Raw genomic sequence first — 246066 nt, 5'->3', positions numbered from 1 at the left:
GCCCGCCTCCGGCTGCCGGCGGGGGGGGGCGCGGCGAGGGGCGGCCGCGCTCCGCCGAGCCCCGGCGGCAGCAGAGGGGGCAGAGCCGCCCGTGCCGCCCGTCCCCTCCCCGGCCCGGCCCTCCCCGCGCCTCTCCGCCCCTCCGGGGGGCCGGGGCTCCGCGCAGCGCGGAGGGCAGCGCAGCCGCGGACGCCCTTCCGCCGCCCTTGCTGCCGGGCTGCGCTCCGCGGAGCGGGCAGGCTGAGCCGGGGCTCCGGGAGGAGGCAGCGGCGCTCCCGGGGGTCCCCTCGCTCTGCAAGCTGGGGGGTTGCGGGAGCCCTTTCAACCCCCCCATCCCTCCATCCCTCCCTCCATCCGCCCCCATCCTTCCATCTGCCCCCAGCCGCAGCGGGACCTGCCTGCGCGCAGCCCCCCCCCCCCCCCCCCCCGGGTGCCCCGCTCTGCCCTGGCACCGCTGCTGCGGCCGGGCAGAGCCAAAGGCGAGACCCCCCTCCTGGATGTCCGGGACCAGCCCCGGCCCCGGCTCTGAACATGGGGATGGGGCCGAGAGGGACCGATGCGGGTGCGCACGGGTACAGGGACGTGGCCCCATTGGCACCGGATCGGAGAACTGCCACCGGCCCCTTTGGGGAGGGAGACAAGGGAACGCAACCAAACAAGGACCTACCAGCTGATCGCTCCCTGGGCGGGGGCGTGTGGGAGGAATTGCACACACGCACATGTGCGTGCACACACACACACACACACACACACGCACACACATCCAGCCAGGGGAATTATTCATTCATGTCTGAAGCTCCGCAGACAGCTCGGCTTTCCAGACAGCACCTCGCTCAGCCCTTCCCAGAGCTCAGCCTCTCTCCTCCTCCTGCAGCCCGGACAACAACGCCTCCGGCCGGGCTGAGGCTGCGGACCTGGGGCTCCCCGCACCACTGCCCCCCGCTCCTGCTCCGCAGCCCTTGGAAGTGAGCAGGGTGCTCGAGCGCAGAGGCATCGTGCTCACCCACATTTGGCTCTCCCAGCCTCCTCGTCCTCCCAGCCCCGTGGGAAGCGATGGAAAGCCTCTTGCCCCCCTCCAGAAGGCTGCCATCCCAGCTTCTCGTCCCAGCTGCTGCTCCGGTGACGGTGCGTGATTTCCAGCAGCGGTTTTCCTGCACTGGCACAGCGCCGCTGGCTGACCCGCCGCTCCGGGCGCTGGTGGGCAGTGGGCACCGTGGGGAAGCCTCCCAGGTGCTCCAGCGAGGCCATGGCGCCGAAGGAAGGCTGCTGCTGCTCCCCGTAGCCGCTCCGCTGTGGGTCGGTGGCCCACGGGGAGCAGCACAGGCTGGCGGAGGCGCAGGGCTCGGCGGCCGAGCCGAGCCGGGGGGCTGCGAGGACCTTGAGAGAGCAATCGCGGGAGTGCGTGGCTTGGCTGCCTGGGCCCCATGGCCTCCAGGCCTGCTGTGCCGGCGGCTGCTCTCACGCTTAGGGAATTTTACCTGACTCAAGGTCAGGACCCGACAAGTGCCAGCGAGCGGAGTCCTGACCTAGGACCTGCCAAGGCTGCCCTGGGAGAGGCCACGCTCCTTCGTTAGCTTCGACGCAATCGAGGGGCCTGGGGAGCCGGAAAGGAAAGCGAGGGGGAGCAGCCCCTCTCTGCTCACCCGCAGAGGCAGCGTGCGCTTTGCACCGCGGCGCCGAGCCCTGCCCGTCCTGCCGCGTCATGCTCAGCCAGCCCTATTTCCACAACCTTGTCACCGGAGCGCGGTTCAGCAAGGGGCTCCGCGATGTTGGCCCGCGTATCGCCTTGGCAAGCAGTCAGCATGCAAAAATCATGCTGCTCTTTGAGTAAAGATCCAGAAAAAAAGAAGGGGGGGGCGCGAACCAACCAGAGATGAGAGCCGTAAGCACTAGTGAGGCTTCCCACTTAGCAACATCCTTCCCCGTCCTATTTTTTCCTCCTCTTTGCTCTCCCTGGCTTGCCTTCTCCTTAAAAAAAAAACAACCCTCTCACTTAGCAGGATGCTACTGTGCTTTCACAGGGCCTAAACGGAGACAGCGGTGAAAAGCAGTGTCCTTGGCTGCCCAGCATTAAAGCAATGTTGTCAGGTCTCTGCGTGGCTCGTTGCACTGTGTTACACTCGTCTTCCAGCGGTAAGATTACCCAAAAGTGCCAGTCCCGACAAAAAGCAGCTGCCGTTTCTGCCTTCCCGTGCAGTTCGGCTCTCTCTCCGCTGTGCCTGCGCTTATCTCCCTCCGTCTGCGAGCGCAGCAGATCTGATTCGAGTAGCGAGAACAACAAAAGCAGCTCCAGCCCATCGCGAGATGCCTTCTGCCTCTTCCTCGGGAAGGCAGATATCCCCTCTAACGCCGGCGGAGAGCCGAGCAGACGGAGCGTTTCCGCTGCCGGGAGGGGGAACCGCTCTCCTCTCGCACCCTTTGGCCTGGCGCGCCTGGTCTCCGCTCTCCTGCCTTTCCAGGCTCCAAGCGGGGCTGTTCCCCCTCCTCAGCCAGGACTCGCTTGGTGACAAAGGAAAAGCCCCCTCAGCCCCCCCGGGGATGAAATCCAAGGACTTCTGTCCTCCCAGCTGCTGCCAGGAGCCAGAGGCACAGCTTTAAACATGGATTTTCCCTGCGTTTTGTTTCTCTGATGTGCAAAGTGGCCATCAAAGCCCCCTTTCCCGCAGGGCCTCCCCCCACCCCAAAGGCTGCCGCTGCTTTTATCGGAGGCGGCTTTCGATTTTCCGGCTGGCTCTGGCCCTGGGTGCCCCGGAGGCCTGCGGGAGCGGGGCAGGGTGCCGGGCCGCGGAGGGCCACGCTGTCCTTTGTGCCCTCTCTCCGGACGAGGCTGGAAAATACAAACGGGCCTTTAGCTGCGGAGAACGGGGTCAGTGCCTCTCCGGTGGGGTGGGAGCTGGGGCCTCGGGACCTAACAAGAAGGCGCCTGTCTCGAATGGCCTGAGCTAAAGGACCCCATTTATTCGCCGGGCCGCAGCAGCCACCCCGCCGAGAGCCCCGGCGGGAGCTGCGAGCGCCGAGTCCCGCGGGGTTAATCCGAGCAGCGCTCCCACTGCAGATATTGATTGTGTCGCATTCCAGCTCCAGCTTTATCAGGAGCAGCCAGCTACCTGGCCTCTCATTTATAATTTATTCCGGGGGAATTTATAGTCCATGTTACTGGGAGCTCCTTAAATCAAGACACCGAGCCCGGTGCGGGGAGCCTCACGCGGTCGCTCCCATCGTGACCAGCCTCCGCCGCCAGCTCCTGTTCCGCGGCCGGGAGGAGGCGCGCTGCGCGGCGGCACGCGCGGGGCCTTGCCGTCCCGAGTCCTGCCTTGCCCTGGGGCGGAGTAAAGGGGAGCGCTTGGAGAAAGCCAGCAGAGTCCGAGCAGGCTGAGTCTGGCCCTCAGTACGAAGAGGGCTGTGTCTCTGGAAGGAAGCTATGCAACCATTGATCAGTTGCTCTTAGGAAAAAGGGATGCACTGACAGAGCCGAAGAAGGAGGATGGAGGCGGAAGGTCTACCCGGCTCCGGGGAGGAGTTGTTTTGGGACCGAAGGCTCTGGGAGATGCACGAGGGACTCTCTTGTCGAGGAGGAGGAGGGCACATCGCCTCCAGGTCTGGGCCAAGAGCCCAGCAAGGATACCAGGACAGTCTGCTTCTCCCTACTAATACAACCCTGCAAATATTTATATTTAGGAAAAAAAACCCAATAACAACTTTATTATGTCACTGCACTGGGCAAATTCAAGTCCTTTGTGCAATGACAATGCTAATCACCAAAGCCAATTACCGAAGCACAGAGGCTGCGATGTTGCCAGCTGCCAGCTTTGCTTCCAGTTGCTTTGGAGGCTTCTTGCTACCTTCTCAGGCCCAGGCGGACCGGGGCAGAGGGGTAACGGGTGGCAGATACCGTGTCCTGTGGGTTACTACTTCTCTTCCCCAAATACCAGCACAACCACATTGAAAGGCATCAGACACCCAGCGGCTCCAGCTGCCTCTGGGCATTACTGGGAAGAAGCCATGAAGAAACCTCTCTGTCTGGATGGCACCACTCTCCTTCAGCTGGGCTTCGTTTCTTTAGAGAGATAGATGAACGTGACCAGCAGATTTCTCCCCTCCTTCTGTTTAAGTCCCTTTAATATGAGCTGGATTTGCTTATACTCTTGGCTTTAGACTTTAATTCTGCAAAGCATTATCACATTAGCAGGAGTCAAGGTTGTTAAAGTGGTGGATTATTCATTAGCAATGTAATCCACAGGGGGCAGGACCACCCTCTGCACCCTCCCCAACACTTGTTGTCTTCTAGTCATGACCGCTAAGAGGAGAGAGCGAACATTGCGCCGGGCAGCGAGAGGTGACCCTGGTGCCCTGGCTTTGTGCTGGGTTTCTGCAGCTGCCATTCCCACCCGGTCTCCTGCAGAGACGGGCAGGCTCAGAGAGGGCTGGGAAGCTGGGCACTGGTGTCCTTGCCCTGCTCCTTTCCAGCAGGGATGCTCAGATCCCTTTTCCCAAGCTGGTGGGGTCCCCCCAGCCCTGGGCCTGCGCTTTGCCCTCCCCACAGGTGAAGGGGCCCGGCAGCCTGGCAGGGCAGGGCTTGGGCTGGAGGGTACCCAGCCAAGGAGGTGAGGACTTGTCCCTCCACTGCATGGATGTACCGAGCTCCCAGGATGCTGAAAGGATGCTGGGAGGATGCTCCTCTAGGATGCCGGGAAGATGCTGGGAGGCTGCTCCTAGGATGCTCCCAGGATGCTGTTTCGGCACCTTGGCTCTGCTCTCCAAGTGCATGCCTTATTTCAGAGATCAGAAGCAATGCCGGTCTCAGCCTTGATTTTACCTGCTGGCGGTTCACGCAGTGTTGGATGTGGTTCAGGGGCAGCTGGAAGGCAGGACCGGTCGGCTCTCCTCCCAATCCTTGGCGGGAACTGCAGCCTAGTGGTCAGAGCAGGGACGAGCACATCCCCAGCTGTAACTCAGCTTGCAGAGCCCAGATTGGGGCTACAGGTTCCCACTTCAGGGCTTCGCCTTCCTCCGTAACACAGCAAATCGCCTGCTCCCGCAGGGAGCCTTGCAGCTCAGCACCGAGCCGCCTGCCGCACCATCCGCTGCCGAGGCCGGTCGCATCGCCCCAGCCCGCCCCGCGTCTGCCCAGCGTTCGCTCAGCGTTGCAGTGTTTCACGTCTCGCTCGCTGGAGGGTTTTCCGCAGGGGCCATGAGTAATGGGAGCCAGGCCCCGCGCCGAAGTGCCCCATAACTCAGCCGCTCTGCAAGAGCTGCGTAAGTTATGGCAGGACAGCCGTGCCGGTACCGCTGGCACATAACTTCCCGGGAGCCGCGGGCATGCTCGCTTTGTTTCATGGCTTTTACCTCCAAGGCCTCGGGATTTTGCCCATTTGTTTTCCCCCTGTGCAGATGAGACTTTTTTCTATTTTATTTCTTAAGACAAGGAAAAGAAACTCGTGTCAGGGACTGAAAGCCGAGCCCTGGCCCAGCAGGGAGCACGTGCAGCCTCCTGCTGCAGACCCCGTGCAGCACCTTCCTCTGCAGGAAACGCCTGTCGGGGGGATGTGAGCCCGCGGCCGCCAGCAAACCCTGCGCCTCCAGCCTCCCTCTAACGCGGGGTCTGGCTGCGGGCGCTCCACCTCGGGGCGCCTGCAAGGGGCTCATCCCCAGGGCCCGAATCCGGGAACGCTGTCAGGTCTCTTCCCGGTCCCGCAAGCCACACCGTCCCTCCCTCCGGGTGTCTCCTTGGGGACCACACTTGCAGGACGGCTGACGGCAGCGAGCTCGGAGCCAGGAGTCCTTGCACCACCCCGACGCTGATGGACCCCGACAGCTACATGCAAAGCAGAGGCTATTTTTTCCCTCGCTGCTGTTTTGCAAGCTGACTCTCCCTCTTTGACCTCTCTGGGGGAAAACAGCCCCCTTCCTCCGCCTGCCTCTCCCTCCCCGCCGGCCGCCTCGCGGGGGCCTGCGCTGCTGCTGCGGGAGAAGGAAGCAGGTACCTGCAGAGGCCTTGCGTGCTCAGCCCGCCCGCAAAGCAGGGCTGGGGATGTCTGCGGTGCTGCCAATGCCGCTGCGGGGCCCTGCGCAGCCCGCGCCCCCGCCAGCCCCGCTGCAGCCTCCCCCGACCCTGCAGCCGTCCTCTCCTCCTCGGGCGGCTCGCTAACGAGAGCCGATTTCCGAGTGGAGAGCCAGGGCCTCCGAAAAAGCAGCTTCCGTCCATGCGTTGGGGCCGGGCTGGTGGCTGCCCGCTCGGGCCGGCTCGGGCCGCTTCCTCGCTCGCCCGCGGCCCGCTCGGAAGATGCTGCCGCCGTTCCCCATCTCTTCCTGGATTTTGTGGAGTTTGCCGCCGACGGCAGTGGGGCTGGGTAATTTTCCCGGTGGCGCTCAGCCAAGGAGCAGCCGATCAGCCCGGCCCGCGCGGTTCGGTGCGTACCGGCCAGGCGCGCAGAGCTGAGCTGTCAGGTCCTGCGCTCGCGCGCGCGTCAGGCCCGAATCGCACCTGACATTTCAATGAAACCCCACGGCACCGGAGCGCAAAGCCGGCCCGAGGGAGCTGCAGTCGGGGATTTTCTTTCGAAGGAACATATTGGTTTGGCTCTGCTCTCTCCTTGGTGGAGGCACCCAGGCTCCCTGCTCCGGGCGGCTGGAGCAGCACGCGTTGGACGGCGCCTGCGCCTGGGACGGGATCACCCGCCGGAAGCGGCTCCTCCTTCCGAGCGGACAAGCAGGGATCGAGGCGTAGCGGGGCGGAGGCGAGGCAGAGAGGAGGAAAGGGGCTTTGCGGCTGCTCTGGAGAGACTTGGGGAAAAGCCGCCTAATGAGGGCTGCTTCCAGTCTCACACTCGGCCATAATCAGGCAATGAAGCAAATCAAGTTTCACTAAAAGCTCAGGAGCCCGGGCTGGGCTGCCCCCTCCCACCGCCGGCACTTGCAGCTGGTCCCAGGGAATGAGATTTCCATCTATTAACTGGATGTTAGGGAGGAGTAATTGAGATGGTTTGCATTGGGGCAGGGAGCGCTTGAGTGGATCTGACATAATTGAATGAAGATGCCCGTGCCTTCACTGTCCAAGCGGAGCGGCCAGACTGGGCCCCACGTCAGGAAACAACATTAAATTCCTGCATATCAGCGCGCTCGCGGGAAGGGAGAGCCGGAGCGGGCAGCGGGGGGGACGAGCTCCGGGGCAGAGCCGGGGGGTCTGGCTCGAGGCCGGGGTCCCTGAGGCAGGGTGTGCCGGGGTGTGCAACCAGCCCTGCACGCGTGCGTGCACGCACATCCTCGCTGCCCGGCGGAGGGAGAGCAGCTGCCGGATCGCGCTCGGTCCCCGCGCGGAGCCGCTGCCTTCGCCGCCCTGCAGCCCCTTCCCTCCTCTGCCTCCCTCCCTGCTGCGCGGCGCTGGCAGGGCGCGCGGCGGCAGCTGACGCTCTTGGCCGCTCTCGCAGACGGGCAGATGGCCCCGCGTCGTCTGGAGCACGAAGGACGAGCTAAGCACACCGGTGCCCGACCAGCCTGCTGGCGCGGGGCGGGGATGGCGACGCACGGCGAACCCCGTCCTCCCGCCTCCCGCGCTGCCGGCAGGAGCCCCTGGGGGCCATCGGGTGCCCCGCACCCCTTCCCCACCCGCTCGGGCACCGGACAGGACCCTGCCTGGGCTGACCTTCCCCACGCCTCCTCCTCCTCCTCCTCCTCCGAAGGCACCTGCTGTTCCGGCTCTCGCTAAGCCAAAGCTTTGAGGGACTCGGGAATTTCTGTTTCACCTTCATGGCTAGTAAATTCCCCGCTTGTGAGCACGGGTTTTGTGATCCTGGACGCCTGCCAGGAAGCCGTAGTACGGCAGTAAAAGGGTCGGCTGTGCAGGCGCGCAGACCTGAGGGAGCGGGAGCTGCCCGGGGGCAGCGGCGCGAGGGCCAGCGCTGCCCCGAGCGAGGGGGGCAGCACGGAGCGGGGTGCCCGGCCGCGCAGGGGTGCAAAGAGCAGAGGTGGAGGGATGGCTCCAGAGTACATCCCCCCGCCACCCTGTCGCAGCGCTGCCCGTGCAGGGGCCCCGTTCCTGCAGGGCTCGCAGGGCTCCCGGGCTTTCCGTCCCCGCCGTGCAGCCCACCAAGCGCCCAGAGCCCGGGGCAGCCGGCGCGCCGGAGCGCGTTCCCGCGCGTGCCCGGCTTTCCCGCCGCCCTGGCAGCAGAGGCGGAGAGGAGCCGCGCCGGGACGGCGCTGGCTGCCGGGGACGCGAGCACCGGAGGCACGGCTCGCCTCGCCGGCACTGCTCCTGCGCCGCCCGCTCCCTTCCTTCCTCTTTTCCTTTTTTTGCCCCCTCTTTTTTTTTTTTTTAATTCATTTTGAGAGGGCTTTCAGGCGAGGGAACGAGACGGAGCTGCACATCAGGGTGCGCGTGGGCCGTCACGCTCCTGCCGTCGTTTTGGCAGCCTCCGATGCTGCGAGAGGTGGCTGCGGCTCGGCTGCTCGGAGCGGGGCAGGCCGGGATGGAGGAGCCCTTGGGAAGATCCCGAGGAGCCGGACGCTCTTCCCCGCTGTCCCCTTGCTGTTCCCCATTTTTATCGGTCTGAGCAGCATCCCTGCTTTGCAAGAGCTAGCTGAAATTTAGGGAACACCAGCACCTCGTTGTCACATCTCCTCCCAATTTCTAGGGACGGAGCGACTTTGCTGGGGAGGCGCCAGTCGGCCAGCGCTCAATGCATGCCGGTCGGCCGACATCACTGCAGGATTTGGTGCCACTTAAAAGGATATTCTTTAACCTCCCTCCACGCACACTTTTTTAAGCACAGCTTAGACACGTGACGGGGAGCCGAGGCTGGGGGATCCGGCAGCGTTCCCGGCTCGGCCGCAAGCCCCGAGCTCTTCCCTCGTGCCTGGACCCGGCGGCCTGCGCTGGCCCGTTTTGGAGGAAACCGGACGGGATGTTCATGCAGAAACTGCCTGGGAGATCGACGCCTATCTTGCACAGATGCACTCGTGTCTTTTCTAGTACCGTTAGGCGGTGCGGCTGGGGAAGCGAGGAGCCAAGTGCGGGCGGAGGCTGGGAGGAGGCAGCCAGCCGACGGGCTGCCAGCCTCTCTCGGGGCTTTCAGGAGCCGAAGCAGTGTGAGCGAGGGGGCGACAGGTAACGGGGGGAATCACAGCAGCAGGTGAAAAGGGCCATTAGAGGAGGTGAAATCGCAGTGAGCCCCCAGCCGTCGCCGCAGCCTTTAAACTCCTGGTGCAGCGCAGCCCCGGGAAATCGCTGCACGGCGAGAGATGTGGCTGTGGCAAACGGGAGGCAGGGAAATAAGTGGCTGATTTGCTAAGGAGCTCTTTTACCTCCTGTCTGCCCGCAGCGGGCAGAGGGCTGAGGGGTGGCGCGGCGCTCGCCCGGCCGGCGGTGGGGCCCCTGCGCGGCGGGCCGCAGCTCCCGGGCTCGCAGGGGCATCGCCGGAGCAGCTTACGGATGCCATCTTCACCCCTTTCCCCCTATCTGCCCCCCTCCCCGTTTCCCAATAACCGAGGGCTCATTAATAAAGAATGACGAATGCAAATGCAGCTCATCAGCCCTGCCACGAGGAGCGAAAGGGGCCATGAATATTCATGATTATCATACTTACCTGCTGCGGATCTACATCCGAACCCTAAACGACCAGGGCCCCGCCGGCCTCGCTGCCCGGCTCCCCCTCCGGGGCGGGCGGTCCGACGCTCCCGTTGTCGCCGCCGGGCAAACGCGCCCCCGTCCCGGCGCCGCTCGGCGGGGGCAGGCGAAGGCAAGCCGGGGCTTCGCCGCGCCGGCGCGAGGGGCTCGGCGTAGCGCACAGGCGGACGGGAAGCGGGCTGCTTCGCTTGGGACGGCGGCCGTCGCTCCCGGCTGAAGCAGCTGGATTTGGAGGGGTTGGGAGAAGGGCAGCCCCGCTGCAGGTGTTTTCCAAGCGCGGCTCCCCGGTGCCTGGCCTCGCTGCCCTCCCACCTCCCGCTGGCAGCGCGAGGCTCAGCGGCATGTTCTGCCACGTCGGACGGGGTGTTAAGCGAGCAAATCAGCTGAGTCCCCGCACGTTTCGTAAAGCAGGCTGCAGGGTAGAAGAGGGAGCTCGAATCAGCGTCTCTGCTGTGGGAAAGGCTACAGCGGAGGCGCAACCGCATTGTTAGACATCAGGGAATACACAGAGGACGTTCCCCCAGGGAAAGCAGAGTTTATAAGCTATGCTTTGCGCAGAACTGTCTTCTTTTCTCCCAAGGACTGCTCCCATAGCCTTTCCCCACTCCGTCCTCCTCCCTGGAGCCGCTGCCGTGGAGGGGAGGGACGGGGAGCCGAGCCGAGGCGAGCCGCTCCTGCCAGCATCCCGGCGAATAACCCCCCCTTAGCCTTTCACAGGCCTCTTGGAGATGTCTAAAGCTATTTCCTGCTCCGCTGTCATGATGTGCCCCTCAGGTCCCTGGCAATATCCCCAAGTCCCTTGATTATTTTTATTGTCTCTAACTTCCACTCGGAGCCCTGCTTGCTGTGTCAGCAGCAGTATTTATAGCATCCCTCCTCTCCGCACAGACGGATGGCGGGAGCATCCTTCTCCCGGCTGAGCGCTACCTGTCACTCCAGGCTTTTTCACGCTGGGCCAGGCACTTCCAGTTGCAGCCGCTTTTCCTCCAAAACTAGGTTTTGCCGTCGCCTTGCTGAGCAGGGACATGGCAGGCCCCATTGGGGCTGTGAGCAGCGACCCAGAGCAGCAGCTTCAGCCAGCTGCTTCCCCCTTCTGCCCGGCTGTGATTTACTGCTTTCATTTTCCTTGGCATTGGGAGCTGAACTTAATTACAGATATTTTTATGTGCATTAAAATCACTTGCAGCTCTGCAAGCTAAGGCAGTGGGGCAAGGGAAACGAGGACCAGGGCAGAGCTGCTCAGGGCCACGGGGAGGCATCGCCCCCGGCCCCACACGGCCCACGGGCAGCTGGGCACGGAGACGGCGGCACCGGTGCCCGTGGGATGCTCCTGCCCAAGGGTGCGGTGCTGGCGGAGGGCATGCCCGAACCCCAGCTTCGTGCCCCCGAGCACCTGGCTCAGAAAAGCCCCCCCTCGCCAGCTGGGAGTGGGGCAGAGCTGGGTGAGCCCCCTTGCTCAGAAGGTCTCAGTTTAATTGAAACCTTGTGAGTGCTGGATGCTGCCTGTGCAGGCACAGGTTGGCTTACGGCTCTCCAAACCCTGGAGAGGTGCTCAGCATTTAATGAAGCTTATCTATTCCTAAATGCAGGAGGAAGAGATATGTGCAATCCCAGCAGCAAAGGAGGGGCTTTTGCTGGTCTCAACCTCCCCCTCCCTTGGTGGGACAAATCCCCCGAGCGACCGCGACTGGTGGAGCCGGACGCTGCCAGGAGCGGCTCCTCCAGCCCCACGGGGCTGCTCTCCGGAGAAACCAGGGCAAAAACCCGTCCGGCAGCCAGGGAGACCCAGCGCGGCACGGGAGAGGCGCGCTGGCTGTTGGGTGTCCCCTCGGGAGAGAACGAGCCTAATGGTCCCATCCCATCTCCGTCGGAGCAGGTGACCCCGGCCAGCATCGCCAGATCCGCCGGGAAGCGGCTTTCAGCGAAGCAACGCCTCTGCCCCGCCAGGGCCTCTGTGCCTGGCACGGACACACGCGGCGCCTGCAAACCAGATCGAGTTCACATTTCGGTGTCGCTTAATCCGTGGTTCCTCCGAGGAGCGTCAAGGAGGATAAAAGGGTGCAAAGAACAGTGCTAGTACTCCAAATAATCAAAAAGCTCTCCGAGAAGCAGATCCTGCTGACTCAAGACGAGTTTCCCTTGGGAAAGCCATTTCAAGCACCATCCAAAAAAAAAAAAAAAGCCTCTCTTTTCTAGGAAACCCCCTACCTCAGTGGCTTTCTGCAAAGGAGAGCATTAATTATTTATTTACAGGCCAAACAATAATAACAAAATGCTAATAAGCAGTGAAGGTGGGGAAAGGCAGCCGCCTCCGGCTAAGTGTGGCCGTCTTTCCCAGCAAACGCGCGGAGGAGAGCCCTCGCGCTCGGCGCTGGGGAGGGAGGGGGAGCGCAAGATGCAAACTTCATTTCAAATACCGGAGCTTATTAAAAGCAAGTCCAGCAGAGCTGGCCGCTGCATGCGGAGGATTCGGCCGCCTGTGCTAAGCCAGCAGGATTAGCCCGTTTTTCTGGGTTGCTTTAGTGGCGTTGCTCCAAACTGCTGGCTAAATAGGGCACGTCGGGCAGCCTGACGCCGCAGGGGCGCCGGGTGCCGGGACACGGGCTCCGCGCGCCGGAGACGGCTGCTGCGGCGGGATGGGGCACCCGCAGGGGCTGGAGGTGCCCGGGACGCCGGTGGGGACGGCAGGCAGGGGGGCATCGCTGCTGCCAAGGGGGACACTGGGCTGCCGGCTCGGCCAGCCGGAGGGAAACGTTGTGAATTTTGCGAGCGCACGGGAAATAGCAAGTTCCCATGTGCCAGTTCTTGGATGTCTCCCTTCAGTTTGGAGTTAGCGGATGGGTCACTCCGGGGTTCGGTCCAAGCTCGGGAGGGAGCAGCTCTCTCCATCCTCTGTCTGCCTCGGCAGGCGGACCGATGGCGAGCTCCGCGGGGCGCCGGATCAGGCCCCGCGGCCGAGCCCCCGGGGTGCGCAAGGCCTCGGAGGTGCAGCGTTTCCGAGATGCCCAACGCGCCGCTGCTGCTTTCCTGGCTCTTGCAGGGGGCGAGGGGAAAAATCCATAAAGGCAAAACATTAGCGATTCAGCCACCCTCCCCTAAACGCAGTTCACATGGGAATAAATCAGCCCGGGGAAGCGCCGATCCCCCCTCGCTCCTCAGCGAGGCACGGGGCGCTCTCCGGTGATGACGTTTCGGTGCGGCGGCCCGGAGCTGGCACCCCGCGTCCCCAGCACCCACGCGTGTCCCCGCGCCACCTTCGCCTCCGCTCCTGCGCCAAGTGCCGAATGGTGCTGGATTTGATTAGAAAAGCCAGAGACGGCCTAATTGAGCTTCCCAAGGCCGCTGCAGACACAAATTGGATGCGCCCAGCCCCGAAAACAGGCCGTTCCCCCAGCTCCTTCTATGCATACTGAATCTTCATTTAGCCGGCCGCTTCTGCCAATTAACCCAAGGCCTCTCGTTAGGGGCCTGGCATTGATTGGCCTGTCGAGGCTCCCCCGGGGCTGGAGTGACTGAAACAAGCTGGGAAGCCAATTCGGCTTCTCCGCGCTCGCGAGCCGAGCTGCATCAGGCGGCCGCGGCCAGCGAGGGGGTCTGGTCCGGACGAGGACGGCGGCCCTCCCTTTCCCATCTCCTCCGGGCTTCGGCTTCTTCTCCTGCAACCTTGCCTGTCCTTGGCCGTACCCCCAGGGTCCTGGCCCCCCGGCTGCCCCGAACACCATCGCAGCGGCAGGGCCGGGCGGGAAAGCGGGATGCAAGCTCCTTGCAGACCCCTGGGGAGGGCGTTTTGGCAGCGCTGTCCGGAGGGGAGCTCGTGCGGGAGCCCCCAGCTCCGGAGCGGATGGGCGCACAGTCAAGGCCTGCTGCTTCTTTGCAAACAGGTCATTACACAAACGAGCTGTGTACTTAGCTGGTAGCTAATGCGATCCCAGAAAGGCTGCGCTGATGGAGCCGGCTCTGCAGAGAGGCTGGCGCGGGGCCGCGCTCCGCGTCGGCGTGCCTCGAGGCGGCGTGGGGACCGGCCCGGCGGCCGGGGAGCGCCCGGCTGCGGCGGCAGGGCTCTCCTTTCCCGGGGGCCGGTCCGTTCCCCCCGGCCGTCTGCGCTGCGACGTCCGCAGCGCCTGACCCGGCTCCCGGCTCAGCCCGTCCAGAGCCTCTAGCACAAAGTCCTGGGGCAGCAGGACGCACGTGGCAGCGGGCCGGGAGCAGCTTCGTTTGCAGCGAGGTGGGAGCAGGAGAGGGCTGCGTGGGGGCGGCCGGCCGGGGCGCAGCGGGGAGAGCCTTTGCCCCTCGCCGCGCTGCGGCAGCGGGGACGGGTCCCTGCGCCCTCCCTGCGGCCCCCGAGGCAGGGCAGGAGCAGGGCCCCCCGCGGGCGAGCGGGCTGCAGAGAGAAGCAGCTGGAAACCTGGATCCAGTTGACTTGCTCTGGGTAATATCTCCTGATTATTTCACGGCAGCATGCTGAGGCTGCAGAGTAATCGAATTAGGCAAATATTATGGGGAAGAAAATGGGCAGATAAGTAGCTTAAAGTGATCGAAATGACCTGAAGGTGGCCATGCAAATGGTCTGTATAATATCCTGTAATAACCCTGTCCAGGCAGCCGCGAGGAGGCTGACTTCCAGTAACAGGGAGTCTGATGAGACCCGCGCGCAGCAGCGGGGGAGGCAGGAGCTGGCTGCGGGGGGCCGACCGAAGCCAGGCCGGCCCGCGGGAGCCCCGGCCCGGGGGGCTTCCCCGGGGGTCTCCGGCTTCCCGCGCCAGCTCAGCCTCAGCCCGGGCATCTCCCCGGCTCCCGCAGCGCCCGGGCAGGGGCAGAGCCTCAGCCCAGCTCGGCGGGATGCTGCGCTCGCCTTGCGGGGGGACCGGCGGGACCCCCGGCCGTCGCCGGCCCCCGCGCGCCCCTGCAGCCCCCGCAGCCTGCCGAGCGCACTCCTGGCGCCAGGCTCAACGCGCTCCCGTCTCCGAACCGGCCTGATAAATCACCGGGACAGCGAGCCTCAGACAGGGCAGGAGGGATCGACAGCGGATGGCGCGGAGCTGCAGAGCCGCCTCGGCACACGGCGAAGGGCCGGGACCGGAGCGCGGGAGGCAGGTTCGGGGCCGGGCGCGGGCTGGGATATCCTGATCCGGATAAACGGGCTGATTAAAATACCCGTGCCTCCCCTTCCCCCCCGCTGCCCCGTGGTCTGCACCTTCACATAGGTCGGGAAGGTGGGAAAAGTGAAAGATGATAAAAATCTTCTCCCCGTCTCAGACAATGAAAGAGGACGGAGCCGTCAATCCAGCTGCCTGTCCCCAGGGAGGCCGGCGCTGCCAGCGTGTTAGCGGCAGAAGAAAGCCAACCCACTTCGAGGCACACAAGCAGCATGCTGGCACAAAGGCTATTTTTTCCCCCTTTACCGAATACCTCGAGGGAGATCAAGAGAAGACTCCCTTCATCACTGAAGTTGAGAGGGGAGCAAGAACAGTTCTGGCTGGAAACCTGTGTGCGACAAAGTCTCCCGTCAGCCGTCCGCGGTGAAGGCAGCAGATAACAAGATGCTTCCTCCGGTGCCAGCCCTTGCCCTGATCAATTAAACCGGCAGTGTCTGCCAGGCCTTATTTCTGTAGACGACTGGAGCACCCGGGAGCCAAGCGGGGAGACCGGGGCGCCTCGCCCCCGCGGCGGGCGCTCCGAGCGCGGCAAACCTCGGGCACCAACCAGGGAGGGGCGCGGAGGGCAAAGACATGAAGGCACCCTAGCCATGTCCTAACGTCATTATATGCTTGATTGCGTTTGCAGATTGCTTTTCAGCTCCCCATCCTGTGCTAATGCCTTGAAATGAGCCCCAGCCTGGACGTTCGCTGCGGCCAGGAGTTGCAGCTCCTACATCCAGCTGCAGGAACAGCTGTGCAGCCTCCTCCCGCGGGCGTCACGCATCCCTGCCAGCCCGGCGCTCCCAGGGGTTTGCTCCTCCGTTTGCCAGCTGAACGGCTCGCTTTTTAACCCTGGGAAGACCCCAGGCTCTGCTGTTTGTGTCTGTACTGCAGCAAGCATGGGGAAGCCTTGATCTTTGGTCTGGGTTTTTGTGCACAAGCAGAATGATAATTAACCAGGAATAGCTTTTTGTGAAATGGAATTAGTTTGTGCAACTGCATTTATTTCCCTTTAGAGGAAGCAGAACAAGACGTAAACCAAAAAACAAACTACCCCAAATTGAGTGCCCTAATAGAAAAGGCATAAATGATATATAATCCGTGGTGCTTGGGGAAGCGGCTCTTGAAAGAGATTGACTTTGACAGCCTAATAAATGTCAGCTTCTGATGGGCCCCGGCTCCAAGATGAATCCTCCAAACTTTAATTGGAGACATGATGCTCCGTTTACCCAGAACAGAAAATCCCACCTCCCTGCCTCGGATTTCCCCATTGATAAAACTATCTTTTTATGCCTCTATCGGATTGCAATGCCGCCCTTCCCCTCGAGGCCGTGCTCCTGCAGCCGGGCAGGGCAGAGCAGGGGCTCGGAGCGCGGCTGGAAGGGGAAGGGACCCTGGCACGGCCCTGGGGAGCTTCTTCCCTAAATTATGCGCTTTTCTTGCCTAAAAACTTTCCTTTCCTCTGACACTCACACGCTTCCCCACTCCTCCGTCCCTTGCCTGCGCAGCATCCCTGGGGCCGGCGCCGGCGGAGAGGGATGCTCCGGGGTGCCGTGTGGGGTGCTCCCGGCTCCCTGCGCTCCCGCAGCATCCCTGGCCGCCCGCTCACCGGCTCCGGCACCACGGCCTGCGGGGGACGGGGGACAGGAGAGCCTTTGCCCGGCGGTGGGGATCCCACCCAGCTCCCTGGGCACTGCTATTACTCACAGCCATTGAAACTGTAATTTTCTTTCGCCCAGGAGGAGGCTGGGACTGCCTGGAAGAGATGGCAAGCGGGCTGGGAGTGGGGCGGGGGAGAGGGAGGGACATCACAAAAGTTAGCCGATAGCCATCTCCTTACCTGGTTTTAATTACCCTGTCGGATTTAGCCGGCGGATTTCAGCTCCTCTCGCTGGCAGCTGACAGAGCCTCGACGGCGCTGACAAGCGGAGATTAGCGGGGCTAAGCCGGCGGCACCCCCCGCCACCCCGGGAGCAGCCCCTCTTCCCCCCGCCCCGCTTCGAGGAACAAGAGGGACCCTCAGCCCACACTGGCTAGCTCTGCCAGGCATTAGGAGGGGAAAAACAGCCAATATTACCACCAGCTAATGGTCCATATTTTGTTTACGCTTTTCACTTTCACATCTAATAGCTGCTCCCGGGCTCGCTGTCCTTTTCCTCTCCTTGCTGCTCCTGCCAGCTATTACTCGCCAGCATTTGCGTGCCGTGATAAGGCCAGGGCCGGCTGTTTTGAGTAGTAGATGTCACGCGACCGCGCTGCTCCCCGCGCCGGGAGGAGCGCGGAGCGGGGGGAAGGACGGCGCGGGGACGGGGCGAGGGGAAAGCGGGAGAGGGGAGCGGGGCAGCGGGCCGGCCGCGGACCGTTCCCCAGCAGGGGCTGTTCGGAGGAGCAGAGGCGAGAAACTTGGAAGTTCACCTCCCTCGCCAGCAGGGCACCGCTGATTATTAATGATTTATTTTTAATTAGGCTCTTCTGCCCATTGTGGACTGTCCTCTGGCATCTTCGGCACCAAGGTGTCAGGGAACAATAACCATATTGGCAAGAGAACGAATCCCCCACCTCTCGCTTTGGTAGCGTGGAAATAATTACATAGCAACTAGGTGAGCTCCGATTTCCTGAAGCTCTTTTGTTCACCAGCCGCCTGATCCCAAACGTTCCCGCTAACGGGCATGGCAAACGCACAGCTACGAGCCCAAACGCCGTCGCCGCGTCCGTCGAGCCGCCGTCCGCTCCCAGCTCCGCGGCCCCGGCGCGGAGAAGCCGGGCAGGGGATGCGGGGCAGGAGTAGCGAGAGGTCCGTGGGCAGCCTTGCGTGGCTGCTCGGCATCTTCCCGCACCCCGGCCTCTTCCTCCTAGGGCCCCTCCGCGAGAGCCACGAGGGTTAATAGCCTCCCGAGGCGACGAGCAGCCAGCAAAACTGCACCCGCCATACGGGCTGGGAACGCAGGGCAAAGCTTTACATGCAAAACATGCCAAAGGGGGGAAGAAATCAGCCCCAAGAGAAACCCAAGACACCTCATTTTAATTGTCTGCTGCTCTCGGCTCGCCAGCTCGTGCCCGGCAAGAGGCGCGTCGGAGGCATTTGCTATCTGATGAGCAGCGGCTGTCTTAATTTACAAATAGCTGCTCTGATTAATTGCAGGGAGACGAAGCCTTTCTCCTCTTGGCGGCTGATGAGCCCTTCAGGGAGCAGGGTCACATTGCGAGCTCTGCCTCCGCCGGGGAAGGGCTGCAGGGGCAAAGCCGGGCTGGCAGCGGCTAACCTTGGGGGAATCTGCAGGCATTCGGGATGCGGGAGCCGGCTGGGATGCCGGGCAAGGGCGGGCAGGGCCGGGGGAGGCTCCGCAGCAGCCGCGGCAGGCGAGCGCGGCGAAGCGGAGGACGCGCTCCAGGGCAGGCACGTGCCAGCCTGCGCGGAGCCCGCCGCGGCCACGCCGGCAGAGCTGCGGCCGACGGCCGGAGAGGGAGGGCAGCGGGTCCGGGGTGGGGGGGGGGTGTGCGTGTGCATGCACACCGCCTCTGCCTCTCGCTTGCCCGGCTCGAAAGCCAGACTTTGAAGGCACGAAAGGGGCAGGCGGTGGCTCCCGGGCGGCCCTGGGGGCTGCCCACGCGGCGGCTCGGCGGGACCTGCCTCCGGAGAGCTGCCAGAGCCGCTCGCCCTCCTGCCCTCCCGCTCTGCCTGTCTCCCCATCATCCCCGGGGGCGACGGTCCTGCTCCAGGACAGCGCCCGGCTACAGCAGCGGCTGCAGCCAGCCTGGGCCACCGTGCCCAGGGCTCTGCGTCTGCAACGTGGGACCGGCAGCAAGGAAGAGGCGTGGGACAAAACCTTACCTGCCCCCTCCTCAGCCCCCTCGTGGCTCGCGCCTCGCCAGGGCGGCTGGCGCCAGGCTGCTGTCGCCCCGCGGGCCCCGGGCGGGCCGGTGCGACACGGCCCGGGGTCTGCAGCAGGAAGCGGTTTTTGCTAAATCCGCCAGGAGCGGAGGAGCCCAGACACCCGGCCGTGGCCCGGCGCGGAGGCTCAGCGCCCTCTCAGCCCTTGCGGCTCCGCTCGCCGCCTGGGGAGAGAGGAGGGAAGCGGGGGGGTGGCCCCCCGGTCCGCAGCGTGGGGTGCAGGGGCGGCGCTGCTACCCGTCCCCGAGCGCGGCGAGCTCGGAGCCTTGCAGCAGAGCTCGGGAGCCGCCGTGCTGCCGGCGGCAGGCAGCTCTTCCGCCAGCCGCGCACGGAAGCCCAACCCCAGCGCAGAAACAGCGAGCTCCTGGCTGCTTGAGGCCATTAATGAACCCACAGCGCTTTCTCCGAGAGTCCCCGCGCTCACCGCGAAGCCCTGGCCCGGCTCCAGCCCCCGTAATTGCGTTCTGCCTCCTCGGATCTCCCCTGCCTTTGCAATTAGGACGGCGGAGAGAACTAGCGTGCTGCTCGGCGTGCTGGCCTGGCCCTGGCCCCTTTTGCCTCCGAGGGAGGCTGTTTTGGGGGCAGGTCGTGCTTCCTTGCAGGGACACGGCTCTCCGCGGCTCTGCCGGGCGGTTGTGCAGCGGGTGCCAGCCGGGGGCTGTGACTGCCCCGTTGCCTTCCCGGAGCCCCACACTCACGCTCAGCGCCTGGTGCCCTGACTTCCTGCACAGCTGGCAGAGAAACGGGCTGCTCCGGAGCAAGGGAAGCCTCCTGCAAGAGGATGGGAAGGTTCGGCGAGGCAAGGGGGAGCCCAGAGGGGCCAGGGGCGTGGAGGAAGGGAGCCGAGAGAGGCCTTCGTCCCCCCTCCGCCGCCCTCATCAGCATGCGCCGGGGCTCAGCGGTGGAGCAGCGCCCGTCGGTGACAGGTTTATGCAAGATGAGTTATATAAGCCGTGCGGAACCGGAGTCAGCAGTAATGAGACGCTTGTGAAATCTTGCACCGATCTGTGTCAGTGCCCTAATCGCAGGCGACAGCTGGGCTCTGCGGCTGGTTGGAGATGATAATATTAATGTCAGGAAGCATCAAGCAGAGGTTGCGCCTTTCAAAGGGGGGATTACACTCCTCGCGGAAGAAAAGGAAACAGCCCTAATCTTTGCTGTTGGATCCCGGGCGCCGGCAGGAGCCCTGGGAAGCGGCTTGGAGCGACCTGGGCTGCTTTGCTCTTTGCATGCCTTAGAAGCAGGCAGCAACGTACGTGCATGCACGTGCAAGCGCAGGGCAAGTGCATGCACAGGCGGTTTGCGGTATGAACACTGCCACACACACACAGCGGTGAATTCACACCCGCATCCCATCAGCTGCTCCTTTTATCCGGGTCCCTGCATTCCTTCCCACTGCCTATCCTCGTCTGTGCCACGGGCCGGAGGGCCACAGCACCACGGCGCATTCTCCTTCCCTCGGCTGCACCAAGCAAGGCCTGTGGGAAACGGGCTGAGAAGAAAGTCCAGGTGCAGGATCGAAGCTCCCTTTGTAATTCAAGCTGCTTTTCCCTGTCTCCGGGTGCCGCTGCCAATCCTGAATTTATTAGCATGCAATCTGCTCTCATCTGGGATGCTGGTGAAAGGGGAGCTGACAGGCGAGCGCAAACAAACAAACAAACTACAAAAGCACAGGGCCTGGGATGCTGCGGATGCTGATGGATGCACGGCACCAGGGCACCGCGCGGGGGGAGCAGGGGGCTGAGGGAGAGACAGAGGCACCGGCTGCAAGGTTCGGGGGGAAGCATCCCTCAAGGAGCCCATTTTTCCTACTTATTCATTTTAAGCAATCATCGCTCCACGGCTCACAAGCCTCAAAAAGCCTGGTGATGCTTTTCTGGCCAGCCGAGTCTTTCTCTTATCCCAGAACTCCTTCCACTCATGAAAAGATGACTGCGAAACCCGGAGTCATTAATATGTATCTCTCCACTGGAGGTACAGCAGATCAGAGCCGCTTTTGGGCAAGCTGTTCTCGGCAGCGGCGGCCTCGTCTCAGCTGTGAGGAACAGCCGCCCCCCAGCTGGGCTGCAGGAGCCGGGCAGGTTATAAAAGCAGCAGGGCAGGCAGGTGGGAGAGGTTGGGATGGGGTTTGTGGGCTGTGGTGGGCAATGGCAGGGCAGTGTGTTTGCATTTGTATTTGTCTCCCTTGCGGGTGAGTAAAGCTCTTCTCCCAGGACTAAGCTGAAGCAGTTGTTCTCAGCACTGTGCTGTGCAGGCAAATGCTGGGTGCAACCTGCCCAAAAGCGCTTGTTTCTGATCTGTCCCTCCTCGGCAGCCCTGTGCCTTGCTCCTTGCTCTCCTGCTTGCTGCTGAGGGCCTGGCTCCTCTGTGGGACGTGGCAGAGATGGGGACCGCCGTGGCTGGGCAGTAAGCAGCAGAGCTGGGGCACTGTGGAGCAGAGAGAGCAAGAACGGTGGTTGGGAAAGGGCTGAAGCAATGCAAGAGGAAACCCCCGGGGAGGAAGGATTAGGGATCAGGAACCCAAAAGGCAGAGAGTGCAGAGGCTCTGCAACTGCTGCTGTGAGCCAGCTGGAGGGAGCAGTTAGCCCAAAGGAGCTAAGGTCACAAAGTGACCGGAGATGGCAGTGAACGGGCCTCTGGGGACTGCAAGCGGCTGAGGGCTGCGGTAATGCATGCTGGGCTGCAGCCTGCTCCGGAGCGCCGCGCGGGAGGGAGGGAAAGCAGCCGGCTCCCTGGCCCCGGATCGGGAAGGGGACGCTGGCGTCCGGCGCGCTGTGCTCCGTGGGAGTGCTGCGCGCCCTCTCAGCCCGTGGTGCCGACCCGCTCTCCGATGCGGAGGAGCCAGCGAGCGGGGTCATTGCGGCCCTGCCGGCACCTCGGCAGCCGCCGCGGTTATCGTGCCCAGGGCGGGCCGTGCGCTCCGTGGGGCAAGAGGGGCTCTCCCCCGGGTTGCTCAGAGCTCCTGAGGTAGGTTTCCATCGTGGCAGTATTTCATGCTTTCCCTTAGTGAAACACAGCTGGGGAGAGCGACGGGGCAGCAGTCGCGCGTCGCTGGGACAGCGAGAGCAGGGGCCGGCTGCCTTTCCCAGAGGCAGGTTCAGAAGGTCTTGGGGAGCATCAGGCCCGACACGTTGACCAGGACCTGGGAGCAGGTGCATGTCTCAGGGGTGGGAGGAAGACGTTGTCTCCCTGAGCAGTTGAGAAGAGAGATCGCATTGCTGGCAGGGCACTGAGGTCTGTGCTGGAAGAAAAACTTTGCAGAGAGCAACAGGCTTGAGCTGGCTTCAACCCACCTACTCTTCCCCAGCGACGGGGGAAACCCAGCATCGCGGCGGGGAGCGCGTCGTGCAGACCGGTAAGGGGAATCACACTGGTGGTGTGATTGAAGTGGGTATTGCAATTGCTATATTTTACCAAGTGTGACTTAAGCTTGTATTGTGAGTGTTAGACTCTGACACTTTCTAGCTCAGTTACTCTCGAGGCTGCTGCACAGACTCAGCCTCGCAGCCTCAGGCGCTCCGCTGAGCAGCTTCGCTGCTGTCTAGCACAGGCTGAGCTCCTGCTCCCCACCGGCACCGCTGGGCTCCTGCGGCGCTGGCAGGAACTTTGTGTCCCCGAGCTCTCGTCCTGCTTGGATGAAATGCGTCCAAAAGGCCATAGCGGAAGGAGGGACACATGTGGCACGTGTGTAATGCACTCCCCTTCCCATCAGAAGCCAAGCTGAGAGATGCAGAGCTATAAATATCGCTGGCCGTCCTCTCCTCCCGGCCGGAGGAGCCTGGGGTGACGGGAGGAGAGGGAGTGCAGGCAGCGGGGCTCATCCGGGGGTGCAACCGGCCCGGCTCCGGGGCGAAGCGTGGCTCACCCCAGGGTGTCGGCAGGAAGGGATGAAGGGAGAGCCCCGAGGGGTCGGGCGAGCCGGCTGCGCTCCATAAATCCCGCAGAGTGCTGGCTGGGAGGACGGCTCTGCTTCGTCTCCGTTATCACTTCCTTATGCATAAACACACTGCTCTGATGAGGCGAGGGGCCGGTTCGCCCCCTCGTCCCGTGCCCTGGGTCCCCTCCGCTCGCTGCCAGCGGGTCCCGGGCAGAGAGAAGCGCACGGGTGCAGCAAGGTGGGTGCAGCGACGCTCCCCTCCTGCTGCTGTGACCCGTCACCACCCTGCAGGAGCAACAGGCTCCTCCGTGCCCTGCTTTCGGCACGCCTGACCACCGGCGAGGGCAGCACAGGGTGTCCCCCAGCCCCGGGCATACGTCCCGCCACAAATGATGGGGAGGGATCCCGGCTGTGTCCCGGACTGTCTAAACACGCTCCGGAGTCATGGGTCCTTGGCAGCCCGTCTGCCCCGTGTGTGAGAAACCTGGCACAAATGCATTTCCTCCCATGCTTAGTCCGGCTCTGCAGTAGGAGCAGAGCCCCAGACCCCAGCCCTGCTCCGAGCAGCCCCTCTCCCTCTCCGCCGCTCACCTTCAGGAGGGAGAGGGAGGAGAGGTGGATTTATGGCAGGCGAGCCAGCTGCTGGGGAAAGGACTCCGCCGCTGCAATCTTTTAAACAGCTGTAGCAGCTTCTGCTATCTTTTAATGCACCAATATTTCTTCGAGATTGTGCTCAGTTGCTTCTCGCCCCATTATCACTCAAATGTATATTTTATGTGACTGCAACAAAGACAGGTCATTCGCGCTAGGCGCCGAGGCAGAGCGGGCTCGGCGAGCCGGGGCCACGGGCGGCAAGCAGCGGGCGCTCCCACGGGGCTGCCCCGTCCTGCCCTCGGCATCTGCCCTCTCCTCCCCTGGCCCGGCCGGGCTCCCGGCTGGAGGGAGGGTTGCCTGCAGAGCAGGGTCACCTTGGCCAAAATGTCCTTGCCCCAAGCGCAGCGTCGCAGAGCTGGGGTGGGAGCTGGCGTGTGCTGGGTGACGGCCGGACCCTGCTTTTCCCCCTTCCCTGCACCACTGGGGCTCGCTCAGCCACTGCAAAACCTGCCCTCGCCCATGCAGAAAGTGCAGGCAGCCACGGCCACAGGTTTTAACTAATATTAACTGTTGCCAGCAGTTCCTGGATGCAATTATTCAGTCACCAGGTATCGACTCTGCTGAGAGGGAACGTAATTAAGACGTGAGCACTTCTGCTTCCCCAGCTGCCGCCTTAGCCCTGGCGCGAAGCGACCCGCGTCTCTGCAGCGCCGATGCCCTCTCCGGGGCCGGGCACGGCGGCGTTGCTGGGTGTTCGGTGCAGGCGAGTGGGACGAACGCTCCAGATCCCAGCGGAGGGGCTAGCTTGCCCTGCACGAGCAGGGATGCACAGAGCGGCCACCGCCGTGGCCCTTTCCCAGCTGCTTCGGTCGCAGGCTCGTTCGCCTCCTGTGCCTTTCCCGCAAGGCGCTGGGCAGCGGTGCAAACGGCTCTCACGCCCCGTGCTGCGAAGCATCATGCAATCACAGTGCTCATGTCAACCCAACCCCTCATTAAGTATCGTGCCCCCACTCGAGTAATTACTCCTATTTATAACCGAGCGCTTGCAGCCTGCCCTCGATAAAACCCCCGGCTGCTCCACCTCCCGCGCTGGTGTCACTGACACGGAGAGCAGCAGCTATTTTTACCCCTCTCCCCTAGAGATGCATCTCTACCGATTCCAGCCGTGGGATTTAAAGAAACTCTACCATTTCTGCCGCCGCCTTCCCAGGCTCTCCAGGAGGCTAAAGCCACGTGCCATGCTGGGACTGTCCGTGCGTGGCAAAGCTCGAGATGTGCCCTGTGGCTGCAGGACAGAGGGTGCCTGACTCCGAGATGTTGATATCCCTCTTGAGGCAGCGGTTTCCAAGATGCTCCATGCTGGCTGAATTCAGCTCCTGTTAATTCAGTGGGGTATCTTGTCCAAGGGTGGAGAAAAGCACGGTGTGGGGTGGTTTTGGGGCACCAGCACGGGAGCTTACAGTTTGGCAAATGAGCTCGTCCAGAAAACCTGCAGCCGGTGGCTGGAAACTGAGGCTGGACAAACCCAAATAAGCAAACCCTTAGGGTGGATCCCCCTCCTGAGAATTGGTCTTTTTTCTTAGGATCAACCCCCGACTGCCTTCTCCAGGGACACCCGCTCTGTGCTGAGCCGCTCGCGTGCCGTCCCCGAGGTCAGCCGAGTCGAGCAGAAACTCAGCGCGCACACCGGATAATCCACGGCACCGGCTCCCACGGTCTGGTAAAAATAGACACCATTTTTTATTTTTGCACCAGCTATTTCAGATACAGTTGCTGCATTTCAAAGAGGAAATATTGCTCCGAACTCTGCATTAACACCTATCAGCGTAATTTCGCATGGCAAGTTAAGGAAGCAAAGCAGCACTTCACGTGCTCCCTGATTTTGTAGCGGTGTGTGCCAAGGGCTTACAGCTGGCTCAGGCCTATGCAAACCCTCCGGCCACCGCCACGCTGCGCTGGAGAATGCCTTCCAGTCCGTCCCTGCAAATGGGCCAGGCCTGGGATAAAACGGGAAGGGAAAAACGCGTGGCGATTGCAGCAACGGCGCCTGCTTACGGGGGTCTCCGGGCCGCGACGTGGCAGCACCGCGGGGCTGCGCGGCGGGAGCTGCTCGACCGCCCTCTTCCTGACGGCTGCTTTCCTGCCGACGTCTAAACTAAACCCTCCTTTGTCCGCTTCACGTCCGCCGCTCCGACCCTGCCCTCCGGGGCTGGACGCAGGCTCGGCAGGGCCATCCTGGCTCGCCGATCGGCTGCGTTTTTCCCCCCGCCGGATTTTGCCTGCAGACTCTCGGGCGCTGTGCGTGGGCAGCCCCCGCGGGCAGCCCTTGGGGGTGAGCGGGGAGGGAAGGCGAGGGGGTCCCCGGGCGCCCCTGCCCTCCGTCCCCGCCGGCGCTCCCCGGCGAGGCGAGGTGCGGAGCGCTGCATTAATCATTCCCGCTGCGTGTCGAGCCATCTGGATGGTATTGGCCCTTCTGCCACACCACAGAGGATTGTTAACACAAAGCATATGCTTTGTTTGAAATTAATAATAATTTTAGGCTCTCACCAGCTGCTGGTAATTGGCTCCCCTTTCGCAGAGATAACTCAGAGCAGCAGGGTGGAAATGCAGCCGCTTCCCCGCTCCCTTTCCAACGAGACGAGCGCGCGTCCCCGGGAAGGGTGGCCGGTCTGCAGGGGACAGTGCGACACGGGCAGGGTAGTAGGTTTTTAATAATGGGCTGCACGAACCCAGCGCGGGGTCGATGCACGAGCGCCCGGGGGCCCCGGGGTTCGCTCAGCAAACCGGCAGCGCCCCAAACGCGGTGCCGCTCGGGCCCACCGGCTCCCGCCCAGCAGATAGCGAACGCAGACCGGCTCGGGAACGGCCGTGTTTCGGTAGCCTCGTTTGCTGTCTAATTATTGCCGTCAGCAGCAGATTAACACCCAGGGTATATTTTTACATTTTCTTACTCAAGCATCAGTCTGGGCAGGTGGGTGTTGGGAGGCTGGTGGAGATATTTATATTGCGGTCCTGACAAAATCTGCATGTGGAGGATCGCTGTAAGATGTACACAGTATTATTTTTGTTCAAACAGTGCATATTAAGGCAACGTGAACATACTAAACATATCCACTGCAGCAGAGACGTACAGGAGCTAAGGGCTTTTAAAAAACTCCAGATTTGATCTAGGCTCTTAAATACACCCTATCCCGTGACTGCTTTCCATCTGCAGAGAGGGGGCCGTGGAAACCCAGGGCCTGGCGCCCGGGACGGGTATCTGGGAGGGCAGCGGGCGAGGGCAGAGCTCGTGCCTTGCTTGGCCGAGGCTGCGGTGCGGACAGCCCGTGCCAGGCAAGCAAAGGAGATGCAAAGCTGATGGGAAGAACCGCAGGGACCGATCCTGCGTGGGCAGGGATGGAGAGCTAATGAGCCTCTTCCTTCTTTTATGCGTCTGCGAAGCCCCATTTCACGGCACCGGAGCCCTCTGTGTTGCCGGGATGGGCTGAGCATGGAGCATCCCGAGAGAGGTAATTTTTCCAGCAGCTCCGTGCGTTGGAGATGGTTTCACCGGAGTCAGTATAAATCAGTGCGGGCAGCGCGCTCCGGCTCCCTCATTAGCCCCGCGCTCTGCGGAGGAGCCCCAGGAAGCCGCGGCCGGGCTCTGGTCCCTCCAGCTCCCCGGCCGTGGGACGGGTGCAGGCATGCCAGGCTGCACCCCGTGATCCCGGGGCAGCCGAGAGGCTGCGATGGCTTTGGGGAAGGAGCGAAACCCACCCGTGGGCTTGTGCACCCCACCCAGTCCACCCCCGGGGGAAGGACCCAGAGGGATAAAAACAAGTATTTTTATTTTGGCCCAGACTAGGATTTCCTCCAAAGGAGGAGAAGCAGAAATGGAGAGGGCTGCTTGAGTCGTGGAGGGATTCAGGCAGCACGAGGCTGCTCCCGGGCGTCTCCATCCAGGGCGCAGCCTACAGACCTCCCTGCAAACTCAAGCCTGCAAACTCAAGCCTGCATCCTCCCACTGGGCCCAGTTATCCCCTGGCCCCGGCATCCCTCCCACCCGCTGCCTCCTCCCTTAGTGCAAGCAGCAACTGTATCCCGCCTCGGCCGTCACTAGGGTCCGGCTGATACCTTTAACAGGATTCCTGCAATAAAAGTGTAGGCATTAGTGTGCGCTATCCAACAAGCTAAAATGCTCTCCCGGGCCTCATCCAGCACCACTGTAATGCAGCTTATTGTTATTTGATCCTTTGTCAAATATTCAGCACTAGAAAATGAGGCAGCAGGAACCCAGGGCTGGCGGCGCGGCAAAACGTGGGAACGATTAGTCACGTGGCCTGTTACCGCCCGCCAGCTCCACCGCCGGACGAGGCCACCCACGCCGCAAAGGTCACTTTTCTCGTGTTCCTGGCCAGGAGTCCCGCCAGAAGACCTTGTCCAAAACCAGCAGCACGCTGCCTTTCGGGAAGGCTGAGCCGGGGCTGCAGCGCGCCGGGGCAGGATGCTCCGCGTGCACAGGAGGGCACCGGTTGCGCCGTGGCTGTATTTTCCCACATCTGCACCGAAAGCGCTCCAGGATCAATAGGGGTCGGTCTGCGGGGGCTGATCACACCTCCCCAGGGCTCTGCCGTGGCCGGGGAGGCCACCGGATCAATGCACAGTGAAGGAAATATGGCTGAGGACACACAGCTTTACAGCTTCCTTCCCCAAGAAGGGCTAGTTTTTATGGACTTCTGGTAACTGCCAATTAATTCTGCTGAAGCCATTCGAAGCCGTGGGCAGGAAGTTAGCCCAGCTCTTAAAGAGCCCCCGTTGGGGGGTGGCCAGGCAGGGGACAAGCTCCCTTTTCCTACCTGCTTGTCTCTGCAGAGCAGGGTGGTGCTCACCTCTTTGCACAGCTCCCGGGGCTGCCCACGCCGCAGCGCGGAGGCCGGGGGGGAAGTGGCATTGCCTGGTGCCCACCCTCCCCGGCGGGGATGGAGAAGTCAAGCTGCAAGAATCCCTTGGATTTATGATTTTCTTGTTGGGTCTTTTCTTTTGCTGCTGGCCAAACTTTTGCAAAGGTTGGCATCGCAGGGCAGGGCGCAGAGTGAGGGGCTGGCCATAGCTTTGCCTTGCCCGACCGGTGGCCGCCATGGCCACCTCCCTGCTTCTCTTCCCACAACTTGTCATTGGCTCGTTTTATTCCCCATCCTTATCCTGGGAAGATGACCCAGAGCCCCAGAAATAAGACAGGCGGAGAGAATCCAGACTCTCCCAATTAGGCAATTTTTCTGAATGAAGGGCCCTGCTCCACCCTGCGCAGGGAAGGTGATTGACATAAATCCCAGGGCTGATTAGGAGCTTGTCATTTAGCACCTATAATGCCTGCCTCGTAATAGTATTAGGGCCTCCTTGGCGAGACGCTAATGCAGTTTGCAGCTGCACCGTGGCGCCTGGGATTCGGCCGCCGAGCGGAGAGCGCGCTGCAAAACGAGCACATCTCTAATCCGAGGAGACAGTAATGAAAAAAGGAGCTGCCTCGACAAGGGGCGCGGGCTGCTGCCGGCGCGGGCAGGCGCTCCGCTGGCGCGGCCGCAGGAGGTGGCGGCGGCAAACCCCGGCCCGAGCCTCGTGCCTGCAGCGCGGCCCCGAGGAACGTCTCCTCCCCGCCTTGGGCTTCCCACCGATGTGCCCCCAAGGTCCTCTGCTCGGCTGTCGTGCTCCTTCCCTGTTTCTCCAGCTGTCTCCACTCCAGGAAATGTCTCACCCCTTTTTCCTTGATCCGTTGCTCCAGGCTTTGCCCAGCCCAGCCGTGCTCCTGGCATCCTCTGGGCTTTCCCCTCCAGTCCCCACTCGTCCTCGCCATGTGGGTCTGCCTCTGCTCGCTGGCCACCAGAAGGACCGTCCTGCACTGGGGGCTTCCCGCAGCCCCCTCTGCCCTTCCCCATGCGCCAAGAGCGAGAGGGGCAGGGGCGGTCGCTGGAGGAAGCGACCCTTAAGGCTTTGGACAAATCTCTGTTCTGATTAGGCTGAGCTCCTAAATGATTTATAATCAGCGTAATACAATGATGACAATAACTCCCTAATCAGATTAAAGCACTCTCCTCTGCCTGGGGCTGTGCTGTAATCTCTGCCACCCCTCCTTGCTGTTGGTTTTGTTTTCCCAGCTCCCGTCCTGCCCAGCTGAGCCCTGGCGAAGGGGTTTTCCAGCCTGTATGCGCTTCTCACCCGGACGTTGCAACGGGTCCTGCCCGGCGTGGGGCCCGGTGCTCTGACAGAGGGGAGCGGAGCGGGGAAATGCCTCTGGCCGTGTCCTGGAGAGCAGGAGAGGCGCCTGGCCCAGGACATACCCATCCCCAGCTCCCGTCCTCCCGGCTGTACTCCAGCGCACATCCCCTTGGCCGCCCCAAAACCTCATCCTCGCAGAGAGCTTTCTGGGCCCTCGGTTCTTCGTGCTCCGGCTCTCGGGTGATACCCCGACTGCAAGTGCAAGCCCTGCCGGCATCCTCAGGAGGCTGAACCTGCCGCGCAGGCGCTGCGGGCTGCACTCGACCCGGGGCGGTCGGGATGGAGCCGGGGGAGGACGGGGCAGGCACGGGCAGCCCCGAGACAGCTGGACCGGAGGCACGGAGCAATCTGCTCCGCAAGCAAACACCCAGCCCACGCTGCTGCCTCTGTGCGATGCGGTTAGTGCCGTTCCCAGTGGCTCCCTTGTTAGCCTGGCTGGCACTTTACAAATCTCGTTAGACCTGTACAATCTTTAAGTGAAGTACAGAAGGTGTTTCCATTTCTTCAGTTAATGAAGAAAAATAGTGGTGGAGGGGGTTGGGAGGAGAGAGCAGCTTGTGCACGCTGCCAGCCTGGATTGCACCAGGGAGCAGCAGCCGGACTGGAGGATGGCGCGGAGAAAGAGCTGTGTTAACACTGATTAATAATAAATAACCACCATAACAAGCACTAATTAATAATTGCACATGCTTAGGCAATTGATTGCTGGTGAACAGGATGATGCCATTAGGAGTCCCTGTTGCACCAGCTAGCCAAGCCTCTATTCCCATTGGCCATCTCCAAAATCATCTTCCACCACGGCCTTGGGAACCAGCAGGACCTGGAGACCAGGACCAGCCCGGTTATCAGCAGGGTTTATTCCTCATCGTCGCAGAAACTGGACCGAGAAAAGGATGGCAGAGCCACAGCTAAGGAGCAGTCCCCTTCCCCAAACGCACCCTGCTGCCTCCTCCTCCTCTGCTCGGCTCGTCGCCGGCCGGCAGCAGTGCCGGGGTGGACCGTGGGCTGGCGCACCGTGAGCCCGGCGCACAACCGCCTCTTCCCAGCCAGCGAGCCTGCGCTGCTCCGATATCGCAGCAACAGGCTGCTCGGAGATACTGCCAGGATAGTTAGCCCCATCGCCGGGGAGCTAGATGACAGCCGGATAAATAAGCTGCTTAGCGCCAGGGATTGAGATCTGCGTTGCTTCGCTCTCTTCCTTGCTCTGACTTTCAGTCAGCGCACAGCAGGCCCGGGGCCGGTGGCAGGATGGTTGCACCAATAATCAATGGCCGTCGGAAAGCAAAGCGGAGCGGAGCTGCCGCGGGGAGGTTAACCGCCGCGGACTGCAGGGCAGCCCTGGGCGCTCGGTTCACCGCGGCACAAAGCGCCCGCGAAGCTTGGCCATCGTAGCGCTTTCTGCTGGCTCAGACCCCTCGGCTCTGCCCAGCGTTTCCCTGCGGGACCCCCGGAGCAGCCCGGGGGGGAACCAGGCCGAGGAAGCACAGACGGCTCCTGCTTGCTCCGTCCTCATCCCTCCTCCTTGCGTTGCATGCCAGCCCCGCGATGCGTGAGGACCAGCAGCTCACCGATCCCCTGGGAAACCTGCTCCCTCAGGCGCTGGGGTCATGCTAGGGTGCGCTGAGGAAGCGCGAGGTCCCAGCGCTGCGCCGGTCGCTACCTGCGCGGGAGGCTGCCGTTGCTGGGGATCTGTTTGTTTCCCAACCCCGGCAATTCCGCCTGTGATAGATAGATTGATACGGAGCTTTAATCAGTGTAATATATAAAGCACTTAATTTGCCTTATTAAAAGTCTGCACTTTGGATTTTCAGGATCCAGGAAATTAACTCAAGCACCTAACCATTTATTTGATTGAAAGAGATTATAAATAATTCATGCCTTTTCTTTCCCTTTGGTGGAAGGCCTGCCGGGGCGATGGCGGTGCCTGGGTGTGAGCCCTGCTCGGGGGCCGGTGGCGGCAGGATCCCGCTCCAGGGGCCCCGCCGCGGCCGCAGCGGAGCTGGCGTGTGCCACCAAAGGTCAGTCCGGCTGCCCGCGGGGGCAATAGGCATCGGCAACGGTGAAGCCATTCGGCGCACAGGTTCATCACCAAAACAACGGCCGATGCTAAACTGGACCCTGACCTGGCTCCTCTGCAACTTCACGTATGTGTCTGAGCACAGCTCTTCCCCTCTCTGGTCTCTTTGCAAAGTGCAAAGAAGAAGTACTGCAATTAATTAGGATTGCTCTCCCAGCGGGACGAGGCACCCGTGTCTCCGAGAGGGCCTCAGCGAAGCAGCCTCCTCCTCCTTCTCCGCCCGGCGGGGACACAGGGGTTTTAGAGGGCTGGAGATGGTCTCGGGGAGGAGGTGGACACCCATTAACCCTGAACAAGTCAGTCTGTGTCAGGCCTGGTTCTGGTCTCCATGTACCGGGAGGAGAGGAGCCAGCCACTAAAATCGCCATGACAATAAAGCTTAGTATTTCATTTATAATTCAGAGGCAGCTGGAAAGTGGTTTTATTTAAAAAAAAAAAATTAAAAACCTAGCTGAGACAGTAGAAATTTATGCCACTGTACTTGCTGAGCGAGGCGGCAGTGTGACCTTCAGACAGACACGCTGCACCCAGCCCGGCGGAGATGCTCGCGGCTCCCTCGCGGCCCCTCGGCGGCCCCCGCTCCCATCGCGGGGCGAAGACCGGGCCGAGCCCCGCCACAAACCCGCTCGCGCAGCCGGAGGCCCAGGCGGGGGGTCGCGTGGGGGGAGAGCAGGGCTCGGGGTCCGAGCGCGGCCGCGACGCTGGCCATGCTCAGCTGTCGCACAGCAGCGCAGCTGTGAAGAAACCTGCAAGCAGGAAGTCTTTGCCGTGAGAGAGCTGAGGGTATTGCACGACTGGTGCGGGCTGACAGCGGGGCCGTGCATCGTCAGGCAGCCCTGGCGATGTGTGCCAGGCATCACCAGGGCTGCACATCGCCAGGGCTGTGCATCGCCAGGCAGCCCTCGCAGCGTGCACCGTGCATCGCCAGGGCTGTGCATCGCCAGGCAGCCCTCGCAGTGTGCACCGTGCATCGCCAGGGCTGTGCATCGCCAGGCAGCCCTCGCAGCGTGCACCGTGCATCGCCAGGGCTGTGCATCGCCAGGGCTGTGCATCGCCAGGCAGCCCTCGCAGCGTGCACCGTGCATCGCCAGGGCTGCGCATCGCCAGGCAGCCCTCGCAGCGTGCACCGTGCATCGCCAGGGCTGCGCATCACTAGACAGCCCTCGCAGCGTGCACCGTGCATCGCCAGGGCTGTGCATCGCCAGGCAGCCCTCGCAGCGTGCACCGTGCATCGCCAGGGCTGCGCATCACTAGACAGCCCTCGCAGCGTGCACCGTGCATCGCCAGGGCTGCGCATCACTAGACAGCCCTCGCAGCGTGCACCGTGCATCGCCAGGGCTGTGCATCGCCAGGCAGCCCTCGCAGCGTGCACCATGCATCGCCAGGGCTGCGCATCGCCAGGGCTGCGCATCACTAGACAGCCCTCGCAGCGTGCACCGTGCATCGCCAGGGCTGTGCATCGCCAGGCAGCCCTCGCAGCGTGCACCGTGCATCGCCAGGGCTGCGCATCACTAGACAGCCCTCGCAGCGTGCACCGTGCATCGCCAGGGCTGTGCATCGCCAGGCAGCCCTCGCAGCGTGCACCGTGCATCGCCAGGGCTGCGCATCACTAGACAGCCCTCGCAGCGTGCACCGTGCATCGCCAGGGCTGCGCATCACTAGACAGCCCTCGCAGCGTGCACCGTGCATCGCCAGGGCTGTGCATCGCCAGGCAGCCCTCGTAGCGCGCACCGTGCATCGCCAGGGCTGCGCATCACTAGACAGCCCTCGCAGCGTGCGTCGTGCATCGTCAGGGCCGTGGAGCGCCAGCGCCGTGCATCACCAGCCGGCCCTCGCAGCGCAGGACTGGCCGGGTGGCAAACAGAAAGCAGAGAAAATCAGCGGGTATCAGCGAAGGAGGAAGGGTGCTGAGCGAGGAACGTGGCCAGGGAGCGCAGAGGGGCGCCGGTGCCCGGCGGCTGCGGGGTGCGAGGCCGGGGGGGGCCGCAGCCGCCGCGCCGGCCGGTGCCGCGGGCTGACAGTGCCCTCCAGCGGCGCGGCCCGGCCCCGCTCCGGCTCCGGCTCCGGCTCCCCGCGGCCCATCCCGCCCTGCACACGCAGCCCGAGGCCGCGCCGGCAGAGCGCCCGGGCCGCCCCGTTCTGCAGTCATGGGTGAGATGAGCTGGGCGGCCTCAGCTGCTGCCGGGGCCCCGCGCGGCGTGGGGAGAGCACAGCCTCTTCCTCCCCCCCCGTCGCCGCCACCTCTCTCTCACTGCAGGTTCCTCTTCTTGACAAACTTGAGGGCCACGTTGTCATACTCGCTGTCCCCAAGCCACTCTTCACCCTGCACCGCGAAGGGCTGCTTGACCGGGACGGGTCTCTTGGGCACGGAGTAGTCGTCCCGCTGCGGGTTGTAGGGGTACTCGTGTCCCGAGGGGTCCTCCGGGGCCGCCTGCAGCCGCCAGGCCTCCCCCTTCACCTCCTCGGGCTCGTCGTACACGGTGTGGGCGGACAGCCCCTCGGGCTCGTCGTAGATGTGCTCCGGCTTGGCGGCGAGGGGCAGCGGGGGCTGCCTGCCTTTCCGCCCGCCCGCCGCCCTGACGCTGTCGTAGAGCGGGGCCGGCGGCTCCTGGGCGCCGCCGAGGAAGCCCCCGAACTTGCCGCCCGCGAGCGACTTGGCGATGGTGTCGAAGGGGACGGCGTACTCGGACTCCGCCGCCTCTTTGGCCGGCGGCTCCGGCTTCCTGCCCTTCTCCAGGGCCTTGGCCCCGGCCGGGGGGTTGGCCCGGCGCAGGGAGTCGCAGGGCTCGGCGTAGGGGCACTCGGCGCCGTGCGCGGGCAGGAAGGCGCCCTTGGGCTCGCCGGCCGCGGGGCAGCCGCTGGGCGACTTGCCTTTGGTGGCTTTCCCGTCCCGGGCGGGCTCCAGCGAGGGGCACTTGGTGGCCTCGGCCGAGCCCCGCTCCTCGTGCTCCAGCGTCCAGCTGGGCGCCTTGACGTGGCCCGGCGGCCGGCAGGCGTCGTCCGCGGGGCCGCCCCGCCGCGGCTCCTCGGCCCCCCGGCCCCGCTGCACGGCGATGGCCGACTCGATGACCTGGAAGATCTCGTTGCCTCGCCGCGTCTCAAACTCGAAGTTGCCTTCGCCGGACGCGCACCGTCGGCCGGCCTCGAAGGAGAAGGTCACCTGGCGAAGGATGGGGTCAGGTCGCCCGCGCTGCACCCCTGCCACCCCACCCGGCCCCGCTTCGCCCTCCCCGGCGTCCCCCCTACCTTATCGCGGCCGAAGCGCCGCAGGAACTTGTAGGGCCAGCTGTAGAGCACCTCCAGCGTCTGGAAATCCCGCAGCTCCAGGGCCTCCTCCTCGGCCCGCAGGAGGAACCGGCCCCAGAGGTGGCAGCGCTCCGAGGACTCGGTGGCCCTCACCGTCACCTCAAACTCCTTCTCCAAGACGACTGGGTGCGAAGGAGGGGGCACGCGTCAGCGCCGGCCCGCAGGGACGCGGGCAGCAGTCCCCGGGCGCGCGGCAGGAGAGGGGTGCCCCGCAGGGCCAGCTGGGCGCAGGGCCGTGCACGGCAGCACCGTGGCGTGCCAGGCAGCTCAAAGGTGGCTTGGGGGGACATCGGCCCTGGGGTTGCTCCAAACCCCGCCATGCAGCCAGGGTGCACAGGCCTGTGTGTGAGGGTGCACACGCGTGCGCTGAGGGTGCCCACGCCTGCGCTGAGGGTGCACTTGCCTGCGCTGAGGGTGCCCACGCCTGCGCTGAGGGTGCACTTGCCTGCGCTGAGGGTGCCCACGCCTGCATGTGAGGGTGCACATGCCTGCGCTGAGGGTGCACCCGCCTGCACTGAGGGTGCACCCGCCTGCATGCGAGGGTGCACCCGCCTGCATGCGAGGGTGCACCCGCCTGTGCTGAGGGTGCACTCGCCTGCGCTGAGGGTGCACATGCCTGCACTGAGGGTGCACTCGCCTGCGCTGAGGGTGCACTCGCCTGCGCTGAGGGTGCACATGCCTGCACTGAGGGTGCACCCGCCTGCACTGAGGGTGCACCCGCCTGCGCTGAGGGTGCACCCGCCTGTGCTGAGGGTGCACACGCCAGCACTGAGGGTGCACTCGCCTGCACGCGAGGGTGCACACGCCGGCGCTGGGGGTGCCCTCCAGCCACCTCCCCACGTGTGCAGGCGAGAGCGGCGTGGCCCAGCATGGACCCAGGCTTTAGCCGAGAGCTGCAGCAGCTCCCGCGCCGGGCTCCCGCGACTCGCCAGCTCGCTGTGGCGTCCCCGGAGGGCTGGCGACCTCGCCACCCCCCTCTCCCCGATGTGCCATCCACCCTCACGTCCTTTTTGCTGGGATCATCGTGTGCCCCAGCCCCGAGCCAGCCCCGAGCCCACCCCCCGGGCGATGCCGTGGTGCAATGGGGACCGTGACCCCCCCGGCGCTGCCCGGGCGGGGGGTGGCGGGGAAAGCAGTATCCGGCCGATAAGGGCTCAAAGGCGCTGGCCGCTCAGGAGTGGCCAGTTATCGCAACCAAGCTCTGCCCTGGCAAACCGCAGCGCAGGAAGAGCGCAAAGCAGCTATTTCTGAGACGGGCTTTCCATTGCGCCGCCTGCGAGTCGCTGTTGTGGTGGCCGTTTGCACAGGCAGGACGAGCCTGGCGGCGCTCGCGCTCGCGACGGGGGGGCAAGCAGAGCCCGGGCGCGCGATGCCCGGGGCACGACGTAAGGGCAGCCGGTTGGGAGCAGCGTGCCTCGGGGACGCGGCGGGGGGGCCTGGCCCGGGGGGGGGCTGCTGCTTCCTCGCTCCTCTGCCCTGTCCACCCGTGCCGCCGTCCAGCCAGCCGCCTCCGAAGCCCAGTCTCGCCCGGTCGCTGCACCGCGAGTCTAGCGCTGGGCGCAGCGCCGCCCGGCGGGGTACAGAGCCCCCCAGCTGCCCCGGCCCGCCGCGCTGCCCACCTTTGCCCCTGGAGCTGTAGAGGGAGTTCTCCTCCATGGAAAACTCGCCGTCCTTGGATTTCGGCGCGGCTTGTTGGCCATCCTTCCCCGCCGCCGCCTGCTCCTCCCAAGGAAAGAGCGGCGGCTGAGCCGCGGCGGCTGAGCCCGCGCGGCCCCGCTCACCCCCTGCCGCCTCGCCCCTCCGCCGCAGCCTCCCCGGCCCGCCTGGCGCCCCGGCTCACGGGAAAGGCCAGCTCGCAGAGCCTCCCGATCCAGCCGGCCGCCTCGGCCCCCTCGGCCGCCAGGAGGTAGCACTTGTCGGTGGTCTCCAGCAGGAAGGCGACGGTGTCCTTGGGGCCGCCGGCGTCGCCGGGCGCCTCCGCCACGTGCACGCAGTCGCTCAGCTTGACGATCCTCCTGCCGCTCTCGCTGCGCCGCGGCTTGTCGGCGGCGGGCGGCGCGGCGCCCTCGAACAGCTCCAGGCGGGCCGTGGAGCAGGAGCTTTCCCGGTACAAAATGCCCCAGAACTTCTTCCATTTCTGCCAGAGGGGAAGGAAGGGGATGGATCGGGAGCCCCCCTCGCCCGCCCGCCGGCGTTCGCCAGCTCCGCTTTTGCCTCCCCGGTGGAGCACCCCCGCCCCGCGCCGAACAGCAACGCGCACGCAGCTCCCCGGCCTGCCCGGCGCTGCGGGGCGCCCGGAGCCGCCCACCGCAGGGAGCAAGGACCCGTCCTGCGCCCCCCGCACCCCGCGCGCGGTGCCCTTGCAGAGCGAGACGCGTCCCGGCTGGCCGGGCGGCCGCCGGAGACGCCCAGGAAGCTCCTTCCCCTTCTTGCACAAGAGCGGCGGCCGCCGGCAGCCCTCGCTGCGCCCGGCTCTCACCGGCCGGCGGGGGCGGCGCAGGGGCTCGCGCCCCGGCCTCGGCTCGGCACCCCGCTGCGCCGCGGGCTGGAGCCTTTCGCCGCGCCGGGCGCATCCGGCGCCTCCGAGGCCCCAGCTCCTTCCCAGCGGCCCGGCGGGCGGGCGGCGAGCAGGAGGCTTCGCGCCGCCAAGGCTCCCGGCAGCGGCCGAGCCGGCGGCGATCGCCCGGCTCCTCCGGAGGCGCCCGCTGCCACGCGAAACCCGCCGTGCACCCAGCGCCCCCCGCGCGGGAAACGCCGGGCTCTGCCCCCAGCGCCCTCGTGCCCTCACCGGCCCTTTGCAAGACACCGAGGTCGGGGCGCGCAGGCAGCGGGGCGAGGGCCGGCCCCGGCCGTGCACGGAGCTGCGGCGGCCCCGGGCTCGTCCTTACCTTGCCGAAGGTCTGCTGCAGCTGCAGGTAGAGCGCGCCCTGCTTCACCGCCGCCTCGTCCATCTTGCAGCCGCGGGCATCCTCCGGCGCCCCCGCCGCTGCCCTGGCGCCCTCCTCGCCTCTCGGCCCCGCTCCTATTTTTTTTTTTTTCCTCTCTCTCGTTTCCTACACGCGTACGGGTTGCGCTCGAGCTTCCTGTATGTGCGATGTTACCAAAAAGGGCAGCCGCGGGCGCTGCTCGGAGGCGAGCGCGTGCGCGCACGTGCGGCGTGCCGGCCCGTCCCCGGGGGCCGCGGCGGGGCTGCGCTGGCCCGCACACGTGCGTGCGTGCGCCCGCTGCCGTTGCCGGTCCGCTGCTTTTCGCCCACCCGCACGGTGCAGGAGGGGCACCATCGTGGGCAAACCCTGTCCGTGCCTCAGTTTCCCTATCTGGGAAACGGGGCTGGAGGTGCCCCCGCTGGCGGCCAGCAGGGCCGTTGGGGAGCGGCGGCGAGGCCCTGCGCCCTCCCGCGGGCAGTCCGGATGCCTTGGAGGGCCGGGGCCGTGCGGGAGACCCAGGCCGCCCGCCACCCGGAAACGCGTTATTTATACCTCCGCTGCAGAGAGGACGGAAAGTGTTACGGGTCCCGCAGGAAGCAGATTTACCAGCTCATCGTTTTCTCTCCCGCGGCGCCAGCATCCCCCCCGCTCCTCCGGGGCAGCGGGGCGACCTGTGCATGGGGATGTCTGGAGCCGGAGGCCTTCCTCCTCCTCCTCCTCCTGCCCAGGCTTTGCATGCCTCTGGCAGCCCCCCAAGCCCCCTCCCCAAAGGCTGCCCCCCGTTAGGGAAGGGGTCGGCTAGTGGGGCTCGACCCCCTCGTCGCGGCGCGCCGCGGCTCTGCCCCGGCTCCCTTTCAAGTCCCCGCCGGCCCCGCACGGAGGGTATTCAGGCGGGGCGAGAGCCGCAGAGCTCTTGGAGGGAAGAAAGGCGGCGGGCCGGGGGGCTGCCCGCTCTCCGGACACCTTCCCCCGAAGAAAAGGCTCGGGAAGGGCGCGAGGCAGGCGGTGGCGGGGGCCGGCACTGCCGCCTTTCATGCCAGGAGCGCGTCTCCGAGCTCGGCTAATCAAAGCCTGCCGCCCCGGCACCGCCGCGGCTTCCCCGGCGGAGCCCGCGCGCCGGCGGCCTGCGGCCTCGGCCACCGCTGGGCTGTCGCTCGGCCCCGGGGCAGCGCCAGGACGGCGACGGGGACGGGGCAGCAGGACAGGCTGCGCCAGCTGCTTCGTGGGTCGGGCATGGAGATTCGGGGCAACATGCCAGCAGGACACACGGCCCTCGGGGCGGCAGGACACACGGCCCTCGGGGCAGCAGGACACACGGCCCTCGGGGCGGCAGGACACACGGCCCTCGGGGCAGCAGGACACACGGCCCTCGGTGCCAGCAGGACACACGGCCCTCGGGGCGCAGGACACATGGCCCTCGGGGCAGCAGGACACACGGCCCTCGGGGCGGCAGGACACACGGCCCTCGGGGCAGCAGGACACACGGCCCTCGGTGCCAGCAGGACACACGGCCCTCGGTGCGGCAGGACACACGGCCCTCGGGGCGCAGGACACATGGCCCTCGGTGCGGCAGGACACACGGCCCTCGGGGCAGCAGGACACATGGCCCTCGGTGCAGCAGGACACACGGCCCTCGGTGCCAGCAGGACACACGGCCCTCGGGGCGCAGGACACACGGCCCTCGGTGCCAGCAGGACACACGGCCCTCGGTGCCAGCAGGACACACGGCCCTCGGGGCGGCAGGACACACGGCCCTCGGGGCGGCAGGACACACGGCCCTCGGGGCGCAGGACACACGGCCCTCGGTGCCAGCAGGACACACGGCCCTCGGGGCAGCAGGACACACGGCCCTCGGTGCCAGCAGGACACACGGTCCTCGGTGCCAGCAGGACACACGGCCCTCGGGGCGCAGGACACACGGCCCTCGGGGCGGCAGGACACACGGCCCTCGGGGCAGCAGGACACACGGCCCTCGGGGCGCAGGACACACGGCCCTCGGTGCCAGCAGGACACACGGCCCTCGGTGCCAGCAGGACACACGGCCCTCGGGGCGGCAGGACACACGGCCCTCGGGGCGGCAGGACACACGGCCCTCGGGGCGCAGGACACACGGCCCTCGGTGCCAGCAGGACACACGGCCCTCGGGGCAGCAGGACACACGGCCCTCGGTGCCAGCAGGACACACGGTCCTCGGTGCAGCAGGACACACGGCCCTCGGGGCGCAGGACACACGGCCCTCGGGGCGGCAGGACACACGGCCCTCGGGGCAGCAGGACACACGGCCCTCGGGGCAGCAGGACACACGGCCCTCGGGGCGGCAGGACACACGGCCCTCGGGGCGCAGGACACATGGCCCTCGGGGCAGCAGGACACACGGCCCTCGGGGCGGCAGGACACACGGCCCTCGGGGCAGCAGGACACACGGCCCTCGGTGCCAGCAGGACACACGGCCCTCGGGGCGGCAGGACACACGGCCCTCGGGGCAGCAGGACACACGGCCCTCGGTGCCAGCAGGACACACGGCCCTCGGGGCAGCAGGACACACGGCCCTCGGTGCCAGCAGGACACACGGCCCTCGGGGCGGCAGGACACACGGCCCTCGGTGCCAGCAGGACACACGGCCCTCGGGGCAGCAGGACACACGGCCCTCGGGGTGCAGGACACACGGCCCTCGGTGCCAGCAGGACACACGGCCCTCGGGGCGGCAGGACACACGGCCCTCGGGGCAGCAGGACACACGGCCCTCGGTGCCAGCAGGACACACGGCCCTCGGGGCAGCAGGACACACGGCCCTCGGGGCGCAGGACACACGGCCCTCGGGGCGCAGGACACACGGCCCTCGGTGCCAGCAGGACACACGGCCCTCGGGGCAGCAGGACACACGGCCCTCGGTGCAGCAGGACACACGGCCCTCGGGGTGCAGGACACACGGCCCTCGGGGCAGCAGGACACACGGCCCTCGGGGTGCAGGACACACGGCCCTCGGGGCGCAGGACACACGGCCCTCGGTGCAGCAGGACACACGGCCCTCAGTGGGCAGGACACACGGCCCTCGGTGCAGCAGGACACACGGCCCTTGGTGGGCAGGACACACGGCCCTCGGGGCAGCAGGACACACGGCCCTCGGGGCAGCAGGACACACGGCCCTCGGTGGGCAGGACACACGGCCCTCGGGGCAGCAGGACACACGGCCCTCGGTGCGGCAGGACACACGGCCCTCGGTGCCAGCAGGACACACGGCCCTCGGGGCAGCAGGACACACGGCCCTCGGGGCGGCAGGACACACGGCCCTCGGTGGGCAGGACACACGGCCCTCGGTGCAGCAGGACACACGGCCCTCGGGGCAGCAGGACACACGGCCCTCGGTGCGGCAGGACACATGGCCCTCGGTGCCAGCAGGACACACGGCCCTCGGGGCAGCAGGACACACGGCCCTCGGTGCGGCAGGACACACGGCCCTCGGTGCCAGCAGGACACACGGCCCTCGGTGCAGCAGGACACACGGCCCTCGGGGCAGCAGGACACACGGCCCTCGGTGCGGCAGGACACACGGCCCTCGGGGCAGCAGGACACACGGCCCTCGGGGCGCAGGACACACGGCCCTCGGTGGGCAGGACACACGGCCCTCGGGGTGCAGGACACACGGCCCTCGGTGCCAGCAGGACACACGGCCCTCGGGGCGCAGGACACACGGCCCTCGGTGCGGCAGGACACACGGCCCTCGGGGCGCAGGACACACGGCCCTCGGGGCAGCAGGACACACGGCCCTCGGTGGGCAGGACACACGGCCCTCGGGGCAGCAGGACACACGGCCCTCGGTGCGGCAGGACACACGGCCCTCGGTGCCAGCAGGACACACGGCCCTCGGTGCAGCAGGACACACGGCCCTCGGGGCGGCAGGACACACGGCCCTCGGGGCAGCAGGACACACGGCCCTCGGTGCCAGCAGGACACACGGCCCTCGGTGCAGCAGGACACACGGCCCTCGGGGTGCAGGACACACGGCCCTCGGTGGGCAGGACACACGGCCCTCGGGGCGGCAGGACACACGGCCCTCGGTGTCAGCAGGACACACGGCCCTCGGTGCCAGCAGGACACACGGCCCTCGGGGCAGCAGGACACACGGCCCTCGGTGCAGCAGGACACACGGCCCTCGGTGCCAGCAGGACACACGGCCCTCGGGGCGGCAGGACACACGGCCCTCGGGGCGCAGGACACACGGCCCTCGGGGCGGCAGGACACACGGCCCTCGGTGCCAGCAGGACACACGGCCCTCGGTGGGCAGGACACACGGCCCTCGGTGCCAGCAGGACACACGGCCCTCGGTGGGCAGGACACACGGCCCTCGGGGTGCAGGACACACGGCCCTCGGGGCGGCAGGACACACGGCCCTCGGTGGGCAGGACACACGGCCCTCGGGGCAGCAGGACACACGGCCCTCGGTGCGGCAGGACACACGGCCCTCGGGGCAGCAGGACACACGGCCCTCGGTGCGGCAGGACACACGGCCCTCGGTGGGCAGGACACACGGCCCTCGGGGCGGCAGGACACACGGCCCTCGGGGCAGCCGGACACACGGCCCTCGGTGCGGCAGGACACACGGCCCTCGGGGCAGCAGGACACACGGCCCTCGGTGGGCAGGACACACGGCCCTCGGGGCAGCAGGACACACGGCCCTCGGTGCGGCAGGACACACGGCCCTCGGTGCAGCAGGACACACGGCCCTCGGGGCAGCAGGACACACGGCCCTCGGTGCGGCAGGACACACGGCCCTCGGGGCAGCAGGACACACGGCCCTCGGTGCCAGCAGGACACACGGCCCTCGGTGCAGCAGGACACACGGCCCTCGGGGTGCAGGACACACGGCCCTCGGGGCGGCAGGACACACGGCCCTCGGGGCAGCAGGACACACGGCCCTCGGTGCGGCAGGACACACGGCCCTCGGGGCGGCAGGACACACGGCCCTCGGTGCGGCAGGACACACGGCCCTCGGTGCCAGCAGGACACACGGCCCTCGGGGCAGCAGGACACACGGCCCTCGGGGTGCAGGACACACGGCCCTCGGGGCAGCAGGACACATGGCCCTCGGGGCGGCAGGACACACGGCCCTCGGTGGGCAGGACACACGGCCCTCGGGGTGCAGGACACACGGCCCTCGGGGCGGCAGGACACACGGCCCTCGGTGCCAGCAGGACACACGGCCCTCGGTGCGGCAGGACACACGGCCCTCGGGGCGCAGGACACACGGCCCTCGGGGCGGCAGGACACACGGCCCTCGGGGCGCAGGACACACGGCCCTCGGGGCGGCAGGACACACGGCCCTCGGGGCGCAGGACACACGGCCCTCGGTGGGCAGGACACACGGCCCTCGGCGGGCGCAGGGCTTTCAGGGCCCGCGGGCACCTCGAGCCCGCAGCCTCAAGCCACGAGAGGGCACCAACGTTTGCTGCATCCTCCGTGCAGGCCTTGAGCGAAGGGAAAAATGAAGAGGGCGAAGCGTGGCCGGATGCAGACGCCCCGTGGGTGCCGTGGCTGCCTCGCTGCCAAGGCGGCTCCCGGGCGCTCGGGTGGCCCGGGCAGGAGCGGGCTGGGGCCTGGGGGCACTGGTGCCAGGGGTGCAGGGGGCTATGGGACCTGCGGCTACTGGGGACACTAGGGGCACTGGTGCCAGGGGCATCAGGGGTACTGGGGGCACTGGGTTTGGGGGTATGGGGGGCACTGGTGCTGGAGGCTGGGGGAAGTGGTGCCAGGGAGACTGGGGGCACTGAGGGTATTGGTGCCGGGGGCATGGGGGGCACTGGTGCAGGGGGCACTGGGGGCACTTAGGGCACTGGTGCCAGGGGCATGGGGGGCACTGGTGCACGGGGCACTGGGGGCAGTGAGAGCACTGGTGCACAGGGCACTGGGGGCACTGGGGGCACTGGTGCCGAGGTCTGGGGGAGCACTGGTGCATGGGACACTGGGGGCACAGGGACACTGGTGCTGATGGCACTTGGGGCAGTCAAGGCAGTGGGGGCACTGGTGCGAAGGTCTGGAGGAGCACTGGTGCAGGGGGCAGTGGGGGCACAGGGACACTGGTGCTGGGGGCACTGATGCTGGGGGCACTGGGGGCACTGGTGCAGGGGGCAGTGGGGGCAGTGGGGGCACTGGTGCCGAGGTCTGGGGGAGCACTGGTGCAGGGGGCACTAGGGGCACAGAGACACTGGTGCTGGGGGCACTGATGCTGGGGTATTGGGGGCGCTGGTGCAGGGGGCACTGGGGGCAGTGGCGCCGGGGATACTGGCGGCACTGGCGGCACGGGCGCAGCGCGGCGCCTTTAAGAGCCATGTCAACAAAGCGCGGCCCCTCCCTCCCCCCTGCGCCGCCGGCGTCGCTGACGTCACCCTACGCCGCGGCGGGCGCGGAGCTATTCTCGACGCGGGTTGCGGGGCGGGGGCCGCTGCGGGCTGAGGCGGCGGGGCGGGGCGGGCCGGGGCGAGTTGCGCCGAGTGCGCGAGTGCGCGGGGGGCGAGGGAGGAGGCGCAGGCGCAGAGAGCGGCGGGGCCCAGCGCGCCTGCGCGCGGGCGGGCGGCGGCGAGGGGGGGGGGGCGGAGGAGGAGGAGGAGAAGGGGGGGGGGCGGGCGCGTGCCGGGGCCGGCGGAGGCGGAGGGAGAGGAGCATGAATGGAGCAAAATGGCGGATCATGTGCAGGTGAGGGGGGGGGCCGCGCCGCGCCGCCGGGACGGGGGGCGGCGGGCGGCGGCGGCGGCCGGCCGGCCGGGCTCCCTCCTCGGCCCCGCGCCTCGGCGGCGGCCCGCCGCGCCGCTGGAGGCGGCCGGGAAGGCGGGGGAAGGCCCGGCCGGGCTTGGGGGTGGCAGCGGGCCCGGAGGCCCCGCGGCCGGCGGGGCGGGGAGGGTTGCGCCGCGCCGCGCCGCCTCCGCCGGGCTGCGAGGGGAAACCGGGCGGCCTCGGCGCTGCCCCCGGCAGCGGGGCCCGCGGCTGCGCGGGGTGGAGACGGGGGCTCGGCCTGGGCCTCGGCCGCGGCTCTGGGCGCTGGCATGGCGGCGGCCCGCCGGCGGGAGCCGTTAACGGTCGCCGGGGGGCCGTTAACGGTCGCGGGCCGCGGCCTGGTCGGCCGGCGGCTGCCCGGGGCCGAGCCGCGCGTCCGCGCCGCCGAGCGGGGAAGGGCCGGGGCGCCGCGGTGGCGGCCGGCGGCGCGTTCCCGGCTCTGAGATGGCACTGGGCCGGCGGGGGTGCCGGCAGCCCGGCCGCGGCCGAGAGCGAGGGTGCTGCCTGGGGTCAGTGTTTACCAACACAGCAACGCTTGCGTCTTACGGCTCTTTGCGTGGAGTTTTCTAGCAGCGCCCAGCGTAAACCTTTTTGGGAAGGGATGCTCGCCGAACAACCCCCCGTAAGTAAGCAGACTGCTCTATTCTTGAGAATACCGCAGGCTCTTAAAACCATCACTTTCCAGCCTCCCTCCCCGCCGTTGCCCAGCTCGGCCCGTGCGGCCAATTTCTCTCGCGGTAGCTTTGGGTTTGCATCCTGGGTTTGGGTTTGCACCCACGCTTGTTTTTCCACCGGTGAATGAGACTCTTTTTTTTTTTTTTTTTGTTTAGATAAACTGTTTTTAGTGGCATTAAAAACAGAACTCCGTGTGGATAACCCTGTTGATCTTGCATACATAAACTGAGAGCTAAATCAAAGATGACCATGCCTTTAAGCAAGTCAGGCGTCCATGGTATTATGAAGAGCATCGTGAAGAGTAGTGCTGTCACTGACAGAAAAAGTAAAAATAGATACCATTGAGGAAATTGTGGGGTTTTTTGCATAATATTTTAGTAGAACTTGCACAGAATTTGCATGGTGTCCAAAAGACTGGCTAAATTGTAATGACCCTGATAGTTATATATTATCCTTGCAACTTTTAGATAAATATATTCTTCCTATGATACCCTTGTGAACCACAAGGGTGAGCAGTTTATTAACTCAGAATAGAGCTGTGCGACTCTCAGGTTGTCTGGCATGGTTGCTAGCAAATGTCTCTTGGGTAATCTCTGGGGAGAAGAGGAACTACTGTATTATTAAACAGTTCACAAACTAAATTTACTGAAGAAACTCTGTATTTATTTGCCATTCATTTGCCATTAGTGGAACTCTACCTTAAAAACTTAGTTGGTGACCCTGCAGTTTGGCACCGAAGTCTGGAGAAACTGCTGCTTGCGTTGCTTTAAAATTGTGCTTCATAGCATGCTTTTCTTTGTCAAATATTGAATTGAGCAAATGGAAGTTTGAGCCGTAAGAACAGGGTTGCAATTGCTATGTTCAACTTCATTAGTTAAAGTTTAACGTCCGAGGCTGGGAAGATGTTCCCCTCAAAGGAAAGCATATTTGCAAATACTGTTAAGACACCTGCAGCTTGGTGCAGGTCCTGTAGAGCACAAATACAGCTGACAAAACTCTTACTTATTGCAACTAGATGGGGCTTTTTGCTTTTCATTGTCTCTTTCTTCTCTGAATTCCAGACGAAGGCATTAAGTAGTAGCCAAGGTTCATTTCAAAACTGAATCTGTTTTTTGTGGCTGGAGGAAGTAGTGGTTTATATTGATAAAACTCAATTTTTGGTTAGAGGTCTTCTAGTAGCCTGAAATTCCAGTCTTTTGGACATTGTTTGAGCTAAGTTGTACGGATTCCCCTGTCAAACATAATATTTATTTAACAGGAAGGATACTGGATTATCCAGTATCGTGGGAAGATGTTGACTATCAGTTTGAATAATTGAGAGAATTGTTTTTGTGGAATATGCTATGGGAGTTGGTTCTATTTTAATGGGAACAGGGATATACAAATAAATACTGGCTGTCAAAACCTGTACAATGTCTAGAAGGTTAGTAAAATCTTGCTGTTGCTTCATGAAAGTTTTCATTTATTTATTATGTGTTAATAGTGTAACTTCGTGGAGTTACAAAGAATTACAACTGGTATACTGATACTTGATGAGGCCCAAAAATATTATTTATAAAAAGTATCTGTACTGAAGTTATTCCCTTTACAGTATGGGGCACTAGTAAGAACAGAGATGAACTTTTGAGACCATATTGACAGAGAATATCATGTTCATGGGTCTTTAAAAATAAGAGATGATAGAAATTGTGAGAGAGCCCACGAGTTTTGTTAGCAATTTCATGTAGTGAAAGCTATGATGCTTTCATATTGAGCAGCTCTTCAAGGGAGGACTGTTCAGGATATAGAAACAAAGGATGCAGTGATAATGATACAGGAGCAGAGTGAATCAGATGATTTTGTATGGCTGGAAAGAGGTCCTGCAATCTTAAAGGGAACTGCTGTACCAATTTTTTCACTTCTCAAAAAACTCATGGCATTCTTTTGAATTAATATTTTTTGCCTGCTTTGAGTCTACTGAGCATCAAACTAACCTTGTTCACAATAAAGAAAGTAGCAAGGATGTCATTATAATTAGCTTTGTGGGCAAAGAATGAGTCCCCTTACTTCCATTTCCCCCTTTTTTTTTCCCCCTCTCTCTTGGAGATGTATTTATGTCATCTTTGGGGTCCCCTCTCCCCTTACCTTCCCCTTTCCTTACCCCTGAGGTATTTTCCATGTTGTATCCCATTTTAAGGCAACAGTTACTGAGTGAGAATATTCCTCTGGGAGAATGTCTATTGTAGGATGATGATTAATTCTGTGACTTTGTGTACTGAATATTTCATTCATCTTGATTTTTAAGAAATCATTGCACCAACTAAAAATTGTTGTCACTTCTAAATGACTTTATTATTATTACCTGTTCTCAGTGACCTGAATCTAAGTTGAAATGAAAGAATGTTATGTCCATGAGATGTAACAAGACAGATACTGACGTAGGTATTTTTAATAAGAAAAGAAGGAATCTTGCCCCTAAAAAGGAAACTGAGTGACTAGCATCCCTTTTCTTGGTTCTGCATCGTCTGGCGTTAGGTTCAGGCCTGGGCGTTTCAAGTGCAAGAGGTGAGCACAAAGTTTTCTATCTTTTTAACTGTTAAATGAACTGACAGCTCTGTGTTCCAAGCTGGAAAATTTCATGTTTTTTCATTTGCGTGTTTCAGTGGATTCGGGTGTTCAGCTGGGGCCTTGAAATGCGCTGGGTAGGATGCAAACAAAAGTTAATTCTTTCATCTCAAAACCATTGCGTGGGAAACTTGGTAGAAAACCTTGTTTGGATTCAGTGTATGTTTTCAATGAACAGGAGCATGGGTTTACGGAGGAGACATGTGAGACTGAAAACCAAGGGATGGTAGTTTTCTCATTGACCCTGTGGAATGTAAGGCAAGAAACCCAGGTTACGAAGCTGGAATGTGTCTGATCTATATGCACGCATGTATATAGTGTATGTTCGTATATACTTATACGTAAAATATACTTTTAATATATATATAAACCTATACCTATATTTAATTTATATAAATGTGTGTTTAAACACATGTCCTGTGTTGGGATGGGTACTTCCATGTCACTTCCATCTTGTGTGTTGGTATTTTACAGAAATTGGTTGCATCATATATGAATGTAACAGCGAAGGACATCAGGATTTTCTTGCCAGTGTCAATGGCTCCTTGTGAAATTATTAAGTACTGTTTTTATGGGGGGGAGAAAGAGGAGCTTGTTTTGTTTTAAGACTATTTCATAGGGGCAGTTCCCTCTCCATCCCTAATAGGACCTGATTTTTTTTTTTTCCTTGTGCTCTTTCTGTATTCTAAAGGACGTTGTTTTGGCTCAAACACAAAATCTAATTTGTCTCTAGAAATCTATAATATTCAACTTGCTCCAGCTGAAACCCTGGAGACTGGATGCATGTTTCCCATTTGATATTTCTGTAACTTTGCGCTTGCTTGGTAAGAGAATCACGATTTAGCCTACTGCCCAACTACGAATTGCTTAGAATACTTTTTCGTTTGTTTTAGTTCAACCTTTTTCCTTCAGTTTGTCATTGGACTCACTGAAAGCTCTTACTAAGGACTTGGACTTATCTCAGAATAGCCCCAGGGAGTATTCAGGAACTGAGGAGGGGGAAGCACTGGTTCAACTAAAAATAGATGGCAGCATTTCTTTTGCAAATTAGGCTTTTTTTAAAACTTTTTTTTAACTATGCTAACTGTCTGGGTGCTCAGCAACAGGGTTGCAGAAAAACTTAGTGATAGGTGTTCAGAGTTGGGCTTCTGCTAAAATCTAGAAGTATATAGTTGCAGAAGCTTAGGATCTCTGCAATCATACTCTGAAATAAAACAAGGTGAATGTTCCTTTTCTGCTCAGGGGGCTCCCAGCACCAGCAGTTTATTCATTGTCTCTGTTCTGTCTCCTAGTCTACATCTGGATTATACTTGGAATAATCCTAGGTAGCAGGTAAGGTGCACTGTCCAACAGAGAGCTACTCGCAGCAGCCCTGGCTCACTGTATCTTACCTTTAGATGACTTTAGATGTTTTGAAGCAGTCTGTATGGGACAGGAGAACGTGTTGGCTTCTTTTGTGTTTTTTTCACACTCATTAGCTGCCTGCTGAGAGATGGACTCTGGGTGAAATCCTAGCCTCATTGAAGTCTGTGGGAGATCTTGTCATTGAATTCAGTAAGCTGGAGTCTCACGGTCTGTTTTTAGGTAACTGTACCTTCTATAATACTTCATCTGAAGATCTCAGAACTTTTGTAATATGGAGCAAGCTTTGGCTTACCCATTTGGCATAAGCTGGATCCATGTTACGACGATAAAAGAAAGGCAGAGAGAAGTGAAATGGCCAGGTCATGCAGTGAGCAGCAGGGCTGCAAATGTGGTTTTAGAAGTCTGGACTCCTTTCCCTGTTTTAGTGACTGAGCTATGTTCCCTCTGATAGCCAACGCTAAAACAATTAAGGAGATCTTGCTCATTTTAAGAGAACACTGAATACTCTGTAGCTCAGGAACTTTATTACTGTTCAGAATGTCTCATTGTCCATAGTTTTGGACGATGCACTTGTGATTTGATGAGTCTATAGGGCTCAGGCTTACTAAAGCAGAGTTCAAGGAGTTACATTTTTACAACTTGAAATTCCCATCAAAGATGCAATTTTCTATCTTCGTGCTTCTAAGGTTTTTTTTTTTTTTTTTGTAAGAGTAACCAGAGTAATCTGTGATGCTGGTGCATCTTAGACCTTTTGTGTAGTAGCAGTGCTTGTAAAATCTGATCCCTGTGAAGGTCTCTGTGCCTCTTCAACTTTGATTTGCAAGAGGAATGTTGTTATTCCTTTGCTCATCTAACTTTGGCACAGTTGACTTTCTCTTGATAGTGGGTTTGAAGCCTTGGAAAAGACTACCTCAGAAATGTTTTGGTGCTGATCTAAATCTGATTTGTGCAACTTCTTGGAAATAAGGGAGTGAAACGAGTCAGTTGAATAAAATACTAAATATATCCAGAAAACATGACTGTGTACTGCAGACATGGAGTGTCTTCCCTTTACTTATGGCTAGTCATACAAAATGCATCTGTATATTAAAATGATCAGGTGTTGCTTACAGTCTTAGTATCTCTAATATCCTTAAGTCGGAGCCCACTGATCGGACAATTAACATGCAGCAGTTACTTCCTGGCTTACTTTGAGTTCTTCCTGTTCTTGATTGTGCAGCAAATATAGCACTTAGAACGTAGTAGAGAGAACAATTTTAATGACATGCTTCTTTCCCATTCAGGGTCAGACTAGGATATCAGGATCTGTCTTTCATTCACTGAATTACTAGTTAGTGTTTTTGACTGCATTTGGTGTAACCTTAGGTGTATGGAATTGATAATGATGATGGTATCTTGTCGATTGTTTTTAGTATGTGTTATTTCTAACAAAATAATAACAGGTACGGTTGAAGGTTGATAAACACTCACAAAGTATCTCTACAGAAGTCAAGGCAGAAGCTTGACACTTTGCCTTTATTTCTCATAAAGGACAAAATGTGGAATATTTTCCATGGTTCCTAATAACTACAATGTCATGGTTTACCAGTGGGAAGCTTGTTGCCCTGATGTGGTCAGACTATAAATTATCAGCTTTACCCTCGAGTACTTAACATCTTATTTGTGGCATACTTAGAAAATTGGGCAGGGTGAGATCTCTGTTGTAAAAGTCTTTTGAGAGGCTAATGTGTTTTGGAAAGGGTAGCGTTCTGCACTAGCTCTTTAGATATGTTGCGGAAGATGTTCCTATCCTTTGTTCTGTGCAGCGGGTATTGAACGGGGGCATCAGGAACGTATCCCCATCTGTTACGTTTCTCATCTCTCTCCCCTCACCTCTTGCTCTGCCCTGGAAATCAGAGGTGATTCTACAGGCTGACAAATGGGTTGCACTTGAGAAAAATAACATTCTGCAGTCAATTAGCTGAGTGCTGTGAATAAGAGATATTTTTTTTAGCAGTTCTTTGATGCTTTAAATATTCTCAGGTGCAGTTTGCCAAAGACTGCACTGTCTAACGTGTACTCTTGTTTATAGCTTGTCTGGGCTGTATCTTCAGCAGCCATAGCCATGCTGCAGTTGGGCTCAGAGTAGAGAGACATGCCAGGACATCCATGTATGCCACTTGGCATATCACGCTGCAGTATCTGGAATGGGAACACTAGTTAAACATTATATTGCATGCTCCCAGAACAATCTGGCTGCAGTGTTTCAGAGACCTGGAAACTCACCTGGTGTGAGTCTTGAATGTAAATCAAATCCCTGCATGTGATAGCAAAAAGTTATGTTTTAGCACTAGAATGTTAAAATGTTTTTCTAAACTCCCTCCTTTCCCGGTTAAGGTTGTTCAGACTGCATACATAGTGTGAAATCACTTATTCTTCCTGCTTATAGCATTTTTGTAGTTAAAAGTGTAATTGTGAATTTCTAGCTGACTCTTAAATTACAGTTCTTTTAACAGAATAAGTATTTGTGTATAATTTATTAATAACACAAGAACATCAAACCAGAAAGTATTTACAGGAATAGGACAGGCAAATTGTGTACTGACCTGCCACTCAGTTGAGTACATTGGTAGTTTGAATAGTATCTTAATTTGATTTCTGGTAATGGGGAACTTGTGGTTAATGGCTCAATTCTGTAAAAGGAGTTTTGGGGATTTTTTTTTTTTTTTTTCCAAATGGGAGTGGGGATGCTCTGAAGATTTCTTTCCCGCTTTGGCAGGTCAGAAAAAATCTATAGTGCGTATGTATCTGTGTAACCAGATAGCAGGAAAATGATAGTGAGGTTGGGAGCAATTGCTTTCTCTTCTGTTCTTTGTTTTTTCTCATGTCTAATTGACACAGCACATCCATACCTTATTTTTTCTAAGTCTGTAAAAGTTATGCTTTTCCTTAAAGGTTTTTTGTGATAAAACTCTTCCTGCCTTCTCTCCTTTTTTCTTTATCCTCTTTTCTTTCAACCTTGGTACTTTGAGAGACCTGAGTATGACGTGTCTTATGAGGAGGGAGGAGGAGGGATCTCGATCTCTCCGAAAAGGCCAGAGACCAGTAGCGCTAACTGGTCTAGGCATTCAGTGACTTAGGGCAGGGATAGAATGAAATGAGATTCATGGCTTCCAGTCTCATTTGGAAGCCTTAGTCCAGTTACTTCTTGCATTTCTTGCTTGTACGTTTCTCCACGTGTATTTTAACATCTTTTAAGATTGAGTAATAGTCTGGGATTTTGTTGACTGATCACGATTACTCTTGCCGTTTTCCTTATGCTTATGACACACAAAAGTGCTAGGTAACTTAGTATGTTGGCGCTGTTATGACCATTGGGCAGTCATGTGTCTCCTTTTTTTAACTGAATAATACAAGGGGCCTGGACTGTCTGGCGCTAGTAATTGAGTTTTTCCCTGTAATTGTAGGAACTAAAATAACATGGTTCTAGGAATATTAAATTGATGTAAAAGGCACAAAGCTTTTGAAGTATTGCACGGGTGTTTCTGTGCTGCACGTTAATATGATATCTCTGTTTATAAATGAAATGGGTGCTGGCCTTGTAACTGAGCATTAGAGGACAGGCTTTAACCTGCTATCATCTGGGGTTGTTGGTAGCTCTGGAGTCATGTCTCTCGAGATGGGAGAATGGATAAGGAAGTTCCTTCTAACTTGAGCTGAATTTAATGGGGCTAATGAGCCGGATCCACAAAAGCACCTGATCTAGAAATGTGAACCCCTTAATGCTTCTCTCAGCTTCAGTCAAATGTCTTTGTAATCTCTGAAGTAAAGAACCATGCTATTGCAATAGAAAGAACAGTAAAATTTTTCTGTTCCAGCTGCCTTTCATAGAAAAGGAAGGAAGATGTACTATTTTCTGCAGCCTATTTAACCCTTTTCACTTCAGTCTCTCTACCAGGCGTCCAACAAATCTGATTGCTGATCAGGTAGAATAATCAGAAAGATTTTTCTTGGTACAGACGTGTATCGTCTGTTTTTTTAATCTTGTAACAGTATTACCAGCAGACTGTTTTTTCTCATGTCCTAAGATCAGTTTATGAAAGGAGTAGCCTCCCATTTTTCTGTTAAATATCTCCACTCAGGCTCATTTTAAAATCTTTTCTGTCCTTTTTATCTATTGTCAGTAAAATGAGCTCTGCATCCATACTCCCTGTGGACTCACAACTCTGGGTTTGCAAAGGATTTATGTCTGTCCTGCAGTGGCATTTTCTAAAAAGCGTGGTTCTTGAACACAGTGTTTACATGGTTTATTCTGTAGCTCATCACTCTTAAGCTAATTGTTCTGTTTCCTGTGTTCCCATTGGACAACTGTGTGTTGGTATCATTTAAGTGTTTTGGTTGATTTTTCCTGTTTGAAAGCTCTATGCCCTTTTATCATTAGTTCAGTATGTTTGTGCACATGGTGATTACAGGAGTTATAGTCCAAGGACATTGTACAGCAAAATACTAATTCTGTTTCTCTTCTAGCACTAGATAGTGTCAGTAGCTGCCTTTAGTTTAACCAGTAAGCTGAAGACAATTTGCAGTCCTTGAATTGCTTTGCTGTTTCTGGATGATGAGTTTGAGCAGTCCTATAGTAGCTTTAGTATTTTGCATGATCTGAGATGCTTCCAGACTTTTCAGGGTATTTGGATTTAGAGGGTTTTTGTTTCCTCCTGAACTGTCATCCTGGCGCTCAGCTTTGTGGTTCTGAACTGACATGCTGCACGTATGGGGCCGTCCTGTCGGTGTACAGGGCTCGGTTTTGAGTCGTTCGGGTTTTTTTGGTAGTAGGTTTCCATTTGTGTTTACTGCTTGCAGTGCCTTGATGTATGATTTTGATTGTTGCACCTGAAGGTGGCTTTTTTTGCAAAGCTAGAGCCCTGAAAGTTAAGTCTCTTAACTGTGTTAGTATAGAAGAAAATGCAGTCCAGCAATCCAAAAGCCTGTTTTGCTTCACTGCAACTAGCTTGCCCAGTAATGTGATTGCCTTGGTTTTTCTCCTTAAGCTCTGGTATCTGCCATGAAATTCCTTTTCTTTCATTCCATTCTGTGCCTTAAATGTGGTGGGAGCAGGTAATATTGAAGACTGTTGTTTTTTTTCTTCCTTTGTAGCCAAATGCAAAGCAAGCAGAGGGACTGTGACTTCAAAAGCAGTCTTTTAGTTCGTTTGGATTATTTTGTAAATGATTTCTTCTTCACAGAGTTCAAAGAATGTTACTCAGTTAAAACTATCAGAAGACTAGAATTTTTCTTGTGTGGTGCTCCGAAGTGGAGCCCCACAGGGGTTATCGATCCATCTGAACAAATGGAAAATAATGCCCCACAACACTTATATCGTACTATTTACAGTCTCCGTTGGGTGAGATAAGCGTTGTTCCATAGCTCCAGCTCGTGCACAGATCACGTGGTGGCAATGCTTTCACTGTCATAGATCCTTGCAGACCCGCACAGGTGAAGAGCTGTGGGGACTGTTGCCAGTTTTCCTATCCTGTCTCCTTTCAAAATAATCACTTGAAGTATCTTAGAAGTGGCTTTCGGTCTAAATACTCAAAATAAGGTTCTGTTTTCTAAAACTGCTTGTACAACTAGATGTGTCAGGGTAGTACTGTTATTCCTAATAATAGAAACAAACATTTCTGTTCCCTGTGGGGAAATGGTGACCTCCGTATTTTAGCAGGATTGTGTGTCCCTATGTTATTGAAATGGGGAACATTGATTTGCATGGCAGGAATATCCTTTCTTTTTATAGTATCTTCTACAGTTGCTATCAACAGGTAGAAGAGATTTTGAGAGGGAGGTTTGTCTCATCCTGATGGTTGCAGCTTTCCCTTCTGCATGTAGTATTGAACACTGTGGTGGTCCTGTGTGCTTGTTGTGCTTGCTCTTTCCTAATTTCCAGGTTGCTGCCCACTAGGATACATCCAGCCTTCACTAAATCAAAAGCCCTCAGATGGACAGGGAATGTTCAGCTCTCAAAAAGGGTGCTTAAAATTCTGTGATTGGTAAAGCAGTATATTAGCTATTACGTATAAATAACAAGGTAAAGAGAAATAAGAGTTGCTCATTCTCCGCTGTTGTAGCAAAGGTGTTGGTGCTGCTGCAGCCTCTTGTTTTTGTTCCAAAAAACGAAGGAGCACATGGTTTCTGCACCTGCTAGGCTCACCGAACTGCTGTTCTTGCTTAGGGCCCTGCTGAGTGTTCCCTAGTGGGAGATAGGCCTTTCTTCAGGTAGAATTCAACAATTCATCCGTTCCTAAATGTAGGCTTGTATTACGACAGCAGGGATATTTTTCATCGCTACTTTTAACAGCATCAATAGGGATCAAAGTAGGGAAAAATTATCTTATGCTTAGCAGACATCTGTTATGGTATAGAGATAGCTTCTTCAAAACAAGATATGATATATTGTTTCAGAAATTAGCTAACTTTTAAAGAAGGCAAGCAAATTGATTTTTTTCAACTTAACCTTTCCTCAAGTAGGTCTGGCAAGTTTCCCATCTCTAAGTTGCAAGAAACAGCTACTACAATTTCATCTGTGTGCATCTTCTGAGCCTGCCCACTTTTTCCTCCACTGATGGCCTGGTCACTAATAACTCCTCTGAAGTTGGGTGTCTTGAGCCGTCTTACCTCTGTTTTGCTTTTCCCATTTGTTCTACAACAAGCTGTATTCTGTCTCTTTTAACTGAATTATGTGTTTAGTTTAATGTCCAATCGTCCAGTGTTCCTAATGTTCGGAGAAGATAATAAATGTAACCATTTTTCTGCGGGAGTCAGGCTTTCAAATTAGCAGCTTTAAAATTGTTCATTATATTAAACTTGGTACTGCACGTTAAGGAAAGCAAAGATTCTGCATGAACGCTTTTTAAATTGAGAAGGGTAACGAAACCACTTGGCCAAATATTATGATGTCGAAAGTATAGCTGTTGGAGCAACTTTAATTATATTTTTAGTGGCATTTTTAGGTTTATAACTAAATATTACCCAGCAAGAACTAAATGTTAAGGCTTCTTTCATGTGAAACTTTTAGCCTAATTGTCTGTGTATAGGAAAAAAAATAATCAATTTCTGCCATTTTCCCCCCATTTTCTGCATATCTAAAGTTGATGCTGTGTCTGTGGCTTCATGAAATAGTAAATTTGCCTTTGGGCGATTACTGCCAAATCAAAGGACACTGCAGCTGCCTGGCACAAAGTGCTGAACACCTGCAAATTCACTCTACAGGTTCAATTTTTTCTTTTTTTCTTTTTTTTTTCCCTTTGGACATTTTTCAGGTGTAACTGTTCAGCATACTTTAGGCTGTTTGTTCTCTACAGTCAATTTAAACACTATATTGTGCCCTGGCTAATTAGACAAGTCCAAAGTGGTTGTGTCTGGTAGTTCAGTATCGAGCAGGTACACTGTGAGTGATTGTGGAAGTGCGATGCAAAGATGTGATGACTTCTTGTTCTATGAATTTTGGAGCTCCTTGTGCCATGGACTGAGATTCGGTCCCACTGGAGAAATAATGAGTGCTGGGGTTGCCCTCTCTTATTTGGATTGGATACTTAAAATGCATGAAAACTGCAACCCCAGAACACAAGCAAGGTGTAAGAAACATTACTTCCAGTTGGCCAGACGGAACTGAAAGCTGGGTTAATTCACATTCCCTTCCTGTGTCTGTTTCATCCTTTTTAAAAAGAGATCCGCTGTATTGTCAAACCTCTCTTTAATTCATGGTTATTGGTATGTGCAGAGTATGAAATATGTTGCACGCAGATTCTGCCAGCATCTGAAAGTCCTGCTGAAGCACAAAAGCAGAGGTTTCTTTAGGGTATTTTAACCCTCCATCTATTCTCAGTGTTGCTGGCCTCCAAGGTATAATTAGCTTCAATTTCACTTAAAATGTATCCTGTATTAGAAAGCCAAGCATAAGATTGTCTTCCCTCTTAGCAAATTGCTTAAAAAAAAAAATCACGGTTCTTAAAAGAAGAATAGAGCTAAGTCTTGATAAAATTATGCAGTAGTATTTATTTGCCTTCAACTAGAATACTGAAAAGTTACTGCTGTAAGTCAACATTTTACCACCCACTAAGGTTCTCACACTGCTGTTCTTTGAAGCAGAAACAGTCTTTGTTTTGGTGTACTATATGATGTTATATGTTGTCAGTACTAGATTATGGGACGTGTTAGCAAATGTTAGGTTGAAGTACATTGCTTTTGCAGTCAGTACCAGATAGGTAGCTTTTGTGGATTCCTGGGAGGCTTATCCCAGGAATGCTAGCACATCTTTCTAATCAGAGAGCTCAACTTTGTGGCAGGAAAATTCAGAGTATAGCAGTTCCATGCTTGGTGCATAACGATGATACTTCAACACGTGGTTGGTCTCCAAATCTGGGGATTGGTTCCTAATCCTCTTGGCTGACCCAGAGAAACCCTTTGTTGTTTTGTGTACCCGGGTTTGTTCGTTACTTTGAAGTGGGTGCGTGGAGTTGCTCTAAAACATTGCACAGTAAAATGGCAGGACTGAATCCTGAAAGAAATTCTGTTCCATCTTAACTTGACATTTGTTATAGAGTAAGAAATTAGACATCTTTATTGATACCCTGAGAGATGCAAGGAGATGCCTGAAAATACTACCGCAATAAATAATTTTGAGATGTGCTGGAAGGGCATAAGCAGGCTTATTTTCTCTGTTATTAGTAGGATAAATGGAAATGGGGCAATTTATTGTTTGGATTCTCTTAACAAATGAGGGTGATGAGCCATGAGACCTTGATTTTTACTGTGTTGTGCACTTATGAAGTGCATCATATTGGTCCTTGGCAGTTAATAGTTGCATCGTTCAGCCTAAAAGCTTTTTTATTTTTGGTTGAAATACCTGACGTTCATCAAGTGACCTGTGAGCCGTTCTCTAAGCCTTAGTCACTTAAAACACCAGGGCTCTTTGACTGCTGTGATGCAAGGTTGGGTTTGCTGAAAACCAGTGCTTCAGAGTCCTGACTGCTTGCTGCATTTTTCCTTTTCCCTGTTTTGCTGAAAAGTAAGCAAGCAATTGAAGAAAACTAATGAATGACTACAGCTTTCAGTAACAGAAGTTGACGTGTGCCAGGCAGTACTGAAACCCAGTGCCAGCGTAGGACTGATGCAAGCCTTCAGGTGCTTCATTAGAGAAGCTTGCACAGCCCCTCCATCTTGTTCATTTTAATGCCATGGGTACGAGGAATGTGCATGTTTATTGGCAGCTGTAGAAATTGATATCCTTTAAACCTAAGGAATTTAAGGCAAAGGAAAAGTATGGGTGACCCCGTATTCCCACTCCTTATTCTTAGGTGCCACATCCTGAAAGTAGTAACATGGTTAACTACATTGTTCTGCTCCGTTGTTCAGAATACTTTCGCGGGGGCATTGATGCTGATGCATCTCATTGCATGCCCTGCAGTTTCCTGGTGCTTACAAAGTCTGACTGTGATTATAACATATGGGGGAACTGGGATATTAAAACGGATGAATGTGTTTATGACAAAAATAACTATATTAAACACATTGCAAAATCTCTGGCTCAGGGAGTCAGTAGCCCTAAGGTAGGAAGAAGGGATGTCTTGGAAACAATATGTATCTGAAGGATTTAGAGCAATCCGCGTCCTTCAGGACAAAACCCACCAGGCATCAGGAAAGTTTGGACTGATCTTGTTAGGCCAGCTACTCCATTTTAGATGTCTAAATCTGTGAGGTTGTTGCTTGCCTCCTTCCCCCAAAGCGATCTGGTCTTGCGCTCATGCTTGCTTTCTGGCTCTGCCATCTTGAGTATGCCAAACACAGCATGCGTTTCCTCAATTTTCTGAAATGGGAACTGTCAGCATGGCTAAGTCAAACTCTCTTGAACTAAACCTGCCTAGAGCTTATTGCAGCCTTTGGATGTAAAGAGTGTTGCTTAAGCAACCGTGTAATATAGGATCAATTCCACAGCCATCCCCTGGGGACTCCTTTTAGGTAGCTGTTATTTTCCTTGTAGTATTTATCATTTTAAAGATGATCACACATTGTTTATCTTCACTGTGGGGAAAACACTGAACAGTGACGAGTTTTATTTTTATCTTGTAGCATAAATGAGATTGATAGGTGGCTGGGTTTTTTTCCTCAAGTTTTGAGCTTCCCAGCTGCTCTCAGTGGCCAAGCATCTGAGGCTGAAAAAAGATCTTTTTTAAAAAAAAAAAAAAAAAAAAAACGGGAGGGGGGTGCCTGAAGTTAAACACTAAAGTCAAGGGGCCTGGTTTCTTTAGGTTTTGTTGCATCTTTTTCAAGTGTCACAATGTAGCAGCAAATTGAAGTCTGGGAGCTGCTTGATCTTGAGGTGTTTTCTGAAAACTGGGTTTTGGCTTTTGCCTCTGGTACTTGTTTCATCTTATTATTGTTTTTGGTTAGTCTTGATAGAATCAACAGTTGATCTTCTATAACATGGCATTTCAAAACAGAAAAACAGCCTCCTGAACTTCAAAAATAGTTAACAAGAGTCACAAGTGTCGAAGGTATGAAATACAGGCTTGTAAGTAGGGACCTTTCTGAAGCAAACATCATGTGGCATCCTCTGAGGAAGACTCATTCCTCTTCAGCGTTTGATATTATTAAAGAAATAAGCAATAACATGACACAAAGCTTATATGAGGGGCTGCTGGCTTGGCAGTTCCTACTCGGGACTGCTCAACCCAAGCTCTGGGAGTGCTTCCCCTTGAGCCCGATGCTGCACCCGCTCAGCTGCAGGACTCCGGTTAGGAAAGAGGTAGCAGCCTCTAAACTTGCTGTAGCATGTTGGTCTGCAGCAAGACTTCCCTCCTAGCTCATAGCTGTTCGGAGGAAGGGGAGTAGAAGTTTTGCTCATCGCTTGTCAAGTTTGCTGGTTTCTGATAAATAAACTTGTTGAAAAACATTTCTACCACAAAGAAAACGATACTTTTGGAGTAACCCACAAGGTGTTTTCTGTAATGCTGACTTGGAACCAACCTCTAGTGCTCTGCAGTGTTGGTGAGGAGCCTTCCCTGATAGTGCTGAACTTAGCACCCAAGAGAGCAATCAAAAATGTATTGTTTTTTTCCCTTTCCTAGGGGCACAAACAAACTTCTTTGAGTTCTGTTTACATCAGCGTGGAGATTTAATAATAAATAGACACAGTAAAATGACCTACAAGAGGAGATTTTGCCAACTTTGTCTATTGTTGGCACCCATGAGGCAATTCTTTTAAATACAGGTGGGCTAGAGAAGTACAGATTTTAAAATAACTCAAAGTGCTATTTTAATTTTTAAGAAGATGTTAATTTTAAAATAATCAAAAAGCCATCAGAAACTGTTCTCTTTCATTATGTGTTCGATGTTTTCAACAATATCCTTTCTCATAAGCGTTGTGGTGGGGGGGAAGACATGTTTTAAATGTTTCGATTGTACAATGAAAACGTTAAATGAGTGAAGCGTTTAAAGGCAGCGGATTCGCAGAACTGTGCGAGCAGGTATATGTGGGGGCAGCGTATGCTTGGTTATCTAATTCCCTATGTCTAGCAGGGTCCTCCAAGGCTTCTGAGGAAAAACTGTGTATGCGTGTAGGAGGTAATTTTAAATGATCATAGTCTGTTCTGGCCTTGGAGCTGAGGAATCAGCTGTGGCTATATGAAAAATCCAGAGGCAGTTTAAGCTTTTAAATATGTGTTTAAGATGAACATTTCCCTTCGGTCATTGACTCGTGTTTTGGACTGTCAGCTTACCTTGGCATAGCGTGAGGTATGAGAGAGAGAGAGGACTGAATGGTTTTCCCCTGCTGCGTTGAAGACTTCGGGCTGACTTAGCATGTTTTAATAGAATATGGTATGTGCAACTGCAGAAAAATACTAGGATTTCCGTGCTGTCATGAGAAGAGCACGTGAGAGGGACTCACAAGTTTGGGAACCAGTGAGGGAGTAAACTTTTGACTTTCTGGCTGCCTTCTGTGACTCAGCAGTTTCTCATGTCAAAATGGCATCTAATTGCTGTCTCATGGCTAGGGAGCAGGGCTGCAAAGTCCTTAGTCCTGCCTGCTCATCTGCCACCTTATGCTGTTAAACTACTCTTCCTTGGACTCTAAAGGGACAAAATAAGACTAGTTTCTTCTGTCAAATGGGTTGTGAAGCTTTGTTTTCAAAGAAGTTCTGGAGTTTTTCACCGCAAAAGGAGCAGCGGACACAATTAGCTATAATTTGTCTTTAATGCCGTCTTTCTCTTCTGTTCGCTGGCCACATCCCTTTCTCTTCTGCGATTATACACAAGTGTACAGCGCTAGCAGAATTCCAGGGGTGTTTCAGTGTTTTGAATACTCTGCTGTCTCATGCTTTAGTCCTTATCTAGAATATGCAGGGCTCTTGCCCTGCGTAATCGTTATACTAAATAGTATTTTTTATCTGGGTTGAAACAGTAGATATTGCCTAGTCTCTGCAGTGAAATAATCCCCACCTACTTGTTACCTCCAAAAAACAGAACATCTCTGACATTCAGAAAGTGAATGCTAGAATAAAGCTAGCCTGATTTCTCCTGCCTTGGAAGAGGAGAAAAGAACTCCACTAATCTGCCATTGTAGTTGAAGTTTTAGGATGTGCTGAAGCTTAATGTTATGCTGATACTGCATTCTAGGCTTATAGCTTAACTGTTCTGCCTGTCGATGTAACAGATAATCGAGTTAAGGCACAAAGAGAAAAGAAATCTAGTGGTGAGGAATCCCTAAAAATTGTGCCTAGAGGGTTTTCACCAGAGAAATTTATCTGAGTGGATTCCAGCTTAGCATGAATATTTTCTGTCTGTTTGAGCACATTAAGAAAATAAAATAACCGTTCACAGAATTGGACAAATGCCTGAAGATTCCAGTTTCAGATATCCAATCTCACTTTAAGTTGCCCTAGCAGGCTTTGGTAGTTACGTGCTCTAAAATATTCTCCATCCTGCAGCTGCCTCTGCAACTGCATGTTTGGGGATAGCCTGAGGAAGAAGTATAACATGAATTTTAACTTGAGGATTGTCTGGACAGAGGTGCTCAGGAAACTGGCATGGCTCATGGCTTCTTGTAGACGTGATGGTAAAAGTGTATTTTAAAACCCAGTGTGACTGTTAGCTTAATGTGATGTGAATGGAATGAACTTTATTCCCCAGTTAGTTTATGGATTCACACTTCTGGGTAATATGGGCTAGTGTTTCCAAATCTGTGATTTCTCCTCCCCCCCGCCCGCCCCAGGAAAACTGCTTTAATGGCCATAGTGTCTTCTAATGGGGTATGTAATGGTGACCACCTGTGCTGTGTGGCTCAGCAGTATCCTCTCTTTGGCAACACCAAAGAGCTTCCTTAGAATTCCTGCTTCTTTTTACCTATTCTGCATTTTTTCCTTTTTTTTTTTAAACCCACCCCAAATAGTAAAACATAGCCCTGTAGTGTTCTCAGTATGTGTGTTACGCAAAGCGTTTATTTTGATTACTGCCCTTCTGACCAAGGACTGTGTAACCTCCCAACGCTACCACCAGATGCTTCAGCTGTGTTTTTCTGAAGTAGACTACTGAATCATCTGCTTTGCCCCCAGATTGCTTTTGAAACACAGGCTGTGTCCTTAGATGCTAAGCCACAGCCATCTCAACTTGTGCTGTCTTTTGAGTCCAGGCTTGCAGGGGAAGAGGGAACTCGGCTCCTGATATATCAGAGCCATTTAACTTTTATTCCATAGGGCAATGGTTTGACCTTTTAAGTTTGGTTGCCAGCAGGAGTGTTTCTTTTCTTTTTTCTTGTTTTAATGAAGTCCAAGAATATTTTTATTGTCTCGCTTCGTTTACTACTGTTGCATTCCTCGTATGGTGTGTTATATGTAGAGTCGACATAATGCAGCTGCTACAGGCATGTTGCTGAGTGAGAAATCACTTGGCGGCTGGTGGGTGCATCTACCTGTTAAGCAGTTAAGTAGCCAGAAGTCTTGGTGACTCTGTAGACATGATGCATGTTCACTAGAAATAGTTAAACTGCAGCTGCCTTCAGGTTTTGTCTTAGAAATAATTATCAAGACAGTTGTGATTTAATGTCTCTTGTGATCATGTGTTTGGGGGCAGGGGATTGGCAGCCACAACAGGAGGCTTACGTTGAAAGCGTTGAAGATAGAGATGCAGATGGGTGGCTCAGTTGTTGAGGCTGGCTTTTTAAAGTGGCTTTGTTTCAGTCCTTTAGGTTATGTGTTCCCTCTGTGGCTGTGAGGGAGTTAACTAACTTCAAACTGTAAGAAGGCTGGCAGTGATCGGGCATTGTGCACAAACAAGGGTGTTTTGTCATGGCAGTGGCCAGTAGCCTTAAACAAAAGGAGCTGTGCTTCTTTCAACTAAGTTCAAAACAGTAGGGGAGAGTTAGCATGTCAGAGGTGTGGAGAAAGCTCACCAATGGCAAACGGTATGTCTGTGCTTCTCAGAGTATTAAATAGGGTAGTGTAAAACTAGGTATAATGATGTCTTTTTAAGAATAGATACTTTTTTCTTTCCGGATTTGTAAAATGCAATCTCTAGATCAATATTTATTAGTTCAGTTTGGGACCACAGGCTGCAGGAAGGGTCTCCAGGAATTTGGTCCATTATATGTACTCTGTGTAGGTAGTGTGATTCTGTACAGTTTGCATACAAAGACATCGTCTTCTGGCTGCAAGCACCTGCAAATTTTTTTTTGTAAACCATAGATTTTTCTAACCTTTTATTCAGTATGAAGTAGTAGAATTCATATGGCTTTTTTCCAATTTTTTAGTTTTGCCCCGCTTTATTAGCAGGGGAAAACACAAATCTGAAGGATGTTGTGATACATTTCTAAAAGTTTTAAATGCAAAGGGCATTAGCAGAATGATTCTTGTCTGATAAACGTATTCCTTACCTAGGAAAGGTTTGCAGACTACCCTTGGATACCCTTGGCTTTTTTTTTTTTTTTTTTTTCTTCTTCTTCTCACCTCTTACCTAGACCTGGAGAGAGGGGAGGATGGAAAAGGAATTTGCTGTGAGCTAGGTTGTATTCAGGGAAGGACAAGGCAGATTGATTGGCAGACTTGCCTGGGAAGATGTGCAGAGAAGAATTGTACCCTTTCAGGAGAGGGCAGTGTCAAAGAGTTGCTTTATGCTAGCTTTAGAATTCATAAATGGTCACAAGTATTTTGGAGGTTTGGAGAGGGTGATACTTTGTTTTTGGGCTGAAGATGATATACATGGCCAACATCTTCCTGCGTGTGAACTTTGCCAACCAATTTTAAATAGCCAGATATAGACTTGTAATAGGAAACGGCAGGTGTTGCCAAATGCTTTACCATGGTTATGTGAACAGTGTTCCTGTAATAACAGTGAAGAGCTAATGGAGCAGATTGATAAGGCATTAAGGAAAGCTCTGCAAATAGCATGCTGTGCGTCCAACAGCGTGGCAGCTCAGCTACTCCCGCGCGCTCGCAGTGCATTGCAGTGGCCGCTGCCTGCTGATTCTGAGATTCGGCGTGTTCAGAGAATAACATCTGCATTTCTGGCCAAGGAGAAATGTCTGCTTGTTCCTCTTGTGACTTCCCTGCTTTTGATTTAGTTCCATCTTTGGTTTCCTCTACTTTCAGCTTTGGAGCATCAGTTTAAATTCATCTGAGATTTTTGAGGATTTTCTTTGAGGAGCTTAAGTCCTTGTCGTTTGGCTTTACAAAAATAAACAACGTACCTTGAACTACTGAACTATTCTGTGTGATACTTGGTAAAGTTCAGTCTGACACGTATCACTGAACACAAAACCAGGATCCACAAATTTGTTGCTCTTTTCACTACTCTGCACTGGGCTGTGAAAGAAATCTAATTATTTGTTACAAGTTGCTTATTCCTAGGGTGAAAACCAACCAACCAAAGAAACCTGGAGGAGAGACCTCCTCAAAGAAACGGACGTAATGTGTTCTTGGATGTTGAAAGGCAGTATTTCTCAGTACGTTGGCTTTTCTGGGGCAAAGAGACTCAGTAGGGGCGATATAGGCTGCAGCCTACATAGTGGCCTCGTCTACTCTGGCTTATGTTGTACTAGAAAGATGTATTTTTTTCAGTCACTTTAAGAAATTGAGCCGTTCTTAGCATAAACTGCTCCTTGGAGATGTTTTTGCATTCCAGCTTTCTGGAATGGCATTAACCCAAAAATGGATTTACAGGACATTTGTTTGGCAGTCTGTCTCTTTCACTAGTGCTTCTGCACTTGGTGCAGTGATTTCCTCTAAAGCAGTGGAGCTGGCAAGGCGACGTTTTCCATAAGGTACAGTTAACAACAAACCCTTGGGAATACGGTAGAAGGTAATAGGGTTTGTGCTGAGGTTCACTCTGTTATTTGTAACACCCTTTATCTGATGATCACCTCAGCAACAGAGCATTGAAAACTTCTGTGTATTTTTGGTGTGGAATTGCTGTACTTGTGTATAAGAAAGCATTCAGCTGTGGGCTGATGTGGTGCTTGCATTAGTCAGCTGACTGTGCCAGTAACTTGGCTTTTGCATAACAATCTCTCTTCTCCAGAAATAAAGCAACTGATGCTATTCTTACAAACAAAGAAGTTGAGGCACCAGGTTGTGGTATGCTTGTAATAATTTACCTCTGCAAAACTAGAATGTAGCCCTACAGCAGCTGGAAATACCTGCTTAATCTAGCAGGAGGAACCTGAGGGAATAAATACCCGTTTGTGAAGCCCCCTTTTAACTAGGACACCTAAGGCTTCACTGGGGGAAACCATCTGCCTGGATCACAATTTATGGCAAATGTTTTCCAGTTGTCTGAGCACACAATCTCCCTGGTAGTTTAATTTTGGTTCTAATGCGTGCGCAAAGATGCCTCTCGAAGGCGTTTGTCCTATTCATCGTTTGTTCTGTTCTACTTTAGGTATTTTTGGCACATGTAGTACATAAGATTTCATATGAGATCATGGAACGTCGGGGTATATTACGGTGCCCTGTAAAGGGAACGTAAACTAACGTGGGCGTTCTGAACAAACGCCCTGACAAACAAACCAGAACTGATGTTTTGGATTGTTTTTTCACTATTTAAAATGGGCAGGTTAGGATTATCACAATTGGAGGACACGCTTGTTTTCCAGATCTCTTCAGTCTCACTGTGGCTCGCCCGGGCTGGATGAGAGCTGACCTCCTGGGAACACATACCGGGAGCGGTGTTGGGGTTCACTCACGCTCTTAGGAGGCAGACAGAAGTAGGGAGGCAACGTGGAGCGTTGTAAGGTGTAGTACGTGACAGAGCATAGAAATACTGAGAGGTGTTTGAGCATGAATTTGTTGCCAGGCCATCTGGAGTCCTCTAAATCTGAACACAGAAAACTGAAATTTCTAAGCAGGTGAATACAGACTTCATTTAGTAGGCCAAAGAACAAGTACGAGTTGAACATCTTTTTCACAAATATTAACACGTGTGTGTGTGTGTGTGCGCATGTAGGTTGTGGGTTAAGCTACTACATAACTAAACTGTGAAACCTCTTGTTTCTAACTTTTTTTGTTTCTGTGTTTCAGAGCCTAGCCCAGCTAGAGAACCTGTGCAAACAGCTGTATGAAACTACAGACACTGCAACACGGCTCCAGGCAGAGAAAGCCTTGGTTGAATTCACCAACAGTCCAGACTGCCTGAGCAAGTGCCAGCTTCTTCTAGAAAGAGGGAGTGTATGTAAAACACAAAACTATCCAAAATGTATCTTGATATTTTGGGCCTTGATAAGGGTAACAACCCCAAGTTATGGTATGCAATGTTTATATTGCATAGCCAGTATGCTGTGAAGTATCTCAATTTGTGGACAGCCTCTGCCAAAGAAAGCATTGGCTCTGATAACTAATTATGCCGCTGCAGTAGTTACAACGAATGGTTGTCAATTCAAATGTCTTGTAGACCATGCTGCGTTCCTCGCTGACTACCATGCAGACATGTCAAGCTTTAAGTTGAAAATATTATAATGGCAGTGATATTTCATAGACGGCAGTGTGGGAACCACTGCCTTCTCTATTGGCTTTGGGGGGGGGGGGGAAATATGCTCAGGAGTTTCCCCTTCATAGGGGATAAAACCAGCAATGTTTCTTCTAGAATTTTTCCTCAGAAAATTACCCTTGCTATGGTTGCTTTCGTAATCCAGCGATTTAAAATGGGGAAAATTAGATCGCGTGCTTCAGAATTAGTGTTACGGAGGGGATGTAAAATATGCCAGCAGTAAATCCTCCCTAACTTTTCTTCAGCTTTTTTCGAAGTAGCCATTTGATCTTACTTTGTGTCAGCAGAAATCGTGATTGAAAGATCATGTGGCCAAGCCATTTTAAGGTTTGACTGACGGTAGAATGTGCATCCAGCCTTTATAGCTATCAGATGGGAGCCTTGTTCACAAAAACAGGAAATATTAAACAGCCTGTGGTAAAGAATAGGTCAACCAGGAGAAGGCAGTGATAAAGGGAAGGGGAGAATAGTGACACTTAACAGACCTAAGCAAGCTTGTACAACATGAATTGTATGTCTTTGGGTTGTAGCTGTTTCTCTGTACATGTTTTCTGATTTCTTAGGAAGGAAGAACAAATCTGAAATCCAGTGCATTCAAACTAAATGGATTTGAAACCCTTCTGTAGGGAACTAGCAACTGAGATCAACTTTTTTTTTAAACTGAGATCAACCTTTCTAGGAAGATTTCTAATGCATGGTTCTCATTCTCTGCATGTAAATTTTTGCATCTCTGGCCTGTGCCTGTGCCAAGAGTGTCACTGGCCTTCCTTCTTCCCCCCTGCCCCCCAATTCAAGACCTGACTCACTTGTATCATACTGTCCTTGGGAATATTTGGATAAATGGATTTCCTGTATCTTAGATGCTATGGTGTCTACATTATTGCATATTATAAAAATTAGCATCCAAAATGCTTGCCATTGCACAGGCTGTATGTAATTCATGGTATCACATGCAGCCGGGGATTTTTAGGTGGTTGAATCCAATCAGATGTGTCTCTGAATTAGATTACATTTCAGTAGCCTATAAGAATTGAATGGTTTAACCTGTATGTACTAATCAGGTAGAAGTCGTAAGTTCTTCTCAATGTGTAGTAACATAAACCAGTGGCTCAGAGAGCTGATCATCTTTTTTAGGAGTGGCATTTAAACTAACTTTATGCTCTTTGATGCGGTTTGCAGTTTTAGGGAACTAGGGCTACCTGACAGCTGCAGAATAAAATTAAGGTGTTTTGGTTGGTTTGGGGGGTATATTTCCCCATGTTATTCCCTTCCAAGAATGTGTGGTTTAGTATAAATATTTTGTAACAGGTATTGTGCTCCACTGTCTCATAGTGTAACAGGTATTACTCTTCCCTGTCCCCTGTTGTACTCCTGAAGTCAGTCTACTGGGTCTACTTTCCTTGGTCGAGGGAAGTACCCCCAGGCCTGCTGCATCTCTCTGCACCCAGTCCTCCTTACTAGGTGTCATTTTGCCTCTCCCATGTGGAGCGTGCAGATGGAGTACATGAACTCCTGCCTTCTGTGGCAGCTCTGTTGTCTTATTCTCTTTAAAAGCTTTTCCTTTCTTTTGTAAACGCTTTTTAGAAGTGTTCTGGTTTACCCTGTTGTTTATAACAACACAGAATGAACACTATCTAAAGTATTCAGACTTATCAATTAGCTTAATGCTTTAAACTCTCATTTCTTATTTCCAGGGAGCAGTTAGCTTAATATTCTGCTCTGCTGCTTGATCTTCTTGTTCTGAAGCGTATAGTAAACTACTGCTTGTGGGTTTTTCGTTTACAGTCATCCTACTCCCAGTTATTGGCAGCTACATGCCTTACCAAACTTGTGTCACGCACAAACAACCCTTTACCGTTGGAGCAGCGAATAGACATTCGTAAGTACAATTTTTCTAACCAAGCTAATGCTAATGTGAATGATTGTAACTCACGCTTTGCCCACGAGTGGGAGGCTTTTTGCAAACAACTATGCTTTATGGTTGCTTGGATATCCTAAGGTATATAGTGAAAAAGCAGCTTTGCTCTCAGACAACATCTTCACGTATATCACTAGTTCATAGATTTCAAGGGCCAGATATATAGACTTCAGATGCAAGGGAGTGACAACTCTGCAGGCTTGTGAATAAACTGATATTAGGGCAGCTGCTCTGTTCTGCAGGAAGTAGCCTTTTCATAGAAATGTGAGGCAAAAGAGGCTCCACAGACAGCGTTTAACCAAGTGATTGTGCTAAGTCATACTTTATCCCATAATTATTCCATAACAATCCCTTGATTACAAGGAAAGGATCTTAAATCCAGTGACTATGAATGTTTTTTTTTATATTTTTTCATTTGCTTTTATGTTTCACAGGTTATATGGAATATTTTCTTCTTATTTTCTCTCTTTCAAATCATTGAGAGAGGCCTGGATAAAGTTTGTGAATCGTGAATTTTTTTTTTTCTGTTTCATAATTATCCCTGTGAAAATGGCCAAAACACCTCAGTTTTGTAGCCCTGCTGTTGTCAGGAGATCATTAGACAACCTCGGTCTTATCGTGGCCTGCCCTCTAAAGAGTGGGAAAAGCCTCTAAAGAAGAGGAAAAATTAGAATAGAAAGCAGCTTGAAAAATAGAGGGTTCTGTGACCCAGGTCTGAAATCAACTCTTGCCTTAAGACTGGAGAACATTCCCATGTCCTGTCTTTAGGCTAAACAACGATCAAGCATGTGGGATCACAGAATAGGAGCAGATCTGGCTGCAGTGATAGATTTCTTCTGGAATATAAAATATGCATGGTGCTTGCCTCTCCTGAGGGCGTGGTTTCAAAACTGCAAATCCTTTGTGGGGGTCTCTGAAATACCATTTAGAGCGTTTCCAAATGGAACAGTCAGTCTTTCACAGCACTCTCTCCTCTGGAGAATGACCGATACTTCCTTTTCTCCAAGGAAAGTGTCTAAATGCTATTCAGTCTGCTTTCTTTTTTAGAAATGATGTGATAGATGATCAGCTACCACATAGCTCTTCTTGCTATTTGCATGAACTCACAAAGAATTGGACTTAATCTGATAATACAAAATAAATTGCGGGCTTTTGGGAGGAACTCTTACCTGAGTCTCTAACCACTTTTCAGATTTGTTCTATTGTGTTTATCTAAACCACCACTGTGCTGATTTTTTTTTTCTCCTGAAACAGCTTTCTAAAACATACTTTTTCCTAACACAGCGTCACAATCTCACCTCCATCTGCGAAGTCTTTGTCTACAGACATGCCTCTTCTCTGTGTTTCAGGGAACTATGTGCTCAATTACCTTGCCACTAGGCCAAAGTTGGCAACGTTTGTTACACAAGCACTAATCCAGTTGTATGCCAGGATCACAAAGTTGGGCTGGTTTGACTGTCAGAAGGATGAATATGTCTTCAGGAATGTGATCACAGATGTCACAAGGTTTTTACAGGTCAGATTGTTTTTTTTCAGATGAACATCCACCTTTGTGGGATTTGAAAGTTCACGTATGCTCAATTATTATCGTACACCTTAGTATCCTTTGTCTAGTCTCTTCTCTCCAGTGCCGTTTTCTATTGAATAACGACTACTGAGACTGAAAAGCCAAAAAATGAGCTGTCCTGCAAGTTGTCATAACTTCTGGTGGGGCAGGGATTTATTTCTGGAAACCGCCACCATTGGTATTCAGTGGCATGGCAAGATAAGATGTCTAGCGTTTCAGTGGTGCAATTCTTCTTTCAGGCCCTCAAAATTAAATACACCGTGCTGATTAGTGCAAAACAAGGAATACATGAACATATTGTTTAAGAAGAAAAGATGTGCCATTTACTCAAGGGTGATAATCCATGGAAGTTGCTTTGGATTTTTAGCAAAGTTATGGACATATCTTCACTAGAAGATATGTTGTCTTTGTCAGCAGTAAAATTATAGGGTTTGTGCATGGAGAAACTTTATCAGCTGCTAGTCATGTTGTCAACAATCTGTATTTAAAAACAAAAAAGAGAAGAAAAATTTATTTCCCAGAATTTTCATTTGGCATCTCTAATAGTTTACGCTACCCTAACGTTGCAGGAATTTCTGCACGTTTTACTGCAGTTGCTATTAAAATTAAGCAACTTGCTAAAAATTAACATGCAAATCTTTTCATGTTTAGGGAGAACACCAAAAATGTGGATAAACTATTAAATAAAAGGAGTCTGTTTTTATTAGCTCACTTTACCAAACCCTTTAGAAACCTTTGTATTATCAATAATAACTTAAAGGTTTTTTTAAAAAAAAATATTTTAAATTTTCTGCATTTGGTGTTGCTCATAAGCTTTTTCCAGTCGTAGTACTAGAAAGATGAAGCATTAGACAAACCTGTCTAGAAATCTGCTGAGCAGAAAGATCTTTGAATTACAATGAAGCTTAATGAAGACGGCCTGACACTGCTAACTGCTTTCCCTGTTCTCCCTTTCTTTCCTCAGGATAGTGTAGAACACTGCATCATAGGAGTGACAATCCTGTCCCAACTAACTAATGAAATTAATCAAGTAAGTGCTACAGCCTTCCTCAGTGAAGTAAGTGTCCAATTTTCTCATTCATATTGCTGTGTCCTGCTATGTGTCTGTGCTCTTTTTTTTTTTTGGAGGGGGTGGGGGGAGCTTTACACAGTCACGTGTGTGTTGTGGTATTATACTGTTACCTCCTGTGCTATGAAGAATCGTTTTGCTTCTCTCTGGCATCTTCCATCTTCTGTCATATTTTGATGTAATCTTCTGAGATTGAAAGGGTAACAAAAAGGATAAGCAACTGGTGCAACCTACCTAGTGAAGACAAGGTCCCAAGCACGAAGACTTCATTAGCATCTTTTGGTTTCAAGCCCTATATGTTATTTCAGCTTACAACATTCTTATTTCAAGAAGTGAACAGAGCATGCCCTCCTCAGTGTTGACCAGAGAGAGAGAACAGAATCTGTCAAATTGTGCGGTTTTTTAAAGTGTCCTTTTCATTTAATACTAAATTTCCTAGTGTTACCAGCAGACAATTCTCAAATAACATGGGTTCAGCGGGGTCAAATGCTGTGTCCCTTGCACAGCCCTAGCCTTGGATAGATGGCAGAAAAAAAGACTGGGTGCACGCAATCCTTGGTGCAGCACCCTGTCATGCTGGCTGCAGCAGGTTGTACTGCTCTGCTGATGCAGAAGTCTTTCTGGGTTAGCTGGTTCTGTGTTTTGTAGAGCCCTCCAATATTAATGCAGCCTCTATGTGTGGCTTTTGGGTTTTCTGTTTTTTTAACACTGAAAGCTGGAACGAGTGGCATTACTTGATGTCATCTAAGCTTACGTGATTTTCCTAATCGGGCAGACTTTGCCATAGCAGTGTTGATTGCTATCACTGTCCTAAGAAGTGACTTGGAGTGGGTTACTATTTATGAAATTGTCTCTAATTTTGCTAAAAGGACCAGGAGATAATTGCAGGGGAGGGGTTGGTTTGGATTTTAATATTTTACTAAGGAAACTAACATTTTATTTTTGCTAGCATATTGATTAATCCTGGCACTGGAAAGGGGAGCTCCTTGCATGGAATTTGAAGGCTGATTGCAAATTGTTTTCAGAACTGGAAATGTAGGCAGAGGCTTTGTCTTGGTCAGAGCAAAGCACCTCTTCCTTCTGCTGCAACTGATGAAGTTCAGCACCTCTGAGCATTTGGGAGCTGCCAAGCAGAACTTCCCAAGCCTTGCACTGTAATCTAAATGGCTTCTACATTAATGTCATACCCCAATTTGATTTTAATTCTTAAGGTCTGACCTTGTCAGTAAATCGAATCCTGTAGCTCTTCTCCAAACTCTTGTGCTGTGTGTAGCCACTGTTAGAATTTCCTTGCACAAACTTTTGTCAGATCCTAACTCCCTCTACATGGAAAGCCTTCATTTCCTTCATTTCCCCATATCAAGGATGAGAGCAAGGCTGCTTACCTCTGTGAATCAGTATGCTTCTGTCAGCATCTTTGTACAGGGCTATGACTTCTGTTTGCAAGAGAAGGTCAGCACAAAAACTGTCACTTATTCCGCTTCTAGAGTCTCTGCAGATTGATACTCATATAAGCAATGAAGATAGACTTTGATCAAAAATCTCCTGCTAATATCTTGGATATTAAATCTGCCAGAGTTTACTACTCATTTTCATAAATACACTTTATGCCAGCAATTGCACGGGGCGGGATTGAGTGACTCATCTTGGAACATCCAAAACTGCCACTACTTGCAGAAGTAGATCTGTCAATATGCCCACTCATTAGAGCGGGGTCATGTACATGCATGTAGCAAAAAACATACCTGTGGGGCTTCTCTTCAGGGGCTTGTGATAATTTTTTTTTAAACTTCCAATTATGTTACGTGAGAGCCAAACTTGCTTAAAGCTTTGTTTACTAAAGCTTTTGTTCTAAAAGTTCATGGTACAAGTGAAATAGAGTGCTGGTAACTCCGCGGAAGTATCTGTTTTCGTCCTAAAGTACTGCACAGACGTGCCCAGAAGTACTGAAGGTGTCCACTGATTTGTACTACGTGGCATTGTGGTGAAGGAAAGGGAAATGCTGATTTGCCACAAGCCTGGAAATACATGAGACTTGTAATAACTGTGAAGAGAGTAAATAATGCTCCTTTTCATTAAGGAAATCTAATAGCAGGAGCTGAGGAATGGTAATCCAGTGGATAGAGCATCTGATAGATTTGGGTCCAGTTCTGATCTGCTACCAACTACTGTGTTGTGCAGGGCCTTCTTCTTATCCGTAACATGAGAGACGAATGTTTGCCCCCTTCAAGGGGTCATTGTGAAGGTTAATACGTTAAAATGAAGCCCACAGTATTCAGGGCTGTACTGGTTGCTCCAATATTGGATGAGGTGTACGTATACCTGAGATTAACAACAGGCCAGTAACAAAAGCATAAACAAAACAGCGATTCAGATTACACGTCTGCACTGTGAAGTGCAAGGACGCTTGCACCTCACGTGCTGCAGTGACTGACTGACTGTCAAATTGCTCGTCCTGGGCAAGTGGCAGGTAGAATTCTGCCAGTGTATGTTGAAATAAATTAAAAAGATTTAAAGTGTCTTCTCCCCTGCCTAGAATGTAGTCTACAGTGATATAACCTGTGCTGCCGGCAGCCTCTACTAATTAGTCAAGTTTAGAATGCATTGGTTGAATTGATGTATGATTTTTGTTATGCTGTTTAAAGCCATATGTGTGTATTTGTCTCCCAGATCATACGTCATCTTTTTATTCTAATACGGTTAGAGGTCGAGTGCTGGAGTTCATAACAGGTGTGGCAAAGTCTAAACTGGCTGTCACTGGTTAACTCTCCGTGTAGTTTTCGTCTCACCTGTGCAGGTTCAGGAGGGGATATGTAAGTGACCTTATAATTACTAGTAGTTGACCACGTATCTGCCCAACGGCTTCAGGTACGATATAACTCTTAGGAGTTCAGAACACTTTAGAAAGTCATGTTCAGGCTTCTAAATGATTTAAGTGCTATTGAAAATACTACCTTTAACTGTGCTTTGGAAGAGATTTAAGTAAACTTGGAATAAACGTAACTCTGCTTTCTAGCAGGGACACAGTGGAACTGTGCATTGTAAATATGTAGGTGGAATGTTCTGTCATAAGTCAGCAAGATGATTTTTAGCAGTGGAAAAGTTAAGGGCGATGGAAGAACCATTGCTCTGTTGTAACAACACATACCACACTGATATCGCGTCCCTCTAGTTTAGCTAGCTGGTGTAACGCTGCTCTGGGGAGGGAAAGCCTTGATGCTCCAGTGCTTTGATAGAGTTCCTGAGTATTTTGCTTGTCTTGTTCTGTTTTTGCCAATAAGGTCTAAGCACTGGTTTTCTCTCTGTTCAGGCGGATACTACTCATCCACTGACCAAGCACAGGAAAATAGCCTCTTCCTTCCGAGATTCATCCTTATTTGATATATTCACATTGTCATGCAATTTACTGAAACAGGTAAGAGAATCAGTTTGTCATCTCCTCTATTTATATATATGGGAATATAGACTTGGAGCTGAAGTTCTCTGATGTAATTCCTTTGGAACAAGCGCTCTTGTTCTGGAAAATGACATTTTCTCATGGCACAGAGTTTTCTTTATTTGTCTTTAGAGCTGTGTTCCAGATTTATTTTTCAGGAAAGCTTTTACTTACTTTTTTTTTTTTTTTTTTTTTAAAACAAACCTAACACAAATACTGAAATATTGTAACCTCTTAAAAAAATTTTGCTTGGAAATATGTGCTTGGACCTTGAGGCTTGGGTTTAAATGTTCCTGGCTTCAAGCATCAGGAGAGAGATGAAGTGTTTGTTATATGTTTTAGCTATCTTTGATTTACAATCCTGGCAGAGAAATTTGCTGTAAAACAAATCTGTCTCGTAACCTCAAATTAAAACCCAGATATTGGGAGAAAAAAATCCTCAGGAAGATGAGAAGTTGAGTAGATTAAAGGGGGGGGGGGGGACGCTAAAGGATTGTCCTTGATCTCTTAACACATAAGTATTAGATTGTCTTGTGTTCCCCAGGTTTTTATTTTGTGTTAGTTATCACATGTTAGTTCACTTGCTGTAAGAATTTGTACCTTGGGACAAGACGACGATATTCTGTGAGAAAGGTGTATGGGATTTTTCTTTGTTTACAAAAACAGTACATTTTCTTTCAGCTGAAGTACTGTTTTTGTTAGAGAAATGACACATGTATATTTTGTAAGCGGTTAGAATCAAGAATTTTCTTCAGATAATCTGTATCTGATTTCTCTTTAGAAAAGCTGATCTATAAAGTTCAAAAGGTGCATTCAAAAGAACAGCATTTTATAGGAAAGTCTAGCCCAATGAACTGAGTGGCAGCAGCACAGATGTGATCAGTTTAACTTTTATCCTTCAAGCTGACTAAAGTGTCAAAGTTGACAAATAGCACAAAGCATGAAAAGCAACTTTTATTTTAAAAATCTTTCAGAAAGAGCAATTCTGGCTCTGTCAGTAATAGAGGTGGGTATGTGGGTGTAACTTGATCTTTTTTCTTATTCTGGTTTCCAAAGGAAACCAGGCTTGTACAATTATGCTAGTCATCCTTTCATATGCACCCATCTGCCTGACCTATAACAGCTCTAGTAAAGTTTTGAATTTATTGGCTTATTTCATCCGCGTTTGATGGACAATTAGAGGCCTTGAATAAAGGTGTTCTCCACCTCTGTGAAAAGAGGTGCTTGTAGGTGGCCCAGCTGTGGAAAGGGTTATGGTGCAGCCTTGCATGTATTTATACGCCAGGGATTGGAGGCAGAACAGGGTCCTTAAAATCTCCAGACTTGTAGGAGAAAGTTCTACAAGCACTTGTGTTCAATCAGGAGACAAAGGCTAGGCCTTATCAATTCTGGTGTCTCCAGAGTTGCCCTTCTAACACTGCCCGATATGTATAGCTCCATCTGAGATTTAAGTACACTACTCTTGCTGTGTGACCATGTGAACTTGGAGACTTGAAAGACATGGCTTATTTGCGGAGGAAGCCACCCTAACTCTTAATCATCCTGCTTTTGTTTCTTAGAATGCTGTGATTTAAGACAGACTGGAATGTTTTCTGTTGTCTCACGTAACATCCTTGTTTCCCTGTGATTAAACACCTTCTACCCAAGTTATTTCTTTTTTTCTTTTTTATCTAGTTGGCAGCTGTATCAAGCTTCTGTATATAAAGCAGAAGTTTCCAAGGTGATCCTTTTGAATGAGGAGGGTGATGGATTGGGCTGCTAGAAACCAGTGATCATGTCTACATCATTGTCCGTAAAATAGCATGCAATTAGGCAGTCACAGAAGAATAAGCCTTTGTGATACGCATGCTGGAGAGAGTGAGGAAGAGATTTCGGCAACCAGTTGCGCTGATCGTGGCAGCCTTAGTACAACGCAAAACATTCTTTGCAGTAGGCTTAAGCTGGAAGAAGTTAGTTTCATTTTAAGCACAGGGCAATAGCACAGACTGACTTACCTGTCCCTGGAGTACAGTCCTTAGTGCTACATGTAAACTGCTGTGAGATGACCTGGCATTTCGTAACCACTAAGTTCTTTGTGATATTTGAGAATATCCATGTTTTTCCTGCCCATAATAGAGCTTTGTAACTGGAGCAGGGCTTATACAAATTTGCGCCACAAAAGTGAATGGGCTCATTTCCATATGAGGGTTAGGTGGAGCAACAGGATTCCCTGCTGTTAGGTGCTTGTCAAGCAGAAAATGTATTCTTGTGTTTAACCTCAGTAAGAACTTCCTTATCTCATGAATCTCCCGGTATAATTGCAAGTGGCAAGCCTGGCTTGTTTTCTCCTATACAGTACAAACTTAGTGAAAAAGGAAGCACTGTCTATTCATCTACTTTTGAGTAAAGATTAAGCATGTAAATACACGTGCTGTCTACATATGGAGTCACTAGGATGAGAGCCTGTGGTATATGATCCTTATGATTGTTACATCCCATTGAAATTAAATTATTGCCTCGAATACAGCCGTCGCCTTCTTGAGTGTGTGTTTTGTTTTTGTTTTGTTTTTTCTTTTTGTTTAAATCCAATGCGTTTCACAGGCTTCTGGGAAGAACCTGAATCTGAATGATGAAAGCCAGCACGGTCTGCTCATGCAGCTTCTTAAGCTCACACATAATTGCCTGAACTTTGATTTCATTGGCACATCAACAGACGAGTCCTCAGATGATCTCTGCACAGTGCAGATCCCAACCAGCTGGAGATCAGGTAATCTTCCTGGAGGAAGAAGGCTAATCTTACGTAGCATACCAGCTGAAAATATGGATGACCTGCTAGGTCCCTCTCTGCACCTAGCAAGCTTCTGCATATGATGCCGGATGAAAAATCCAGCCTTTCCTTAGCATGGTTACAAATGCAGTCCAGCTTATGTTGGCTCTCATGAGTTATACAAACGCTCCTCTACCCTTTGTCTTACACCTGCCAATTCAAAAAACAGCAAACTGTGAAAAACTGAAACATAAATAACAAATAACTTGGCACCTGTTGTTGACATTCTTGAATTTTTCACCAGTCACTCTACAGGCAGTTTCACAGATTGCTTTCTTAAAATATTATCCTGTAATTTTAGCTTAGTACCAACGGTTTTACTTTACTTCTGGGAAAGGCAATTGTTTCAAAACTTAGAATTCTTTGAATTTTTTCTTGTATTATAGTTCTTAACATGACAAGCATGCCGTTCTTGATTTGGACAGATAAGCATTAAATCTATGGAATACAATAAATGGATGTGTTGTGAGTAAATTGCTCCCTTGTGTTTCAGCATTCTTGGATTCCTCGACCCTTCAGTTGTTTTTTGATCTTTATCATTCCATCCCTCCTTCGTTTTCTCCTCTGGTAAGTTTAGTGTTTGCTTTCCTTACGAAATCAACTGACAATGTTTTTGCAGGATTAATCTGGGAGACTTCACTGTTGTTAGAAGGTCATAGAATGATTTCAGACAATTAGCCTGATTTTGATGGCACTGCTTTATGATACATAGACAAAGTGGAGTCTGGTCCAGTTCTGCTAGTACTGAGAATTTTCGCCTCTAGCAGGTTTTGGAATGGATTTAAGAGTAGCTTGTAGGTTGGAAGTTCGCCCTACTACTTTGTCCTTGCGTAACATAGAATCTCTCTGCTAAGTCTGCAAGCACGTCCTTCTTGATGGATGCATCTGATGTTATTTCCACTGTACAGCTAACGTAGTTGATCCTGAAACCGTACTACAAGTAGGTAGCAAATCTGCGAGTGCAACTAAGGAATTAGAATTCTCTTTCTACGCTTTAAAACTAGGCCGTGTCCCAGTTGCATGAAATAGCCAATAGCACAACTCAACGAAAAGTTGGATTATTTCTTCCTTGGAAAAAAACTTGCCTGCCAGTCGTTTATCTGTCTAATAAATATTTTTCCTAATTAATGCTACAATGAAAATGTGCCCTTTGGCTAGGGAGGGAAGGGTCCTTCAGAGGTATTTTTACCACTGAAACTCTTAGCACTGTTCATTATGTTGCAGGGTTACTTAGCTAGTTCTGAATTTAGAGCCTCAAATATTCATAAGAGATATTAACAGTATGAGACTTTTTTGTTACTGTACAGAAATGTGAGGCAATTAAGCCTGTAATTGTCCTGAGTCTTTGATCATTAAATGTAAGAGCCAGCAAGAATGAGAGGCTTAACAGCTGAGATGGTAGTAGTTATACTGGTTAGAGGGAATGGGGATTTGCCTCCAGATAAGCATTCCAAGGTACTAGTTATAACTGACTCGCTTCTGCTGTTCATAACCCCGTTCAGCAGCTTGCTTACTAGTACAGCTGCGTTCTTGTAGTTTACACTTAGTTCAAATGCGAGGTTTGGGTTGAGAATGCTGTGATACTTTACTTACCAGTCTTCTATCTTCTGCATTACTTTTCCAAGCCTATATTAGGCTTACCAGCTTTTCTTCCCTCTGCTAGCGTATTGTCAGTCTTACGCTTTCTATGTCTTCCATCTGAAGAAATCTCGCTATTTTGGGGGCTGCACAGCAGAATTTGGAATGTATCTTTGACTGTCAGACTGGAAATGTTGTTCCTTTGGGTGATACGTTTTTATCTCTACTGTATTTTTTTTTTAAACATAGAATGCATAGAATTATAAAGGTGGCGACTGTCATTTCAAATACATCTTTCGAACTACATTCACTTTTGAAATCAGCTGATGTGCAGCTTGCAAAGAAGCATCAAACTTAGCTGATTTATTCTGCGTCGTGAAAGGAAACCTCTGCTATTAATTCTATTATTCTAAGTCCTCCCTTTCTATTTATTCTCTTTGCCCCTTTTAGGTTTTATCCTGCTTAGTGCAGATAGCTTCTGTACGCAGGTCCCTCTTTAACAATGCTGAAAGAGCAAAGTTCCTATCTCATCTCGTTGATGGAGTAAAACGAATACTGGAAAACCCACAGGTGAGTACTTCAGATGCAGTCAGTGGAATTTTCTCTGCCTTCTCTCTAAATCAAGTTTCTTGACAGAAAATAATTTCTACTGTATTTGTTCCAGTCCGTACTCCTAAACATTTCCATTTCATACCAACTTCTTTTATTTAAAGAAAAAGTAGAAAAGCTGAAGAAAGGTCAGAGTAATAAAGATGTTTATTCCAGTAAAGGGGTTTTAAAGAATTAGTGGCAGCAGTAACTTGATGATAAGTCAGAGTTTTAAATGTAGTCATAGAAGAGAATAATGCTCTACCAAGGTAAAGATTTGAAGGGCGTAAAATTTAGGGATGTTGGAAGAACACTGGGGTAGGTGATAGCTTTATCCAGACAAATGGGATGGCACACTGTAGAATGCTTTTATCCCTCATTGGTATGACTGCGGCCATCCTAAACTGAGTTGAAGAGGGGCTGCACTGTATGAACGTATGTCTTGTCACAACCTGTGGCACTGGGTGGAAGGGTGCAGCATCCTATTGCTCTTCCTCTTCCGTTCCCTAACCCCTTACCATAAATCTGTACCTCTTCCTACTGCCAGGTGGTGGTAAGTAGTGTTGTTTCTCAATTCTGCTGCTCTTTTTTTCTCCTAGAGTTTGTCAGACCCAAACAACTACCATGAGTTCTGCCGATTGCTGGCCCGATTGAAAAGCAATTACCAGCTGGGAGAGCTGGTGAAGGTAGAGAACTACCCAGAGGTTATCCGACTCATTGCCAACTTCACAGTGACCAGCCTGCAGGTAGAAACTGGTTTCGCTTACCCTTGATAGGTTTTTTTTGTTGTTGTTTTTTTTCCTTCTCTCTCCTGGGTTTCTCTTGAAACAAAATTATTGCCCTCTTGTCTGTTCTTTGCCCCTTACTTTGCTATAATTGTCCTGTGAAGAAGCCCACTGCTAAAAAAAACCAAAAAAGCCTGTAGGCTGTATGACAGAATCCTGCAGTGTAGCACTGATTATACTGTGATTTCCCACTGAATGGAACAGGAGCAGCAGGTGGGGGAAGGCGGGGTTGCTATGCCTCTAGAGTCTTTCCATGTCCTAGCAAGGAAAAAAAAAAAAGAACTTGTTAAATAAGGCTTATTTTTAGAATTATGTATCACTTCACTATTAAAATATAGTTGCAGGGATTGCTAGTAATATGAATATCATGCCATATTCCCACTGAGTTTTCCACTGGTGTACAGCTTGTAACTACACCTCTGCAGAGAATTCGGTTTAAAGATTGTATAGCTTACCTAAATATTAAAATTTGACAAACAAATTCTTTATTTGGAAAATAGCTTTAAACTGTACATTTAATTTGGGGAGCTGTCGGTAGCATGCTAGAGTATGAGCTCAGCAGTGATTTGGAATCAAAGGCTTTGGCTCAGCTACATATCATTGGAATTTATTTTGGGTTATCTTTCAGTTTTTACTGAATGTTGATAATGCCATCTGAACTTAGATGCTATATGAAATTCATTGTTAAAATCACCAACTGTATCATTAAAGCTTCAAGATGTTGCCATTTCTAGTGCTGTGTGAGACAAAGTAACCTGGACAAAATAATCAGGATCATAATCTACTGGTTTCCTCTCCTTTTTTTGCTTTTTCTTTGGTAGCACTGGGAGTTTGCGCCAAACAGCGTTCACTATCTGTTAAGCTTGTGGCAGCGGCTGGCTGCATCAGTGCCCTATGTTAAAGCCACAGAGCCTCACATGCTAGAAACATACACACCAGAAGTCACAAAAGCTTACATCACGTCCAGGCTGGAATCTGTGCACATCATATTGAGGTAAGAAAAGCACAGAGAGAGAGCAGTGCTTCTGCTGTAGGCACCAGAATCCAGTGTAGAAGTCTCTGGTGTGTTTTTGTTCTGAATTTCCTTGTTTTTAAAAAAAAAAAAAAAAAAAAAAAAGACTCTGACGGTAGGAAGTTCTGTGAGTCACCAAAGGATTTCTAAAGGAGGCTTACCTAAACTGTATATTCTGTCTCTTACACAAAACAGCATGGATTTTCCCCCCCCACCCCCCAGCTGAATCTTTTCTGAAGAAAAGATGCTTATGTTGTCACTATCTGCAGTATTCTCCCTTCCCTGATTTTTTTTTTTTTTGTTTGTTTAGCCCTTTGGTCAATCTCAGATGACTTTAGTAGCAGTTTCAGAGATGTTATGGGTGGAATTCTTCTTACATAGCATTATGCATCTGCAGTATAGTGTTTATGCTCTGTATTGCCATCATAGCAGAGAGGTATGAGTATACAAGGTGTGATTCACTTCACTTTTAGATCTCTACCTCAGGATGACAAAATTATGCCATCATTTTCTTTCTTTTTTTTTTTTTTCCTCCCCCTTTCTCTCTCCTGTGCCTGTAAGGGCAGTGTGGAGGACTCTCTACTGCAGTGCCTGAGCTTAGGTGGGATGAATTCCACCTCGTGTTTGTATGTATTTGATGAAAAGATGATTGATTGAGTATAGAAAAATAAGCTATATGAATGCCTCTCTGAGGGGGATGCTGGTTGGCTTATCCCTTTTTAAGTATCTGACAATGCATGGGAGGAACTTCAGGTTTAACTAGTTCTGGAGTTCAAAATGTAACTTACTATTAAGATTAGTGTATCTAGAGGAAAAGGAAACTGAAACATGAAAGATGAAAAATTTTTCATCAAAGACAGTCAGAAAGAGACCTTGTCCTTGGCACTGCCTGTTCTGTTCAAAGACCTCGATAAAGATGTAAGAAGAGCTTACTCATCCCAGGTCCTGATAAACTTTCCACTTGGGCCACTAGTGTTCTTCAGATTTATGGTCACAGCAATAGTAATCAGACTATTACGTCAGTCTGTATAGCGCTGCGTCATGACAAATACTAGAGGGAGAGACTTTAGTCATTGGAATTGCTATGTGACTGAGGAAAAGCTTATTCCTACCAGAGAGGAGATGCCTGTGTTACGGGTTAGGCTATTTCTGCATTTTTAGTCCCTTTCTAATCTGATTTCTTACTGTATAGGGATGGCTTGGAGGATCCACTGGATGATACTGGCCTTGTGCAACAGCAGCTAGATCAGCTATCTACCATTGGCCGGTGCGAGTATGAGAAAACCTGTGCTCTGCTTGTGCAGCTCTTTGACCAGTCAGCCCAGTCCTACCAGGAGCTGCTACAGAGTGCCACTGCCAGCCCCATGGACGTTGCTGTACAAGAAGGTGAGCCTGTTTGGAGACCTGTGGCCTGCTAGCTTGTAGTAGGTGGCCCATTCTCAAAAGTACTGTTCCAGAAGCCTGCGTTCCTGGTGAAATCCATGCAAGGGGGAGGCAGATCTTGCAAACGTTCCCTTGCAGAGATGCCTGTATGGTGTAGAATACTTGTGGCTGTGGATAGACATTCCCAATGCACACAGCAGTGCTGACTGAAGATGCAGTTGCTGTCCTGCAACTGACTCCACCCCTCTGCTGGAAATTACTTAAAGCATCTCCTAGCCCAGACTTTCAGAGAGACAAATGATGTGAACGTTCCCTCATCAGCACTACCTACCCCATCTATCTGAGGCAGGGTATGGAGTGCTCATTTAAACCTCTCCACTGGCTATGTGGCAGAAACCTCCAGCTGGTGGTTGGTGACGAGGGACTGGAAGTGGGTTCTTCAGCTGGTGCCACTGTCTGAAAAGAGAATGTCTCTCTACAGCCTTGGGTGGGTTCTGCACGTAGGTTTTTGTATTTGCGCAGTTGCTTGGTTTAGGAATTGTTTTAACACTGGCTAGAGAGAAGCAGTGCCTTTGGAGGTTCAGGTATAGCTGTGTTATCCTCTTTTCTAATGATGTAGCTGGCTTCCCTTTCCACGCCAGAATTGGACATGCCAGCACAAGTATAGAAACTCTACAGTTTTTTTCTGCAACAGTATCATTGTTTGATCCAAAGCAGTACAATTTTTATGTGGGCAAAATTCCATATGCTGTTGACTTATCTGTAAGCCACATACATTTTGGAAGAATAAATGCTACCTGATGGCATCTACATGTGTTTAAATGTAGTGAATGTAGCTTTGCAAGAAAATGTCTTTCTGTGGTGAAATAACTTTTGAACAATGAAAATCTTCCAGGCAGACCTGGTTTTCTTTTTTTCTGTTGCAGTAATGGCATGCCTTTTCTCCACTAAGTGGAGAATTGAATACTTTTGGTATAACGGGGTACTAAAGCAGAAAAATATTCTCTTTGAATCCTGTTTTTGCCAAAATGAAACGCGAGTCTGCTCCGCTTCCTCCGTGTAACGTGTGACGTGCTTGGTTCTGATATCCTCTGTTGGTTTCAGGGCGCCTGACGTGGCTCGTCTATATTATCGGGGCAGTGATTGGTGGTAGGGTCTCGTTCGCCAGCACGGATGAGCAGGATGCGATGGATGGCGAGTTGGTTTGTCGGTAGGGATGCTGACTGTTTTCTAGCTGCACCATACTTGAAGTCAACACCAGAGGAGTTGTTATGAAGCTGCCACCATGTTCTTCCCCTCTTTTTACTGAAAAGAACAGTGTGTGGAATTGGTCATCCTGAGAGAAGAGATTGCCAGCATTGGCTAGAGCCAGTCAGCAAGCTTCTGCTGCGACTCGGCTAAATTGGGAAGTCTGGGTTGTAAGTAAGAGAATGAGAGGGGAAGAGCATGTAAGAAGGGAATTTATACCATGCTTAAATGCATACGTTGGGGTAGAACTAAACGCATGATGATTCTATGCCGGGGTAGGGGGGAGTCTTTTTCCTAGTTAATAACTCAAAGTGGGTTTTGTCCATAAATATGCTGTGGATGTTGTAGTTGTTCTGCAGCTGTCTACTGTCTTCTAACACCTGGTAGATATTCAGAATTGTAAATCCTCTCCGCTGCAAGCTGTGTTTGATGTATGTGAGAATATGTCGCTTACTATTCATGAACGACCTTGAGTTGCACTGACCAAAACCCAATTGCTCCATTCTGGAAGCTAAGATGGAAAGAGGAGCTAAATCTGTGAACGTATGGAATTCGGCTTGTTGATGAGCCGTTGTTAAAGGGTAACATCAAGCATTAGCTTCCCCTGTAGCTGATAGTTACTGAAAGGGCAAAGATGAGACCTCATGTTGTATTTCAGCTACCCTCGGCACTAGAGACATGTTCATAGAAGCCTGTTGACAGTTTTATCTTCTCCTTGCCCACTCTTTGTTTTGTGAGATTTGCCAAAATCATTTCTTTTACCCCCTGCTCTATTGCATAGATATTACTGTGAAATCCCTCCACCCCTTCCTTACCAGAAAGGTCTGCTTATCGACCCTGTGCACAGCCCCTAGCGTGTTTCCATAGCGCTCACAATAAAAGCCAAACTGAGGTGGGAGCGTCATTTAGAGAGCCTGACTCTGAGGGGAGCAGGTAGTGGTTTCTCAAGGGTGTTTGAGCACATGCTGGACCAGACAGTGGGTAAGTGCTGCAAAGCACCTGAAATTCACTTCTGCAGCAAATTAAAGCCAAGGCCTTGTATTCCTTTTGAGTGATACAGAAGCCTTATAATGGTCTTGCACAGGAGAATGTGCCTTAGTGTTACCTGTTTTGTCAGTTCTTGACCCAAAACAACAGCACCCACAAAAATTAAATATTGTTGTGTGCAGCTTGGAAGCAATACCGTGTGCCAGAAATTCCTTGCCTCCCCATGTCCAGCAGCATCCATCTAAGTGTGTTTTTTCTCCGCCTCTCTCCAGGGTGCTACAACTGATGAACCTGACAGACTCTCGTCTGGCTCAGGCTGGGAATGAGAAGTTAGAGCTTGCGATGCTAAGCTTCTTTGAGCAGTTTCGAAAGATCTATATTGGAGATCAGGTGCAGAAGTCTTCCAAGGTAATTCCCTTTACTATAGGGATCATGCCAAATGCAATAATAGCTTTTTTTTTTTTATGAAAGCAGGTAGAAAATAGCAGAAATGTTTGAGACCTGCCTGTTCCGTTTTCTAGATGCATGTCCAGTGTTCTAATATTGCAAACCATGAGCTGTTCTTGAAGTAACATATTCCATATGCTTGAGGAAGGAGCCAGTGACTATGGCAGTAGCCTAGAACTTGAGGCCTGGGTTCAGTTTTGTTATCTAGCAGGTTCCTATGTGTGACTTCGAATGAGTCCCTTAAGCCAGTGTAAAAGTGTTGACTTGCTGGATGTGTACACCCATGAGGAGCTGAACCTTAGCATTTGTGCTTTGTTTCTTCAGCTCTAAAGTGAGGATAAGTAACCATTCCCTTCATCGCAAAGCAGCGGTAAATATGCTGGAGTCTGAATGTCTCAGTGTGCATTTAGAGATACAAAAAACTTTTTTCAAAAAAAAAAGTAAGAATGGGAACATTCTTATTCTAGAAATCTAGATTCTAGAGTTCTCTTCACTTCCAGTAACATGCAACTTTCCTTCCCCACCCCAGAGACTTTGGAGCACAAATGTTACAAAGGACTTAAGAGTTCTAGACAAACTCACTAAGATAGCAGGTGTAGCTGCAGGTGGAGGAATACAGTTATGGTGCCCTCTTTCCTGAGGAAAAGCATCCAGCTTCTGTGCAAAGTATTTGAAGCTGCTGTGACGAGTGATTGAAAAAGAGGTAGTGGTGATTAGGGCAAGTATTGGTCTGGATCAGATCTTGAGCATCTCTGTGGCTTTCCCAAATCACACAAATAATGCAATGTTATGTGCCCTCCCGACCATGTCTGCCACAAAGGGTGAACAAATGAAAAACAAATAGTCAAGGATTATTTGAAGTTTATGTTCAGAAGCTGTGATGAGCAAGAAAACTGTTGTTGTTGTTGCCTTGAGCATTGCTTGTTTTATCAGCAGCTTTTAGATTGATGTTATTTTCTGTCTCTAGCTGTACCGTCGTCTCTCGGAGGTCCTGGGGTTGAATGATGAGACCATGGTCCTGAGTGTCTTCATAGGAAAAATGTAAGTGTTCCTGCTTGCAGGCATCGGCGTTTCCAGGGTTCATGTGAAGGTATAACTGGGACAACTGCAATATTGAGGCAGTGTTATTCAGTCTAAGAGTAGTAACATCTGGCTACTTTAGCGAATTAACTAACAGTTGTGATCAGGGGCTTAAGTCATGCACAATATCCAGGATTGATTTATCTGCCGTGGACTTAGACTGGGCCATGGAGACACAAAAAAGCATCCTGCACCAGGATAATGGATTCTCTCATTCCAGTGCCTGCTTAGTGAAACCAAAGTCAGAGTGGGGACAGCCTCAAGCTCATTCATTCACTTGACTATTGCCAATCACCAGCCACGAAAGCTCTATGGGGAGGGGACTACTCTTTCAAAGATTTTTCTTTTTTTTTTTTTCCTTCTCTCCTCCCTCCTCCTTCCAAATAGCACTGTTACTACCAGAGTAGCACAAGTCCTTTTCTTAAAATTCTTCTACTCTGGTAGATGCCCTATTCAAACTGCTGCTTAGCAGCTTTCCTCTGGACCGAACCTGTCAAGTGGGTTTTGTCATGTCTTTGGCGGCCTCCGTTAGCATTTTGAACTGCTTCAGTAGCTGTAAGGCTGAAGCCCGGTGCCGTGCAGGGAGGCATGCAGCCAGTAGCTTCCCCTCGACTTTTTTAGCGTCACCCCGTCTAGACGTGCGTGGTGCCTTGCCTACTCAAGCGCACCTGAGCTGCACATCCGCAAGGGGTGAAATGGCTCTCCTGGAAGAAGCAAGGGCTACTAGAATTCTGCAGCTGACAGTGGATGGTGCAGGTGCAGAATTGCATACATCTGCATGTTGTCACTGCCGCAGAATTCTCTTACCCTTGCTGCAGAAATCAGCCCTGGAGTGCCACAGAATTCCAAGGGCCTGGGTATGGGCCAGTGTAGCTTGGGACCCAAGTAGTGAAGATTATCTGAAGGATAATTTTCTAGTCAACCAAATGTAAGTACAGTAATTTTATACCAATATTTTGTGGCTTGTGATGTCTGTGGCTTTGATGGAGGGTGGAGCTGATGATGTTGGGTGACTTTTGACCGGAAGAATCCGCCACACAGCAAAGGAGAAGAAACCAGGCAAACCCCTCTGATCCATCCTTGTTGTCCTCTCCCCTAGCATCACCAACTTGAAGTACTGGGGTCGATGTGAACCTATCACTTCCAAGACTCTGCAGCTGCTCAATGACCTCTCCATTGGATATCCTTTTCAGAAGAGCTGTGAGGGTACAGAGCACTTAAGCTTCAGGATGGAGGAAGAGCAACCCAGATGCTCATGTGGAACAGGAGCACTCTGCATATAACAGATTCCCAAAGCATTTAATTTGGGGGGGGGGGGGGTAGTGAAAAGAGCAGAGTATAAGTGCTTGGTCAACTTTTTCATCTAGCTGTTGAATAAAAGTTGATGGCCTATAAAAGTTTCATAGGCTTTTTACTGTGGATCATAGCTGCTTTGTAGCTTACCATCCACAGTCTTAATTTGTGTGCAATCACAGTCTGCCAAAGTAAATAGACTGTAGGTCTCTGCAGTAGATATGGGTGCAATGTAGTAAGAGTTGTTCCTGAACCAAATAGAGTAGAAGCTAGAATATTTTAAATAAAATAGACACGAATCCCTTCCAGCTTTGCTCTGGAGGGTGCTTTGCAAGTATATGAGGTTTTCTGCTGACTCTGCTGCTTCCTTAACACCTCTTTACGTACAGTAGCGTTAGAAAACTGGTGAAACTGAGCGCCGTACAGTTCATGCTGAACAATCACACGGTAAGTCTTTTTATCTTCTGCTTCTTGTCTCGCAGCAGACTCCTACATATGCCTTTGTGCAGCTGAGAAAATCCCTGAACTTTGGCATCTGGACACACTTTTGAAGTTTATCTGTTTCCCAGATGCTTCCATCATATAAAATGAGCATCTAGAAAAAGTTATCTTCACTCCTTCTCTCTTTGTTCAGAGCCTGCCCTTCAACTTTGATGGGTTGTAATTATGTGGTACCTTTCATCCCAGAAGGGTTAATGTGGGGGTCTTTGCACTGAAAGACAGGCATGTCCAGGGTGAAAGGCAGGAGACAGCTGGTGCTGCTGTACATGCAGGCAGAAAACAGTGAGCACCTTTTCTGAAATTTAAAACAGAAATAACAGTGTGCTAAAGCCTCAGCTTTCGTTCTGAACACTGCTGACTTGGAGGAAGTGCCGTTGCAGCAGTGGTCAGGATAGCAGCCTTGTTTCTGTCACTAGCAGCGTGATAGTCCCTGTGCGGGACTAGGATGTTGACTTGAAAGCAAGAATGTCAGAATGAGCAACTAGAAGTGAGCAACAGAGAGCATCAGATTACTGACTTGCCTTTGAGAACACATGGTCATTTGATGCCCTGATGCCTGAACTACGTCCAGGAGGCTTGGGTTGGCTGGTTGAATGCGGCATTGTATTCCTTGATCTAGGTGGGTTTTTTGTAGGTAGTCACATGTGCTATGCCTGGTCCAGAAACTGCATTTAGACTGCACTTTGCCCATGGAGAACGTAGGCAAAGTAATTGTGAATCTGTCTGCAGAGGGCTGATTTTCAGCAACTTTAACCCCTTGAGAGTCTGCTTGAGAATGAGGGGCAGGATGCTTCTCTGTTCTGGAGGCAAAGCAAGACTTTCTTGTTCATCTTGTATTGGGGAATTCCCAGAGGAGAAGTGATAGAGCAGGTATCTTTGCCAGTACACAGGACATACTCTAAGCGTTATTGCTTCGGGGTTCGCAGACCCCGTACGTATTGCCCTCTTGTGGCCTGGTATCTGGATCATTACTGTGCAGTGAATAGCAAGATAACTGTGCAGTTCAGCTCTTATTCTTGAAGAGGCTAAGAATCAGACAGAAGAATGGGGGATTCATAAATGACTCAACTCCTAGTACAGGAGCCCATTCAGGCTAGTGATTTGCTTTTAACCCCACTGTTTTCTTCTGTTTGCAGAGTGAGCACTTTTCTTTCCTGGGTATTAACAATCAGTCCAACCTGACTGACATGAGATGTCGGACTACTTTCTATACTGCACTTGGGCGTCTTCTCATGGTGGATTTAGGTATTACTGTCTTCTCCCGGGAACCAGAGCAAAGTGGTGACGTTGTGGTTTGGATGTTGGGCTCTGCAGGATGCTGGGTACTGACTGCCATTTAGGAAGCTGTAGGACTAGAAAAGGACATTGGAATGGGAAAAATCAAATGGAATAAGAAAAAGGAAGGGAAAGGAGCTCAAGTGTGGCTATGTTGCTGTGTGCAGGTTGTCCACACGTGCTTGCCAGTAAGACTGGAGCTAAGTTTTCCCTTCTTAATACACCAAACGCTTCCCTGAGAAGGCAGGGTTTGTTCTAAGCTTTTCTAAAGCAAGTTAGAGATGGACAGTGACAGCACCTCTGTCTGGAAACACGTGGTCTCTAGCTCTGTGGATGACCAGTGTCTGAAGCTCTCAACACCTGCTTTACTGAGGCAGATATGCAGAGCGTAGGGATGTGCAGTCTATTTCCCCTTAACTTCTTTTTTTTTCTTTCAGGGGAAGATGAGGATCAATATGAGCAGTTCATGCTTCCCCTTACAGCTGCTTTTGAGACTGTGGCACAGATGTTCAGCACAAATACTTTCAATGAACAAGAGGCAAAAGTAAGTTGGGCAGAACCTTTCATGTTATCTGTGCTATCCTTTCTCTTCCCCCCCCCCCCCCCCCCGAGGCTTAGCCGTTCCAGGTGCAGTCACACAGGAGAGAACAAACAAATCCTGACGAGGGAGAGGCGTTCTTGCCTTTGAGACGAGTAGCTGCCAGAATAGGTGGTGTTTTCCTCCCAATATATGGGGAAGAGGTGATATCCCCTGGACTCCTTGGGTTTTGGATGTAGTGTGTAATTTAAGCAACGGGGCTAAACTGCCAGCTTTCCTCCTGGGAATGAAGTAGCCCAGTTCTGTCACTGCACTAGCTCAACTTCAGTTAGTGCCGGAAGCCTTCCTTAAGAGGAAGAGCTGACTTGCTTGAGGTTGGCAGTCACCACAGAAACATTGCATTACTGCTAGGATGGGAAGAAGGCTAGCAACTCCAGGCTGGAGGAGTTGAGGGAAAGGCATCCGTGTGTGGTGTATTTTAACATGTCATGACTTTTCTTTTGTAACGCAGAGAACCTTGGTTGGTTTGGTGAGAGACTTGAGGGGAATAGCCTTTGCCTTCAATGCCAAGACCAGCTTCATGATGTTGTTTGAGTGGATGTATCCTTCTGTTGCCCTACAGCTCAAGCCGCCCTGCCAGTTAGAGGGGGAACTCTAGCTGGCTGTATCCAAATGCCATACCTTCCCAGCTAAGTACTGAGTGGGGTTTCACTTCACTGTTATAGTACCTGTGTCATGTCTGGAAGCTTTAAAATAGCTTTAGCTTGCTCTGTCTGAGCAGCAACCTAGAGATTTGGCCTGTAAATCGCAAAGGCTTTTTTAACGGGATATATGCATCTCGGCAGCAGCAAAAGTGTTCCTCCTACTTACTAAGTCTCACAGCAGTTGGTATATTTGACCTCTTGATGAGTCTATAGCGGCTCAAAGAGCGTGGGATCTGTGTGCTCCAGAGTGCTCTTTGGCTGGTGAAGGTTACTTGTTTGCTGCTTTGGCAGATCTTTGTATCTATCTGCCCTTTGTCCAAAACCTTTTTGATTCTGGTTTGCCATAGTATAAGAAGCATGTATGCACTTCCTTCAGTGGAAGTGGGATGTTTCTCTGATAAAACAGACCCCAGCTAGCAGCATCAGCTCTATTTAACCTTAAGCAAGCTGCTTTGCAAGGCTTGGACGCAGTGCACGAGCGATGCCTTTTGGTAGAAGTTGCTGGCCTTTTTTCTTCATGTAAACAAAGTTCCTTAGCTTTCACCTTGCAGCTACCCCTCCTACATGCCAATCCTACAGCGAGCAATTGAACTCTGGTACCATGACCCAGCCTGCACTACACCTGTCCTCAAACTGATGGCTGAGTTGGTACATAATAGGTATGAACCTCCAGTGTCTGCAAATTGGCAGGGATTTATGTCTGTCTGCAACTTCAGCCATTTTGTGGGTGTTGGTGCCCAGCTGTCTTTTTCTACTTCAGTCTACTTTACAGGCTGCCAAAGAGGTGGGGGGAAAACTTCCCTGCTGTTTCAGTAGGGAGGAAAGTCACAAATATCAGTCATGTGTCCTGACTCGGATCAAGAGACAAGATCAGTAAGCACACTGAATTTCTTGAGCGTCTGTTTCTAAGGGTAGCATCATAAGACAGATGCAACTTGTATTAATTTTTAAAACCTGTGTTTAAAACGAGCGTTGCGCAATAGGCAGCGAGACAACTGTTTTTGCTTTAGACCATCCATTCTTTGCTAGAAGAGGTATCTCTGAGGCTGTTCAGATAATTCAGGAACTGTCTAGTCTGGCAATGGAAGTTTGCCAAAATGTGGCTCTGGCATACAGCCAGCTGAACGCAACCCTCTAGGAAGGGACCATTGTTACAGCCAGGCAGAAAGGACAGAAGGTTCAGACGCAGTCGCTTTAGAGTTCTTGAGAATCTATACTGTTAGACTGTTTACCACAACCAAATGGCATCTTGCAGTAGAACAAACCTTACTGGAACATGTCCACTTACTTATTTCAGAGGTGAACTGGAAAACTCGCTCGCGCTTCAGTTTTGAGATCTGTTCACTGTGGTGGGGAAAAAATGCCAAGCTCTGGATTCTTGGTTGTGTTATGAATAGGAGCCAGTCAGCCTGCCCCACAGGATTCGCTTCCAAGATGTTCACTGTGTTTGTGTACAGTAGCCTAGTGACTATTGCCAAGACAGGATTTCCAGACTCAGACTTGTAATATTCCTAATATCTGTGAAATATAGGCCCTTTCTTCTGAGACAGCAGAGCTTGTCTGTCCCTAAACGGCTGTGTCCTGCCTTGCCAGACCGGGGCATTCTGTTGAACTCTTGTGAATAGATCCCAGAGGAGGGTGCCCCAGTACATAGCAGCACACGGAGGTGCTGCAACATTGCCTCTGTTTTCATTCTGATATACATGAGCTCATATTTATTCACTGTTTTTCCATTAGGTCCCAACGGCTGCAATTTGATGTGTCCTCACCAAATGGCATTCTGCTTTTCCGAGAAACGAGTAAAATGATAACTACTTACGGTGAGTAGCCAGCAGGTGGGATCTAGGCAGCCTCACTCTGCCCTTGCCTCCTCCACTCGCTTGAAGAGTGAGCACTGGGGCACTTGCCAGCTCAGAGAATGAGCCCAGGCTGGGAAGCAGTGCCAAGTCACTTGCTGCATACATGCTCAGATACAGGGAGAGGCTTCTGCTCCGAGTGCTGGGTCAGCAGGCAAGCAGAAGGGGTGGGGTATTTACCATGCAAACGAAGAAGAAAAATGACAGCAATGAACAGGAAGCCCACCCAGCCGAGCCCCTTGTGAGTATGCAAGGTGGCAAAGGGGAACCTATAAAGCAAACGAGAGCAATTCTGCCCTCGTGCTGTCCTGTTTCCACAGCAAAATTACATGCAGCTGTGTTATCCCTGGTTCCTAGTAGAACCATGTTGTTAACATGTAATGGGTTAAGGTTCCCGTAACCTTTGCTGGGAAATAAGTCTCCAGTGTTTGTGACTGACTTCTCAGTCGCTCCTTATGGCTCTGCTTCTTTGTTTTTCCTGCACCCTGAGGGAGAAAGTGGATGCGGTCGTGGAAATACTGAGTCTGCTTCTGTGCTCGTGCAGGGAATCGTATCCTAACGCTTGGGGAGGTCCCAAAGGATCAAGTCTATGCCTTGAAGCTCAAGGGGATTTCCATCTGCTTCTCTATGCTGAAGGCTGCGCTGAGTGGGAGCTACGTCAACTTTGGGGTCTTCCGTCTGTATGGGGATGATGCACTGGACAATGCCTTGCAAACTTTTATCAAGCTTCTGCTTTCCATCCCTCACAGTGACCTTCTGGTAAGCAGACACCTGTGACTAGCAGTGTAAACGCATGGCTAGGAAAGACAGGGTGGAAGATTATACAGTAAAGGAATACTTTAATCAGAGACAAGTGAACTTGTGCCACTTCCTGGAACCCCAGCTAGGCACAGGCCAGCAGGAAATTACAGCTCCTGGAACGTGCAGCAGCAAGTCCTGTGCGAAGGCCATGGGCCTGCTGGGCGGGCCTGCTGGGCAGCCCTGCTGCTCATCTCTCCATTGGGGTATGCTCCAAGTCTCGGCAGAGTAGTTACCAAAATAATTGCTTCTCTACCTGAAAAATGCTTCCTGCAAGCGAAGGATTGTTCTTCCCTGTGCTGCCTGTGGGCAAAGATCTGAGTGTGTCAGCGGTTACAGAGCAGACTGCTTGCTGAAGACATCCACCTACAGAGTCTTGCTCCTATCCGGACCTCAAATACAGTAATTCATTTTGCAGCAGAGCTTTGAGACCCTGTCAGCACAGTCCCGCCTGGCAAAATGTTGGGGAGAGGGGACGACATATCCCTCTGAGTCTGTCTTACTCATCCTATTGCCATAGCAAGATCTGAAAGGAGTTATCTCTGTGACTGCATTCAGCACGTTCTTGATTTGATACAGCAGTAGCCAAACAGTGGCTCTTGAAACGTGCAGCTCTTGCAGTGGGACCACTTTGCAGGACTATCAGCAGGGTCCTCCTTGTCTGGGGGCGGCTGAGGGATCTGTGTCACTGACTGCAGAAGAATCGGCAGTGCGGGCTGTTGAGCCCAGCACTGTGCACATGGATTTCGGGTGATCTGGCACTCTGCAATGGACACCTGGAGCGCCATTCCTATCTTTATCTCCAACACTGGCATTAGTCAGCTAACACTCCCCATTAGAAGTGAGCAAAGCAGTGGGGAAAGATGTCTTGATATTACAGTGTTGGGAACCTGGTGGGCCATTGTTGTTGGAGCCTATTTGGATGCTTATTTGAGGGGGGGAATATATTGACTCAGAAGTTATGCTATGAGAGAGGTGTGTGTGTTCTTATTCCAAGAGATTCGGTAAGCAATTTTAAGATGATTAATGAATGGGTTGGGTATTCCCCACTGCAGAAAGTCTGGCTGTTGCTTCCTGAGTAGCCAGGAGGCCTAAGACTTTCTCTCTTTCTTTCTCTGCAGGATTATCCCAAACTCAGCCAGTCGTACTATTCCTTGCTGGAAGTTCTTACCCAGGACCACATGAACTTTATAGCCAGTCTGGAGCCTCATGTAATCATGTATATTCTCTCTTCCATTTCAGAAGGCCTCACTGCACTAGGTAACTATTTCTGCTCTCTGTTGTGCTCTTAGAGCTTTGATTTGGAAGTGGGGAAAGAGTCTGAAAGCAACCAAAGTAATACCTAAAAGCATCAGGTTCAGGCCATGGAGTTGTTGACTCTTGTCCTCACTGTGGGTAATCGATCTTGGTGTAAACCTGATTTGTCTTTTTTCTGCATTCGTAACGGCTTGTGGAAAGGGGTGGAATGAGTTGTTGAGTCAACTAAGAGTCACGTTGTTTCACCTCTGTTAAAGCTGAAACGTTAGAGAATTGAACGTGTCAGTGAGGAACTTGTGCTGACAGGTCTATAGGTTAGATAGCTCTCGCTTGCTAAGCCCCTGAATGGGAGCAGATGAATGGTGATGCTTTCCTGGGAGTCTGCCCAGGTGTGTCTGAGCGAGAGAAATGCTAGCAGTGTCCCAGTATCTCCCCCTCTCCTGTTCTTGCAGACACCATGGTTTGCACAGGCTGCTGCTCCTGTTTGGACCACATTGTCACCTATCTCTTCAAGCAGCTGTCTCGCAGCACCAAGAAGAGGACCACACCTCTAACCCAGGAGAGCGACCGGTTCTTGCACATTATGCAGCAGCACCCAGAGATGATTCAGCAGGTAAAGAGTGAAGGTGTAGGGCCTTGTTGTGGCGTGGCATGGCATGGTGAACTGCCTGATAAGCCCTGAATTCTTCTAGCGTGACATAATATGGGGGATGCATGATCCTTGCTCTAGAGCTCTGGGCTTTTCCTGAGGGAAAAGGATTTTCTGGCTAGTGCTGCATTTCTCCTACACGTTCAGTACGTGGTAGGTCTGATCTGAAAACACTTCAGGTTTTCCCTGTGCGAGGAACACCATTTTTGCATTTCAGAAGTGAAAGGAAGTAGCTGAAAATGAGATTTGTTTTTCTTTTTTTAAAAAAATGGTGTGGACTGCGCTGGCAATTTGTAGAAACAGAGCCAGGAAATAAACCACCTGCCAATGAGCATGTGATCTTGAGCTGCTTTAAGACAAGGTTTATTTGAAGCCCTGGAACAATTCAATGGTACATGTGCTCTGACAGCAAAGCAGAAACCATGGGGTCCCTGTACTTAACAAGGCTGTGGTTAGACTTCAGCATACAGGAGCAGTTTCTGCTGTGACTCTTGTGCTGAGACCACGTGAAAGTTAGGTTTGCTGCCCGTTAGAGCATGCGCTACCTTGGCGGCACTGTTCATGCCTGGATTCAGAATGGCCTCTGCAGTATGAATTTGATAATCAAGTTTTACATGCTGGTAGCACATCTGCCATCTGTCTCCTGCCTCTATCCACAACGCGTTTGATATCCACTGAGCTTGCTGGGATTTGTCTCCTCTGCTGGTCATGAGCGTATGTGATGGCAGAAATCAATGTGCTGAAGACACGTTTTCCTTGCTTAGACGAGTCTCAACATATATCTGCATGTACCATGTTGTTTAGGTACCTTTGTGTGGTATTTCTCAACGACAAGAGATTCTGCTCACAGAGATCTTGGTTTTGGCACTCCAGAGGGCTCAGCACCGGGATCTGGACATCCATACCTCATAGCAAAACACTTTTGTATATGTCCCTCGCCTGACCTGCTGCCTTTGAACAGCAGCACGCAGTGCATTTCTTAGTGTTATCCACCCTCGTTCACTGGTACTAGTCAAAGCGTTGGCATGACTCCCAAGTGAAAGCAGGAAAAATATTGTTCTGTCCGTCCTTCCACCTGGGTAGATCAAAAGCAGGCCCCCATTGGGAGCTAGAAGTTATGTTCTCTGGGCATAAAAGAGAAACTGCATTTCCAAACTGGCTGGGTTAGACCTCGGTTTTGTTCATGGTATTATAGCCTAACAAGGCTGTGGAAGGGAATGCGGACGCCGCTAGCGTGGAATAGAAGCAGCTTCCCAGGGCACTGGAACATATGTCCATGTGCAGTTTGTGCACTTAGCTCTTGCTGTTATGTTAAATGAAGATTAGACAATCTGCCCCTGGCTGCCTTGGGGCAGGATGGGGTATCTCAGAAACAAATACTGTGACAGCTTTCAGCACCTGCTATGTGTGCCTTCACTGAAGAGTTCTCTACTAACCACTGTTCACTGTTCTCTACTAACCAGGTGCTCCTTTTGTCCCATGATGCTGGGAGCACTGTAGCATTGAGGATCCAATAGGAGACAATACCAGAAGCATTAAACAAGCATGAGCTGCCCTTTGTATGTATATGCTTGGCTTTTAATCTCAGCGTCTGAGTATCTTTGACATCACTGATGATGGTTCTAGCCTGGTACAGAGGCCAGTCAGCTTTCAGAGGGGGCTCATTTTGGCAGCATGAACGTGCCTATTCCACCCCTTGCGTGTAATGCAGGGATGTTTTCTCCTCCTGTGGGAAGGAAATTGTGGAGGTGAATCCTCACTCTTGTGCACACACAATGTCATGGCAAGGGGAGAGCTGGATTTGAGGGGCTGGTTTTAAGCCTCAATCTCCCTTTTCCAGATGCTGTCAACAGTGTTGAATATCATCATCTTTGAGGACTGCAGGAACCAGTGGTCAATGTCTCGGCCTCTGCTTGGCTTGATACTGCTCAATGAAAAGGTAAACGTCCTGACCTGCTATCCCAGCCGGAGAAGCTGTCTAGGCTTGAACGATGCTGGAGCCTTTGGGCTGAACTAAGCAGTACTGTGGTGCAGCAGGAGGTTGGGAAGTCAGGAGAGAGACTGTGCGCCAAGGCAGAAAGGTGTCTGGCCCTTCTCTGCAGCAGCCTTGGCACTAGTGAATCCTATTGAAGTCTCATTAATAAGAGCACTAGAAATCACATGAAGAGCTGTAACACATGTTCCCCCTGTCTTCCTGAACAGGATGTGTTATGCCCTGTCCCAAAGCCAAGCTGGCTATTGCTCTGAAAATTAACCCATACTCCTCTTGTCTCCCCCAGTATTTCTCTGACTTGAGGAACAGTATAGTGAACAGCCAGCCTCCAGAGAAACAGCAGGCCATGCACCTGTGCTTTGAGAACCTCATGGAAGGCATCGAACGCAACCTCCTAACCAAGAACAGGGACAGGTCAGTATGGAAGCACTGGGCCAAAGGCCTGTTTGTGGGACTGAGATCTTCCTGGGTCCTGAGGTGTTCAGAGGCCATAGGGTTATGCAGCAGTACAGCCTAGAGAATCCAGCATGCACTGATCCTTGTGGCAGCCTCACGGATAGCAAAACACTCAAGGCATGGGCAACCTCCCGCTCTAACACGTGTTGCTCTGTGTTTTCCTTAGGTTTACACAAAATCTGTCAGCGTTCAGGCGAGAGGTAAACGACTCCATGAAGAACTCCACCTACGGTGTGAACAGCAATGACATGATGAGCTGACATCTCCCAACTCCACCTGTACAGAGCAGCATCTCTTTGGCCTGGCCCAGAGGGGTTACCGTTTCCGATGGAAAGAAAAGAGGGCGTTTCTAATCCCTGCTCTTCCCTAGGGCTGGATTGCGGTGCTCGCTTTGACCGTACTCCACGTCCCGAGGGAGGAGGGAACAGGAGGGGTTGTTAAGCTCACCAGGCAGGGTGCTTCTGTTTCCGTGGGAGGGGGTGGAAGGGCATAAGCCAGGTGCAAGAATCCAGCGTCTCCCTACCAGAATGTCTGCGTGGAACGCCAGTGCTCTGCTGCAGCCTGCCTTGTATAAACATGTACATTTTTTCATAACATTTTGAACAAGGTTTATATTGACTCAATTTAAAAAAAAAAAAAAGTGTGATTGAAATTTTTACAGAGTCCTGGTGCACCAGTGCTGGCGTGAGGGTTGTGTATGCGAGTGAGGAAAGTGTGTCCTGCAGGCCTGAAGCTTTACTGGGCGAGGGGTGGGTGTGTGAAAGTGCAGAGATATATTTAGTGACAAGTGTAGAAAGAAGCAAAAACAACAAAAACAAAAAAAAAATGTAAAATTCCAAATGTATATTTTTTCTTATTAAGCCCCTTGAAATCACAACTTCCTGTTACCGTCTTGCCCTTGTTATTAGGAACTCTAAGCCATGCTGCGTGATCTCTCATTCGTGCTTGCTCGTGGGTGTCTCTCTTATCCTCCCGGTGTAACAGTAGGCACTGTCCCCATTGTCAGTTTGCTTCTAGTAGGGCCCTTGCCTTCCCCCCCCGCTCCGGGTGACCTGTTGAACGGACACATTGCGTGGGTGCTGGCTCCCCACCCTGCCCAGCAGCTCTGCAGTAGACACTCTCCTGACTGCCTTGTACTTGTTTCCTAGTTGCTGTAAAGCAGGAAGCATGTGTGGAATAATCGGGCTGGGGATGAGCTTGCCATGGTCTTGCGAACTCGCCCACCACAAAGCTGTGAGCAGTGAGTGCAGTCGGCCCTTAGGGCAGCGTGCGCATACTTGGACAGAGCCAGGAATGCAGGACTGCTGCAGTGAATTAGCCACCGTGGAGGGTTCTTAATAACAAGGTTTGCCTAGCATGAAGTATTTAACACCCCCTTTAAAATGATTCCATTTTTTTCTAAGTCACCATACTAGATGTTTTGGATATAAAATTTACTTACAGAGGAAAGCTGATGGGGGAGGGGAACCTGTTTGCCTTGTACTTTTTCCACTATTGTTGCTGCTAGTCGTGTGCATTCTCTTGCTCAGCTCTACCCCACAGACACTCAGTCCTTAGGGTTTCAGTTTCTCTTCCCAGACACCACCTATTCTTAATTTTATTTTTTTTTATTTTTTTTCTTTTTTTGTTCTTTCCTCTGGCGATTGTGTGTTGGGTCCTTTTTCGCGTGAGCAGATTGCTGGTTGACTTGTAAGGGTGTTTGCTGCATACAGTGTAAGCATTGTGACTGCAAATAAACTTCAATGGTTTCTACTGAGCTGTGTCTATCTGGGCCTTGCCTGTGCTTGGGAGACAGACCCCTCCGCCAAGAGTGTGTGTTGTGGGCTCTTCTCTGCACAGACCTGATGGAGCATCTGGGCCAATGCTTGGTGGGTTTTGTTTCACAAGTGAGGTGGCAGCTCAAAAAGTGTATTTGATATACGGGGGCCCTTGGACAGGGTTGTACCATAGAGTCGGGTATTAATATTCTAGCTGCAGTGCTGAACCCTGCTACTTACTGCTAATACAATGCTGATCTCTAGCCTGAAATCTGATTAAAATCAAAGCAGATACAGGACTATTCCTTAGATTTTTAGGTTTGTTCTAGGGGAATCTGACAACTCTTTCTTTCTATAGAAGAGAAGCTGGCAGCAGGTCTGTTAACTCGTGCAGCACAAGGGAGTTTCAAATGTTTATTTACAATCTGCAAATGGAATCTGAACTCAAAAGGCCATTTCTGCAGGAAAGGCAATGAAAGCACAGTTCAGTCCTGGGGAGAGTATCTACCCTGACTTGGGTCAGTACATGCCTCCCTTATGAAGGAACAGATGCTCCTGCGTCAAAGTTTTCTGTCTCTCACATCTGTTACGCACTGGGGGTGAACTCCATCCTAAAATCATGCAGATGCTTCTGCTGCCGCTCCAGCGGATGCTGGTTTTTTGGCACTGTTGTAGACAACGTTGTTACAGCCCTCTCTGTTCCGAGCTATTTCAATGGCAAAAAACTGGATTCTGGTGGCTAAAAAAGGAGAAAGAAAAGTTTAGAGCATTAGAGCAGATCTGTGGATAAGGTAGATTTAGATTTCCTATAACCTCATGCAGCCTCAGTCCTAACTAACGCTTCCCATCTCCACAGAACAGCAGGGCTTTTTCTAGCACAAAAGGAACGTGCTTCACGCTTCACCTTGACCCTTGCTAGCAGCACGCACACCAAACTGCTCCTTTTTTTCCTCTGCAATTCAGCCTGCCCACAGGAGGAGAGAAAATGGTAACCATCTTAGTCACACCTATTTGAGAAAGAGCACAGACACCGAGTGCAGATTTCTGGGAATGAGGAAGACAGAAAGGTGCAATGCTTTTGGCATCCGCAGCACGGAAGAGCCAGGTCAGTCCCTGAAGGCAATAGCTGCCTCTAGCTGCCTAGAGCCCGTAGAGCTGGTGCGACACCTGACATAACACCCCGTCTAGCCACAGGCCAACTCACTCACCAAATATCGTGTTCTCGTCTGTGTAGTCTTTGCTGCAGTCCAGGCGGAGCAGGGTACCGTAGTTGAAGTCCTCAACCACCCCTTCAAATTGCATGCAGAATGGGCGCCATTTCTAGAGAGAGCAACGTTCATATCTGCCTCGTTCCTAGAGCCACTTGAAGCCAAAGGTTGAGGGAGAGATGGGATATTCACCCCTCCCTCGTACCCTTTCAGCACTTACCTCTTTGGCTGGCTCTGATTTGAGCTCTTCTGGGTCAAGTACATCAACTTTAAGATCATTAAAGGTTTTCCTGAATTCACCATAGATCTGGTCATCAACTTTGGTGAGGTTCAGAAACTTGGGATCAACGGAGGAAATAAGCTACCAGGGAAGATACAAGAAGCAGTACAGCTTATACCCTTTCCTCTTGACCTGTGGTTCCCCTCCAGCTGTTTCAGCCCTGGGTCTCACGCTGTGCGATGGGTATTTGTCTTACAAAAAGAGGAAGCCCACGAGATCCCATCCACAACCCACCGCCACTTCTCCCGCTCAACCACCAGCCAGCCCCCGTGGACTTACGTTAAAGTAGACTTCAGCATGCTGGTACGCCTTCATGGCCCAGATCATTTCAATGTTGGGCTGCAGACAGAGAGGAGCAAAGGTGGTTACACGCTGCCATCTTCAACTCGGCAAATGCTTTGAAGTTGTTTCCTGCTGCTTCGGGGTGGGGCGAGGGGGAGCGGGTGGCTGGCAGTGGTTTTCATGGGAGTAGAGAACAACAAACAGCGATAACTAAGCTTGCAGGTAACCGGGTTTACCCAGTCGGGGGGGGGGGGGGTCCCACGTTAGCCAGGACCCGGTTCTAGAGCCCAAACGGGCTCGGATCAGACCTGAGGCCCCCGAAGGACGCGATAAAAGGCAGGGAGGGAGGAGGGAAGACTCCTGCCCCGAGGACCGACGCCCCCCGGGCCCCGCAGCCGCCCCCCCCCCGGGCCCCGTTCGTACTCACGTCGTTGCCGTAGGCCTCGGCCGGCAGCGACAGGGCGCGGGCGGCCGCCACGGCCTCGCCGGCTCCCTGGAGGCGACACAGGAGAGAAGCTGCCATGGCCCCGGCCGCTACCGCGGCGAGCGGCCCCCCGCCCCCGCCCGGCCCCCCCCGCCCCCCGCGGCCTCACCAGGGCGCCCAGCGGCGCCCCCGCCGCAGCCGCCATCATCACGCCGCCGGAAGCGGGGCCGCCACGCCGCGCTCGGCGCTTCCGGCCGCCCCGCGCGCATGCGCCGCCTCCGGGCGGGGCGGGGCCGGGCGGGGGCGGGGCCAAGCGGTGGGCGGGGTCGTGCAGCTGGGTGGCAGGGCACGGTGGCACCTGGCAGGGCACGGTGGCACCCGGCAGGATGGCAGGGCATGGTGGCACCCGGCAGGATGACAGGGCACGGTGGCACTCGGCAGGGCACGGTGGCACCCGGCAGGATGGCAGGGCACGGTGGCACTCGGCAGGATGGCAGGGCACGGTGGCACCCGGCAGGGCACGGTGGCACCCAGCAGGGGTGGCAGGGCATGGTGGCACCCGGCAGGGCACAGTGGCACCCGGCAGGGCACGGTGGCACCCGGCAGGGGTGGCAGGGCACGGTGGCACCTGGCAGGGCACGGTGGCACTCGGCAGGGCACGGTGGCACCTGGCAAGATGGCAGGGCACGGTGGCACCCGGCAGGGGTGGCAGGGCGCGGTGGCACCCGGCAGGGCACGGTGGCACCCGGCAGGGGTGGCAGGGCGCGGTGGCACCCGGCAGGGCACGGTGGCACCCGGCAGGATGACAGGGCACGGTGGCACCTGGCAGGGCACGGTGGCACTCGGCAGGATGACAGGGCACGGTGGCACTCGGCAGGATGGCAGGGCACGGTGGCACCCGGCAGGGCACGGTGGCACCCAGCAGGGGTGGCAGGGCATGGTGGCACCCGGCAGGGCACGGTGGCACCCGGCAGGATGGCAGGGCACGGTGGCACCCAGCAGGGCACGGTGGCACTCAGCAGGGCACGGTGGCACCTGGCAAGATGACAGGGCATGGTGGCACCCAGCAGGATGGCAGGGCATGGTGTCACCTGGCAGGGCACGGTGGCACCCAGCAGGATGGCAGGGCACGGTGGCACCCGACAGGGCACGGTGGCACCCAGCAGGGGTGGCAGGGCATGGTGGCACACAGCAGGGCACGGTGGCACCCGGCAAGATGACAGGGCACGGTGACACCCGACAGGGCACAGTGGCACCCGGCAAGATGACAGGGCACGGTGACACCCGACAGGGCACAGTGGCACCCAGCAGGGCACGGTGGCACCCAGCAAGATGGCAGGGCACGGTGACACCCGGCAGGGCACGGTGGCACCCGGCAAGATGACAGGGCACGGTGACACCCGACAGGGCACAGTGGCACCCAGCAGGGCACGGTGGCACCCAGCAAGATGGCAGGGCGCAGTGGCACCCGGCAGGGCACGGTGGCACCCAGCAGGGGTGGCAGGGCATGGTGGCACCCGGCAGGGCACAGTGGCACCTGCCAGGATGGCAGGGCGCAGTGGCACCTGGCGGGACATGGTGGCACCCGGCAGGGCACAGTGCCACTCAGCCAGGATGGCAGGGCGCAGTGGCACCCAGCAGGATGGCAGGGCACGGTGGCACACAGCAGGGTATGGTGGCACCCAGCAGGGGTGGTAGGGCACGGTGGCACCCAACGGGACCCTGTGCAGCCCCTGTGCTGCAACCTGCTGGGTGGCCAGAGGCTCGGCGAGCTCCCGCGCAGCCCGCGGGGCGGCCCCGCGTGGCAGGCAGTCACAGCCGGAGCTGGTGCCTCCGCGCCCCCGTCCCTGCGCTCCCGGAGCTGTCCCCGGAGGGTGCACGAGGAAGCTGGGGGGCACGGGGATGCCGCAGACCTGCCCTCGCCACCGCCCGGCTGCAGGATGGGACTTGCGGGGTCACGAAGGGAACAAGGCTGGCGCCACTGCGGCGCCCGTTCCTCCGCCAGCAGTTTTGGGCCCGCTTGCCAGGCTCAGCTCGTCCGACGAGGAGCTGCGATCCAGCAGCCAGGGGGAGCGAGGCAGGCAGAAAGGCTGGGCAGGGCCCGGCAGCTGTTGGCAGCGCTGCCCGCAAGGGGCACGTCCGGACCGGCTTCGCTGCCGGCTGGATTCCTGGGGTGCAGTGGGGGGCTGCCCTCGCTAGCTGCAGGGTGGGGTGGGGGGGGGGGGTCTCATGCAATGGGGCACAGCTGTGAGGTGTGATGGCCCTACGAGCAGATCTGCTCTCCCGGAGCGGCTGCTCCTCTTTAAGGGGTGCTGATTGGGTGGGCAGGGGCTCCTCGGCCTCTATAAGCTGCTGAGCAGGGGCTAGAGGGCAGCTGCTGCTGGTGCGTTTAGGAGGCTTTTGTGGGGTTTGGTATAAGTCAAGTGTCTGGGGTAAGTTTTTCTAATGCAGCATTGTTGTCTGTGGCTTTGCTTCTGGGGCTGAGCTGCCTAGGTTTGTCTCTGAGCCCTTCTGGAAAAGCTGAGCCTCCAGCTGCAAACAGAGCAAGGTTGGTGGGAGCTGGAGGAGCTCCCCTGCCCTGGAGCCCCATGATACTGGTGGGTCTTGGGGCCCAGGGCAAGCCCCTGGGGGCACAGGACTCACCAGCCCGGCACCCTCAGCTCTGCAGCCACATGCAGCACTGGGCATGGGCAGATATCCTCCTGCAGTGCTGGGTTGGGGCTGGGGGGAAGGTTTGGGAAAGCCTTTGCAGCCAGGGAGCCCTCCTGAGTGATGCTGTTTGCTCCCCCAGGAAGAGGGATCCTGCTGCTATGTCTCTCACAGACAGCATCGACGTTGATAGCAAATCTGAGAAGCCCATGTCCCTGATTTGGGGTAAGGACCTCTGCCTCGTGCTGTGATCCCCAGCAGTGAGACCGAGCCCACTCAGGTCAGGGTGCCTGGCCTGCCTAGGCCAGTGATGAGCCCCTCCACCAGAGACCCTCTCGGTGGTCCCCGTGGTGTCGAGGTGTGCGTTGAACTGCTCTGACTCCTCTGTGGTCTCCCTCCCTCTGTAACGGGGCTGAGCTCCTGCCTTCACCTCACCTGCCCGGCAGGGAGCTGGGGACCGCAGCATCGTCTGCTGCAGCATCGTCTGCTGCAGCTGGTCCCTGATGTCCCCAGTGCCCTCTGGGTGGGACAGGAGACCCGCGGTCCTCCCCGGCAGCCTGGCCCGGTGGTGCTGGAGGAGCAGGCTGGCTGGGGTGGCTCCCTGAGGCTCGCCGTGTCCGCAGGGTGCGAGCTGAGCAGCGAGAGGGACTCCTACACCTTCCAGGTGCCGGACGAGTGGCAGTACGAGCAGCAGCTGGCCCTGCGGACGGTAGGTGGTCACCTCCGTGGGTCGATGCGGGAGCACCCGGAGGAGACCCCCAGCCCTCCGTCGGGCGAGGGATGTCCGGAGGTGGCAGGGTGCCATTGGGGGGGGCTGTTTTGCTCCCAAAGATCTGCCTGGGGGAGAAGGCCAGGGACGAGTTCCACGTGGTGGAGATCGTGCCGGCGGAGGACGGCGAACCCCCCCGCGCCCCAGTCCCGCTCGCCACCCTGAAGCCCTCGGTGCTGCCGATGGTGAGTGCCCGCGCCGGGGGCTGCCCGAGGGGGCTGGGGCCGGCGGGCACTGCCACACGCCTCTCTTCCAGGCCACCCTGGTGGGAGTGGAGCTGACTCCTCCCGTCACCTTCCACTTGAGAGCCGGCTCTGGCCCCGTCTACATCAGCGGGCAGCACGTTTCCCGTAAGCCGCTGGGGTGCGGAGGGGTGGGGGGACTCGTGCTTCCGGGCTGCAGCTTCCCCGCTTGCTGCCGGACCTTGCCCTGCCACCCTCCTCCTCGCTGGATGAGGAGCTGCCTCCAGCAGCTGCCGCAGGAGCTGAGCGGTGGGAGGGCGTCGGGATGGGGTGCCCCGAGGGAAACCTCTTGACCTGGGGGGGGGGGGGGGGTCTTCCCCCCCAGCACGAGTGAGGGTTGAGCTGGCCTCTCCCACAGTGATGCCGAACCTGTCCTGGGATGAGGAGGAGGAGGCGGCAGAGGAGGAAGAGTCTGCAGAGGAGTCCCCCGAGAAGCCCCCCAAGGCCCAGGCTGCCAAGAAGGGCAGCGTCGCCAAGGTGTGCGCAGAGCCGCCGGGCGCGCGGCTCCTCCGCAGAGCTGGCAGAAGGGGGTCCCGCGTGCGGGGTGGTGGCTGGGCCGCGGGACGCAGGCTGCTCTGAGCTCCCTCCAAGCCCCCATGCTGCAGCCAACCTGAACGACCCTCTCCTTGAGTGGGATGAGGTGTGCGGCTCGTCCCTTGGAGAGGTCGCAGGCTGCTGGTCGTGGGAGTCCTGTCCTCCTGCGCTTGCAGATGTGCCCAGCCCCGTTAACTGCATCTCTCCCTCCTAGAAGAGGAGGCTGGAGAAGGACGAAGAGCTGTGAGTATCACGGAGGGAGCTGGCAGATGTTGGGCAGGAGCGTGGACCAGCCCTGCCAGGGAGCAGCGGGATTTGCCGGGGTCTCCTGCCGGCTCGGCAGGAGGAACCGTGATCCCAGCCCTCTCCTTCTCTCCCGAGCAGGAACAGCGTCTCCTCCGAGGATCCCCTTCCCAGCAAGGTAGGAGCCGGCCGTGCTGCCGGGGAGTCTCCGTCTGTGTCCTGTGCCTTCCCAGTGGCTCCGTCTCAGCCAGGCGCCTGGCTGGCTCCGGGCAGGCTCTGAGCTCCCGTGGGACCACAGGGCCTGCCTGGATTAATCCTGCTCGATCAGGACTGAGAGCCCTTGGGGAAGGAAAGGGACTGACACGTGATGCTCATCATGGTCCTGGCTGGTTGCTGGACTCTCTAAAATGGGAGAGTAATGAAGGGCCCGGGAGGGTCGGGTTGTCCTGGCTGGGCTCGGCCTGGGCTCCCTGTGCTCAGCACCGCGCGGCTGCGGTAAGCCGTGGTCTTGGTCCTCTGGCAGGGGCGAGGAGCAGGCAGGGGGAAGAAGCCAGCAGCAAAGAAGTAGTGTGAGCTACAGCAGGGCCTGGCCAGGTAAGGGGGGAGCGAGGCCACAGTGTCCGGGTGCGACGGTTTCTCCTCCGAGCAGCAGGCTCGGAGGGTGCTGGTTGCTCGTCTGCTCTCCTACATGGAGGACAGGGTGTGATGCTGGGCTGAGGTGGCCTGAGCGCGTTAGTGCTCTGCCCAGAAGCTGGGGAGGGCTCGAGTCCAGCATCTGCTTGTGCTGCTCAGCCTGGAAACGGAGCTGCTTCCCTGCCCGCTCCCTGCGGGCGAAGCGAGCCAGGACTGACCTGCAAGGCTTGGAGCTGCTCCTTGTGAGCCCCTCGGAGAGGGGGTGGGAGCCCGTCCCCAGGGAGAGCAAGGAGAGCCTGGGATGCCCGTGTTTAAGACTCTTTCCCCTTCCCTTTCAGGGCCTGGTGCAGAAGAGTTTGGAAGACTATCTTTTTTTGTTTTTTGTGCAGTCCTCCTTAAATAAAGGATCTGTTTTGCACCCCTAGCTCTGTGCTGGGGCTGGAGGGCTGGGAAACATGCTGGAGGCTTGATGCCTCGGCCCTTCCCTGGGGTGCCGCTGGGCAGCAGCTCCCTCTGCGCCTGCCCGGGGAGGCTGTGTTCCTGCCCCGAGGCAGGAGGGTTCGGATGCCGGGACAGTCCGAACTGTGGCGAGCCGTGTCCTGTGCCGCTGCAGCCTTGCAATTCTCGCCTGTCCCTGCAGAGGCCAGGGCTGCAGCGGGGACGGGCGGTGGGCCGAGCTGGTGCTGTGCCGTCTGGGAGACGCCTGACCCACTGGTGCAGGAGCATCTGGGGGCGGCCGGCCCTGCAGCACGGGCTGCAGGATGCTCATGCCGCTGAGGGCTGGACCCCCTGCGGGGCTGCGAGGAGACCCCTGCCCTGCAGAGGACTGATTCGTGCCCTCTGATCCGGGCAAGCTCCCCCTCGGCTCTACCACCGCTTCGGCGTTGCGGCACGTTCGGGCTGCACCGCTCCAGCTGTGGATGACCGCGATGGGGTCTGCGAGGCGGTCGCTGTTCCCGAGCATCCTGCTGGCTCCCTGCCTTGGTGTGGGGCAAAACCTGCGGCAGCCGGAGGCCCCTCGCCGGCACCCCCTGCCCGCCGTGCGCACCGCCCCGCGCAGGGCCAGCCCCGGCCGCGCGCGGGAACAAGTGCGGCTGTGAATAGGAGACAATAGGGGATTACCAAGCAGCAGGGAGATGATTATAACCCATTGACCTGGCCTTGGTCTGGAGTTAGCAGGTATTTGTGGAGGGTCTGGTGCCCCTCGGGAGCAGGCAGGAGACCGCTGTGCTCTCAGATTGGCTCCAAGAGGGGAGCCGAGCCGGCCACAAAGGCAGGCTTTAATTCTCCTCCAGGTGTGTGGCAGGAGGGCCGTGTCCGAGGGGGATTGCTGCCCGCTCGCCGGGGAGGCGGTGGCCGCGGGGGTGCCGCGGGGACCCTGCTCCCCGGGCAGCCAGGGCGAGGGGACAGCTGGCCCAGGTGGCCCCGGGCCGGCCACACGCGCGGCGAGAGCCCGGGGCTCGCCGCAGGCAGGCTCTGCAGAAGGTTTTGACAGGCGGCCCCCTCCCTTCAGGCTTTCTTCTCCCCGCGGGAGCTGCTTGCACAAGCAGGCTCCCCCCGGCGCGTTGACGGCTCGCCGGGACCCTCCGCCCCAGCCCGAGGAGGGGACGCCTGGAGTGATGACGGGTCCGGGGCCATCAATCATCGGCCGCAGCCGGGGGGGCCGGAGACATGGCCCCTCGCCGGCTCGGGGGCAGCTCGCTGCTGCGGCAGCGCCGGGATGCTGAGCCCTCGGCTCGGGATGCTGAGCGCTCGGCGAGAGCTGCCAGCTCCCTGGGGGAGCTTCGCACCCCGGCATGGGATCCAGGGGGAAATGCAACCCTTGTGTTTATTGGGAGCAGCAGTTTGTGGTTTGGGCTGAATTCCTGGCCTGGGAGGTGAGAAAGCACCAGGGGAGGTTTAATTGGGGTTGTTAGCACCGAATCCACCCCCAAGTTGGGGGGGGTGCAGGTACCGGCTGCCGCAGCTCCTCGGGCAGCCGTGCCGCTCTGCGAAGCAGCCTTGCCCGGCGAGGCGTGCGAGGCGGCAGCACCTCCCTGCCCCATGGCCATGCTGCCGTTGCCTGCGCCCCGCTCCTGCTGCTGGGGAAACTGAGGCACGGGCTGCTTCTGGGCCGAGCCCTGGGCTTCAGGCCAGCGTCTGGAGGAGGCCACTGACATGGGCGGTCAATGTGACAGCCAGGCAATTGCGCTGCAAGTCCCTGTCCCCTGGCCGGGACCCCGAATCCTCCCGCTCCGGGCGTGGGTCTCCCGTCTCGGGGGGCGCAGCGCTCCCAGGCCGCAGGGCTCAGCCGAGGGGCTGCTGCCCGCCTGCGGCCGCCTCCGGGACAAAGGGCGCAGCCTAGCTACCTGCCGGGGTGTTTACAAGGCACTTAGCACCTCCGCGGCCGAGCGCCGGAGCAAACGGAGCACGGGGGGCCGCGCATCCTCCGCCGGCGGCGAGAGCGGAGCCCTGGGGGCCCAAAGGGGAAGGGGGGAGCTGTTAGCAAGCGAGTGCCAGGCTGGGGGAGCTGCCGCGGGCCCCCAGGAAGCCTCCGGAGAGGGGAGCCGGCTCCAGGGGAGCAGGAGTACTGCAGCAGTTGATTAAAAACCTTTTGTGGTGCTTTTTTCATGCCTTGCCCAGCACGGCATGGTCTGGGGGTCTCGGCGGGGAGCCCCCGGCACTGCTCGGGGGGACGAGGCAGGCGCGAACCGCCCCTGGGCTCAGCGGGGGCCTGATGCGCTGGCGAAAGGAGGGTGACGGAAAGCATCCCCCGCGCAAGCGCGCGCGGCCCTTCCCGGCTCCCCGGGGCCCGGCGCGGCTGCCCCGGGCGCAGGGGGTGCCCGGGGCTCTGCCCACCCCCTGCGCTCTTGCAATGCAGCTGGCCGCCGTGCCCTGCACCCGCATCCTCCCCACGCGGCGCTTTGCCCCCCCTCCCCACGTGTGGGACGGGGACACCCCGAGCCGCTGCGCCGAGCTGCCTCCCTCCCCGCCTCCCCCTTCCCCTCCTCCCTCCCGGGCCCCTGCTAGGTCCGATCCTCCTTCCCTCTGCAGTGCCGACTGCCTCCCAGGAGAGGTTCGGCCCCTCTCTGCACAGGCTCTTCCAAGCTTTAAAGGCTGTCACCGGGCCGGGACAGGCGCAAGGACCTGCTGGCTCCCGGCTCGATGGGGCGCAGGGCTCCAGGTGCTCCGCTCCGCGGAGGGCAGCCGTGCCCGGCCCCCAGCCACCTTTCCCACTAGCCGCTTCCCAGCGGCCGGAGGAGACGCATCCCAGGGACTAGCCCGAGGACAGGAGGCTGATGGGGTGGGGACGCAGGGGACACCATGGATCTGGCTGCCCCGAAGGCTCTTGCGGCGTAGGACACGCAGCCCGGAGGGGTGCAAGAAGAGAGGACCGCAGCCGGCGGACGCGCTCTCCCCGCTGTCTCCCCCATGCGCCGTCTCCGCTCCTGCTCCAGGGGCACTGGCATCGCACGTGGGCTTAGAAGCACAACGGGAGCCTGGGTTTCTCCTTGCTTTACCCTGGCTGGCTCTGAGCGAGGGGACCACGCTAGGAGGACGGGGACGGTCTGCTCCTTCGCTCCGGCTGCCCCAGCGGGAGCGTGCCGGCAGTGAGGGAGCTCGGCGAGGTCGGGAGCTTTGCAGCGAGCCCATCTCGGTGCCTCCGTTTCATGCCTTTATCTGGGGGGCTTTGGCGAGCGACATGCAGCCCATCAGCCTGCAGAACCTCTCCATGTAAGCGCTGCTTTTCCCTCTCCCCACCTGCTAGTTTTGTTGCAATTCTTTGCAACACGGGTTTCATCAGTAGTTTATTATTAGTGCAGTTAGATACAGCTATTCATCGCTTGGGGAAAAAACAAACTAACCCCAAACAAAATGCCCTGTTTCTCTCCCTCTCTCTTTTGTTTCCAAATGCAGATGTTTCCAGCTCCTCATGTTTTCCTGTCAGACCCAGGTATGTCAATAATACACTGTGTGTTTTACTAACCCTGTAACAGCGCGAGCCCAGCGTTTGCTGGCTGCCGAGGTCTCGCTTCACTTCGAAGCCGGGTGGTTTGAAGGCGCCAGGTTTGCAACGGCATCAGCCCCTGGACTAACCGCTTGGGGCCGTTTGCATCCTTTTGGACAGCCGGTGGCTTTCCCTGTCGCGGCGGTCCCTCCCCGCGGGGCACCCTGCCTTGGGCACAGCTCTTAAATAAACCGCCGTGTGCAAAGCCTGACCTAGCCAAGGTGCCCGGGGCCGGCGCTGGCCCCCCGGGGACGGGGCTCGGTGGCGGGCGCTGAGCGCGGGCAGCCACGGGGGCGGCGCGGGGCTCGGCGCGGCAGACGAGCGCGGTCTGGCCGGGGACGGCAGGCACGGGCAAGGTCAGCGAGGAGAACCCTCCCCGTGCGCCGCAGATGCATCCGATATGTTTCTTGCAGCTCGGCTCGGGCAGGGACGTGCCAAGTCCGTCCGTCAGCCTTGAGATCTCTGGGCTGGGCTCTGCCCTCGCTCGCGCCAGCGGCGGCCGCTCGACGCCGGCCGCCGAGGGGGTTAACGGGGCAGCGCGGAGCCCGGCCCGGCACGTTTGCACCGCCGGCGCAGCGGTGCGAGGTTCGGAGCCCCCCTTCCCTCGCCCCCATCCTTGTTAAGGATGCACCGTCCCTTTTTGTGCGCTTTAGAAAGGCAGCGGCTATTAAAATGCACTGTTCCATATCAGCACCCTCTTCTCCAGAGCCCGAACAAAACCGCCGTAGCTGCCGCCCTCAGAGGCCTTAATATGTGCTTGGGACCCTTTTTTCTTCCTTTTTTTCTTCTTTTTTTCTTCCCCAAGGAAAATGCCTTTATTTCTTTGAAAACGAGAAGGGAAGGGAACTGCCTTTGATGGAGAGGGGCCTTCCCCCCACCCCCCCGCCCCGAGCCAGCCCCAAAGGCTTTAGAGCAGATCCGGGCAGGAAATGAGTCCCCGAGGCGCGCACAAAGGTGGCGGTGAGCGGGTCCCCGCCTGTCCCCGGGGTGGCCGGGTCCCCGAGGGCCGTGGGGTGGCAGGTCCCCACGACGCCGGTGCCGGCGAGCCCGCGGCAAGCGGGACGGAGAGCGCCGCTCTCCCCTGGGTTTGCTGCCCCGAGGAGGGCTGTGGCTGTTCAGGGACCCTTCCCCAGGCAGCTGGCACCGCTTTCCCCTCTCGGGAAAGCACAGCAGCAAGCCGGTGCCTTCTGACTCGAAACGACAGCTTCTGAAAGCCGGAGCTCAACCAGTTGGAATTACTGATCCCTTAAACCCCAACCTGTGCGGCGGTACCCCAACCGGCTTTCAGTTTTCCCTTTATAACTGGTTTTTTTGAAGTGCAGCAGGAAATGTGGGATCCCCCCCCGCTCGCGTCCCTTTGGCACCTTGGCAAGCCGCGACGCCAGCTCTCAGACCTGGCCTCCGACGGGCGCCGCGGTTAACTGAAGCCTTCGCGTAAGGGGCGTGCGTAAAGGCGCCGGTCGGGGCCCGGTGCTGCGGGAGAGCGGGCGGCCGCGGGGCACTAATCCTCCCCCCGGCTGGCCGGCAGGAATTAGCTGCCGTTTACCATACAATAACGCTTCTCTGGGGGAGCGTGTGCTTGTGCTGCTGCATTAGCATAAGCCACAACGCTGGTCGGGGTCCGCGCCGTGCTTTATTCCTGCGGCCGGGAACGGTCGGCCCCGGGGCCGTCTTTCTCGGGCCGTGAGATGGAAAGGAAGGTCTCTGCCTCGGGACGGCCCCGGGGGCGTCCTGCACCCTCGGCGCCCCCGGGGTGCTGCCCGCGAGAGCCCCGCCAGGCTCCCCTCTCCGTCCCCTTGCCGTGGGCTGTCCAAAACAAATTGATTTTATTTTTCCCTTTGTAAACAAAGGGGGAGAATCAACCGTCTCCTAATTTTAACCAGTACGTGAGGGACCAGGGCGCCATGACCGACCAGCTGAGCCGAAGGCAGATCAGGGAGTACCAGCTCTACAGCCGGACCAGCGGCAAGCACGTCCAGGTGAACGGCAAAAGGATCACCGCCACGGCGGAGGACGGCAACAAATTCGGTAAGGAGCCCTCGGGCCCGGGGAGGGAACGGGGCAGGGCTGGGTCCGAGGCGCGGCGAAATCCTCCGCCTCCGGGTCCGTGCGGTCGCAGCCCAGCAGCCTCGCAGGGTCCCGCGGGCGTTGCAGCTGCGTCTTGCGATTATTTGAGGGCTTGGAGGGGTTTATGCGGAGCCGGGGGATGAGGCTGGCCCCTTCCCAGGACAGAGGGTTTCATGCAGCGGCTAGGAAAGCTCAGGGAGATCTCCGCTCACCGAGGAGTGGCGCAGGGAGCCCGCGGCAGGGCTGCGGGAGGCAAACGCCTGGGAAGGGTTAAAGGTTTGAGTTGCCCCGATGGAGTCGGTCTCATCCTGAACCCGGGCGCGAGCGTTTTCCTGGCGCGGGGCAGCCGATAAGAGAGCTTGGCCCACGTTGCCCGTGGCTCTTGTGCCAGTTCTCATAGTTGCTTAGGCACCAAGTTCAGCTCCGGCTGAAAACTGGCTTTTCAGCTCCTCTGAGACGGATCGATGAATCTTTACGCCCTGGCGTAACTCCATTTAAAGGGCTTGGTTTCCCACCAGGGTTTTGCCCATAACTGAGCTAAAAAACCCTCCTTCCCCTAAGGGCTCGGGGGCAGCAGTGGGGACACTCGCTGTGGGGCGTCCGCCCGGACGCGGTCCGTGATGCCCTCCGCAGCCGCTCAGACCCAGACACGGCCCGGCCCCGGTGCCGTGCCCGGCGGGGCAGCGCGGTTCCCCAAAACGAAGCAACTCCCACGAGAACGAGGCTGAAGCCCAGCAAGCCCTGACCTCAACGTTTCTAGAGTCGTGTTTCTCTCTAATATCAGGCAACATTACTTTTTACATCCTGTATTTAAGGCTTTTGCTTTCTAACCTCTTCTCCGCGTGAGAAACACGACTTTTATTTGACAAGAACTGCATCTGCCCGGGCTGGTTGCAATCACCTGACCCCAGTGTCAGCATCTTAAATATTTATAGGTAGAGGGAGCTGCGAAAGCGGAGCAGCGAGCGCCCTCCCGGGCAGCCCACCGACGGGAAAAGCCGCCCCGCGGCTCGCTGCAGCTCCCCGCGGTGCAGCCCGGGGGGTCTCCGGCCCCGGCGCGCGCTGCTGCCCGTCGCAGCCCCGCCGAGGCCGCACTCGCGTGTCCGCAGCACAAAAGCTTCGCGAAAGGCTTTCTAAGCCCGGTGACCGACGAGGCTGATTCACCACCTTTCCAGGTCTTTCCCTGAATTATCTATGCCAGCGCGAACGCGGGCTGTCAGCCGCTGGGCGCAGCACCCGGCGGGGTCATTGGTTTCAGTATCGGCTCCCAACCTTTCCAGCCACCTCTGTGTTGTCGCGAAACAATGAGGACGAGGATAATTAACCCGCCGGGTGCTGGACTCGGTCTAGCCCTGGAAAACTCATTGAATCTCCGACAATGCGGATGGGCTGGGGGTGGGGGGGGAAGCTTTTATCAAATGCGCCGTTTGCCTCCGCTGAGCCTCAACAAAGGCCGCCGGGCATCGCGGCGGCGCCGAGCCGGGAGCCGCGGTCCCCGCCGGCCGCGAGGCTCGCGGTCCTGCCGGCGCGGGGCCCAACGGAGGCAGGGAGAAGGGTTTTCCCGCGGCGCCCCGGGACACCTCTCCCCTGGCTCTCGCCCTGGCAGCGAAGCTCATCGTGGAGACGGACACCTTCGGCAGCCGCGTGCGCATCAAGGGGGCCGAGAGCGAGAAGTACATCTGCATGAGCAAGCGGGGGAAGCTCATCGGCAAAGTGAGTGCCATCGGCATGCCCCTGGCGAGCGCCGGCGCTCCCGTCCCCAGCCCCGGGCCCCTTCCCCGCCGGCGCTGACGGTCCCTCTCCTCCTTTCGCAGCCCAACGGCAAGAGCAAAGACTGCATCTTCACGGAGATCGTGCTGGAGAACAACTACACGGCTTTCCAGAACGCCCGCTACGAGGGCTGGTACATGGCCTTCACCCGCCGCGGCCGGCCCCGCGCGGCCTCCAAGAGCCGCCAGAACCAGCGCGAAGCCCACTTCATCAAGCGCCTCTACCGCGGCCAGCCGCCCTTCCCCAACAACGCCGAGCGGCAGAAGCAGTTCGAGTTCGTGGGCTCGTCCTCGCCGCCGCGCCGCACCAAGCGCACCCGCGCCCCGCGCACGTAGCGCCCGCGGCCTCCCGCCGGGGCAGCCGCTGCCCCTTCTCCTCGCACCCTCCAGCGCTCTTTCCTCCTCCCTTTCTTGGGGTTTTTTTGCTTTTGTTTTTTTTTTTTTTTTTTAAGGAAGATGCTCTATTTTTGTACTCCTCCTAGGCACCCAGAGACAGCGGGGAAGCGGGGGGTACGGGCTCTGCTCCCTGGCCCCGTGCCGGGCTCCCTTCGCCCCTGGAGCCTCGCACCCCTCGGTGCCTTCACCCGCTGCCCTCGGTGGCCGCCGCAGCAGCCCGGACGCGTCTCCCGCGCTGCCCGGGGCTGCGAGCCCCGGCACGCGTCGCCCTCTCCACCCTGCTGCCCGCCGACTCGGCTCCCGGCGCCCGTCGGCGGGGATGGACGGCAGCGAGAGCGGGCGAAGTCCCCGCGGGGACGGCTGATGGCGAGACCCGCAGTTCCCGCGGGACCTGCGTCCGTCCCCGCTGCCTTCGCCGCCTCTCCCACATGCCCCTTGCGCGTTTTGCCCCCGCGGGGCGGGAGAGCGCCGGGCTGGCAGGGCCGGCACTCGCCCCCCTGCCCGCGGCCGCCCCCGGCCCCCCGCCTTATTTATTGGCCGGGAAGCGCCGGGCTGCCCCTCTGCCGGCTCCGCGCGCGTCGCTGTCCTTACGAACTCTGCTGTTTCTGACTCATGCGTCACTTTTAGGCCTAAACGTTTAGACTTGGGAGTTTATTTTGTATATTAAAAAAACAAACAAACAAACAAACAAAAAACCAGAAGGAGAAGGGGGGAAGGAAGCCCTAAGGCCACTAAAAGCGAGCGGGCAGCCTGGCCCAGCAGCCGGCCGCGCTCGCCTTGCCGCGGCTCGGCAGGAGGCGCCTGGGGCTGGGCGCTGCCCGGGACCCTCGCCGTAATCCCCGAGCCGGGTCCCAGCCGGGCCGTAACACTGTGGGGGGGGGGGGAGTGAAGGGGGAAATTATAACAGTTTTTGTTAAATGAAGCTTTAAAGCAGAAGAGAAATGCAACACCCGGCGATTCCGGCCGAACAATGCGCCCGCCGCCGCCTGCCCAGGTGTGGCGGGCGGGCGGGAATTAGCAGCGCCGCTGGGTTAATTTTTCCCCTCCCGTTTCCTTCGGCCTCACAGACGCGGCTCCTTGTTTCCGCAGGAATTCGAGACGCTCTTTAAAGGAGAGGGCTTTGAAAAAGGGCCGATTTTGTCCGTACCCTCCCTGCCCCCGCCGCCCCCTCCCCAATTTAGCCCAAGCTTCAAAGGTAGAGGAGTTCCCTTTGTGTAATCTCCGCTTTAATTTTTCCCCGTCCCTTTTTTTCTCCTTCTCTTCTCCTTCCCAAGCCCTTCCTCTCTTTTCTTTCAGGGCTTTCCCCTTCCTCCCCTCTCTTTCTTCTCGACCTCCCGGGATAGAAAGGGCTCTGAAGGGTGAGTCCTTTTTAATTATGGCCGGGGAAGAAAAAACTCACACTGTTTCTTTCTTGTTTTTTGAGGTGAGACCCGGGGCGGGGGGCGGAGGGGGAGACAGGAATGCTCTCTGTGGAGAAAGTGCACTGGAGGATGTCTCGCCCTGCCGACAGCCCCGCTCAAACGCGCCGCGTCTTTCCCAGGGCTTTTCTCCCCGCCGGCTCCGGCCGCAGCCCTGCAAGCTGCCGGGAAAGGGGGGTTTCGGGGCGCCAGCTGGCGGGGGCGGAGGCGATGGCGGCCGCGACGAGGGGCAGGCGGCCCCGGGCAGCCCGTCTGGGTGGGTGCCGTGCCGGGAGCAGCCGGGGCCGGGTGGAAAGGCCATGCTGCCGCAGGGTGGCCGGCGCTGGGTGCCCCCCGGGACCCCGCTGGGTGGGGGTGCACCTCGCGCTGGGTCGGGGTCCTATCGCGCCAGCGACAGCCCCGCTGGGGACAGTCACCCCGCTGCGGGCCCTGGCTGCGCTGGGGCTCTGCGGGGGCCTGTCCCCCCCCCCCACCCGGGGTCCCCAAGCCGTGGGGTGCACAGCGATGCTCCCGGGGTGCTGGGGGCGAGCACCACGGGCATCCCACGACCTGCACCCACCAGCCCCCTGCCCCTCCGGGCACGCTCCGGTGCAAACAGGAGCCTCCCCAGCAGCGGGGCCGGGCCGGCCAAGGGGTTTTGGGGCTGGCACGGGGCGGGGGGGGGGCAGGGGGTCCCCGGGCCCGGCTGGGCGGCGGCGGTGCCGAGCGGCTCCTGCACATCCTCGCTCGCCGCCAGCCCTGCTCGGCCCCGGCTGGCGGAGGGAGGCGGTCGCTGTAGCAACGTGCGGTGCGGTGCGGCGCAGGGGAGGGGATGCTCGGCGCAGGCATGGCTCCTGGCGGAGAGGCGACCCTGCCTGCAGCGGGCCGCGGGCGCCCGTGAAGGTAGGGCCCTTCGCACCCTGCCTCCTCCTCGCCTCCGGCCCCCTCGGCCCCGCTGCAGCCCCCCCCCCCCCCCGCCCCGGTCCCCGGCGGCGGCTGCTGCAGCGCTCCGACTGCGCCGGGCCCTGCCGGGGGGGTTTGAAGGGCACGGCCGGGCGGAGGGGTGAGCCGGCGGCTTCGGCAGGGCCGGGAGCGCCGCACCGGGTGCCTGGGGGGTCCCTGGGGGTCCCCGCGGAGGGGGGCGGCTCTGTGGGGCTGCGCGCGGCGCCTGCGCGCAACGGGGTGAGCGTGCAAGAGCAGGCGTGAGCGCACGGCGAGGCCGCGCACGCCGGCGTGTCCAGGTGTCCGGCCGGGGACGGAGGGGTGCGTTTCCCCACTCCTCCCTCCGGCCCCGCTCTCGGCAGCGGGCTGCCCACCTTCCCCGGGTTGCACCCGCTCTGCTCCCTGCCTGCACCGCCCTTTGCCCCCCCTCCTCCCCCGCGCCGCCTCCCCAGGCCCCGGGATGCTCTGCACCCGGATCCAGCCTGCGAACAGGCTGGGGACAAGCGGGGCTGGGCTGCCCGGGCAACACGTCCCGGGGGGCCGCGGGGGCCCCGGCGTGCAGCGCCAGGGCCCGGGCACCCGCTGCGGGGGTGCAGCACCACGCGCCGCGGCGGCACCCGCGGTCCCGACGGCCGCCGAGCTCTGCGCTGGGAGCTGGCTCGCCGGGCGAAGGAGATGGAGGGATGCTGAGCAGGCTCTGCAGTCGTCCTCATGCTCGGGAAACTGGGTTAGCACGGGGGAGGCAGCCGCAGGCGCGATGGTTTAGCGGACGTGTGCTGGACACGACGCCGCTCCGGCCGGCTGCGCCGGGGCCGGCGCATCCCAGCGCGCCGCCCGCCCGCTTCCCCCCCGCCACGCTGCACCCCGGCCCCGCGGGGCATCTCCCCTGCCGGTGCCCGCAGCCCTCCCGCGGGGCGCCTAGCCCGTGAGCCTCCGTTGCGCTAAGGGGGAAACTGAGGCAGCGCAGGGCCTCGCGCCGCGCTCGAGGGAGAGGACCCAGAAACGGAGCTCGGCGGCTCCTGTCACTAGGCAGCCGTCTCCCACGCGGAGCCAGGAATAGATCCCAGGCGTCCGCGCGCGCCGCAGCTCGAGCCGCCGGCCCCCGCCGCCCCTGCCTCACCCGGGAGGGCCAGGGCAGCCGCCGCGGGCGGTCTGCACGGCCGGGCTGCCCGGCTTCTCCTGCAGGCCCGCGTGCCGGAGGGGCTCCCGGGGGCGGCCGGAGCCCTCCCTGCCCTGCCCCGTTCCAGCCGGCCGCCCCGGGCCGCTCCCTGGGCCCCCGGCCAGCCCCGTGCAGCGCTCGCGGGCGCTGAGACCCCGGCTGCGGGCAGGGCTGGAGCGCGGCCGCCGGGATGGGGGCCAGGATGCAGGGAGGGGGCTCTCCCTGCTGCCCTGGCCCTCTCCGGCAGCCCTGGCAGCTTCGAGGGGCTGCAGAGATCAAGATTTGGTTTTTTATCAGCTGCCAGGCAGCTCCCAGGTGTTTGCTAAGCAGCGCTGGCCCCAGAGCCCGGAGTTTTGGCCTTTTTCTGCAAGGCTCCTCTTTTCTGCGCCAGTGCCGCCCTGGGCGGTGCCACAAAGCCCGGTCCAGGTCCAGGCTGGTACCGAGTGGGACGCGATCCTCCTGCATCGCCCAGGGTGCTGCAGGGGGTTGTGGGGTGCCGGGGGGCCTCCTGGGCCCGTGCCCGCCGCCACGCGCAGTGCTCGCAGCCGAGGCGCTGCGGGGCACCGGGGTGCTGAAATCTCAGTGGGGGGCTGGGGCGATGCTGTGCCGGCTGCACCCCAGCTTGCACCGGGGACTGGAGGGGGGGGCGCTGGGGACCCCTGCATTGCTTCCAGCGGCGAGGCGGTGCTGACAAGACCCGTTTTATTTATGTTTTCCTCCCTCTTTGTGCCGGCGGAGCGGCAGGAGCGGGAGCGAGCAGCGCCCGGTGCAAATACTGCTTCGTCATGATGCCGGTTAATTCTCCTCTTGTCGGGAAAGGGACTGAGCCAGCAGCAGAGGTGGGGAGAGGCGCGCAGCACCCACCCGCCCACCCGCGCACGCATGCACGCGCTGCCTGGCGCCGCGACCCGCTCCGTTATCAGCGCGCCGGGCTGCACAGCCCCTGCCTCTGGGGCTGGGAGATACACGCGCACGGCTGTCATGCTCTCGGATGCACGCTGCAGCGCGGCCGCTCAGCCCGCGCCAGGGCAGCCCGCCCGGGAGCGCGCGGTCTAGCGCCGCGAGGCAGGGCGGCGCGGCGGTCCCGGCGGGCCGGGGGTGCGCTGGCGGCCTCGCCGCGGGCCGGGAGGCATGCGGGATCCCCGCCGCAGGCGTCCCTAGGTGCCAGGTGAGTGGCGGCGTTATCGCCCCGGCGTGGTGCCGCAGCCCTGCCGGGGCTCGGGGAGGGAGGGCACGGGCGGGCAGAGGCGCGGGGGGCCGTGCCCGGGGCGCGCTCGACCCGCGGCCCCCTCGGCGGGGTCGGCTGCGAGCGGCGGCAGCTGCCCGCTGCTTTCCCCTCGCCCTTCCGGTCCCACCGCTCCCCCTCCCTTTGCTCTTTATATTCCCAGCTGCCGGCTCGTCCCTTCCTCCCGTCGCTGTCTGAGCGGTGGGATGCGGCCCCTCTGTTCCCGGGGGGGGGGGCCAGCGATGCCCCTTGCTGCCGCAGCCCCTGGCGGGCGGTGCAGCCTTTCCCCCGCTCCGCCGCGGCGCCCCGCTCCCTCCGGGGACACCCTCCGGGCGCTGCTCGGCCCTTCCCCGCTGGAGCAGGGACGGTCCCCTGCCTCCTTCCCTGGGGCAAAACTGACTCTTGTGTCTCCCAGGGGAGCGGGCCAGTTCAGACCTGCCCTTCCCAGCCCCACCTGTGGAGTGAGTTTGTGAGGCCTCAGCGCGGTAGCTAGAGGAGGACTGCCCCGTATCCTGCTCCCGCGGGGAGCAGTCTGGCAAGGCTGGAGCGCAGCGGGAGCCGCCTTTGGGCACGGAGCCGTGGGGCTGGGCTCTCGCGCTGCTCCAACACAGCAAGGCTTGGGGCCGGGGCTGGCGCAGGGGGATGCGTCTCTCCTGTCCCCTGTGTGTCTCCCCGGGATGCTCCGGGCTGAGAGGGGGCTCTGGGCCCCCACTGGGATTTCAGACCCTTCCCGCTCTGCCGGGTTGCCATGCAGGGAACGGGGCCAGGCCGCTGGCTGGGGACCGAGGACAGGCGCGTCCATCTCTCCGCCGCTGCTGCGCCGCCTCGGGGCTTCACCTGGCGAGGAAGGGGCCAGGGTGCCCGATGCCGGGGGGGTGCTGGGGTGCAAGGCCAGGCCCTGCCGCCGGCTCTCGGGCATGGATGGAGCCGTGCCGCGGCCTTTCCACGGGGCTGGGGGCCGTGGGCGTGCGAGGAGCGCTGGTCAGGCAGGGCTAAGCCCGGCCTCTCCCGGGAAGACCTGAGCCGCCAGCTGCTGCCGCGGCCCCGGCACCGGGAGGCCCCCGGCTGCATCCCGCTGCCCAGCGGCCCCCAGGCGGGCGCCTCGCCATGATGGCCACCCTCGGTGCACCCAGGGACCCTCGCCTGGCCGAGGCCAGGCTGGGAGGCGCTCGAGGCCAGGCAGCCCATCAGGGCCGTGCCCAGAGGGGGACGAGCTCGGGGCTGCGGGGCATCGCCTGCTCCGCGCCGCGGGCCGGCCAGGTGCAGCCTGCACTCGCTTCTGTGCTCACTCGCTCCAGCCCCGGCCCCGATGGGTCCCTCCAGCCCCTCTGCATGCAGGACGAGCAGGCTAATCCTGTTTTAATCCCAGATTACACGCCACGTGAGCCTCTGCCCGAAGCGGGCTGCAGCGTGGCCATCGGGGCCGTGCAGGGCAGGGGGCCGGGCCCGCTGCACGCGGAGCGGCCGGACGCCCCCAGGGCCTTTCGGGCGAGCGTCGCGTGTGGCTGCCGTGAACTTGCTGACTGTTTGGGGACTTGAGGAACGGAAGCCTCTGAGCTGGGCTCGGGAGCAGGAGACCAGCTGGCTTGGCCCAGATCCATCCGTCGTTCCCAAGTCCGACGGGAGGAATAGACTGCCAGGGAAACCGAGGCACGGAGCAGCCCCGGGCCGGGGGGCTGCTCGGCAGCCGCAGGCGCAGGGGTGCTGCGAGGGGCAGCCCGCGAGCTGCTCGCCTGCTCCCAGGCTCCGCGCTGACCTGCTTTTCCCGGCACGCGGGAAGGGAGCTGGCTGGCCCCGCTCGCCCAGCTGCACCCTCGGCGCCGAGAGATGGAAAAATCCCAGCCGCTTCCCGCTGGCAGCTGGTGGCTTTTAACGCTAAAGAGGCATCCCTGTGCAGCCGGGCGGCTGCGCCGGGCAGAGTTAAATGGCACGGAAGGAATGGATTGTCAATAGCTGAAGGTTAGCTCCCCTCTGCCGGGCGACGCTCCACCGGGGCCAGAAAGGACGAGAACCAGGACAGAGGAGGAACCGGATACCAGCGAGAGGCGGGCCGGGGATTCACGTGCCCCAGCCTCCCTCCAGCTCTCCCGCTGGGATCAAGTTGCCGGTAGGATCCCGATCCCACCTCCCTGCGAGCGATGCCCAGGGACCCGCGTCTGCTGCCCCAGCTGCTCCAGCCCGTCGCCTGGTCCCCGCGCACGGGCAGCTGTGGCGGTGGCCTGCCTGCGATGTGCTGGCTCGCTTGGTCACTTGCCGTGCAAAGGCGAGGGTGGCACGGGGGCAAACACGAGGCTGTGCGCGCCCGCCGCTGCCCGGCTGCTGGGCCAAGCCAGCCGCGCTCCCTCGTCTCCCTCCGGCTCGGGCTGGCCTGCCGCGTGCTCGGGGCATCCGGGCGGGATGCACACTGCGGGGGCCCGATGCCAGCCTTGCCCTCGTGTGCCCTGCTCCGTGCACCGCGGCGCTTCGCTGAGCCGCTCCGGGTGCCGTGCCTCAGTTTCCCCATCCTCCTCTGCCCGCCGGAGCCAGCAAGGGGGGCAGGCAGCCCCACGGCGGGGTCTCCGGGGGCCGCGGGCGCGCCGGGGCTGCAGTGTGTAGTATTTATTTGGTGGCGTCGCTAGGAGCAGCGCGGTGCGTGCGCGCGGGAGGAGGAGCCGGGCCGGGAAGCGCCGGACGCGCGTTCCCAGGGCTCGCCCTCCCCGGCTGTTCGGGGAACTTGTGACCCGGCTCTATCCCCCGCTTATTTCTGGCTGGGAGTTTTTTCCATGGCAACTGCAGCGTGAGGCTGGGCCGGGAGCTGGGGTGGCGGGGTGAGCGTGGAAATGCCAGGCAGAAGGGCCGGTCGCCATGCGAAGGGAAAGGCGGCGAGGGCGGCGTGGAGAGGAGGAGTGAGAGGAGAGGAAGGCTGGGGGTGCCTCCCTTCGCCCCGCGGCGAGGGCTCTCCGGGGCCGAGGGGCTGCGCAGCCTGGCCCTCTGCCCAGGGGCTGCGAGCTAATGGGTTTGGCGGCTGCGAAAAGTCAAATCCGGATTTCCTCGAGGGGGGGCGGAGGGAGCTGACCTCTCCGTGCTGCGGCGTCAGCCCTCCTCGCGGCACCGGCAGCCTCCGAGGCCCTGCCGCCGCGCTCCCCGCCGCCGCCGTCCCGCAGCCCGCTGGCATCCCTGCATCCCGCCGGCATCCCCGCGCCGGCATCCCGGCCGCCCGGGCGCCGCTCGCAGGCACCTCCGCCAGGCCCCGCGTAGCCGGTCCGGCTCGGCGCCTCCATGCAGCCAGGCAAGCCTCCTTCTGCACGTGGTCTGTCCGTCCGTCTCTCGCTCTTCCTCTTCCCGTTCCTCTCTTCCCAGCGTCTTTCACTGCCCGTAGCGCGGCGAGGCAGAGCCATGCACGCCGCCGAGCCCTGGGACGGGGCGATGGCGCTGCCCCCCTCCCGCACCCCGGACCCCGCTCCCCTGCCTCCTGCACGGCGGCCGGCCGCAGAAATCCCCAGCCCGCGTCGGGCGGCCTTATCTCTGCAGGCACGGGAGCCCGGCAGCCCAGCCGCCGGCCCGGGCAGATGGGAGGTTGTCACGGGGAGAGAGGCTGCTGATTTGGGCGGTGGCTCTCTGCCTGCTCCAGATAAGGTGTCCCTGCGTCCCCCGGCCGTGCCGGCGGCGTGGGAGCGCTGCCAGGGCTGGCCGGCACCCCGCGCCTCCCTCTGCCGCCCCTTGCGCTCCCTCTCGGCGCCTTCCCCGGCCGCTAGCCCTCCTGCAGACCCCTCGCTCCCGCTTGTTTTCCTTCTCATCAGCATTCGCATCCACCCGTCCCCGCACCCACCCTCCCGCCAGCTTCTGCCACTTCCTCTGCCTCCTGCTATTTGCTATCTCATCCATCTGCTCGCCTCCGCCTGCGTCCACCCGCGGCGCCTGGCCCCGCCGCCCGCTCCCACCCTCTCCGGGGTGCAGGTAGGCCCGCTCCATTGCAAGCCGCTCCAGCCCCTGCGCTGGCCGTTACGGGCTCCAGGGTGGTGCTTTTTGGCACTGAGCTTTGCAGGATACGCAGGGAGCAGGCAGCCGCCGCGGGCAGGCTGGCTCGGCTCCGCAGGGCGCGCAGGTGCTCGGGTCTCCCCGCCTCGAAGACGGGGGTCTGCCGCTTTTGCACGCTCCGTGCACGGCATCTCCTGCACGCCCTGCTCAGCCCCCTGAGGGCAGTCCGCCAGCGCGGCCCGAGGAGCCAGCCGCTCCTGGGAATCCCGCCCTGGCTCTGGCCGCCGTCGCCGGTGGAAAGTGTGAGCTCATGGGTGCGTGGGGACGGCCGGACGCTGCTCAGCCCGGCCCGGACAATGCTGCCTTGTACCCAGCACCGCTCCCGCCGCCCCAGAAAGAGGTGTCAGTGCTCGGCCATCCTGCGTGCGCCGGCGCCGCAGCCCACGGCAGAGCTGGGCTGGGCGCTGGGTGGGCGACGGCGGGGTGCTGGCCAGAGCCCGGGCTCCTTGCGGTTTGGGGCCCTGCTAGCACCAAGCTGGGTTTCTTGTAGCAGGGGGTCCCTGCACACGGCAGCTCAGCGCGCGGAGCGGAGGGCCAGCGATGCCAGCTGTCCCGGAACGACCCCGTGTCTCCTGCCTGGGCGGCTCTGGGCAGGATCTCATGCGCGGCTGATTTCCAGTAGCTGCATGATGCTCCAGGGTTTGCTGGAGCTGCTCCTTCTCAGTTTCTGAGCTCTGAGCCCTTGCCGGAGGCCTGGCCTCCCGGGCAGGAGGGCAGCGGGCATGGTCCGGGCTGCTCCCGGAGGCGGTCGCAGCTCCCCAGCTCTGCACAAACCTGTCTGCAAAGCGCTTTGCTGCTGGGGTGTGGGAAGGGCGACGGTCCCAGCACAGCTGAGCGTTGGGGCCTCCTGGTGCTGGTGCTGGTGCTGCCCTGGGAAGTGGCTCACTCAAGCTGCCTCAGTTTCCCCAGGCGTAGAAGGGCCATGATGCAGAGTTGGTGGAGGGGCTTGGACTGAGCTCTGGCTTCAGGCTTGGGCTCAGCATCACTGTCGGGAACCAGGGACTGGATTTTGCCAAGTTTTCCCTGTGGTTTCCCAGCTAAAAGGAGAAGTCCGAGGAAAATCAGGAACTTTCTCCTTTGTTTGTTGTGTTTGTTGTGGGTTTAGAGCACCACGAGGGCTCGGCCGTGCCGTTCGGCCCCTTTTCAGAGCGGGGCCGGGGGCTCTGGGGCAGCTCGCCCGTCCTGCTCCCGCTGGAGCCTTCTCGAGGCCGCTGGCTGCCGGGGGACAAAAGGCTTCATTACCTCTGCTCTGCTTGTCAGCGCTCGTCAACAGCCGCCGGGGCTGGGCATACGGGCGCGGGGCGGCACGCGCCGGGCGCCGGGGACCTCTTCGGAGCTGCCGGGCGCCGTCGCTGCTCCGGGAGGTCCGGACTCCCCCGGGGTGCACGGCGCTGCGCTGGCGGGGAGGCTGCCTTCTCCGGGTGGGAGGCCGCGGCTGAGCTCTGCACGGTTGTCAACCTGCAGCCTCAAGGGTTTGTCCCGGCCAGGTCCCCCCGGGGCGGGATGCGCGCCCTCGGGGCAGGCAGCCGAGCAAAGCTGCTTCTGGACTTCCCGGAAAACCCCGCTTGCCAGGATTCGCTCATGCGAGGCAGGGAGGGCCGGATAGGGAGTGTGTGCGTCGGCGCTCAGAGCCTGGGCCATGTCCAAAGGCACTCGCTGTTCCTTCCCGGCGTCCCGGGAACAATGGCTCGGAGCGGTGCGGGCAGCCCGCGGCCGGTGCAGGGGATGCACAGCCGGGGCCGGGGGAGCCCCCGGCCCGGTCGGCTCTGCTGCCGCAGCCCGGGCACCTCTCACCTCTCCCGTCTCTGTTGCAGAGGCAGCACCCGAGCCCCAGCCTGGTGTTAGTGCCCAGAGGGATGTGGAGCCACAGAGGCAGTGGTAAGTGGGGCCCCAAAGAGCCCCGAAGCCTTTCCCTTGCCCCCGACCCATCTCTGAGCTGTTTGGCCACCTCTGGCACTTTGGAGACTGTGGCACTGCCTGGTCCCCCGGCGAGCCTGCACAGCCGCCCGCGCATGAATATTTGATAGCAGGGCCGCGCATGCCTCGCGTCGCATTAGCATCACGTGCCCGGTGGGCTGTCGGGCCCCGAGCCAGCCTGGCTCCTCTGAGCCCCCCTCGCCTCCCGCCCGGGGGCTCGACCCGGCAGCACGGGGCCGCTGGGGAGCCGGGTCTGCCCGGCCCAGCTGCGCTGCCGGGTGTCTGGCCTGGGAGCCGCCTCGGGGTGCAGCGGGGGGCCGTGCCCACACTGATGGCTGCCCCCAAATCCCCGTTCTCCTCCCCACGCAGGACCCTGTGACTGACACAGCCCCTCCGGCCCACAGCTGAATGGAAAGACTGCAGAAGGTGAGGGCTGCCATGGGCAGGGGGCTCGGGGGATAGGGCAGGGGGCTCGGGGCGTGCACACAGCGGGGAGCCAGAGGAGACATGCAAGGGCTAGTGGCCAAGGGCAAGGGGCCAGTGGCCAAGGGCATCGGCAGGTAGTGCCCCGGGAGGCTGCTAGCTCTCAGGTGGGCGCGGGAGGGACACGCTCCTCTCCATTTGGCCAGCCTTCCTCCCCGCCTTCCTCCCCCTCCTCCCAGCCCAGCCTGGTAGCACCATCTAGTGGACATGTGTCTTGTCCAAGCCACTGTCGTGTCCTGAGTGTCCCCAGCCCTAAACCACAAGGCTGGAGCTGGCTTCTGCAGAGGAGACCCCAGGGCCCATCCAGAAATGCCCTGTCCCCAGGGGCATCTCACCCAGGCCGCGGGCACGGGGTGTCCCCGGCTCCTGGGGGGTGCTGAGCACAGCGCGAGCGGCTTCCCAGGCAGGCAGCCCGAGGGATGAGGTTTGCCAAAACCTCCCCTTCCTTCCAGCAACCGCTGACCTCCCCTGGGAGCGTCTGTTCCTCCCGTGGGTCCAGCGTCCCGGGATCGCCCTCCAGCATCGTGGTAAGTGGCTCGCTCGCACCTCCACCCCGCGTCCCTCCATCTGTGGGGCCTTGCCGTGCCTCTCCGAGCCCTCCCGACCGCCCCGGCAGGCTGCTGCTGCCGCCGCTGCGGAGCGAGTGCCACGCCAGCCCCAGGGACACACTTTTTGCACCCGAATGCACAGGAGGTTTTCCTTTCTCCCAGGCCAAAATGGACAATGAGGTTCTGGGCTACAAGGACCTGGCGGCTATCCCCAAGGACAAAGCGATCCTGGACATCGAGCGCCCCGACTTGATGATCTACGAACCCCATTTCACCTACTCGCTCATGGAGCACGTGGAGCTGCCCCGGAGCCGAGAGGTGAGGGTGCCTCGGGCGGGCACCGGGCGGAGAGGCCTCCCCCTTGCGCCACCCCGCGTCCCCCCAGTCCTCCGCGCTGCCGGCCGGCGGGGGAAGCCCTGCTCTGCCCCGGAGCGACCGGATGGAGAGGGCACGGTGTCTGTCCAGGGGCACGGCCTTTGCACTTGGGTTGCAATAAAATGCTTTTTGCCTTCCGCAGCGCTCCCTGTCGCCTAAATCCATCTCTCCTCCTCCATCTCCAGAGGTGAGTACTGGCACCGCTTGTGCTGAGCCGGGGATGCCGGGCCCGAGGTAGCCCAGCCGGCTCCCCGCAGGGCGATGGGGCATCCGCAGCCAGCCGGCCCTCCGCCACTGCCGCCGCTCCGGGGCCGTGCGGCTCCCCCGCCGGACTGCGAGAGCGGCCACCGGCCTCGGGGCTGCTGGGGCTCGAGCACAGCATCGCCCCGAGGAGGCTGGGCGGGCGAGCAGGCGCGCTGCCGAATCGCCCCGGGCCGCGCGGTGCCCCCTCGGCTCCTCACCGGCTCCGCTCGCCCACAGGTCGTCCGGGAATGGCTGGAGAGCCGGTCCCCGGGGAGCGCCGCGCAGAGCGCCCCGCGCCACGGCGGCACCGCGGCCCGCAGCAGCGTGCAGCACTTCCACCGCCCCGGTACGCCCGCTCGGCACCCGCTTCGCCCGCCGCCCGCAACCCCAGCGGAGCCCTGCAGGGCTGCCGTCGCGCGATTCCCAGCCCCAGCACCCCCGGGGAGGGCAACTGGGCAGACTGGGCTGAGGCGGGAAGCTCTGCGGGGCGCTGGGGCCGTTTCCCCCCGGGACCACTCTCACCGGTCTGCTCCCCAAACCCCTTCCCCGCTGCAGAGACCGACACGACGGAGCTGAACATATACAAGAAGCCTCCGATCTACAAGCAGAAAGGTGAGTGTGGGGCTGCTGTCCGGCGGCCTCGGGGCAGCCCAGCGCCGTGGGGTCCGGCCTCACCCGCCTCCGCTGCCCTGTCCCACGCAGAGCACCACCCCGGCGCCCACCATGGCAAGCACCTCATAGAGGACTTGATCATCGAATCCTCCAAGTTCCCGGCGGCTCAGCCCCCGGACCCCAACCAGCCCGCCAAGATCGAGACGGACTACTGGCCGTGCCCCCCGTCCCTGGCGGTCGTGGGTAGGTGGGGGACCGGGAGGAGGGTGCAGGCATGAGGGGCTGGCCATGGCAGGGCAGCCCGGTCTGTCCTCTCGGACACCCGAGGCATGATGTCCCCTTCTCTTCCCCAGAGACGGAGTGGAGGAAGCGGATGGCCTCCAAGAGAGGGGAGGAGGAGGAAGAGGACCTCACGGAGGAGATGAAGAACCTGCGGGAGCTGCAGAGGCAGGAGCTGAGCAAGGTGCAGGGCAGACCCGGTGGGGCGGACGGTCTCGGTGCGATGGGCTAGGGACGTCCTGGCACTGATCCCCACGCTCCTTTGCCCCCAGGTCACCTCCAACCTTGGGAAGCTGATCCTGAAGGAGGAGATGGAGAAATCTCTCCCCATCCGGAGGAAAACCCGCTCGCTGCCTGACCGGACGCCCTTCCACACATGTACGTGGGACGCAGGCACCTGGCACCGGCTTGCCCTGCCAGCAGTGCCAGCACTAACCAGCTCTTCCCCCATCCCTGCCCTGCCCCATGCTGCTGGTTAATGGCCTGGCCTGGCCCTGCGCTCCTGCTGGAGCATCTTTTGCTCCGGCCACCCACATCCCTACTGACAGCCTCTTGCTCTCTTACAGCTCTGCACATGGGGAGCTACAAGAGCTCCTCGCTGCCCGCGTCCGGCAGGAGCACCCTCACCCGGGTAGGTTGCCCGGAGCCAGGGCACGGTGGCCGTGGCCGGGGTCTGGGCGCTGAGGCCCGCCTGGCGTCGCTCTGACGCTGTCCCCTCTCCCCTGCAGCTGCAGTCGGCGGAGTTCAGCTCAGCAGGCAGCGAGAAGGGCAGTCCAGGTGAGCATGCAGCATAGGGCATGGGGACGTCCCCGGGACGGGGGATGCTGGGGCAAGCCTGGGCTGCCCCAAGGGGCTTCTGGTTCCCTGGCGGACGATGCAGCCGGGGGGGGGACCGGCTGCCCCGCACCCTGGGAGGGCATCGTGCAGGGGTCCCTGGCTCTGAGCCCTGCTTTTTCTACTTTCCAGGCCTGCAGGTAAGCACTCGCCTGGCTGCCGGCGCAGAGACCCAGTGAGAGGGTGACGTATGCCAGGGTCGGGAGTGGGGTGCACCGGGGCCAGCTGCCAATGGGGTCCGGGGGGCATCGGAGGGACAAAGAAGGGAGAAACTGGGGCAGGGAGAGAGGGATGGCATGCCAGTGCCAGGGCTGGAGCCCATCACCCTGGCTTTGGTTCAGCGGGAGAGAGCAGCCCGTTGCAGAGCTGACGCTAGGCTTTGTCCCTGCAGAACGGCCAGCACGGGCGCATGGACAGAGGCAACTCCCTGCCCAGCATGCTGGAGCAGAAGGTAAGAGGGGCCGGGGGCCTGCTGGGGACCACGGGGGCATGGACGGGGGTGGCAGGATGGAGGGAAGGCAGAGAGGAAGGACTTACAGCCTCCGCCCTCCCCTGGTTTGCAGATCTACCCCTACGAAATGCTGATGGTGACCAACAGAGGCCGTGTGAAACTGCCCCCCGGCGTGGACAGGACCAGGCTAGAGGTAGGGGCCGGGCTGAGGCCGGGGCAGGAGCGCGGGCGAGGGCGCGGGGCCCCGGCACCCCCTGACCCTGCCTGTCCCCCCAGCGGCACCTCTCCCCCGAGGATTTCCTGCGGGTCTTCGAGATGTCCCCCGAGGAGTTCAGCAAGCTGGCCCTGTGGAAGCGCAACGAGCTGAAGAAGAAAGCCTTCCTCTTCTGAGCCCGCCTCGGCCCCGAGCTCAGTCCGTGTCGCGCAGTGTAACCGCTTTAGGGCTCTCAGCCGGTTTTAACTAGGAATCCCTTTCCCTCTCCCCCAGCCCCTCCAAACACCCGGTCCCCCATCCCCTGCCTCGCTTGCCCTGTGGGAAAAGGAGGGCTCGGCCCTTCCTCTTCTGCCCCGGCGCCCTCCCTGCTGCCCCGCTCCCGCAGCGCGCGGTCCTTCTCAGCATCCTGCTCGCAGCGGGGCTGCCTGGGGCACAGCGGGCAAAAGCTGCCCCGAAGCGGGCATGGTTCGGCTGCCAGGAGAGGCCCGGGGGCTCCTGCACTTGGGGCCTGTCGGTCCCCGGGGCAGGCGGCTCCCTTGGCCCCCCAGGGGCCGCTTCCCCGGCCCCGTTTCTGGCTGGCGGGCTGGGAGCGTGCCGGTGAGCGGGTGCCGGGGCTGCTTCCCTCCCTCCCTCCCCGACTGTGTGCCTCCCTTCGCTTGAGTCTGTGAGCCCCGGCCAGCAGCATCCCGCTCCCACGCCCGGGTACCCGCATCCCCCTGCACCGCAGCCCTGAGCGGGGACTTGGGGAGAGTCTGGAGGCTGCGGCTCCCTGCCAGACCCATGGGCTCCCGGTGAGCCGGGCCGGCGTCCCGCCCCGCTCCCCTCCAGCCCCACTTAACATCCCTCCAGTGCCAGCTCCTGCAGCGAGGACCACAATGACTCGTACACTGCCAAAACCCGCACGGCGGAGGAGCACCCCGGGCTGGCGGAGGGCCAGGCTGGCACCTCGGTGAGACCTGGAGCGCTGCGCTCCTGCCGGGGGACGGGCAGCTCGCAGGCCTGCATGGCCATGCCGGCAGAGATGAGCAGGGTCGCAGGCAAAAGCCAGGGCTACTGGAGCCCGGCTCAGAGCTCGCTGCGCTTCCCCGGCTGCAAACGCGCCCCGGGCAGTGCTTGCCCATCACCTGGCATCGAGGCAGCGCACGGCCAGGCTCACTGCAAGCAGCAGGGTGGAAAAGAGCCGGGCATGGCTCAAAGGGTGTCGTGAGCATGGGGCCTGGGCAGCGCAGTCCTGGCGCCCGCAGGCCGCACAGGCTGGGCCCTGCATCGGGCAGCGCCTCCCTCTCATGCCTCTCCCCTCCCCTCTTTGGGCACACGTTTTGGGCAGAGACCCCTCTGCCCCTGCACTCCCTGGCCCCCCACGCTCCCCGGTTTCTGTTTCCAGCCACTTTCCAGCCGCTAAACCTTGTTGGGATGTAAAGAATGTAATTTATCGGGAAATCACTGGCCCATACTTGCCTTTCACTGCTACTTCTACAAACGACATATCTATAAATATATATAAATATGGATTGTTTTCTGATTTGAATACAGTGATTCACTTTCTCTGTTTTGTTAGATTTTATTTTATTTGCTGGTGTCAGAGAATTCCGTGTGAGAGTGATTTTTGCTTATAATTAAAGGTGAAATGGCTTTATTCCGCCTGGCTCCCGGCGCTTTGCTTTCCTCGCTGCACTCCCGGCGCGCCGCGGCCCCTCTCTCCGGCGGGGGAAACTGAGGCACGGCGCGGTGGCTCGGTCGCCCCCGGCCCGGCCCGGCCCGGCCCGGCCGAGGGCCCAGGCGTCCGGCCGGCGCCGTGCCCTGCAGATGGCGGTGGTGCTCCGAGGAGGATGCGGAGCCCTTCCCCGCCCTCCCTCCTCCCCGCCGGGCTGCGCTGGGGGCCCGCAGGGCGTGTGCGAGCCGAGCCGAGCCGAGCCGGGCCGGGCCGAGCCGGGCCAGCGCTGCACCGGCACCGGCGCGATGTGAGCGCCGCCCGCACCATGGCCCGGCAGAGAGGTAGCGGGGGGCGAGGGGTGCAGGAGGAGCGGGGGTAGCGGGGGGGGCGAGCCTGCAAAAAGGGGAGAACAGGGCGAGAGCGTGCGCGAAGGGATGCAGCGGGGCGCGAGCGTGCAAAGGGGGTGAGAGCAGGGCGGGTGTGTGCCAAGCGGGTGCGGCTGGCGTGTGGGCGCGCCAAAAAGGTGAAAACAGGGCGAGGGCGTGCGCGAAGGCGGGGGCGGCAGGGGTGCGAGGGTGGGTGAAAGGGGTGCGAGGGGGTAAAAAGGTGAAAACGGGGGAGGAGCGAGCGCAAAGGGGGTGTGCAGGGGGTGGGAGGGTGCCCAGGGAGGGTGCAGTGGGGTGTGAGCGTGCAAGAGGGTGCAGACGGCGGGAGCGCTCGCCAAGGGGGTGCAGGAGGGGTGAAAGGGAAAGGGGGTGCATGGGAAGAGGGGGGAGAGCGGGGCGCAGGGAAGGGGTGTGAGGATGGCATGTGCGAAGCGGGGCTGTGGGGATGGGCAGGGGTTCCTGGGAGGAAGGGGTGGGGGGGGGGCGTCTGTGCGAGGCGGCAGGGGACAAGGTGTGGGTGTAAGAGCGCGGAGAAGCGTGCACGGGGTGCCCGGGCACCGGGTGCCCCCCCGCAAGGCAGGCTGCGGTGCTACCCCAGCACGGTGCCGTGGCAGGGTGCAGGCGCTGGGACACCCCAGCTTCTCCCACGGCCCTGCCAGCACCCTGCCTGGCAGCAGCAAGGGGCACGTTGGGGGTGGAGCGGCCACCGGGGAAATGCCCCCGTCCCCGCAGCGAGGGGCCCCGAGAGGCCGAGAGGCCGAGCGGTCACGCTGCCGAGAGGAGGGACTCCAGGCTCTGCCACGGCCTCGCGTCGAGCCTCATCCTCTGAGTCATCGGGCGCTTGGCGAGCGCAGCCCCGAGCGCTGGAGCTCGGCCGCCCGCCGCGGGGCTGCCTGGGCCGCGGGTGCCCCGGGGCCGCGGGTGCAGGGCCCGGGCTCCGCGCCTGCCCGCGGTGCGGAGGGCGAGCCCTCGCCTCGGCGGCATGCCGGCCAGGCAGCGTGGCATCCGGGGCGCCCGCGGCCGTGCCCTGCCTCCGGATGCAGCGCCAGCGGGGCCGTGGCCTGCGGGGACCGGGGCGCTTTGCTAGGAGACGCGCGTGTGTGTTTGGGGGGCGTTTTCCTTCCCCGGCTCCCTCTCACCATGGAGACTAAGGCAGCTGTTTTTAATCTCCGCTGCATTTGCTTGGCCCCAGCAGCCTGCGGCTGGCGGGGTGTCAGGGGCGAGCTGCAGACCCCGCCGCGCTGGGCGCGGGCACCGCTCCGCGGGCGACGGGGCCACCCAGCACCCCAGGCGCCGCTGCCCCTGCTGCCGGTGCGGGCTGGCCGGCGGGGATGCGGGCGCTGGGGCTTGCCGCGGCGGGGGGAGCCTGGGGGAGGTCAGGAGAGCACAAGATGCAGATAGAGGGCTAGGGGGAGCGGATGGACGGAGATGTCATAGCCGAGGAATTCGGCCTGGGTGGAGGAGAGGAGAAAGGGAGGGGAGAGGAAGAGCCAGGCACACCGGGCACGGGCAGCGGGGGCCATTCCCAGGCCCCCCCAGCCTCTCCGCTCTTGCACTCTGCCCACGGCTCATCTCCTGCCAGCCCTTGTGCCCAGCCTCCCCCACCAGCATCCCGGGAAGCGCCAGGAGTTAGTCCCCCCCTTCCCTCCCCAGTTTCCAGGGATATCCAGATGTTTGGGCCCAGCTCCGGCATTGCTCAGCCTCGCTGCCCTGCCAGATGTTTTCGCTCCCCCCGGGCAGGGACAGTGCGTATGCGCTCCCTGGCCGGCCAGCCCTGCCCAGGATGTCAGGCTTCCTAGGTCAGCTCCGGCAGGCGCGAGCCCGGGGGAGGACACCGTTCCTGCGTGCTCAGCAGCTCCGCACGGGCTTCTCCCATGTCCCTTGCGACACACGTGGGACCAGCTGGCACCCATGCACCCACGTGGTGCACGCTCGTGGGTGCTTCCTCCTGCACCCATGAGCAGAGCAGGGTGCTCCCCTGGCCAGCCTCGCTGGGGCCCCTCTGCTTCCCCGGGGGCCTCGCGATGTTTGTCTCCTGTTAGTGACGGGTCTGGAAGGGCTTTGCAGGGGCGTCACGTCTGCGCTGCCCGGATGCATCCCGGCTGTAGGGATGCAGAGGGAGCGCGGCGATGCCAGCCTGGCTCGGGGTGCCGGGCTGCAGCCTGGGGTGTTTTGGGGCTCGCCCTGGCGGGACAGGAGGAAGGCGATGGCCAGGGCTTCGCTGCAGTTGTCTCGATGCTGGGCCTTTTCCAGGCGGGAAATTGCAGCTTAGTGTAGGGGGAAGGCAAGGAGGGACTCTCCGAGCTGAGCACGGTGGCTGGGGGGGACGGCACGGAGGGAAGGGCCGGCCTGGCCCCGCGCCAGGAGGCAGTGGGTTTCGACAGCGGGTCTGCAACGTTTTATCACAGCTGGGAGCAGGGAGCAGAGCCCGGAGCGGCCGGAGAAGAGCGATGCAAACCACTTCCAGATGCATGGCAGGAAGGAGCCGGGGAGAGGCGGGCAGCGGCCCGGGGGGGGCCAGGCGGCCAGGGGGCTTCGGCCCCATCCCCGCTCCCCGCGCGGCTGCTGGAGGTGCCGGGGGCTGTGCCGGCGCAGGGAGGGGGCATGCACCGGGCCGGGCCGGGGCTGTGCGCGGGGCTCTCTGCTGCCACGCGCGCCTCGAGCGCAGGAAATGCCTGCCCGGACGCAAAGCAGACGCGGCCGCCGTGCGAGACGGAGGGCCCCTTTCCCCAGGCCCTGCAGCCCTTCGGGTCTCTCCCCCTCCTCGGCGGGGGCCGCGGGATGGCGCCGGGGGCGAGGGGGCACAATGCAGTTCCTTGTCCCGCTCCGCCGCGATTGCTCGGCGGGGCCAGGGCTCCCCGGCTGGGGCTGATGCTGGAGCGGGGAGCCCGCTGCCCCAGGCCCTTGCTGGGGCCCGAGGTGCTCCCTGCCCTCGGGAGGGGGCAGCGGGGGCATGCTCAGCATTTTTGGCACGCCCCGGAGCAGCCTTCATCAGCTGTTTCCATCCGCCCTTCCTCCTCCTCCTCCTCCCCCTCCTCCCCGCTGCAGCGGGCACGCAGGGTGCTGGCGAAGGAGCCGTGCTTTCGGCCGCCCCCGCGGCCGGCCGGGGCGACGGGCCTCAGCTCCCTTCTCCCGCTGCCCCCGGAGCCGGCGCGGCGCAGCCGGCCCCCGACCGGGAACAAGCCGGCTCTGTGCATGCACACAGAGGGGCCTTGAGTGCCGCGGGGCCTCGGTCCCCCCCGCGGCCGCCCTGCCCCGGGCATCCCCAGTCCCATCAATAACGGGATTGTGTGGGGCACCGGGGCAGGTGGCGGGCAGCGGGGGCACGGCCGGCCGGCACGGGGCAGGAGCCGCCACCGCTGCGGTCCCTGCTCCTCGGCTCTGCAGAGCTTTGGCACAGGAGCCCCCGTCGCCTCCGTCCCCGCTTCGGCCGGTCTCCTCGCCAGCAGCCGAAGGAGGAGCGGGGGGCAGGGGCAGGATCGCATCCCTGCCTGGGTCTCGTCAGCGGTGGCCTCGAGGGGACACGTCCGTGTGCCCTGCAGATCTGGACAAGCTGCTCTCGGACCTGCGGTCCTTCCTGCTCATCCTGGACCGGGAGAACCTCAGCGCCGTGGCCCAGGCCAAGAAGAAGTCGGTGGCCGACCTCCTCTCCAGGCTCCAGAGCCCTCCGTGTGAGCACGTGGCCAGAGGGGCGCAGGGGTGGCCTGGGCAGGGTGCGATGGGAGCTGACCCCCCTCGGAGCACGAGGACCCCTGCCTCTCCCTGCCGCCTTTCATCCCAATTTCTGCCAGCTCAAAGCCCTGGGCTGGTAGTTTTAGACCAGCCCAGATGGGTTGGCGGGGAGGGGGTGCCCTGCTGGGTCAGTGCTGGTGCACGGCGGGGTGCTAGGAGCAGGACAGCCTCAAGCTGCCGGGCTGTGACTCCGTTGTCCCCCCGCAGCGGAGGACGCCGAGTACATGATCATGCGCTGCCTCGCGCCTTCCTCGGGGACCGGCAGCCTGCAGGGCCGGGCCAGCCTGGGCCCCCGGCCAGGTGAGTGGCCGCGCTGCGGGCAGTGGTGTCTCACCTGGGGACGCCCAGCTCTGCGCCCATGCTGCGGAGTGGGGAAGGGCTACTCATAATCCTGCTTTTCCCCCCAGGATCCAGGACTCCGGATGCGCTGGGAGGGAGAGCATGCGAGTGCCCCCCGGCCAGACCCCCGAGCTCACCTGCTGGAGTAAGGGCGGGTGGCACGGGGCCGGGAGGGTGCCAGGGCGTGAGAGAGGGGGACCCGGCGGAGATCCCTGCGCTGCAGCCTCGCTCGCGCCAAGAGTGCCGAACAGGGAGCGCAGAGGGCCCGGCCGGGCCAGGAATGTTCCCATGCTGCCTGCCAGCTCCGGGGAGTGCTGGCGTCCGAGCCGCCCCGCCGGCAGCCTCTCGGGGACCCGGCTCCGTTTGTCCCCCAGGATGTCCCCATGCGGCTGCCACAAGTGCAGCTGGTGCGGAGGGGATGGAGGGCACATGCTCAGGTCACCGAGGGGACGGGGGCTGGGGACAGCGCTCTGCCTTGCCCCCTCCCTGGCTGCCACCTGGGACAGAGCCAGTGCGTGGCCGGGGGCCGTGGGAGCAGGGCCCTCGGCCAGGCAGGGTGCGTGGTCCGGCCGCGAGCTCCAGGAGGAGCTGGAGGGGCCCCGGGGTGGGCAGCAGCGCCCACCTCCTCCCGCTTGCCCTGCGCCCAGCGGGAGCCGCGGGCTGGGCTGAGCGAGCCCTGGCTCCGCAGCCATCCTGGTGCTGCCCTCGGTCTGCCCCGGGGGCCCGCCGCGACGCCCGCCCTTGCAGGCACCAGGAGCAAAAGGCTGGGCAGCATCCCTGCTGCTGGCACGGGGCTGGCTGCGAGGGGGCAAATGCCGCCACGGGCAGGGACCGAGGCAGCCGGAGGGGATGCACCCCGTGGGGCGCTGCCTTCTGAGCGCCCCTTCTCTCCCCAGAGCAACGGGCCGGGCGTCCTGCCGTACCCCCAGAGCCCGCCGGCCGATGACTCCTACGAGGAAGCTGAGCCTGTCAGCCCGGGAGGGCACGTCGACTCCGGTGAGCACCCCGATGTGCCCAGTCCCCGGCACCCCCGTGCGCCCAGTGCCCTGACGCTGCCCCTTTGCCCCGGCTAGCAGGCGGTGCCGACAGCGACAGCAGCCACTACGAGTCATACGGGGAGGATGAGGAGTGCGTGAAGGACCGTGCCCACTACCTGCGGTGGCCGCCGGCTGCAGGCCCCGACGCGGACCCCCCAGCCCGCCCCGAGGCCCAGCTCTGCGGTTTCCTCTGGAGGAAGCGCTGGCTGGGGCAGTGGGCGAAGCAGCTCTTCATCGTCAGGGAGCACGTGCTGCTGGTGAGAGCCCGGCCGCAGGCAGGGCACGGAGGGAGGCAGCGGGTCCCCCAGCCCCACGCCGCCTCCTCTCCCGGGGTTCGTCCTTGAACCCGTCCCCTGCACCGTCCCAGCCTGCACCCCTAAATCCCCGACCCCACCAATTGCCCCCATCCCCTGCTCTGCGCCCCAGCAGCCCGCTCGCCCGGGGCACGCTCCCGTCCCCGTGCCGGCAGCCCGCCGCTCACGCACCCCCTGCCTCCGCAGTGCTTCAAGTGTGCCAAGGACCTGCAGCCGGTGCTGGAGCTGGACCTGCGGGGCTGCCGCGTGGCCTACAAGGCCAAGCCCGGCAAGAAGATGCAGCACGAGCTGAAGGTGACGGGGACGGCCGGCGAGGCCCTGGTCATCGGCTTCCAGAGCCGGCAGCAGGCCGAGGACTGGAGGAAGGTTTGGAGGTGTCACAGCCTGGCAGAGCTCTGCAGGGGTGGGAGGGAGGGGGGCACGGAGAAACGGGGGCGCAGCCCTCCTGGGGCGGCCGCGTCCATCGCCCGCTGCCTTCCCGCTCCCGCGGCGCTTGGAGCCGCGCTGTGCCCCGGGGAGCGGGAGCCCGGGGCAGCGACGCTCCCTCTCCCTCGGCAGGTGATCGAAGAAGTCAGCAGCAATTCTCCGAGCGGGCTGGCAGCCCACAGCCTCCCGGCGTCGCCTTCCTCGCGGCCCGGCAGGGTGAGTCGCTAGTCTCCGTCTGGGAAACTGAGGCACGGTGGCGCGCAGGGGGCTCCAAACCCCCGTGGGGACGGGGATGGGACGGCTCAGCCTGCCTCTCTCCTTTTGCAGGCTGCCGGCCCGCGGCTCAGCTCGGACTCGGACTCGGACCGCTCACCGCGGAGCCCTGCCCACGGCCCCCCGCCCGGGGAGGATGCTCCCGGCGGGGATGGGGAGCGGGGGCGGCCCCGTGGGGCGGCCCGCGGCGGGGAGCCCGGGGGCGACACGGCGGGGCCGGGGGGCTTCCTGGCGGTGCGGCTGAGCGGGCGCTGGCAGCGGCTGTGGTGCGCGGTGCGGCAGGGCGCCCTGCGCATGTTCGCCGAGCCCGGCGGCGCCCAGCGCCCCGTGTGCGCCGTGCCGCTGGAGGGCTGCGAGGTGACGCCGGGGGCCGCCGCCGCCGCCACCCCCCAGCGCCTCCGCATCCACATCGCCCAGCGGGGCAAGGAGCTCGCTGTGCTGGAGGTGAGCGGCCGTCCTCGTCCTCCACCGGGTCCTGTGCACCCCCTGCCCGGGGGGGCCTGCCCCTGGGGCCCCCCCGAGCCCGTCCCCCTCCTCCCGCCTGCCAGACCCGCTCGGACGAGGAGAGGGAGGCCTGGCTGAAGACCCTGCGGGCCAGGGGAGGAGCGGAGCCCGCCTGTGACCGGACCTGCGCGGAAACGCCGAGGCTGGGGGACGCCAGCAGCGCCCCGGCTGCAGGGTAAGGAGGCAGCGCCGGCCGCGGGGCGTCCGTGGGGCTGCCTCGGCCTGCCCGCGGCTCCCGGGGGGCCGCGCCGCCGCCCTGGGGCTGCTGGCGCTGACGGGGTGGCCTCTGCTCCTGCTTGCAGCGGGCTGCTGCTGCGCCGCTTCCCAACCCCCAACGCCTACATGGACGACCCCTTCGGGCAGCTCCCGCCAGCCACGTCCCCCGGCCCCGTCTACTCCAACGCGGAGCGGCTGCAGCAGCTGGTAACCGCCGCCGATGCCTCCGGCCGCCCCGGGCTGTGAGCGGGTCGCGGGGCCGGCCGGCGAGGGCGAGGGCAGCTGGCTCTCCGTCTGCTTGCTGATGGGCTTCTCTCGGGCTTCCTTCTGCAGCAGCAGAGCCTGGACCGTGCAGCCCACAGGCAGCACAGGAGACCCCTGTCCGCCGTGCCCACCGGTGCCTACAGCAACGCTCCAGGCAGTGCTGTGCCATCGCAAGCAGGTGAGGAGGGTCCAGTGTCCTGCGGGGCATGGGTGCACCCCATGCAAACCGGCCCTGCGTGCTGGGCTCAGCACGTCCCGGGAGAGGATGTGATGTCCAAGAGCACCGTGTCATGGCTACTCTTTCCTCTGCCCTTCCTCCTCCAGCATCCGCTGCGCCTCGCCTGGGCAAGGCTGCCAGCCAGCAGCGGGCGGAGGTGAGCCCGGAGCTCAAGAACAGGGATTTCTTCCGGTCCCAGCGCACGCTGACGCTGCCCGAGAGCAAAGGGGCTCGGGACGGCTTGGATTTCCTCATCGGTAGGACTGCAACGGGCGAGACGTGCCAGGGTTGGTGCAGGGGTGCCTCTCCCTGGCCCGCGCAGCCAGCGGGGCTGGCGCCGGGGCAGAGGGGTGCCGCGGGCCTCGCAGGCTCCCCGCTGCCCTTGCAGGGAAGAGAGCCTTCCCCAAGCTGGAGGAGAAGGTGGGGCAGCTGGAGAGGGCCTGCCGCATGAAGACCAGGCTGAAAGCCGGCTCCGAGATGAACCTGCTGGCCCTCGGCAAGTCGCTCAAGGGCCACATAGCCGCCACCACGAGCTCGGCCGGCTCCGAGGTAGGAGGGCCGCGGTGACAAGGTCCGGGGCGTGCATGGCCTGGGGAGGGCTGCGTAGGGCCTTTTGCCGGGTAGGAAGCTGCATGGGTGTAAAGGGGGGCTAGAAAGGCAGCGGAGTCTCTGTCCATTGCTCATCGGGGTTAGGGAGAGCAGGCATCGCCCTCTGACCTCTCCCCGCCCTGGTTTTGCTCTCAGGGCTCTTTCCTCACGCCGCTCCTGAAGCGCACGGCCTCCACGAAGAGCGCCCTGAAGCGAGCTCCCTCCGTGGTCATCATCGAAAAGGGGAAGGTGCTGCAGAAGAGAAAGGTACGGCTGGGAGCGGGCAGGCAGCGAGCAGCGCAGCCTGGGAAACTAGGGACGGTCGCAAGCGGGCAGAGTTAAGGTGACTTGGGTGCAGCACGAGGTCACAAGAGGTCCTGCCAGAAGCTGCCCTGACTCTGCTGCTTTCCAGGAGTGGGAGATGAAGTCTGCCATGTGACCAGCCCCTGGTGCCAGTGCCGCGTCCCCAAGGGCAGGATCCGCCACGCACACGTACCCTGCCGGTCTGGGCGTCTCTCAGCACAACATTAACGCTGCACGTGGATCGTGCAGGACCAACTTGGTATCTGTTTTCTAACCATTGGTATCAAATGCTATAACTGCGTGTATCTATTTTTTATATGTATTATATATATATATATAAACTTCCTGCCTGTGGGTTTGCAGTTTCTCTGCAATGGCGCTGAAGGGAGGGCAGCCCTTTGCAGGCCCGCTGCCTTCTCCCCCTCCCCGACCCTAGCTCAGGACTGCTCCCAGCAGCTTTGCGCTTTGGGCCCAGTTTTCCAGCTGCAACCGCATCTGCCACCAGCTCTGCCCTGGTGCAGATCCTGCCGAAAATGGTGCCCAGGCAGCGTTTTCCCAGGACACCCGAGGATCAAGCCACCAGGGGCAGATGCAGAAGGGCAGCGGCTCTGGAAGGAGAGGGGCTGTCAGGTGTGAGTTTACCTGTTGGAGGATGAAGGGGGCACCTTGTTTCTGTGCCCCGGCCCACAATAGCAACAGGCTGGTGTCCTGCCACGGCCTCGTGCCCGCAGCAGGGCCGGAAGAGACTGCTGGCACCGGGGCTGGCGCTGGGCCTTTTCGGCACCCGGCCTGCTTTCCATGGGCTCTCTTCAGCAGGCTGCAGCCCTGGGCTGCTTAAAAGCAGCTGGGTTGTGTTTGTTGTTGTTTGTTTTTAATTGTGGAAACATTTTGTAAGGATTAAAAAAACCAAACAAACCTGGCTTCTACCAGATTGCATCGCGGGAAGAGGTGAGCTGGGCCGTGCCCCTGAGCAGTGGGCCCCTAACCTGCAGGAGAGCGGTTGTTTTCTGTCTTTCCCTACGCAAAGGAGCATGTCACAGTGGTGCTCTTATTCATGTCTGCGTGGTGTGTGCGGGCGTCTCTCCCTGTCCCGGTGTGAGGTGTGCAGGGGATGTCCCTGTCCCGGTGTGAGGTGTGCGCAGGGGTCTCTCCCTGTCCTGGTGTGAGGTGTGCATGGGGGTCTCTCTATTTCCTGGTGCCAGGTGTGTGCAGGGGTCTCTCCCCATCCCGGTGCCAGGTGTGCAGGGGTCTCTCCCCATCCTGGTGTGAGGTGTGCAGGGGTCTCTCCCCATCCCGGTGCCAGGTGTGTGCAGGGGGGGGTCTCTCCCCATCCTGGTGCCAGGTGCGCGCAGGGGTCTCTCCCCGTCCTGGTGCCAGGTGTGCAGGGGGATCTCCCCACTCTAGTGCCAGGTGCGTGCAGGGGTCTCTCCCCGTCCCGGTGCCAGGTGCGCAGGGGTCTCTCCCCACTCTAGTGCCAGGTGCACACAGGGGTCTCTCCCCGTCCCGGTGCCAGGTGCGCAGGGGGATCTCCCTGTCCCGCTGGGCGCCACGGTTGCACCCGCGGATCTTTTCGGCCCCATGGCTCTCCCTCCCTCCCTTCCTCCCTCCCTCCCTCCGCCCCCTCCAGCGCCGCGGTCGAGCCGAGCCGAGCCGAGCCGACCTGCCGGGGGAGGCGCCGCGGCCGGGCCGCCCTCCCCGCACGGCGCCGGGCGGAGCCAGCGCCGCGGGGCCGGGCCGGGCCGGGCGCAGGAAGCGGCTCCGGGGCCGGTACCGGTACCAGGGCCCGGGCGGGCGCAGCCATGCTGAGCCGCCTGGGCGCGCTGCTGCAGCAGGCGGTGGAGGCGGTGAGCGGGGCCGGGGACGCGCGGGGCCGGGACACGCGTGGGCCGGGCGGGGCCGGGGCCGGGCGCTCCGGGCGCCCCTGACCGCGGCCCCGGTGTGCGCAGCGGGAGCCCAGCGTGGACCTGCTGGAGGCCTTCACCGAGCACTGGAAGGGCATCACTGGCTACTACCTGGAGGCCACGGGTGAGTGGGGCACCGGCCCCGAGAGGGGGCCCTGGGCCTTACAACAAGGGCCCGTGGCCGGGGAACAGGGTCGTGTGCCCTAGGAGAAGGATCCCGGGCTCTAAGGTAGGTGCCGGTGGCCCGGGGACGGGGTTCCCGCGCCCCGGGACAGGGTCCCGTGGCCCGGGGACGGGGTTCCCGCACCGCAGCAGGGCACAGGGCCCACCAGCGCTGATTTTGCGGGCTCACCTTGCTGCAGCAAAGCCTTCGCCTTGCTCCCCGAGGTGGGTGTGCTGGGTGTACAGGGCCTCAGTATGGGACAGCCCTGGGGGGGACGCAGCCCTGCCTGGCCCCAGTCCCCTGCACCCTGATTGTGGTCCCCAGGGAGACCCGGGGGTTTGAGTTGGTGCAGACGCTCCGGAGAGGCTGCAGCGTTCTCCAGGCTGGGGTAGGTCTCTCTCCAGGTGCACACTGCCGTCCCGGTGGCGCACTAAAAACAGAGCCTTGACTGCTTCACATCCTTTCCCCAGGAGGAATTTGACCCCTGGGCCGTGCTGGAGGCTTTCCCGAGCCAGCACTGCATGTCGCAGCCTGCCGGGAAACCCCTGCAGCCCCCGCAGGGGCTCAGCCCCAGCCCGGGTCGTAGGGCAGCTAAGTAGGCCCAGAGCAGAGGAAACAACCCCTTGCCCTGCTGAGACTCCACTGTAATGTTGCCATCTAGCGTCACCAGCATTAACGGCCTTTGTTTATCGGGAACTCCCGGCCCAAAACATTTTGGGTGTTGCATGCCAGAAACGGCGCCCAGCGATCGGCACCCAGAGGACGGGGCAGGTGGGGAGCAGTGGGCACGAGGACATGCCGCAGCACTCAGGCACTTTCTAACCCCAATGCACGCCGGGTTTGCTCTTCCTTCCCGAGCCCGTCTGCAGCCCCGTGCGTGGGGATGCGCGCCAGGGTTCGGAGGAGACCCCCGCAGCTCTCGCGAATGCCCGCGCTGTGTTTGCCAGATGAGAGCACCCCAGCCAAGGAGACCGACATCCCCTGGCGCCTCAAACAGATGCTGGACATCTTGGTGTACGAAGAAAAGCAGCGGCCGGCGGGGGAGGCCGGGCCATGCTTGGAGTACCTGCTGCAGCACAAGATCCTGGAGACCCTCAGCACGCTGGGCAAAGCAGAGGTACATGCGCGTCCCCTGGGGAAAGCTGTCCTTGCGGGTTAGCCCCCCAAAACCCTCCGTGCTGCAAGCGCCGAGGGCCTTTTGCAGCGTCCCTTTCCCATGGCATGTGGTAATGCTCAGCACTTTTAGTTTTGAAGGTCTTATATTTGGGTGATAGGAGTTTGTAGAGTCTGGCACGGTATTTTTGTGAGATTTTTGGAGTGACGGTGCCCACCTGTGTCCTTGAGGGGGCTGGATTGCTTGGTGTACGTGCTCCGTCCTGCCTCTGCTGGGATTATTCCTCCTGCTCGGTGCACAGGCTTTTGGATGTCTCCTGCATCTCTTAAATGGGTGTTTATGTGAAGGGTATTTCTCAGCTGTGCAGATTGCAGTGGGAGTTTACACCACTGGCACATCAGTCCTGTGATTTGCAGGACAGTGTGTTTTTAAAAAGACACCTCTCAAAGTAAGTACAACCTAAAAATAGCCAGCTCTCGCAGGCTCTGTTACTAATAATACTGTGGCACCCTATAAATAACCTTTTATTCAAACATAGGAAAATGGTAACGGTAGAAATATTCCTCTTCATTTTGTGTTTTGGAAGCACACACTGGCCCTCTTGTTGCTGTGAGGGTTTGCTTGTTTGGGGTGCTGGGTTTTAATTCCCTGGTGATAGCGCTCCAGGAATAGCACAGCGTTTGGAAAGGAGAAGATAATCCCCCTGCCGTTTCTCTGCAGGAGGGCTGGGGAGCTCAGTTCAGACATCTTCTGGCAAGTCCTTGCCCTCAGCAAGGCTCCAGGTTGCCTGGCAGATTGAGGACAATTGCAAGGGTATCGGGTGTGTAAACAGGTCAGTGGGGCTCGCTGACGTCTCTGCTCTCCTTCCTTTCAGTATCCCCCCGGGATGAGGCAGCAAGTGCTCCTCTTCTTCAGCAGGGTCCTGGGGCAGGTGCAGCATCCCCTGCTGCACTACCTGAACGTGCACCGGCCGGTCCAGGTGAGCACCCACAAACGGGTGGGGAGGGTGCACGGTTACGGCTGCGCTCGGCACGCCGCAGCTCAGAGCACCCTGGGCCGGGGCTGCGTGCTGGGGCTGGTCGCGATGTTCCTGCAGAGGCTGATTCACCCACCCCTGCTCCTCCTGGGGCCGCTGGTGCCAGTGCTGGGGGAGGAAAAAACGCTGGCCTCGCCCTGCCAAACCCGACAGGGGCGCCAGGCATCCGGGGCGCGCAGTACGGCACAGCTCCCGTGCCCATGCCATGCCCCAGCTCCCCACTCGCCCGCAGAAGTTGCTCCAGCTCGGCAGCGATGCCCTGGGCTCCGGCACGGAGAAGGAGGAGGTGCAGTTCGCCGCCGTCCTGTGCACAAAGATCAAGCAGGATCCCGCCCTGCTGACGTACATCCTGGAGGTGAGGAGTCCCTGTCTGGGCCCGCTGGCGTTCCCGGGGTGGCTTCCCATGCCGTGGGCACCTCTAGGCCAGTGTGGGTCTACAGGATTGTCCCTATTGCTCTGCAGACTTTGTGATGTTGCTGGTCTCAGGGCTGGGTTTGGCCTGTTTAGTTGAGTCTTTTCATGTGCTTTGTGTTCCCTGGGCTCCAGCCCTAGGGATGAATGGGAGGAAGGCTGTGGATATGATGCTTTACTGCTCCTCTTCTCTTCACCAGGGCAAGAGTCTCCTGAATGGGAAGAGTCCAAAGGTGCTGCTTGTCGGCCCCGAAGGAGAGGGTGGAGAGCATCCACAGGGAGCTGCAGCCGGCGTCCCCCCGGCTTTCCCAGCCGGGAGCTCGCCTGCAGCTGAGCCTTCCCCGCCGCGGAGGGAGAGCAACCTCATCACCTCCTTGCTGGGACTGTCCAAGAGCCAGGTAGGGGGTGAGGGCCAGCCCCGTGGGGAGGGCGGATGCATGCGGTTGCCTGACGCTGCCTCTCTCCTCTTCCTCTCGCAGAAGAGCCGGGTTGCGCTGAAAGCCCGGGAAAACCTGCTCTTCCTCGTGGGGCTTGCCCAGGAGGCTGCCGCTGCCTATCTGGTGCAGCACAGCGCCCTGTGCCAGCTGGTGACGGAGCACCTCTGTGACCTGTACGGCGCCATGCCCGCCTGCACAGACCCCGCTGACATCCTCGCCCTGGAGAGAGCCAGCTGGAGGTACGGCAAGGGTTGCCCAAGCCCGTCGTGCCAATGGGGAGCTCGGGCCCAGCTCCAGCCCTGCCAAAGCCCATGTCCGCGTGCCCCGTGCAGGTCGCAGGGAGATGCTGGCGGTGATGGTGCCTTCCCGGGGAAGGAGAGCCTGGTGGCGTTCTTCAGCTGGCTGGATTACCTGGACGAGCTCGTGACGGGCGCACACCCAGTAAGGAGCACTGAGCCGGACGGCTCCCACGCACACGGGGAGCCCGCTTGCATGTGCCGGAGCTGAGGCTCTCCGGTCACCCGCAGGTCGTTGCGGATGCCGTCACCGAGGCCGTGTGTGAAAAGCTTTTCCGGGGGATCCTGCAGCCGCAGCTCCTGCAGATGTGAGTGTGCTGGGGGCAGTCCCGTGGGGCTCACCATCCTGCAGAGCGGGCTGTGGGCATGGTCGGGGGCCAGGGCAAATCAGCTCTTGCAGCCTCTCTTGCAGCTCCCCTGCATCCTGACAGTGCCGGCGCCCCAGAGCTGTGGCTCTCAGCATGGCACCGTGCTGTATTAGCTGCATATTCCCAGGAAGGGATGTGAATCTCACCAGCCTGGCATGAAGTATCTGAGCCAGCTGGAGAAGTGGAGCAGGGCATGAAGTAGCAGCTGGGAGAGAGTTTCTCTGGCCATGGTGCAGCAGATACCATTTGGTGCCACGGCTCCTGGGTTCTCCTCCCGACTAGCTTGCTTCGCCCTCGTCTGCACCTCTGTTTCCCCCTGCGCAGCTAAGGGAGCGTTCTCACCCCTATGCAGAGCAGGGCTGGGCTGCTTCAGAGCATCCCCCTTCGCAGCATCCATCGCGTACGCTGTCCCTGGCAGGTCCGAGCTCACCATCCTCACGGCTACGGCCATGCTGACCGGCATAGTGCGGCAGATCCGGGCGCCCGCCCTGCTTCGCGGCCTCGTGCTCTTCCTGCTGGGGCCGGAGCGGCAGCCCGAAGCCCCGGGGGCCTGCCCGCACCTCCTGCGCGCCCAGCTCATAGAGCACTGCAACCACCTGTCCGACGAGGTGAGCCTGCTCCCGCTGCCCCTGCAGCTGGTTCCCTGCTGCTGCTGCCGCCAGGCTCAGCACCCGCCTCTGCCCCTGCAGATCAGCTTGGCCAGCCTGCAGCTCTTCGATGAGCTCCTGCGGAAACCCGACGAGCACGTGGCCTACAGCCTGGTGCTGAGGAACCTGGAGGCGCGTGGCTACGTCCAGCGCGGTCCGCCGGCCCCGGAGGAGCGCGGCAGCCACGAGCCCGAGCTCGACGAGGACGCGCTGTGAGCGGGGCGAGGTTGGGCTGCAGCAGGCTGGGGGCCCGTGGCTCCTGCCGGATTAACCCTGCTTTCCCGGATCCACAGGGAGCTGGAGGAGGATCCTTATTTCACTGATGGATTCCCGGACAGCGGCTTCCAGCCGGCGGAAAAGCCTCCACTTGCCTCCCTGCGGGGCTCATCCCGCTCGGACGGGCAGGGGCACATGAACGAGGTTGTCAGCAGGTAGGGCTCAGCCGTCTGCCACGTGGGAGCAGGAGCCCTGGCAGGGCGGGCTGCATCGCCCCGCTCATGTCCCTTCCCTGTCCCCTCCTCGGCGTCTGCTCCTCTTCCAGCTTCCTGTGCCTGGTGCCCGAAGAGGCCAAGACCTCCTCCTGCGTGGAAGAAGCTGGGTACGACACCTACGTGCACGATGCCCTGGGGATGGTGAGTAGCTGTTAGGGGGGGCCGTGGGCACCGGCCACATTCGCGCCCTCCCCGGCTCTCGCCCACCGCAGCCTCTTGCTGCCCGTCCACCAGGTCCAGGCATGCCGCACTAACGCAGCCGCGTGGGGCTGGCCGCCGGCGCCCCGGCCCCTCGACGCCTGCCAGCCCGAAGCGGCATTTTACGAGGGACACTTCCTCAAGGTGCTCTTTGACCGGATGACCCAGATCCTGGACCAGGTAAGGTGCTGAGGCTAGCCTGCCTGAGGTCAGGAGTAAGAGGGTGCCTAGGACTTACCTGGCTCCAGAAGTCCAGCCGGGCTCTCTAGGGAGCTGTAATAAGATACACCCTTTGCACAAGGGGTCCTGCCAACACCACTCCTCCCTACTTAGCAAGAAAGCCCAGAAGCCTTTGGGTCCCTTAGAAGAGCCTGAGCAGAGCTGAGCCTCCCCTTGCTCAGGCTGACGTCCCATTGCGGAGCCCACGCCAGCTGTCCCCCCCTCCCCGTGAGGAGCAGGACCAGCAGCCCCTGATCTCTGCCGAGATCCTCCTGTAACCTCAGCCTGGATTGGTGGGAGCCTTTCTGAGAATGTTCCCAGGAGGTGGCAGTTCGCTAGCAACTCTGCCCTCAATAAAACAGCTCTCCTGGATTGCAGCCATCCTTTGTCTTAGCCAGGGTCTATTTGAATAGAGGATGCCTTGCTATTGTTAGCCTTGCACCCCCGGAGCCTGGAAATGCAGCTGACCTAGGACTCATGTCGGAGGGTGGGGGGGGAGCCCTGCATGGGTTGGAGCCCTCCATTGAAGGGGTCCCAGCTGTGCCACTGGGGCAAGGAGGTCTTGCTCAGGTTTGCAAGGCTGAGCACGGGTCCATCCTCCCTGAGGTACCCCTGGACCGCAGATAACTGGTGAAGCTGCCGAGAGCATCAGCACGAGCTGCTGGACTGCCAGGCACTGGCCATGTTGGTAGACAGACGTGTTCTGCTCATGTCTCCTGAGCTCCTGGGTGGTGGGAATGGGCTGAAATCCTGGTGGGGGCATGGCGTGGGGAGCTGGCCCCAGGCTGGCTGCTGCTGAGCATCTTGTGTGTGTTCTAGCCCTACAGCCTGAACTTGCAGGTGACCTCGGTGCTGTCCCGCCTGGCTGCCTTCCCCCATCCCCACCTGCACGAGTACCTGCTGGACCCCTACCTGAACCTAACGCCTGGCTGCCGCTCGCTCTTCTCTGTCCTTGTCCGGGTGAGGTGACTGGGTGTGGGGGGGGAGGAACGCCCCTCAGTCACTGGGAGTGACCCTTCCCCCCCGGGTGCCTCGGCTAGGTGATGGGGGAGCTCATGCAGAGGATCCAGCGTGTGCCGCAGTTCAGGGCCAAGCTGCTCCTGGTGCGCAGGCAGCTGATGGGGCTGGTGCCTGGAGAGCAGTAAGTGGTGTCCTGCTATGGGGGGGGGGGGGGTGCATGCTTGGGGTGGGAGGGGTGTGTGCCCTGCAGCTGTGCCCGGCTTGCTTCCCTGCAGGCTCGACCATGGGATGCTGTTCAAGGGTGTCGTGGTGCTGGAGGAGTTCTGCAAGGAGCTGGCTGCCATCGCCTTGGTGAAGGTCCCGCTGGAGGGGCCTGCCTGAGGCTGGCTGCTGCCCAGCACCTGCTCCCTGTGGTGTGACCTCCTTGGCTGGGCTGCGGTGGCCTCTGGGGACATTGTGTCTTGAGGGGTGGCAATCCTGGGGCCAGTGCCAAGCAGTGGTGAAGCTGATGTGAAGCAGCTGGGATGCTGGCCTGGCTGTGTGGCCCCCTCCTGGCATTGCACAGGGGACGGTGGCTCCCTTAGGGTGCAGGCAGCTGGTGAGGCAGCAATCCCAGTGGCACCCTGAGGGGTCCCTGCCTACCTAGTGTGGCACCTCCGCAAACTGGGCAGGGCTAGGATGGGGCCCGGCCTCCTTTGGACGGCAGTAGTGGCAGAGGAAAGGGGGTAGAGCGGCTGTTGAAGGCCAGCTCTGTTGCAGGTCAGTGGGAGGTGGTGCCCTGCTGGAGGAGTGTCCTCCTGGGGTGGGACTTGCTGATTTTGTATTAATTAGAGGTGGGGAAATGTTGTGGTAATGGTTTTGGCAATACTCGGAGGTGGTGTGGGCAGGGTGCTGGTTGCCTGTGACAAGTGACTGTAGCAGAGGTGGGTGAAGTCACAGTGATACTGTGTCTTCTGTGGCGAGGTGTTGCTTTTGTGGGTATGGAGGGGGTGGTGGGTGTGAACTTTGTTGCAATAAAGGTGTTTGGTTTTTTTCTAAAATTGTGTCCATTTTTCTGCTGCATGGTGGAAGGGAAGGGAGGGAAGGAAGGAAGGATTCCCAACCACTGCTCTCTCCCTTGAGCCCTCCCGTCCCAGGCAGGACACACAGACAAGGAGGAAGCAAGGGCAATTTTTATTTCAGGTCTAGGTGCTCTCTGCCTGTGCTTCCCCAGCATCTCTGCCCTGGGGCCACGTGCTCCTGCAGCCAACATCTCCAAGGCTGGTTCCACTCCACTGGCTGTAACTGCTGTCCCCATGTCAGAGCCGGGTTGCGGAGCCCCAAAAAGCTTCGTGCCCATCCTGGCGAGCGCAGGGGAGCGGAGGGCTGCTGGGTCCCAGAGGAGGCACTGTCGTACTTCCCCCAGGGCCCTCTGTGACGCTGACCTGCCATGCAAACAGCAGATGCATGTGAGTGGGGGGCACACGGCACGGGCAGGGCAGCCCCGGGGTAGCACCCCATGGCTGAGCCGGGCCCCACTGCTGCCTCCTCGCCCCGCGGCTCAGCATGGCTGCTGCTGGCTGAGCGGAGCTGGGAGGTCGTGGTGAGCAACCCCAGCTCAGCACCAGCACGGTGCTTTTCCCCCTGCTGCCACGTGCCTGGATGTGGCCAGCACATCCGGGTCTCCCCCCTACTCAGGGGGAAAGGGGTGAGGTGCAAAAGGGACCCTGGGGCTGCTAGCGGCCACCCAAACCCTCGCAGCTCACCTGGGAGCTAGCTGTAGACGGGCACCACGGCCGCCGCGCGAAGCCGCTGCGCGATCCTGCCCTTCAGGCCCTCCTCCTCCACTCGCCACCAGCGGAAAGCGGGGCTGCGCAGCTCGGGGGGGCCGGCGCCGGGGCGGCCGGCCGCCACGCTCAGCAGGGCGTTGAAGCAAACGCCGTCCGCGCCGGCAGCCCGGTGCTGCAGCCCCAGCAGCCCCAGGAGCGCGGGACTCGGCGCGGCCGGCGGCAGGCAGTCCCGCAGCAGCCGGAGCACCGGCGCGCGCAGCCCGCCGCGCGGCTCGGAGGCAGCCGTGCCGCAGGCCGTCACGGGCAGGTGGGGGGTCCCGGCCGTGCTCAGCAGCACCCACAGGTCCCCAGTGTCGCTGGCGAAGGCCACGAGGAGCCGCAAGCAGATGAGGGCGCAGGGCAGCTCCTGGGGCAGGGTGGCGGGATGCGAGGGGCTGCGGCGGTAGCGGGCGGCGAGCTCCAGCAAGGGCAGGATGTCGGGGGCTCGCAGGGGCAGAGCGGACGGCTCCCCGGCCCACCACGTGGCCTGCAGGGACTCGGCGTCAGCGTCCTGCAGCGTCTTCAGGGTCCCACCTGCAGGGAGAGAGGCAGCGATACCCCATCGCGGGGCTGGCAGGGGGCACCGATACCCCGTCACAGCACTGGCGGGGATGCTAATACCCTGTCACAACACTGGCAGGTGACACCAATATGCCATCATGGTGCTGGCAGGGGACACGCCACGCGCGAGCATGAGCCTGCTGCTTGCTAGGGCCGAGCACACGCACCCCAAAAGGACATACCGGTGGGGCGCGCGAGGAAGACGAAGCGGATCCAGGCCGGCCCTCGCTCCTCCAGCACCAGCAGGGTGAGCGGCTCGCACTCCAGCCCCGTCTCCTCCCGCACCTCCCGCCGCACGGCCGCCGCGATGCTCTCGCCGGGCTCCATCCTGCCGGCGGGCAGGTACCACTTGCCCCGGCACTCGGGCTTGGCCTCCTGCATCAGCAGCACCTCGTCCTGTGGAGGGAGGGAGGGAGGGAGCAGGACGCACGCCCCCCTCGCGCTGCCTCAGTTTCCCCGGGCGCGGGGCTGGCGCCGCTCCCGCCGCAGGGCTCTCACCCGCTCGTTGAAGAGCACCGCCAGGACGACGTAGCAGGCGTTCCTGCGCAGCCGCGCGGGGCCGGCGGGCTGCGGGCAGCAGTCGTACCTCTCGGCCACGTCCCAGCCTCCGCCGCTCAGCACGGCCTCCAGCTCCGCCGCCGGCGCCTCCCCCATGGCGCTCCGGCCCGGCGACGCTGCCGGGAGCCCCCTGGCCTGGCTCACGGGGCCGCCAGGGTCAGGGGTGGCGAGTGCACCCGCAGGGCATGCAGGCGGGGTGCGACGGCGGTGGCCCGGGGGGCGCACGGAGACCAAGGGGAGCCCCGGAGCGGCACCTCGCTGGGCTGCAGGGTGCAGTAAGGGAAGGGGTCCCTCGGCGAGGTGCAATACGGGACGGGGTCGCCAGGCTGCAGGGAGCTACAGGGAAAGGGCTTGCTAGATTGGGGGATGCACACTGGCCTGAAATACGGGAAGGGTGTGCTGGACTGCAAGGTGGAGGGAGTGAGGTAGTAGGGGAAGAGCTCGCCAGCCTTCGCGATGCATGGAGGGGTGCAATACGGGAAGGGCTGGCTCGACTGCGGGATGCCCAGGGGAGCGCAGTAGGGGAAGGGCTGGCTGGACTGCAGGCCGTACGGAGGGAAGTAGTACGGGAAGGGGTCAGCAGGCTTTGGGATGCACGGAGGGGCACGATACAGGAAAGGCTTGCTGGACTGGGGGATGCAGGGGGGCGGGCAGTAGGGGAAGGGCTCGCTAGACTGAAGGCCATATAGAGGGCTATAAGGAAAGAGTTCACTAGACTTTGGGATGCATGGAGGGGCGTGATAGGGGAAGGGCTGGCTCGACTGCAGGATACATGGGAAGCTGTAATAAGAGAAAGGTTTGCTCGACTGGAAGATGTAGGGAGGAAGGGGTTTGCTAGGCTGGGGGACGTAGGGGGGATAGGGTTTGCTAGACTGGAAAATATAGGGCGGAAAGGTTTGGCTAGACTGGGGGATGCCTGGGGGGGTGTAGGAATGGAAGGGCTCGCCAGGCGGTGGGGTGCACGGAGGGCTGTAACTAGGGAAGGAATCGCCAGCTTGTGGGGGCCAGGGTTGGCTGGACTGCAGGGTGCAATAGGGGAAGGGCTGGCCAGAGCGTGGGGTGCCTGGGGAGAAGGGTTTGGGGGAATGTGGGGTGTGGGGGGGCGTGCTGGGTTGCAGGATGCAGTAGGGGAAGGGTTTGCTAGACTGCAGGGTACAAAAGGGGAAGGGTGTGCTGGACTGCAGGGTGCTAAGGGGTGTGCTAGGCTGCAGGGTGCAAGGGGGAAAGGGCTCGCTGCACTGCAGGGTGGAAGAGGAGAGGGGTTTGCTAGGGCACAGGGTGCAGAGTGAGGCGCAGCGGGAGAGGGCTTGCTGGGCTGCAGGGTGCAGTAGGGGAGGGCTTTGGGGGTCTGCAGGGCGAGAGAGGGGAAGGGTTTGCAGGACTGCAGGGTGCAAGGGGGGAGAGGGAGGGTGCACTAGGGGAAGGGCTGGGGGACTGCAGGGTGCATGGAGAGGGTGCAATGGGGAAGGGCTCGGGGACTGCGGGGTGCACAGGGAGGGTGCAATAGGGGAAGGGCTCGGGGGAATGCAGGGGGGACAGGGAGGTGCAAGAGGGGAAGAGCTCGGGGGTGCGAGGTGCAGCAGGGGAAGGGCTCGGGGTGCAGGGTGCAACGGGGAGGGCTCGCGGGCCGCCTGCAGCCCCCCCTCCCCCTCGGGGCTCCGCCGCGCGCATGCGCCGGGGCAGCGCGCACCGCCCCCGACTCACCGCGCGTCCCGGGACTCCGCCGCGCGCGCCGTCGCCTGGCCGCCCGCTCGCCCCTCTCGCCGCCTATTGGCCGCTCCGAGCGCCGAGCTCCTTTTCCATTGGGCAGTGCCGCCGTCACTCCTCCCTCAGGGCGACAGGGCGGGGCCTAGGCCTTAAGGGGGCCGGAGGTGGGTTGGACGTGGTTGGCGGTGCGTATTGCGCATGCGTGGCGCCGCATGTTGCAGGGTGCATTGGCGCCTATTGCGCAGTGCGTGGCGTCATCCGTTGCGCGGCGGCATGCGCTGCGCGCTGCATGGTGCGTGTTGCATGCTGCACGGCGCACCGTGCCTGCGGCCTCGGGCGCAGTGCGCAGTATGCAGGGCGCAGGGATGCAGCTGGGTGCCTGGGCACCATGCACGCTCCACGCTGTCCCTGTTGTCATCGGGGCAGCGCAGGGCACCTCCAGGCGATGGTCCTTGGGGTTGCTGCACACAGCAGGGCGCTTCCCCCCCCTCCCCGTGTCGCAGTGCTCCATGCTGCGGAGGAGCTGCAGCGTTGCTGGTGCTGCCAGCATCCTCGAGCACCCCTGGAGCCAGCCCGGTGGTGCCTGCAGCACCCAGCCCTGCTGTGACAGTGCTCCTGAGCCAGCTCCCTCTGCTGCTCGTGGCCCACTTTGTCATGCTGCTGCAAGCCAACTGCCAGCAGCGGCAGTGCCAGGAGCTCATCTGGCTCCCGCCATGCTGAAATCCCCGGTGAGGGCTGTGTCCTCTCTCTGCCACCTGGGAAACCCCAAGGGAGCAGCAGCCCTGGCCAGACCCCAGCATCTGCACACCCCTGCGGCCGGCCACCGCTGCCCGCTGCCCCCGAGGCCCTGGCTCAGGCTGCCCTTGGTTCTCCCTTGGAAAGGGGAGCCAAAGAGAAAAAAGAGGGGATGCAGGATGAGAGAACTGCAGGAAGGGAAGAGAGACGCATCATGCTGGAGATGCACAAGGCCCTGGGGCTGGGGCAGAGCTGGGTTTTGTCCTCTCACCAGTCCTTTGTGCTGCCTTCCCTGTGGGCCACCACGGCAGGGGCAGGACTTGGCTGCTCCCTGGCACCCCAAACCTCTGGGCAGCCTCGGAGCGGTCCCAGTGATGAGAGGCAGCAGCCCCTGCTTGCACTCTGTGAGGCTGCCAGTCAGAGACCACACCAAACTCATTTCACTAGTGCAGGGGCTGCGAGCACCTTGTGCCACGGGCCCCCGCCGTGCACCGACCCTCCCTGCATGAACCACCCCGACTGCCCTCCCCAGCCTGCCAAAGGGACCCAGGCGTCCGAGCGTTCCCATGGACAGGGCGGGCAGGGGAGGGGGCCGGGGCGGCGCGGGACAGCGAGGCAGAGGTGGGCAGCGCGTGTGCCTGCAGCGCTGGGCAGACACGTTTATTTCCCTGGCGTGGCGCCCCGGGCCCCCCGGCCGGCCGGTGGCAGCACCGGGCGCCACACCACGATGTGCCGCAGGCGCCCCGCTCCCCGTCGCGGCCGGCTCCGTCCGACGGCCTCCTCGCAGGCCCACTCCGCCGCCATCCTACTTGCAGCCTTGCAGGACGCCCACAGCCTCGCGCACCGCCGAGAAGATCATGCCGTCCATCTGCAACGGGTGCCGAGCCGGGGTCAGCCCCGCCGCTGCCCCGTCCCCATCCCCATCCCTGTCCCCATCCACCCAGGCGCCCAGCCACCCACCTGGGCTCGGAGGCGGCGGGCGGCCCCGGCGGGGCTGGCGCTGTGGTCCCTGAGGCGGGTGGCATTCTCCGGCGAGAGGAACCGCTGCTCCACGCTGACGGTGCCGGTGAGGGTCTGCACCTGCCCGGGGCGCCGCTGGCGTCAGCAGCCCGGAGAGGCTGGCGGCGCGCCGGGCCAACGGTGCCGGCACCTCCCCATCCCGCGGCACGGGCGGGAAGGGGCAGCCGCGCAGCGGCATCGCTCGGGCGAGGTCATGCATCGCTCATGCAGGTTTCCCCAGGAGGGTGCATCTGGGTTTCCCGGCACGGCACCATCCCAAATCACTGTAACCCCAATAAATGCACCCTCCGGGCAGCACCGGGACCCCCGGCACCCCGCAGAGAGGTGGAAAACAGCAGCCTACCTGGTGGGGAGCCCCTGCGGGGACCAGCACGGCGTCCCCGAGGAACTGCAGGAGCGTCCAGCTGCTCACGCCACACTCCTCGCGCAGCCTCCTCCGCAGCGAGAGGTCCAGATAGCAGCCGCGGTGGGCAGCGGGCTCCGGCTGCGCCGCCCCGTCCCGCTCGTGGTCCTGGCAAGCCTGAGAGGGGCTGCGGGTGAGCGGGGCTGCGGGCCGGCAGGGGCTGCGGCAGGCACAGCGGCAGCGGCGGCACCCACCTTTTGCAAGAAGTCCCGGATGCGGCCGGCGTCCTCGGCCCGGAAGATGTGCCACAGGGCGCCGGGGCGGCTGCTGGCGTCCCAGAGGCGCTCCTTGAGCAGCACGTCCATGCCGTCCTCCTCGGCTTGCAGCAGCAGCTCTGCGGGCAAGGGGCGGTGAGCGGGGCTGGGGCCGCGGCGGGCGCCTCCAACCCCTGCGTCAGCCTTACCCGGCCGGTCGGGCAGCGATGCCCCCGCATGCACCAGCACGCTGATGGAGTCGGCCACCTCCACCGTCAGGTTTTTGGTCCCAATGGTCCTGTCCTCAGGCCTCACGCCTGCAGAGAGGGAGCAGAGGGTTTGCTGGGGGGCAGAGCCGGGGCTGGGCAGCCCGGCGGCAGCGGCCGGCAGCGGCGCGGGGCCGCGCTCACCGTAAGCCACGCAGATGCGGGGGCGCAGCCAGTGCCAGCCCCGCTCGCCCCGCAGGTAGGAGGCCAGGTTGAGGCGGCCGTCCGGCCCGCAGTACTCCAGCAGCGGCAGGCTGGCGCTCAGGTTGGCGGCCCTGCGGGAGAGACGCGGCGCTCGCAGCCGGGGCACGCCGGCGAACATCGCTCACCGCCGCCCCGGGAGCCGCTTTGCAGCCCGCCAGCCCTGCAGATACAGCCCTGTGCGCACAGTCCGGCTCCCCACGGGGCAGCATTTGGGAGCTGGGAAGGGGCAAACACTCGGCCAACACCTACTGGCACAGCTGCATGTCCCCGAAGCCGCTCTCCAGCTTCAGCAGGTCACCGCCGGGCTCCAGCTCGGGGCACGCTGCAGGAAGGAAGAGTGCGGCCTCACCAAACGGCCCCTCACTTCTCCAGCCGTCCCTGCTCCCGGGACAATACCAGGGGACGGGCGTGCGGGCTGGCCCGCTTCCCCTGCATCCTCAATCCCCCAAAGCCGCCCTGGCAATGTGCAAGAGTGCCAGCCCTGGGTGCCTGCTCCACTGACACCCTCAGGGGATTATTTGTTGCAGCTGAAAGGAGCCAGGCCCTCCGGCATCTGCTGTCTGCCCCGATGGGCCTGCAGGGCAGCCCCGTCTGGGAGGAGAGGCTGAGATAAGGCTGGCCGAAGAGGGGCCAGATGCACTTTTGGCATGCAAGACATTGAGCTGGGTCTGAGACCTGGCAAACTGATTGCATGCTAGGCATTGAGCTGGCACTGAGACCCAAGAGACTCATTGCACGCTAAGCACTGAGCAACACGCAGTGCCCCCCTCCCAACCTCGTCCCCCCCGCCAGCCCTTCGATGCTAACCCTCCGGTCGGCGCTCGGCTGCTTACTGGCACTGGCGGCGAAGCCGTCCCAAAACTCCTTGCTGCTGAGCCTCACGCGGCCCGGCTGGGCGCGCAGGTTCACCGCCTCCACCTCCTGCTCCCCGCCGGCCGGCCACAGTGACTCCGGCCCCCACAGGCGCCCGTCCAGCGTCTTCTGCAGCCCTGACACCAAGACTGGCTGCCGGGGCAGCCGGCGGGTCACGGCGCGGCCCGGAGAGGGGCTGGTGGGCCGGATGCGGCCCCCGGAGCCCCGCGCCGCTCACCTGGCCCTGCCGCCAGTGCTCCTGGAAGAGCTTGTAGTTGGTGGCGTGGTTGGGGTCGTGGAGCCAGAGCAGCCCGCCGGGCGCCAGCAGGCAGTGCGAGGTGTGGGGCTCGGCGGCGGCAGCGGCGGTGACGGTGACAGCACGGCCGCCCGGCTCGCGGCCCCCCTGCCGCTCCTGGATCTTCCTCTCCACCACCCGGGCGATGATGCTGTCCAGGATATTGGTGAGGCGGGTGTCCTGGGGGGCGAAGACGGTGGCATCAGCCAGCCCCGCCGGCCGGCCCCGGCGCCGCCGGGCACGCCGCGCGCGGTACTCACGCTGGGCGAGGCGGGCGAGACGGGCGCGAAGGCCATGCGCACGCCGGCGTGCCCCAGGCACAGCTTGATGGCGGTGGAGGCGAGGAGGTCGCAGAGCGTGGCGGTCTGCACGGCCCCCCGGGGCGCCGAACCCCCCGGCGAGCGCGGCCCCAGCTCGGGGCTCTCTGCTCGGAGGCGAGGGGGGAGAGACGGCTCAGGGCTGCCCTCGCCCTCCTCCGCCTCGCCAGCTGGCATCCCGAGGGGCACCTTTTCCGGCGATGGGGTGCAGCATCCCCGAACCCGCCAGCCTTACCTTCCTTGATGGGCCTGGACGTGTCGGCTTCGCCATCGCTGCTGGGCTGGAGACGCGGCATCGCCTTCCCCAGCTTCTCCTGAAACACCCCGAGCCCCCGGTCCACGAGGGTGCCCAGCGGGGAGCACGTCCCTGCTTGGGTCCGAGACCTCCCCTCCGCCTCCATCTCCCGCGGACTGGTCCCCTCCTCGGGGGGCTCTGCGGGAGCCCTGCTGCATGCACAGCCCCCCCGGGGCGGGCACGACCCCTCGTACCTGCCGGCTGCCTGCGGCCTCCGCCGGGCCCTGCTCCGCGGCACCCGCCCCGCAGGGGCAGCGCGACTGGATGGCGAACTTGGCCCGCACCTCGTGCAGCAGCTTCCAGAGCTCGGTGAGCACTGGGGAGGGGGAGACGTGGGTCAGCGCCCCGGCTCGGTGGCCGCCCCGCGGGAGGCTGGTGCCCGTGGGCAGCGAGTGGGGGGAGCGGGGGGCACTCACCATGGATGGGGACGAACTGCGTGGGGACGAGGGACCCGACGTCGTGGTCTTGCCCAGGGACACACTCAGCCGGCCGCGCCGGATCCTCTGCAGCGCAGAGAGGGGAGAGGGCGCGTTCCTCAGAAGCAAAGCCCCCGCGGGGCTGACGCCCCCCTTGCACCATTGCCTGCCTCCCAGAGACCTCCAGGGTCTCTGCGCCCCTCCGAGCCCCCGGCTCTGCCTGCTCCCATCTCCCCCCAGACAGGGGTCAGCTGGGGCACTGGGGCTTGCAGGCCCCCCCACCTCGGCAGCGGCTCCCCCAGCTCCCCGGGACCCCCAGCTCGTACCTTGGCCAGCCTCCTGCCGCCTGCCGCGGTGGCAGTCGGGGCACAGCTGGAAGCCACATCTGGCGCAGCTCCAGTGGGAGTTGAAGAGGCCGCGCTGGCAGGCGTCGCAGAGCTGGGGGGCTCCTTCCCCGCGCCTCCAGGCTGTCACCCCTGCGGGCAGACCCAGCCATCAGCCTCCCCTCCGCCTCCGAGCCCCGCAGCCCAGGGCGTCCCTCCGGCTGTGCGGCATACGGTTTGGAGCGGGCGTTCAGGGTGAGGAGGGACGGCAGGAGCTGCCCCCTTCCCCGCAGCCCCCAGCTCCAGCCCCCGGTGCCTGCCCGCTCCCCGTTGCCCCGTGCACCCCCGGGTTTCCCACTCACGCTCGTGTCCCCCGTGGGCTCCCAGCCAAGCCTCCCTGTCTCGCCGCACGGCCTCGCAGAAGGGGTCACCCAGCACCGACAGCAGGTACTTGGCCAGGCAGAGGCTGCTGCTGGCGCTCTTGCTCCTTCTCTCCTTGCCGGCCGCGTCCAGGTGCAGCGTCTCCCCCTCTGCTTCGTCCAGGGTGCAAAAGCCATCCACGCTCAGCTCCCCGCCGGCCCCAAAGGCAAACCTGCAGAGGGGATGGAGAGTTCGGCCAGGAGGGAGGGGACTGATGGGGCACGTGCTGGCAGCAGGACCCGCAGGCTCCGGAGCAGGGTTGCAGGGCAGGACGCTGCGTGCGTGCTCTTGAAGGGCACTGCAGAGCCCAGGGAGCCGGCCAGGACCCCCACCTTGCGCACAGCACAAGCTGGCAGCCGCTCTCTCCTAACTGGCACCGAGCCACCAGGCAAACTGGCGGGTCCTGGCTGAAAGGCAGGACAACCACTGTCCTGAACTTTGCTCGTGCTCAGCTTGGCTGTCCCCACGCCCTCAGCCATCAAAGAGCATCACGCCAAGGCTTGCTCCGGACGAGCTCTTAGCTAACCGGATCCGAGCCCTTCTCCTACAGCGCAGGTGATCAGCACTCAGCGCGTTACCACCTTTCTTCTCTGCCAGCCAAGCCCCCGAGCGGCTACCCCATTGCTGTGGCCCAGCCAGGCTGGCGTTGCTCTCTGCCAGCCTGGCGTGGGGCTGGGCGGGCGGGAAGCCCCCCTTGCAGCCGCCCCCGCGCCCCGGCGCCCGCACGCTCACCTGCGGAAGTGCAGCAGCCTGCAGGCGCTCTCGGGGGGGTCGTCCTCCTCGCCGTCGGCCCCGGGCCCCCCCTGGGCGCGGGCCGCGCAGGCGCAGCACCGCGGGATGCTCGCGGGCAGGGCCGTGCAGGGCACGCTCTGCAGGCGCCGCGGCCCCGCGCCGGCGCAGCTCCGTGCTCCTGGGGAAGGCGGGAGGGAGGTGTGGGTGCCGGCCCCGCGCCCGGGCACACGCTGGCCACCCGGCCGGCAAGGACGGGGACGCCGCGGCCTCATCGAGAAACTAGGCCAGAAAGTAGGGCTGGAAAGTAGGGCTGGGAGATCTCCAGGGGTCACGTCCGACGTGCCGGCACCTCCCCGAGGAGGGTGCCGACCCGGCGACGCCAGACCCGGGAGAGGTCGAGGAGACGGGGGCAGCGGGAGGAGACCTGGGGGACATCGCTTGGACTTTATCACTTCCACACTGAAAAACGTCTCTAGGGGCTTTCTTCTCAGCCGGCTCAGCCCTGAGCATCCCCTGCCCCCTGCGCACGCTAACGTGCCCTCTCCCGCCGGCATGCCATGGCCACCGGGAAGCGGGATGCAAATCTTCCCCCCATCGCTACTGGCACCCCAGAAAAGGGGCAGATACATCCTTTTACTTGCTTTAACCCTCGGCCTGGCTCTGCGAGCCCTCGGGTCACCTTACCTCCCTCTCCCAGCTCCATCTTCCTCTCCTCCGGGAACGCTGCCCTCTCCTCGGCACCGGGGCAGGCAGCACCCGCGCGGTCCACCGCCTTCGTGCCCCGCTTGGCAGCGCCAGCACCCTCGCCGGCGCCCCGGGGCCCGTCGCCGGAGCCATGCGGCCGCTTGGCTGACCGCTTGCCTGGCGGCACAGGTGCCTCCGGGGCGCCGCCGGGGCCCTCGCGCCGGAGCGCCTTGCAGCGCGGTGAGGACTGCTCCGAGTGGCGCGTCAGCCAGGTTTTCTTCAGCTTGGTGTGGTTGCCGGGCGGGCAGGCAAAGCGGCCCCCCTGGGCACCCAGGGCCGCCTCGCCGTCCGGCCCCGGCGCCTCAGCCGGGGCGGCGAAGGGGCCAAGCGCCCTGCATCCCACTCCCGGGCACCTCTCGCAGCCCAGCGTGGCGCACGGGCACGCCGAGGGCAGCTCCGGCTTGGAAAGGGCCAGCGGGTAGGGCCCGTCCGTGAGCAGAGGCGACGGCTCGGGCTCCCTCGGTCCCAGCGGCGACCCCGGCTGCAGGCTTTGGTACGTGAGGCTCTCGTCTTTGGGCTTGGAGGGCCTGCCCGGTGCAGGCTCCGGAGGGAAATCCGCGGCATGGGGCCGCGTGCCGGCCCAGGAGCCCCCCGGCGCGCTGGGCTGCGGGAGGAAGAGCGGGCGTCCCGCGTGGCCGGGGCTGGCAGGCGGCGGTGGGGCGTCGGGAGCGGGTGCCGGCGGGCCGTCCCTAGCTCTGCCGTCTCCCCACGCGGCGGCCGGCAGCTCCCCGTCTCCGTCCTGCCTCGCCGTGCCCGCCTGGCCCCTGCCCAGCAGCTGAGATTGCACTGGGTCCTTGGCCAGGAGGTGCAAACCGGGCTCTTTCTTCGGGTAAAACTCCTGGAGGGGAGCAGAGGGGTCTGTTAAAGTGGGCATCAGCCCAGATGCAGACCCCTGCCCCTGCCGCTGCCACCCTCCGCGACCCCTGTTGCGCCTCCCGCAGCATCCCCGGCAGGTGGGTGGGGCCTGCCTCAGTTTCCCCCCGCGCCACCCAGGCCGTGCCCTCCCAGGCTGGCATTGCGCCTAGCGCTTCCCCGTCCTTAATCACCCAGCCAGCGGGGTGCCCGGCGTGGGAAAGGCACGGGGAGCCGCGGCGGCGTGGGGTGCGACGGGGTGCACCCACGGCCCGGCGGCTCTGCCTCCCACTGCCCCCGCACCGTGCTGCGGCAGCAGGCTCCCGCCAGCCGGGGAGCACCAGAGCCCCAGAGCATCCCCCCCCGTGGAGCGAGGCCGGGTCGTTTGCACGCTTCCCGCCGGCGCCCGGAGCATCCCCGCGGCGTTCCCACGGCACAGGCGGCTGCGGCGCAGCGGGCAGCCGGGCTGCCGCGGCTGCTTTGCGCCCCGGCGCCAGCGCTCACCTCGTTCCCGGAGCTGGAGGCGCTGCCGAAGGGGGCTGGAGGCGCCTTGCGCCGCGGCGGGGGGCTCAGGTAGAGGGGCTGCCCCCAGGGCGGCGCGTAGGGCGCCAGGTGCCAGTCCGCGGCGGCGTAGCACCCCTCGCCCAGCGCCCCGGGGCCGTCGGCCGCCGCGCCGCCCAGCCCGCTGCCGTACGCGGGGTCGGCCGGCAGCAGGGCGGACACGAGGAAGGGGCTGCGCTCGGCCAGCGTGGCCTCCACGAGGAAGGGGCAGTGGCGGAGAGCCGGGGGGTCACTGGCGCCGTCCCCCGCGCCGCCGGCGGGCTCGGCCAGGCAGCGGGGCTTGCCGGGGCGCTGGCTCTCCAGCCCGGCCAAGGGCAGCGGGTAGCGGCGGTACGCGTGGCTGTAGAGGGCCAGCGGGGCGGCCAGCACGGCCTCGGGCCACCGCGGCCCCCGGCGCTCCTTGCCCGGCGCGGCCCAGCCCGCCTTGGGCTGGCCGTTGCGGGGCTCCAGCAGCAGCTGCAGGTCGGCGCCGTCCTTGAGGCCGCGGGGCAGGCGGCACAGGGCATCGCGCACGTGCGCCGGCGGGTAGGCGCAGCCCAGCCTGCCCCCGGCGGGCTCCCGGCCCAGCCCCGGGCACCCCGCGGAGCCCCTCCAGAGATGCCCCTTCTCCGCATGCAGCCCGGGGCCGTAGCCCAGCTTGACGGGCTCCTGGTAGCCCGGGGCCATGAGTCCCAGCTCCGCGGCGGCCGTCCGAGGCAGGGCCCCCGCCGCCCCGCTGCTCTCCATCACCCGGGTGTCCTGCGCTGCCTCCTGGGGCATCCTCCACCGCGGCAGGGCCTCCTCCATCCCGGCGTCGCTGGCCATGCCTCCGCGCCGCTCATGTGGTGCTCAGCACCACCCCAGGCAGGCCAGACCCTGGGGGCAGAGAGTGGCGTCAGGGGAGAGGGACCCGCGGGCAGGGGAGCCAGGGGCACCCGGCACCGTTCCTGCCCCCGCCTGAGTGCTGCCAGCGCGCTGAGCCAGCCCCACGCAGGTCGCAACGGGGGAAACTGAGGCACGTGAGCTTGCGGGGGGGCGATGGTGCTGGGGTGCTGCTTTCTACCTGTCCCCCCACAGCTCCATCCCCCCACGCCCTGGCTCCCGGCCGCCCGTGCTCTGCCCCATCTCCCGGCGAGCACGAGCCGGGTGGGCACGTGGCTGGAGAGCGGGTCCCCACCCCGGACCGGCCCCCCCGCGCCCAGCCCCGCAGGGCTGGCGGCCGCGATGCACCTCCGCGCCCGGCCTGGCCCCGCGCCCGGCCGCTGGCACCCAGCGTGGGGAGGCCGTGCCCCACACAGGTATTCGCCTCCGGCCAGGGCCGGGCTCTGCTTCCCAGGAGGGCTGGCAGCAAGGGGGGGGCCTCGGCCCCCCGCTCCCGAGAGGCCCCTCCTGGCAGAAATGCCTGCGGAGATTTGCTGGATTAACCCTCCTAAGGGACCCAGGCCACCCGCGCACGCAGGGCTCGGGGCCGTTTCTCGGGGACTTGCAGCAGCCGGCGGGTGCGTCCCTTTCTCACGGAGCAAAAGCAACCCGCTGCCCCCCAGGTCTCCCCTGCCCGCAGCGCAAAAGCCGGCACAGCCAGACGAGCCGAGGGGGACAGGCGAGGAGCCCCTGGCACCGAGCCATGGCTGCAGCCACCTCCACGGTGGGACAGAGGTGCGCGAGGCCGGGCAGGAGGCCGTACCCCGGGCAGCGGACCCCAGCACGGCCCGTGGCCGCAGGAGATCAAAGTCGCGGCCCCCGATGCCGCCCACTCCCGACCCATCCACCGGCACCGCGGACGGCTGCATCCCCCTTCCCTGCTCCCGGCTCGGGGCGTCGAGCAGAGCTGGCACGGGGCACCCTGGGGTGCACGGTGCTCGGGGCAAAACGCGGGCGAGGGGAGCGGACAGAGCGGCGAGGAGCCCCGAAGCTCGGCCGGCGGGCGCCCCGGCCCGCCGCGTCCTCCCCGGCCCCCGCACAGCTCTCTACCTGGCACGGCGCGGGGACGCTCCATTGAGGGCCGGGGCGGCCGGCAGGCGCCCCGCTCCTCGCTGCCAGGGCGAGCGCGGCAGGGCGGAGGAGCCGGCTCGGAGCGGGCGCCGCCGGCGCAGCGGCGCGGGGGCCGGGAGAGGCGAAGCCCGGCGGGAGGCAGCTCCTAGACCCACAGGCTGAAGGGGTCGGGCTCCGGGATCTGGAGGAGGCAGAAAGCCGCCCGGGTGGCCCGTTGGATGTTCTTCTCCGAATTCTGGAGCTGGATTTCCTGATCCATTGGCCTGGGGATGTGCGTGCTGCTCTTCCCTAGCGTCCTCGGAGCGGGGGGCTCCCCGGCCGCGCTCGGGCCGACGGGGAGGAGCAGAGCAGCGCGCAGAGTGAGGCTTTTCCGCCGCGGCTCCCGGCGAGCGGGATGCGGGCGGCTCCGCGCCCGGCTCTGCGCCCGGCTGCCGGCAGCGACGGCGGAGAGCGCGCGGCCTCCGAGGGCTCCCGCAGCGACTGGCGCGGCGGCGGGCGAGCGCGGCGCCGGGTCCCCACGGGGCGCTGACGGTGCCGGCGCGCCGCCCAGCCCCGGGGGCGCCGGCGGCGCCGTGCGCGTCGGGGGGGGCCGTGCCAAGGCGGGCAGGTGTGCTCGCCCGCCGCCGCGCTCTGCCCCGCGCGAAGAAAGCGCCCTTTGTTTCCCGGCGCGGCCGAGCCGCCCCGCTGCCGATGACAGACGCCGGCTGGGCTCGGCCTCGGCCTCACGCCGCGGGCAAAACCGCGGCGGGAGGAAGGCCGCGCGGAGACGGGCGGCGGCGTGCCGGTGCAGAGCGCCCCACCGTCTCCGTCGGGCCCACGGGCGCAGCGGGGCCGAGCCCGGCCCGACGGGGTGCGAAGCCACCACCCCGCCAACTCTGCCGAAACACCCGGTCGTCCACGAGCATCGGGCCACTGTCGCCATCGCCGGTTTGCCTTGCAAAAGCCCCTCTCCCCGCCTCCTGCCGCAGCTGCCGGGGACGAAGGCAGAGCTCCTCTGCCTCTCTGGGGAGACGGTCCCCTCCTGGGCGCAGCGCCCGCGGGCGCCGGGGCAAGCAGAGTGCCACGGCCGGCACGACGGGCAGCCCCAAGGTCGCCGGCTCGCCGAGGCTCGAGGGAGGATGCCGCGAGCGAGGCAGAGCGGGTCGCGGGTTTTGTGGGGCTGGGTGTTACCTAGGGCCAGTTACCCCCGTGCCACGCACAGACGGGCCGTGCTCTGCAGCCTGCCAGCACCTCCCACGCCGGTGCAGCGGGCACCCCCCCGCCAGCCGGTGCCCGCTGCGGCGTCCCCCGTGCTGCACCCACACGCCCCGGCCGCAGCCCCCGGCTCCCCGGCACAGATAGCGCCGAGACGCACCAGCGCACACCCGTGCACCGCTTGCAAACCCCTGGGCTCCCGCTCCCCCATGAGCGGCTACAGCTTGTGCCTGATGGCTGAGGAGCTGCCCTGGCTGCGCGGGGGGCCGGGAATGCAGCCCCGGCGGGGCGAAGGCAGCGGCCAAGGGGCCAGGCCAGGCGGGAGCAGGTCGGACGGACCCCCTCGGTGGGGACCCCCGCTGGGGCCGCCGCCTCCTCCAGGGAGCCGCGGGGCTGGCGCCGGAGGCACCGGCCGGCTTTACGTAACGCGCGCGCGGCCCGGGAAGAGCCTGCACACGCGTTACATAAACCCGCAGCAGCTCCGCACAGCCTCCCCCGGCCCCGCTGCGCCGCGCGCCCCCCGCCGCAGCGCGGAGGGGAGGCAGGCCGCGGCCGCGGGAGCCCAGCAGCGTGATTAGCATCAGACCACGGGCTTCTTCGTTACAGCTCAGCAGCTGCTGCGCGGTCTGGCCCCGCTGCGAGCGGGAGCTGCGGGTTAACCCTTGCCGGCGCCGGCACGGCCGCGGCTCGGCGGAGGGAGCGGGACGACAGCAAGGTCCCTTTGCAGTTGCCCGTGGCCTCCTGGCGTTTATCGCCGCAGAGATCGGAGCAACGCTCCCGCCGGGGCACACAGGGGTCCGCGCGGCTTCGCTGCCCGGCCGCTCGCCCCCACGCCGCCGGGGCGGCTCGGGGGGCCGCTGCGCGCGGCGCCTGGCTCCCACCCGGCCCGCGGCTCGCTCGGTGCCAGGGAACAGGGAGGGGAATCAGACAGGGCTCGCGGCGTGGGCGAGCCCGTTCCTTCCCGGGATGAGAAGGTGCTGAAAGAGAAACTCTGTCTTCCCCTCTACCTGCCGCCTCTCCCGGGACAGCCGGCTCCAGGAGGGCTGGGTCCCTCCGCGGCCGGCGAGTCCAGCCGGGCCCGGGGAGCGGTGTCGCTGCGGGGCTGTGACGCCCCGAGGCCCCTTGGACGGGAGCCGGCCGCCCGGCCGGGCCCTGGCAAGGGAGCAAGCGGGTCGGCCACTGGCATCACGGCCAAGAAGGATGAGTTTGGGTCAAGCAGGACCATGGCGGCCCTGCCGAGGGGCCAGGCGAGAGCGGGTCGGGCAGGGACGGGGCGGCCAGGTCGTCCCAGGCTGACGGGACCAGAAAGCTGGAGCGGAGGGACCCTCGCCGGGATGGGCAAACAGTGCAGAGGAGAGGCCGCGAAGTGCCCACCATCACGCCCCACCGCCCCCTGCTCCCACCGCGAGCACAAGGGCCACCGCCGCGGCAGCCGCAGTGAGCCCAGCTCCCCTGCCCGCGCCGGGGCGCCTCGGCCCCCACGAAGCCTTCCCCGCGGTGCTCAAGCCCTCGCGAGGAAGGGCCGCGGGCGGCAAGCTGGCCGGGGGCTTGGCTGCCTTCCTGCCCCGTCCGGCGGAGAGCGATGCCAGGCGCCGCGCTCCGCGCCTGGCTGCCTCCGGCCGGGGCTGGGGTCCCGCCGCTCCCCGGCAGCCCGGGATGACCCCGGAGACGATGGCCCAGGGCGCTGCGGGAGGGATCCAGCCCCGGCGCTGGGATCGGTCCAGAACTAGCTCAAATTTTGCCAGCTCAGGCTCCGTTTACAGAGAAACCCCCAAGGGGGGAGCGCTGCCTTGGTGGCTTGGCACAGCCTGGCCCAGGCCGGCAGGAGCTCCAATCTTCCTGGCTTTTCCCTGAAATCAGAGGGCGAGCAGAGGAACTCCAAACACCCACGAGCCAAACGCTGGCCAGGAACGCGCAGCGGGAGGCCGGAAGCGCCCGAATTAGCAACCTTGGCATCGCTGCCCCGCTCAGCGCTGGAGGATGGGGCGACGCTGCGAGGACACGGGGTGGAGGGGCACCGTCCCCGCACTGTCCCCCGGGATTGGGGGGTTCACGGACGGGGAGGCTGCGGCAGGCGGGGGGACAGCGGATCCCGGGATGGAGGGGGAGTCCTCGTGCAAGGCTTGTTGGTATCCCGACGCCCCGACTCTGCACCGATGCTGGGGCAGCCCCAGCCGCTGAGGAGCCCGGCTGAACCTGTCCCAGAGCCCCCCTGCCCTGCCGCTTTGCCTGCCTGGGCCAGCACCAAGCACCCTGGGGCACCCTGGGGCCCCGCGGCACAGCCCCCCCCCCCCCGCCCCAGGACCCAGCGAGCAGCCTGCGTCCGGCTGGGAAAGCAGCCTGAAATCCAGCCTCTTTTTCTCATGCAAAACAGACTCGACATGCCCTCTCCCCGGCTGGCCCAGACCCCGCTCCGGCTCCCTCTGCCCCTGCCTCCCCGGCCCCCCTGCCCTTCCTCCTCCTCCTCCTCCTGCTGCTGCTGCTGCCAGCCCCGGATTCCTCCCAGCCCTGCCAGCAGATCCAGCCCCGGCACGGAGCCCGGCGCAGCCGGCACGCACCTACCTGCCTCCGCTGCGGGAAGGCGGCCGGGCGCAGGTGGGGAAGGCGAGGGAGCCGGCGGAGGAAGGCAGCCCGCTCCCCCCGCCGCGCACCGGGCGAGATGGCCGAGAGAGCTTTCGCTAATCTGCACCCGGTGCTTAAAAACGTCAAACCTTCAGGAGTCTGGAGGCTGCCGCGGAGCGGAGGGCACGGGAGGACACTCACTCCCACACGAGTAGCTTTCTGGGAATTAGGGCCACAGCCCAACTGTTCTGGCAGCCTGCGCTCCCCTCCAGCCCCGGCTCGCCGCGGCCCGGGCAGCGCTCGGCAGGAGCTGGCCGGCATGCTCCCGCGCCCGCCGCGACGCCCGGCCCCGCTCCTCCCGGCCCTAATCGCCTCCGTCCCCCGGGAGGTGAGTAAGCGCCGGTAATCCCGCTCCGCGGACGGGAGAGCGGCGCCGGTTCCCGCGGCCACCCAGCGAGCCGGGGCGTCCCGCTCGGCCGCCTTGCCGTGCCGCGCTCCCCCCCGCACCCGCCTGCGCCTCCCACGCTCTGGTCGCTTCCCAGCGGCCTCCAGCAGCGAGGGCCCAGGCGTCCTGGCACCCGGGCTCCAGGAAGGGCGCGCCGGGGTTGCGCCCCTCGCAGCGCTGGGAGTCCTGGCGTAACCGCCCCTCCCTGCCCCGACCGTGAACCCAAAGGACCCAGGAGTCCCGGCTTCCTCCTCCTGACCTTCCTGCCTCCGCGCGGAGGGCACGGCCGGAGAGTTCACCCCTTCCCTCGGCCTCGCGCAGGCAGCTCTCGAAGGCTGCGTGCCCTGAAGGTCAAGGCTGGGAAAGGGCAAAGTGCTCTGATGCACAAAGCAGCTCATCCCCATCCAAAGGGACCGGTGTCCCTCCTGCCCCGCATCGCCGGCCCGTGCCAGGGAGGGGCAGCGGCAGGGGTGGGCGCCCGCGCCGAGGCGTCCCAGAGCACCCCGTGCACGGAGGCACAGGCACCTGGCCTCTCCCCCTTGTCACCCGGCCCCCATGCCACCCCCTCCTCCCCCCCATGCACCCACCCAACAGGGACCCCTGGGTCCGGAGTGAAGGGGCAGCAACCAGCTTCAAATACCTCGGTGTAATTAAAAGCTCACCCCCAGGGCCGAAGGCTTAGCACGGCAGCCAGGGACGGGGGCGAGCGGGAGCTGGGCTCCCTCCTGGCGGGGCCAGGCAGCCACCAGCCGCCAGCACGCTCCCCAGCCCGGCCGCGAGCCGCGGGCCACCGGGAGCCAGCCCAGGACATGCTGCCCTCCACGCAGCGCTCACGGTGCCCAAATCGGGGCTCCCTTGCTCCGCACCCCTCTGCGCTGGCTGAACCCCCTCAGCGGCTGTTTTCCGCCCGGGCCGGGTGCTGGCGGGTTGGGAGGGAGCCCCCAGACGGCACGCGGACGGCAGGGTGCCAAGGGGCAGTGTCGGGGGGACCGGCCAGCACCTACCCGGGAGTAACCGGGGTCTCGCACCCTCAGCCCGGGCCTCTCTTCCGCGCCCGCCGCGCTCCCGGGGTGCCAGCCACCGGCTGGCCAGGGCCATGGCCACCACTGCTGGCCGGCCCCAGGCAGCGTCGCCCGCGGGGAGGTGGGATGAGCAGCCCGGCACGAGCAGGGAGCCGCCTCGGCCGCGACTCCCCCGGCCCCCTCCTCGGGATGCGCCTCCCGCGCCGTCGCCCACCATCCTCCTCCTCGCCGGGTGCCGGGGGCTCGCCAGCCCAGGGCAGGGCTCGCTTGCGGAGATCAAAGGGGACGAGGTGGCGAGCGGGACCCCTTACCTGCAGGGGCTCAGCGCCGGCCCCGCGGCCCGCTCCCCGGCAGCCGGGGCCGGCGCTTCGCACCGTGCCTCCTTGCCCTCTGCGTCGGGAGGCAGCTGAAAACGCTCGGGGCTGCCAGAAAAGAGGCTGCATTTAAACAACAGACATAATTATGCTTTTGATACCGTCTGCTAAAAATACAGCGCTGTGCAGCGCTGGGAGCCATGTGTGCGCGGCCTCACATGGCTCCGGGCTGGAACAGCTGACTCAGGCGGCGGGGCCGGAGGGGGCCGCCGCAAAGGGGAGGCCAGGCCCGCGGAGGTGAGGGCCGGGGCCGGCTGCCGACGCTCCCGGGGGGCTCTGCGAGGGAGCCCCAAAACAGCCCGCTCGGGGCACCCAGGGGTGCACGGCGGAGGGGAGCCCGCACCTGCGCCTCGGGGGCTCAGCGCCCGGTGGGATGCGCAGGGACAAGGCTGCTGAGGTCTGGGTGCCACCAGGGTGCACGGGACAGCACCCACCGTCACCTCCCATGGCCAGCAGGCACCCAGCGCCCGGGGAGGTGGGGCCAGCAGAGGCAGTTAATGAATAAGCTGCCCCTCACCTCCCCCAGCAGCCCCCTGGCACGAAGGCCAGCCCCGGCGGGCACGCGCCCCAGGGGACCGGAGCTGAGCCGCCGGGAGCCCCTGCCACGTGCCCGCCCGAGCCCCAGCGTTCGGCGGTGCCAAGGGAACAGCTCATCCCCGCTCCAGGCTGCCGCTCGCCCTGCAACCTTGCGCCGGCAGCCAAGGTCGGGCAGTCCCTGGCCCCGGGGCTCGGCCCTTCCCCAGGGCATGGGACGTGTCCTCGCACTGGCCTCACTGTCACCCGGCCCTGCCAGCGCGCGCCTGCTTGCTGCGGCAAAAGCAAGGAGGGCTGGGGAGCAGGAACGGCGAGCGCGGGGCAGCCGGCGGGAGAAGGCAAGCCGGAGGCTGGCACCCTGACCCTCGCTCCCGCCAACGCGGAGCCTCCGCGAGCGCACGGCGAAGCTCATCAGGGGGAGACGAGCGGCCCCGGCTTAGGCAGCCTCCTGCAAGCCCAGCACAGGAAGCACGCGGCACCGGGCTCCTCCGGCTGCCCCCTGGCCGGGGTCCCGGTGCCCTGGCGGGGACGGAGCCCTGCCCCAGGCAGAGCACCCCTGCGCCGCAGCAAGGCCGGGTGCCCTGTGACGCTGCCCCCGGCTCAGCTCCCCACCTGCCGGTGTGGCCCCGCATCCCCTGGGGCCGCCGAGGACCTTCGCAGCGGCGGGGAGAGCTCAGGTCAGCCACATAATTGCGCCGCTGGGGCCCTGCCAGCGGAGGGAGATTACGGCTTTGCTGACTGCAACCTGGCACAGGCCCGCGCGCTGACACAGCTGGGATCAGCGGCTGGCACCGGCAGGGGTGCCGCTGCCCCGGGACTGCGGCAGCCCCGGGGCGGGGGGCTGCCGCCTGCGCCAGCCGGGTGCCCCGCGGGGTAGGGGAGGCTGCAGCATCTCCCAGGGTTTCTCTCGCAGCAGGGACTGCGGTACTTGCCACAAGAGGAGTCGGGCACCAGGAGTGCCCTGCACTCCCCCCAAGCAGCCTGGGACCCCCCTGCCACCAGGCACCTGCTGCCCGGCTCTGCACCACTGCCCAGCACCAGCACCAGCCAGGCTCTGCACCCTGCCGAGGGCAGGGAGGCCAGAGGACAGCCAGCCCCCAGCATCCCGCTCCGGGCTGTATCCTTGGAGGAACTGCACTCCGTAAGCAGCTTTAGCAGGATTACGGGCAACCCCCTGGCCCTTCCCCTGGCCCCACCCAGCCTTCCTTCTCTGCTGCTTTAAGTAATCGTCTCTGAGACAGTTTTACACAGCTAATCCAGCCACCTCCACCTAATCTGCTCCAACACCCCGGCCTGCCCCACAGTGCTCCCCCAGCCCTGGCCCCGGCCCAGGACGGCGGCCCCTGCCTGGGGTGCAGCCCCAGGCTCCGGGGAAGGACTGAAACCCTCTCTGCCCCACAAAGAGCCCCAGAAACACAGAGGAGCCAGGGTTTAAAAATAACCCTGGCCCCAGGGGTGAGGCAGGAAGGATTGGGAGCAAGTGGATTGAAGCCGGAGAGCAGGGCACAGAGGGACAGGAGGGCTCCCAGGGACATGGGGACAGGAGATGTAACACAAGGCAGCATTGTCACCTCAAGCCACCCTGGTCTGCCCCAGGGAGGCTTTGCTGCCCCATGCCCCCACCTGGGCAAAGCAGATGTCCCTGAGGGAGAAGAGCAAAGGGAGCCGGGTGGCACAGGGGAGTCCCAGGAGGGAGAGGGCTGCTGGTCCTGGCCGAGCCACGAGGACAAGCCGGAGGCTGGCAGCCAGGACAGGGACCTCGCTGTCTGCGGCCCTGCCTGGCCCAGGCTGCGTGCCGCTGGCCCGGACGTCCCAGCAGCAGGGGTAGCTGGCTGGGACACGGCTGCTGCTGCCACGCCGTGGGAGCTGCGGTACTGCAGTGAGAGGCTGAGACATGGCCCCGGGCCCCTGTGCCCGTGGCGCCCCCCTCGCCGCAGTCCTCGCGCCCCAGCCCAGACCGGGCACTGCATCCTCCCCCCGCATCCCACCCGCTGCCCCGCTCACCTTCCCTCCACAGGGCCTACGCGCTGGCAAGGGGCACAGCGCTGAAACAACAGGGACAATTCCCATTTCTGAAAGTCTGAAATAAGATTTATTGTCCATGTACAAAACCGTCTGGGAGGGGAAAACATTAGGAGCCGCGTGGTGCCGGGCAGGCCACGGGCAGGCACTGTCGCTCTGCTTTCAAGTAAGGAGGATGTGGGGCAGCCTGCAGCTGCGGGCACGGCCGGCACAGCGCGGGAGGCACCCACGGCTCAGGGTGATTGGCACGGGCCGACTCTTTGGCTTCACAGAGGACAGATGGGACAAGGCACACCTCTCCGGAGGAGAGGGAACATGGGGAGTAAGGCAACGCGGTGGCAGGAGAGCAGGGCCCCAACGGGGCACTGAGCTGAGGACGCAGCATCCCAGCAGAGCCCTTTAGTGTTCACCAGGGCAGAGAGGAGAGCGCGAGGGCCCAGGACCCTGCACGGCATCGCTCCCCACAGGCTCTGCCAGGCAGGGGAAAGGCAGCCTGGTCCCAGGGTGCAGCAGGAGAGACACCGGTGCTGACCTGCAGCAGCGGTGCTCAGGGAGGGGGCACAGCTGAGAACAGATTCAGGGCTGTGTCAGGGTCAGAAGGGTTTGGGACAGACCTGCCCTCCCTCTGCAAAGCAGCTAGACTCAATTAGCAGCCACATAACTCCCCGGGATGTACAGAGCAGCCAGGAAGAGGCAAAGGGCAAACAAGATATTTACAGTGTAAAGCGGCGGGGAACCCCACCCCCGGCCGCCCGGCGTGAGGCATGCGGGAGGGTGCAGCCGCAGGGCCGAGGACACACAAATCATGGCTCCCTCCTTGTGCTGCAGCAGCAAATTCAGGTTAAGACTCCTGGCAAAGGGCTTCCCCAAGGGCACTAACTGTCCTGGTCCTGCTGAGCTGCTTTCCTCCTGATCCGGGCACGCACCAGGCGGGAAGAGCCCTGCATGGGGGGAGAGAGAGGGGCTCACGTCCCACTCGACACCGTGGTGGCCCCACGCCAGCAGTCCAGCACCCCTTGGCCATTATTACCTCTTTGCCCTGCGGCTTCTTCTTCACCACGCGCAGGCTCTGGCTCCTGGAGAGCGGCTTGGGGTCCCTGCCATGGGCTGCAGCCCTGGGAGAGGCTGACCAGCGCTCATCATCCGTGTCGCTCTCGCACTGCCGGCCGGCCGCGGCTGCTCGATAGTCTGAGGGACAGGGGTCACACGACAGCTCCTGACACAGCAGCCCCTGCCCCTATCCCTCTGCATGGGGCCTCGTTCGAGCCTCCTGCTGCCCTGGGCCAGGTCAGAGCCTGCCAGGGACCGGCTACCTGGGAGCATTCCCACCCCAGCCCTTTGTGACTGCCCCTCTCACTCACCCAGCAGCTGCCCCTCGCTCTCTGGCTCCTCTAGGTACAGGGGGTCCCGATAGTGCACGGGGGCCTCGTCCGGGATGGATCGCAGGTCCTGCATGCTGAAACTGCGGAGCCGCCCAGCCAGGGCACCCTGGCTCTGTCCAGAGAGAAGAGACAGTGCAGGAGGCGCAGAAGGACGGAAACAAGCCACAGCGACACCAGGCAGACCCAAGGCACTGGGGTGCCTGCGTGCAGGATCCGGTGCCATCAACCCAGGGCAATGCAGTCCCGCAGGGCAGGGCTCTGCGCCCACACGTGCCTCCCAGGGGTCAGCCAGGACCTGATGCCTGCCCAGCCCTGAGGTTTCCCACGGGCAGCCCCTGGGCAGGTCACCGCTCGCCCGCTGCGTGGGGGCAGAGATGGCAGGGAGCGCACGGGAGGCCAGGCTGGCGCAGCCGGGAGAGCAGGAAAGGCAAGGAGAGGCATGGCCTTGAACGACACAGGGCAGCAATTCCCTACTGGGATCCCTGGGGCTGAAGCACCCACAGAAAACCAGAGCAGCCTCCGCCCCCGCAGCGCACCCAGTCCCGGCTCAGCCCCGCACAGCACGGTACCTTGGCTGCCGCCTGCACTGCAGCTGTGGCTGCTATGTTGAGGCCCCTCTTGCCGAAGCGCACCATGGTCTCATAGCTGCGCTCCTTGGCCTGGATGATGTACGTGTCTATCTCCTGCCGAGACAACCGCCACGGCACTGAGCACACATAGCCTCAGGAAGGAATCCGGCCCCACGACCCACACCCAGCCCTGCCCCACAGCCTCGCAGCTGGCTCGCCCAGCACACTGCTCTGAGCCAGGGAGCCTGCTCGGTGAGCCAAGCTCCTTGCCACCCCCCAGCACTCTGTCCAGGGTGGGCAGGGCCCAGGAGAGCCAGGCAGCCATTACCTGCTCTTTGCGGGACAGCATGGGGTGCACGATTTTGCGGTACAGCAGGCTGGCCCCTCTGGTGTAGGGGGAAAGGAGCCAGACCACAAAAGCCATCTTGATCTCATAGTAGAAGGGAAACCTGCCAGAGAGAGGGAGGACACGGATGAGAAGGTGCCAGGAGGCTCCAAGGGCACCTCCTGCTCCTGCACAGGAGGGATGGTGCCTCTCACCCTAGCATCAAGCCTGGAGACCCCGCAGCCAGCTGTAGGGGCTGGCACAGACCCAGGCACTGAGCAGGCAGTGGGGGGAGCCTGTGCCCTTCTCCTAGCACGCAGAAGGAAGGCAGGCAGCCGCCTCCCCCTCGGCACAGGGGATTCCAGGGTGCAGAGGCTGTTCCAGACCCGCTCCCACCACCCTCTGGAGCACCAGCGCTGCGGTGACCACCCACCAACCTTACCAGGAAATAAATATGTCAGTGAAAGTCTCCGTGGCCATGAAGATTGCAAACACAATCCAGTACATCATCCAGCGGACCTGCAGGGAAGCAGGCAAGCCCGTCACCCCAGGGGCTGGGGCACAGAGCAGGGAAGGAGCAGAGGGCTCCAGCTGCACAGGCACCACGACCCTCATACTCACATATTCCCGGATGTTTTTGGTCTTCACAGCCTTGTAGGAAGCGTAGGCAGGATACAGCATGCCGAAGACCAGCCTGTAACGGAGGGGGGGCGTGAGGCACGCAGGCCACCACATGTAGACCAGTACCAGTAGGGAGTAGCACACCTGCTTGCCCCATCTCCGCAGCTTGGCCTTGACCCCCTCCAGCGCCACGCTGACCAGCGGGTCAGACCCCGGAGTCGCGGGGAGAAGGGACGGCGCCGGCACGGAGCCGCGGCGCAGAGCCGGCCATCGCCCTGCGAGCATGCCGTCACCCTCGCGAGCTCGCCCGGGCGGGCCCAGCTCCACCGGGACCGGCCCAACCTGCCGAAGCAGCAGGGCCAGTGCGGCGGGAGCCACGGCGCAGGCTCAGCTCCCGTTCAGCCGGAGGCAGCACGCAGGCGACAGCCCACCTGCTTGCCAGGAGAGGCTCAGCTCCCTCCGAAGAGGGCATCAGCCCCACAGGCACCATCACTGCCAGAGCAGCGCACTGGCATGACCAAACACAGCTTCCCCTTGCACACAGTGCCCAGCTGTCCCTGAAGCACGTCCCCTCCCTGGGACAGGTGCCACCTGTAAACATGCACCGCGCGGCTGGGCGACTCAGCCGCTCCCGGCCTGGCAGTGGGGCACGTACGGGGAAGTCACCAAACCGCCACACGACCTCGCACAGACAGAAGGGGTTATGCCAGATCCAGGGTCCTCCCGGACCCTGACTTTGCAGGGCACCAGAGGGGCCCACGCTGCTCTCCAAGGCTACGTGCCACCCACCCTGCTGCCCAGCCTGGGGGCTGCAGGGGCTCGCTCTCCCCACGGGGAACTCTTCCGCTGTGCTCAGCCTCCTGCCGCTCAGGCCAGCTGGCCACAGAGCCTGGTGGCCGCAGCTGACCCAGCTCCACTCGCAGAGCTGGGGACTCGCCCCGGGAGCAAACAGTCCTGGACAGTTACAACCACCAGCCAGCAACACCAATGGGCAGAGACCTACCAGGCTCTGCAGGGTCCCCTGGCCAGGCTAGCTCTCCTCCTGGATGGGCAGGCAGCGGAGCCCTAAACCCGAGGGCTCAGGATACTTTTAGGACGCTCTTCCATTTCTAAAAGGTGCCCGGGTTGCCCCCAGGCAAACACAGCCTGGGCCCTCAGCCAGCAGCTCTCTCCACACCAGTTCCTTCCATGCCCAGCTCCAGGCCAGATTAAAGCTGTCCATCCAGAGAGAGGGCGGACAGTTGCTCGAGTCCCCAGGTGACCTCTGCGTGCCATGGTCTGCCCTGGCTGCCGGCAGAGAGCCTGCCCCGACACGCAGGGCCGGGGGCAGCCTCCCGCACGCGCGGCAGAGACAGCGGTGCCCCACGACTCTGTTTGCTTGACTACAGGGCTCTCGTGAGCAATGCAGAGGAAACAAGAGCTTGCTTCCCTCCCCCAAAACAGCACTGCTTGGGGCCATCCCCCACGGACGGGACACCACCCCATCCTGGGCAGCCCTGTGGCCCACATCTCAGTGTGCCGCGGCCCGTTTACCTCTGCACCAGAGGCAGCAGCACACGCCGAAGCGTGCAGCCCCGGGGAGCTGCCGGGAGGCTACGCACCCGGGCTCGCATGGGGCCAGCAGCCGGGCAGCAGCGCTGGACACTCTGCCCCCTGCTCCCGGGGCACCCGCCAGCCGGGAAGAACAGGCATGCTAGCGCCTGCAGACGAGCGGCCAAGGCCTGCCCAGAGCCAAGGGCGGCCAAGGCCTGCCCAGAGCCAAGGGCGGCCATCCTGCCAGGCAAGAGAGGAAGACCACAGCGAGGCAGGAATCCGGCCTTTGTTTTTCAACACAAGGCAGTGTGGGGAACCACGGCCACGTGCCAGCGCAGGTTACTTCTGCCAAGGGTGGCAGAGACCGCGTGGGCCAGCCCCAGCCAGGCTCCCGTGAAAAGCACCATGCAGAAGACACTGCTCAGCTGTCACTTCTAATCTAAATATTTAGCAAAGCAGACAAGATCCAGAGGAAAGAGTTCTTCAAAACACTGGCCTGCCCTTTAGCATCTCCACCGGTGAGTCAGCTCAAACCCCCCGCCCCGGCCGAGCCCCCCGCAGCGTGACAGTCACAAGGCTCTGACAGCCAAGCCAAAGTCCTAGCGGCTACCTGGGCTGGGGCAGGCGGCCCCTCCGCCTCCCTTCCCCCCGCAGCAGGCCGCCTGGCTGCTGGGCCAACAGCTAGAGGAGCGCGGCTTCGGGCTGCCAGGCGTGCCGCCACCAGCTAGACCCCAAGGGCTGCCCGGCAGCCGCGGGAGGCCTCGGGGCCGGGCGGCGGCCAGGGCAGAGCTCCGCCTGCGAGGCCCGGGCAGCCGGCGGCAGCGGGGCTGAAGCGAAGCGCGGCGCCCCAGGCGGGATCCGCCCGCGGGGCCGGGCAGCCGGCGCCGAGGGAGCGGCCTCCCCGCGGGGGCCCGGGGCCAGGCGAGGCTGCGGGGCCGGGGGCTCCGCCGAGGCGGGCGGCCCCGCGCTCCCGGCGCTTGTACGGGCACAGGGCGGCGGGTCCCCTCCCCGGGGCCAGCCCTACTCACACAACCACGCGGCTGAGCATCCAGGACACCATGATGCGGGCGGAGGGGGCTCCCGCCTCGCTGCCGCTGGCGGCTGCCGGAGCCCCCCGCCACCGGGCCGACACGGGCGGCAGGGAGCGCCCGGCACCCCCTCCCCGGCGGAGGGGGAGCAGCACAGCCCCGGCGGCCTCGAGCGCCGGGAAGGCGGGCCGCGGCGGGACAGCCCCGGGGCCGGGCCGGGGCCGCGGCAGCTCGGCAGCGCCGGGACCCCCCGGACCCCCCGCGGCGGCGGCGGCGGCGGCCGGAAGCGAATGTAACAACTTGAATGTTGCAACGTTCCAGCGCCGCCCCGCCACCGCGGGCCGCGCATGCGCGCCAACGGCCCGAGCGGGCCCCACGCCGCCCCTCTTAAAAGGGCCACGCCGGCTCTTAAAAGGGCCGCGCCCCGCCAGCGGGGAGGTGCGCCCGCGCCCCGCGTGCCCGCGGAAATGGTTGCTCGCTCAGCTTAAAAGCAAGCAAGCAAGCGCGCAAGAAAGGTGTGGAAGGATTCAGATGTCCCCCCCCAAGTCATCTGCCTCAGGGACTTCTGTTTCTAATAAAGCACGCTTTGGCGGGTGTTTCCCCGACACTCAGGCCAGGCGCCTGCCCCTGGGCGCGGGCGCGCTGCAGGCGCGCGCGGCTTGCGCACCCTGGCAGGCTAATGGGGTCCGGAGAGCCAGGCCTGGCCTGCGGGGATCCCAGGACTCTGGCGGCTGGGGCCGCAGGGGAGGCTGTTGCCGGATCACGTCAGCGAAGTCAGGCTGGGAGCAGATGTGGCCGTGCAGGCACCGCCCTGACATGCCGATTCGGTGTAGTTTAACCTCAGCTGCCTCCATATCAGGTGCCAGTGAAATCCACTCCCTGGTGCTCCGCAGCTCGGCTTGCACGTGCGTTCAACCTTAAGCAACGCCTCAAGTGTGTTGCAGGGCCAGGGCTCTGGGGCAGGCGCAGATCATTGCAAGATGCTCCGGGGAAAACAGAAGCTCTTCCCCCTCTTTGTGACTGGAGCAGGACTCTGGGTCCTCGTCATTGAACCTGGCATCACTGCCTTGCACCACCTTCCCCTCGGCCCTGCGTCGCCAGCTGCGACCCGGGGTGCCTGGGCCACCCCAACCCCTCTTCCTGGCTGCTCTGAGGTCCCGGGACACCTCTCCAGCTGCTCTCCCACGCTTCTCTGCCTGCCTCCCTCCCTGCTTTAAAATCTTCCTGCTCCTGGCAGGGAAACTGAGGTAGAGAAGTGGGGCAATGCCCTGCTATGGCACCTGGACTAGCTGCTCTTCCCTGCCTTGCACTGAGGGAGGGCAGGGTCAGATCCAGCAGCAGGGGCTGCCCCTGGGAAGGGATGGCGCTCAGGCCCTGCAACCACCCAGGACAACCCGCTTGGCAAAGGCCCGCTACGCCCTGGGGTGCGAGTTACCTTTGAGAGGCTTGCTATTTGTGTGCTTAATTGGTGGTTTTTCACATGCATATTTATATCCCTGTGGGACATGGAAATCGCTCCCCGGAAAACCTGCCGGATGGCTGAACAGCAGGGAGCTGCAGCCCAGGACAGGCAGCAACCTTGCCCGGCACCAGCGAGACCTCCCGGCTTTCCCCTCGGACGCCTGCTGCTGCTCCCACGCGCCCCGCGGCACCCCGAAGCCGCCTTGCCCAGCACCTTGCCCAGCCTGGCTGGCGGCGCGGGCTCCTTCCCCAGGACGCCGAGCAGCCACGGCACCGCTCCGGGGGCGTCTCGCCGGTGGCTCCGCCACGCGCGGGCGAGAGCGGCGCGCCCTTGGTGTAAGGCAAGGGCGTAGAGCAGCTCAGCCCTGGCGCCTGCCAGGCGCGGTGGTTCCCCGGGGGCCAGCACTGCTCCCTGACCCCCCAGCCCCTGTCTCCCATCCTACCTCCCGTCCCCCAGCCCCGTCTGGCTCCAGCCCCCTGTGCAAGGCCTGGAGGACCCTAAAACAGGAGTGCGTCCCCTCCCGGGCTCAGCTGGGCTCGGGGAAGCTGGGCTCTCAGACCGAGATGCCCAGGCAGGGGGATGCCAGCCTCACACTGGGCTCAGCCCCGGGGCCGGGGGCTCTCGGAGGCAGGTTTTTGCCCCAGGCAGAGGCACTGCCTGGCCCCTTGCATGGCAGCTGGTGGCAGACGCAGCAGGGGGTCACAAAGTGTTTATTGTGGGGAGCGTTTCTGCAGAACACGTACACCTCGGGTGCGGTGGGTGTGCAAACTCCTGCCCTGGGGGGCAGCAGGGCAGGGGGGAGCTGCTGCACATGCAGAGAGAGGGGCTAGGAGCAGGGCAGGTGGGCCGAGCACTGTTCCTGCAGATGGGGACACTGCCTGGGAGCATCCACGGCCTCGGAGCATCTCATGTGCCTGGGAGCATCCCACCAGCCTGGGAGCATCCCGCCAGCCTGGGAGCATCCCACCAGCCTGGGAGCATCCCACCAGCCTGGGAGCATCCCGCTGGCCTCAGAGCATCCTGCCAGCCTTGGAGCATCCCACCAGCCTGGGAGCATCCCGCTGACCTCGGAGCATCCCACCAGCCTGGGAGCATCCTGCCAGCCTGGGAGCATCCCGCCAGCCTGGGAGCATCCCACCAGCCTGGGAGCATCCTGCCACCTTGGGAGGATCCTACCAGCCTGGGAGTATCCCGCTGGCCTCAGAGCATCCTGCCAGCCTTGGAGCATCCCACCAGCCTGGGAACATCCCGCTGGCCTTGGCACCTGGCCCCTCGCTCCACAGCCGTGCCCCCAGACCCGCCACAGCAGCCTGCTGCAAGCCTCCAGCTCATGCCCGGGGCCCGGGCAGTCAGATCTGTGGGCCCCCACTCCTCCTGCTGGCCCTGCCAGCACCACTGTGCCCTGAGGGCACTGAGGTGCAGAGCGAGGGCTGTCCCGGCCCCATCCTCCAGCCAGCTGGCTTGTGTCCCACGGGCTCCTGGGTGGGGTGGACATGGGGGAAGTGAATGGGGGACCACAGGATTGTCCTCTCTCCTGGGGAAACTGAGACCCGTGGCTCCCCCCCTCCCAGAGCAAGGCATGGAGGCTCGGCTCTGTCCCACGGTGACTTAGAGGGGCAGGCAGTTTAGGAGGGTGACTACAGGGGCTGGGAGCGGTGTAGGAGCAGGTGGCACGGGTGCTCATGCTGGCTGTGGTCACTGGGCAGAGCCCGTGGCAGGCAGGGAGGAAGGGGCTGGTGGGTGCATATGCAACCTCGGGCCCCGCGCGGCCGCAGGGCCGGGCAGGGGAGGCAGCGGGCAGCCCCGCCACGGGTGGCAGCAGGTCTCGCTGGAAGAAGGGGCCAGGACTGGCACCCCCCTGAGAGTCAGCAGAGAGCCCTGGCGGGGCAGCGTGGGGCCCCCCGGTCTGCCTTCCCTCTACAGGCTGAGGTCCACCACCACGTGCCGGTAGACCAGCGTGTTGGCCTTGAAGCTGGGAGCCAGCAGGAGCTGCACGTCAGCGGCGGGCACATAGCGGAAAGCCCGGGGCGCCTGCACCGACAGCTCCTGAAACTTGACGAACTTCTGCTTCTCCTCTTCCCACAGGTAGACGTGGGTGAAGGAGAAGTCACTGCCCAGAGCCATGTACTGGCGCTGCTCCACGGAGAAGGGCTGCATCACCATGGAGCCGCGGGAGGGGAGCGTCTGGAGCTCGATGAAGCGCGGCCCTTCCCAGCGCACCACCTTGGAGTCGCCGATGTAGCGGCTGAGGCAGAGGAAATGGTCCCTCTTGACGTTGAAGTGCTTGACCATCTGGACGTCCAGCATCTCGCCCACCTCGCCCTGGGGGGTGAACTGCTTCTGCGAGCGGTTCCACTGGTAGATGACGGGCGCTTGGGAGCTGCTGGAGATGATGAGCCGAGGCTTGCCCTCGTTCTCCACGTACTCCACGTCGGTGTCGCGGTGCCAGGCGTGGAGGGCCTGGTGGGAGTAGAAGCCGTTCTGGCTGAGGCGGTAGAGGCTGGTGGAGCCCGCCTTGGAGCTGTCTGCGATGACGAAGTACCAGTCGCCCTCGATCTGGAAGGCCTCAATGTCGTTGGGCTTGCGGGTCTTCTGGCTGTCAATGTCCTGGATCTTGATGAACTTGTCCACGGTGGTGTCCCAGCGGTAGATGTAGGAGCCCCCAAAGAGCTGCGCCACCACCACGTACAGCTGGCCCTGGGCCACGATGGGCTTGCAGTGCACCGCCGAGTGAGCTGCGAGGCGGGGGGACGTCACGCGCGGGGACATGCCCTTCCCGAAACGCTGCAGAAGGGGACCCGCGCCTGCAGAGCGCCGCCTGGGAAGGGAGCTCCCGGCAAGCCCCCGCCGCCTTACCGGGGATGCGGTCGAAGTCGCGCAGCTTGCGCTCCACGTAGTCCCACTTGAGGACGGCGCAGCTGCTGGCACTGGGCTGCGCCAGGGCCAGGTAGAGGTCGCTGGCGTAGGTGAAGGGCTCAGCCGACACCGACTGGAAGGGCAGCACCTGGTGCACCACGAAGTCTGGGGAGAGAGGCGGGTGTGAGGTCCCGGGCGCGCCGGGCGCTGGCGTCGCGCCGACCCGCGGCCCCGTACCCGTGGTGATGCACTCGAAGTCGCTGAGCTCCAGGTCGCGGATCCGCTGGCCCTGGTGCTGCCCGGGGCTGCTGCAGAAGACGGCGGGGACCGTGGTGTTGGTGCTCTCCATCCACTCCACCAGCCACTTGATCTTGCAGTCGCAGGCCAGCGCGTTGCCCCGGAGGTCCCTGGCAGGGCGCACGCGAGATGGCACGGCGTCAGCCCTGGCCCCACGCAGCACCCCGGAGCAGCCCCGAGCGAGCAGAGCGGCATGCCTGAGCCCCGCGCTGGGCCGTTCGGGGACCCCCGAGCCGGGGCTGAGCCGCGGGGGAGAGGAAAGCGTGGGCTGGTGGCCGCCAGCCCGGGGAGGGGAGCGCGGGGCCCAGCCCAGCCCAGCGCAGCCCAGCCACGAGGGCTTCGTGCCCCTTTGCCCTCCCAGCCGGTGCCCAAGCCATGCCCGGGGCCGGCCCTGGTGCCGTCGCAGGGGCCGGGCTCGGGGGCCTTACAGGTCGCTCAGGATGTCCAGCGGCTTGAAGAGGTCCCGGGGCAGTGTCTGCAAGTTGTTGTTGGCCAGAGACCTAGGGGAGACGAGAGGGGCTGTGGGGGGGAGCCACCCCGGCTGCAACAGGGATGGGGATGTACCTGCAAAGCGGGGCCGGGACAGGCAGAGCCATCCCCGGGTCGGTGGGGGAGCGCGGGACCCCCCTACTCACAGGTGGGTCAGGGACTTGAGCCCGCGGAAGGTGCCCTTGGCCAGCGCCTGGATGTCGTTGTTCTCGATGAACCTGGGGGCAGGAGGAGAGGCTAGCACGGGTGCCCCCAGGGTGCCATGGGGCCGAGCAGCCCCACCGGGCGCTGGCGCCCGCCCCTGCGTCAGCCCCGGCCCCCGAAGCGGCGAGGGCAGCCGGCCACGCACAGGTACTGCAGGTGCGAGAGCCCGGCAAAGGCGTTGTCCCCGATGAGCGTGAGCTTGTTGGAGTTCAGCAGGCTGCAAAGAGAAGGGGGGAGCCATCAGCACCGCGGCTGGCCGGGGTGCAAGGGGCGCGGGGCACCCTGGGGACACCCACGCCGGCGGCCGCGCCGAGACGTACAGGAACTGCAGCGAGGGGATGTGAGCGAAGGCCGCCTCGCGGATCTCCGTGAAGGCTGCGTTCACCATGGTCCTGCGGGCGAGACGAGACCTCAGGGGCACGGGGCCAGGGAGAGGCCGCTGTGCCCGTCACGCCGTCGCCGTGGCTCGCTGCCGTGCTGGCCGCTGGAGCGCCATGCAGGGCAGGACACAGTGTGCAGCCCGGGGAAGAAGGGCTCCGCTCCATGCCTGCCCGAGCGATCCTGCGTGCTGGCACGGGCATGGCGGGGATGAGGCGTTTGGCCCCGCAGCAGGCCACCGGGGCCGGCACAGGGACCTGCACACGCCCCACGTGTGCCCAATACTGCGGCAGCGCTGCTAAAACCCCCAGGCAGCAGGTGCCCACCCAGCCCGAGCACACGCATGTCGGGGAGCACACGCATCCTGGGCCGCAGCCCGAGTGCACACGCGTGCACGCACACGTGTACGCCCGGGCGCATGCACACATGCCTGCACACACACACGTGCACACACACACATGCACATGTACACATCCTTACTCCACTGTGCCGCCATGTCCCAGGGACCATGCATGGGTGCCCACGAGCCTTGTCCCCTTGGGGGACCAGTCCCCAAGGTCACTGCAGCCGGGTGGTGTGGCGGGAGCAGGCTGCAGCCCTGCTCCATCCATCGCTGATGGATGGTTGCAGGAGGAAGGAGACCTGCCACGGCTGCAGGACAGCTGGACAGTGGGGAAGAGCCCGGACAGACCTCTGCTCCCCACAGCAGCCTCCATGTGCTGCCCGCACCCCACGGCACCCAGCGTGTGTCCCCAATGGGGCACAAAGGATCAGGCTGGCCCTGCCACCCCAGGGCAGCCTGCAAGCCCTGCACCCCCGCAGCCGGGGGACACAACCTGCCCCCCGGCCCCAGCCCTGTCCCTGTCCCACCGGGGTACTCACAGCGAGATGACCTCGGGGGGCAGGTTTCTGGGGATGGCCTTGGAGTCCACGCAGAAGGCTGTGTCACGGGTGCAGGAACAGCTTGAGGGACAGGGGGGCGGCCGGGGGGGCCGCCGGCCACCCGCAGGCAGCCAGAGGCAGGCCAAGACCAGCAGCAGGAGGAAAGCAGAGCCTTGGCCCCTGGGTGCCCTTGCCCCCCGGCGCAGCCCCATCGCACTGGCCGAGCCCTCCTCTGTCCTCCTCTCCGCCCAGCAGATCGTGCTGTGCAATCCTGCCCCGCAGCCCAGCAGCCGCAGTGAAGCCCCTTCCTCTCCCCTTTCCCTGGGGCCGTTAATGTTCAGGGGAAGCGATGGTGGTGGCGGAGGCTGCCGGCGTCCGACCCGCTGCTCTGCAGAGCACCATGCTGCTGTGCTGCGGGGAGGAGGGACAGAGGGAGGGAGGGAGGGATGCGGCTGAGTGACAGCGCGGGCATCCGTGCCTGGGCCTGGGGGACGCGTGTCCGCCAGCATGCAGGCATGCGAGCGGAGGGTAGGGGGGGTGCTGAGGGGCGGCCGCGGGCCGTGGGGTGGGCGCTGGGGCTGGGGGGCTTGGGCAGGGGCCGGCCGGCGCATGGGCATGCCCCGGGTTTTGCGGGGGTGATGACACCCTGGCTGTCCTGCCCTGGCTTTGCAGCGTGCTGGCACGGCGCTGCTCGCAGCGCTGAGCTCATCGCTGCCGGGTGGCGGGAGGCGCTGGGCACCCGGCCCCGTCCCAGGCACCGTGCTCCCGGCCAACAATGCGCCCAGCCAGCTCCGCAGAGCCCGTCCTCCGGCCCGCGCCCGGGGGGGCCTCCAGCTGCCTAGGGTGCCGGCTCCGCGGCGCAAGGGAGGAAGGAGCTCCGGGAGCTGACGGCGGCAGGACTGGCCCCGGGGTTAGGGGTGCATGTCTCCACGGCGGTCCAGCCCCAGCCTCGGCTCCGAAGCGGCAACAATGCTGTTCCCGGTTGCTCTCCCCGGCGCGGCGACGCGTGCGGCTGGTCCTCGCCCCCCGCAGCCCTGTGCGGAGGGGCTGGCTCTGATGGTGCGAAGCAGCGGCCGGGCGCCAGGGGACGGAGGCAGCCTAGCGTGGTGGGGCGGAGGGCAGCGCTCTGCCTCCCCACTGTTTGCCTTGGCCACCACCCGGCTGACGGAGTGCTTGGAGAAGGGCTCTTGGAGGCTTTCGTCCCCCACCCGGCTCTTGGCCGGACTCAGCAAACAGAGCACAAGTGGCACCTTGGCAGCCGGGGCTTCTCGAGCCTCCTCCCAGCTCTGCTGCCCCTATAAATCCGTTGGCTCTGGCTGGCGGAGCGACAAGACCTGCGAGTGAGGACGAGATGGACGGCAGCTCCAAAGAGGCACTGATGGAGGAGGCCCCTCCGGTAAGAAGCATCCGTGCCCCAGTCCGGGGAGCCGGTGCGGCGCTGAGCCCAGGCTCGGGGCTGCTTCCTCCGGTCACACATCCACCCTGGACCCACGGCTCACACCAGGGCTGCCCTGTCTCCCCAGAGGTACACGGCGTCCCCCCGCCTGCCCTGCATCCCCCACCAGCTCAAGTGCCTCCTCATCATCGTGGTGGTGGTCGTGCTCCTCGTGGTGGTCGTGGTGGGCTTCCTCCTGCTGGGGCTGCACATCACCGAGACGCACGCCGAAACGGTGAGGGTCTGCCGGGCGGGCTGTGCCGCCGGGCACACGGCACTGCCGGGAGTGGAGGAGACGAGCCAAAGCTCGGCCGGGCGCAGGGACGGTTGGTGGCACTGCCATCGGCTGCAGGCTCTTTGCAGGGACGGGGTTTAGACCCAGCACGGCTGTTGCACCAGGTGCTTTCGCAGCGACGCCGTGTGCACCAGGCTCGGAGGAGCTCCCTTCCCTGCCTGCGACGTGCTCTCCCGGCTGAGCCTCCCTTCGCTCCGCAGGTTTTGCGAATGACCATCCATGGCCTGGACGGCGAGGGGTCCCCCCAGCAGCTCGCCATGAGCAAGAAAGAAAGGACCGGGACGTTCGCCGTGAAGGACGGGCTGAACTCCTCCGCCATGGTCGTCTACGACTACAGCAAGGTGCGCGGCGAGGAGAGCTCGGTGGTGTGACGGGACAGGGTGTCCGGGGAGAGCTGTGCGACACGATGGGGTGGGACAGGAAAGGATGGGGCGGGTGACTGTGGCGGGCCGGGGCTGCTGCCCTGGGGCCAAGCCAACGCGGGTCTGTCTTCAAACAGCTGCTGATCAGCTACAGATCCTGGCTGCACCAAGCCTGCTACGTCACCCGCATGGACAAGGACAACATCCAGGGGCTGGACGCCGTCACCGCGGCCTTCCGGCGTCGGCAGGTGAGCGCTCAGCTGCGGTTACCCGACCAAAACTGAACCAGCTCAGCCGAGCCCGGCAGACACCGGCATCCTCCACAGAGGATGCACCACCCGGGGCAGTTGGTCCCGAGGACGCAGCGACAGGGCAGAGCAGGGAGCACAGCCGAGCTGCAGGCGCCGCCGCTCGCGGCCGACGGTGGGAGAGCTTGGGCTGACAGCTGAATTGGCCGCAGGCATCACACGGGCGCTGCAGGCAGCCGAGCGCATCCTCCGGCCGCCCTGGCGCGGGCGGGCGAGACCTCGCCCCGGTGCCATCAGGACACAAGGGCGGGGCAGGCTCAGCACGATGGGGCGAGGGGGGACCCCTCCTGCGCCCGGGGTGACGTGGCAGCAGTGCCGGCCTTGCAGCAGCGCTGCCGGTGGGCGAGCGTGGCAGCCCCGGTTTCTCTCTCCCGCAGGCTGAAAGGAAGGAGGCCGGGGCCGTCGCCGTGCCCCTTGCCGATCGCTCTGTCCTGGGCACCACCGTCAACATCCTCTGCAGCACCGTCCCTGTCTACTGGGCCTAGCCCAGGTGGGTGGGCGAGCAGCGAGGGCTGCACGCGAGCTGGGTCTCTTCGCCCGCTGGAGACCCCTCCCTCGCCCTTGGGTCTCTCTGGCTGCCCCTTGCAGACGCTGCCGGCACGCCGAGCCCCTTCCCATGTCCCCAGCCAGCGGCGATTGGCACCACGGGGCCCCAGGGATCGACCTGGGCCCTTCTCCCCGCTGCCAAGGGGACGAGACGGACAGACCCGCTGCCCTGGCCGGGGGTGTCTTTGGTGCCGACACATCCGCGGCGGGTGTTCCCCATGCCCTGCGCTTTGCCTTCCAGGTGGGACGCCGGCAAGACACCCACCGGGCTTCTCTCCTGCTCCACGCCCCGTCCTGCGTGCGGCAGTGGCGGCGCAGCTGGCTCTGCCGCCGAGGCGCTCGCCCGGCCGCGCTTCGGCACCGCGGGGTTTCCGGCGGCGCTTGCAATAAACAAGCGGGTTTTGCTTTGAGTTGCACACTTCTGTCTGCAGAGTAAAGTCTCTCCCCCGGCCTCCGAGTGCGGCTCTCTTCCTTCCCCGCTTGCCCCGAACCTGTCCCGCCGCCATGCTGCACCGGGGTCCGGGGCAGGCAGGTGCACCCAGGGGGTGCAGGGAGACCAGGAGCAGCCCTTGACATCTCCCAGGCTGCGCACAGGCTGCGCGTCCAGCCAGAGCTGGCACCCGCGCCGGGCCCCGGGCCGCCCTCCTGGAGAGCGTCCCGGCCCTCTCGGCCCGTCCGCCCTCCTCGTGCAGGCGGCGTGGCGTGACCGCGGGGCCAGGGGCTGCGGGCTGCACCCATGGGGTGGCTCCCCCGGCAGCTCAGCTCTCCCTGGCCCTCGAGCGCCAGCCCGGAGCGGCCGGCTGCACTGCCATCCGTGGGGTGCACCTCCCAGCGCTGCACCGGGAAACTGGGACTCAAAGGGGCTGGAAGGGGAAAAAAGACCCTGCGAGGAGAAACGATGCAGGGTGCGTGCCAGAGGCCCCCCGCAGCGCGGTGGCACCTTTCCGCAGGTGGCCACCACCGCAGGCTGGGGACCAGCCCGGCCAGGAGGGTCACGGAGCCCGTGGGGCTGGCGCTTGGGTGGGGAAACACGTGCCCCACACATAAACATGGGTCAGGGCCCTCTGCTCCTCGAAATTCCCGCTCCCGTGGCCTCCCTTGCACCCGGTGCTGGAGAGCAAGCCGCCGGGAGCCCCTCGAGGGGCTCCTGTGCTCCTCGGCACCCCGGGAAAGGAGGCAGTGTGCGCACACACACACGCACACATGCACATGCACACCGAGCCGCCTGGGCTGCCTCTGGCTGGAAGGATCCTGTCCGAAGCAGGCGCTTGGCCCTGAGGCAGAGGAGGTGCCGGTTCAGCCCCCCGAGCGCTGCCGGCGGGAGGCCGCACCGAGCCCCGGGCGGGTAGCAGCCCGCGGGATGCCCGGGGACCCTGTGAGCTGCGCGTCCCGGCTGCCCGGGCGACGCGCCAGAGAGGCGACCCCGGGCCCCCCTCGTTCCCCGACACGGATGCAGCCTGTAGGCGCCCCCGCAGCAGCGTGTCCGGCACCCTCGGCCTGGCAGGGCTTCGGGGACACAGCCCCCGCTCCTGCCCCAGCCTCGCGCTTCGTGGGAAACCTTTGATGTCTGCTTTGCGCTTTGCCCATCTCGAGCACCCACAGGTGCCGGAGCCGGCGCAGGGACGCGGGCAGGGAGCCAGCGGCGCCCATCGCCGGATACTCCACGCTGGAGGGCAGCGCTAAGCCCCTCAGGAGGGTTTACTTTGGCCTCGAGACCCCGCTCCCGAGGAGCAGAGAGGCCTCTGTGCCTGGGGACAAGTGTCCTCAGACCCTCTTGACCAGCAGGTTCCCAGCAGAAACCAGCTCCAGGAAAGGCTGTCAGCAAACAGAAGTGAAGTGAATTGCACACCTCGCCCCCGGCCACCAAGCCATTCACACAGGCCGCCCTCTTCTCCACCCCCCAGCGCCCCTGTATAAAGCCCTCGGTCCCGGACGCTGCCGAGGCAGCTTGGGCCAGGAGGAGGAGGAGGAGGTGGTGGCGGCAGCGGTGGTGGCGGCGGTGACCCGCGGCAGCGGTGGCAGCATGGAGAGCAGCATGAAGCCAGTTGTGGTTGAAGAGCCGCTGGTGAGTCCCTGCAACCCGCAGCAGGGTGGCACGGGACACACTCAGGGCGTCCCTGTCCCCAGCGCGCCCAGCAGAGCCACTCGGCACCGAGGGGTTTTCCAGCTTGCTCCCTTCAGGCACGAGTTGCTAGAGGGGTCCCTGGAGGGGTCGGGCTGCTGTAGGCCTGGGCCCCACAGTGACTGGGTCCCCTTCCCAGGGGCTCCCAGCACCCACTGATGATCTCAGGCCCCCCAGCGAGGTGCTGGTGTGTGCGTGATGGAGCAGGACCCTGCAGGGTGCTGGCATCTAAGACGGTGCATTGCCAAACCTCAGGGGATAATGGGACGGGAGCTGCCCCCAAAGCAAGCCCCATCCTAGCCTCTGCCCCATCTCCGGGCTGCCCGTCTCCTTACCTGCCACTGACCCCGGCGCTCTGCTTCTGCTGTGTCCCCAGGAGGCGGAGATGCGCTGCTGCTCCCTGGCGTGCTGCAAGCTCTGCTGCACCGCCTGCTGCCCCAAGTGCGTGCGGCGGTGCGGCGGCTGCGGCGGCTGCGGCTGCCACCCCAGCTGCGCCTGCCTCAAGGGCTGCCTCTGCTTCGTGCCTCGCCTGCTCTGCTACCTGCCCCGCAAGCTCCTCAGCTGCCACCACCTCAAGTGCCTCCTCATCGTGGTGGTGGTGGTGGTGCTGCTGGTCGTCATCATCGCGGGCGCCCTGCTGATGTGGCTGCAGGTGGCACAGCAGCGCGCCGACGCCGTAAGTACGGCCCCGCGGCCCCGGGGGTGCACGCCGCGGCACGGCGGTGAACCCCTTGCGTGTGTCCCAGGGCCTGCAGACGACCGTGGAGGGGCTGGAGAGAGGAGAGGCCTGGCCATGGCTTCCCGCAGGCTGGGAAGAGGAGGCAGCGACTTTCTGTGTAGACGGAGGAGCTGGAAACCCAGCCACGGTCGTCTACGACTACAAGAACGTGAGCAGGGAGGGACCTCGCCGGCGGGGCCGGGCCGGGCTGCAGCCCCCGGGCTGCGTCCAGGCGGGGAGGGTGGAGAAGGGGCGGTGAGGACCGGCGCGTGGGAAGGATGTGGCAAGGAACCAAGCCAACACGGGTCTGTCTGCAAACAGCTGCTGATCAGCTACAGATCCTGGCTGCACCACGCCTGCTACGTCACCCGCATGGACAAGGACAACATCCAGGGGCTGGACGCCGTCACCGCGGCCTTCCGGCGTCGGCAGGTGAGCGCCGGGCAGCGTCGCTCGGCACGCATGGGGCTGGGCACTGGAGACGGCATGGCACAAATGGGCCTCGGAGACCGGCAGCGCGGCCCCGGGTGCCTTTCCTTGTGCGAAAGCCCTGCCAGCTCAGGAGCAGTGGGGTGCACCCACTCGCATCTCCGCGCTTCCGGGGGTGGCACGTCATGTTTCTCTGCATCTCCCCGCCAGGCTGAGGAGAGGCTCCCCGTGCCCCTGGCCGATCGCTCCCTCCTGAGCACCACGGCAAACATCCTCTGCAGCGTCATCCCCGTCTACTGGGCCTAGCCTGGCTGGGTGAGTGTCCCCCATCCTGTGCCAAGGCCACCCGGAGCAAACGGGTCCCGCTGCCCGGAGCAGCTGGCTCAGGGGGTGGGCAGGGGGCTTGCAACGAGGAGGGCACCCGCACCCACCCAGTGGGAGCACGGGACCTGGCGCGAGCTGGCAGGAGCCAGCAGCACAGCCGTGCGCGGCAGGACGTTCCCCCCCGGACCGGGGCACTCTTGCAGCCCTGGGTTTGCATTGCAGCATCCCCGACGGACACGGCCCCGTCGCGCCCCCTCCATCCCTCCTCCACGCCGCCCCAGCAGGACGGGAGCCGCACCGGCAGCAGCAACGCCGGGGACGCGCTGCGCTCTGCGGCTAGGCAGGGGCCCGCGAGCTCGGCGGCGGGGCTGGAAGGTGTGCGGGGGGCTCGGCGACCCTGCAAGGCCCTGCTGCGAATCCCTGCTGTAAACACGCTTCTTGGGCGACGGTCGAGGCGGTGGGCGTTTGCTTGGGCGACTGCTTTGCGCTGCTGACGCCTAGCCGCAGGCTGTGCCGGGGGACAGCTGGTTTGTCACTTAGTCTTCTCAGCTTTGCCAAATCCAAGTGCAAAAATAAGCTTTAAAAAAATGACATTTAAAGAAACAAGATTCTCTGTTCTACTTCTTTACTCTCTGCTTGCCCAGCTCCTTGCAATTTAGGGCGTCTTTTGCCTTAAAAGTATATCTAAGGGCTTTTGGCATCATTTAAGTGGGAGCTGAAATTCTGCTGCAGCTGCAGGGGCTGGGGGGTCTCGCCCGGGTGTCACGGCTCTTGGCGCCCACTAGAGCATCGCTCGGTCCCAGCCCCAGCCCCTGGGACACAGGAGAGGGACCCACCTGAGCCGCCTCCTCCTCTCGCCAGCCCCAGCACTGCCGGAGCCAAAGCCGTCCTGAAAAATGTATCTGTCCTCTCCCGCCCCTGCAGAACCGAATAAAGGATCAGTGGAAGAATTAGGTCTTGGAGCTATTCCTGGTGGCAGCCCGTGCCGAAGGCGGTCACGGCCACCACGTGCTTCCCAAGCCAGCGGAGGAGCCAGGTCTGCACCTTGGGCGCAAGGCTGCAGGGGGGGAGCCCAGGCGTCCTGCTGCCTCCCCCCTGCCTCTCGTGGAGATCCAGTCCTCCGCGCGCCCCAGTGCGTCCCCTCGGCTCTGCCCCGGAGAGGGTCGCGTGGGGCAGGGAGGGAAGCTCCTGTTCCTGCAGCTGGAGGAGCTGGGGTAGAGGGTGGGAGAGGGGAGCATGGCGGCCGGAGGCCCCAGCACCCAGAGCCCGCCAGCGCCGCAGCTGCGGTCCCACGCCGCCCGCCCGAGCATCCCGCCTCCGCCACGTGCCGGCTCCGGCGCCCGCTCCCTGCTCTGCACCGGAGCCAGGGAAACCGCCTGCCAGCAGGGAGAGGCGCAGCTGCGGCTGGCCGGCGACGGCGACGGCCCCTCCAGGGCCTCCTGCAGGTTTGGGGCACCCACCCCCATACCCTCGCCCTTCCCCAGCCCAGCTGCACCGGCGAGGGCAAAATGTGGCTTGCTTTTTATTTCAAACACACCTGTACTGACCGGACCCCAGGCCCTCAGCACCAAGGTCTGCCCAGAGAAGGCGGATGGCAGCGGAGACAGGGGGTGCAGAGTTTTGCAAGGGCTCGGCACCCCGCCACCGCCTCCAAACCTCCCCTTCATAACTGAGCAGCTGACTATGACGAGCTGTCAGATATTTGGCACGTCCGACCACACGGCCCTTGTGCAATAACTCAAGTGTCCTTATTCTTCCCGTCTGTGCCGGCTGGGGGAGGCGAGGAGCGGAGGGAGCGGGTGTGTGGAGGGCGAGCGCTCTGCAGCCTCGTGCCGTGCCTCCGGGCGGGCTGGCAGTGCGGGGGCCAGCAGTCACCAGGATAACCGTCCTCAGGACCCGGCGCCCGGGGGGAGGCAGGATGCCGAGCGGCCGGGCGCCGGCTCTCAGCCCTCGCAGCCAGGCCCCGGGGCACAGCCGGAGGTGTTGGCGGCCGTGGGGCCGGCGGACCCGGGGCTCAGCCTGCCCCGGGGCAGGCAGGCGGCCTCGCACTGCTCCCGGCTCTCGAAGCGGTTGCGGCTCCCGCCGCAGCCCCCGTACCAGAAGAGCGAGCAGCGGGCGGGACGGCGGCCCTCGAAGAACCATTTGGGGGTGTAGGAGTGGCAGGGCCCCGCGTCCCTCTCCTCCAGGCAGGCTGCTGCAAGGCAGGCGGCAGGGCACGCTCTCGGCCAGCCCGCGCGCGGGAAACGCACCCGGCGCCCCGGCCGTCGGAGCTCTCTCACCCTGCACCTCCTACTTGGCCTCTCTCTGCTCAAGTGTCACCCCCTCTTCCCCTCCGGAAAGACACCCAAAGCCCTGCCGCCTGCTCCTTACCCTGCGTCAGGTTCCCCTCGCCCACGCCGGCTCCGTCGGGACCTGCCACAGTGTCACAGCGTCGGCCGAGCAGCCGCAGCGAGGCCGGACGCCCGCCAGCCCCTCCGCACGGGGCTGGGCTGCAGGACGCCCCGGCGCACACAGGCACCCCGCGCCCAGGGTGCCCGCGCCGCGGAGGGCGCCCGGCCTCTCCTACCTGGGCCGACGCAGGCGCGGATGCAGTCCCGCTCGCTGCTGAAGCGGTTGGCGTTGCCTCCGCAGCCGCCGTACCAGAATCGCTCGCAGGACCCCGTGTCCGGCCGGTGGTACCACAGCAGGGAGAAGTTGGCGCACGCGGTCCCGGGGTCCCTGTCCAGGGCGCACAGCCCGGGGCGGCCGGCAGCCCGGCGGCCCTTGCTGCGCCCGGGGGCTGCCGCGTCCCCCCTGGCTGGGGGCACCTCCAGGGCTCTGCGAGAGGAGCGGGGAGTGAGAGCGGGTCCTGCCGGGGGGGCCGCGGCAGGACGCGTCCCCGGAGCTGGGGCAGGCAGCCACCCACTCACTGCGCAGCGCTCCCCGGGGGCAGCCCGGCGGTCCCGGGGCCGGAGGTGGGCAGCTCCGGCGGGCACCGAGCATCAGCCAGGGCGCTGGTTTCTGCTGCAAAGCAGAAGCAAGAGGAGAGGTGTGACGGAGGTGGCAGCAAAGAGGTTTTTGGGGAGCCGGGGATGCTCGAGGCTGCGCGGGCTCCCCGCCGTCGCTCACCCTGCAGCCTCCGGAGGAAGCCCAGCACCGTCCTCTCCGCGTACGCCAGCTCCGGCGCGTGGACCGAGCCCAGGCGCAGCGAGTGGTACCGCCACGCCGGCCGCGCCAGCGCCTCGGGCAGGGCCGCCTCCGGCCGCTCCGTCCCGGCCCGGCCCAGGGCCAGCACCAGGACGCCGAAGTGCCCGCACTCGGCGAAGCGGGCCAGAGCCTCCTGCGCCTCCGCCTCCCACAGCTCTGCTGCCCCCGTGCCCACGAGCAGCAGGAGCCGGCGGCGGGCACGCGAGCCCCGCGGGAAGCCCTGCCGGAGGGTCCAGGCCAGCGCTCGGCTGGCGGACGCTACGGCCGCCCGGGGCACCAGCGCGCGCCGCACGCGCTCCCGCAGCTGCTCCAGGGAGCCGGGCTGCCCCCAGGGGAGCTCCGCCAAGCCCTGCCCGGGGACGGAGGGGCCCGTGAGCACCAGGGCAAAGCGGGCACCGCGCCGCGCCGCCTCCGCCTCCATCCGCAGCTGCCCCAGGAGGCTGCCCAGGAGAGAGCCGACGAGCTCCAGCGTCTCCGCCGACAGCCCCGGCGCCGCGTTGTCCACCACGAGGGCCAGGTCGGTGTCCAAGCCGAGGGGCGGTGAGGTGGCGGCGGCGCAGCGCCCGGGGCGGCAGACGTCTGCGGAGGGCAGCGGGGTGAGCCAGGCGCGGCAGCGGTGCTCAGCCCCGGGGCCGCCCCGCCGGCTGCCTACCGAAGCAGAGGGCGCAGGGCAGTACGGCTTCCCGCAGCGCCGCCGCGTCCCCGGCCGGCTCCGAAGCTTGCAGCTGCACCACCTGGAAGCGGCTGTTCACCTGCGGGAGAGGCGGCGGCTGACGGCCGGGCGGGCGGCGGGCTCGGCCGACAGCGCCCGTCCTCGTGCCTCACCTGGAAAGCCCGCTCCACCTCGGGCAGCGGGCTGAAGGTGACCACCACCGGCAGGATGCCCTGGGCTTCGCACTCCAGGGCAGCCGCCCCGATGCCCTCCAGCGCCTGGCTCTGCCCGCTGGTGATGAACAGGGCCACCTTGGTGCCCAGGGCGGCCCGCCGGACCCGCTTGAGCACGTGGCGCCCCACGAAGCGCACGGCGGCGGCCAGGCGGCCCCGCTGCGACGAGCGCATGGGCGAGAGCCCCCGGAGGCGCCGCAGCAGCACCGCCCGGCTCGGCGCGCCGCCCGGCCGCAGCAGGTAGCTGGGCGCCGCCGCGTAGGAGAGCAGGGCCACGCGGGCCCCCGCCGGGCAGCCCGCCGGCGAGACGTGCAGGTCACGCAGCAGGAAGGCCAGGACGTCCTTCATGCGGGAGAAGAGGGCGGGCGACACGGTGGCCGACATCTCCAGCACCAGTACCAGCTCCATGGGGAAAAGGGGGCAGGAGGGGGCGACGGAGGCTGGAGGGGGACAGGGAGCCCCTCCAGACCTGCCCCACGTTGCAGGCTGTGCCTTGCAGCCTGCTTATCCGCACTGCCCGTCTGGCCACCTGCAGCATCCGACTGTGCATCCTCTCGGCGTGCATCCAGCCGCCTCCTTCCCCAGCTCTGCACCCGGCTGTCCCTGTGTCCCCGTGGCTGCCTGCCTGGCCGCGGTGCCTCCCACCTCCCCGCCGAGCCGGTCCCCGTCCCCTCCCCACCGTCCCCCCGCCGCTGGCCTGGGCACTCACCGCAGCTCTGCCGGATGAAGGCCTTGAGCTCGCAAGGCTGGAGGGCAAGCATGAAGCAGGGTCAGTTCCAGCTCTCCCGCCCGTCTCCTATGTCCCAGCTATTCCGAGCAAAGCCCTGACCCCCGAGAGCCCCCTGCAGCCTCGCGGTGAGGCCGGGTCCCCGTCCCCAGCCAGCCCCGCACCAGCAGCCCTTACCGTGGAGGTGGGAACGCCCGGCAAGCCCTGCAGGCCCTGGGTGCAGCGGGGAGAGGGGACGCAAGGAAAGGTAGCGTTAATACTGTGGTCGGATAAGAGGGACAAATCCCCGAGCACTGAGGTTTCCCAGTTCTCTGCAGGAAATGGGGATTTTTGCAGGCAGAAATGTTGCAGCAAATAGGGAATTGGCAGGGAATCACCATCTCTCCTGGAGGTCCCGTGCTGCCGTGGACGCCCGTTTCTCCTCTGCTCCCAGGGATGCCCTGATGGAAAAGATGAGCACCCAGACCCTGGGGTGAGCCAGGGCAGCCTGGCCCCTATGAGCAGGGAGATGCCAGGGACAAGGCGGGTGCTGCCAGGACAGGGTGGCTGCGCTGTACTCACCCTGCGCCCAGGCAGTCCTCGGGCACCCTTGTCTCCCACTTCTCCTCTCTCACCACGTTCACCCTGGAGCAAAAATTCAGAGGGAGCTGACCCCATCCCTACCAGCAGCCCCAGCGCCTCCCTGCGTGGGGCGGCCCTGGCAGTCCTGGATGTCCCCATCCCCTCTGCGCTGCCCACATGGACCCCTCTTCCCCAGGCCAGCCCCTGCCCCCAAAACTCACCTGAGCCCCGGGGTGTCCTGGCACTCCTGGCAAGCCCTGAGGAAAGCAGCGTGGGTGAGCACGATGCGACCCCAGCCCCACGCACCCGATCGAGCTCAGTCCAGGCTCCAGAGGGCCCTCCTGCCTGCCGGCCTCCATCGCCTCCCCCGTGCTGAAATGCAGCTGGCCTGGGGCGAGCGGCAGAGTGCGGCAGGGCTGGGGACGCCGCCGCGCTGCTTGTACACTCGCAGCCAGGACTGGGGGGGAAGCAGAGCCAGCGGGGCTTGGTAAGCAGCAATGCAGCGGGGAGGGGGCAAGAAACCCAGGGATGGCGACTGCCAGGCTCCCGTAACGCTCCAACACGAGCTGCTGTCATCACCTTTGCACCCTTCCTCCCGGGAGCTCCTCTCGTGTCACAGCCATTCTCACCCTAAGCAGGTAGAAAATCCCAAAGCAGGCTATAGGACCTACACAAACCACATCCTTTTCCGAGTATCCTCTCGCCCGGGCGCAGGGCAGCCTCCACGCAGGATGCTGCATCCCCGAAAGGGGCTGGGGATTTCTTGCACCACCTTGAGCACCCCAAGCCCCGGCCTTACCAGGGCTCCTTTGGGCCCCCGCGGTCCTGCGCTCCCCTTCCTGCCCCCAGCTCCTGCCTGGCCCTGGAGGAGAGAGAGGGCTGCTGGCTGGGATGTGCCGGAGGGGCTGTGCGATGGTACCCGTGCTGCCGCTCACCTTCTCCCCCTTAGGGCCGGGTGGCCCAGCTTCTCCCAGGGAGCCCACGGCTCCGGGAAGGCCCTGGGTGAAAGGCAAAGGTGGATCAAGGATGCCCATGGGGCAGCGCTTGCTGCCCCCAGGCAAGGCTGGCTCGGGGGGGGTGAGCGGGGGCACTCGGCGCACTGGATGGGCACGGCACCTGAAGTCCTCTGCTCCCCAGGTGGCCAGTGACACCCTTCGGCCCCCGCGGCCCCGGCGGCCCCTGCAAAGAGAGAGCAGCGGGGGCAGCAGAGCAGCCCGGCTGGGGCCGCGGGGGCTGCCGGGCTGCCCTGGCCTCACCTGCGCACCGCCGTAGCCCTCCTCGCCCTGGGGGCCCGGGCTGCCGCGGTTGCCCCTCCTGCCCTGCGGGAAAACAGCATGCTCAGGCTCCCAGCTTGCTCCTGCCAGGGCAGAGAGCCAGCGGGATGGGAACCGGACGCCTGGGCCCTTTGCCCCATCCCGGAGGGGCATGGCACAAGGCTCAAGGTGGGGTAGGAGCTGAGCTGCTGGGTTCTAGCTGGGGCTGAGGTGCAGTTTGCTGGACTGGAGCCAGGACCCAGGATGGACACAGACCCCAGGGCATCGATGCGGCCTTACCTGCACGCCCTTCTGCCCTTTCAGGCATGAGCTCTGCGGAGAGAAATGCCGTCAGCTGCCACCCCGACGCACGTGGCAGCCACCCGCGCCGGCACGCAGGGAAGCGTGGCAGGGGGGCACCGAGCTGGCCTGCAACGCCCAGCTGCAGCCCAGGAAAGGGGGCTCGGAGCCGACGGGCAGGCGAAGGAGCTGTTTGCCCTTCTCGAGGCACCTACCGGATGTGCCGAGGGGCCCGGTGGCCCTGGCGGCCCGGGGGGGCCGTCCTCGCCGGGGTCTCCCTGGAAAGCGTTGAGGACTCAGGCAGAAGCAGAGCTTCTGGCTGCCCTCCCCGCATTTCCTGTCCCCAAAACGCTCCTGCTGCCACCACCACCCGGCATCCCCCCGTGGAGTCCCGGCCCCCCAGGCGCCCTTACCTGGGGGCCCCCGTCTCCTCTCCACCCCGGGATGCCGGGCTGCAGGCTGCTCCTCCCCGGTGGCCCCTGGGGAGCAGAGAGGGGAGTCAGAGAGCCCCCGTCGCCCCCGCAGTGCCCCGCTCGTGCCTGCCCCTACTCACCGCCTCGCCGGGAGGGCCTGGGAGCCCCTGCTCCCCCCGTACACCCCGGGAGCCTTTCTGCCCCTGCGCGAAGGCAGGAGGAAAGGATTTAGCAATGGGCAAAGGAGGCAACGCTCGCCCGTGGCTCGGCCCTTGCAGCTCTCACCTGCCTGCCCCGAGCTCCCTTCTCTCCGGGGCGGCCGAGGGCTCCTGCTTCGCCCTGGGAATGAGAGAGGTGTCCGTGCCCAGCTTGGCTCCGGCGGCTGTGCCCGCGCGGCCGGCAGGACCCAGCTTGCCGGGGCGGCCGCGGGGTGGATCGGAGGCAAGGAGCGGAGAGGGCAGCAGCTCACCTGCTCCCCGTCCACGCCGTCGTAGCCGGCCTCTCCAGGCGGTCCCTGCAAAGCGAGCGGCCCGGCCCGATGCCAGAACGCACGGCCCGGCGTCCGAGAGCCACCTCCTGGGTTCGCCCCGCTTCCCCCGGCGCCGCGGTCCGCCGTGCCCCGCATCCTTCCCCTGCCCGGCCCCGTCTCCTCCCTGCCCATCCTCCTCCTCGCGGTGCCCCCGGCGCTGCCAGGTTCCCGTGGCCCTGGTGCCCGCGCTGGTGCCGGCAGGAGCAGCCGCGGGATGAACCGCAGCGCAGGGACGTACCTGGTCCCCGGGGTGACCCATCAGGCCCTGCAACGAGACGGAGGGTTAGAGCAGGGCAGCCGCAAGTCCCTGGACCTGGGGGCGACGCGCACTGGGCTGCGCCAGCCTCTCACCTTCGGTCCGCACTGGCCCGGGCATCCCTGCGTGCCGTGGCTGCCGGGGAGACCTTGCGGGCCCTGCTCCCCCTGGGTGGGAGGAAAGGGGAGGCCGTCAGAGACGCCCGGCTCTGCAGCGGCTCTGCTTGCCAGAGCTGGCCTGGCCGGGCTCCGACGGCCCTCGCTGCACGCCCGCAGGCTGCGCCGCACCAGCCCGGCCAGGGAGGGCTGCTCCCCTCGGCCTGTCCCCCGGGACCCCCCTCCACCCCCCCCACGGGGTCCCACCGCCAACTCACGCTGTGCCCGTGGTCGCCCTCGTCTCCAGCGCGCCCCTTGCTGCCTCTCACCCCCTAGGAGAGAGACCAGCCCTGGGAGAGGCGACCGCGACCCCCCGGCCCGGTGACAGACCCCGGGCTGGGAGCCAAGGCAGCTGGGCTCCCTTCCCAGGCTGGGGAAGAAAGGGAGAGCATCGCGGACAGCGTGAGGAGCTCTCGCCTCGGGACGCGATGGCCTTTCCCTCGCCCCAGCTCGGGGCAAGGCATCGAGCTGATCGGAGCTCCCAGGGCTCCGCTGCGCCCTGGGAAGGGGATGAGGGGCTCCACGTATGCCGCACGGGCTGCCGGTCCCCTGCGCGAGCTCCCAAAGCCCTCCACCCCCCACCTCGGTTTTCCCTGGGCCAAAGCCCCGCTTTGCTTAGTGCTTCGACACTCGTGGACAGAAGCAGCCGCCGTGACACCAGGATCCGGGCAGGGCAGACCCGACTCGGCCTCAAGACCCAGCTCAGCAGTGCGCAGCCCACGTGCCCAGTGGAGGGGGCCGGGAGGGATGGCCCCGCTCCGGGCCAGCCTGGGGACTGCTCTCCTCCTGCAGACACGGCCCGGGGGCCGGGGGAAACCTATCCCACCCGGCTGGGAAAGGGAAAGGTCTAAACTCTGCTCAGACACAAGGAAAACAAACAGAAAGCCAATCCCCCTGGTGCCCATTTGGAGCAGTGCAGAGCCAGATGTGCGCACAGCTGGACGTGCCCCAGCCTCCCGCACCGCTGACTTAGCTCGTCAGGCATGTGACTCGGTCGCGGCCCCGGCGCAGCCGGGTCACGGCTCCCGCGTCTGCCCGCCGCCCCGACCGCGTTACCTTGCTGCCCCGGCGGCCCGCGGGGCCCCGCTGGCCCGGCAGCCCCACGCAGGTGCAGGGACAAGAGTGGCAGCACGTCTGCTCGGCCAGGGCCAGCTGCGGGGAGAGGGCGATGCAGGCGTGCAGAGCCCGCACAGGCTCCCCCGGGGGCCGCCCAGCCTGGCCCCGGCCCCAGCCCGGCCTTACCAGCTCCTGTGCCACGTGCCCGCCAACCTCGGGCACGTCCACGGCCAGCTGCCGGCCCGTCCCCAGCTGGCGCCCGAACTCCACCAGCTGCAGGTCCTCGAGCCTGCTGGCGTTGTTCACCGCCACCGTCACCAGCATGTCAGCCTGGCCTGGGGGGAGAGGGTGCCGTGGGGCGGCACGTGGAGCGGGGCTGGCACACCATGCCGTGCAGCCGATCGCCCCATTGCCCATGGGCACCCCATCGCCTGCAAGCCCGCGCCAGTGACAGCGCAAACACGGCGCTCGCCCAGTCGGGAGCCCCGCGCCACCCTGTCACCTCCACCCCGCCGCCGCACCTTGCAGTGCAGCCGACGTCGCTGTCTCCTTCAGCTTCCCCGCGTCGTCGTCCAGGCCGTCCGTGAAGACCAGCAGCACCTGGGCAAGGAGAGGTCCGACGCTGCGCAGCTGCCCCGGGGAACCAGGGGGCCCGGCGGGGCCGCGTGCGGGGCCGTACCTTGGCGTCGGCCGCCCGGCGCGCCAGCGCGCCCAGGAAGCTCTGCAGGGCGGGCTGGGTGAGGTAGGTGCGCTGGAAGGCGTGAGCCCGCGCCAGCCCCCGCAGCGTGTCTGCCCAGGGCTCGTGCAGCCAGTCCTGGAAGACGGTCTCGCCGTCCGGCCGCGCGCTCTGCAGGCTGAGGCTCGGGCTCAGCGGGCTGCAGCTGAGGTGCTCCAGCGCGGCCACGTCCCGGAGGATGCGCTCCAGGTAGGCGTGCAGGTTGGACTGCTGGTAGTCGGTGACGTCCAGGGCCACCAGCACATGGAGGGCGCACGGGCCTGCCGGGTAGAGCGTGGAGACCCAGCCGGCCCCTGCCTCCCCCCGCCTCTGCCCGGCCCCCCGAGGGGGCTCCCCGCAGGACTCCCCGCCAGGATCCTGGCTGCTGGGTTGCAGTGTGGCTTTGGGATGCACCACCATCCCTCGGGGCGATGCGGGCTCAGCATGCTGCAGCTCCCTCGGGGAGCTCCCTGCCAGCGAGCCCCCAGACCCTCTCCTGTGCCCCTCAGCACGCGTAGATCCGCTCCCCCAGCCCCACGGGGACTAGCATCCCCCACGGCAGGACGTCTCTGCTGCATCGCTACCCCCCCAGGTGACTGTGCGCAGGGACGTCCTCACTCACCCGCCTCCTGGCTCCGGGCCCCTCCGGCTCCAAGGACGAGCAGAGCCACGGGGATCCAGACTCTGCACAGCCCCATGTCCCCAGCACCGGGCAGGGAAGTGGCTCCTCTGCACCCTGAGCCGGCGGGGTGCGAGGTGTGAGCGCAGGGTTTTGGTCAGGTGCTAAACAGCGATGGCAATAGCGGAGCACCGGGGCTGGCGAGGCGGGAGCTAGCTCCAGCTCTCCATCCACCACCGCTGACAGCAACACATGGAGCGCAGCCCGGCCGCGGGGCCGGTGCGGCTGTCCGAGCCCAGCCAGGGCTGGCCTCATCCTGCCTGGCTGTGGGACTGTTTGCAGATACCTCTGGGTGCGTTTTGCTCCCCTTGCTCCTGCGCCTTATGCAATGATCTGCAATCTGGCTGGGGAGGGACTCGGGGACAGCACGAGTGAGGACACATGGAGGCCGAATCCATAAGGGAGCAAAACCTCCCCTGGCTGGTCTCCGGGATGCGTTTTGCGCTCATCTCCGGAGCTGTGAAGACGCCAACGCAGCCCACTGCCCACCCAACTCTGCCTTCAGGGCTGCATCTTTAGTAGCTGCAGATATTTTTCAAGGGCTCTCAAAATGCTTCTCAGCACTTGCACAGCAACGATCTCCCCCGCCGTTTGCGGAGGGGGGAGCGGAGGCACAGAGCGACCCGGAGCGTGCCAAGGACGGGACCCAGGAGTCCTGCTGCCCCGTCCTGCCACAGCAGCCAGGCCGGGCTACCTGCCTGTCCCGCCGGGAGGCTGGACACAGCCTGTCCCGTGCCCCGGCTGCATGGCAGGAGCAAAGAGGAGAGGTGGTCGAAGCCCCAACACCTTTAGGAATTAGCAAAGTGATGAACTAAAAACCGCAGTAGGAACCTAGGAGGGAGCCGAGCCTGCGGCGCTGCGACAAGCCACCTGCAACCTCCCCAGGGCGACTGCTCTCTGAACTAGGAAACCCGCGCTCTTACCTCTCCCGTCCCGTCGCCGGTGAGGGGGGTCCTGGGAGCCGTATCCAAGAGGCACAGACGCAAATTAATTCTGGCCGGTGCAGCTGACCGCAGGCTGGAGGAGTTGGCTTGCTGCTTGGGAGGATGTGTGTTTGGAGGTTTATTTATTCCACAGCTCAAAAAAACATCATATGTCAGATACGTCAGGGGGAGCTGCGCCGCAGCCAGGGCCGAGGCTCCTGGCCTCCCTGGGCTGAGCCCACGCAGGAGCGGGCTGACCTCTCGCGGGCTCGAGCCGCGTCGCCCTGCGCCCCACTCCCAGCCCCGTCCCCTGCCAGGCCGCGAGAGTCCCCGCCGCTTCCCGTCCCCGGGAAAGGCACGAGAAGCTCCTTGGAGGGCGATCTGCCGTACGAGACCATCGATGGCCAAGGAAGACCTCCATGGTGCTTGGAAAACTGTGCCTGCCATGGGAGCCACTTCCCAGGAGACAAAAGCCAGCGTGAGAAACACAAGTTTATGTGGAGGGAGGTGGGGAAAAATATCCACCGGGAGCCCCAGGTCGCCAGGAAAGCTGCACCAGAAAGGAGCAGCAACAGGGTAGGAAACGGCAGCCAGATCCTGACATAACAGATTTACATCATCCGGGGATTCAGCCTTCAGACATCCTTCCCAGCACAGGAAGAACACAGCGATGGAAAGTATTTTAAAGCCTGGCTTGTTTTTCACGGGGGATCTGTTTGTTTACTCAGGAGATAGATAGACATTGGAGAGGAATTAGGCAGTTGCTCTGCGAGTTCCCATCCCCTGACTGTACGTAGCAATGTGTGGGCTGAGGACAGCGTGGGGAAATACAGCAAGACCAGTTTTCAGAGATTTATTTATTTGCTTTAAGGGGAAAAGTTTATTGGATGTCATGGCTTCGCAGTGTACGTTTTGCAATATCAGGCTAACTAGCAAAAAATATCCCAAGATTATCTACTGTTGGGAAAGCAAAATAATGGCTTGAGATAAGGAATGAAGCAGAGAGACTTTCCCCATCAACAGCCATGACTTGGACTGGGATGAGTCAGGCCCTGAATGCAGGAGGTCTCTGAAAGCAAAAGGGAAAGATTTGCAGGGTTTTAGGGACAAAGAAAGGAGCTGAACTGCATCCAAGCAGCATTGCTGCCGGGGAAGTCAGCAGCGGCTGGGAGAGCCCGCGGACACTGGCCCTCACTACCTCGCCTGTGCTCCTTTCCCTCTCCGGGTCACCTTGGGAAGCTGTGCACGTTCATGCATCGACAGCCAGATTCGAGTGGCAAAGCCATTAATTTCCCTTGCATCTGTTTAGCCAGCTTCAGCTCCGCCATATGGCACTGGGCGGGATGCCGGAGACCTGGCATCCTTCCTGGTCCTTCCACCGACCTTCCTGGGGGCCTCCCTCGCCACCGGTCCCCATGGCCACCTCCCTCGCAGCCTGCTCCCTCCTTTGCCCCTGGCTCGTGGCACCAGGGCAGCTGAAAGGCTTTCCCCATCGCTCCCGCTCAGCCCTTCGCCCCCGCTCCGGCGCGCTTCACGCGGGGGCCGCGGGCTGGCCCCAGGCAGGGACACGTGGCAGGACAAGGCAGCTTTGTGAGTAAGGCAGGAGGGGCTGCCAAGGCCGGGGGCTCTGGGCTCCCGCTGCCCGGAGCAGCAGGGCCGGCAACGCTGAACTTGGAGCTCTATCTAGTGGCGAGTGGGCGGCCGGACCTCACGTCCCTCGCTGGGGTGGGGGCATGCGCCCCCCGGCCTGGGTGGGATGCAGCGGCCCCATGCTACCTGCGCTGCACGGCGAGCTCCCGCCGGTGGCATCGCCTTCCCCACCGCTGGGTGTACATCGTCCTCCTGCCCCCGGGCACGTCCTTGCCCCTGGCGCCCCTGTCCTCTGCTGCCGCGTGCACCCGGCCTGGCTCGCCCTCGCCGCGCAGGGTCGATGTGCAGGTGATCCGGGGAAGCGTGCCCGTGCTCCGAGGCACGGCAGCAAGACAGACCAGGAGGCTGCTCCTCAAAGTCCCCCCGCACCATTCGACCTGGCCACGCTCGGCCTCAGCAGATCCCTTGCCCGGCACGGCTCCCACTCATCCCCTGGGTGCCTGGGGAGCCAGGGCTCAGCCTCCCGCACGTTTCGCAGGGCTGGGTGGCCTTGTGGACCTCGCTGTGGCTGGTCCAGGCTGAAGTGGCAGAGCTTTGACAGCAGGTGTCACTCACAGACCTCGGCGCACACGCGTGCACACGCATGCACACACATACGCACACACACAGGCACACACAGGCCCACGCACAGCCACGCGGCACAGCGGGCACTCCGGCGCAGCCCAGGCAGCTGCACCCCGGCCTCTCGCCTGCCTTGCCCCCCCCCCCACCCCGTGCTTTCCCTGCTCTCAGCAGCCCTGAGACCAGCCCCTGAGCTGGGCACCTCTGGGTGCAGGGCTGTCCTGGGGAGACGGGGAGGGAAGGCAGCTGGAGCATGGTTCCCACACTCCTGCAGTGTCCCCGGGTGATGAGAGGTGCCTAGCTGCACCCAGGACCTCGGGGGGCCTGGGCTGTCCCCCAGGCAGCCTGAGCACCCCTGGGATGAGGCAGGTGCTTGTGGGCTGCAGGATGTGGGGGGTGCAGGGTGCAGGATGCAGGAGCAGGGAATATGGGGTGCAGGACCAGGGATGTGGAATGCAGGAGGCAGGACTGGGGTGCAGGACCAGGGAGATGCAAGTGCAGGGCTGGAAAATACGGGGTGCGGAGCCAGGCATGCGGGACTGGGCAGGCAGGTTCGGCATGGGGGATGTGAGATAGGATTCGGGGTGCAGGATGGGGTACTCTAGCGGCAGGGGATGTGAGCCAGGGGATGTGGGGTGCAGGACTAGGGCTGAGGGATGTGGGGTGCGGGGTGCAGGACTGGGACTGGGGGCTGCAAACCAGGGACTGTGCATTGCAGACCAGGGGGCAGAGCTGGGGAAGGTGGGGTGTAGGAGGGGGTGTAAGGCTGGGCCTGGGGGCTGCAGGTGTAGGCAGAGGGTTGCTGGGTGTGGGACCAGGGACTACAGACCAAAGGCTGTGCAGTGCAGACCGGGTGCAGGACCTGGGGCTGCGGGGTGCAGGACTGGGACTGTGTAGTGCAGACCAGGGTGCCCAGCTGGGGGAAGTGGGTGCAGAAGGGGGTGCAGGGATGGAGCCGGGGGCTGCAGGGTGCGGACTGGGGATTGCAGGGTTCAGAACCGGGGGTTGCAGGGTGCAAACGGGGATTTGCGAGCTGCGAACCGGGGACTGCGGGGTGCAGAGCCGGGGGCCGCGGGCTGGGGGTTGCGGGGTGCGGGAGCGGCGCTGCGGGCCGAGCCGGGGGCTGCGGGACGCGGTGCCCCGGAGCGCGGCGCGGCCCCGCCGCCCCCCCCCGGCGCTGGCCCCGCTCCCAGCCCTGCGCCCGGGCCCGGCGGGCTGCAGGGGCCGAGCTCCGCGCTTGAACCCGCCCCCGCCAGATCTCATTTCCCTAAAAAAAAAAAAAAAAAAAAAAAAAAAAAGAGGGAGCGAAGAAGGGAAGGAAAGAGGGGAAGAAAAAAAAAAGCCGCCCGCCCTCCCGGCCTCGCTCCTGCCCGCCTGCCCGCAGAGCCATGGCCGGGCTGCGGAGCTGCGGGCTGCTCCTGTGCCTGCTGCTGGCCCGGGCCATGCACTTCCCCGACTACTCCTACGTGCTGGAGGAGGAGGAGGACGCCGAGCCCCTGGACTACAAGGACCCCTGCAAAGCCGGTAGGGCCGGGCCGGCGCCCCGCCGCGGGGATGCGCGCCCGGGGCCGGCGTGCAGACAAAGGGCAGCGCTCGGCTGGGTGCGCGCGTGGGTGCGCGTGGGTGCGCGCGCGCGTGGGTGCACGCGAGCGCGGGCTGCGCGCCGCGGCCACCCCCCACCCCACCCCCCCGGCCTGGGGGCTCGCAGGGGGTCCCGGGGCTCCCCGGCGCCGCGCTGGCCCCGCGGGCTGCCCGCGGCCGAGCCCCGCTCGGGGGATGCAGCCGGTTGCGCTCGGGCTGGGGAGCGCCGCGGGGGCAGCTGGCTCCGCGCCCCGCTTTCTCTCCGCGGCCCCAGCCGTCGGCTGTCAGCGGCGGCGGGTGCTGGCACCCCGGCCGGGCAGGGCTGGCAGCCCCCAAGCCCCTGGGGCCAGCGCGGCACGGGCCAGACCCGAGATCCCTGCCTGGAGGCTTCGTGGCCAGTTGGCGTTTTTGTTCACTTACAAACCGCAGCAAGAGAAAGCTCGTCCCATCCGGGGCCGGCTGGGCTGGCACTGAGCGGGACTCCTGGGACGGGACGGACCCTGCGCGGAGCAGGGCTTAGCCCAGGCGGTGTTTGCTAACGGGCCGAGCGCCATCGGTCCATCTCTGCTGAGTCTCTTATCTCCGCGCTGCCGAACAAGCTGGGTCAGGGGATTGCTGAGTTGTTATTCATATTTTGGAAGCGTCCAGAGGCCCCAGCTGAGAGCGGGCTAGGCGCTGCAGAGAGATAGTCCCTGTCTCCGAGACCTCGCGAGCAAGATAAAGGAGATGAAAGGGCAGGAGGGGAAACTGAGGCACGGGAGAGACCCCCCTGCTCAGGGCAGAGCGTAGAGGTGAGGGCTTGGGTCTCGCAGGATGGTCTTGCGTCCAGGCTGGAGGATCACGTTTCTCTTTAATGGCATTGTCTGCGCTGGAAGGCGTCTGTTGATATAACTTTGTCTACATGAGGGCTTTTTCTGGCCAAAAATCCTTCCCTTCCTGCCCTCCCGGGCTGAAACAGCTAGGCTTGCAAAACTGTCCGGGCAGAGCCGGCTGGAGGCTCTGCTCAGCTTGTGCCTCGAGGGAGAGATGGGACTTTACTTGTTGAGGAGCTGAACTAACTGGGGATGACTTTGCCGGGAGGGGAAGGCCCCTTATCTCCCCGGTGCTGCACAAGCCGAGACCCTGGCGGTTCCTGCTCCCGGGACCGGCGAGGCGGCTGCTTTCCCCTCCTTCTCCCGTCCGCGTTTACTAGATCCTTATGTGACTAATTCAATTACTGTGCTTATGCCCAGAGGCCCCAGTGGGGGATCAGGCCCTGCGAAACGCCGCGCGAGCAGGGGATTTGCCCCGGCCGGGCTCCCTGTCGCCCGCCGAGCCCCGCGCGGGGCCGGGGCTGGCGAGGAGAAGCCGGGACGCTGCGGGCGAAGGGCACGGGCGCGCGGCGAGGCGGGGGCGCGCACGGCGCTGCGCGGAGGAGGCTTGCCTCGGCGGCGCCCGCCGGGCTCTCCCTTCGCCCCGCGCGGGGAGTTGTTTTTGTTTGGAGGCGAGCAGGGCAGCGAGTTTCCCTGGGATTCAGGCAGCGCCGGAAACAGCTGAGCGCTGAGGCCTCGCCGCTGCGGCTCCCATCAAGGCTGCGGGGAGAGGAGGCGGCGGGAGGGGACGAGCCAGGAAAGGAATCTGGTTTTCTCTGCACAGCTCATGCCAGAGGTATCCTGAGGCCGCCCGCCCAGGCAGGACGGCTGCCCGCGGGCCGCGAGCGCTCCCGGCCGCCCCGCGCCCGGGGCAGGGCGATGCCGTCAGCCCTGCCCCGGTGCCAGCGGCCGGGACGGAAGGAGCCGGCTGTGCAATCTGCTCGGCCTCCCCATCTATCCCGGGCAGCTTCCCCGGCTGCCCGGACACCTAGAGGGCACCTGCGGGACTTGGCTGGGAGCTGTGGCCTTTGGATCAGTCCCCAGGCATCCGAGAGGGAGGAATCCGCTGCGGCCCTCGTTTCCCTTTGCAGGGCCAGCAGGATATCCCGGTCTCGGTGCCCGGCGGGGAGCGGAGCGGCGGTCAGGCTGGGGCCCGGCCGCAGCCCTCCCCGCGCCGCTCCCCCGGGGTGCCCGGCTGCCAAAGGGAGCCAGGTCGCTCCCATCCGACCCGCCTGCCGTGCGGGGAAAAGGGCCCCGATAGCGTTTGCACAGAGCTGTCTGTTTGCGAAGCCTGCGTAAGTGCTAACCAAACATGTCCAGCTGGAGTGTTTGCACTTGCCTTGCCCTGGGAGATGAGCGGGAATCGCTGAGCTCCTCAGCAAGCTCCCGGCGCCCCCGAGCTCCGCCGCCGCCTCCCGGGCTGCCTGCGCAAGCCGGGGGGCCGGTGGGCTGGTGCTGCCGGCGGCCGTGCCAGCCTGCCCGCCGGGGCTGGAGCCCGCCGGCACCGCGGCCGCCCAGCGCGGCGCCTGCCCGGCAGCGGCGGCAGGGCCTCTGCAAACGGGGCAGGGGCGAGCCCGGAGCCCGCCGCGCGGCTCCTCGACCGGGCGGCCGCGACCCCCCCCTCGCCGGGCGGCCGAGCTTCCCAGACGCGCCTGGAGCGCTTTGGCTCCCGACGCCTGGGTTTCACCTAGATTACACTTTCCAGGCGTAGTCGACGGAGGCTACTGCTTGCAGTCACACTTGTCAAGCTGCCCAAAAATATTTTCCAGCCGTTATATGTCACTTATTCATGCCGGGTAAAATCCACCCGCAGAGCCGGGGCCGGCGGGAGGCCTGCGGTTTGGGGCTCGGGGCGGCGCAGAGACCTTGTAAGTCTCTGCCGGGTCCCGGGATCTGCTTTATCTTTGTGTAATCACCCGTTTGGCGCGGCGGCGCGCCGGGGGGCTGCGGGGCCGGCTGCCCTGCCCGGCCCGGGGGGCCCGGCTGGCTCTCGGCCGGCGCCGGGTGCCGCGGAGCGCCGGCAGCGGGTGGGTTTCCCCTGGCGAGGCCGGGGGCTCACGTGCCCGGCTTCGTTACCCCCCCGGGAGTCTCCCGGCAGCCTGGGAAATCCTCCCGCTGCTGATTCTCGCCGGCGGGTCGTGTCGAGAGGGAGATGGCACTTCCTGAGGCTTATCCGCTGCTGTGCCGGCGCTGGGAAACACATGGCCGGCACGCAGACGGGACGGCGGGCGGCAGCCGCGGCCGGAGGGGCCGCGCGCCGTCTCGGGGCCCCCCCGGGCCGGGGAGAACAAAGCAGCCGGGCGAGAAGGGACAACGGGGAAAGGCGGCCGCGCTGGGCTGGCCGGGAGCGGCGCTAGCCAGCTCCGTGCAGCATCTTGCGGGAGGTTTTTCTGCCGTTTTTTATCTTCACGACCAGCCTGGCGCCTCTCTCCGCCATGGAGGGAGTTGTTCCGGGCGAGAACATGCCCTGCAGGTTGCCCGTGGCTTTGCCGAGGCTCCCGGAGGTCTGCGGCAGCATGCCGAGCTGCCGGCCCCGAGGCGCTCGGCATTCACGGCCCCGATGGGTCGGCGTGCAGGGGTAGTTTGGGGGATATCGTGCGCTGGACGGAGAGTCCTTACAGCCAAGTCCAGGCCGGCAGAAGGCCTGTCGGTCGCCACCGTTACGTTTATTCGGGGGGGCCTTGCCTGGCGAAACCGCCCGCTGGGCATGCAGAAGGCAAGGAGAAGACCACCCTCTCTAGCGCTGCGTGAGGATTTAACCGGCCCGGCCCGGGGGCTGGGAGCAAAGCTCGGGAAGAGTTAAACGGTGCCTGGGCGCGGGGCGGTGATTAGAAGATTGAGCAAGAGGGGCACGCTGGGGGCATCTGCCTGTCGCCAGAGCAGACGTGCAGAGGTCCCGGGAGCGGTGCAGCACGGCAGAGCCAGCGCCGAGCACCAAGGACACGGGCGGCAGCCACCGCCAGGGCTCCTGCCGCTGTGCCGTCCCGCCGGGGCCGCCTCCGGCTCCGGGCAGGAGAGCGCGGCTCCTTCACACGGATGCGGAGATGGGCCTGGGGGCTGCAAATCCTTCCCTTTGCAGCAGCTCTCCTTTTGCCGAGCGCCGGGGCCAGCAGCGTGGGACGCTGGCGGGGAGAGCGTGCGCCCGCCCCACCTCCCCGCGCCTCCCCGCAGCGCTCCCCCTGCTTCTCCGCCTGTTCCCAGAGGCTCCGACATGCTTTAGGTTTCATTCCTGGCCCTGCGTCCTCCACGCTGAGCCCTGGAGGAGGCTTTCTCCTCCGTCTGCTGTCACGGAAGAGGAGCAGTAGGAAAATCCTCCCCTGGAGTGATCAAACCCTCTCTCCTCCTCGCGACCTGCCCTTGGACGTTTATTAGCTGGAAACTCTTTGCTGACGCTGGCCATGTTTGCTAGAGGCCAGGCTCTGCTGAACTCGTCCCGGCTACTTATTTTGTGCTATGCTGCAGTGTCGCCAGCCCCCGGCGGGGGTCCGAGCCCCTCACCGTGGTGCTCGGAGCGGCAAAGCCCGCGCAGGTGCCGGCTGCAACGTCGTGCGGGGCCGGTGCTGGAAGCCGCCGGCGCTCAGCTCTGCCTCGGAGGCTAACTCAGCTCAGGAAGGACTTTGGGGGAGTGCAAAGTGGGAGGGCAGACCGGAGGATTGCAAAGGGGCGCACGGGCAGGACAGGAGGAGAGGAGAGGGGAGAGGAGACATCCCTCCGCGTAGGACACTGAACTGCAGCATCTCTCCCTTGCCCAGCGCCCCTTTCTGCCCGCGCCCGCCGGGCAGAGCGTTCCCGGCACGCGGAGACGGCCAGGCAGGGCCCCGTGCCCACGCGGCCCCCGGGGCCAGCAGCGCCGGGGCCTCCCCACGCCGCAATTAGCAGGGGCCGGAGCGCACGAGTCGCTAATTATAGGCTGCCCGAGCAAGCCAAGAGGCCGAAGGTGGTGAGCAGCTGGAAACGCCGAGCGGAGACGCCGTGCCAGGTGTCAGCCCGAGCCCTGGAAGCCGTCGCCACGTCGGACGCCGCGCGGAGACCTCGGGGGCTTCCCGGCCGGGGGATGCCTGGGCAGGGATGGCGCAGCGACACCCGGGGACGGGGGAGCAGGCTGACGCGCTCGCTGCATCCGGGGGGCGAGAAGGCCGGGCCGGGGCTGTGCCGGCACGCTGGGAATGTGCTGCAGGGAGCAGGCAGCACGGAGAAAAATGGGACTATTTAAAGGCCAAAGTCGGCACAGGAATGAAAGGGGGCACGCTGCCCGGGAGCAGGCTGCAGGCGGATGTCGGTGCCTCCGCGGGAGCGCCTTGGCGCGTGCGGACGCGCTCCGGGGTCCCGTCCCGCACAGGCGAGCCGTGCGTGGAGGAGGGCACCGGGCTCTCCTTGGGTGCAAGAGGTCGCTCATCCCAGCCCCAGCTCCAAAGCGAACTGGTAACGGCTGAGGCTGGCACGGTGCCGGCTGTTTGCACACTGGTGTCCGGAAAGGGCTGGCGGGGGTTTCCCCAGTGCTGCCCAGCGCCATCCTGCCCGTGCCTCAGTTTCCCTGAGGGGCCGCGAGCTGGCCTGCCTCCCGGCACAGCCGCTGAGGCTGAATTCCTGTATTGTGCCGGCCGTGCTCGTACGAAGGAGCTCTGGGAAAGCAAATATTCCTCGCCCCGGCGTTTACAGCCTGTCTGCTCCCTCTCTCCGGCTGCCGGCGAGGGGCACCGGGAGAGGGGCTGCGCGACGCGGCCGCGAGGAAAGGAGAGGGCCGAGCTCGCCTCTGCTTTGCATCTGCATCCCGTCCCCCCCGGCCCGGCGGTCTCCGCAGCACCACGCCGGCATCCTGGGGAGAGGAGCTGGCTTGTCCACAGGCTGTGGGAGCAGGATGAGGCCGGCAGCTGGTGCGAGAGCCTCGGCAGGAGACAGCAGCCTCCGGCAGCTTTTCCCATCCCTGCGGGCCCCCCGGCGGGCGCTTCCCAGGGATGCTCTGGCTCTGGCTCTGTTGGCAGCCGCCGTCTGTCCCCGGGCAGGGCGAGCCGCCGAGCCTGGGGGCAGCCGAGCAGGGAGAAGGGATGCTCTGGGCACCCATTCGCGGGGCGCCGGCTGCTTTTCCTGCGGCCCCGTGCGTCTCGCAGCAAGCGGCACCCGTTGCGGGTGCAGCTGGGCTGGCGCGAGCCAGCAAGGGGGAGGCGCGAGGAGCATTCCTCGCATAGTTAATGGCTCGCCGAAGCCAGTAGGATGCTGCTCTGTTGACTCCGAGGCTTTACTAGCCTGGATGCACCTTTGAAACAGCTCTGCTCCGTCCTGCCCCGACTGCACCTCTGGCCTGGGCAGAGCAGCTCCTTCCCTTTCCCCTTGGGCACCTCGATCCCATCCCTGCTCCTCCGGGTGCGTGGCCCTGGCTCGCGCGGGGAGCGGGAGCGATGCACGTGGCTGGGGCTCGCACGAGGGCTCGGCAGCACTGGCACCAGGCAGAGCTGCAAAGCAGCGAGGGAAGGGTGGGCTCCCCTGCGCAGCACGAGGGTGCCGCAGGACCCCTCGCCATAGGAGCTCATGGGCCAAGCGTGTGCATGGTTTCAGGCGGTGGTTGGATAAATTCATGCAGAAAAGCCTTACTGAGGAAGGGCCGTTAAACCCAGACCTAGCTGTAAATCCCAGTTCAAGGAGCGCTGGAACGGCCAGAGCCGGGTGGATGTACCCCGGAGCAGCGTCGCTCCATGCGGCAGCCGGCTCGCGCCGCGGGCGAGCGTGTGCCACGGCTCTCCCTCTCTCCCACACTCCTGCTCGTCCTCCGAGGCACCGGCTTCCCGGCCCTGCTCCGGCTTCGCGGGCGGGCTGGTGGGGAGCTGGGCAGGCGCAGGGGCCCGTCCTCGTCCTTGGGTGCTGTACGCCCAGGCTCCTTCAGCCCAGACTGACCTGAAACATGATCCTCTCCTGTTTATCTGCTGGCTCTCCTTTGCCAAGGTTTCTCCCACCAATCTGTTTGCTTTTGCATGCTCACCAGAACATCACGTTCACGCCGTGGGCTCGCGGGCCCTTTCCCTTGCGTTATTTTCCTGCAACGCAATTCCCAGCCTTGACGGAGTCTGAGGTCAGGCTCATCCGGAAATCTCAGCGATATGGGAGAGGCCAGGCCTTCGGCAGAGGTCCCCAGGCCTGTCGGCTCCCCTCTGCCCCGCTTGCTTCGGCCGAGGCTGTGAAGGATGCTGAGCACCTGCTGCATCCCCGGCATGCCAAGGTGGGGGCACAGGGGCCAGGCACGGGGACGCGGAGGGGACAGAGGGACCTGGCGAAACGTCAGGATGGCGGCCGAGCTGCGCACGCTGGAAGGAGCGTGCCTGCAGCCTTGGGACGGGGTGCTTCAGGGGCTGGCCTGTGTCCGAATAAAAACCTTGTTTGTCTAAATATTCAGCCCTGGGATTACATCATTGTTCTAAGAACCCGAAAGAAAAAACAGTACAAAAAGTCAAACAACAGTGGAGGGCTGAGTTATCTCCCGGCCGCCGGTCGGGCCGGGGGTGTGCGGGGCGCTCCCGGCATCGCCGAGCGGCAGCTCCCCAGCCCCGTCCCCGCTGGTGCCTGGCGCAGACCTCGGGCTTTCACGCGGGGCCGCGGGGCCGGGCTGCCAGCGGCACGGGGGCCAACGCCACCTTCTCAGCCTTTGCAGTAATAAGGCGACGGGCTCAGGGTGGCTGTGGGGTGTCTGATGGGGAAACCGAGGCTCGAGGCGAGCAAAGCTGGCCTAGGGATGCTTGCGGTTGCGGATGGCTCGGGGCTGAAGGGCTCGGGGGACCCTCCGTGGCAGGTCCCCTATGGCAGGTGGTTTTCTGCTTGCTTTTGCTCTTTGCTTTTGCATCCCATGCGGGGACGGCGCAGGGTCCCCGGCGGGGCAGCGCGGCGCAAGCTGGCGCTGGCCGGGGCACGCTGATATTTGCCGCTGAGGCTGGCGGCGCTGGTGCCCGGCGCTGTGTTTGCAGAGCGCGGGCGAACCGCGGCGAGAGGGACCTCCCTCTGCCCCGACCCTGCCTCCCCGCACCCTCCCGCTGCTCCTCGCTCCCCTAATTAAACAGCTTCATTAGGGCAGCCTGGCGGGGGGGAGGGAGGGCGATGCCTTGCCCTGCCGTGAGAAACCCGCTGGCCCCGGCTTCCCCGCCGGCTGCCTGCGCCGTCTCCCCCTCTCCCGGGCGCTTTCCCCCGCGAGGGTGCAGCCGACCCGCGGGGTGCCGGCGTGGCCGAACGGCGCGTGGCGGCCGCGGCGGGCCGTTCCCGCACGCTGCGGGATGCAGCCGGCCCGGCCCCTTCCCGCCGTGCTGCCTTCGGCCCCGGGGAGCCGCGGGGCCGGTGCCGAGGCCGTTGCCGCCGCGGGCCGCGGCCACGCTGGCGCCGGCTCCCGCGTGCTCCGCAGAGCCCAGACAGGTGCCCGACTGCCTGCGGCGGCGGGCTGGGGCCGGCACCTTCGGCCCGCCGGGCCGCGAGCTCCCCGGAGGCTGGCGGGGACCCTTGGGTGCCGGCGGGGTCGGAGGACGCGCTCGGCGGCGGCTCGGCTGCTATCGCCTGCGAGCGGCAAACAGCTGACACCGCCAGCCCCGATGCTAGCGGGAGATAAGCAAGTCCCAGCAGCGCGGCATCAGTTACCGCCAGTGTCCTCCGGGAAATTAGCAGCGTCTCGGGAATTTTGGCAAACAGATTCCCCCCGCCCCGCTTCACCTCGTATCGCCGGAGCAGCCGGCGCCGTTCCTTTGCGGATCGCTTTAGCCCCTTCCCGCGCGCAGCGAAGCCCCGCTCGCTTCCGAGGCTGGAGAGGGAGCCGCCGGGGTCTCCTGGCTCCCTGTCCCTGCTGTCCCTGCTCCCGCTCCAGCCCGGGGCTGCTCCGCTCGCGCGGCCGAGGGCCCAGGCGTCCTGGGCCCTGCCCCCCGCAGCCTGGCCCCCGCCAGACGTTTCCTTTGGCTCTGGCAAGCGCCCGAAGCCGCGGTGCCGTCTGCGGCCGGAGGCAGCCCCCGGCCGCGCCGCTGCTGCCGCCCCGGAGCCGTGCCGCTGCCCGGCGTCACCGTCGCGCTCGCGCACGCGGGGCCCAGCTCTCGCCTTGCGCTTATCGCTGCCGGCATGTGGCTGCGGCCTTGGGGAAAAAAAGGGAGCTGGGGGTGTGAGTGTTGCTTTCGGGGGGAGAGAAAAACAAACAAAAAAAAGGAGCGGGGGGCGAGCGCTGCTCCTGCCGTCGGGCGCGAGGCGGCTCCCGGCCGGCCGCCGCCGCCTGCCCGCGCCGCCTCCGCTCCGCTGCGGAGGGGAGGAAACAGCAAAACCCCAAACCAACGTGGAAGTTTCTAAATCCAACGCTCTGGGCTGTCCCTAGCGTGTCCTTACGGGGATCGCTGCCAGGACACCTCCTCTCCTCCACCCCGCGCCTTTGACGTCCCCTCCGCGAGCGGAAAGCCACCTTCCCTCCCCAGGGGCTCCGAGGGATTTTTCGAGGTGCTTTTGCCGCTGCTGCCGAGCCGTTTGGCGCGCCGGCGGGACGGGGGAGCCGGGCTGCTTTGCACCGGCTGCGAATGCAGCCCCACGTCCCCGCGTTCGCTTGCCCGGCTCTCTCACGTATCCCAAATCCCTCACATATGGTTTCTATATCACTTGGCTCCGGCGGCGCTTGCTCCGCTGTAAGCGAGCTTACTTTCCCTTGTCTTTCCAGGCGGCTCTTGGCACGTCCTCGCCGCGCTGCTCTCCGTCCCTCTCGCGGCCCTGGTCCCCCCGGCGCGCTGCCCGTCCGGACGCGTCCCTCCCGGCGGAAGCGCGGGGAGGCTCGGGGCCGCTTCCCTCCGTGCTCTGCCCTCCTGCTGCAGCCTTGCGGCACGGCTGCCGCCTCCGCGGGCCGGCGTGCCCGACGCGCCCGCCCGGGGCCGGGGACGGGCAGGGGCTTCGGCTCGGCGGCGCGCGCAGCCCGAGGCTCGGGCCAGGCGGCTGCGAGGCTGCTCCTCGCCCGCCGTCCCCGCGGCTCTTGTTTCCTGGGTTATGCGAAGTGTCCTGTCTCGTTTTCATAATTAGTGGCTCTTTTGGGATCCACTTGTTAACTGCCTTGGAGCACGGGCTTGGCACGGCTTCCCGCTCGCGCACTAGCCGATCCAGCCGCCTGACTCCCCGCCGTGCCCGGGTCCCGCGCGCCTCGTGCCCTGAAACGCCGGCGAGGGCAGGCGCTCGCCGAGCCCCCGCGCCAGGCGAGGAGCCGGCTGCAGCCCGCGAGCCCGCGGCCGACGGCCCGGCTGCCCTGGCGCCGCGGCGCTGCCTGACCTCGGCCAGCCCTGCCTCGCACGCCGCAGCCTTTCCCTGGCAGCCGCGGCCCCGGAGGCTCGCTGCCGGCCAAGTCCCGAAGCCGGGAGCTGCATCCTGCAGCTGATGGCCACCCGTTGGTTCCCGGAGGGTTTCCAGGGAGCAGGGTGGGTAGGGAGCAGGGGAGGAGGAAGAGGAGGAGGAAGGGCCTCGGCCGCAGAGGTAGCCGGGGAGGGCTGCGTCCTGCAGGCGGTCGCGGCCGCAGGAGGACGCCGGCGATGAGTCTGGCTTGAAGGAGCTGCGGGAGGGCTCACGGCTCTCTCCCGGCGTGCGGACCTGCGCACCCACCCTGCATCCCCTCCCACATCCGCAGCGCGCACTTGAGCCTCTTAAGCCTTATAACTCGACCGCCCCAAAAAGCCGGCGGCAGGCAGGGTTTTGCAGCCCTGCCCTTCGGCCGCCAGCCGCCTCGGCGGAGCGGTGCTGGAGGGAGCGCCCCGTGCACGGCCCCGGCCCCGCGGACGGACGGACGGACGGACGCCCCCCGCCCGGCACGGCCTCGGGGCCGGCTCTGCTCCGGCCGGGGCAGGGCGCAGCGGGAGGCGCGCCCCGTGCCAGCGCGCGCGGCCGGCCCATATGGCTTCGATTCCCAGTGGCAGATGGATCGGAGGTTATTCGAGCGTCCCGTGGCTGTCGGAGTTCACGCCGGGAGGTGTGTGTGTGGCAGGAGGATGCAGGAAGGGACTCCCAAATGCAGTGTTGGGTTAAAACAATTTTGCAATACAAATAATAATAGAAACCCTAAAAAGACGTGGACCCGGCTTTATGCAAACCAGATGTGAGCGCCGCGCTGGCTCCAGCTGCTGGGAGAGCTGCTGCTCCAGCGGGCCGGGAAGTACGGGGGCAGCTCCAGCCAGCACCACACTTGCTTTCCCTGGCCGTGCTCTGCTTGCAATTAACGGAAAGCGAGGGAGCGCAGAGGGAGGAAGAGGAAGGGCCTGCCTTCATCTTCGGGGGCACGTTGGGTCAGGATGGGCTTCTCCCCCGGGCCGGGGAGAGGCTGAGCGCGTGGGGAGGCAGCGAGGGCCCCAGCGCGGGCTCTGCCCGGGGGCAGCCCGAGGGGCGTCCGTCTGTTCGGGTCCGTCCCCCGTCCGTCGGGCTTAGCTCTGCAGGGAGCGTGCCTTCGCGGGGGGAAGCTCTGCCGTCTGCTTGCAAAGCAACGTCCCTCTGCAGTGTGACCAGCCCAGAGCGTTTCCCCGTCGCAGCTCTGGTCCCCAAAACACCCGCGGGTTCAAAACCTGAGCTTTGAAATCGATGACCCCCCCCCCCACCACCGGCTCCTTTTGGGTGAGAAATGAGGGTCGGGCTTAACGCGTGGGCTCGCGCCGCCTCCTCCCCCGTAACCCCGTCCTGCCGCGGCTCCCCAGCTGCCTTCCTGGGAGACATCGCCCTGGACGAGGAGGACCTGCGGCTCTTCCAGGTGGACCGGATCGTGGACCTGAGGCACCACACCGTCCGGCGGCTGCCCACCAACTCCTCAGGTACCGCCGGCGAGGCGGCCGGCCGCGCCGACCCCGCGAGGGGCGTCGCGAAGGGCTCCCGGGCTCCCGGCGCTCTCCTCCGCGCAGGGAGCGACGGCACCAGCGCCGGCGGCCCGCGCCGGAGGAGACGCGGCAGGCAGGGCCAGCGGCCGCGGAGCCGCCGCGCCGCCACGTCCCGGCCCGAGCGCGTGTGGCCCGACGGCGTCATCCCCTACGTGATCAGCGGGAACTTCAGCGGTGAGTGCCGGGGCGGCGGGCGGCAGGCCGGGCGCCGGCGGGCCTCGGTTTCCCCGCCGCCGGCTGACGGACGGCCTCCCGCGCCCCCTCGCAGGCAGCCAGCGAGCCATCTTCCGGCAGGCCATGCGGCACTGGGAGAAGCACACCTGCGTCACCTTCCTGGAGCGCAACGACGAGGACAGCTACATCGTCTTCACCTACCGGCCCTGCGGGTAAGCCGGGGGTGGCCGCCCCGGCCCCGGCTGCGGGAGCGGGTGCCCGGAGACGCCGGCGGGATGCTGAGCCGTGCCGGCAGCGGCCCCATCCATCCTCCGTTGGCATGGATGCTGCGGGGCGCCCGCGGACGGCAGCGGGCTGCCCCGGGGGTGGCAGCAGGATCCCAGCGCTGCGGGCAGAGCCGAAGCCCCCCCTTTGCCAGGGATGCTCAGCTGCAACTAAGCTGCGCTGCGGCTTGTGCGAGTGCAAGGGGCCAAGTCGAGCCCCGCTGATGCGCCTTGGCACTGAAACGCCCACGTTGCAGTGGGCTCAATGCTGGCCTGGGGCATCGCCCTGCGAGCAGCAGGGCATGGGGTTTCCGAGGCGGGAGAGGGCTGCGCGGAGCCACGCAGGAGGCGCGCGGCCGTGCCTCTGACCGGCGGCGCTCGCTGCTGCGGGACGGCCGGAGGGCCGCGGCGCTGCACCGGTGGAGGCTTGCGCGGATCATGCCAAAGGAAATAGGGGTTTGGAAGGGATCAACTTCTTTGCGCTCCGGGGCACAGACCAAGCCAAGCAGATGGCGGTTAGGAGGAGGCTTTCCCCGGGAATAGATCAGCTCAGGCCGCCCGGCGGCAGGGTTTGCCACTGCTCGCCCTGGCGCCGGCAGCGCTGCGTGGGCGCAGTGCCGGCTCGGGGCCGCAGCGTCTCCGAGCCGGCAGCCTTGCAGAGGGGTTGCAGCAGCCGAGGCGTCGGGCTGCGGTGCAGGGGCCCGGCGGCGGAGCAGGACGGGCCCAGCGGGAGCTCCGCGGGGCGCCGGGGCCGGCCGAGCCCAGCGGAGCTGAGCCATCCCGGTTTCCAGGCAGAGCTACGGTCGTGGGCAGGCAGGCTCAAGTTTCCAGAGAGCTGAGGCTGCAGGAATGCTTTCCAGATGCTCGCCTCCGAGCGGGAAGCGGGGAGGCCGCTGCACGCGGCCTGAGTCATGCCAGCGCCTGGGAAAGGGCTGGGAATTCCCCAGCGCCGGGGCGAACCCGGTGCCACCCCGCTCTGCCCCCCCCCCCCGCCCAGGTGCTGCTCCTACGTGGGCCGCAGAGGAGGGGGGCCCCAGGCCATCTCCATCGGTAAAAACTGCGACAAATTCGGCATCGTGGTGCACGAGCTGGGCCACGTCATCGGCTTCTGGCACGAGCACACGCGCCCCGACCGGGACGACCACGTCTCCATCATCCGGGAGAACATCCAGCCAGGTAGGGCACCGGCCTCCACCCCGCTTCCTCCGCCGGTCTCCCCGTGGCGGACCGCTGCCCCGGGCAGCCTCACCGCGGCCCCGCGCCCGCTCGCCTCCCCAGGGCAGGAGTACAACTTCTTGAAGATGGAGCCGGAGGAGGTGGAGTCGCTGGGCGAGACGTACGATTTCGACAGCATCATGCACTACGCCAGGAACACCTTCTCCAGGTACGCGTCCAAGGCGCCGCTCGCCCGCCCGCCCGCCCGCGCGCTGCCTGCCTCCCGCGGGCCGGCGGCATGGAGAGCTGCCAGGGGGACGTGGCAGGAGGACCGGTTTGGCTGGTAGCGAGGTGGGTTGCCAGGAGGGAGGAGAAGCCCCCCCACTCCCCGGGGCACCGGGCTCCCGCGTGGCTCTGCCACCGCGTCCCGGCCCCCAACGCGGCGCCGGGCTGGTCCCCGCGAGCGGGGCTGCCCCTCGCCCGGCGTATTTCTCCTGCAAGCTCTGACGTCCTTGTGCCCATCCATCACCCGCTGGCGGATGATGCCCATCTCCAAAGCTGCCCTGGGCTTCCCGTGGCCCAACTCTACTGTTTTTTTGAGCTGATTACGGCCTGATTTCCCCCCGAGCAAAGGCTTTGCACAAGTGCCCTGCAGCGGCTCAGTACGCCCAGCCCCGGCGCTGAGCGCTGCGCTGGGCACAGGCCCCCCTCTCCCTCGGTGCGCGCAGGATGAGGCTTGTGCACCGCCTCGCCGGACGGCCCGGGGGGCGAGCAGCAGCGGGAGGAGGGACGGGGCCGTTTCCCGGCCCTGACGCCCTTCCAGGGACAGGGACGACGCTGTCCCCGCCGTCACCCTCCGCGGCCGGGCGAGGACACGGCCCGTCGGCGTCGCGCGCCCTGCGGCCCGGCTGACTCACCGGCGCCGCGCTCTAATTACACGGGCTGTTTTTAGCATCCTTCCCCCCCGCCAGTGCACAGCGGCCCCGGACCTGGTGTTTCCCGGCTCCCGTGCTGCCGCTCAGCCTCTCTCTGCTCTGTTCCCAGGGGCATTTTCCTCGACACCATCCTGCCCAAGTATGACGTGAACGGGGTCCGGCCGGCCATCGGCCAGCGGACGCGCCTGAGCAAAGGAGACATCGCCCAGGCCCGCAAGCTCTACCGCTGCCCGGGTGAGTGCCGCCCTCGCGCCCAGCCGCGCTCCGTCTGCCTGGGTGCCCCCTTCCCGGTGGGAAAAAACGCTCCTTGGGACCTCCCTGCCAGAGGACACCCAGCGGGCTGCCCGGCTCCTGACGCTGCCCCTTCCCGCACTGTTTCTGAGCGAAAGGCAAGTAGCGGGAGGGCGTTTTGGCTGCAGCGCGGCTGAGCCTTACGCGGGGCCGGAGCAGGTCCCGCGGGACGGGAGAGCGTGGCCCGGCCGCAGCTTCCCACGGCGTTATGAACGGGAAGAGCCTGACGTCAGGGAGGGCTCGGGAGCGCAGACGGGACGGATGCTCTCATCCTCGCCCCGGCTCGGCGAGGCGCCCGCTGACCCCTCCTTTGGCATCCGCCGTCCGGCAGATGTTGGGACGAGGGCAAGGAGAAGCCGCTGGCGGACGAGCTGGGGAGCGTGCGAAACGCCTGGTTCGCGCTTGCCTCCCGCGTCCTCGCCTGGCCGGCGGCTCCCGGCCGCTGTCTGCCCCGGAGAGCCGCGAGGGCCTGTGAACAGCCGGGTCGCGGGTTTTCCACCGGCCGCGCGGGGATTTCAGCGGGAGCCTTGCGACGGAGGCGGGGAAGGGGCACCCCAGCGCCGTCGGCACCCTTTGGGGTCCTGCCTCCCGGGTCGGCGCCCTGCAGGAGCCGCAGGGATGGGGCCGTCGGCACAGCCCCGTTTCTGCTCCCGGCACCTCTCGCTGCCCAGATCGGTGCAAGGCACCAGCTCCGGGCACACGGTCGGGGCTTCGCCTGCAACATCTGCAAGGAGTTTGTCCCTCGGTGCGCTCCCGTTTAATTCCAGCGGCTAATTAGCCGCTTGGAAAAGGGAAGCCTTTGTTAGAGTCCCCGCCAGCCGGGCCCTTGCAGCGGGGAGCTCGCATTCGCCGCCCCGGGGCCGCGGGGGAGCAGGGCTGCGAGCGCCTCGCTTCCAGCCGAGCAGGAAAAGAGATCAGTTAAAGAAAGACGCGCACACACACACAAAAAAGCACCTCTGCAGCCCTGCTTTCCCTTTGTTTCCACTGTAAAACCGGGGGGGGGGGGGAAGGCACTGAGCCCGGGTTTTCCTCGTCTTTCTCCGTTCCACCTTTCATCTCGCGGCCCCCCGGCAGCCCCGCGCTGGTCGGGGAGGCGGGGGGCCGCCCGCCTTGGCTGCGGGACAGCGGCAGCCGAGCGCCGCTCGCTCGCCGCCGCGGCATCATGTGGCTTCCAGATGGCAGCGCTGGGCTCGCTCCAGGGACGGCCGAGCGAAACCTGCCCGGAGCCGGCCGGGCTCGCCAGCGCGGGGGGACGGCGGAGCGGCGGGAGCGGGGACGGCGGCTGGGAGCGTCGCCAGCCGCCGGGGAGGGGGGAGCGCCGGAGGTCTTGGGGGTTTTTCCGCACCGAAGTGGGACTCGGGGTTGCAGCGGCCACGTGGCGCCGGCGGGTTTTCGCGGAGCGCTCCTCCGGCACGGCGGTTCGGGCGGCGAGAGCGCGGAGGCGCGGCCAAGGGGGGACGCGTCTGGTGGGAAAGCAGGAGGGTGTCGGGGTCCGAAGCCCGGTCCTCCGCGCCGATGCGCTCCCGGGGGCTCCTCGGGCGCGAGGCTTGACCCCCGCCCGCCCCTCTCTCCCCAGCCTGTGGCGAGACGCTCCAGGACAGCCAGGGCAACTTTTCCTCCCCCGAGTTCCCCAACGGATACTCTGCCCACATGCACTGCGTCTGGAGGATCTCCGTCACCCCCGGAGAAAAGGTACCGCGCGCTCGCCCCGGCTCCTTCCAGCCTTCCTCTTCCTCGCCGCTCCCATCTTTCCCTTCTCCCTGCTGCCAGCTTTGGCCCCCGGCCCCGGCGCACCCCGGGGCCGTTGCACCCAGCTCGCCCAGAGCAGCCCGCGGCTGAAACGCGGGCGCCCCGCTCGCGCGTGCCCTGGCCGAGGAGCAGATCCGGGCGCCAGCCGGGCCGCTGGCTCCCAGCACGCGGCGCGGCAGACGGGCTCGGCGCGGGGGTCTGGCCGGAGGGGCCGGGGCCGGCTCACCCCACACTCTTACCCGCCCTCCTAGATCATCCTGAACTTCACCACCCTGGACCTCTACCGAAGCCGGCTGTGCTGGTACGATTACGTGGAGGTGAGAGACGGGTTCTGGAGAAAGGCCACGCTGCGAGGTAACCAACCGGGATCGCCTGGCCCGGCCGGCACGCCGTGCCGCGCTGGGGGCCGCCGGCACGCTGCGCCCCGACTCCCGGCCCTGCCCCTGCCTCCCTCCCCTCCGGCTCGGCCCTCCCGGCCGGACACGCCAAAGCGGCCAGGGACGGGGAAGAGCTCGGAGAGGCTGGGGCTCAGGGTGCCCCATGGGCACAGCGAGCGGGACGTGGGGTGCACCGGGGCCCTCAATCCCCCCCCCACCCACTCCGTGGCCCCCTACCCTTCTGGGCTTGCTGCTCTGCAACATGCCCCCGGCCCCCGGGGGAACAGTTGGCCTTAAAAAGGTCCCGGCGGTGAATCGGGGGCAGCTGCCGACTCCCAGCTCGCGAGCCCACGCTGCCCCGGATGCAAGCCAGCCAGGCTGATTCAGCCGGCCGGCGCGTGTCCAGCTCCCCGGGGAGGGCTCTGCCCGTAACGTGGTCCCGTCCCGGTGTCTCATCCCCGCCAACACGTGCTGAACGTTCCCGCGTAGCAGTGCTGGCGCTGTGCTCTGGGTGCTCCCCCTCCCAGAAGCACCCGATTTCTGCAAAATGGCCGGAAAAGTAGGAGAGCAGTTGGGGGGAAGGAGTAGCCCTTTGCCATGGGGAAGCTCCACGGCTCGGTGGGGAGGCGCGTGGGGACCGGCCGGGAGAGCCGGGCGCCCGGGGCGTGCGGGCGAGGAGGCACCGGCCCCGTGGGCAGCCGAGCGCGCCTTGCTCCCCAGGCAGGTTCTGCGGGAACAAGCTGCCGGAGCCCATCGTCTCCACCGACAGCCGCCTCTGGGTCGAGTTTCGCAGCAGCAGCAACTGGGTGGGCAAAGGTTTCTTCGCCGTCTACGAAGGTACCGCGGGCTGGCAGGGCTGGGAGGGGGCTGCCGGGAGCCCCCGGCCGGGAGGGTATCCCGGGTCGGGCTCGGCGCTGGGGACGCCGCGGGGCGCCCGGCTCCTTCGGCGGCGGTGCCGGCTGGCTCAGGCTGCTCCGACCTCGTCTCCCGTCCAGCCATCTGCGGCGGGGACGTGAAGAAGGACAACGGGCACATCCAGTCTCCCAACTACCCCGACGACTACCGGCCCAGCAAAGTGTGCGTCTGGAAGATCACCGTCTCCGAGGGCTTCCACGTGGGCCTGACCTTCCAGTCCTTCGAGGTGCGCGCGCCCGGGGCTGAGCTCGTCCTCCCGCCCGCCCCCCGGCCCTTTCGCCGTCGTCCCCTCGTGCACAGCGGTGCAGCCGGAGGCGCGCTCCGGCGGGATGCTGCGTGCCTCCAGGCTTGGTCAGCAAAGCCACGGAGATCCCCAGGGCGAGGAAACGGAGTCACGGGCTGGGGGCCGGCGGCTGCGCCCAGGCTCGCGGTCCCGGAGCGGGGCACAGTTTGGAGCGGTCCCGGCTGGAGCTGGGCAGCAAGGTCCCCTCCGCCCTCCCCGTCCAGCCCCCCTGGGGTGAGAAAGTGGCATCTGCCTAAAAGCGAGAGCGCATGATTTCCTGCGGGGCAGCGGCAGCCTCTGGGCTGCTCTTCCCGCCCTGACCCATTGCGCTGCCCTTCCGCAGCGCTCACCCTCCGTGCCTCAGTTTCCCCACGTGGGACAGCGGCACCAAACCGCAGCCCCGCCGGGACGGAGGAGCGGCAGCGCGGGGAAAGCCGTGCCCGGCAGGCTGGGGGGCACGGCACGGGGCGGCCGCGGCCGGGCCAGCACCACCCCGCTGATGCCCGGCCGCCCGCGCAGATCGAGCGCCACGACAGCTGCGCCTACGACTACCTGGAGATCCGGGACGGCAGCAGCGAGTCGAGCAGCCTCATCGGGCGCTACTGCGGCTACGACAAGCCGGACGACATCAAGAGCACCTCCAACAAGCTCTGGATGAAGTTCGTCTCCGACGGCTCCATCAACAAAGCCGGCTTCGCCGTCAACTTCTTCAAAGGTACGGGGCGTCCCTCGCGGGGGCGACGGACCTGCCGTGCCCCGCTGCGTGCGCCGGGGTCCGGCAGCCCCGGGCGGCCGCTGAGCCCCGCCGCGCTCTGCCTCCCCGCGCCCAGAGGTGGACGAGTGCTCGCGGCCCAACAACGGCGGCTGCGAGCAGCGCTGCGTGAACACCTTGGGCAGCTACAAGTGCGCCTGCGACCCGGGCTACGAGCTGGCCTCCGACAAGCGCCGCTGCGAGGGTGAGTCCCGGAGGGCAGGTTTTTTTGGAGGAAGGGAGGGGGGAAAAAAAAAAAAAAAGCAAGCCCTGCTGCCCTCTGCAAGGGGCCGGGGACCCCCGCGCCGCGGGAAGGCTGCTCACGCCGCTCTGTGCCTCCCGGCCCGCAGCCGCCTGCGGAGGTTTCCTCACCAAGCTCAACGGCTCCATCACCAGCCCCGGGTGGCCCAAGGAGTACCCCCCCAACAAGAACTGCATCTGGCAGCTGGTGGCCCCCACCCAGTACCGCATCTCCCTGCAGTTCGACTTCTTCGAGACCGAGGGCAACGACGTGAGTGACGCGGGTCCCCGCTCTGGGCGGAGGGGCCGGGGGCCGGGCCGAGGCGGCCGGCGGCTGGCGGGCGCCCCGGGCGGCACCGCGGCGGCCCCAGCCCTGCCCCGTCTGCCCGGGCCCCGCAGGTGTGCAAATACGACTTCGTGGAGGTGCGCAGCGGGCTGACCGCCGACTCCAAGCTGCACGGCAAGTTCTGCGGCGCCGAGAAGCCGGACGTCATCACCTCCCAGTACAACAACATGCGCATCGAGTTCAAGTCGGACAACACCGTCTCCAAGAAGGGCTTCAAAGCCCATTTCTTCTCAGGTAGAGCCGCGCGGCCCAGCCGTCCCTCCCCGCGTCCCCGACCCCTCGCTAACGCCTGCCCGCGCCCGGGGGTGCAGTCCCCGGTCTCCAAGAGGCTGCAACCGCTCCAGCTTGCACGGAGGTGGCAGCCGGGCTCCCGCCAGGTTTTTGCTGCCTCTCTGGGCTTTTTGCCTTTCCTGGGGGCAATTAGGTCCTACTGTAGCTGCTGAGATGCTCCCCTGAGGTTCCCAAACAGCCACCCCAGGCCTGTGGCAACCAGGAGTCTGGGCTCATTGCATCGGCAGCAGCCAGTTCGGCCTGAGGAAAACCTCATTTGCAGCAGGGCCGGCCAAGCGCTGGGGACCGGGACAGGCTCGGCCCCGGGGGAGCCAGAGGCAGCTCCGGGGAGCAGCTCCCCCTCCCGCCAAAACCCTGCCCCAGACCGGGCACTGCACTCCCGCGGCTCGCGTCGCCGCAAGGAGCACGAGGGCGTCCCCGTCCCCGCTGCCCCGTCCCGCCGCCGGGTCCCCGCTGTGCCTGCCCGCGGCGCGTCGCCTGCCTCGCTGCGCTGCTGGCTGCGCTGCACGACCCCGCTACGCTGCACGGGGCACGGCGGTCCGCGCCGCCCGGCCGCTCTGTCTCCGCTCGCCGCGACGGGCCGTGTCCGGAGCGGGCGCCGCGCGCTCCTCTGCCCGGCACGGGGCTCCCGGGGCGCTCGGCATCCCGGCCGGGCCGGAGCAGGGCGGCAGAGCCTCGGGGGGCATCCGGCCGCCACGACGTCTCAGGTCTGCGGAGAGCAGTCGGTGCTCCCGAAAACCATTACCTGCTTATTCCTGTCTGTTCTGTGTTCCTCTCTCCTCTCCCGGGCCGCCCCGCCAGGAGATAGCGTCACCTTCTGCCTGGTCTTTGGGGGGAGGGACGGGGACACGAAGCAAAACTCACCGCAAGCGATGGCAAAGCTCGACGCGGGGCCAGCCCCACGCGGCGCCGGGCGGCTGCAGCCCGCGGCGTGCGCGTCCCCCGGCCGGGGGCTGGCGCGAGACCCTCGTGCAAGAGAGGGTCTCTCCTTGGCGCAGCCCCAGCCCCGGCCCCCTGGACATCAGCCCAGCTTCGAGCTGTGAACAGCACCACCTGCATAGGGCTGGATTGAACCGCGCGCTCCAGAGTGCTCCAGATTGGGGCCTGGGAGGATGGAGCTCTTTGCATCTCCCGTGGGTTTTTTTTCCCCCCCTCCATCGAGGCCTTTTTAAGGCAGCACGGACACTCGGCTATGGCTGCGGAGGGCCACCAGAGCTGGTGTCCCAACGAGCCCTCGGAGTCTCCTCCCGGCGCCGGGCACCGGCCGGCCGTTCCCGACGCAGCCCCTGCAGCCGGCTGGAGCAGCAGAGACCCGAGGGCAGCCCGCTGCCGGGCCGGGGGTATAGTATCTTTGCTTTATTTTTTAATTAAAACCAAGGCAAGTAAGGTAGCCCAGCCTGGCCCTGCCATCAGGAGTCACCACCCTCCAGCAAAGAGAGACCTCAGGAAAGCCCGGCGGCTGAGCGGCAGCGGGACCACGGGGCGTCCGGGTGAGTCTCCTCTCTTTGCGCCCCGGGGTCGGCGCCGGCCCCCTCCCGGGAGCCCCGGGGCCGGATGCCCCCGCCGCGGCGTGCCCGGGGGCTGCTCCGTGCCTCCCTCGCCTGCGCTCTCCTCCGCCTCCCGCCGGGACGCGCGGCGCTCCCCAGGCCCCCGTCGCCGGTCTGCTCGGGCACCCCCTGCCCGGGGAGGCTCCCGAGGCCGCCAAACGCTCTCCTCTGCCTCTCTTTGCGCAGGTCTCCGGGCTTTCCCGTCGGCAGGACCGCGCCGGAGGACTCGGCCAGACCAGGGGCTCCTCGTCCCCCGGGGCGCTGACCCTGGCTAGCGTTTCTCAGCCAGCCCTGGGCGAAGCATCTCCCACGCGGCTCCTTTTTACCGCGGAGGGTCTCCGCGCCGCCGCCGGGCTCTCGTTCCCTGCGGCCCCTTTCGCCCCGAGCGCTTCGGATTCGGACTGCCATCGCATCCCGGCAGCCTCTGGGCGCCGCGGGAAACCTCGCTGCCCCCGCTGCTCGGGCGCTGAGCCCAAAGCGAGGACGGGATCGCCCTCCCCCTCGGAGGCGCGAAGGAGAGCGGCACGAGGCAGCCACGGACAGGGCGCCCGGCAGAGTAGCAGGAACCGGCTTGCTCCTTTGCAAGCCCGGAGGCGCTCAGCTAGCGCGTAAGGAAGCGTTCGCCCGGGAGGGAGCCTGCCACGGTGCCCGCACCCAGGTACGTTGCCCCGTTCTCCCCGTCGGGCCCCGGAGCGTTGCTTCCCGGCTGTACGTTTTGCGCGACGTGCCCGGCGGGCGCCGGGCTGCTATCGCGGCCGCGCGGTGCCCCGGAGGCGGCCGCGTTTCGGCACCGCCGCGCGTGGCGGGCTTTTAGGAAGGCAGCTAGGTGCAGACTCGGTGGCGCGCCGTGCGGATGCGGGCGCGAGAGCGCGCCGAGGGCCCCGGCCGTCAGGCGCGGTCTGCAGGGGGCTGCGGGGCAGAGAGCAGGAGCAGACCCGTAGTTTGTATGCTGGGATAACTGTAAGCGCACGTCACCGTTTCGTTCAATAAACGAGCTGATAGAATAAAGGATTGCTAAAGACACCATGCCCGTGGGCTTCTTTCCTCTGCCAACTCTCTCGCTCTTGTCTCGCCCGCCCAGGCTCCCTCGGTCCTTCCTGCGGGGCCATGCCGCACACGCTCCCCCTTTGCTGGAGCCGCTCTCATCCTGCCCGGCCCGCGAGAAGCCCCTTCCCATCCCAAAACGGGCCTTTCCGCCTCGCGTCCTCAGTCAGACCTAGGAGACATCAGGTTACAGCCTCGTGTTAAGAGGCGTATTAAGAGCAGGGGCTCGGGCGCCTGCAGATCTCCCGCCGGGGTGTCTCGGGGCCGGGCTGGGGCACGAGCCCCCTCTCGCCGCCGGCTCCAGGAGGGAGCCGCTCGCCGGCACTCCCTCGGCATCGCCCCTTCCTCGCCGCTTGGCACCGCAGGGCGCTGGGCACGGGGGCGGCGAGCTTGGCACGGAGAGGGGCCGGGGGCTGCTCCGGGCGCTGGCGCGAGCTTCCTGCTGGCTTCCCCGCACCGGCCAGGACGGAGAGGAGGCGCCAAGCGCTGCCGGCGGCGGGCGGGCGAGGGCCAGGACGGAGCAGCGGGCCCCAGAGCCCGGCGAGACGGCCGGAGCGGGCGTCCCGGCGGCAGCCCTTCCCCGCTCCCTGCCCAGCCGGCGCCTCGGAGCGTCGCGCCCGTGCCCGGAGCGGAGGCTCCCGGGGGTACCCCAGCCCGCGTCCCTCCGCGCTCCCGCACCGGGAGAGGATGGTGCCCGGCCCTGGCACGGCGATAGAGACCTCAGGCAGGTTGTGGCACCTCAGAGGTAAGTAAGGGCGACCCAGGCGGCCTCCTTGCTCGAGGCGAGCCCAGAGCCCGCTCCGACAGCCTCCCCGCGCCTCCTCCGGCCTGGCCGCCCCCAAACCCCTGCGGCATCAGTCCCCGAGCGGTTCGCAAAAGGCAAAGCCACCCGCAGCCCGCCCGGACCGCCAGCAGGGCAGCTGCCAGCCGCCAGCAAGGCTTGAGCCTCCCCGGAGCCACCGGCGCCTTCCTCCTCCTCCTCCTCCTCCTCTCGGCAGAGCTGCTCCGCGCCGGGCCCCGGGATGCTCCCGCGGGGGCTGGCGGCAGCTGCGCCTCTCCCGCGCCGGCCCTCGCCTGCCTGCTTGCCCGGTGCCCGCGCTCGAGTCTGGCCGCTGTGCATGCCCCACCGCCTCCGCTCGCCCGCCGCCACCGCCGCCGCCGGCCCCCCGCTCACCCCCGCTCCCCCTCTTCCCCCCCCCCCCCGTCTCTGTGTCTCGTTGCAGAGAAGAAGCAGCAGCTGCAGCCCCCGAAATCCCGCCCGCCCGGCCTGAAGTTTCGCCTGCAGAAGCGGCTGCGAAGCCCCTCCTGAGCCGCGCCGCCCGCTCTGTCTTTCTCAGGAACGCCACGGCCCCGGCCAGCCGCCGCGGGAGCAGGGCCGGGCGGCCGGAGCCTCGCTCCCGCCAGCGCTCCCGGCCCCGCAGCCCCTTGCTTGACAGAACTGGTTGTTGGCCCCCCTCCCCTTTTTTTTTTTTTTGGTTTTTTTTTTTGGAGAGGGGGTGGTTTTAAGCCCCTTCCCCCACCCCCCCCCGCCCCGGCCCCCTTTCCCGTTGTTTTTAGACTTCTCCGGTTTGTCATTGACCAGTTGACCTTGTTTTCCGATTTTTATCGTGTCTGTGACATTTCCTGTCGATGAGTAAAGAGGGACTCCCGCGTCCTGGTCTTTCTTGTGCATCTTTGGTTGTCACTGTGTGTTTTTCTGCCTACCCGTCCGTACCGTCAGCAGGTAACGGTTGTGGCCACGGCGCGCCGAGCCCGGGCGACGACCGCCCCTCTCTTAGACCCGCGCCAGGCGCGGGAGCCGCAAGGACGCACGCGTGCTCGCTGCCGGCCGGAGGCGCTTGCTTGGCTGGTCGCTCGCCTCGGACGCGCATCCGGGCTCGGCGGCGGGTCGGGACCGGCCGGCGCGGGGTGCCGCGGGCGCCGGAGCGTCGAGCCGGGCAGCGCCGGGGCTTTCGCTTGCCCAGCGGCCGAGCCTCGCCGCACGCGTGCCCGCCCGCCCGCCCGCCGGCCGGCCGCCCCGCTCACCCGCGCCCCGTCCCTTCTCTCCTAGACAAGGACGAGTGCTCCAAGAACAACGGCGGCTGCCAGCACGAGTGCCTCAACTCCTTCGGCAGCTACGAGTGCCAGTGCCGCAGCGGCTTCGTGCTGCACGACAACCAGCACGACTGCAAGGAAGGTGGGTCCCGGCCGTGCCGGCGCCGGCGGCGGTGCCGGCGCCCCGGCCCTGAGCCCCGCTCTCCCCGCAGCCGGCTGCGACCACAAGGTGACGTCCATCTCCGGGACCATCACCAGCCCCAACTGGCCCGATAAGTACCCCAGCAAGAAGGAGTGCACGTGGGCCATCACCACCACGGCGGGGCACCGCGTCAAGCTGGTAACGTGGAGCGGCGCGGGGGGGTGTAGCGGGGCGGCAGCGGGGCCGGCGGGGCTGAGCGCGGCCGGCTCCTCTCCCCGCCGCAGACCTTCACGGAGCTGGACATCGAAGCGCAGCAGGAGTGCGCCTACGACCACCTGGAGGTGTACGACGGGAGGGACGCCAAAGCCCCCGTGCTGGGCAGGTTCTGCGGCGCCAAGGAGCCCGAGCCCCTCGTCTCCTCCGGCCACAAGATGTTCCTCAAGTTCATCTCCGACAACTCCGTGCAGAAGAAGGGCTTCGAGGCCACGCACTCCACAGGTACCTGCGAGGCGGTCGGGCGACGTGCGGGCGGGGGGCACGGAAGGGCGCCCCGCGCGGACACGGCGCCGGCGGGCTCCGCGCCTCCTAACCTCCCCGCTGTTGGGTTCTCCCCAAGTGTGCGGGGGCCAGATGCGTGCCGAGGTGAAGACCAAGGACTTGTATTCGCACGCGCAGTTCGGGGACAACAACTACCCGGGCGGCTCGGACTGCGAGTGGGTGATCATGGCCGAGGAGGGCTACGGCGTGGAGCTCATCTTCCAGACCTTTGAGATCGAGGAGGAGGCCGACTGCGGCTACGACTACATGGAGCTCTTCGACGGCTACGACGGCACGGCCCCCCGGCTGGGCCGATACTGCGGGTCCGGGGTGAGCGCCATGCCTGGGGTCGCGTCAGCTCGGCTCCAGCCAGGCCCCCGCCCCGGCCGGCTCAGCCCCACGCCCGGGGGTATCGGGGGCTCTAAGCAAGGGTGCAATCCCCACTTGCGTCCCCAAGGCCAGCAGCGCCAGCTGGCAGGCGTCGCTGCGAGTATTGCAAGGCTTTTGCACCCTTGGCGCCCTCCCAAAGCAAAGCCCAGCGGGGCGACGGAGCGAGCGGGGCCCCGACGCTCGAGCATCCCTGGGAGGGGGCCGGGGTCCCGCCGGGGACGAGCCCGGGGCCCTGACCGCTTCTCTCCCTCGCTGCCCGCCAGCCGCCGGAGGAAGTCTACTCGGCCGGCGATTCGGTGATGATCCGCTTCCACTCGGACGACACCATCAACAAGAAGGGTTTCCACCTGCGCTACACCAGCACCAAGTTCCAGGACACGCTGCACACGAGGAAATGACGGCCCGCGGGCCCCGTCCCGGCCGGCCCCGCGCCGCGGCCGGGCAGCAGCAGCAGCAGCGGGAGGAGGAGGAGGAGGAGGAGGGCCGGGAGGAAGGGGGCAGCGCTCCCCTGCACGGACTGCCCAGAGGAGCACACAGCCCACCTCAGCACTCAGACACGCTCGCAGGGGCCCCGGGGCTCGGGCGCCGGCGGGCGCACGGGGGGCAGCGGGGCGGGCGACGGGGGGCTCCCCGGCCGGTCGCTCCCCCGGCCGGGGGCATCGGCGCGGGGACGCCCGCCGCGGCCGGCACCCGCTCCCCTTCGCAGCTCTCTGAATGTACAAACCAGTAACCGGGAAGAGCCCAACACACACAAGGTGCTGTCTCTCTCTTGTAACGGTGTAATAAATACTCTCGTACTTGGACGCCGACGGCCTCTTTGCTTGGGATCGCTTTGCTCTCGAGTGCCCGCGGGCGAGTCGGGGCATCGCCGCCCTGGCTGCTGCCGGCGCCTACGCCGCGCGCCCCCCGCTCCCGGGGCGAAGCCGCGCCGCGGGAGGAAGGCGCGAGCAAACTTCTGACGTCATCCCGGCGGGCGGTGACGTCACAGGAGCCGTGGCGGGGCCATGGGGCCGGCGGGGCGGCGGCGGGCACCATGAGCCTGGCCGAGAGGAGAGGATTGGAGGCGCCGCGCGCCCCGAGGCAGCTCTCCGGCAAGATCACCTTCTCCACGGCCCGGTGCATCCTGCAGAGCTCCCGCAAGGCCGCCCAGCCCGGCGCCGGCCGCGGCGCCAGCCCCCGCCGGCCCCCCGCAAAGCCGGCCCCGTGCCCGGCCGCCCGGCCCCGGGGCAGAGCCCAACAGCCCGGGGAGGCGGGCGCCCCACGGCCGCGCCGCGGCAAAGCCAAGGGCAGCGCCGGGCGGGCCGGGCGCGAGGGTCTCCGCCGTTATTCCAGCAGCCAGTCCAGCAGCGGGAGCGGGAGCGAGCCCACGCTTCCCGGCAAAGCCTGCCGGGGAGGGAAGCGCAGGGCTTCCCGCCGGCGCAAAGGTGCTTTTCCTAGCAGAAGGACGAGCCGGCCGGGACGGCGTGGGAGGAAGAGGAAGGGAGCCCGGCGCGAGGCATGGCCGCGAGCCATCCCCGTCACCCTGCTCCTGGAGGTGCCGGTGACCCTGTGCCTGGCCGGGGCGGATGGGGCTGCGCGGGCGCCCTGCCCAAGCCCTGCGGTGCTGGTGGCAGATGGGGACGTGACGGAGGCGTCCGGCGGACGGAAGGGACCCGGCGGGGAGCAGCTCGGGGCCAGGCAGGAGGGGACAGCGAGCCGCGGCCGGCGGCGGGGGGCTCTCCCCAAGGGCATCGTGTGCCAGCAAGGAGCCGGCGCCGAGGGAGAAGAGAAGCAGGGCGAGAGCGAAGCGGGCAGCGCCGGGTGGTGGGAAAGCCTCCAGAGCTGGCTGCTGTCCCTCGAAATCTATTTGGAAAACGCAATCAAAGACTAGCCGTGGCGGCCGGATCCTGCACTGGCTCGAGTGTGTCGTCAGCCCTGGCACGCGCCGGTGGCCCTGCGCGGGCCATCTGCCGGAGCCGGGAGCCGCGAAGGCGCTGCTCTGCTTTACACATCGGTGCAAGCCCCCGGCACGGCCTGGGTTTTACGCTGCGTTTCGGGGCCCTGGGCAGCCCTGGGCGGTGCAGCCCGGCATGCACGCGCCCCCGCCAGAGCCGAGGCCTCTCAGTCAATCCGCAGCAGCAGCTGAAGGAGCAGAGCAATCAGCTAATTGCGATGCTCGTCATGCCTCCAGGAGGGGGGCGGCTGTGCACCCTCTCCTGGATGCAGGCAGCATTGCTCAGCTCCCGCTTGCTCGCTGCGTGCTTGGTGCCGGGCTCTGCCGTGCCGAGAGCTGGCTGCTCCCGCGCAGCCCTGCTTTCCCCCCTGTTGCATGTGTCCTTTTGGTTAAGGAGCTCAGCCTGCCAGGCACCGGGGAGACGCTGAGCCCCGCGGGTAAGTGTGAAGAGAGGTGCTTGTCCCCTGCATCCCTCTGCTTTGCCTCGTGCCTCGGGCTCCCGGTGAAGCCAGTGGGGTGTTTCCCCGCGGGTGGTGGTGCAAGCCCTGGTGCCTGGCAGAGCGTCCCTGCACCCCCGCATATTTGGCTGCAGCAGGCCCGGCAGAGCCGGTTATCGCAGGCAGTCGGAGGCGAACCCCTCCGGAGCGGATAGACCCCCGCGGCGGGCCAGCACGCGCGCCCCGGCCACCCTCGAGCCTGGTGCAGCGGGACCGGTGTCACGGCGGCAGGAGCCTCCGTCCCTGCCGACAGGGGACTTTGCACCCGGTGGCCTGTATGTGCCCGCCGGCAGGGACGGACCAGGCACCAAGTGTCCTCTCCTTTTTCCTGTGCTTCCTGCCCATGTTCCTAATGGGATAACAGAACGACGGCAGCGCGAGGGCTCTTGCGTAGCGGCTCCTCGGCGCTCACCTGAGTTGCAAAGGGAGCTGTGGCCCGCGGTTTGCGGGGGATGAAGGAGGGCGGGCGGCCGCTCGGCTGGCGGGCCGGCAGCGCTTGGGGTCCCGCAGCCGTGGCGGGGGGGCTGCTTTTCAAAGCGTCTCTCCGAAATCGCCGGCACACGTCGGTCTCAGCCCGGCGAGCGCTGCCTTGGCTGGGGCCAGGGGAGGTTTCCGGGTGGCAGAGACACCCTGGAGGGGAGAGTGATGCACGCGAGGGCTCTCCGTCCGGGGGGGGTTTGCTCCCTGCACCTGCCTCCGTGCCGCCCCAGCCCCAGCGTTTGCACCCGCCCCGTCCTCCCACGAGCCGGAGCGGGCACCCCCGGGGCAAAGATGAGCGCGACATGGCCTGGGGCGACTGCACACAGTTTATTGATACACCGCCAGCACAGCACAGGGTGGCTCGGGGACGGGGTTGCTCTGTTCTACCGTTACAGCGTGCATCGGGTACGCGGCGCCCGCCTGGCGCGGGCGAGCGGGGAGGCTGCGGGGAGGCCGGCACGCAAGCGCCATGCTGCCGATCGCTGCCGCTCGTGCGGGGCGGCGGGAGGAGACGGGGCGCGCGGGGCCGGCTCGGTCCCCCCAGCCCCGCGCTCGCCGCCCGGGCGCCCCGTGGCCGGGGGTCTCGCCGGGGAAGTCGCAAGCGAGGCGCTGCGGCGCGCCGGGGCCCCGGCGGCGCGCACGGCACAACGACGGCTAGAGCACACAGCGAACACGGCACAGCTGGCTGCACGACACATCTGGATGCTGGCGCATCCCGCACACCACTACGGACAAGGCTAGCACGACTGCAGCCCGAAAGCGACGCCGGCGGGAGCAGGGCTCGGAGGGGCCCTGCCCGAGCGGGTTCGGCGACGAGCCGGCGGCGACGCACGCGCGCTCCTATTTCTCCGGGCGCGGGGCGACGGCGGCGGAAGTCACCTCGGGGTCCCCGCGGACGACGGGGCGCTCCGCGCCTCGGCTCGCTCCGAGCAGCGTGGCCAGGCTGCGTCCAAGTCCGGGGGTTCGAGTCCCGCCGCGGCCACGCGCCGGCCGTGCCCAGGGCCCCGGAGTCCCTTTGTGCTTCTGTCGGGGCCGGGAGGCAGTCCGGGGGCGCTTGGAGCCTCGCCGCCGCGTCCGCCGTCCTCCCCGGGGAGCAGCGCGGGGGCGAGGCGGCCGGTCGAGCCGAGAGGAGCGGGGGCGAGAGCGGGGCCGGCGGCAGGTGCCGTTCAGGGAGCCGCCGCGGGGGCCGGGGCGGGTTTCCCCAGGAGCTGAGCTTTTCGGCTGGGCGCGCGGGCAAGGCCGGAGGCTGGCGAGCCCTGGAGCGAGGGGAAGGGGAGATGCGAGGGGCGGAGGGGAAGGGGCTCCCATCGCTGCAGCGGTTGCACGGTGAAGGGCAGAGCTCGGCGCATGGAGAAGGGGCCCGGGGCTCCCCGGGGGCTGGCACCAACGGCGGGCAGGAGCGAGGAAGATGCTGCTCAGCCAGTCCGGGAGATGAGGGCTTCCTCTCTCGGGGCCCAGGGCGCTGCTGGTTTAGCGTCCGTGCTCTGAGCATCCCGCGGGGTCCTCGCCCGAGCAGGCAGGGATCCAGGCAACGCCGCTATTTACACTCGACGGGCCCCCCGTGCCCGTCCGGCTCTGTCCTCTGCCCGGCTGCGTCCGTCGCAAAAGCGCCCGCGGTCGGGGCCTCCCTCCCTCTCTCCCTCCCCCGGTGCCCACCCGGCCCTGCCCGCGCCGGGCACCTAGCGCCCCACGCTGATGTTGCACGTCTTGCAGCTCGGGTCCTTTTTGGCGTTGGCGGTGGAGAGGCTCATGAGCTGGTGGCCGCTGATCTCCCCCAGCACGCCGAGGCTGAGGTCCACGGGCTCGGTGTATATGACCTCCAGGATGCTGTCCTGGGCATGGCGGTACACCAGCTCCCCGTCCTCCACGCAGCACGTCAGGAACTTGTTGCAGGAAATGTCCAGCTGGGGCAGGCGCTCCCGGCAGAAGTGGTCTCCCGAGGAGCCCTTGGGCGCCAGGACCAGGACGACGTAGTGGTAGGCGGTGTACATGCAGTAGAAGTCCGCGAAGTAGAGGTTGGTGTTGGGGTTGAAGAGGCGCTGGGCCGGGATCTGGAAGCGGTAGCGGCCGTAGGGCGAGTCCTGCGGGGGCTGCCCGGTGTTGAACTCGGTGTTGCAGCTGAAGAAGATGCCGTGCAGCATGCCGCTGGTGGGGGAGCCGTGGCTGCCGCTGTTGTCCTTCAGCGACGGCTTCATCACGTTGCCGCAGTGCATCCTGCACGCGGGGAGGAGAAAGGCAGCGTCAGCGGCCGGCGGGCTGGGGTAGGGACCCCGCGCCGGACGCGGCCCCCGGCGGAGCGGGCGAGGGGGTACCTGACGTGCTGGAAATACTCCTTGTGCTGGTTACGGTAGAAGACGGAGAAGCGCAGCATGCGGCCGGCGATGAGCTCGGCCTTCTCCTGCAGCTGGGCCAGGTGCTCCTTGGCGTAGTCTGGGCAGCCGCGGGACGGGGGGGGCGTCGAGCCAGCAGCTCCCTGCCCTGCCCGAGCCCCCCCCGCCCCCGGGTCCCTCCTCCGTGCAGCCAGCTCCCTCCCACGCTGTCCCCCCCCTCCGCCGCCGGCGCCTTTGCAGCCCGGCCCGGCCCCGCTCCCCCGCCGGCGCTCCCCGTTCCCACGCCTTTCGCCTCCCACTCTGCAGCTGCCGCTCCAACCGGACCGCGCTGCCGCAGCTCTCGGCTTCGCCCCCGTCCTCCCGCTGCCCCCGTCCCTGGCAGTCTCCGCTCCGCTTTCCCCGCGCCCACCGCCCCCCCCCACCCCCCGCCGCCGCCTTTCCGCTCCTCCGCCCCCGGTGAAGGCCGGCACGTGCCGCTGCCGCTCACCGCCGGTGCAGAACTCCACCGTCTCGCTCCAGCCGGACACCAGGTACTCGCCGTCGCTCTGCTTGACGGCCGTCTGCACCGCCACGCTGTACTCGGTGCGCGGGCTCAGGAACCAGTGGCCACGCACCGTCATGGGCAGCGGCACCGCCTTGGCCACCAGCTTGGTGGGCACGTCCTGCTCGGAGGTGGCGAGAGTCACGGGGCGCCGGGGCGGAGGCCGCGCGGAGCAGCGCCCGCGCCAGCCCGCTACCGCGGCGCGCGCCGCCTCCCTCGGTGCAGCATCGATCCCCGCCGGGGTGCTGCCCCACGCGCCGGGGTCGCGCTGACGGGACCTTGCTGGGTAGTTGTTGCTGCAAAATACTGTCGTACCCGCCACCGCCCTTGCAAGGATAGGGCACGGCGCTTCCCAGCTGGGCGTTTCCCAAGCCCGGGCAGGACGCCTTAGCGCTGGCGTCCCGCTGCGGGGCACCGGTGGGGATGCGCTTCTGCAGCCCCGGTGCCCGGCCCCGTGGTTCGCGCACCAGCCCCGTGCAGCGCTCCCCGGGAGCGATGCCCAGGCGCCCACCCAGGCGCCTCCGCCCCAGAGCCGCTGCCCAGCCTGGGGCCACGGGCTGCCCCGAGCCCCCCACCCCGCTCCCTGGGGTCCTGGGGACCGCCGCTGGACGGAGCAAATGGCCGTGTCAAGAGGCCACCCAGCAGCTCCGCAGTGCAGAGCCGTTTCTGTGGCAACAGCGAATGCCGAAGTCGGGAGATACAGGCAGGGAGAGAAAAAGAAACGATGATTATTGGGGAGGAAAAAAAAAATAATGTTAAACATTAAATAGCATCACCGTGGCAACCGTGCTGCTAAAAGAGTCCCGAATTGGTGACTCTCTTGCGGAGGGAGAGAAGCGCGAGCGGTTCGCACCGTCTCCCCCGTGCCGGCTCGGAGGGGCCGGGCCGCCCCCGCCGCGGGGGACCCCGGAGGGCTGCACCGCGCTCGCGGGCTGCGCGCCCCGCTCTGGCCCGGCACCGGCGGGACGTACCCCGGCCTCCTGCCGCTATCCCCAAACCTGCCCGTGCTGTGCATCGGGGCGGGGACCGCTCGGTCCCCGGCGTGCGGGGCCCCCGGCTCACCCGGTGCTTGAACTTGTTGGAGTTCTTGTTCTCCTTCTTGTTGAGGTCGATGAAGTAGTGGGTGACCCTCTCCAGGTCGCCCTTGTCCATGGCCCAGGAGATGCGGAAGGAGTCGCAGGTGATGTTGTTGATCTCGATGTTTTTGGGGGTGGAGAGCAGGTCCATGGCCGGAGGCGCGGGGGGGGCTCCTGCGGGCGCGGGGAGCAGCTGCCGGGCGGGCGGGCGGGCGGGCGCCCCCGCGGCGCAGCCGGCACCTCGCGGGCGGCGCGGCCAGCGCCAGCCCTCGCTCGGGCCCCGCTGCCGAGCAGATGGCGCTAGGGAGGGAAGGGGCCGGGAGCCAGGAACGAGCGGCAGAGCCCCGAGCCGGCCGGGAACGAGCCCTCTGGCGCGGCGTGCTGCAAAGCGGCTGCGGCCGGAGCCGGCGCTGCCCGGCACGCCGCGAGAGCCCCGGCCGGCGGTTCTCGCCGCCCCGGCTTTGCTCAACACCGGGTGGGGAAAGAAAAAACAAGAGGAGGGCCGGGCGCGGGCAGGATCGCGTGCGAACGGCTGGCAGCGGCTGGACGGGCGCCGCGCTCTGCCCGTTCGCTCGGGCCGGCTCCCCTCCCCGCCTGCCTCCCGCCCGCTCGCTCCGTGTCCGCGTCCTCTCTCCCCGCGCCCGCTGCGACGGCGCCTTTGCGTTTCGCCGAGCACGTGCTTTTATTGAGAGCTGCCGCCGGCGCGGCCCGCGTCTTTCCCGCGCTGCCGAGGTCTGGCCGAGCAGCGCGGCAGGGTTTACCCGCTCCGGCGCGGGAAAACCTCGGCGCTCCCGCATCCCTCGGGTCCCGTCGCCCCGGGAGGGCCGAGGGAGCCGGGGCAGGACACGACGCCGGGAGCCCGAGGCGGCGCCTCCGCTCCGGGCCGGGGCAGCGGGCCGGTCCCCACGCCCCGAACCTCCCCGGGAAGCCGCCGAGCCGGCGGGGCCGGCACAGGCCCCGACCTGCGCCGAGTGCGTAAGCGCTTCTGCCGCGGGCCGGGCGCGCTGGGGGACGCGCGGTCCCCAGGCCCCGGCGATGCACCGGCTGGGGGGTCTCGGCGTTTTTGCACGCCCCGATTCGCTCCGATCTCCGGGGCGGCCGCAGCGGGTGCCCGGCGCTGCTCCGCAGGCTGCTCCGAGCCATATTTAGCTCCGACGCAGGCGAGACGCCTGAGGAGCGCGTCGCAGGCTCGCGCTAACTTAGTCATGACTTGCCTGCAGCTCCCCCGCGCGCGCAGGGGCGGGCGGCGCGGGGGGAGGCGCCGCGCACCCCGGGCAGCGCCCTGCACCGCTCGGCCCCGGGCGCACGGGCAGGGACCGAAACCCCCCCGGGGGACGCGTCACAGCCGCGCTGCCCCTCTTGCAGCGGGGTTTGGCACCCGGCTACGCCTGGGGCGGGAGAAGCAGCCCTGCGAAGGCGCGCACGGGTGCACCGGGCACGGGCGCGTGCACGGGCAGAGAGGTGCCCTCCAGCAGCCAGCACGCAGGAGGCTCGGGCCGGCCCTCGGGGCACCTCGGCAGCGCCCGGGAGGACGGAGCAGGGGACGCATGCAGCAGGGCAGCCCCCCGGCTCTGCCCCCCCCCGGCCGTGCGGCCCAGGGCTTGCGTGAGCCCCGCAGAGAGGGGTGCTGGCCCCCCATCCGTGCCAGGGCAACCCGGGGGCTCCCCAGGGAGCGTGGGACCTCGGGGCTGCTCCGCGTGAGGCTGCCAACGCGCCCGCCGCCCCCCGCCTCGGGCCCCCTCCCGCTGCCCACGGTGCAGGGTGGTGGGGGTGCTCACGCATGCACACGCGTGCGCGCGGCCGCCCACGCGCTCCGGGTGCATGCCCGCAGCCCCCGCTCCCTCCCTCCGGCCCCGCCGCCCCGCGTCCGCCTGCACGCGCACCGCGCTTGGGGCGCCCACGCCGACGCGCGGGGGCAGGCGCTCCGGCGGGCGCCCACGCCAGCCCACGGGTGCTCCCGGCACCGAGCAGCGCGGCTGGCGCGGGCACACGCAAGACGCGACGGGCGCCTCCCGGCTCGCGCACCGGGCTGTGCGCGCGCCCGCTCCCACGTCCTTGCAGAGCCCGGTCGCCGCAGACCCCGTGCGCTCCCCCACGCCGGCCCCCAGCTCTTCCCCCCGCGGACAGGGGAAGGTCATTCCCTCGGGGACGGCCGAGCGCAGCCGCCCTGCCCAGCTTGCCAGGGCTCGTCGCCCCCTCGTCCCTCGCTTTGCCTGCACCGGTTTGGGAGCCAGGTCGCGTTTCCCGTGCGCCGCGCTCCCTCGCATCACCGAGCGCCCGTGTCCGCGGACGGAGCGCTGCGCCGGAGCCGCTCGCCCCAGGGCCGAGACGGAGCGAGAGGCAGGTGCAGGAGGGGAAGCCCGGTGCATGCTGCAGGGCGCTGCGTTCGCCCGGCTCCCGGCGCCGCCTGACCTGCGAGCGGCCTTACCTGCTGCGCAGGAGGGCTGCGGGGCGGCGAAGGGAGCTGGCACGGCACGGCACGGCACGGCACGGCACGGCAGGCTGCGCCGCCGGCACTGAACTTGGCCGCAGCGGCGGTTCAGGCTGCGACAGACCGCGGCGGCTCGTGCAGTTCCCGACGGATGCTCGTCCTCCTGCCTCCGGCTGCTGCTGCAACTGCTGCTGCTCAGATCCTCCCAGCCAGCTCCGAAATAGCAAACACCCTAAAGAGGAGGAAAAAAAAAAAAATCAAAGCAGCATGGAGGAGAGGGGGGAAAAACCCTGCTCTGCCAATCGGGTGTCAGGCTGCAAAGCATCAGGTGATGAGCAAACACGTCGCCTGCCTGCCAGCGGAGCGGGGACAGCCGTGGGAGCGGGAGGCGAGGCCGCGGGGGCGGCTGCGGGTGCGCGCGGGGCGGGGAGAAGGGACGCGCTGGGTGCCCAGCACCCTGGGGGAGGCAGGCCTGGCCCCTGGGCCTGCAGGGAGGTGGGCGGCAGAGCCTGCTGCCTCCCACCCGACCCCACCGCTCATGTGTGTGCACGCGTGTGCATGCACGTGCACATACATGTGTGTGCATGCACGTGCACGTGCATGTGTGTGCATGTGCACACACGTGTGCGCATGCACACACATGCATGTGCGTGCACACACGCGTGTGTGCATGCATGCACATACACACATGTGTGCATGCACACTCAGACACCCCCCCCAACACACAACTGGGAAACGGGTCAGGTCCCTGCTCTGGGCACGGGCTCACAGCTGGTGCGGGGATGGCAGGACGCCGGGGGCTCTGCTGCTGTGGTTGGGGGGGGGCATTGGGAGCACTGGGAGAGGGGCTGCCCCCGCACTGCCCCTGTGCTCCCCATCCCACGGGCCGGGCGCTGCCCGGCACAAAGATGGCGCCGCCGTCTTCCGCGTGGGGGGGGGGGGGCAGGCACTGCCCTACTCAAAGATGGCGGCCCCGCCCAGACACTGCTTCGGCGGGCCCGCAGCAAACATGGCGGCAGCGGCCTCCTTCCGGGAACCCCGGGCCGCGCGGCACGCATGCGCAGTGGGGGCCGCGCGCCGGCCGTGCCCGGGGTGGGTAAGGGGCCGGGGCGGCGCGGCGGGGAGGGCACGGCGGGGGGGTACCCGTGGGCGTGGGAGGAGTGAGCCCCCGGGCGTGGGGGGTGCAGAGGGGCGTGAGCACCCTGGGGAAAGGGGTTCTTGGCAGGGGTTGAGCACCCTGGGGTGAGGGGTGCATGGGGGGGTGAGCACCCTGCGGTAAGAGGTGCATGGGGGGGTGAGCAGACGGGGTAGGGGGTGAGCACCGTGAGGTAGCGGGGTGCGAGGGGGCAGGGCTGGGGGTGCATGTGTGGAAGCACCGTGGGGTGGGGGGGGTGGATGGGCATGGCTGGGGGATGCACGGGGGGGGGGTGAGCACCCTGCGGTAAGGGGTGCACGGGGGGGTGAGCACCCTGGGCTGGGGGATGTGAGGGGGGGTGAGCGCCCCTGTTGGAGGGATGTGAATGGACCCCAGGAGGGGAGATGATGGGGTGCTGAGCACCCTGGAGAGGGTGCATGGGTGCAGAGAGCCCTGGAGCGCTGCGTAGGGGGGGAACCCAGGTGCCTGAGCCCCCGGAGGTGGGGGGCCGAGGCTGCGGGCCGGCTGCCCCAACCCTTCCCCCTCGCAGGTGACCGCTGGGATGGCGGAGGGCAGCTCGGGCGGCGAGGGCGGTGGGGCGCCCGGCAGCCTGCGCCCGGGGCTGCCCGGGGCGCGGGGGCTGCTCGGGAGGCGCCCGCCGGCCCCCCTCAGCCCGGGGCGCCTGCCCTCCATCCGCTCCCGAGACCTCACCCTGGGAGGTGTGAAGAAGGCGAGTGTCCCAGTGGGGAATGAGCCCTTGGGGAGGGGGGCGCAGGGCCTGCTCCAAACCCAGCCCCTGGGAGGTGACCCCGGTCCGGGGTGCGCAGACCCCCGTCCCTGCCCGGGGGGCCTGCAGCGTCCTGCCCCGTTGCACGGCGGGGGCTTGAAGGGCCCCGGGGCGCGTGCTGCAGCCGCGTGGCGCGTGTGCCAGGCCCGCGGGGCGCGAGGAGGCAGCCTGGCGCCGCAGACCCCCTTTTCGGGGCGGGGGGCCCCCGGTCCGCCCGCGGAGACCGGGCTGAGCCGCGGCGAGGGCGTCCCTGGCGCGGCTCCGCGGGACGCACCGGGGCAGGTATGCCAACGCCTGCGCTGTCGCGGGCGGCAATGCAGCCGGACTGGTTCTGCACCCGCCTCCCGCTCCCGGGCACGCCGCCGGGCGCACGCCCAGCCCCCCCGGGGCGGCGTCGCTGCCAGACCCCGCGGCGGTTTGGGGCTGGGGGCCAGCCACTGTCCCCCTGCGCAGGGACCCGGCGAGAGCCCCGCCAGCCCCCCGCGCGCCTGCCGCTGCGCTCGCCCAGCCCCGGACCGCGTCCTGCAGCGCTGCCTGCTTGGTTTCTGTTGCTTATCTTTGCTGCCTCCTCGTGCAGTGACTTGTCCCTCTGTTCTTGCCTGCAGAAAACCTTCACCCCCAACATAATTAGCAGGAAGATCAAGGAAGAGTGAGTGGCCTCGCGAGCGATCCCTGTGCGGCGGTGTTGGGTTAAGGCAGCTGGCTTTGACCATGGGCCGCTGGGGACCTGCGCTGCGGGGTCCCGGCGTGCAAAAGGCACCTCCAGAGAGAAACCCGCTGCCGGGAGGCTGTGACGGGGCCGGAGCGGCAGCCTGTGGCCGGGCCCCGGCAGCGTGTGCCGTGTCAGGGGGGTCTCTGGAGGCCCATCGGGAGGGGGCTTGGTGGTGGCCAGGTTTGGCGCGCACGTTTGGGGTTGGGGAGGGCTGGGGCTGGCCGCATGGCTGCTCGGGGCTGCTGGGCTCCGTCCTCACCTCTCCGCAGGCCCCGCGAGGATGTCTCCGTCAAGAAGGAGAAGAAGGAGCGGGAGCGGGACAGGCAGCGCGACGGGCACGGCCGAGGCCGGGGCAGACCGGAGGTCATCCAGTCCCACTCCATCTTTGAGCAGGGCCCTGCTGAAATGATGAAGAAGAAAGGTAGAGCCGGGGATGGGGGGTGGGTCCCCACGGCCGTCCCGCACCGGGTCGGAGCTCTCCCCTGCTCGGGGCGACGTCCTCACCCGGGGCTGCCTCTCCCCAGCTGGCTCCTGGGACAAGACCGTGGACATGTCGGACTTTGGCCCTTCCCACATCATCAACATCAAGAAGGAGAAGAGGGAGACGGACGAGGAAACGAAGCAGATCCTGCGCATGCTGCAGAAGGACGACGTGAGTGGTGCCGGGGCGCCGCGGTGGGAGGTCCCCGGGCCGCCGGGACAGCGCTGACCGACGTGGCACCTCCTCGCCCCACAGTTCCTCGACGACCCCGGCCTGAAGAACGACATCCGGAACAAGCCGGTGCAGCTGCCGCTGGCCCACTCAGGCTGGCTCTTCAAGGAGGAGGCCGCCGAGCAGGAGGACGCCCAGCCCTGGCTCTCCGGCCCCAAGGAGGAGAAGATGGAGGTGGACTTGCAGGCGGTGAAAGGTGCTTGCGGGCGCGTGGGGCTCCCGGCGGGTAGCAGCTGGGGTGTCCCCGGGGTGCTGCTCGAGCTGGGAGCTGGGACGGGCTGGGGGAGCTGCAGAGTGCCCGGGCTGTCCTGCCCGCAGCAGGGCTGCCTCTGCTGCCCCGTGCCCACCTTCTTGCCCCGGTGCCAGTGAAAGAAGAGCCGTGTGACGGCGAGGACCCCAAAGAGGCCCTGCCGGCGACCAAGGCGGCGCAAGCCAAGGGCCCCCCCGGCTACCCCCGGGACATCCCGGTGGCGGAGCTGCTGCAGCGGCTGAGCCTGTCGCAGGAGGAGGAGCTGCTCTTCCTGCAGCTGCCCGACACGCTGCCCGGGCAGCCGCCCACGCAGGACACCAAGCCCATCAAGACGGAGCTGCAGAACGAGGAGGGGCAAGTGGTCGTGGTGAAGCAGGAGAAGAGTCAGGTGGGGGCCGGCGGGCGCAGGGGTCCCGCGGCAGGCGGGGTGGCAGCGCGGTGACGCCGGCACCTCCCTCAGCAGGAGGCGAGGCAGGCGGAGAACACCTGCACCCTGGCCGACCTGCCGGAGGGGCAGGTGGGGAAACTGCTCATCCGGAAGTCAGGAAAAGTGCAGCTGGTGCTGGGCAAGGTGACCCTGGACGTGACCATGGGGACACCCTGCTCCTTCCTGCAGGTATGAGCTGGGGCGGCCTTGGCAAGGGGTCAGGCTTGCATGTCACCCCGGGGGCCTGCTTTGTGTGGCTACGCCGCGAGGTAGCCCGCAAGGTGATTTGGGGGTCCCCGATGCTCAGACTGGGGCGGTGGGTCCTGCAGAGACCGTCGGGGTTGTGCTGCTCCTCAAGGACAGCTTTCAGGGAGCTCCCCGGCCTTAGTCACAGCACCTCTGTGATGGAGAGGGGAGGAAGGAGCTCACTTTTCATCCCCCTAACCCTTTTTCGTCCCCTCTGCGAAGGAGCTGGTGTCCGTCAGCATCGGAGACAGCCGCACGGGCGAGATGATCGTGCTGGGCCACGTGAGGCACAAACTGGTGTGTTCCCCGGACTTCGAGGCCCTGCTGGAGCACCGGCACCGGTAGCGAGGCGGGAGCAACGGGTCCCCAGCCCCGCGCTGGTGGCCCTTCATGCTGTCCCTCCCCGTCTGTGAGGCCGTGCGGCGCCCCGACCCCCTCCAACCCTCTGGGCGCCTTCGGGATGCAGAGAGGCGTCTTTTGCAAGGCTGGACGCGGGGCTGACTCCTACCTCCTTCCCTGCGCGCTGCCCCGATGCCGGCGTCTCCCCCGCTCCTTGGGGGGAGCAGCACCAGGGCCAGGGGCTCCAGTTGCCTCCCCCAGACCCCTTGTCCCCATCGCAGATGGGACAGGCGGCGTGCCTGCGCACACAGGGCCTCTTTCACGAATTTCTGGCTCAGAAGCTACGTGGGACCTGTGCCTATGGTCCCCCCACCCCGGGGCAGCTGGCCCCGCTGGACTCTGGCAGCACCCTTCACGTGCATTGGGTGCTGCCTTCCCTCCAGGTGCTCGTGGGTGGTGGGAAAAGCAGAATAAAAGTCTCTTTCCCCACACCTGGGCTGCTCCCTGCTCCGTGCACAACCTGCCCTGGGTGCCCGTTGTGCCCCGCGGCGCTGCCGCCGGCACCCTCCGCCCCGCGCACGCCCGCCCGCCCACCGCCTGCCCGACCGGTCGCAGAGATCCAGTTTCGCACCATCCCCTCACCCCTGTTTGCAGCATGCTGTCTTCTGGCACGAGGGCGGCCGTGGGCTGAATCCTCAGCCGCTTACTCACCTGCCGCTCCTAGCGCGCTTGTGAGAGCTGTCGCTCTGGGCATCCCTTAGGGGAGAGCAGCCCCGCTCCCTGCCTCAGTTTCCCCACCAGCATTCCCCTTCCTCTCCGCGCAGTCCAGCCCCAGCGCATGAACCCATGGCAGGCTGCTCTTTAGCACCAGCCCCGGGAT

General features: G+C 62.7%; 17 protein-coding genes across 39 annotated transcripts; 9 read left to right on the top strand and 8 right to left on the bottom strand.

Moving 5' to 3' along the window:
- Positions 1 to 31979: 31979 nt before the first annotated feature.
- DOK2 (docking protein 2) lies at positions 31980 to 38253 on the bottom strand. Of its 4 annotated transcripts, XM_068920838.1 has the most exons (6): positions 38238 to 38253; positions 37647 to 37841; positions 36599 to 36895; positions 36378 to 36480; positions 34699 to 34880; positions 31980 to 34612 (listed from the first exon to the last, which is right to left on the bottom strand). In XM_068920838.1, exons 2-6 carry the CDS (start codon positions 37707 to 37709, stop codon positions 33701 to 33703), a joined length of 1557 nt encoding a protein of 518 aa, XP_068776939.1. In that variant the 5' UTR covers positions 37710 to 37841; positions 38238 to 38253; the 3' UTR covers positions 31980 to 33700. The 4 variants fall into 4 exon arrangements, with proteins under 4 accessions (XP_068776939.1, XP_068776938.1, XP_068776940.1 ...); XM_068920837.1 differs by lacking the exon at positions 38238 to 38253 and having other exon boundaries at positions 37647 to 37928; XM_068920839.1 differs by lacking the exon at positions 38238 to 38253 and having other exon boundaries at positions 36378 to 36474; positions 37647 to 37926.
- A 6022-nt stretch (positions 38254 to 44275) lies between these two features.
- Positions 44276 to 100083, top strand: XPO7 (exportin 7). Of its 4 annotated transcripts, none has more exons than XM_068920888.1 (28): positions 44276 to 44375; positions 66638 to 66784; positions 68889 to 68982; positions 70371 to 70537; positions 71553 to 71645; positions 74968 to 75072; positions 77674 to 77839; positions 78393 to 78466; positions 79928 to 80047; positions 80665 to 80811; positions 81672 to 81844; positions 83055 to 83248; positions 84350 to 84455; positions 85753 to 85888; positions 86895 to 86968; positions 88107 to 88187; positions 88684 to 88747; positions 89938 to 90046; positions 90514 to 90620; positions 91126 to 91214; positions 91870 to 91977; positions 93056 to 93138; positions 93719 to 93933; positions 95094 to 95232; positions 95682 to 95842; positions 97719 to 97817; positions 98158 to 98285; positions 98494 to 100083. In XM_068920888.1, exons 1-28 carry the CDS (start codon positions 44358 to 44360, stop codon positions 98585 to 98587), a joined length of 3291 nt encoding a protein of 1096 aa, XP_068776989.1. In that variant the 5' UTR covers positions 44276 to 44357; the 3' UTR covers positions 98588 to 100083. The 4 variants fall into 4 exon arrangements, with proteins under 4 accessions (XP_068776989.1, XP_068776991.1, XP_009675993.1 ...); XM_068920890.1 differs by having other exon boundaries at positions 44278 to 44375; positions 71553 to 71618; XM_009677698.2 differs by lacking the exon at positions 44276 to 44375 and adding an exon at positions 44940 to 45075 and having other exon boundaries at positions 71553 to 71618.
- A 401-nt stretch (positions 100084 to 100484) lies between these two features.
- PBDC1 (polysaccharide biosynthesis domain containing 1) lies at positions 100485 to 102543 on the bottom strand. Its single transcript, XM_068920895.1, has 6 exons — positions 102448 to 102543; positions 102282 to 102347; positions 101852 to 101911; positions 101513 to 101653; positions 101293 to 101404; positions 100485 to 100823 (listed from the first exon to the last, which is right to left on the bottom strand). The coding sequence occupies exons 1-6, from the start codon at positions 102484 to 102486 to the stop codon at positions 100702 to 100704; spliced, it is 540 nt and encodes a 179-aa protein (XP_068776996.1). The 5' UTR covers positions 102487 to 102543; the 3' UTR covers positions 100485 to 100701.
- NPM2 (nucleophosmin/nucleoplasmin 2) lies at positions 101923 to 107771 on the top strand. 4 transcript variants are annotated; one of them, XM_068920893.1, is made up of 10 exons: positions 101923 to 102076; positions 105070 to 105152; positions 105551 to 105636; positions 105759 to 105881; positions 105953 to 106046; positions 106297 to 106415; positions 106690 to 106715; positions 106857 to 106893; positions 107239 to 107309; positions 107687 to 107765. In XM_068920893.1, the coding sequence occupies exons 2-9, from the start codon at positions 105089 to 105091 to the stop codon at positions 107281 to 107283; spliced, it is 594 nt and encodes a 197-aa protein (XP_068776994.1). In that variant the 5' UTR covers positions 101923 to 102076; positions 105070 to 105088; the 3' UTR covers positions 107284 to 107309; positions 107687 to 107765. The 4 variants fall into 4 exon arrangements, with proteins under 4 accessions (XP_068776994.1, XP_068776995.1, XP_068776992.1 ...); XM_068920891.1 differs by having other exon boundaries at positions 102011 to 102076; positions 106687 to 106715; positions 107687 to 107770; XM_068920892.1 differs by lacking the exon at positions 101923 to 102076 and adding an exon at positions 104764 to 104826 and having other exon boundaries at positions 106687 to 106715; positions 107687 to 107770.
- Positions 107772 to 108277: 506 nt separating this feature from the next.
- Positions 108278 to 115508, top strand: FGF17 (fibroblast growth factor 17). The gene is made up of 6 exons (XM_068920532.1): positions 108278 to 108436; positions 110923 to 111062; positions 111246 to 111282; positions 113187 to 113364; positions 115010 to 115116; positions 115218 to 115508. Exons 1-6 carry the CDS (start codon positions 108278 to 108280, stop codon positions 115506 to 115508), a joined length of 912 nt encoding a protein of 303 aa, XP_068776633.1.
- A 2169-nt stretch (positions 115509 to 117677) lies between these two features.
- DMTN (dematin actin binding protein) lies at positions 117678 to 131900 on the top strand. 4 transcript variants are annotated; one of them, XM_068920805.1, is made up of 16 exons: positions 117678 to 117868; positions 126123 to 126186; positions 126595 to 126651; positions 127161 to 127235; positions 127419 to 127574; positions 127774 to 127818; positions 128112 to 128220; positions 128430 to 128486; positions 128577 to 128729; positions 128840 to 128949; positions 129038 to 129143; positions 129332 to 129396; positions 129494 to 129542; positions 129976 to 130050; positions 130163 to 130243; positions 130327 to 131900. In XM_068920805.1, exons 3-16 carry the CDS (start codon positions 126634 to 126636, stop codon positions 130512 to 130514), a joined length of 1287 nt encoding a protein of 428 aa, XP_068776906.1. In that variant the 5' UTR covers positions 117678 to 117868; positions 126123 to 126186; positions 126595 to 126633; the 3' UTR covers positions 130515 to 131900. The 4 variants fall into 4 exon arrangements, with proteins under 4 accessions (XP_068776906.1, XP_068776910.1, XP_068776907.1 ...); XM_068920809.1 differs by having other exon boundaries at positions 117779 to 117868; positions 129494 to 129543; positions 129984 to 130050; XM_068920806.1 differs by lacking the exon at positions 117678 to 117868 and adding an exon at positions 119985 to 120234.
- Positions 131901 to 132143: 243 nt separating this feature from the next.
- LOC104153588 (actin filament-associated protein 1-like 2) lies at positions 132144 to 141416 on the top strand. Its single transcript, XM_068920886.1, has 17 exons — positions 132144 to 132259; positions 135847 to 135975; positions 136244 to 136336; positions 136444 to 136520; positions 137272 to 137371; positions 137449 to 137669; positions 137913 to 138092; positions 138285 to 138379; positions 138500 to 138565; positions 138641 to 138869; positions 138974 to 139104; positions 139232 to 139352; positions 139479 to 139587; positions 139734 to 139883; positions 140015 to 140175; positions 140371 to 140481; positions 140627 to 141416. Exons 1-17 carry the CDS (start codon positions 132244 to 132246, stop codon positions 140651 to 140653), a joined length of 2016 nt encoding a protein of 671 aa, XP_068776987.1. The 5' UTR covers positions 132144 to 132243; the 3' UTR covers positions 140654 to 141416.
- Positions 141417 to 142233: 817 nt separating this feature from the next.
- Positions 142234 to 149795, top strand: FHIP2B (FHF complex subunit HOOK interacting protein 2B). Of its 4 annotated transcripts, none has more exons than XM_068920708.1 (17): positions 142234 to 142361; positions 142464 to 142542; positions 143529 to 143698; positions 144570 to 144674; positions 144964 to 145086; positions 145343 to 145540; positions 145622 to 145818; positions 145912 to 146020; positions 146107 to 146183; positions 146662 to 146851; positions 146933 to 147102; positions 147184 to 147321; positions 147432 to 147522; positions 147616 to 147759; positions 148618 to 148758; positions 148839 to 148939; positions 149034 to 149795. In XM_068920708.1, the coding sequence occupies exons 1-17, from the start codon at positions 142317 to 142319 to the stop codon at positions 149137 to 149139; spliced, it is 2184 nt and encodes a 727-aa protein (XP_068776809.1). In that variant the 5' UTR covers positions 142234 to 142316; the 3' UTR covers positions 149140 to 149795. The 4 variants fall into 4 exon arrangements, with proteins under 4 accessions (XP_068776809.1, XP_068776807.1, XP_068776811.1 ...); XM_068920706.1 differs by having other exon boundaries at positions 144946 to 145086; XM_068920710.1 differs by lacking the exon at positions 142464 to 142542 and having other exon boundaries at positions 142235 to 142361.
- Positions 149796 to 149915: 120 nt separating this feature from the next.
- Positions 149916 to 153505, bottom strand: NUDT18 (nudix hydrolase 18). 2 transcript variants are annotated; one of them, XM_068920711.1, is made up of 5 exons: positions 153390 to 153505; positions 151626 to 152021; positions 151310 to 151523; positions 150504 to 151100; positions 149916 to 150182 (listed from the first exon to the last, which is right to left on the bottom strand). In XM_068920711.1, the coding sequence occupies exons 2-4, from the start codon at positions 151779 to 151781 to the stop codon at positions 150511 to 150513; spliced, it is 960 nt and encodes a 319-aa protein (XP_068776812.1). In that variant the 5' UTR covers positions 151782 to 152021; positions 153390 to 153505; the 3' UTR covers positions 149916 to 150182; positions 150504 to 150510. The 2 variants fall into 2 exon arrangements, with proteins under 2 accessions (XP_068776812.1, XP_068776813.1); XM_068920712.1 differs by having other exon boundaries at positions 151714 to 152021; positions 153390 to 153426.
- Positions 153506 to 154749: 1244 nt separating this feature from the next.
- HR (HR lysine demethylase and nuclear receptor corepressor) lies at positions 154750 to 169709 on the bottom strand. Of its 4 annotated transcripts, XM_068920776.1 has the most exons (19): positions 167749 to 168008; positions 161965 to 162876; positions 160549 to 161446; positions 159865 to 160042; positions 159075 to 159304; positions 158716 to 158865; positions 158390 to 158476; positions 158168 to 158289; positions 157914 to 157992; positions 157622 to 157785; positions 157305 to 157541; positions 157048 to 157219; positions 156464 to 156536; positions 156155 to 156285; positions 155954 to 156061; positions 155745 to 155884; positions 155491 to 155667; positions 155088 to 155207; positions 154750 to 154995 (listed from the first exon to the last, which is right to left on the bottom strand). In XM_068920776.1, the coding sequence occupies exons 2-19, from the start codon at positions 162823 to 162825 to the stop codon at positions 154933 to 154935; spliced, it is 3990 nt and encodes a 1329-aa protein (XP_068776877.1). In that variant the 5' UTR covers positions 162826 to 162876; positions 167749 to 168008; the 3' UTR covers positions 154750 to 154932. The 4 variants fall into 4 exon arrangements, with proteins under 4 accessions (XP_068776877.1, XP_068776875.1, XP_068776876.1 ...); XM_068920774.1 differs by lacking the exon at positions 167749 to 168008 and adding an exon at positions 169527 to 169709 and having other exon boundaries at positions 155745 to 156061; XM_068920775.1 differs by lacking the exon at positions 167749 to 168008 and adding an exon at positions 169198 to 169233 and having other exon boundaries at positions 155745 to 156061.
- A 2476-nt stretch (positions 169710 to 172185) lies between these two features.
- Positions 172186 to 177788, bottom strand: REEP4 (receptor accessory protein 4). 2 transcript variants are annotated; one of them, XM_068920778.1, is made up of 8 exons: positions 177604 to 177788; positions 175043 to 175115; positions 174864 to 174940; positions 174425 to 174545; positions 174097 to 174210; positions 173507 to 173639; positions 173176 to 173333; positions 172187 to 173086 (listed from the first exon to the last, which is right to left on the bottom strand). In XM_068920778.1, the coding sequence occupies exons 1-8, from the start codon at positions 177633 to 177635 to the stop codon at positions 173021 to 173023; spliced, it is 774 nt and encodes a 257-aa protein (XP_068776879.1). In that variant the 5' UTR covers positions 177636 to 177788; the 3' UTR covers positions 172187 to 173020. The 2 variants fall into 2 exon arrangements, with proteins under 2 accessions (XP_068776878.1, XP_068776879.1); XM_068920777.1 differs by lacking the exon at positions 177604 to 177788 and having other exon boundaries at positions 172186 to 173086; positions 175043 to 177338.
- A 1971-nt stretch (positions 177789 to 179759) lies between these two features.
- LGI3 (leucine rich repeat LGI family member 3) lies at positions 179760 to 184657 on the bottom strand. Its single transcript, XM_068920843.1, has 8 exons — positions 184172 to 184657; positions 183232 to 183303; positions 183057 to 183128; positions 182854 to 182925; positions 182647 to 182718; positions 182159 to 182328; positions 181922 to 182086; positions 179760 to 181800 (listed from the first exon to the last, which is right to left on the bottom strand). Exons 1-8 carry the CDS (start codon positions 184381 to 184383, stop codon positions 180983 to 180985), a joined length of 1653 nt encoding a protein of 550 aa, XP_068776944.1. The 5' UTR covers positions 184384 to 184657; the 3' UTR covers positions 179760 to 180982.
- Positions 184658 to 184733: 76 nt separating this feature from the next.
- Positions 184734 to 191648, top strand: SFTPC (surfactant protein C). The gene is made up of 11 exons (XM_068920531.1): positions 184734 to 185567; positions 185695 to 185841; positions 186102 to 186242; positions 186401 to 186511; positions 186949 to 187055; positions 189065 to 189182; positions 189616 to 189915; positions 189986 to 190126; positions 190279 to 190389; positions 190597 to 190701; positions 190933 to 191648. Exons 1-10 carry the CDS (start codon positions 185523 to 185525, stop codon positions 190690 to 190692), a joined length of 1317 nt encoding a protein of 438 aa, XP_068776632.1. The 5' UTR covers positions 184734 to 185522; the 3' UTR covers positions 190693 to 190701; positions 190933 to 191648.
- Positions 191649 to 192188: 540 nt separating this feature from the next.
- Positions 192189 to 202627, bottom strand: LOC138062460 (collagen alpha-4(VI) chain-like). 2 transcript variants are annotated; one of them, XM_068920701.1, is made up of 32 exons: positions 202349 to 202627; positions 201369 to 201482; positions 200711 to 201027; positions 200553 to 200631; positions 200218 to 200366; positions 200032 to 200127; positions 199194 to 199247; positions 198916 to 198987; positions 198803 to 198829; positions 198505 to 198549; positions 198321 to 198374; positions 198176 to 198238; positions 198036 to 198101; positions 197838 to 197900; positions 197623 to 197655; positions 197326 to 197388; positions 197186 to 197248; positions 197005 to 197067; positions 196869 to 196931; positions 196649 to 196699; positions 196291 to 196326; positions 196070 to 196132; positions 195886 to 195948; positions 195686 to 195721; positions 195491 to 195527; positions 194722 to 195221; positions 194549 to 194648; positions 193819 to 194475; positions 193620 to 193713; positions 193277 to 193527; positions 193081 to 193122; positions 192189 to 192904 (listed from the first exon to the last, which is right to left on the bottom strand). In XM_068920701.1, exons 2-32 carry the CDS (start codon positions 201442 to 201444, stop codon positions 192654 to 192656), a joined length of 3627 nt encoding a protein of 1208 aa, XP_068776802.1. In that variant the 5' UTR covers positions 201445 to 201482; positions 202349 to 202627; the 3' UTR covers positions 192189 to 192653. The 2 variants fall into 2 exon arrangements, with proteins under 2 accessions (XP_068776802.1, XP_068776801.1); XM_068920700.1 differs by lacking the exon at positions 202349 to 202627 and having other exon boundaries at positions 201369 to 201748.
- Positions 202628 to 205859: 3232 nt separating this feature from the next.
- On the top strand, positions 205860 to 232097 carry BMP1 (bone morphogenetic protein 1). Its single transcript, XM_068920702.1, has 20 exons — positions 205860 to 206083; positions 217650 to 217763; positions 217851 to 218000; positions 218095 to 218212; positions 219261 to 219439; positions 219542 to 219647; positions 220463 to 220587; positions 222221 to 222336; positions 222645 to 222747; positions 223491 to 223607; positions 223766 to 223911; positions 224488 to 224683; positions 224799 to 224924; positions 225070 to 225230; positions 225359 to 225539; positions 230238 to 230363; positions 230434 to 230561; positions 230648 to 230861; positions 230980 to 231230; positions 231554 to 232097. Exons 1-20 carry the CDS (start codon positions 205948 to 205950, stop codon positions 231686 to 231688), a joined length of 2928 nt encoding a protein of 975 aa, XP_068776803.1. The 5' UTR covers positions 205860 to 205947; the 3' UTR covers positions 231689 to 232097.
- A 2410-nt stretch (positions 232098 to 234507) lies between these two features.
- Positions 234508 to 240962, bottom strand: PHYHIP (phytanoyl-CoA 2-hydroxylase interacting protein). Its single transcript, XM_068920865.1, has 5 exons — positions 240576 to 240962; positions 238134 to 238321; positions 237018 to 237192; positions 236513 to 236630; positions 234508 to 236414 (listed from the first exon to the last, which is right to left on the bottom strand). Exons 2-5 carry the CDS (start codon positions 238296 to 238298, stop codon positions 235880 to 235882), a joined length of 993 nt encoding a protein of 330 aa, XP_068776966.1. The 5' UTR covers positions 238299 to 238321; positions 240576 to 240962; the 3' UTR covers positions 234508 to 235879.
- A 678-nt stretch (positions 240963 to 241640) lies between these two features.
- On the top strand, positions 241641 to 245675 carry POLR3D (RNA polymerase III subunit D). 2 transcript variants are annotated; one of them, XM_068920846.1, is made up of 9 exons: positions 241641 to 241670; positions 242264 to 242443; positions 243106 to 243149; positions 243482 to 243633; positions 243737 to 243864; positions 243949 to 244120; positions 244291 to 244562; positions 244638 to 244790; positions 245070 to 245675. In XM_068920846.1, the coding sequence occupies exons 2-9, from the start codon at positions 242276 to 242278 to the stop codon at positions 245190 to 245192; spliced, it is 1212 nt and encodes a 403-aa protein (XP_068776947.1). In that variant the 5' UTR covers positions 241641 to 241670; positions 242264 to 242275; the 3' UTR covers positions 245193 to 245675. The 2 variants fall into 2 exon arrangements, with proteins under 2 accessions (XP_068776947.1, XP_068776946.1); XM_068920845.1 differs by lacking the exon at positions 241641 to 241670 and having other exon boundaries at positions 242197 to 242443; positions 244635 to 244790.
- The last annotated feature ends 391 nt before the right edge of the window (positions 245676 to 246066 follow it).

Source organism: Struthio camelus, chromosome 27, assembly GCF_040807025.1.
Source record: "Struthio camelus isolate bStrCam1 chromosome 27, bStrCam1.hap1, whole genome shotgun sequence".
In the NCBI taxonomy this organism is placed as follows: domain Eukaryota; kingdom Metazoa; phylum Chordata; class Aves; order Struthioniformes; family Struthionidae; genus Struthio; species Struthio camelus.
The sequence above is the reverse complement of the archived record's forward strand: the minus strand, read 5'-3'. Positions and strand labels throughout refer to the sequence as shown.

Bases quoted from the DNA above. Each gene is read 5' to 3' on its own strand.
- FHIP2B (XM_068920706.1), top strand. From the start codon at position 142,317: ATGCTGAGCCGCCTGGGCGCGCTGCTGCAGCAGGCGGTGGAGGCG. The intron at 145,541-145,621 runs GTAGGGGGTGAG...TTCCTCTCGCAG, and splicing joins TGGGACTGTCCAAGAGCCAG to AAGAGCCGGGTTGCGCTGAA. The intron at 148,759-148,838 runs GTGAGGTGACTG...TGCCTCGGCTAG, and splicing joins TCTTCTCTGTCCTTGTCCGG to GTGATGGGGGAGCTCATGCA.
- NPM2 (XM_068920891.1), top strand. From the start codon at position 105,089: ATGTCTCTCACAGACAGCATCGACGTTGATAGCAAATCTGAGAAGCCC. The intron at 105,637-105,758 runs GTAGGTGGTCAC...TTGCTCCCAAAG, and splicing joins AGCAGCTGGCCCTGCGGACG to ATCTGCCTGGGGGAGAAGGC. The intron at 106,716-106,856 runs GTGAGTATCACG...TCTCCCGAGCAG, and splicing joins CTGGAGAAGGACGAAGAGCT to GAACAGCGTCTCCTCCGAGG.
- LOC138062460 (XM_068920701.1), bottom strand. From the start codon at position 201,444: ATGGGGCTGTGCAGAGTCTGGATCCCCGTGGCTCTGCTCGTCCTTGGA. The intron at 196,700-196,868 runs GTAAGGCCGGGG...CTACCTGCTTAG, and splicing joins GGGGGCCCAAAGGAGCCCTG to GGTGAGAATGGCTGTGACAC. The intron at 194,649-194,721 runs GTGAGGCACGAG...CCTCTCCCGCAG, and splicing joins AGGTGGAGCGGGCTTTCCAG to GTGAACAGCCGCTTCCAGGT.
- LOC104153588 (XM_068920886.1), top strand. The intron at 136,521-137,271 runs GTAAGGGCGGGT...TTCTCTCCCCAG, and splicing joins CCCCGAGCTCACCTGCTGGA to AGCAACGGGCCGGGCGTCCT. The intron at 138,870-138,973 runs GTGAGCGGCCGT...CCCGCCTGCCAG, and splicing joins AGGAGCTCGCTGTGCTGGAG to ACCCGCTCGGACGAGGAGAG.
- XPO7 (XM_068920887.1), top strand. From the start codon at position 45,055: ATGCTCGCCGAACAACCCCCC. The intron at 66,785-68,888 runs GTATGTAAAACA...TTTCGTTTACAG, and splicing joins TTCTTCTAGAAAGAGGGAGT to TCATCCTACTCCCAGTTATT. The intron at 80,048-80,664 runs GTGAGTACTTCA...TTTTTCTCCTAG, and splicing joins GAATACTGGAAAACCCACAG to AGTTTGTCAGACCCAAACAA.
- DMTN (XM_068920805.1), top strand. The intron at 128,730-128,839 runs GTAGGTGGGGGA...TCTCTTCCCCAG, and splicing joins CCCGTCCCTGGCGGTCGTGG to AGACGGAGTGGAGGAAGCGG. The intron at 129,397-129,493 runs GTAGGTTGCCCG...TCTCCCCTGCAG, and splicing joins GCAGGAGCACCCTCACCCGG to CTGCAGTCGGCGGAGTTCAG.
- FGF17 (XM_068920532.1), top strand. From the start codon at position 108,278: ATGGGGTCTGCGAGGCGGTCGCTGTTCCCGAGCATCCTGCTGGCTCCC. The intron at 108,437-110,922 runs GTGCGGCTGTGA...CGGCTGCCCCAG, and splicing joins CCGGCCGCGCGCGGGAACAA to CGGGAGCGTGCCGGCAGTGA. The intron at 113,365-115,009 runs GTAAGGAGCCCT...TCGCCCTGGCAG, and splicing joins GGAGGACGGCAACAAATTCG to CGAAGCTCATCGTGGAGACG.
- DOK2 (XM_068920838.1), bottom strand. From the start codon at position 37,709: ATGGACGAGGCGGCGGTGAAGCAGGGCGCGCTCTACCTGCAGCTGCAG. The intron at 36,896-37,646 runs GTAAGGACGAGC...CCCCTCTGGCAG, and splicing joins TGCAGCAGACCTTCGGCAAG to AAATGGAAGAAGTTCTGGGG. The intron at 34,881-36,377 runs GTGGGCAGCGCG...CTTCGCACCCAG, and splicing joins CTACAGCTCCAGGGGCAAAG to TCGTCTTGGAGAAGGAGTTT.
- PBDC1 (XM_068920895.1), bottom strand. From the start codon at position 102,486: ATGATGGCGGCTGCGGCGGGGGCGCCGCTGGGCGCCCTG. The intron at 101,654-101,851 runs GTAAGTCCACGG...CTTCCCTGGTAG, and splicing joins ATGCTGAAGTCTACTTTAAC to CTTATTTCCTCCGTTGATCC. The intron at 101,405-101,512 runs GTAAGTGCTGAA...TGCTCTCTCTAG, and splicing joins AATCAGAGCCAGCCAAAGAG to AAATGGCGCCCATTCTGCAT.
- POLR3D (XM_068920845.1), top strand. From the start codon at position 242,276: ATGGCGGAGGGCAGCTCGGGCGGCGAGGGCGGTGGGGCGCCCGGCAGC. The intron at 242,444-243,105 runs GCGAGTGTCCCA...TCTTGCCTGCAG, and splicing joins CCCTGGGAGGTGTGAAGAAG to AAAACCTTCACCCCCAACAT. The intron at 244,121-244,290 runs GTGCTTGCGGGC...CCCCGGTGCCAG, and splicing joins GGACTTGCAGGCGGTGAAAG to TGAAAGAAGAGCCGTGTGAC.
- HR (XM_068920774.1), bottom strand. From the start codon at position 162,825: ATGGCCAGCGACGCCGGGATGGAGGAGGCCCTGCCGCGGTGGAGGATG. The intron at 160,043-160,548 runs GTAAGGTGACCC...CGCCTTCCCCAG, and splicing joins GATGGAGCTGGGAGAGGGAG to GAGCACGGAGCTGCGCCGGC. The intron at 157,993-158,167 runs GTACGAGGGGTC...GGGGTGTTTCAG, and splicing joins AGGCCGCAGGCAGCCGGCAG to GAGAAGCTGGGGAAGGCGAT.
- PHYHIP (XM_068920865.1), bottom strand. From the start codon at position 238,298: ATGGACCTGCTCTCCACCCCCAAAAACATCGAGATCAACAACATCACC. The intron at 237,193-238,133 runs GTGAGCCGGGGG...ACCTCCGAGCAG, and splicing joins CCAACAAGTTCAAGCACCGG to GACGTGCCCACCAAGCTGGT. The intron at 236,415-236,512 runs GTACCCCCTCGC...CCCCGCGTGCAG, and splicing joins GAGTATTTCCAGCACGTCAG to GATGCACTGCGGCAACGTGA.
- LGI3 (XM_068920843.1), bottom strand. From the start codon at position 184,383: ATGGGGCTGCGCCGGGGGGCAAGGGCACCCAGGGGCCAAGGCTCTGCT. The intron at 182,719-182,853 runs GTGAGTAGGGGG...CGTCTCCCCTAG, and splicing joins CTCAAGTCCCTGACCCACCT to GTCTCTGGCCAACAACAACT. The intron at 182,329-182,646 runs GTAAGGCCCCCG...GCGCCCTGCCAG, and splicing joins CTGGACATCCTGAGCGACCT to GGACCTCCGGGGCAACGCGC.
- REEP4 (XM_068920777.1), bottom strand. From the start codon at position 175,327: ATGCTCGCAGGGCGATGGCCGGCTCTGCGCCGCGGCTCCGTGCCGGCG. The intron at 174,546-174,863 runs GTAAGGTTGGTG...TCTCTCTGGCAG, and splicing joins ACTGACATATTTATTTCCTG to GTTTCCCTTCTACTATGAGA. The intron at 173,334-173,506 runs GTGAGTGAGAGG...CCTGTCCCTCAG, and splicing joins GAGCGAGGGGCAGCTGCTGG to ACTATCGAGCAGCCGCGGCC.
- BMP1 (XM_068920702.1), top strand. From the start codon at position 205,948: ATGGCCGGGCTGCGGAGCTGCGGGCTGCTCCTGTGCCTGCTGCTGGCC. The intron at 220,588-222,220 runs GTGAGTGCCGCC...CTCTCTCCCCAG, and splicing joins CAAGCTCTACCGCTGCCCGG to CCTGTGGCGAGACGCTCCAG. The intron at 223,608-223,765 runs GTACCGCGGGCT...TCTCCCGTCCAG, and splicing joins TTTCTTCGCCGTCTACGAAG to CCATCTGCGGCGGGGACGTG.
- NUDT18 (XM_068920711.1), bottom strand. From the start codon at position 151,781: ATGGGGGAGGCGCCGGCGGCGGAGCTGGAGGCCGTGCTGAGCGGCGGA. The intron at 151,524-151,625 runs GTGAGAGCCCTG...CTCCCTCCACAG, and splicing joins CGGTGCTCTTCAACGAGCGG to GACGAGGTGCTGCTGATGCA. The intron at 151,101-151,309 runs GTATGTCCTTTT...CTCTCCCTGCAG, and splicing joins CTTCCTCGCGCGCCCCACCG to GTGGGACCCTGAAGACGCTG.
- SFTPC (XM_068920531.1), top strand. From the start codon at position 185,523: ATGGACGGCAGCTCCAAAGAGGCACTGATGGAGGAGGCCCCTCCG. The intron at 185,568-185,694 runs GTAAGAAGCATC...CTGTCTCCCCAG, and splicing joins TGATGGAGGAGGCCCCTCCG to AGGTACACGGCGTCCCCCCG. The intron at 186,512-186,948 runs GTGAGCGCTCAG...TCTCTCCCGCAG, and splicing joins CGGCCTTCCGGCGTCGGCAG to GCTGAAAGGAAGGAGGCCGG.